At 39.0% G+C, this 286157-nt stretch overlaps 13 protein-coding genes and 1 long non-coding RNA gene across 29 annotated transcripts; 4 read left to right on the top strand and 10 right to left on the bottom strand.

The window, feature by feature from the left end:
* Positions 1-14: 14 nt before the first annotated feature.
* On the bottom strand, positions 15-40610 carry huwe1 (HECT, UBA and WWE domain containing E3 ubiquitin protein ligase 1). Its single transcript, XM_044112176.1, has 82 exons — positions 40523-40610; positions 38690-38758; positions 34197-34246; positions 33959-34028; positions 33256-33354; positions 32505-32711; positions 32239-32391; positions 32088-32150; positions 31890-31967; positions 31740-31787; positions 31492-31660; positions 31310-31410; positions 30984-31134; positions 30367-30494; positions 30144-30284; positions 29949-30054; positions 28991-29098; positions 28805-28906; positions 28576-28656; positions 28296-28402; positions 27871-28048; positions 27691-27782; positions 27402-27604; positions 27210-27267; positions 26774-26950; positions 26436-26681; positions 26216-26349; positions 26019-26128; positions 25746-25928; positions 25443-25659; positions 25238-25360; positions 24793-25030; positions 23851-24198; positions 23381-23503; positions 23209-23304; positions 22848-23117; positions 22463-22615; positions 22228-22355; positions 22039-22120; positions 21250-21267; positions 20625-21164; positions 20332-20527; positions 20000-20167; positions 19631-19779; positions 19482-19548; positions 18955-19178; positions 18646-18857; positions 18354-18536; positions 17734-17906; positions 17508-17647; positions 17287-17362; positions 16980-17078; positions 16600-16727; positions 16358-16517; positions 15933-16161; positions 15663-15841; positions 14939-15028; positions 13930-14090; positions 13382-13424; positions 11876-12247; positions 11519-11741; positions 11190-11314; positions 10106-10326; positions 9623-10014; positions 8910-9534; positions 8126-8828; positions 7940-8028; positions 7237-7393; positions 6989-7121; positions 6630-6832; positions 6312-6538; positions 5532-5634; positions 4990-5139; positions 4655-4900; positions 4452-4569; positions 4221-4361; positions 3843-4130; positions 2573-2678; positions 2335-2452; positions 1826-2007; positions 957-1147; positions 15-862 (listed from the first exon to the last, which is right to left on the bottom strand). Exons 4-82 carry the CDS (start codon positions 34001-34003, stop codon positions 760-762), a joined length of 13497 nt encoding a protein of 4498 aa, XP_043968111.1. The 5' UTR covers positions 34004-34028; positions 34197-34246; positions 38690-38758; positions 40523-40610; the 3' UTR covers positions 15-759.
* A 1896-nt stretch (positions 40611-42506) lies between these two features.
* Positions 42507-54785, bottom strand: phf8 (PHD finger protein 8). The gene is made up of 22 exons (XM_044139647.1): positions 54478-54785; positions 53620-53888; positions 53360-53445; positions 51608-51734; positions 51331-51491; positions 50882-51023; positions 50616-50802; positions 50358-50520; positions 50045-50132; positions 48496-48602; positions 48312-48403; positions 47918-48007; positions 47545-47826; positions 47375-47457; positions 47109-47278; positions 46936-47021; positions 45943-46064; positions 45128-45459; positions 44928-45023; positions 44735-44844; positions 44278-44638; positions 42507-44162 (listed from the first exon to the last, which is right to left on the bottom strand). Exons 2-22 carry the CDS (start codon positions 53715-53717, stop codon positions 44074-44076), a joined length of 3072 nt encoding a protein of 1023 aa, XP_043995582.1. The 5' UTR covers positions 53718-53888; positions 54478-54785; the 3' UTR covers positions 42507-44073.
* Positions 54786-56459: 1674 nt separating this feature from the next.
* si:dkey-151g10.3 (serine/threonine-protein kinase WNK3) lies at positions 56460-97375 on the bottom strand. 3 transcript variants are annotated; one of them, XR_006372785.1, is made up of 26 exons: positions 96841-97375; positions 88639-89777; positions 78095-78267; positions 77161-77381; positions 76630-76787; positions 76367-76455; positions 76069-76288; positions 75560-75872; positions 74521-74639; positions 74235-74435; positions 70405-73722; positions 69490-69533; positions 69140-69275; positions 68364-68480; positions 68173-68274; positions 68040-68085; positions 67797-67952; positions 65783-67620; positions 65372-65618; positions 62525-62610; positions 62410-62455; positions 62115-62294; positions 61774-62009; positions 61614-61685; positions 61105-61262; positions 60517-60649 (listed from the first exon to the last, which is right to left on the bottom strand). XR_006372785.1 is itself a non-coding variant. In XM_044137282.1 (25 exons), the coding sequence occupies exons 2-25, from the start codon at positions 89335-89337 to the stop codon at positions 60110-60112; spliced, it is 9630 nt and encodes a 3209-aa protein (XP_043993217.1). In that variant the 5' UTR covers positions 89338-89777; positions 96841-97375; the 3' UTR covers positions 56460-60109. The 3 variants fall into 3 exon arrangements, 2 of the variants coding, with proteins under 2 accessions (XP_043993217.1, XP_043994050.1); XM_044137282.1 differs by having other exon boundaries at positions 56460-60649; positions 62115-62455; XM_044138115.1 differs by having other exon boundaries at positions 56460-60649; positions 62115-62455; positions 65513-65618.
* A 990-nt stretch (positions 97376-98365) lies between these two features.
* fam3a (FAM3 metabolism regulating signaling molecule A) lies at positions 98366-106645 on the bottom strand. 6 transcript variants are annotated; one of them, XM_044134595.1, is made up of 10 exons: positions 106360-106645; positions 104349-104380; positions 104164-104271; positions 103791-103814; positions 103581-103707; positions 102473-102531; positions 102327-102377; positions 102141-102225; positions 101627-101753; positions 98366-99514 (listed from the first exon to the last, which is right to left on the bottom strand). In XM_044134595.1, the coding sequence occupies exons 2-10, from the start codon at positions 104359-104361 to the stop codon at positions 99416-99418; spliced, it is 693 nt and encodes a 230-aa protein (XP_043990530.1). In that variant the 5' UTR covers positions 104362-104380; positions 106360-106645; the 3' UTR covers positions 98366-99415. The 6 variants fall into 6 exon arrangements, with proteins under 6 accessions (XP_043990530.1, XP_043989670.1, XP_043992001.1 ...); XM_044133735.1 differs by having other exon boundaries at positions 103791-103835; positions 106331-106636; XM_044136066.1 differs by having other exon boundaries at positions 106331-106636.
* Positions 106646-106779: 134 nt separating this feature from the next.
* Positions 106780-113179, top strand: idh3g (isocitrate dehydrogenase (NAD(+)) 3 non-catalytic subunit gamma). Of its 2 annotated transcripts, XM_044130049.1 has the most exons (13): positions 106781-106925; positions 107096-107143; positions 107411-107422; positions 109073-109170; positions 109256-109371; positions 109496-109556; positions 109678-109810; positions 110741-110874; positions 110960-111062; positions 111156-111302; positions 111429-111523; positions 111602-111662; positions 112368-113179. In XM_044130049.1, exons 1-13 carry the CDS (start codon positions 106845-106847, stop codon positions 112467-112469), a joined length of 1191 nt encoding a protein of 396 aa, XP_043985984.1. In that variant the 5' UTR covers positions 106781-106844; the 3' UTR covers positions 112470-113179. The 2 variants fall into 2 exon arrangements, with proteins under 2 accessions (XP_043986830.1, XP_043985984.1); XM_044130895.1 differs by lacking the exon at positions 107411-107422 and having other exon boundaries at positions 106780-106925.
* A 23186-nt stretch (positions 113180-136365) lies between these two features.
* On the top strand, positions 136366-171658 carry LOC122837664 (vasopressin V2 receptor-like). 2 transcript variants are annotated; one of them, XR_006371811.1, is made up of 8 exons: positions 136366-136697; positions 138854-138909; positions 156545-156918; positions 159255-159500; positions 159733-159879; positions 162615-163143; positions 166021-168929; positions 169034-171658. XR_006371811.1 is itself a non-coding variant. In XM_044128155.1 (7 exons), exons 3-7 carry the CDS (start codon positions 156547-156549, stop codon positions 166218-166220), a joined length of 1494 nt encoding a protein of 497 aa, XP_043984090.1. In that variant the 5' UTR covers positions 136366-136697; positions 138854-138909; positions 156545-156546; the 3' UTR covers positions 166221-171658. The 2 variants fall into 2 exon arrangements, 1 of the variants encoding a protein (XP_043984090.1); XM_044128155.1 differs by having other exon boundaries at positions 166021-171658.
* A 2299-nt stretch (positions 171659-173957) lies between these two features.
* ssr4 (signal sequence receptor, delta) lies at positions 173958-177186 on the bottom strand. The gene is made up of 6 exons (XM_044128154.1): positions 177017-177186; positions 176710-176828; positions 176550-176624; positions 175576-175665; positions 175424-175489; positions 173958-174584 (listed from the first exon to the last, which is right to left on the bottom strand). The coding sequence occupies exons 1-6, from the start codon at positions 177063-177065 to the stop codon at positions 174480-174482; spliced, it is 504 nt and encodes a 167-aa protein (XP_043984089.1). The 5' UTR covers positions 177066-177186; the 3' UTR covers positions 173958-174479.
* A 1276-nt stretch (positions 177187-178462) lies between these two features.
* Positions 178463-190416, bottom strand: arhgap4a (Rho GTPase activating protein 4a). Its single transcript, XM_044128050.1, has 22 exons — positions 190111-190416; positions 188625-188711; positions 188279-188450; positions 188040-188202; positions 187080-187142; positions 186861-186989; positions 186649-186777; positions 186354-186575; positions 186164-186265; positions 185120-185299; positions 184926-185010; positions 184676-184703; positions 184440-184539; positions 184045-184105; positions 183810-183887; positions 183586-183714; positions 183393-183498; positions 181440-181667; positions 181285-181337; positions 180971-181193; positions 179672-179717; positions 178463-179458 (listed from the first exon to the last, which is right to left on the bottom strand). Exons 2-22 carry the CDS (start codon positions 188686-188688, stop codon positions 179288-179290), a joined length of 2532 nt encoding a protein of 843 aa, XP_043983985.1. The 5' UTR covers positions 188689-188711; positions 190111-190416; the 3' UTR covers positions 178463-179287.
* Positions 190417-190505: 89 nt separating this feature from the next.
* LOC122837647 lies at positions 190506-193015 on the top strand. Its single transcript, XR_006371804.1, has 3 exons — positions 190506-190553; positions 191127-191252; positions 191981-193015. It is a non-coding gene; the product is annotated as an uncharacterized LOC122837647 (long non-coding RNA).
* Positions 192872-195356, bottom strand: naa10 (N-alpha-acetyltransferase 10, NatA catalytic subuni). Its single transcript, XM_044128133.1, has 8 exons — positions 195169-195356; positions 194931-195029; positions 194781-194839; positions 194409-194454; positions 194214-194329; positions 194034-194078; positions 193626-193710; positions 192872-193502 (listed from the first exon to the last, which is right to left on the bottom strand). Exons 1-8 carry the CDS (start codon positions 195187-195189, stop codon positions 193320-193322), a joined length of 654 nt encoding a protein of 217 aa, XP_043984068.1. The 5' UTR covers positions 195190-195356; the 3' UTR covers positions 192872-193319.
* Positions 195357-196749: 1393 nt separating this feature from the next.
* zgc:158263 (ceramide kinase family protein) lies at positions 196750-206168 on the top strand. Of its 2 annotated transcripts, XM_044128084.1 has the most exons (14): positions 196750-196895; positions 199354-199449; positions 199590-199727; positions 199808-199936; positions 200432-200495; positions 200572-200717; positions 200801-200875; positions 200956-201108; positions 201297-201402; positions 203405-203508; positions 204812-205008; positions 205086-205396; positions 205543-205680; positions 206032-206168. In XM_044128084.1, exons 1-13 carry the CDS (start codon positions 196772-196774, stop codon positions 205655-205657), a joined length of 1758 nt encoding a protein of 585 aa, XP_043984019.1. In that variant the 5' UTR covers positions 196750-196771; the 3' UTR covers positions 205658-205680; positions 206032-206168. The 2 variants fall into 2 exon arrangements, with proteins under 2 accessions (XP_043984019.1, XP_043984011.1); XM_044128076.1 differs by lacking the exon at positions 206032-206168 and having other exon boundaries at positions 205543-205834.
* Positions 206169-206206: 38 nt separating this feature from the next.
* On the bottom strand, positions 206207-212541 carry LOC122837620 (glucose-6-phosphate 1-dehydrogenase-like). Of its 4 annotated transcripts, XM_044128113.1 has the most exons (13): positions 212304-212541; positions 211827-211864; positions 211588-211696; positions 210467-210684; positions 210220-210381; positions 209437-209562; positions 209257-209350; positions 208991-209177; positions 208649-208884; positions 207982-208058; positions 207728-207820; positions 207551-207616; positions 206207-206283 (listed from the first exon to the last, which is right to left on the bottom strand). In XM_044128113.1, the coding sequence occupies exons 1-13, from the start codon at positions 212412-212414 to the stop codon at positions 206271-206273; spliced, it is 1530 nt and encodes a 509-aa protein (XP_043984048.1). In that variant the 5' UTR covers positions 212415-212541; the 3' UTR covers positions 206207-206270. The 4 variants fall into 4 exon arrangements, with proteins under 4 accessions (XP_043984048.1, XP_043984056.1, XP_043984029.1 ...); XM_044128121.1 differs by lacking the exon at positions 207551-207616 and having other exon boundaries at positions 206225-206283; XM_044128094.1 differs by lacking the exon at positions 206207-206283 and having other exon boundaries at positions 207448-207616.
* Positions 212542-212612: 71 nt separating this feature from the next.
* Positions 212613-223458, bottom strand: galnt6 (UDP-N-acetyl-alpha-D-galactosamine:polypeptide N-acetylgalactosaminyltransferase 6 (GalNAc-T6)). Its single transcript, XM_044128063.1, has 11 exons — positions 223304-223458; positions 221560-222065; positions 220927-221099; positions 216967-217116; positions 215454-215688; positions 215249-215366; positions 214953-215153; positions 214729-214860; positions 214531-214632; positions 214267-214425; positions 212613-213685 (listed from the first exon to the last, which is right to left on the bottom strand). Exons 2-11 carry the CDS (start codon positions 222036-222038, stop codon positions 213572-213574), a joined length of 1863 nt encoding a protein of 620 aa, XP_043983998.1. The 5' UTR covers positions 222039-222065; positions 223304-223458; the 3' UTR covers positions 212613-213571.
* A 2937-nt stretch (positions 223459-226395) lies between these two features.
* On the bottom strand, positions 226396-270171 carry LOC122837578 (adenylate cyclase type 6-like). 3 transcript variants are annotated; one of them, XM_044128030.1, is made up of 25 exons: positions 269752-270171; positions 269260-269382; positions 264536-264711; positions 263377-264250; positions 243610-243759; positions 243119-243240; positions 241362-241473; positions 240004-240131; positions 239735-239893; positions 239503-239644; positions 239252-239380; positions 238036-238064; positions 236436-236583; positions 236228-236325; positions 236006-236093; positions 235755-235871; positions 233369-233518; positions 233061-233236; positions 232825-232857; positions 232714-232743; positions 232316-232448; positions 231779-232042; positions 231458-231662; positions 231184-231308; positions 226396-228023 (listed from the first exon to the last, which is right to left on the bottom strand). In XM_044128030.1, the coding sequence occupies exons 4-25, from the start codon at positions 264247-264249 to the stop codon at positions 227895-227897; spliced, it is 3540 nt and encodes a 1179-aa protein (XP_043983965.1). In that variant the 5' UTR covers position 264250; positions 264536-264711; positions 269260-269382; positions 269752-270171; the 3' UTR covers positions 226396-227894. The 3 variants fall into 3 exon arrangements, with proteins under 3 accessions (XP_043983965.1, XP_043983956.1, XP_043983973.1); XM_044128021.1 differs by lacking the exon at positions 269752-270171 and having other exon boundaries at positions 269260-269715; XM_044128038.1 differs by lacking the exon at positions 269752-270171 and having other exon boundaries at positions 227969-228067; positions 269260-269716.
* Between the last annotated feature and the right edge of the window lie 15986 nt (positions 270172-286157).

The following is a 286157-nucleotide window of genomic DNA, read 5'->3' as shown; positions in this document are numbered from 1 at the left end:
AAAGAGACAATGAATGAAATTTTATGCATTTATTCATGTAGTTATTCCACTCTGATTCAAAGGCTCAAGGCTGGGTCAGCGGTTTAATAGCCAAAAATACTCTAGAATTTATGGTTAATGTTTTTAAATCACTTTAAGGTTTTCTCTTCATTGTTTGTACCATCCTTCCTTAAAAATGCCACAAAACTTTGAAAAGTGCATTTTGGTGAATATCCCCAAAACTTCGAGTTGTTCATACACCCCCAACCCATAAAAATGTCCCCCATTGTCAAGGCTTGTGATGTCACAAATTTGCAACAGGAAACCACCAACATGTTTTTTGTTTCTTTTTTTTTTCCCCCAAAGGTTTTATAACCATCCTGTTCAAACAACATTCTTTTTTTTTTCTTTTTACACAGCCAAAGAACAAAAAAGATTGAACATAATAAACTCCCAAACCTTTTGTACAGAGAAATCAAACTAAATGAAGAAAACATCTCTTATTAGTCCATGAATCCTCGCTTGCATTTGCGATAAATTGGGAAGGGAGACACGAGCGTGTCCAAATGAGGCTCTCTGTGTTGTACGCAATATCAATCAGTCTATTTCACTCGCTGGTTTTATCGGTTTTATATGGAATAGAAACCAGCGAGACTAGGCCATTCAACAAGTAATCCAGTAATGTCTATGATAGTGTGTGCGTGCGTTCAGAGGTTATCAGTGTGAATGTGTCAGGAGTAGGCAAACTAATTAGGTGTATGCATGTCTGAGTCTCATGATTTAAGCCAGTCCGAACCCCTCTGAGCATTCCTGAATGGCCAACAGCAGCATGTGTCTCAGCTTCTCGTAGCTCTCGTAGGCTGGAAGGTCAAGCTGGTTAAAGCTGAGGAGGGACAGACGAACAAAAACAAGTTCGTTTAGCTGCGTTTCGACGTGCAGAAGCGACGCGGTACGATGCTGAGCCGCTTCTTGCTTACCAGGTGTGAGCAGATGGCAGACGGTCAGTCGATCGATCATCGCGGTGGATCTGGAACTTCTGGATGCCGTTCATGCCTTCTAGAGCAGCGAAACCCTGGAGGGGAACCTTGGATGTGCCGGTGACAAACTGCAGGAACTTGGCCCGGTCTGCCTGATCAAAGGACCGCAAGGCTCTCCAGAACCACTGGATCTGCCACGCAAAAGACAAGATAACAAAAAGTAAGTATTTTTTTGCTTAAGAAACACATTTAAAAAAATAAATAATGTTTTTGTAGACATTCTCAATTTTGTAGAAACTAATTTTCTGCAAGTTTTAGTCAAATTTAAAAAGCCTTCTAGACATTTTTTTTTCTTTAAAGCTTTAATTTTGATATAGAACCTACGAGAACTTTTAAAATTACACTTTAACAACGTATGCTTAACACTAAACACAGTTAGAACCCTTTGATTCATTTCCTCAAATAAGTTAGAAATAGTGAAAGGTTGGTGGAGAGTTGGAAGGACGGAGGGCAAAGTTCAGGTCTTGAAGTTTGCTCTCAACAAAAAGCAAAACCCGACTTCTTCAACCAGAACCAGAATAAACCTAATGAACGAACACTTCTACAGCATTACGAGGGAAAAACAAATAAAAAAAGTAATGATGTAATTAGCAAGAGTAAATCTGAGACCTAACTAAATGTAATTAAAGAAACATTGTGGAAACTTGCCTATTTAAGACTTCTCAAGGCCTAAAATTTGACTTTCTAAGGAGCTGCAGGATCCACAGTAAAAGAATCTTGTATTTGGTATCACTTCCTCTCAATCCCAACTCTAATTTGTTAAAACGTTTTGAAACAATCAGGACTGGTTTTTTTTTACTGAACTTTACCTGAATGGAGCTGGATTGGTATTTATGATATTCAGTGTTGGCCTTCAGGTCATCGATGTCGATGGTAGGCAGGCCAGAGATGAGCAGCTCCAGCTCCTGTTCGGTGAAGATGGAGATCAGTCTCTTGGGGATGATCTCGTAGAACCCTTCAAGGAAGGCTGCCAGTTGTTTGCGGATTGCGCCTAAAAATCAAAATAAAGACAATTACGGCCAAAACGAAAACAGCCTGATAAAAAAAGGTGCTCGAAATCGTTATGTTTTTCAATTTAAAGCCTTATTTAAGCGCAATACAGGCACAGAGGTCTTGTTCCAGCAGCGCTCTGTCTGCTGAGTACTTAAGAATAATTGCTGCCATCTAGTGGCTGGGTTTCTACATTACACCTTTAGTCGGCATGCAGCGATTTAATACAATACTAACTTTTCAAACAAGCACAAATCTCCACTGTTGTTTACTCCTTGGTGTGACAAAGACCCTCATTGTTTGGGGACGTAAATATTCAGAAGCTTACCAGTCATTTTCATCTGGCACACCAGATGAACGTACTCCTTCTTGTTTTCCTCTGTGACAAGAATGTTGGCGCCGTTCGGTTTGAGGTCTCTGACTTCACACACTCCAAACTCTTGGACCTAAAACCAGCAACAGTTGCAAAATACAACTTTTACATCTCAAATTAACGTCGACTGTGTGGTCATCTAGTGGGCGGTGACGAGAAATAAACCACAGATTGAAATACGACAAATACAGACCTCGGTGCTGAACGTCAGCTCATAGCCCAGTGTGGACACGTCGTTCTCCAACAAGTACACCAAACCCTGGAAGAACGGGTAGTCCTCGCTCTCCATGTCCGTGTACCTGTAGAAACAAAAGTTGAGTGCAAAACATTGAGAAACAAAAAAAATATATATGGGGATGGGGTTAAGTAATTCAACTCTCCAGGTTCATGTGACATTTTTGTGTTTCTGTATAACTATGTGGGTAATACGTGAGCAAATTGTATTAAATTAGTCTTTATTGTTTTTTTGTTTTTGTTTTTTTTAAAAAAACAACAAATGAATCTGTGTCACATCCATATTCCTGATCTCACTGAGTCTCAATCAAAATGCATCCGAATCCACTAACCCTGCTGCATTCCAGTTACCTAGGAAGTTGGAGCTGCATTTGAGGACGGATTAAATGGTGCTCCAACTTCTTCTTACAGTCTGTGAAGCAGGGATGTCAACATGGCAACAGCCAAGTAAACATTCAAAGTGCTTCTTACCAACGTCCTTTTAAGCTTTTGTTTCCATAAGCAAAAATCACTCAATTTATCGAGTTTAGAATTGCACGTCCTACATATAATATTGGTTTTAGACGCACTCTTGCATATATGTCTTGTAAAATAAACATATTTCCACCACATACTATTAATATTGATGTGAGGAGTGGCCATATTGAAACGCAAAGCCAGGCTTGGCAGTCACAACTGGGAGCAGTAGGAGTCGCTCCCTTTCCCAGTGGGAAATCTGACATTGGAGGGCATTCCATTTTATTTTTACTTTTTGGGGTTTTTTTGGCAGAATTTCCCAGTTCCAACTACAACTTGAATGCATCATTAAATAATACCTTCTCAAATAAAACATCCAACTGTCATGAGAGGGATAGTAGGAAATATTCTTAAAAGATCTTTACGTAGTTAAACATTTACAAAAACTGTCAATATTTCAAATTTAGGACTGAAGCTAATGATGACATTTGTGGACATAAATAATTTTAAAGTACTTCTTGAGTCCAAGGAATGCAAGAAAAACTACAAACAACTTTGCACAAAAAAAATTGCCCTGATCCCTTTTTTGTGTTTTAAGACACTAAACAACAAAATCAAACTGGAAAACTGGCATCTTAGAGGTCAAAATGTAAAAATTTGTCATATAGTGAAGGCTGAGGTTAATAGTTCCTTCATAAAATGGCGGTGCACAAAGCCTTAAATAGAAGCATATGTAACAGAAGGTTTACTGCGAGTGCAGGAGGCTCAGGTACCTGACACTCTTGCCCAGGATGTGCTTGTAGAAGCTGCGAGTGAAGTAGCATTCCAGCAGCCGGTTGTCGTACACCGCCTTGGCCACAACGCGACCCACGAACTTGAAGTAGCTGAGGTGGTTGGGGTTGCAGTGAGACGAGGGGTTTATGGTGTAGGTGACGCGGTCGCCGGGTGACGTGCGGAAAAGGGCGTACATGGGGTTGAACATCTCCCGAGAAATGATCATGTACCACTCCCTGAGCAGGCCACCAGCATCCTGACCCTCCTCCCCTTCAAATACGATGTATCTGCAACAGAGCCACGGTAGAACGTGGAGGTTCGGTAAAGTGGTTCTGAATTATGGACATGAAGTGAAAACAGAAGCAATATCAGCTTACAGTCTGTTCTTCATGTCCTCGGGGCTCTTGCGGTGCAGTTCCCTGTAGGAGTCCTCAAACACATGATCGCGCCTCACATGAACAGCCATGTCCTCCTTTCTAAGGCCTTCATCCAGTCTTTCCAACTCCTGGCGGAAGTACCTTAAAGTGATGGGAGAAAACCAATCAGATTTGATCAAACGTCCCTGGTGAACGTGGCACATGGTGACGGTGGGAAATCATTCCTCTTACTTCCTCTTAACGTCAAAGTCCAAAATCCGGATGTAGTCGACTAATACTGCGAAGGGCCCGTCGGCCAGGTGAGTGGTCGACTGTCGCAGGATCTGATTTAGCACTGTGCGGTGAGTTTCTAAAAACACAATCAGTCCCGTTAGAAACTGAACGATGCACTGAAACAAAATCCCTCTTTTTACTTCAATGTGCTTCATTCTCACCAGCAAAGCGGAGGAATTTCTGGGTGTCTGGTGGGAGGTTAGAGGAGATGTGCATGGAGGACGGCTCTCTGGAAAAGAACGGGTCCAGGGACGAAGGGGTGGCGGGCGTGAGGGGGGCCGGGGACAGCGGCGGGGGCTCATCTTTAATATGGGACAGCTGGCTCTCCCGCGTGTCCCTAACAGGAGGCTTGCTCTCTCGCTCTGTGGCGTGAACCAGAAAGAAGGCCTCCACAGCTGGCTGGAGCACTGGAGAAACGGATCATCAGTCACTGCTGTGCATCCCCAATCCCGGCTCCTTCAGAATAACAGCATTTCTTAAATGGAACTCCACCTACCCAGCACAGCATGTTGGTCATGAGACTCTTCCAGCTCCTTCAGACACTCCCCTAGCATGTCCCACAGTTCATCCAGCAGCAGCTGCTCACTGAGCAGAGGGAGGTCTGGAAGTTTCTCCTCGCTCTCTGACTGAGCGTTTCCTTCTTCGTCTATAAAGAAAAGGTCAAATATGGACTTCAGAAAGGTGTTCCTCATAGCGAGAAACACACAACGAATGCTATGAATGGCAGTTTTGCATTTACGCGGCTAAATATTAGTTCAGCAATTCACAAGAAGGCAAAAATTCCAAGTATTTTCCCAAGGAAAGTGCGCAGTTATGTTTATAATAATCAAAATATATTCCCAATGTTTCAAACTCAAATACTTTTCTAAATTTATAATTACAAATACATTTATAAGCACTTTAATATTCCTCAATAACACCCAATTTGCATACAATATCTCAAACCATGTTACTAAGTCTTCATACCATCACAGGAACAAGTTTTATTAAAATCTATTATAAACAGACGTAATATTTATGGCTATCTGTAATTCATACCCAGAGGCGCAGCGTCTTGCTCCAGAGGAGATGGCTGATCAACGTCCATTGGAGATTCATCTCTTTGTGCTGACTGAGCTTCTGGCGCCGACTGAACATCAGACTGAAGTAAACAAAGACGGACAATCAGCAGCAGGAAAACGTATAAGATATAGTTGTTTTTCTACACAGAAATGCAACTCTTAGAAGGTTGCCATGCAAAATGACATTCCCATGGTCTACAGAAACAGAGTTTTGAGAGAAGAAGGTCAAGGAAAAAAGCATTAAGCCACATTTGCCAGCAAACAGAGATGAGCAGTGAGGCAAGCAAAAACATTCATGGTTAAACATTCATGGTTAAACAACAGAACCCGTCGATGCAAACACACTGAAACACAATGCATCAAATTACAGGCACATCTGATAGATGGGACCGCCAACGTTCATCATGCCAGCAAAGATGATGTATCAGTGCATAAACCAACTGAGATGAAAGCAACTGGATGACAGCATACACAGTTATGTTTGCAGATAAACAAAAAGGACCTGGAAGAAAATAATATGATTTCACACAATTTTCATAAAACCTAAACCCAATAAAGCTGGCTTCTAATTAGATGTAGCAAAAAATTTATAATTAAGAGTCATGATAAAGCATTTATCAACATAATGACAGTAGCGAGGATTACACTACCACACAATGTATCTGGTGATTTTAGTTTTCTCAAAGGTTCTTCGGTTGTATAAAAGGCAATGTTAAGTAAGTAGGAATATGCCTGCTGTCAGTGCAGCCATGCTAACCGTGGCAGCAGCAGCCGTGCCAGTAGGGGGAGCAGCACCAGTGGGAGCATGGGGGGCAGCCACTGAGGATCCAGCGGCAGATGCAGAAGGGGCGGCAGGTGGGGGGGCCTGTTGGAGCCGACGTGCACGCTGCCCCTCTCTCACCATCTGAATGATGGCGTCGGCCTCAGCCTCAAGCTGCCGCACTGCGGCCTGGATGCTGCTGGCTGAGCCCAGGCTGCTGGAGCCTGGCGTTTGAGCAGATGACAGGTTTCAGTTTACGTTTAGAAAATATTCCATATAGAGCTCGAAGGGATTGTATCTGGAAAATCGTCTTACCTATCCGGCCTGTCTGTTTGGCTTTCTTGTTGGCACGCCGTGTGTCCTCACGCAGCTGGATAATCACCTGCAGCACTCGCAGGAAAAACTTCTGTGTTGATGTTTTGGATGTCAGCGAGCTCATGCAGGGAAGCTGCAACTCGCGTCCCCCCAGAGTGCGCTTCTGTGCAGCCACAATCACCACACTCTCCGAACCATCGAACCTGTGTACCGACCAATAGTAAAGTCTGTAACAAACAGTCAGCCATGTAGAGTAGTAACTCACAAAAATATGTTAAACGCTTGTTTATTACGACTTTAAAACTGCCTCTGTGGTCTAATGATGGTGTGCAACCCACACACACACATTACATGCTCACCTGCTGGTCATCTTCCCCTTTAATCTGGCAGATAAGGAGGTGTCCTCTGGAGGTGCGTCTGGGGAATGGGAGTCGGCTTGTGCCTGCCTCTGCTGCTCCAAGTTGTACTCTCTCAGCTCCGCCAGTAATGTGCCTGAGACACAAAAAAATAAATAAATAAATAAATCAAGGTTGCAAGCTTGAAAAGAAATGGGTCTTTAAATTAACAAGGAAAGGATGAAACGTGTGAAGTACTTGTGAGTACTGACCAATCTGCTTGCATAGAGTGTATCCCAGGTGTCTGGCTCCACTGAGGAGCAGTCTGAGCACCGTGTCTCTGGTGGAACCATCTCCTCTGGACAGCTGCAGCAAAATGTTAGCAGCGTCCTCGAGTCCCTCCTCTGAACAGGAGTGAGATGTCAACACCTTGGAGAGACGGAGGAGAAACATTTTCAAATCATCAAGATTTTAAGAGAGGTAGACATATAGAGTCCTATTTATGGCAAGCACTAAGCATAAATTGCTATATTAAACCTTGATTATGACAGACACTTCAAGTGAGAAAGGAAGTAGTTGAATTGAATGTTTTTTGACAGAGTGATTAACATCTCTGTCATAAAGACAAAGAGTGGGATGAATTGGGCAGAAAACTGTTTCAAAAGACAAGATACAATAAATATTGTAAGAACTGCAAAAACATACATTGAATGGCTAACCAATTATTTTAGGAGCCCAGATAGTCATTTCAGGGACAGCTTCAGATTTTAAGATGATATTTTCAACCAATACAATAGGCTTATTATTGTTACTCTTAGGAGGTTCCAGAGTAAGCTATGGCTTCAATAAATCTTTACTTCCAGTCAGTAAACAAATATTCTGTCTCATCACATTTATCTTATTTTAAAGGGAATGTCTTCCCCCCGCCCCCCAAAAAAAGACAAAAACCAACAGGATTATGAGATCTCATCATACCTCCACAGATAGTTGAAGTTGTTTCTCTGTGAGTCCTGTAGAGGCCATCTTGTCGCTCTCTGTACTCACAGCAGAGCTCCTCTGCTTTCCTATAAAATGTTTCACACCAAAAGTCCATCACATTCATTTCTGACTAAATGTGTTGCAGAGCCATGTGTGGATAAACCTGAGTACTTCGTGGGTTACCTGTAGAGGTTAGTCCAGTGGATGGTGGTATAGAGATGGTGGTAGAAGAAGCCTGTGAGATGGTTATGCTCGTTCCTGAGGAAGTTCCCTGGGCTACGGCTCCTCCTGAGACAACAGGCGCCGTCACAGTGGGATGAGCAGAGCCCACCAACGCTGGACCTTGCGTCGGGATCGACAGTGTGGACCCTGAGCTAGCTATGTTCGGGTTGGCGGTCTGTGGGGTCGGGTGTGCAGCAGGCACCTCCGTTGCCTTGTTGTCGGGCAGGGCAATAGATATAAGGGAGAGAAGGCGCAGCAGCTTTTCGGTGAGCAAGGAGCTCCGCCTGATAACAGGATGCGACAGCATGTTCATCAGCTGTCCAAGAGGGGACGTCTCCAAGCTGAACTGCGCTCCGTCGGCCTCCGCGCCGCCGCCCAGGGGCATTGTCTTCATCGAGGCTTTTCCCTTGCGGCTGACGTTCATGTTGTCGAGCTTAACGAGCAGATCCCAGAAATCCGTGGAGATGCCTAAAGACTGAGGAGTCGCTATAGAGGAGCTCAGGGAGTTTAGAGTATTGGGGTTACTCTGAGGCTGAGAGCCTGACCTGGAACTACCAACTCCACTTCCTCCCCCAGAAGAACCTGTACAAAGGCGAGAATCCAGATCAGAGGAAGCTGCTGAAATGTCCTTACATCGCTGCTGGGTGAAGTGGCTTGGAAACACCTGCAGAAACATACAAGAATGAAGTATTATAAACTAATATTTTATATTAAGAACTATTGATTAAATGAATGGAAATCTAACCTTAGCTAGCTGGATTAGTGTGTCCAGGACATGTCTGCAGACCACTGGAGCAGCCTGAGGGTGGATGTGAACTGTGGAACCTCCGCCGGCTGCACACGTGACTCCTGCAGCGCCGCCCGGTACTCCTAGTGCTCCGGATGCCGTAGAGCTGCCGGCTGAATGCCGGTCGCCATGCTTCCTGCCCGACGCCCGCTGGATTTGAAAAATGTTTGTCCGACAACCCAAAGCTGCATCCATAGAGACGGAGAGCCAAGAGAGCTGGCTGGAGCTCCGAGACTCCACCCTGTTCAGCAGCTCTAAGGAGGATGATGACGATGAGGCGGCTGAACCTTTTCCCCCGCAGCCGCCCTGGTTGCTCCTTTTTCCACGGGAATCCTCCAGACGCGCCGTCTCCAGGCAGACCTCACTCTCGCTGCTGCGCTGCAGGATGGACAGCAGGCTGCGGATGACCCACCCGCGGGTCTGCGAGTGGTAGCAGAGGTTCCTGAGCACACGGTGCAGGCGGCTGGTGTTCAGCTTCGGTTCGTCCACAAACAGCAGAACCAGCAGGCAGGACAACGCCTCATGGTCCAGCAGCAATCGTCCGCGAAGACGCAACAAAGAATCTACGCTGGAACTGGACGGTCTGTAGAAGACAGAATAACCACGTGGTTTAGAATGTATGGATGTTTCATACTAAATCTTGCATTACAGAAAGCCAAATGTTTCCACACCTGTGGTTTGTTCCTCCCCCCATCTGAAACGGTCCTCCTCTCTGGACAGCCAGACGGGTGTACTGGACACCTCGGTTGCTTCCCAACCGGCTGGTGAAGGCAGGCGAGCGCAGGATGGCCGAAAGGGCTGAAGATGAGCTGTGACCGAACAATCTTTCGTGCATTAGCTGTCTCTGACGCACCTCTTGCTCCCTACGCAAAGCGGCTGCCTCAGCAGCGATGTCCGGCGGCATGACAGCCAGCACACTGTCCTCCATGTCCTCAAGAACGCTCCGCCGGAGCTCCGAGGGCAGCGTCTGGATGAAAGTGACCGGATCCAGAGGAGTGTCTCCCTGTGGAGGCTGCTGCGCTAGCTCTCTTCGCTGCTGCTCAGCTCGCTGCTGGGCAAGAACCTAAGGCAAAAAAAATGATTAAAATCAGACTCTTGGATTGGTTGGGAAATTGCATTTCAGACGGTAAATTCTTGGTCTTCCGTAATCTCACCTCTTCCTGAATAGCAGGCGGCAAAGCTGCCAGGAACTCAGGGCTGACCTCTGTAACCCCTGGACCTCCGAGCACAGGCGTGTTAGAGGAGGGTAGAGTTGTGGCAACAGGAGGACGTGAAGGAGGTCTGATGCCGAGCTGATTCTGAAGGACCTCTCGACGGATGTCTTCTGGAAGGGCCGCAAGGAAAGAAGGATCCACACCTTCTGGCAAATTGATTCCTGTAGAGAAAAACAACATGAAACACAGTCGTGAAGATGTCATAAACTCTAAATTTTTAGATTATATATAGGCCTGTCACAGTAACAAATATTGCTGAGCGATTGTCTCACAAAACATTACAATAAACGATAATATTGTTTGAAGACCTTTTTTACGCTGATTTAATGGAAAATGACATAATAAGGCATGCGATTTCCTGCCAAAGATAGATGGCAGTCCTGACGATTTTTATTCAGTCAGGACTGACACTAGACCCACATGCGTTGCAGGTAGATTGTAGTAAAGCATTGATTAATGCCTGGTTTTAAAATTAGTTAACTGGACTTTTAGCCATTATTTGGTGCCCATTGTTGGATCGAACTGTTATACCTAGGATTTCTGTCGGCTAATGTGTGATCTTTCAGGTTTTGAAAATGGGCCGACCATCGGTTAACAGCTCTAAGAGCGTGTAGTGTGCACCGGGCATAACACTAAGGAAATGAGGAAGGGAGGGTCAGTGGAGAGCACCGGAGTTGAGCCTTTTTTTATTCAGTGTCATCAACAGAAAGAGAAAAAGGCCGGAAGAGACGATAAAGCCGATAATTAAATGAGGTCGACAGTTTAAATTTATCGTGCGATTAATTGATTTATTGTTTATCGCGACAGGCCTAATTATATATATATTTTTTTTATTTTATCCATCTTATTGGAATGATAACATAACTGACTAAAAATGTATCTTGTTGTCACTGCAAACAATGTCAGCCTGGCAGAAACAAATAACTGAAAAATTCTTTAATTATTATTTAGGGCCAGTCGTTTGATGTACTGATACAAATATTAGAAAATAGCATTTTCTATTGGCTGCACTGAAGCGTATTACCAGCTAGCGGATCCTCCTCGTCATTGCTGGTGGATGGAAGAGGCTCTTCCTGGATGGCCTGGGATTGGCTGTCAGCACTGTCGCTCCGAGGCATCGTCTCTCCAGGAGATGAAACAGATGTGGAGCTGATAAAGCAACAGAAAATAGACATTGTTTAATGTTAATACCCAAAACTATATAAAATCAAACACAAGTGATAAGCATAAAAGTTTTATTATAATCATGTACTTGGTAAAAATGCAATTTAACAACTGGGCTATGGCTCCTCCTGAGAGGAGACAACGACAAAGAATGAGTCGTACAAGCAATGTGTTTGATCTGAAATATACCATTTTCCGTACCCAGTCTCTGCATCTGTCTGCCGATCAGTCAGCCCACTCTCCCTGCTGCCAGATAACTCCTGGGACAGCTGGGTGGTCTGCGGAGGATTGGGAGCAGCTTCTTCCTGAGTAGCAGATGCAGGACTGCTGGTGTCCATGGGGGATCCCTCCAACTGCGACACGCCAACCGCTACAGGCTCAGTGCTTTCCACAATATCTGGGCTTAACGAGGCTGAGGAGAGAAAAGGGTGACCTATAACTTCCCTCTCCGAGTTTAGAACATGAAGAAAGGTTTCCAAAAACAAATATATGTATGTGCCCTTGTTGTTGGCGACTGTGTAAATAATCGGTTTAAGGTTAGTCTACCTTCCCTGCCTTCATCCAATGCTCCTCCTTCACCACCTCCTCCTCCAACTCTCTCACCAGTTGTAGGAGCCGGGGACATTTCCATCTGAGACGCTTCTGCTTCGCTGTTTGGTCTCTGACTTTCTGACAGGGTCGGAAGTCCAGCCCCGGCCAGAGCAGCCAGTGAGCTGGCGTGCGTCTCAGCCAGGAGCAGGTCAGCAATTGGCTGGTGGACTTGCTGACTAATAGCGGTCTCCAGGGAGACCAGGGCCTGTTCGTGGGGAGCAGGGGTGGTGGGAGTGACCTCTCCAGACGGGGGAGCAGTGAGGAAGCCTTCTGAGACCCTGGGTGCGTCCAGGCATGCCATTGGACCCTCCTGAGCCTGCTCACCCTCTGTGACATCCAGGTGGAGAGTGTGTTAAAACAGGTCTTCCTAGAGTTTTTTTTTTTTTTTTAACACATACTAAAATAAGCATTTAAATGCATCTACCACATCTAGTGATCATATGTCAATGCTTAGCGAAAACATTTTCATAAACAGGTGCCATATAAAAACAGCAGCTGAAACTATATGTGAATGTTTGAAGAACAGGCTGACTGCAACTCCACACAAGAGTACAATGAATATTTTGTAGAAGCCATCAGCCTCCACTGAGGAAGGAAGTAAGTTGTATAGTTATCTCCTGTATGGGGTACCCAATCCTGATCCCATCCAACAACACAACTTACTACCTCACCACAGCGCAGGCAGTCGCAGCAAAACATGCATGGACGACTTGTAGGTTTTCACTGGAGTCCCTAGGAGTGATGAAAAACCTTATATCACAGGTGTCAAACTCCAGTCCTCGAGGGCCGCTGTCCTGCAGTTTTTAGATGTGCCACAGGTACAAAACACTGGAATGAAATGGCTTACTTGCCTCCTTCTTATGTAGATCAGTTTTTCAGAGCCTTAATGACGTAATTATTCAATTCAGGTGTGGTGCAGAAGAGGCACATCTAAAAGTTGCAGGACACCGGCCCTTGAGAACTGGAGTTTGACACCCCTGCCTTATGTGGTGTGGGCTGATTTTACCAGAAAATAAAAATAATCATTCAGATCATTTTTTTAATCACTGAAAGTGACCCTTCTTCTCTAAGTGGAAGAAAAACTATGTCTGAAAAATTCCTTTTACAGCACAACATAGACTAAAGATCCCCTTATTGTCAACCCCCAATATCTGCATGCATGGAGAAAAAAAATTTTCACAAGCATTGAAATGTAATAATTTCTGGCAAGAGCTTTACTAAAGGAGAAAGACAAAATATTTTTGCTCCAAATACAGATGTCCAGATGATAAGGCGTGGCCATAAGAAAGACAGTAGACTGTATAGTTATCTCCCAGATCTGGTGTGATCCTAAAACTATACAAACTACTACCTCATCCCACAGCACGCACTGGAAGCTGGGTGCCTTCTTCTTGGTACCCTTCATTAAACGTTTTTAAAAATGGCAAAAACAAAAGTGTTCCACATTACGAGACTCAGTACCTGCAGTGTTGTCCGCACCATTAACTGTCCCCAATCCAGAACCCTAAGGACAAAAAATATTCAAAAGCTAAATGTTAGTTCTTCCAAACAAACGACTAAAATCCATATTTTAAATCAACTCACTATAAACCCCAGCATAAATTTATATCTTAAGAACCATTTTGCAGCAAATTGGCCATTTATCATTACTATATGCTGGTCGCATTTTCTTTCACATTTGGAATTTGAGCTATTCCATATTAGTTATGGAATAGCTAATATTCCGTAACTAATATCTATATCTAATAATTTATTATCTATGTTCTTAGACATAGATATTAAAATATTAGATGATCACCACCAGAATGCTAAAGCTGGAACCCAGGCAGTTCTTGCATGGAGCAACTGCTGGAAAAAACAAAAGAACAAACAGCTGAGACGATGCTTTCTAGCCTCTCAGCTGTTCTAAGGCTTCTGGAATGTAAAAACTGGTTTAATACGAGGCACTAAAAAAAAAAATCCCCTAGAATAAATTCTTCAGCCACCAGCATAATTATTTCTCTGCAAACCTGTAGGCTCTGATCCCTCACTTGCTCTGCCCCAGACGCCCTCCTCTCATTCTGCTTGGACTCCTCTTCCTCGGCCAGCTGCCTTCTTCTCTTCTCCCTGCGCTCTTCCAGTTCCTCATCTCTTAGACTCTCCAGATGCTGCAGGATCGGCACTTTCACCACTAAGCACACACACAAAAAAATTAATTAGTTGGGCTAGACACGAGGAAACAATTTTTTGTTGTTACAGCTCAAAGGTGGTCAACACTCTACAAATCTAGGGTTAGGGTTCTATTCATTTAGTTACTATAGGTCACAAAATGTTGTTCAAGCCAAACCTCTTTAAAAATAAACTTTTCCATAATGAATAGCAGGTAGTGGAAAGCCTGTAAGTTTTGATTCTGCCCCCTGCATTCCCCAAAAAATTCTAAACTAGAAATCATAAAATTAATGTACATATTTAACTTAATGTCGTATCATATCTATAATGGAAAATCTGGTAGCATTTAAAATTGAGATTGTTAACCGGTCCAAGACTTTTTAAGACCTTGCAGAAAAACTGTATTATGAAGAAGAACTACTCTTACACATCTGGTCTATTTAGTAAACGCGAGGCCATGCGCTTTGACTTTCAACTTTTATTCATTAACTACACAAATTTTAATGCAACTAATCACATTTATGAGATTCTTTAAATCATACAAACGTGTCAAGCCTGGACGTTTGTATTTGTGTTTCTAGTATGCCTGTAACCTTGATGCACTAACTACATCTTCAAACAGCAACAATGGACGACAAAGCTGCTTTTTTTTTTTGCCCGTGTTATTATTATTATTATTTTTATTAAAATGCAATTAATTTTGATTAATTAATCACAGACCTTGTAATTAACTCAAAAAATTTTAATCAAGTCCCACTAAATTCTTATTAAAAGGAACAAAACATAGTTGTCAATAAACTAAGCCAAATGCTCTTATGCAAGTCTAACTATTAATTTATTCTTGTTGAAATATGTTTATTGTTGGTTTACCTGCTACGCAGTCATGCATGCTCTCGGCATCGAGCACTTTGCACTCATCTGTCCATCTAGTTAAGGCAGTGGGAATACTTGAGAGAGTACCTAGAGAGATAAAGCACACATGATAGCACTTCATGCAATGGAAAAATAAAACAAAACTTTATTTCAAAATGACTTGTTTTGACTTATGTTTCAGAGAACCATCTAACTTTTTAAATGAGTATCGACACTTAGGAACTGAAAAAAATTCAAAGTCAGGAAAGTTTGCAACGTTCATAGATATTTAGTTCTGTGAACGTTTAGTTAGTTAGTAATTGAAGCCTAAAAGACGAGTTAAAAAAAGAGCATATACTCCCTTCACACTTGACAGAACTGTGGCTCATTTTCTAATCTGAAACCATAATGATCAACAGGCAGTTGTTTTTCTTTGTGCTTCAGGACAAACTGTTTTAAATCTTCCAGTACGACTCTCTCTTCACTGATTGACATAAGCAGACAACATGTTTTTTTTAAAAATTAACACAAAATACAAGCTGTAAATGAGTTTGAACTGAGATGACTAAATCATAATGCTGTAGGGGAAATTAAAATAGCCAAATTAAATGCTTAGTTAGCTAGCAAAGCCTTTCTGCTTTAACTTTGTACCCAGGTAAATTGTGGGGAAACTGCCTTGTTCCTGGAAAAGGTTCCCACAGTCAAAAAGTGATTTTACAATTGACTTCATTGTAATGTTTACCTGCTTGTCCCCCAGTACTGCTTTGTTCGTGGAAGAAATCATCCAGCAACTCATCATCGGAACGAGCAATGATGTGAACATCCTCGTTTCCAACCAAAAGACGGGCCCGGCCGCGGGACTGCAGCGGCAGAGAGCTGGACAGCTGTAGAATATCTGCTGCTGCACTGGGGCCCAACAGTCTGAAACAGAACAAGAGAGAATAAAATATTCTAATTACTACCAGAAGAAAATTAACTGAAGCAAGCCTTCACAGAAGCATCGTCATTTTACCTCTGCAAAATGAGTGGAGGATTGGGCTGGCGGTTGTGTGGGTAGTGGACATGGATGGTGTGTCCGCTATTGGCAGTGAGCTGACGAAGCGTTCGCTGGCTGCGACCCATGCCCTGCGCCAGGCGGCTGCTGGAGCCAGCCACGCCTAGAGTGAGGGAACTGTGATCAGCGTGGCGCACCATTAGAGGGTGGGAGCTGGGGATGTTTCCTGGGGAGGAAGGGATGTCAGCTGGAGGAGGAGCAGAAGACATGGCAAGCATTAGGTCAAAGCACTGGCAAAATCTCTTAAAGTGTTGAGGAAAACAAAAGAAACAAAAACAATTGAACATTTTTGTTTTGATGATTGGAAAAATTATTTGGACATTAAGGGACATTTGGAAAAATTAAAAAGTGGACTGCTTTAATAAGTCATCATTTCTACCCACCGTTGTTGGAAAACATGTTGTCAAACTCTATGATGAGGTCATCGTCCCTGTCGAAGCGTTCAAAGCGGATGTGAGGTGCCGCGTTGATGTCAGGAAAATCTTCATCCAGCTCCATCTCTGACCCTTCATCGTCATCATCCTCATCTCCTTCTTCGTCATCCTTAAAGAGGCAGCAGCAGTAATGAGCATGGGCAACAACCATCATTAGATTCTTGAACAAACCTTCCGGTATTTATACAAACCTGGTCCTCCTCCTCTTCTTCCTCCTCCTCTTCTTCCTCATCCTGACTGTCTTCATCATCATTGCTGCCACTCGAGTCCTCCTCCTGTGTATGCTCCTCATCCTCTGGTTCAAGAATGTTCATCGAGTCTAGTGAGGAAGTTACACACAAAGTTCCTGTATCAATAAAAGCAGCCACAGTAAGCAGGGTGTTAATCTTTCTGATAATCGTCATGTTTTTTTCAGGGCCAAACTTGGAAACAAACGAAATGCCTTTTTAATGTAAATAAGCTAAATAAGAAGAGAAAATGTTTTCGTACTGTGTTTTTAGTTTCCCGTGTTGACAAATGAAAATAAAATATAAAAAATGACAATTGGCTGTCTGATGTGTCCTTAACATACCTTCACGGTTAGCCTGAAGAGTGGACGCCTGGCTAATGTTGGATGGGACTTCATCCATCAACACATCCTCCTGTGATTCATCCCCACCGCTACGTCCAACTATTTGGCATTAAAGACAATAGGAGTTATAGACCTTGGGTCAATAAAAGCATTACCAATAATAAAGATTTTTTTTAAAAATCACCATGTCTAAGCAGTTTATTTTGCCCTCCATAAGTCTCACTAGGGTATTGGGATACTCTACATTATCATAGTATAAGCTACATTAAACGTCACAATCACACTTAATGTATTTTGATTGATTTACCTATAATTGTACTATTTGCAGTACCAACATCTCTCTCCAATAACTCATCAATAAGGTCCACCAACTCATTTTCAACCTACAAGAAGAAAAACACAATTAAGTCAAGGGGCAAAAGAAATCGTCACGACAACATTTCTGAAGAAGTGTTAATTTTTGGAAAAAAAATTTTAACCATCGATGAAACCCTCAAAATATTTACACGAGATGTAATCATATTTTACCTGCATAGCTTGTGTGCTGAGAACCTCTGGCTGTCCAGCGATGACCACTGTGTCTCCTTCCGCTTCCCCATCCATGAGGTCAGTGTCCGCCCCCTGAACTCTGTGGCTGCCGTCCACTGGCTCCGTTTCTCCTGACTCTCCTGGATGAGATTTTACGTATGAACATCAAGGAAGTGCGTGGTGATCAGTGGAGTTGGAAAGAACCTCATCGGTTTCTGGTCGGTACCTTGATCCTGTGTGTTGCTGTTGCTATCCCTGGCAGTGCCCACCGTTTCATGTTCCGTCTTGCTCTTGCTGGAGCCGCCTTTGCCTCCAAAAAGGCTGCTGGGTTGGTTAACAATGCGCGACAGAGTCTCCAGAGGCTTCAGTGCTGCATTCACTGTGTTGGCCATGTTGGGACTAAGGCAAAGAAAAGAGATTTGAGCAAACCTCTCTGATCTAAATTTAGTTTAGCCACTATATTTTACAAGACAGATGCAAGTGCAAATTAACCAGATTAAAACCCCTTAAAATGGAGGCTAATTTCAAGGAGTCAGATATGGTTTGATGCAAAGTAACATTTATTTGCTATAAAATGACACTACACCTGGAAAACTTATAATACAGAAATTTTAGGACTGCACAAATGCTATCCTACACAGAAACAAAGTAGCAAATTGACATTAAAGTAATATGGTGGGGCTGGGTTTTGCAAGAAGGGAAATGCAAGAAGAACCAGAAGGACAACAAAAGGGAATTTTTATTAGTAACTAACAGTTTTCAAATCTACTATCTCAATCTATGTAACTGACTTCCATTTAATTTGAACTCTGTAATAAAAATATATATATTGGTTTAATGGTTTACCTGGACAAATCTAGACTGTGAGGCACACGTGCCAAGTCATTGACCAGTCCTTTCTTAAGAAAGAGCCTGATGATATTGTTCATGCCATTATGTTGAGTCTTGGCGGCTGCTGTACTGTAGAAAGTCGATGTGGAGGGACAGGACTCCATGATGGTGCTGATAATGCACATCACTGCCTGAAGCCTGAGAAAACAAGTCAGGACAACATTAAGTTTGAAAAGATTCAACGCATAACTGATCAATGACTATAATGTTGTACTCATTGGGTATGAAGTACATTAAACTTATTTACCTGGCATGTTTTTCAGCACCTTCTGTCATCGCTAGGGCTCGACTAAGTGCAGCTTTTACTTCATTCACCAAAGCGACCTGGGCATCTGTGCCCGTGCCAGCCGCTGCTAAGCTGGCCAGAAAGAGACGTGCCAATGCCGGAGTGTCCTTGTCCTCCGAATTCTGTGTGTGAGGCAGCAAGTGGTCGAGCACAAAGGCTAGAACACTGCAATCCTGTTAGGTTACAAAACCAAATCAACATGGGGCAAGAAAATAAGTCAGCAGCAAAAGACTTCTTAAAAGGTCGATGAAATCTTCTGTAGTTACTCGCCTCCTTTATAAGCTCAGATTGCCCAGCGGTATAGGAATAGGAGGCGATTAGAGTGGCGATGCCCACATAGGAGCGGACCAGTTCAGCTAGCAGCCTCAAGATGGTGGAAGTAGGCATGAGAGGCTTGCTTGCCTTCACTTTAGCAGCTTTGCTCTCCTCAGAGCTGGCACCCTTCTCACCTTCCTGTTCCTTCTTTTCTTCCCGCATCTCTTCCGGTGTGGAGGCTGAGGAAGTTGGAGAACTTTATTAGATAAGAGATAAAATGTAACAAATATATTTGAAAACATGGAATCTCAACAACAAACTCTCACAAAAAAGCTACAATTGATGGCAGACTGATTAGAGACGAAACAAAGTGTGATTCATTTTATTGCCCTATATAAATACAGGTCTGAGCTTTTTAAAGATTTATTCAGATGCTCCCTGCTGCCATGTTATGTATTTCAACGCTGTGTGCTTATCAGCTAGCCTTCACACCTTTCTAAGAGTAAGTGGCAAAAAAAAATAAATTAAAGAAGGAAAATTACCTTCACCTTGTGGGGTGCCAGACTGGGATGACTCAGCCGGACCGCCGTCGGCAGCAAAGACTTGCGACTGAAAGAAAAAGATGAGGAGCTTTTAATGACAAAAGTCCATAGTAATATCTAAACCATACAATTTTTTCAAAGAGCCCTACGTTGATATGGAAAGCTGACTGAGAGTCAAAGTCGCTCCCCTGCCGTGTGAGGCGGTACTGCTGGTAAACATCATCACCAACATCTTGCAACATCTGGCAGAGGTCTTGAGTGCTCGGTGCAGCTGCAGCTCGTTCCTCTGGCCGCTCGGCTGTGACACACACACACACCCACACACAGATGGTATTACAACTGGCTTGGGTTCATAACAAAAACGGGAGACCATGCAGTGGTTAAAGTGCATAAAAAGGAATATTTATTAACAGGGCTCCATAAAAGTGTACAGAAATAGCGTAATTCACTCTGAGCGTTATTCGCCAACAATGCATATCAGACTCTCTGAACCAACGGCTGTCAGGAAAACGTCTTACGTTCTTCAGGAGCATGGTAGGCAGCCAGGGCGTTGAGCATGTCATAGATGACCTCCTTGATGGTATCAGGGATAGGGGGCAAAGGAGACAGCTTCAGGGGAGTGGTCTTCACTAGTTGCACAGCGTTCGGTCCCTTAATTCGAAGATTCTCAAATTCATCATCAGATGCTGTGGAAAGAAGAAATGCATTTTAAATGTGCAATAAAGGTCAATATTCATCAGATATAAAACATGGAGCGCTAAATGAATTCAGATAGAGTAGTATTAAGTATTTTCCTTCCATATAAACTTAGATCTGTTCACTCAATGGATGGCTGCGTTTGCTGACTTACTGGTCCCAGCTCCGCGGGGTGCAGGAAGTGCAATGCGGATGCAGTTGCTGGCTGTTTCAATAAAGCATTCCGGATTGCGACAGGCAGCAGGCCCCAGGACCCGGAGGATGTAATTGATTTCTCTGGAACCGAGACTGCCGGATACCACACCTGAAGTGGTGCTACCTGCGCCGCTGGTCACAGCCGACCTCACCACCTAAAAGATTAGAAATATTGTGTGAAAGGTGTGTTTTTTTTTTTTTTTTGTTTTTTGCATAAAAAATGTCAATTTCTGCCAGTAGAGCAAAACCAACCTTCTCCATGGTGTGCCGCAGAGTGGCAGGATCTTCTATGATGTGCCTGAACAGCAGAGTCACCAGTGGCGTGAAGCCGTTGAAGCCAGAACTCTGGGTCAGCCCCAGAATCATCCGCGTGCTCTTCAGCTCGGCAAACATCATTGCATAGTTGTGGTTACGAGTAAGGCGCAAACAGAGACGCAGAGTAGCGTGAAGGGTGTCGGGGTCAACGGGAACACTGATCATGCTCACACACGCCCGGATAAGAACAGTGGTCATGTCGTCAGACAGGCCCTTCACAACAATGTCGGATCCCTCAGCGTAGTCGGACTCCAGAGAAGATGACATCTCTTTCAGCTGGCCGGAGTCGTCTTTAGGAGCGCTCATCTCCACGGCTGCTCCCGAGTCCACATTGGTCTGGCTTTCTTCCACTTTGGCTTTGTCTCCCTCCTCTCTGTCGGAGTCCGTAACATTACCAGCCTTGGAAGGCTTGGTTATGCGAGGCACTTTCTGGACAGTCAACATCACTGGCCTTCTGTTGCCAGTCTCTTCATTTACCTGCCCAATAAAGAGTGCTCTCGATCAGATAAAAGGGGCCAATCAACTGAAAGCTATACAGACAGAGTAATACAAATGTACACACCTGCACCATAGTATTAAACTGCAAAAAAGAAAATCCACCATCATGCTTCAGAAGGACAGCTCGCTGACGTACACCTTAATTAATACTGACACACAAAGATTTTGTTGGTCTTTGTTCACACTAATTCAGTAAAGGTAATTGGGAAATCCTTGATTGTGTAGGCCACAATAGATGTAAGCCAGGGGTGTCAAAGTCAAATGGACGGAGGGCCAAATAAAAAATTTAGCTACAAGCCGAGGGCCGGACTGATCGAATGTTCATTGAGATTTTTTTAAATGACGCATTTGGTCTAGTGCAGCGGACCGGCCCAAGCCTTCGTAAATTTCCTGCGGACCGGTGGTGCGCGTTGCGAGGATCGAGCGAGGTGCATCTGCATTTTTCAGGCAGGTGCCGGCTTGCGGGCCGGTTCTAATAATAAATCAAGATCATCCCAGGGGCCGTAGAAAATCTTCTCGCGGGCCGGATGTGGCCCGCGGGCCTTGACTCTGACATATGTGATGTAAGCCATTATCAATATTAGAAAGACTGAAAAATATCACTGCCTTTAGATTTATAAATGAATATGTATTAAATATCATAGGTAAATAAACCTTTAATAATTATGATCTAATTTACAAAAATGTGTCCCTTTAGTTAGCACCCAGAAGGTTATTCTCTAAAAGCCTTTATTTTCTCCCCCAAATAAAACCAGGAAACCAAAGCATCTAAACATTGGACAAAATCCTATGAGCATCCAAAGAAGTGCAATAAGGGCAACATTATTGTTGCATTATGAACAAGGTTTCCTACCTTGTTCATTTGTTCCCTTCGTTTTGAAGAGACTGCCATCTTCTCATAAAAGTCGATAAGCAGCAGCACTGGCGTGATCCATCTGAAGAAATATTTTTATCAATTATGAAAGGGTTTTTAAACATGCTAAAGGTTTCAATAAAAGCTAGTCTAGCATTTTTGTGAAGATCAATTTTTTTAAAAACTCACTTAGGTGTCTGGATGTCTTTGTGCTCTTTAGCTGCTTGCAGACAGGGCTGCACAACCTCGAGGAGCTTAATCAGCAACTCAAGAATGCCGCTTCTTTCCACCACTCTTGCACCCAAGAGTTTTAGTTCCTGAAATAAACAAGATAAAGCAAAACATTAGCCAGAAATAAATCCATAACTAAATTAAAATGTGACCCTTGATAACATTTGATGGCTAAAACCTTCAATTCTGGCACCTCAAAGAGCAACGTGAGCAGCAGGATTCGTGTTGCCAGCTTCGAGGCCTGGGGGAGTGTTGCCATCTGCCGGGTCCACTCAGACACGGTCTTTGTGTCGCTGGTAGTCAGCGGCTCAGCGGCCTTGATCAGCACGTCTGCAGCCTCCCACACCTACATTTACAGTCAGATCAGTACAGGCGTACATACTTGTTTTATCAAGATCAGAACTAAATATACCAAGATGTTTGAACCACAATATAAAGTATTCTTTAAGTTCATGATACATTATGTTTTCACTAAATGCATCTAGGCTGAAGATGGAGAGAACAGATTGTTCTATTCAGGAAAACATGCCTTTTCCTGCACAGCTTTCTGTAATTTTAATGGCTGCTGACCAACTGACCTGGTCAACAACCTGGCCCAGGATGAGGTCTCTGTACTCTGGTCCGCTCCTCTTGATGGCCGTCATCAGGAGGTCACAAAGTCGGTAAACCGTGTCAGGCAACTCATCCAAAAGATGGAAGCAGCCAGGAAGCATGGAGTCCGTGAAGGAGTGCAGCTCCTGTGGGTCCAGAGGTTCTGCTTCCATGAAGCGCTCCAAGCAGCGCGCCTCCTCTTCCTCTGCACGCTCCCTCGCTCGCCTGTCCTCCTCCTCACGCCTCCTTGCTGCTTCCTGAAACAAGCACCACTCATTCAAAAAATGTTTGAGACCACACCAATGATTTTGGATCCTCTTGGGAGAAGAAAAAAAAAAAAGGACAAACCTCAGGAGAGTCAGAACGCTGCTCCATGCTGACCTCTTGCCCAAGCGACATGGCAATAGCCCTCATCATCTGGTCCTCCTCAGACATAGTCAAGTCCTGATTAAATAAAGCCACGTCAGATAATCTAATTAAGGAAAAATACATTTGTATGTGTCTGCATATGATGTCTTACCCTTACTGCTCCACCAAGAAGGGGAGGAGGATGTGTCAGCAGATACTCAGTGGCCTGTTCCATAGTGCTAGTGTTGAGTAGAGCCTCCAAAGCATGCTCTCTAGAAAACCCCATGTCCATGAGCTAAAACCCAACATGACCGTGTTTATTCTCCACTTCAGCACAGAAATAAAGTCATAAGCAATGAAAATCTAATAACAATACAAAGAAAAAAATATGAAGTGTGTCAAATGTTTTAAAAAAGCAGTGGACATATGATGAATAATTGAGTCATAATAGCTTATTTTTGAAATGAGACTACTGCAAATTATGCACATTAACTTTAAGGAAGAAAAAGTCTGAATGCATCAATCTGCTACAAACTCTTCTGACTGAATCAAAAATATGTCACCAATATTTGGTTGACTCGTATCCAACAAAAACTAAATAAGAAATGGCACAAAGCTTCAGCCAAAATGCAAAAACAGTACCTGAGTAAGTTGAGCCTGATTGACTTGAGGCTCATGTCGAGGAGTAGAAATGGTAGAATCGTCAGCTGAGCCTACAGCTGGCACTCCAGAGGGAGTTCCACTTGTTGCTGATGTTTCGGCACTGGTTGATGATCCTCCTGTGGGTCCGCTGGGCGCCAAAGAACTACTGGACGTTCCTTCTTCATCTGGGCGAGTCGTGCCCTCTCTCTCCTTGGCCAGACGCTCCTGGATAACAGGCTCTCCTCTCAGTATGTGGCAGAGGATGGCCAGCATAGATTCAGCCATCCTGCCTCCATACACCTTTAGTGGCTTCCTGTTCCACAGACTGCGGATGCAGCTGAATGCAGCCTGAGGGAGGCAAAAAAAAAAAAAAAAAAAAAAAAACTAAGAAAAGACTTGGTTCCTGGTATTAAAGAATAACAAGCTACTTAAGAAATAAGAAAGTCAATTCCAGCTCTCTAGACTTTCTCCAGTTTGGGCTTCAGAACCAAATAAAACTTAACTTGCCCTTAAAGCATGTTGTTAATATTAGAGCAAACTGTTCTGCACCCAGTATTTTCAGTCTTTTGTTCTAAAATTTAAACAAGAAAAATAAAATTAACAGTCCTTTATCAAAGGTACATTCTCTCCCACTGCAAGTTCAGATTTAAGGGTCCGATTTCAAAAAAAGGAAATCGATATCTGAAATTAGAATTGAAAAGCCGCCTGTGTTTTTCTTACTAGTGTACCTATCCATTAGGTAAAAAAAGTAAAAATAAATAAAAAAAAAACCATTTTATTTGCTCAAGAATATGAATTTCTATAAGGCAAGATAAAAAAAACAACAACTAACAGTTCCTGATTTGACTCATTATTTTGAGGGATGAATCATGTATTAAATTATTGATGCCACTAAATATCAACTGGACAAACTCAAAATGTCAGTCCTACTCATATACTGACCTTTTGAGTGACTATAAGGAAGCGCAGCGCACTGAACTGGGGCATGGTTGGAGTGATCCCTGGCATTTTAGCAGGCAGGGAGTGAGGCGAGTCCAACACGGTACTTGGATTAACCATTTTCTCCACCAGCATTAACCAGGCATCCAGGAACTCCCCCGTCCCATCTGGGAGATCTGTATGTTCCAGCCCCTCGGCCACAGGCACTTTCCCGCCCATTGACAGGGCCCAGTTAAACGTCCTGCAATTAGGAAGGGATTTAATTACAAAAAATAAGAAAAAAAAGAAAAGAAACATATAAAAGTATTCTTAAAATTACTACTTTGGAAATTCAGATCAGTTTTTTTGTAACTATACAAAAAAATGCCATAACAGACAGCATGTTATATTATCATCCAAATAAAGGCAAAATTGAGCTAAACATGTCACAACATTTGGCAGAACTTACTCAAATAAAGCATCATGTCCTCCAGAGCAAAAGAATTTTTGCAGCATGAGATGGTAGGGGTACTTCCTTTCATCAAACAGCATGGGAGATGTGAAGCCCACCGAGCAGATGAAGAAGGTCAGCCTGCCGACACAAGCAAGTTACAATCTCTAAATCTCTAAGGTGCAAAGTAATACTGGAAACAGCGGCAGTAGCTTCTTCCTACCTGAACCGTGGTGTGGGTGTGTACGGAGGGGGCTGCCAGCTCAGACCTTTGGTGAGAAGTTTAGTGAGGGCAGAGGCCGTTGCCCGAGCAGCAGGCGTAGGAGTGGTGCCTGTGCTTGTGGCGTGGTGGGAGCGGCGCTGACGCACCGGGGAGCCTACGCACAGTTTTACCAAAAGGCCAAAGAGTTCAGCCAGAGCCCTGCCTAACCTGGATGACGCTGCAAGAACAAGAAGTCAGAAGATTATAGCAGCATTAAAAAAAAATGCTTTATGAACCTTATTTGTGTTTTAACAGTTGACTTACCAGACAGCAAAGGTTTGATTTGTTTGATGCGAGTGGCCATGGCTGGCGTAAGTTTGGACTTTGACTTAGGATCTGATGCAGAGGGTTCGTCAGTCTCCATAGGAGCCAAGGTGTCCCCATCTAGACACATGCCTTCCAGTAGACCACCAGCCGCTGTATCCACAGACACAGTGTCGGTTTCTACTGAAACGGAATCAAAAAACTCTGAGGTTAATAGGAGCATTCAGATAAATAAATTACAGTAGTTAAAAACTAAGTTAAATGGGACATTACCAGTTCTCCTGGATCCAGACACTGCAGTTGCTGAAGTGCCAGATGGCTTCTCCTCTTTGGGTACCAGTTTCTGCATGTCCGCCTGGCCGAATTCACATCCTGGGGGCAGACTGTTGGGGCAGACACACAATAATTGAGGATATAAACACAGTCAGGTGTAAGAGTAAAACAGAAAGCTTTAAGAATGTGGCACTAACCTGTTCGGAGTGCAAAGGGACAGCAGCACGGTACTTTCCCAAACCAAAGAGCAGTAGAGCTGGCTCAGCTTGTTCAGGACACTTAACCCCAGCTGGGAGCCCCACTGGTTTACTGAGATTGCTCTGATTTCACTCTGTGAGAGAACAAAAACACTCGCACTCAAATCCAACATTCCAGAAATCCACCTTTCACCCCAAAAAATATCCAATCAAAAAGCACCTGTCCGACTCGGCATGTGTGGACAAACATTAGGATGTAGGCGTGGGCTGCAGTTAGGGCGTGCAGGAGGGGTGTCGCACGCGCTGACAGTGTGGCGTCGGTAACATGGCCTGCGTTGGCCAGCTCTCTGAGGAGCACCGACCCACCGGGCATCTCTATTGGACGATGAAGTGGCTCCAGAGATGTTAGAATACTGTCCAGTTGGCACAGGCCTTCCTGGAGGACTTTGGGCTCATGTGAGAGAGTCTAGGGGTAAGGAAGAGAGAAAAAAAATTTGGTTTCTCAATCCTAAAAGATACATCTGTAAAAAATGCATCACAATCTGTTTGCCAGCTCACCAATATTGACTTGCAGACACCAGCCACAGCTTGGCAGGCTGCAGAGGTGGGGAAATCGATGGGCAAGTTGGGGAGGCCCAAAATAGAGACCAAAGGCAGCAATCCCTTCTGGTTGACAAACTCTTGACAATGGTCGTCTGTGGTATTGTTGCTCAGTATGGATTCCACAAACTTCATCTAAAAAAAAAAAAAAAAAAACATGCATAGCAAAGTGATGCACTTACAAAGGCAAATGAACATGTTTCAAATGAAAACGCCTTTGACATTTGTGACAATATCTTTCAAAATTGTCTATTGGACAATTTTATTCAGTTGAAAAGATGAACAATACAAGAAATACTTGCAAACATTGTTATATATCCAGTTTAAAACATTTTAACTATTGCTTAAATCTTCTAGCAAGACTAAACTACATAACAGTCAGAGAAATACTCACCACATTAAGAATGTAGTCCATCAGAGGAATTGGTATCCGTTCCTCTGTCCCTACAACCCTGCAAAAAGAGTCCCATCATTACAATTTCAGCCCTATAGCATTCAGTAAAATAAATGGCACAAACATCTTTAAAGAGTCATTTTGTTCTATTGTGTTATGAACTCAGAGTCATACAGTTCAAGTGGCACTGACTGTCTGTTGCTCTCTGGCTCCCCCTGCTGTTGGCTGAACGTGTGGAGGGCCTCTTCTTCCTCTTCATCTTCGCTTGAAGCTTCTTCAGCAGCGTGACTGGAGCGAGCAGGTGGCACTGCCACGGTGCCATCTGCTTTTTGGATAGATGGTTTCTGACAGATGTACTCTGGGGCTCGACCCAAGTTGCAGATCTCCTCCAGCAACTGCAGAGGTAATTCAGCTTCAGTACTGTTGCAGAATTTGATCTGGTCACACTTAAGAAATGATTTTAGATAAAAAGCATATCTACCTTTATGATGGCAGTAGTCGCATCTGTCTTTAAAGTGGGCTGGTGCCTCATGAGCTCATCCACAGCACTGCCCAAATTAGATGCAGTGTCACCTAAAGCAAAAAAAAAAAGTAGCGTGTTATGTATTCAAATATCTTCCAAAAGAGTGCAAGTGAGAAACGGCCCAGTCAGGAAACTCACCCAAAGGGTCAGAGCTACGTCGCCGCCGCATGGCAGGCAGGTAGTCCGGGGACAAAAGCACTTTGAAGAGGCGCTCAAAAGGCTGGCACTGAACAAAAGAGTGCAGACCTCTGGCATTCAGGCAGAGAGCGCTGAACACATTAGGGAGAGAACCCAGCACCTCACGGGTAGCAGGAACCTGAGCAAACAGAATGATACATTTACCTTTAGCGTTTTATTTTTACATGAAGCAAATTGTAATTATTCCCTTTGTTTTTATGTTCATAATCCACAAAAAGTGGTCACCGTTTCCAACAAATCTATTTTTTATTGATATCTAAAGCAAATAAAGCAGCTCAGCCAGAACAGTAATACTGACAGCTGGATAAAAATATATCAGAATCCATCAGGGAAAAGGTCCTGGAACACAAGTGTTGGAAACTCACATCTTTGATAAGAAGGGCATGCAGCATGACGTCAGTGAGACCATTATCCTGCAGGGAGGAGAGCAGGGATGGCTCCTGGAACACAAAAACCGTCACCACCTCTGTTGCTAAGGGCACAAGGTGGAAGCGAAAAAAAAAAAATTATAATCCAGGACAGCAACAAAAACCGAAACGTATTGAAATGAGTGACAATTTAATGTTATCTTGCTAAAACATCTAAATATAAAGTGCACCTAAATCCAAGTAAGCTTACACAATTGAAGGGCTACTGTGTACATACCCAGGAGGAACAATGAGGGGCCGTAGTACTCCGCATTACTGATGATGTGTTTAAGTGAGGTAGGCAGGGACCCGTCCATTACTAAACCCACAGAAAAAAAATGCAATTAACAGCAGACATGAAGGTTGAAATGTACAGACCTTTAGGAAAATCTTTTAGGGAAAAAAAAAGAAACAAACAGAGCAACCTACTATTATAATTCATGAGAGACAACTTGTCAATAACCTACCGTGACGAATGCCATCAGAGAAGGCAGGATCCTGGATGGCTTTCTTCAGGAAATTTAGCATCGACTTCAACAGAGCGGCTCTCTGCGGGATACACTGCATGCCTACAGGAATATCATTGTTGTGGTTAAACAGTAGCCATAGCCGTTTGTTTGGTTTTTTTGCATTTTTATGAGTGTGTTGTTTACCTGTGCGAGGCGTGTTAGAAGAACTGCTCTGTGCTCGGTGATCAACCTCCGGTCTGGAGCCAGAAGATGTTGATGGTCCAGGGCTACTCTCCATGGCAACTTCTGACACTATTGTGAATTAATCATGTAATATCAAAAAATAAATAAATAATCAGGTAGCGTTTTTTTTTTTATTTAATAATGCTAAAAAAAATAAATGAAAAACTATTTATGCTTACAAACATCTATGCAGATTTACAAAATAAAACAATCATTGCACTAATAATTGGGTGTTTCCCTTTACACTAAAAACTATCCAGCTGTAGAGCATGTGTCAAAAACTACTGATATATCTTACATCATGAGATGTGAGATATATTTACATCTCACGATTACTGCAGATATGAAAGATATATATTCCTATTTGTCATCCCTTTATAAGAGTCTTCTAATGAATTCAGATTCAGTGAATTGAGAGTTAAGTACAGGAGAATAGATCAATTATTTGTTATTATGGAAGCAGTATGGAACAATAATTATTTTTTAACAAACAACGAGATCAAACTAGCTTTAAGATGATGACTTAACAAAGATACATAGACAGACAGTCGAACAGATAAATGATGGGATACAATGAGGATGAAATATTTCCAACATACCAAAAACCAAAGATTATTCACACAGGGCACATTGGACTCATCAATGGATGCAACTGATAATAAATGTGGATGACTAAAGCTGAAGATATGAGTAAAAATCAGGATTGAGTCATGTTTTGTAATGATCTAAAGATTGGATACATTTGTGGATTCCATCCCATTTTTTTCCCCACATCAGATTCTAACTAGCCTCTCCTCTCTATCAGATGAACAGTCTCACCTTTCTCTTATCAACTCTAAAAGTCTCTTGTGGCGTTTGTTTATATAATTCTGAGTTCAGGTGAATATAAAGTTTGATAAGTCCATGAGTTCCAACTTACGCTCCATGTCCGTGTCCATGTCCTCAGAATCCACAGTTGCACTAGGCCTCTGGATCTTTGGCTTGATGACAAAAGGGCACTCTTTCCGCGACAAGTCCACCTCATGCTACACAGAGACAGTAACTTGGTGAGTAATGAGAGCAAGGAAGTGCAGCTGGATCAGAACTAAAGAGAAAGTCAATTTGCATAACTCGCCTCTAGTCTGCAAATGAAGATGGAAAGGCCGCTGTGAGACTGAAAGGCTGCCATGTCGAGATTGGTGATGAGGTCCACAACCCGTACTGCTCGTGTCACAAAGGTGATTTGGTCCTGCTCATCACCCAAGAACTTGATCACCTAAGACATAAAAATTAGCAATCAATTTGCTCAGAGTGAAAACTTTAATCCATGAATATCCATTATTATGATCTGAATGTACCTTCAGAAGGGCTTCCATCATGCCACAGGAAACGAGGGCTTCGCCTCCAGCATCATAGCTCGCCAGGTGGTAGAGGAATGAGAAGAGCGCCGTGGCAAACTGGTGCGGGTATGGATCCATGGAAGGATCTTGGAAAACAAAATGTCAACAATTCAGAGCCAAATGTCCATCTGAGTCATTCAATTTAATTTAGTTTAGTATATAGACTAGAGACAAAGTCACAGAGCACAATTCATTTCTTTTTCAGGTCAACTTTTCAGCAAATTGAGGAAATTAATGAAAGAAATAAAACAAAGAATTTTTAAACAAACAATTAAGTAAATGATTTTTATAGCAGAAAAGAGTTGTAAAAATGTAAAGGCAATGCAGAAACATATCAAATAAAGAATTATAATTGAGTAATGCAATTATAACTGAATTCAAACATGGAATATTGTGGATTTAATGAGTTTGCTGCTGCTGCCCCTCCTCTGGTGATGCAAATCACACACACCAAATTGGGAGACGTTTCACTCAGATATAAACACAGGGATAAAAGTAGCTTTATTAAAACTGCAAAACATAAAAGTATCACTTAAGTAGATAAGAAAACATTTCAAAATTCCAGAAATCCTCACCAATCATTGCTTGTATACAGTTGCGCACCAACACAGGCAAGAAGCCATGATAGGACGCTGTGCCTGTGCAGTCGATGATGTTTGAAAGCTTGGGTGTCCTCTCCAGATGGACTATTGATGTTAAAGTGCGCAGAGATGCAGCTTTGATATCCTGAAACAAAATCCAATAATGCATAAAAGACATAAATATAAGGGGGGGGAAAACTACACCAAGAAACATCCAATTATCTGAAAGCAATTTTGGTATCTCTTCCTGTTTATAAATACAATGTCTGTGCAAAAGAAAGTTAGCAGTCACTGAGCAGAAAAAGCAACTACTTTCTTACCACAAGCTGTTTATCTGTAATCTGCAAGACGTCCACCAGCTCCTCTATCAAGCCGTTGTATAAAATACTGTTGGCTGACTCTTGAAGTGCATTTGAATACACTGAAAGCAAATAGAAAAATTAAGAACGGAGTAACTGCAGAAAAATATGCCTTTTTCCCCAGAAATGATGCTTCTGCTCACCCAGTATAGAAATGGCATGTAGTCGAGCCTGCACAGCCTGCAACCTCTTTTTGTGATTTGAGAAACCATGGGCCAGACGAATGTGCGTGAACAGAAGTGTCTGCTTGTCTTTGGGGATGTTGTACATCACGGTCAGCGACTCCATGATTTCAGATGGACTTTCTGAAATCTATCAAGCATAACATATCAAGTGTAAAAGCGAAGTCTCATTATCTTTATAAGCTGTATCAATTCCATTATAACAGTACCTTGTCAAGCTGCTCGATGTGAATATAGTGTAGTGTGTTACTACTTGTCTGCTGAAAAAATAAAAATTTTTTAACAATTACATAAAACCTAAGGTAATAGATTAGTTGAATATCCGCTAGTTTAATTAAATATGACTGCTTGACCTTTACCTTTCTATCCACTTTGACCTCTGGGCCCGGTTCAGCGTAAAACTCAAAGTGCAGTGTGGTGGCACTTGGAGGATACTTCTGTTCATAATCATACAAATAGAAGTACATTATTACTATACATAGATGCTGCTAGTAATCATACTAACAGTCATTATCTAAATAGTAAGTAACTGTGAATCATTGTATAAGCTTTTATACCGTCATAATGAGATCCCTGCAGCATTCAGCCAGGCCAAAGCCATTCTCCTTTCCTCCCCAGCTCTGTAGGAAACAAATAATGTAAGTTTCGATTCCCCAAAAATTACAGCTACACTGACGGTGATGAGAAATGGAGCATCATTGTGTAAACCTCAGCCAGGTGTTGTAGGCGAGCCAGGAGAGGTGTTCTTTTATCAGATCCAAGTCTTGTGATATAGTTGGAGCGTTTGCTGAACACGTACAGTAGGTTCAGCACAGACAGGACCACTTGCATGTCGCATGATGCTAACAAGGTGGTTAAGTGCTGCAAAGGAGTGAGAGCAGAGATAACAGAGAGAGGTAGTTAGCACATGGTGTCACTTTTTTCTTCTGAGATGGAAAGAAGAAAAAAAAAAGCTCCAAAGTGTATGAGTCCACCTCTATGGAACTGTAGAGATGTCTAGAGAAGCTGTACTCGATGAGCAGAGCTGTGAAGTTGAGCACTGCCAAAAGCAAGGCTTTGAGCTGTCCATTGTCTGGACGGTCACACACGAGCAGCCATGACATATTCTCCACTGTCTGGCCTGCATCGCACAGAATCCCATCAAAGCGATCCAGCAGATCCACCCAATGGTAGAGCTCACACTGTCGACCAAAACAGAAAAAAAAAAAAAAGTGATGTACTCACAACCCTAACATTTTCCTAATTGCCGTCTGGAAATTTGCCAAGTATCTGTGGAAGTGATCGATATCAATTGGCTCACTGTATGCCAAGAAAATAGGTCCAACATGCCAAAAACAATCACAAAAGCTTGCAATATTTACACTGGACAAACTGGATTAATCAGTGTATGGTGGTGATGATACATTTAGATTAGTAAAATCCAAATCAATCAAAATTAGTAAAATAAAATGTACTTACTTTTACTTAGGTAAAAGTAAGTGAATGAGTAACTAGAAATTTTAGGAGCATTGTAGTTCTTGAAATAAGAACAACAACAAAAAAAATAACAGGAATAGAAATACTGTAGAAGAACCAAAATAATTTGTTGGATATAGCTGAAATCTGATTTCAGTTCAAACTACATTGCATGAGCATAATAACCAAAACTTCATTGTCAAAACTGCATAGGTAACAGAAAACATTAAGGAAAGATACATCTATTTTAATAGTTTTGTTGGAAAGTACCTTGCCGATGTTCCAGGTCTTGATTTGTTGCAGTTCAACCAATAGCTGTTCATCATGACATGCCTTTAGCTTCTCTATAAGGATCCTGCAGTCAGCTGGCTGTTAATTCAAAAATCAGCAGAAACAGCAAAGTCAACTTAGAATAGAAAAAAAGACCTGTGAATACTTTGTCATTTTACAATTGTGCATATAAAACTCTGTTTACACTTCATTAAAAGCAGATAAACAGACTGGGCTAATTCTGCAGTAAACGAGATGTATTATATTCTTGCTTTATCACAGAAATAGCTCTGATAAACAGAAATGAATCTTAAAAAAAAAAGACCTAATATATTTGGCTCAATGGGAAATTTAATTTCAAACTAGCAAAATTATTGCTGCAAAGAAATCATAACTTAAGCTATTATTAATTACAAAGCTAAGTTTTATACCAAGTCAAATTTTTAAATAGTCAAGAAAGCCTCTGGATTAAACATTAATGATCTTTTAATGAGATCTCATGATATTGCAATGGAAGAACTGAAAAGAAAAATTTAATTTATAGTAAATGTTCACAGTTTCAAATATATAAGGTACAAACCAAAATTAGACTGAAAAGGTTTACTTGAAATCAACTGGGCACTTAGTTTGAACCATGTTTAAGGTACAAATTCATAATGCTACACTTTAAAAAACCCTCATTGTTCATTTTAAACACACTCACAGCTTCAGTAGGCGTTTTCTTTAATTTGCTTCTGTCAACCTTCATTGTAGAGAATTTCTGTCTGCTGCTCCTTTAAGGAATCATGAAAGTACATCAGAATACACACATGACACAAAATATGTTTAGAAAATGTATAAATAAAACAAATATTAAAATTCACACATCTAAAACAAAAGCATAAAGGATGCATAGATAAGAGTTCAACTAAACTGCTGGAGTAAAGAGTTAACATACTTACAGAAAATTATTTGGCAATACCCAATTCAGAGCATCTTCCAGTCAGGTTACCTGCAATCAGCAACACAGTCCTTCACATCAGAAAACAACACAGATGCAGATGGTTAATTCAATTCTGCAGGCATGGCTTATGTTATTTAAAAGCACCAATTTACCAGCCAGGTACATAATGTAGCCTACCAAAAGACTGCTACCTCAATACTTAAACAATTGTTTAAAGCACAGACTGAAACATCACAGGAAAGTATTTTAACCATGCAATTACTATTAAAATACTCTTCATGAGATCTGATCAATATGTGGTTATAGCAGCACATTTCCTCTGTTTATTGAAACGTCTAATCATCACAAAGCAGACCAGGGCAGGACATTAGCAGTTAGCTTGAAAGCATCATGCGACACAAAGTTAATTAAATTAAAATAACCCCATCTATCAAACCAAAACTCTGTTAATACGTTAAAAACTCAAGTGAGATATCACTTAAACGTAACACCAACTTCACCACATGCTTGACCATCATTAACTCTCCGACATTACACTGATCAAAGTTATAGCCTCCTCGCTAAACAAGCTAACCTCACCATAGCATGCCGTTCTTCGCTCAATGTTAACTTGTCACTTTTGATTTGTATAATTTTAAAAATTAATCTAAACAGATTTGGTTAGTTGGTTACCCAGCGACAACCCAAAGAGAACAACACATATCTGAGAGAACAATTTAGCGACTACCTCGATCAATAACGTTTCTACGGATATCTTAACCACTAACAAGCTAACAGCAAGCTACCGGTAAACTATTAAACGTTCTCCCATGTAAATGCTAACTTATTACTCGTAAAAGTCAAACAAACCACAAAACAAAATCCATTTGTAATAAACAGCCAACTCGCGAAATGTATCCAAACAGAAATCGACCAGTTTTTACAAATTATGCCAGAGCTGTCAAACAGGAGCTCACAGATTCACCAACCGCTCCTAACCCGTACTATTCACAAATACAGGTCGGGGATCAGCAGGCCGCAAAAGACCCTACAGTACACACTTTTATGCTGTACCCTCTTCAACAGGGAAATAATCAACAAACACCCCTTTGGGAACAGCGACAGTGTCGTGGTTGTATGCAAAATACCTGAAAAGCTTGAAGTCTCTCCGTTAGGAATCAGTTTATCCAAATTTTCACAGAAACACAGTCGCGGCACGCGCTAGCTAGCAGGCTAGCCACCGTTGGTTGGACACCGAGCCGAAACGCAAAATAAGTCGCTGAATCATTGTCGGACTGGTCAAACGTGACACTGCGGCTTTGACTCTAATTTACGATCGAGCAAACTGACGGCCGACAACTAAGGCTAATAAAAAGTCCAGTATGTTACTCTATACGCGCCTGTTTCCATAGTTCAAAGCCTTTAGCTATTGGCACTGTCATGACCGGGTAGTGTGCAAAAAGTGAATAACGGTACCAACTGCTGGGAGTGTGTAGCCGCCGCTGTGTTTTTTTCAGTGCATATTAATATGGACCAGCGACGATGTTCAGAATGCATCACAGTAACACATCGTGCAGAGTGGACCCAACAAACGACCAAACAGAAGGAATAAAGAAAATGTAAAGAGAAGTGACATTTTCATTTGTCCCAATGAAATACACAACCGAGAACATCATGTCTCTATGCTCTCAAAAGACGTATCTCTTAATACACTGCTGATGAAAGCAACTGAGCAACAGCGCAATCAGAACCACCACAACTAGACACCATGTATACACAAAATATATTCTATAAATTAACAGCAAGTCAATGAAACTGGAGGACATCCTCATGTTTCCACCCACAAATAGTTCATTCATAATTGAAGGCATTTGTGATTGAAGTGAGTCAGTACTGATGAAAACCCAATTAAACTGTTAATAATTAATCCACAATTACTTTATCAGTGACAAATATAATGCTAAACTGGAGTAGGAAACAAGTGGGTTTTTTTATTTTTTAAACGCAAGCCAAATAAATATACATAAATTAGGTGTTAGATATGTGAATTATATGTCAAAAGAAGATTTTGATTTAAAAAGAAAACATCATAATAGCAACAATTCATGAGTAACTTGTGAAGAGCAGTGACCCAAAAAAAATAAATAAATAAAAATCACCTAAACAGCTTAATTCCACCTCAACAATCTTTGAAAAATGTTCAGCATTTTTAGTCGTCGTCATAAATGTCAGTTAATTAATTTTTAATATTTTCTTTATTCAGCCAAAAGATCACATTCTTTACTCTAGAAGAGGGATTTTTGAAGTGTGGGGCGTGCCTCCCCTACAGGGTGTATTTTCTTCCAGGAGGAGTAAAATATAAAACCAGAAAAAGCGACTGCAAACATTTAACCACCTTCACCAAGCCTATCACAGTAACTAAATTGATAGATTTTTAGTATTTAACTCTATGATGAGCAACTTGCACCATCCGTGACCCTTGCGTTGGAGTCACATTCAAACCGGACAATTTGCAAGGTGCTATTGTAGAGCAGATCTAACTGTACTGACATTTATGTAAATTCTTTATTACGCCTTATTTTGAATATTGCACCAGCGTAAAGTATAAAGCCATAGTGCAAGCTCAAAGCGAATCTCAAAAAGCAAAATAAGAACTTAGACTTAAGGAGAGATTGTCTGGGAGAAGCAAACTGAAAAATAAGGAAGCATGACCATGATTATTTAAAGTTTGGAAGATGCTCCACTGCCAGAGTATTGCCTGCCAAACCCCAGGGAAATTGAGATTAGGCTAAATGAACTGTCATAGCATAAAGTGGTATGGTATTTTAGCACTGCAAATGCCAAGGAAACCGAATCATAATATCATGTGGTATTACACATCGCTAAAGCAGGTAAACCCTACAGCATCAGTGAAACACATATGACTGGAACATCAAATATAGCAACAGCTAACGGTTTAAAGAAATGACAGCAATAACAATTTGCTTCCAGAGGAGGGGAGCTACCTTTCTCAGACTTTGAAAACCGCTGCTCTCGAATACATATAATGACATAGCACACTGCTGTGAAACAATGACGTTCAGCTATTGTCTGTTCTTTTTAAAAAGAAATCAAGTTAAATTCTGAAATCAAGTTTTAAATTATTCATCTGAACCTTGAGCAGGCTAATTGACAATGTGCTTAAGTGTCAAAACAGTTGATCTTTTACATGTAGTTTGTGAAAACAAAGTAAAACTACATGGTTATTTTCATAAATTTCTCTAATCTTCAGACAAATCAAATGACGTTTTGTCAACAGTTCCAATTCCAACATACTTTGGAATTAAACACATCAACAACAGATTAGATTCTGAATATGTCCTTGTTATCTGAAACTTCCAACCCACGACAGCAAACAGAAAGTTGTTTTTTTGTGTGTGTGGTCAGCCCAGCTAGTAGCATAATCACCCATCCACTGAACTGATACTGATCATTTTCAACACTTACTAAAAGAGTCGCCATGGTTATGTTTTATTTTTCAACAAATTAATTAAGAGACAAATTTATGAACTATTTTGAAGTTCAATTAAATGTACCCTACAATGATATTACAATGTAAAAAAATTATAAAATATAGCCAAAGTGGCTGATTCAATTTGAGGAATGCTGGGCAATACCAAAGATATGACATCTTACTTGTATATTATTTTACTGAAGAAATTAGTTTTTCTTAGACTTAAGAACTTTTCAAAGTATCATCTATAGGAAAGCATAATGAGTTTGTCTGAGAAAGCTTCACTTTCCCATCATAACACCAAACGTGGGTTTGCATTCCTCTTCTTTTCTTTCTTTCTTTTAAATACAGACAATTTGCAAAATCCAGCAAATAACGACCCTGAATAAACACAAACATTATTTGGCATTTCTGCCTGCAAAATCTATCTTTTCCTACTTCTATGTCTCTTTTTATGTTAGTCTTATGTAGATTCGCAGAAAGACACCCACAGTAACTTTCGGGGTGTTTACAAAAATGTTTGAATCATTTAATTCATAAAATATCACATTCCAATTTCAAAGGTCAAGAACGAAACAAATGCAATGACAGAATTCAGAGGTTTCTCAATAAAAACAACTTGCATTTCATCTGTATGACTGTTCACATTTTTTTCTGTAGCGTCTTAAGCAACATGTGTTAAAATTGGTGCTTTAAAGATAAATCAGAATATATACACACAAATAAGGAATTTCAGCTTAGCTTCACTTTGCTCTAACTTAAGACATTTTAATAAATAAATAATGTAGGAATTAACTTTTTGTTTTTTGTAAATGTGTATATACTGAGTGTTTGTCAAATGAACTGAACTAAATCTTGTAACTCATAGATATATATCTCCATCTCTTTATGGGCTACAGTTAATTAATATTAAGCATAAGAGGAAGTAAAAAAGCCAAGATGGGTTTATGTTTGTGGGGCATCGATTGAAAATCGCGAATGCGATGGAAACGAGCACAAAAGATGCTCAAGGTACATACCAGAAAATGCTTTGGTTCATCAGCATCACCATTCTTCCATTTGTTTGCTTTTGATTTCCTTTACACGGTCTGGAAATAAAATGACGTATGTCAATTAGATAACAGATCTCTCACTGATACATCAACAGAAATGAGGTGCCCAGCATCTAGAGTATGTTCGCCATACTAAATTAAAGTTTATTCTGCGAATTTTATGGAAGACCATAGAATATAGGACTATACAATGGGTTTTCAAGTTCTTACGTCATTTCAACGGTCAGTAATAGAAATACGCCTTAGCAGAATTTAAAGGCAACTTGCTTTGCTACTTTAAGGCTCCCTTCTAATTTGAGCTTCAAGGTGCTGGAAACATTCCTCAGATTTTTGGGAAATATTTACACAGCAACATCTTGCAATTACTGTGGATCCGTGTAGTCTGCTTTTAGCAGCTCAAGTGAGATTTTACAATAAGGTAAGACCAGTTAGATCAAGGGAGCGTCAGTCAAAAGAGGAATTTGACATGTTTAAAAACAACACTGTTGTAAACTACCAAACTGGTAGGATGGAGTCAAGTTCTGATGCCAAACTGCAAACTTCCAACAGAAATTCAGACATGTTACATCACCCATTCTTGGCTAGCGGGCCTTAAGGGCCAGCTGGTGTGTCTGATTTGCTTAAACATTTGACATTTTGAGGTAGGTGATTTTCATTTTGGCATGAATTTGCAGCATGAGTTTTCAGTTTCTTTTTCACGTGAACCCAAGCTAACCAGAAATCTGGTTATTCTTATTTTATGCAGAAACAAAATAAAAATAACCTCTTCTATATAGAAATATATTGCATAGCCTCGCTTACCAAACACCAACAGATGCGGGACTCATTCAGAATCACTACAAACAATATTTTAACCAATTTCTCAATTTCCTCCAGTTACAGTCACATGCCTCCAGCCATGAACCACTGTGTCATTGACTGATGTGACAAGGCAGGTGAGCAGGTGTAACTAATCTGAGATTTATGAATCTAGTTTATAATAGGTCTTGCTGCTCTAACTTTGTTACTGCCACTTGTTCTATCAGGTCTCAAGTCCAAAACTACACCGAATCAGAGATACTGGAGCGCATCTTTTTGGTGTGAATGTGAAAAACACCTTGCACCATTAGTTATTAGCAACTGACGTCATTCACAAACTCTGACAAATAAATCCTACACGAAAGAAAAACAAGAAAGCTAAATGGAACATATTGAGTATTAGCAGTACAGAAACGACTCAAAGTTTCTTTGAACAGTTTTACTAACATTAAACTACATAACAGAGTTTTCGGGTTGCTACCTACGCAGTTTAAACTGCTGTAGGCGCTAATGTTAGCAGAGTTAATAGCTAGTTACGCGACGTTCCTCCGGCTTCATTCAGCCTTGAAGGCTAACGTTAGCAAACAGCGAAAAGTCAAGTTCCGGGCTAGATACACATTTTAGCGTTTAACAATTACACTGCAATTACCAACGACAATTCATGCCAAATAATCTATGACTGGGTTTCGACTTTCAGAGCCTGCCTACATACCTATACACTGAAAACTTCAGTGTTGGTGTGAGCGACGGGTATGCTTGAGAGCTTCGGGAAGCTAACAGGCTAGCACCAAGGGCTGCGCACAATGCTCCATCCGTCAGATCATGGCGGTATGCATAGCAAAGGATGCATTCTCCACTCTTTAGCACAGGCTAATTTCTGCTGTGTGATTCATTGACGGGTGATTCATGAACAATGGCTGCTACATTGTGGGTACAGGTGTTACTAGACATAGCAGAAATTCATGTCGGCACTGCTTCTAAGGAATAAGGCTTTCTGCTTACCTCAAAATGCGTGTTACATCCACTTCTCCATCTTGCACTAGAATGTGGTAGGATAGTTTGGATCTCGCGAGAATACCTGCTGCTGGCGTTAACCCAGGGCACTCCCTTGTGATTGTTGTTATAAGACAATCGTTTCATTTGGAAGAAGAAAAGCAAGTTACTTATTTACCATCACTGCCAATCTCAGGCTCATGATATATTGTAAAACCGAAAGCACAGGGAAAAATCCCCTAAACAAAGTACATAGTCAAAAATGAAAGCTTGCTAAGCTTCCTAAAATAACACTGACATTTTTATAGGAATTCAATTTAAATTCAGATGTGTTCAGAAATACTTTATCAATTCCATAGGAAATTAAAGTTCTTCATAGTTATTGTAGATATGACCATGGGGAGGAAGAATATCCTGTATTGATCTGTATCACAGCAGATCTGAAGAATTCTGATTTACAATAAGAGAGAAAACTCTCTTATTGTAATGTAATCTTGTGAAGGGAATGCACTTAAGTGACATTATATTCTTTCTTCACTGCAAAATCTATTTTGCAAAATCCTCTCCAAAGCAGTCCCGAGAACAGAATCAGCATTCTTTATCAATTTGTTCAGCTTTTTTACGCTTCAATGCCGCAACCTCGACAGATAACAGCAGGAGAGGTAGTACCGTCAACAACGGTCTTATAGAACATCTGCAACAGTTTGAGGAACCTGAGCTTCCTCAAAAAGCACAGTTTGCCCTGTCCCTTCTGGTACACAGTTTTCCTGTTTCGTCTTTAGTTCAGCCTGTTGTCCAGGTGAACTCAGAGGTGTTCATGTTCACCCAAAGCCTATTTCTGCCATGATGGAAGTAATATTTGCCATTTCTTCATATGTAGCTGCAGAGTCATCTGAGTATTTTGTCAGATGATATGATTCTGTCTTACACTGAATGTCTGAGGTTTGCAGAGTGATAAACAATGGTGAGAGTATAGTTCCCTGTGCTGCTGACTATCTGGTTCGAAACCCAAACCTTCAATAACTGTGATCTTCTAGTCAGGTAACTAAGGATCTAAGTGACATTCACCTGTCGTGTGGAGTTTCTGACAAAGCAAATCAAGTTGAATTGTGTTAAATCCACTGAAGAAATCAATGAATGATACTAGGTTTGTTGAAGAAGGTGAAGATGGGATCTTCAGCTCCACAACAATTGCAGCTGGTCCTGTTATGTGCTTATGCTTAGGCAGGTGGGACAACAAGGTAACACGTTGGTGATGCGAGACGCCAAGGCAACAGGTCTATAATTGTTCAGGACTGATGGATGAGCCCTCTGTGTGTCAAACAAGACTGGATGTTTCCATGGAGGGGTTCATGAGGTGATACAGAATCCCATACAGCTCTCCAGGACTTATGAGCCAGTCAAAACATAACCGAGCATTCAAGGCTCCTTGAATCTCTCCAGCTGATTCTTCATCTGACTTCTAGAGACAGACAGGTAAGAGGTAAAAGGTGCTTAGCTGAGAATATAAAGTGTAATTTGCTTCAATAAAACTCAAATCCTGTAGTGTTTGGGTAGATATATTGTCAAAAAAAAGAAAAAGAAAAACAGCGACAAACAACGACATCACCGTGAGGTGCAATGGTACTGCTAATGGCATTGGGATCACAATGCAATAATTTTGTACTTTCAAATGCTTGAACTTATCTAAACTTTTGATGTTTTTGCATGTTCTTCTTTGTATGAGGATATTTCCTCTTTTTTAACCAGATATTGAATTTACTAAACCTCAAAATAAAAAATGACAAAATATTTTTTTCATTTTAAAGCACAAAGTTGCTTTTCAAATTTATTATTTATTTGCACCTGCCTCAAATAATAACCTGGAGTTCTTTGCTACCTTCTTTATTTTGTTTACAACAAACTCTTTTAGTAGATAAGTGACAAAAAGTGCTAACAAATGCAGCAATCTTAGCAGCAGGACAAATAATAATGAACTGTCATGAAACAATGGTTTTATGAGTAGATGTGTTTATTACAACAAAATATTCATTGTGTATAGCAGAAAAATACCTAAATCCCTTTTTTTTCAAATGTCAGGAAAACAGAAATTTCCAGGAGGTGTAAGAATAGTGAACAAAAAGCTGTTGATGTACCAAAGGAAGAAAAAAAAAAAAAAAAAAGTCTAACTTTTGTCTTTTTCTTTTTTTTTTGAGTAAAGGTGTGCCTGAAATAAATTGTGAAAATGAACTTTGATCTTGTCCAGGTCATATTAAAACAATGAAAAATAAAAGACACAGCACTCACAGAGGAAATATAAACAATATAAAACTAAATGGATGAAATTTATCAAGAGCATCTTTTAAAGCACAGATCTAATATTACACTAACAAGACAACATGAACATAATGACAGTTAATGCATACAAATATAAAAAAGAACTATCATGTTTCCCCAACAATGTATCATGTACAAGTTGTTACGAAAAATTTGAAAGTTTTCGAACTACAAAAGAACTTAAATTACACCATATATTTACATATAATTCATATCCTGCACCTTCACAATATTTTTACTCTTAAATCTACACCTCCAACATCTTCTGACAAGTACATTCTGTGAAAACATCTCTACATCTGACCAAAGAAAGCTGCCAAAACTTGGTGCGCAAACTACGGCAACATGCAGGAAGCTACTCTTTTTTTTTTCTTCTTTTTTTTAAATTTAGCTATATAAATTACAAATCATACAAATATTTACATTGTCAAATTTAAATCAAAGTTGAAAGAGCAGTGGAAAGTTTTTCTCTACACATTTTTAGGATATTTAACATAATCATACTGAATCAAAAAAAAAAAAAGTGACAAAAACATGCTACATTAAAACAGGCTAAGAAGTTAAGAAATTCTGCCTTGGTTAATAAATAAAAGAATAAATAAAATTAAATGATAGTTGTCACAGAATGGGGATTGGTGATAACTTTTGAGATGATATTAAGAGCTTCAAAATTATATGTATCATTGTGGGACTGTTTCAATAGAGGGTTTTGTATATTTTACAGAGTGAAAAAAAATGGAATTGCTTATAAATAAAACTGAGATAGAACAGCTAAATACAACTCTAAAACTACAAACTGTTTAAATGTCTGCGCTTGAATGAACGTTCCCTTTTAAAAATCTTGCCTAAATACAACTTGTAAATATAACTAACAAGAAAACAACTTCCTTTTGGAAAATGTATGAAAAATCAGTGTAAACTTGCCTTCAAATTATTAGAAAAAAAGTCCTATTGTCAGTATCAAATATGTGGCCGTAAAAACAATCTACCACATAAAGAGTGCTTCCAGCAAATTACAGTGATTTCACTTCAAATCAGACGTGCCTCCGGAAATACCTTGACGCAGATATAGGTAAGTGGAGTCGGGCAGAAAATTGGTGAAGGGCAAGATATGACGACAGTCGATAACAAGTGGAAACAGTTAAGAGTACAAAATATAGATAACTATCTCGAGTTTCTTCAGACCAACTTCAGCGGTCTCATCTTCTTTCTTAATGTCATCAGCCACAAACAACAAGCATCTCTCACAAGAGAAGTTTTCCGTTGCGGTGAATCTTTAAGATTTTTCCAAGTCTCTGTTTTGCAGTTGCAAGACCTTTCTTTGGCCGTTTACCTGCAGAAACAAAAAAAAAACAAAAACAAAAAAACAAAAACAAATAAATACATTAATAAAGCTAAGATATAAGAAGTGAAAACATTGCAGTAAATGTGGTCATGTTTGTGCCTACCTTGACCGATCCCTGTAATTCCTTGGCTGGCTAAACCTGCAGGTGACAAACCAGCATGGGAGCTGCTGTTCTGAGGTGACATGGAAGGTCGTCGCGAAGAGAGGAACACACCGGGGGCCATGGCTCCACTGCCTCTCGGGCCCCCAGGGCCAAAAGGTCCTGGCCCTGCTGTGTATTCATGGTCTAACAGACTGGCAGAGAAATAATCCATCCTCCTGTCTGGGCTGGCGTCTGCTGCTGACTCTGGAGCAGGTGTTGGGGAGGCGGGGGCGGGCTCGGCCTGCGCTGGGGGAGGACTGGCAACCGGAGCAGGAAGACGCTGCTTTTTAGTGTACTTCCTTTTAGCAGGTTTCTGCTGCTCCTGAATCACCACCAGAAAGAAACACGACTCTTTATCTTGTCGATACTGTCCAATTCGGCACATTTGTGAACGTGACATCGTTCTTTAACAACTCACTTGTTGTGCCAACTTGGCAGCAGCTGCTGCGAGCCCAGTTTCTACAGAAGCGACTCTAGCTCCTTCCCTGGCTGGTCGGTCTTGTTTAGGAAGTGTGGGCATCACCCTTGCTGTAAGTAAAAGCAACTCATCAGACCTTTACCAGCTCAGAAGAAAAGCTGACTGGCACCTCGGCCATTTTTAAAGGAGATACCTTTAGGGCTCCAGGGCGTGTCATCCCAGTTTTTTCTCCTTTTCATCTTCGTCTTGTTAATATGATCTTCCTCGTCAGACTCCAAAGAAGGGTAAACTTAAAGAGAATTAACATGTCTTAACTTTGACTAAATGCAGAACACTTTCATGCTTTGATCAGCGTATAAATGAGCAGCGGAGACAACGCATTACGGTGCTCACCATAATCTGAATCCTTAAAACAAGTTCCCAGGGTTTCTTGCTCATCTGGACTGTCTTCGTCACTGATGTGACGGGCCGGCCTTTTGATTGTCCTTTTACCAGGCCGCTGAATCACCGCTTTTTTCTCAAGATTTGCAGTCTTCTTGATTCCCCCTGTCACCCACACAGTTCTCCCGCCCTTTTCCTTGACGGCTGCTAATCCCTCCGTCAAGCCTCCAGAGATTGATAAGGGAGAGGAAGAGGAGGAAGAGGAAGACGAGGAAGGAGGGTTGGCCATGGAGAGCATGCCCTGGATGGCGTCCCGGGTGCTGGGCGAGGCTGGTGCTTCCTCGCTAAACAGAAAGCAGAAAGAAACATCATCAATAACAAGTGGAGCTCCATAATTAAAAAAAAAAAGTATACTAAAGTATATTAAGTGCAATATTATCTGATAGTATTGCATTTTCAAACATATTTTAAATAAGCAATATTCTAATAACTATCCATCAGATACTTACATTTCCTAAAGTACAATATAAAAAACCCACCTAAGTACAGGTGGGTTAAGTACACCACGTGTACTTAAGGTACAGGAGACAGGAGAAATTCCATGTAATTTCTGAACTATGATAAAAACAAAAAGCATAAAATAAAATTTCACTTGATTTTCTTAGCAAAAATATTATTCTCTAACAAAGACAACCTTACAATTTTTTAGACTGTAAAAAGAATTCTAAAGCTGTCTAAAAAAAAAAAAAAAAAAGTTATTCAGATTTAAGCTGAAAATGTCCATGACACCAATTTTGATAAACTAATCAGAGATCAAGTCAACAAACCTGAGAGCTGCAGAGTCTAATCCGGCCACCTGCTTGCTGGCCTTCAATAAGTCAAGGATGCCCCCAGCACCACCTTTCACCCCGTGAGCTGCCAGCGTCTCTTCATCGGTTGTGTAGTCCTCCTGAATGAAAACACGCATTGAGAAAACTGCCATTAATAGAAAAAAACAAAACAAAAACAACAACAAAAAACCCTTTAACAGCAAAATTGCAATACAGTCAGTGTAAGCAGAAATTTAGGTACAAATTATTTTATTTCTTTTAAAATTTAAACTTCCCTTTAAGAAATAAATTCCTTTGGAATTTTGGTGAAAAGATAAATTATTTTGTCTAACAATTAGGCAATAAAATTTAGCTCAAAGAGGGGAAAATAGTAAACTTGTGATAAACCACTGAGACCAGCTAATTAATTACAATGAATCTGAGTTTTAGGTTTTCTTCAAAGTTTAACAACTCTAAACCAATTTCTGTAATAAAATCTAAACAGCTGTAATGCAAAAAAAAGGAATAAATTAAAAAGATGGGAATAAAAATCTACTCATCTTCTATCTTTTTAATGAGATGCTGGAGAAATTCAACTAGTTTTTTTCCAAATGCATGAAACATAAAAGTAAGAGCTCTATCTAGTTTCTAGTTATTAAAAACTCCAGATCTCGATGTACATTATAGACAGGATGTATTTAGCTAACATCAAAATAAAATTCGGCAGTATGAAAATATTTCCCATTGCAAAAGCATAAAGAATCAAGTATCATAGACAGCATTATTGTAACTGTAACAATCAGTTACAATAATGTTATATTACTTCAGTAACAGAAGTACCGTAACAGATTTTCTGCACAACTTTGTACATCTTTGGCTTCACGTTTGTGTAATTGCTGTTCGATTTGTTTCAACTCAAGTTTATGATATGAAAATTCCTGTTTGGTCTATCACAACGGGTGCATCCGTAAAAAAAAAAAAAAAAAAAAAAAAATCCCCTAAAAATCTCACCTCGATGTCAAAGTCTACCTCTCCTGGCTCCCTGATGCGATTAGGGTCAGAACAAGGTTTGGCTCTGGGAAGCTTCCTTGGTAAACCTGAATGGATGTTTCTGCTCTGTTAGTCTACATTTCTTTGAAAGCACAAGACTGAATTGTTTGGTTTGCTTTCAAGCAAATACTCGCCACTTAGTTTCTTTTTCTTGTTTGGTCCAGCAGGCTTGCGTCGAGGAGGAGGAGTCTCATCAATCTGCAACTCGTCCTCAGACTCCAGGTCAGAAAGACTGGATCCCTCTGTGGCTAGGTGTTTGTAGCTCGCAGCACTTCCTGCACCATTACTGCTGCCATTTTTCTTACTAAGTAATTAAAGAAATAACAGGCATAAAAAAATAAATAAATAAATTCAGAATGTACAAAATCTTTAACACTTAAAGGAGAGTATTAACGCTCACCCTTGGATTTTGCCATTTGTCAAGACAAGTTTAAGTTTGCTTTTATTCATCTTCCCTTCGAACTCCTCCAATGGCAGCTCCAGCTGTGACAAAAAGAAATCAGAAACCACAAGAAAACCTTTAAAAATCTTAACATAAGAGCTACAACAAATAGGAGAAAAAGTGCACACCTTGTTCTTGTGCTTGGATTTGCCAGGGTGAAATTTCTTCAGGGTTTGTTTGGCATGGATCTCAATGAGCTCGAGTTCTCCTGCTTCCGCCTTGAGGAGCCCTTTCTGACTTTTCTTTTTGGTTCCTGTGGGCCCAAACCCTCCCAGCACCTCCTTAGGCTTGGGCCCTTTCTTTTTTCCAGGGGGGCGTCCGGAGTTCTGGGCGGCGCTCAGCGGGGTTTTGGAGAGTGGAGCACCAAGAAACTGAGGTCCTGTGCGACCAATGTTCTGCTGAAATATATCCTGATGAAAAATGTCAGTTTATTACTAAACATAAAAAAAGGTATGTGAATAATATTTTCAAATACAAATATAGAATAAAAAAAAAAATCACCTCAACCAGACGGATCTCCTTTGCAAGGTCCTTTATCAATGTCTGAGTGTTGATGGTCTCTGGTATCTCCATTTCATGCTCAGCTAAGGCCTGAGTACAGAATATCATCATCAATAGTCTTATACAATAATTAATCAGATGACTTCCCTTCAGTTTAAAGATAAAATATGAACAAGCCTCTCCAAATAATTTTTGGACTAATGACTTTCAGAACTGAACACAAAAAACCAAAACCTCTCATTCGTACACTAAACAAGATAAATTAATAAGCTTAAAGAATGTTTGTCACTCAAACTAATTTAGGTCTATATTTTAAACTGACATCAGCATTACTATTGATGTTCTTATCTGCTAACTTTAGGAATCTAAGCAAAAACTATGAGTATAATTCTACCTCTTTGCGAGTCCAGGTGCGGAAAGCATTGTTCAGGGCCTTAGCTCCATGAACAAGATAGCTGGCAGGGTGTCTGCGATTTTCTCTCAATCCTGTTGGAAGGCAGAAGAAGTTACACCACTAGAGAAATTGACATAAAAAAAAACAACCTTAAAGTGACTAAATACATATTGAAACGTCTCACCTCTAAAGATGTCAAGAAGGTGCTTCCCAACATACCAACACACAGTCTCGAAGTTGGGGAATTTGAACAAGTCGGCTGTGCTCAGTCTCTTCTCTATTTCGTATGCCCTAAAAGGACCGAAAGCATAAGTTGGACACCAGTGGTTATAGCAGTTATGCCTCTGTGTAGATAATTGGCTGGTCTTGTTTAAATATTTCCAACACGTCTTATGTACTGGCACAGCAAAAAGAGATAAAATTCAGTTTGCTGTGAAGTTGGCTGAAGCTGTAGGCTTCCCAAAGACTGGCATTGACTTGGTTGATAATTAAACTGCTGCTGGAAACTAGAGTCCAGCAGGGGGGGCGGGGGGGAACAGGACAACTTCCTCATTTGACCTTCTTTTCATTTAAAACTCCTAAACACTGAATCAGGTACTGTCTCAAGTAGGAACTAACATGTTCAGGGTGTTAACAAACAAACTCTGAAGCTTAAATCCAACTAATACAGCAATTTATTGAGCCTGTCCTGTACATGTTGATATCTGTGGAGCTTCAGGAATTAAAGTTCAGTAATTATTGTGTTGTTGCTACCAACTGAAATACAGTTAAATCCAGCTTTTCACACACAAAAAACTTAAAAATAAAAGTATTTTCTGGCATAAAAAGGCAGCTAAAACTATTCCTGCTTAAGGTTAGTTAGAATTACTAAAATTACTTACGTTCGCTAATAGTCAGTAATTATCGAGATTATTTTCCTTTCTTTCAAGTCTGACATTTAAATTAATTTTCTTAGAATTCAGCAGAACGCCATTTTAACCTGTAGAGCTTGAGTTAAATGTTTTGAATCTCTTTCCACAAACTTTTTGGCTCATTCCCCCTGACAGAACTGTATCAGGTTTGAAGGTCTTGGTCAAACTGAATTAAAGAAAGTTCTAAAAATATAACGTTTTATCTGAGACAAGAGTCCCAAAACAAAAGTCCCAATTGTCTTGGTTGCTACAGTGTGGAAAGATACTCAAAATGCATAATGGTTCACTTCTTAATTTATTTAACTTTTAGTAGTTAGAAAGTCATGATCATAACTGTTTAAAACTCCAAATTAGGCCTGTCGCAATAAATCAGTGTAAATTAAAACAAACTCAATTATTTCCATTAGTATGAATTTTTGTTTTTCACTTTTTTCTTTCTCTTCCTATCAAAATCTGGATGACAGAATGCTTCAGTCTGGTGCCTCAGTCTCAACCAGCCCTTTTATTGGAGGGAAATTTTGCTACACAGTCTTTATAATTAGTTTTATTTGTTGTTCCTGTTTAATTATTTTGGATTTTTAAAATGTCCTCCAGTTCCAGTGTTAAATGTTCATTAGAATTGATAATTGAGGATGAATGTGTCCCTGCATATTTATGCAATTATATTACTTGAAAATAGACTCAAAATAACAATATTATCATTTATTGTAAAAACTTCTGGTACAATTTATCATCCAGCAAATTTATCATCGTGACAGTCCCACACAAAATACTTTAATCAAAAATTAATATACAGTACTGAAGAGTTTTTGGAAAACTGACCGAAGCTGCATGTCAATGTTGAGACTGTGCAGAAAGTTTCCACCAAAGGCCAAGCAGTCCACAGGAGTTAGCACAGCATGAATCCATCCTGCAAAATAGATACTATTAATGTTCACTGTTCTAAACTTAGCCCACATTAAGTCACATAGGTTTATCAGTTGGCTGCTTATCATTTTAGTTGTATACAGGATACTGACATAGTTAAGTACAGAAGTGGTTCTCAGCAGACATAAGTCACATTAAATATAGAATATTTGACTGCAATGCAAAAATCCTTTTCTGATCCATAACAAAAACAAGTATCCATTAATACCTGTAGGTATGAACAGTGTGTTTCCTTGCTTGACTGAACACTTGTAACACATGTCGACCTGATCCCCAAAGAACATCTCATTCTGGTTAGATGAGGAACTCCAGCGCTCAAAAAGTGCCAGGTTGGCTGGGGTGGGAGAAATAAGGTAGAAGATTTTCTCGCCCTGAGTGAAAATGGAAAGAATGTTTGTTTCATTATAAACATGTCGCACAAAAAGAGGCTAAACTTCCCAAAACACATAAAAATATGTAATCTCACCCTCAAGACATGGTACCATACTGAAGTGCCACCAAAGTCAATGTGAAAGTCTGTGTAGCTGTCCTTTACTCCCATCAGGCAGTACTTCTGCACATTCGGCCGTTCGAAAACAGACTCTTCAGGCCAGAGGTTCTCCACCCAAGAAAGTTTTCTCACAATCTTGGGAGTCTCCACCAAATTTGAGAGCCTACATCAATTCCCAAACATATCAATTAAATGATAGCTAATAAAACCAAGTACTCTAATTTGCCACTTCTTGCTGGTACCTAGTTTCAGAGAACTCCAGGCTGATCACATTGAGTACTCTGTCCCTATTGGGGCTGTTGTAGTATTCAACAAAGTCTCCCAGTCGCATCTTCAGGTCGCATTGACGAGACACATCAATAACATCGATCTCTTTATCTGCACCTTAAATTTAACAGATTTTAGAGCATTTAGAACAAGGAACTGAAAGCAACACTACAGAAGAACTAAAATATATGTTTTCTCTGACCAACTACTGTTCTGACTGCTACTGACTACTTTTAAAAATATTTCAAAAATACAGCACATCGACTTGAACCTCAATCATGATTACATACTCAATATTACAACATTGTCTGACTCATTTGAAACAAAATGAAAAGAGCAGATCAGTGACCGAAGAGTGTTGCATGTAAAAAATCTGAAGAGGTTTAAGAATGTAGTGCTGTGCCTAAATTTAGCAAAAATGTACCAATGTAGTGCTCCACTTCTGAGACACTGAACGAGGACGGAGGAAGGGTCATGCCTAAGCCATCCCGCCTCAACACCATGACTGGGACGCTGAAAGAATGCTCTTCCAGAAAGTCCACCGTCAGCTGAGCCCCAGATGGTTTCAACAAGATTTCATCAGCGCTGCAAACACAGCAAAGCACAGGAAAACTGAATATTTCAAAGGTATGCTACACAATGATACTTCATAAGTACAGGAGCAAATACATAAATAAATAAATACCAGACGAAGATCTTACTTTGGGAACGTTCTGCTACGAAGCTCCCTGACAAACTGTGGGCTCCCCGTCTTTACAGGCTTACTGGGATCTCTTGCTACGCCTATATTTCCATCTGTCTGCTTATTGCCACCACGTCGTTTGCGCACTAAAAAAAATAAAGTAGCAAGAATGATTATTCAGTGTACAACATCAAATAGTATTAACTGTATCTCAGAGATGTATGTTTAACATAAGGAATGGGTTGATATGATAATCTCTAAATACAAGGATATCATGATTTGATCGGATGTTCCACAAGAAAGTTGGAAAAAGGAAGAAAAGTTGCATTACAGTTCATGTCTTTTCCAATATTAACAGCAACATATTTCCATAGGTAATATTGCTTATTCCAGACTCCCCACAGTGGCTTGGAATAATTATATTCAGTGAAACAAATTTGCAGTTGTATTTGCTGCAATTCACCTTTTGATTCTTTCCTATGACTGAAGAATTTTTGGTTTGCATTTGTTTTATTGACTGTATGTTTTTGCTTCCATTTGCTGCGATTGCAGCATTTTTCGACAGCCTTTATTTTATTTTTGGGGGGGTTTGTGAGTTTTGGATTGTGCACCATATATGTGTTTGCATCTAGATTAGCAGTTTGCTGCGTTTCTGCACCCGTCGACCACTTACTGTATGGTACACCTAGATACCCAAACAGATATATCAAAGGTCAATTGAAAAATTGACACATAAAATTGTGGCAACTTGATAGCAAGTTAGATGAATACACATGCAGTCCAGCTCTTTTACACACACACACACACACACACACACACACACACACACACACACACACACACACACACAGATACACACACAATAAGTGCCATGCCAGGCGAGGCAGTGCCTTACCTCTCATCATGGAAGAATAATATAATGATAAGATAATTTATATTGCTATTTTCATTCTGTGTTTTGTATTGTGAAGTATTTATTTTTCATTTAGCTTAACTAATTTTGATGACTTTTTCTTAAAAATTGCTGAATTTTCGCATTTTCCCATTCAAATGCTCGGAGCACAGCTGGTGAGGCAGCAGCGAGCTGAGCCTCACCTGGGATTGTGCAACCTCTCGCTAACGGCTTCCACTGGCTTCCATTCTATGAGAGCATGCTCCTCCTATCTGTACATCACTAATAAAATGGTTAAAAAACTTTTAATATTTAAACTGATTTTTCATCATTTAGCTTATCTATATAATGTACAGTGCTTGTTGTCATCAACTGTATGTGTAACGTGTTTCGTGTGCTGGGAGAGAACAGACTCGAGGTGAGACAGGCAGTTCTCTTGCCTCATGGCAGGGGGCGCTCATGATCCCAGACATTGTGACTCGGCCTCTGTAGAATAAGAGACAGCGAGCTAGCCATAAAGTCAATAACTGAAGCTACACGCAATGAGTCTACATGTGATACAGAGAGCGAGAAAAAGATGGTTTTGAGTTGTACTTCAACGGCTTGTCCCTTAGCTGTGCAGCATAGCACTAAATTAATAATATCTATATTTCTAAGTTTCACTGAGTTAACGGAATTATTCTACCATGACAGCACGGCTATGGATGGCATGTCTTTTTTGCTCTTCAATGTTATCCGCATGCGTGAAATTTTTGTATGTATAACATGTAGGGGGTCTTATGATTTTGATTAAGTCAGTGCCTCACCAGCCATGAACCTCACTGCTATATATATATAATTTTTACAATTACCTCCAACAAAAGCATGAAAGAAACTTACTGACAGAAGGTCCATGGGTGACCTGACAATTAGGGCAGTGATATTGGTCAATCTCAGCTGCCTTGTCCTCTTCGACACCAACACAGCTGGACATGAAACAAGAACAGAAACAAAGTTGAATGGCTAAATTAATCGAGTTCAATTATTCTTTTTTTTTTTTTTTTTTTTAGACACGACTCAATGTAGAAAACACATCATGAAACAACATATTTTGAATATTGAAACTTGTGGATTAACATCACCAACAAAAAAAACCTTACCTTCCATGAAACCAGTCTTGACAGATGTCACATTCAATCATGAAGCGTGTCACATCATAGGGCAGGCGACACAAGCAATACACTGGCACTGACGCCATATCAAGTCTGTGTTTGCAAAATGCTTTTTAATAATATATATAAATATAATGCAAACAGTAGAAGCTATTTGATAAAATGAAGGTTGCGACGGGAAAGAACTCTAGCTGTGTCACTTCATTTCCAGACCTCTGTTACCGACAGTCATGTTTAGCCGGGAATGACCTAAAAAGCTGTTAAAACAAAAATAAGCAAGAAAAAAAGAATTGTCAGTAGCCTCTCATAATATGTGCAAAACTACAGAATTATGCATGCGGGTTTCTGAGAAGGGTAAAATAGTAATTCCAGTTAGGAAATAATGTGCATTGGTTTAGCTAGCTTAACAACTACTCATGTTTTCCTTTTTTCACAATCGGATAGCAATAAGTTGCGGATATGTTACAGTATAAAACTACTTAAAATGTAATTACAATAAATAGAATCGCTGCCACTTATGTTGCTTCCTGAATTTAACATGAATCACTTTGCTTCTGGTAAGACACGATACCGTCAAAAAAAATAAACAAACTTGGTGGCAGTATGGATAGCTAACTGTTTGTAAACACAGTCCATAGCAAAGACTTGAGAAGCGAATATGCTAACGCTAGTCCAATCAGAAAACGGTTTAGCAGAAATATTTAGAAAAATCTACACATAAAAAAATAGTTTGTTTTATTTTAACTTTTAGTTGCAAAACACACGTTAAAGCTAACACGACTATCGAGCTTGCTCTTTTCAAGCCTCGTCCAATGGCTAAGCTACCTCTAAGCGCTGGCGACTCACCAACTAACAGGTCTCCGGCAGGGCCAGGCACTGGAAAGCGGCCGTAATCTACGCAACTCCGGAGCTAGCTGCGGCCTTATTATGCAACATCAATTATTCACACTTTTCTGCGATACATTTTTGTTTAACAACTGTGCAAAGCGCAAAAATATAGATAAGGTTCGGAAGTTCGCACTAGACCAAGAATTTAGAAGCTGAAGTGTCCAAAAGGTTAAAAATAACAAAAAAATGAAAGCGCCTTTAACTGCCTCAACGCCATTTCAAAGCGGATAACGTCAAACCGTTGTTCGTCGTTGTCCGCGGATGGTGGAACAATAAAGTTGTGAACACTACAACGATTTTGATTTTGGCAGAAAAACTAAACAAAATAAACAGTTACCACGGTAACAAAATGATAATATGTGATTAGTTTTATTTGACTTCAGTATTTTGTATTATTTAGACTTACTTGTCTAATTAATAAGACTAAATAATGCTTATTTAAGCTGTTATTATTTTTAATGACTACTGATTCCTATTAAAAATGTGAATTGATTTGTTTAACTACACAGTTACAAACTTTTTAGAGGTCGAAAATAACAAGATGGATCGATTAATTTAAAATGTAATATTTTTAAGGATTTATTAGCAGGACTTAGTCTCTGTCAGATGAGATTCTAGCAATCATTATCAGCTTCAGTTGAGATGATTTATTTTTAACAAATAAAACAGAAAATGGGCATGGGGTGCTTTGTACTAAGTTAGATTTACTGGGATGATAATGAGGGATGATAAAATGTATTTACAAATACTGCTCTTAAAAAAGAAACCCAAAAAATCAACAAGGAACAACATTCACATTAATGAATTATCCACTTCAAGATACCATGGACTTACAAAAAGTAGTGCAACTTTATTAATGTGGGGGGAAAAAAAATACAAAAAGCAACAAAGTAACAGTCCCAACAATAATTTTAGATTTGGGGAACGGTAATATTATGATACATATTTTATTATTGCCTCAATAAAGAAATAAACAAATCAGAATAATGATAAAAGGTACAATAATGATAAAATGTCCCTACAGTCAATCTTAGCTCATTTGGCACTTAGAAAGTAACATGACCTTGCAAAAATATTGGCTTTTTAATGTTTTGTTAAATTCCAACCACAAAGATGGCTGGATAAGATTTATTGTAGTAGACCAGCACAATGTAGCGTATAATTGTTATGTCAACAAGACATGGGTTTGGAAATTTCAGTTGGACAGCTAGACTTGGTAAATTTGATCAGTGCTATGAGAGATGTCCAAATATCTGTTCAAAACTTAATTCTGCTTTAAACTATTTCACAACTTTGTCCGTGACCTGTTTGGTCTTCATGATGCTGTTTGTCCGCTAAAGTTTTAGCAAAGTTCAGAGGCCTTCACAACGCAGCTGGATTTATACTTTAGATTCAAGTACACACATGTGGCCTCTATTTCTAAAGTTTGGTAAATTTACTTTAATTTATGGATATCAGATTAAAAGGGATGGAGTGCAACATTTTTCAGTTCTTTACTTGGAAAATAAAATATTTAAACCACATTTTCTTTTCCCTCTACTTCAGTCACTTTGCACTGATACATCAAATACAATTCCATGAAAATACAAAGTTTGTGGCTTCAACATAAAAAGAATTGTGTTAAAGTCCTAGGTATCAGGTAAAGTGCAGTAGTCTAAAGCAAAATTTTAATTGATGTCCCCAAAATATGCAATTGAACATTTCTATAGTGTCTATGTGTTCTAATATTTTCAGTTTCTGTTAAAATGTCCAAAACTTCCTTCTGTTTTGATAAATGAAAAGAGCTCAATTGAAAACAATCTTTAAACCTTCATAATTGAATCTAAGCTTAAACTGACACTGCGCTGTAAAGGGACATGCATGCCTTTGCATGGCCTTAATGGCAAGTGTGTGGGTTAGAATGGCGAAATAAAAACTTTGAAATAAAAACATGAGGGAACAAAAGGTTTTGTAATATTTATTTTGATTAGTTACAAAACATAAATAAAATCAACAATCAAATTAGTTACAATTTACAGAGGCTTAATCATCAGCAACATACTTTCTGGTTTTTCTCTAAACTTTTTTTTTCCCACCAATATACTTTTATCAGTCATTCTTAGCCATGTTGTTTTGGGACTCCGAAGATTGTTGTTGCATTACTTAGTGTATTTTAATCTACCTGGAACAATAGGAAAGCTGGTGTCAATTATTTTAGCACAATTCAAAGCTTTCAACAGTGAAGCAAAATGTCAGAAATTGCCAATTTCCTCTACAAATATAAGAAAACCCCCCATCATGCCTGACAAGGTGTTATATACCAAGTTATGAAGGCCCTATGAAAACAGGGTCGCTTTCTAATTTTTATTAACTTTGAGTTTATAATGATGAGCATACATTTTTTACAGTTTGTACAATCCTGTTCCAAAATACAAAAATAATCAGCATCTTTTAGATAACAATTTGGTTACACTCATAAAGACAAAGTAGGCTTCATTGTCATGACCCAAAAAATGTTGTTAGACACATGTTAGTATCAGACATCACAGCACAGTATCTCACCTTCACTAGCAGTGCACTACATCTTAGTAAAAATGTAGGAATTCTCAAAAAGCTAAAAATACAAGAAACCTTTGAATTTATACTCTACAGCATGTAGTTTCTCAACCACACCCTTTAGTATGAACGACTCCTCCGTAAACCATTTGTTATTTATATCTGATTGACTTTGCGCAATCTCATGTCTTCCAAACCTTACAATCTCTCTTTAACCATTAAAACTGAACTCTGCTTTGACTACAGAGTGAGCTAATAAACACATAGCCATCAATTTTAAAACATTCCTATGTATAAATGAATTATTAGATCAACAAACTGGCAATGCATCAAATGCCGATTGCAGTTGTTGTACACTTGAAATGGGTTTAAAAAAATAGGGCCCGGCAGATTTAATTTGTTTAAGCTCCACATTTTCACTTCTGATCAACTCGAAGATTAGGACCAAAAACCAAATAGTTCACGGCTAAAATGATCAAAGGTAAACAAAATACAGTGCCTTCAAAAACTATTCATACTCTCTCACATTTTCTCACATTACAACCACAAAATTCAGTGAAGTATACATGTACTTTCTGTGATAGAGCAAGCAGTGGGTAGTTGTGAAGTGGAAGGAAAATAATGTTTCTAGAATATTTTTAAAATAAAAAACCTGAAGTGTGGCATGAATTTGCATAGAGTCCATTTTACTCTATACCCCCTTAAATAAATTTCAGTGCAACTTATTACATCACATCTGACTTACTGTCAGGTGTGACCTAATTAAAATCCACCTGTGTGTAACTTAATCTCAGTATAAATCCACTTATTCTCTGAAAGTCTCAGAGGTGTGTTTGAGGACATTAGTGAACAAACAGCTTCATGCAGACCAAGAATAACAGCAGACAGGACGAAGATGAAATGGTGGAGTCGTTTAAAAAAACAGGGTTAGGTTATAAAACATCCCAAACAGTTCACCATTAGTCATGCACTTCACTAATGTATATATTAAGGGAAAGAGGCAAGATTGGTAAATTGTTGAAAGAAAGTACGAAAGTAAAACTGAACTTGTATTTCAAATGTGTGATAAATTTATAACACTCTGATCACGGAATGCCCAATATGAAAATGGTAGCAACAAGCTGTAGGGAAGCTTTTCATCAGCATTGAAAGGAAAGCTGGTCAGAGGTGATGAGAAAATTAAAAGGCGTTAATTATGGAAGCCGCCATTCTTGAGAATCACATGCATGTTCACCTTCACAACAATCCGAAACATGCAACCAGAGCTAAAACAGTTTAGGTCAGACGATGTTTGTGTTCGAATGGCCTAAACCTAAATACAACTGAGCATCTGGCAATACCTGCAAACCGATGTCAACAAAAACCTTCCATCACACCAGACTGAGCTTCAGCTATTTTGAGAATAAAATAGGCAAAAAGTTTAGTCTCTAGATATGCAAAGCCTTGCTGGACAACTTGTTCCTACAAAGTATTACCTTAGGTGGATTAATTCATGTGAATGCTTCACTATTTTGTAGAAAGAATGTTTGAAAAACAAACTTCCTTCCACTTCACAATTATTCACTCCTTTCTAAACAATAAAAAATCTAAATAAAATGCAGTGAAGTTTGTGGTTGTTTGTGTGTAAAATCGTCAAAGGGCATTAGCACTTTTATGTGGCATTGCAATAACTCAATGTGTGAAGTATTCTCAACCATATTTAACATCAAACTTACAACCATTAAGACCTAATAGCTTTTTATTACTTTCTGTCGTCTGAGGAGGCAAGCCTAGAACACAGGCAGAGTAAACATTTCCACACAGTGAGTGAGCACAGCGACATCTGAGAAGCTTCTTTCAATGAAAGAAAAAGAGATGCAATTCATTTTACAGAACACAATGCGACTCTCACCATTTGCTCTCTTTTGAACAGACAGTCATGCGCCCATGACAACACAGTTATCAAAAGTAACATTGAAATGACTAATTCAGCATGGTTTCCCTAGTTTGTATGACCTTGACCTTTTCGTTTTTCCTCTTTGCCTTTAGCACGACCCCCGCTTAACTTGATATGGAGAAATCAGATTGTATCTACGACGCTATGTTTACCATTTTAGGCTCCAAACTATACAGAGATTGTGTGTGTGTGTACTGCAGGTGGAAGCAGCTTCCACAAATCATGAGGTCTTGCAGAGTCGAGTGGAAAGTTTCCAGGTGTTCACTAAAACACGATTCCAATGAATCAATGTATAATTTTAAACTTGCATCGTTACAAAGACAAAAAATGACATGCTGTAGGAAACACAACACCACATGTGTTAGATTGCATCATGGTGACTGAGGTGAGATGAGAGTGGGCGCACAGGTCGGCCAAGCTTAATTATGTAATTTTCTGTTTAATTTATCTTCATTATATATTGTGCTGCAAACCTAGTTTAAAAAAAAACATTTGAAAATGTATCTATTGATCTGGCAATAATCACTGTATCTACAAAAAAGTTGTATGCTTTTTCAGACAAATCGATTAATACAATACATGCTGATCAACTCAGATGACCATTATTAATTGCACTTTTAAACGTGATAGTTCTTTCACTGTAAGCGTTGGCTAACTGAGCCAAAAATAATGCCACAGTAAAATTATTTGTCCTCGCTGTCGCTGCTTTCAGAGGCTCCAGGTCCAGCGGAGTTGGTTTGCAGGGAAAAAGATTTTGTTTTCCAACCAAGGACATCATCATGTGATATGTTCTCAAATATTCAACAAATACTGCAGCCACACTCATAAATGCACCCACCCATACATTAAAGACGTTTACACATCAACATCCAATCATCCGTAACTCCAGCAGCTGAATTTGATATTAATCTGTTATTTTTTTCTTCCACAGGAGCCTCCTTTCCTCATAAGGAGAGGAGGCTAAGAACCATGCAGGCATACATATATTCACTTCACTCACAGGTTACCCACACATATAACACTTAATCATCACTCCAAAATGAATTAGCTTTATGTTTCAAATCACTGGGGTATCTCCATCTCTTGGAGCTTCACATTTATTTCTCAAATCTTTTGGTTTTATTTTTGTCCCAAAGGAAGAGCAGAGGTTGGGGTTGTTGGGTGAGTTTTGGCACTGGAAGGTAGAGCAGCAGTTGAGCAAGATGAAGAGCAGGTAGACGAGGGGGAGGAACAGGAACAAAATACACCCCCAATAACTGCGGTGCTGTCAGTGGGTACGCTGGGTCCACCTCCATGCAGCAGCGACGTGGCCGTGGACACTGGGATTTGGGTTTGGGAAGGCAGCAGCGGTTGGCTTTGAGGTGTTGGTTGGGGCAGCAGGATGGTGGGTTGCACCTGTGACTGTATGGAGGTTTGCATCCGAGGTTGTGGCATTTGTTGGCACATAGGAGACTGCTGATAGGTCATCTGCTGAAGGGGGGGAGGCTGATGGACGTGTAAACTCTGATGCATCTGCGGTACTTGACCCATGTGTGATTGTGGGGGTGGAGGAGCCGGAGAGGCCAGGGTGTTGAGGGTTCCTCCACCTGCATAAGGAGAGGAGGCCAAAGGTGCCTGGGGGTTCAGTTGGGCTGCTGGAAACCAACCTGGTCGGCCCACCTGTAATTATTATATCAAAGAATACTGAGAAAAAATCTTATTATTTTTGCTTTAAGTTGTCAAAAGTATCCATATCCATTTATGTATTACACATCTTGCCACATTGCATTTTTGCAACAGACCAACAAAAAGTAGAAAATCATAAAAGTTGATTGGAGCAAAAGGTGTGTCAACCGAGTACTCAGAAAACCGTGTATTAGTTTTCTTCCACAATACACTTGTGTAATACATTGTATTAATTCATTAAAAAACACCCCAATAAAATATGCCAAAGTTTGTTGTGACAATGCGACAAAATGTGAGAAAGTCCAGACATTACACTTCTGTCGCTGCTGTAAATAGAGAACAAGTAACTTAATTTTCTAAAACAAAATCATATCCCATATTGATCAAATCTATTCAGATAATAATATGAAGCAAAATCTATCTATATATTTTATTGTGTTTAGTCATACCTCTGCAGACTGGCTCCAGCCTCCCTGTACCTGCTGAATCTGTTTGATTTGATTCAGAGATGGCTTGATTGGAGCGGGACCTACTGCCTCCTTTGTCCAATTGTCAACAAGTTTGTGCAATTCATCAGTGAATGTGCTTTTCCTTGATGGACTGAGATCTGTGGAAAGATGAGATGATTAATGACATTTTCTACCCACATGTTGGGTTTCTACAGTTTTTTCTACGGTATGTATGTTTTAAGTTTCATGCATGAATTACATGACAGGACAAACTGAGTGATTGCTGAATGAACAATGAGTGATGAATGGATGGATAAACAAACAGATGGATGAGAGTATTGAAAAGCGATGGAGAGGTACATCTTTTAAACAGGGAAAAGAAATAAAATCTAGAATAACACAAATTATTAAGTTTTTATCTTTTTTCCATTAATAATCAAATAGTTGTTGTTTTTTTTTTACCCAGACTCATTAGTAAGTCTAGATGAATCACTAAAATTTGAACCTACCTTTTCTATCAGGCACTGCAGAGCGGAGTCTACCCTGTTCGCCACCCAAAAAACTACTTGACTGCTGAATCCCTGGAAGAGACATAGGAGCACTTAGACACATTCAGACAACAATATACTTTTAAAAACATGGGGAGAATGTGCCTTGCAGCCGCCTAACCAGAGTGTGGAACTCCATTGTTGTCCATGTGAGAGTGGGGCCGGGAGCGAAGCTTAGCTTTGCCCATTCGGGACCTGCGTGGAGAAACGACAGGCAGCGCAGCAGGAAGAGGAAGAGTTCGGCACAGAGAGGCAGGTAAACTTTGTCTTTGGTCTTTGAGAGAACGAAGCTGTTTGTAGAGCTCTTGGAGTTCTCTGTTCTGCTGGGCTTGAAGGGAAACAACCTCTCTGATGTGCCTACAAAAAAAGATGATGATATTAAGACAATAACATGTTCATCTATTTGACACCGAGTAAAAATTAAATTAAAAACAATTAACAGGTTGATCTGTTATTGTTTACTTTTCTCTGAGCTTCTGAAGTTCTCTTCTAAGCCCTTCATCTTCCAGCTCACTCTCATCATCATCATCATCACTGCTGCCAAGTGGAGAGTGGCTGTGCCCAAAACCACGAGAAGGGTGGCCCTTCGATGGGGCCATCTTGCAGTCTTCTTTGTCCCATTCTTTAGCCTGAGTTTTCCTCCTATCGCGTCCCAAATCAGGAGACACTGGTGAGCTATCAGTTTGTCTGGCTTCTTTCTTCGTCACGGTCCGCGTTACAGAGAAACGTCCCACTTTCCTATGAGTGCTACTCTGACCTGAAGGCAGATCCTTTTGAGAGGAGATCTGGGGGACTGGATTCACCTAATAACCGAAAGAGATATTAGTCCAAATTAAAAAAGTGAAGCTAAAGTCAGGATGCGCGACTCCTACCTGAAATCGACCTTTGCACAGCTGAGGTGAGCTTAATGGTGTCTCCTTCTTGTCATCGTCAAGTGCCTCACTGTACAAATATTCCTCTGATAAAAAAAAAAATAAATGAGGAAAACAAAAACAAAAAAGGACAGGCAGACACAAAGATAAGGACACGGAATCACAAATCAAAAGTGATGAATACAATAAATCAAAGTAAAAAAAAAAAATTAGAATAATGACACAAACACACACAGATGAGAAACATGAACAAAGTTGAGTTATCAACTTGCCAACATTGTAGATTTTCATCTTCTAATGTCAGTATGTGTTGTGTATCATATTTAAGAAGCTATGAACATTAACCTGAAAAACAAAATGCATCTTTTGTAGACTATTGCAAAAACTGTAGCTAATGTGAAATACTGTGTACCCAACAAGCCCTCAGTTTCACATCTGTTCTTGCATTATAATCACAAAAAGTGCAACATCCCATTGAAGAACTGGGCTCAGATAAAGAGTGCCTTGCAAAAGTATTCCGACTTTTTCAGATTCTGTCACATTACAAAAACAAACTTCCATCTATTTTTTTTTGGCATTTACTGTGTTAAATTAACACAAATAACTGAATAAAACTGTAAAATTGAAGTAATATGACAAGTTTTTGAATTTTTTTTTTTTTTTTACAAATGAAGATAAAAAACATCTACCAGCCTTGCACATTTAGAGACAAAAATGTTCCTGCCATTTTGGCAGTTTGACTAGCTGTTCCCATCAACTCTGATAGGGCCTGTCAACGGAAACCTTCCCATAGAATGATTCTGCCACCCTTTTTTTAAAACAATGGGTTTCTTCTTCTTGTGTTAGTCAATTCCAATGAAACACACAGAAGATTGTAAAAAAGTATTAATATTTTTGCCAGGCACTGTAAATGTGTTGGGTACTTAAGTTACCATTACAGCAAAGTGTAGACGTGGGTAACCATCACAATATTTAAATTAAACATTAAAAGGGTTACAAACACAAACAAGCAAAAAATAAATAAAAATTAAAACTTAATTAAAATAAAGTAAACAAAATGCTGAGGTTTGTTACAAGTGTTACTTACAGATAGTGGTCCATTATTAGTCACTGGTGTGGAACATAACAAAGGTGCTCATGCATGTGCTCTTGTAGGAGAGGTTCTAAGCTACTACTAAACAACATATAAAAACATAAACATGCAAGATGGATGGAGCATGTTAACAACATGATGGAGCTTTGGAAACCCTACCATTACAATCCCTGCAGTAACTGTGAGGTCTACACATTCTACGTGTAAATAGATACTGTGTAAAATGTAAACTAAAACAAAATGCACAGCTCTTAAAATCAGGAAGCCCTGTATTTTATCCTACTATTTTTTTTAAGTGATATAAAAACAATAAAAAGCTGATTATTGAAAAATATCTGGTTACATTTACTTGCGTCACTGTTCTGGGTCCTGGTTTCTTCATCTCAGAATGATATTAATTTAGTGTAAGATAGGTCTGGATGCTGATAGGTCAGTTTAGCATCATGTTGTCTGTATTACACAGCTAAGCTAATGTAATTAGTCTATAGAACGCTTAGATATGTATTGCTTAAATTAAGCTACTGAAACATTTGCATTTCTCAGTTGTTCTGGAGCTCATTTTAGATTTTCTAGTATTGAAAATCTAAAGTGAACCAAAGTGAACCAAAAGTTCACTTTGGTTTACATGAAGCTTTAACTATGCAAGACACTGAAGTTGAGGCAATCACTAAAATCTGGATACTTGTCTTTGATACACACTACTAGTCTTTCACTACTTAAAGTAATCAGTAAGATGTAATGTAATTCAGGATGGAATTTTTCAAATTCCATAAAAATTTCTGTAAACTGCATATGTATAGCATTTATATAAGATTATTTTATACAAAATTCCAAATAAGTCATGGTATTAATGGACAAAATATTGCAATAGTTGCAACCTAAATTATAGTCTCACTTGTCCTATAAAGAAAGTGCACGTTGATTCTAAATAAAAGCTTATCACATATTAAATGACTTGCAAAAGTAGTCAGACTGTTTTATTGGAACTTTGCTAAGTAACTCATATTTGAGTGGTGAAAGGAAAAGCATGTAAGGGTTTTTTAAAACTCATTACAAAAACTAAAAGTATTGTGTAATTTTGCTTCAGGTCCCTAAGTTGATATTTAAGATTTCATTAAGTCTGGAAGTCTTTTGGAGGATGTTTCCACTAGCTTTCCCAACGTTTCTGAGTAAGGTAAGCTTAGCTGCTTCGTATCTTATCTGTGTAATGACATGATGCGCTGTCTATTCTGAGTCAGAAGGGGAAGGTGGATGCAGGTAGTGCCCGGGGGCTTGGGGCAATGAAGCAGAGTGTCATACGAAAAGACCCGTCCTGGGAACAAGTCACAGCTGGGCTTAGCTCCAGAGCTCATCTGGACTTGGAGAGCATCAGATGTCTGATGTCAACCTCCTCCTAAAACTGTGCCACCCATCTCTACACTCCACTGTTCTTTCCTCAGAGTGCCTCATGCAAAAAGAAAGATTTTTAAGAAAATGAAAATATAGAGTGAAAAAAATCGGAACATAAATGCAAACGATAATGTATGCAGTGATATCAACACTGAAACTGCATGGGAACTATATACAAGAGAAGGGAATTGACAAATTTACCTTTACACATAAACGTATGTTACCATGAATTTTTATTAATTGTTTAAGGTTAAGAATTTTTATTTGCTAAGTTAAAATTAGTACTAGACGTTAGATCTAGTTCCATGCCCCAACATCCCATTCTCCCTTTGTCGTGCTCTCTCGCTTCCTTAAAGGGACGCTACCTTGTGGGACTCTGGGCTTCTTGAACAAGCTGGAGGAGTGGCGCAGTTTGCATGCCCAGTTTTTGATTTTTCGAGTCCAGGATTTCTTGCTAACCGGATTTCTGATATTAGGACATGTCAGGTTTAGGCCAAAATATCCACCTCCTGCATTGTGCTGCTGCTGTCCATGCTGGAGGGAGATGGGTTGCTGGCTGAAAGGCCATGATGAATCTCCGACGGCACTGGTGTCAGAGTGTGGGTGTACAGCCTAGAACAGTTAGGACAATTAAGACTGGCAGCATGAATGAGAGACATAAAAGATGGAGAGATACTTAAACATTTACAAGTAGTCACAGACATTTAAAGAGGAGTTACATTTACACTGTGAATTATAAACAGCTAATTCCAATATTATTTTCGGTATTTACTTACAGGGACAGTTGGTTCTCCTGATACAAGTAAGTGCTGGGATCCAGCAATACCATCCTTACTGGGAGCACAGAAAGAAATGGGCTTGGTGGATGAGGCAGAAGCAGACGGGACAGAGGGGATGGGTTGCTGCTCTACGGGTTCAGACAGAACAAGGTTTCCAACTTCTGATAAAGCTTCATATTCCCCTCTACCTCTCTCTGGATCAGGAGAGGTAGAAGAGGAACGGGGAGTGGTGGAGGAGGTAGTTGAGGATGGAGAATGGGAGGAAGTGTCTGAGGAAGTGGCCGGTGGGTGAAAAGACAAACGCTGGAGTGCCTGGGGCTCAGACGATTCATCGCCTCCCGCTGACATAGAGGCAGCTGATGTAGAAACAGAGGCAGCTCCAGGTAGCGTTCCCCCGCTGCTGTACTCCTGATACAATAAGTTCCTCAGCTTTTCATCCAAAGTCTTAATACGGTTGTCAACAAATTCAATTTTTGGGGGACCTTCACTGTCTGACTCAGCCACGGAGGATGGCTGACCAGGGGATGGTGTCATTGTTAGGGAAAGGCTGGGCAGGTGGGGTTCAGCCGAGGCGAGATGGAGCGGAGGCAGAGAGGAATCAGACGAAGGGTGAAGCGGGCCAGAAAAGCTGCCTGTGTCCTCTGTGATGCTCGTCTCTCCTGTAGAGACCTCTGATTCAGACATCTGTAAAGAGGACTGCTTCTGACTTGCAAACTGCAGCTGCTTCTGAGATGAATCTGTGGTTTTAGTCCTATCATATTGCTGCTCAGAGTGTTGAAGAAGTGCTTGTGGCTGCACAGGCTCTGCAGGCGCTTGGCTCGGTTGTGAAATATGATGTTGTGGTAAAGGGGTAACATTTAGCTGCGCCTGCTGTTGGAGAAACTGTTGACTTATGGATGTGGGCAACATTTGACCTTGAGCTGCTACACCTACAAAGAGTTGCTGCTGTTGTTGCTGCAGCTGAGGCTGCAACATTTGCTTTTGCTGCATCATATGTTGCAAGACTACCTGTTGATGCTGTGGCTCCTGCTGCTGGGAGACTATAAGAGACTGAGGTGTCAGAACTTGCTGTGGTAGCTGCTGAATCAGAGAGTCCTGAATCATTTGTCCAGCATATTGCAACGGTTGCTGTTGTGGTGGCTGGTTTTGTTGTAGGGGCAATGGTTGCAGAATCTGCAGCGACTGTGCAGACGGTTGAAGCAACTCTCTTTGAATTGACTGAGGCAACACCAATGTCTCAGGAAGTTGTTGAACAGCTGTATGCCTTTGCAGTAGTTGTGGTTCCTGCAGGAGTGGCTGCTCTTGCTGCAGCAAACTTTGATCTGGGTTTTCATGGCACTGCGATAGCTGTTGTTTTGGTGTTAACTGCAGTGCTAACAGCTGTGGTTGTGTTGCTGCTTGTTGCTGTGACGAAGGCTGTACTTGCAGCTGTGATTGCAGTGGCACTGTGGTGGCCATTTGGGAAAATGTCTGCTGTTCCTCAATGGGAAGTTGACTTACTGCAGCCACAGGAGTGGAATGAAAAGAGGTTGAAGACTTTTCAACTGCTGACAGCCTTGATGCATCTTCTATACTCTGACCTAGAGTGGAGCAAACACTGGTGACTGCAGGGGTAAGGTTACTGGAAACTATGGTGCTGGTTGGGGGAGACATGAGAGCAGGAGTGGCGTTCAAGGTGGGGACATTAGCAGGGGTTGGGTTTGCTGTAGTTGAAAGAGAACTGGGAATCTGGTCAACTGAAGGGTCAATGACCGGAGCAGAAGCTTGTCCAGAGATGGTTTCAAAGGCCATAGTGTCAGCAACAGAGGCCGAGGCAGGGACAGGAACAGCAGAGGCTGGAGATGAGGGAGAGGAGAGGGTGTTGTGAGGGGAAGAAACCTTTTCAGTAAAGGATTCAAAAGTCTGAAATACATATTTTTCTAAAGTAAGTGGAAAACATGCAATTAGTTTTTTTTTTAATTCTCTCAGTTGTATTAATAAGCCACAACATTAACACCTCATTTGGTCTCACCTTCACCCTTTTGAGGAGACTGTGGGATTTTTGTCTCAACAGTTGGTGGTGGTGTGACTGCACCCTGGCTAGACAGGGAGTCTCTGTGACGAATGGTCTGGTTGATAAAGAAGCGCCAGCGTCCCACTGGTGATGACTGGGGCACTGACTCCACTACTAAACCATAAGGATAGTGTATTAGTCGTAAAAATTATTATTCTTTTCTTATTTTGTCAATTAGGAAGTACATCCCTCCACACTTACCAGAGGTGGAGGGACTGCTCACTTGTAACTGGTCAGTTGATCCAGTCTGTTAGAGAAAACACAGTCAAATTTGTTATCATTCATTCAACAGGCAAACAGCAATGGCCAAATTGTTGGTTCTACATAAACATACCTGTGTATGTGTCTGAAGAATTTCTTGGGCTTTTTTCACAATTGATTTAAGCTCCTCCACAAATTTATCTTTCTCTAAATCTAGGACAAAGTCTTCCTCTACCTAAAATATACAACCAGACAGCAGTTACAAAACTGTGCAAATGAAGTTAAGTATGAGTATTAACATTATCAAAACATTAGAAGCTTTACCATGTAATCTGCAATATCTTCAGGAGCATCTCCTTCAATATCAAATTTGAATGTCACCATTTTGTTACTATGAGTCTCTAACTGACACTCTACCAAATTGTCTCCCTTCCCAGACACCTGTGAATGTTATAAAAGACAATTAATAATATACCAGGTAATCAAGACCTTTACTCTCTTATAGATGTTTTTGTTTTATTGTCACACTTTATTGTTTCTGATCAACAAGCAAATTTTAATATCAGTCAATATTGTACAGAATTTTTGCACAAGATATCAAATGTTACTCAAGACTTTGACTGGGCCACTTTTTAAATCTTCATTTTGTTTGCTTTTTGGTTTGGTCATTGGTGAACCTGGTGGTGCATCATTTTTTAAATAGATAGCCTGAACATTCTCCTTCAGAATTTTATGCTCAAAAGCAGAAGTCATGGTTCCATCACTTATAACATCACTTATAGCAATTCAGTCAAGTCCTGAAGCAGCAAAGCAGCCCCAGACCACCATACTATCATGATGGTCAGGGGCTGCTTTGACTATGTTTTGTCTTCTGTCAAATGAAACAGGATGAACATCTTTTAATTTTTTCTTGTTAAGCCACAGAATATTTCCTCCAAAGTCTTGGGAATTAAGATGTTCTTTGTTCTTAAAGGATTAAGATGACAGGGACATTTTTTCTCTGGAATGTTTTTTGCCTTCAAACTGTTCTATGTGACCAAAAATTGGTAATGGTAATTAATAGTAATTAATGTCATCAACATGTTGTTTTGGTCTTTCACCTGGAGCATGCTCAGTTGAAACTGATGTGAACCTTTGTCAGCTTTCTGAGAGGAAGCCTTTTTCTGAGATTTTGACTTCTCAGATTTTCCATTTCCCAAATTGTGCTGAATGTCTTCTCCATTTACTGAAACAGACCTGTGGTTGACAGATGGGATGTTAAATATCAAATAATGAAAGATTTTTTTAAAATTTTCACATACATGTAAGACAAAGATAAGTCAGATCAGTAATTGAAAAAGAATAAATATTAAAAAGTCAATGCTGATTATAGTATTTTGAAAAAGGGAGCATTAAAAGGCCTGCTTTAGTACACGTTTAGCTGAAAGATGGATTTTATGAGAAAACATACCCTGTTGAAGAATGACATTCTGCGCTTGCCAGGTGTGGCCCATCCTGCAGAGTATTCATAGATACACAATGCATAAAAAACAATACACATACAAATATCACCACACACCATATCATTACCATATAAGTTGAAAATCAAGCAATATTTGGAGTATGTATGAGTAAGATGATATTGACTCAACCCTCCTCATACGTATGGAAACCTCTGAAGTTTAAGAACATAACTTCAAATAAATAAAAAGATGGTGTTTCCAAGAACTTTAGCTGCACAAAGTTAGTCTGAAAGCTAAGGACCACACCACTAGCGTACTGGACAAATAAACCCTTCACACATAACTACCGGTAACCATCATACCTACAAAGCAATTAATGAAGAAAAGAAAAGCCAAAAAAATGTTCCTTAATGACACCTTACATGAGCTTTGTTCTAATGCCAGAAAAAAATCCAAAGAGAAAATCCAATTTATGATGCTGTAAACAATGAAACCTGAGATCAGGATATTGGGCTAAGGTTGTGCCATGGAGCAAATAAATTTTTAAAAGCTAGTTTTTAACAGGCTTAAAGGGCTAGGCTTACAAACCAGGTGAAAATGATAGCAGAGACCTAACATCTTTCCATAGACACTCTCACAAACAGATTTCCCTAAAACATATCAAAAGAATAATATTAAGACTAGTATATTCATGTCAAGCATCCTGCAACAAAATACATCCCCATATATCATCTCCATAATAGTGTAATAATAAGTCTGACCTGCACCATAAAATGCTACACTTTGTTTTCCAGGAATCAGAATATGTTAGTATAAATTGAAGAGGTAAAATCAATGACTGTTTTAAATACTGCAGTAAGTAAGAAGCTTTAATCATTTGATAAGCATGTCAGTAAATTATTTCTGTTTCATATTTCATGTACCTGAGCGGTGCCCAGCAGGGAAATGTCACACTCTTGCAGCGAGGCTTGGGAGGGTTTGGGAGCATTAGAGTCAAGCAATCGTTGTGCAGAGGCAGGCTGAGGAGAGGTAGGTACAAAGCTGGCCTGCCCTGGTAAAGATACTTGGGCTGGTTGCGAAGATGTAGAAAGCTCTGCAGCAGGGACAGGTTGTTGGGGTAGTGCAGATGGTAGTGTTGTGGAAGGACATGAAGGGCTCAGGGGCAGTTGTTGCGCATCAGACATAGCGTTAAGCAAAAGAGATTCTTCAGAATCTGATGTCTTGTGGTCTGTCTGAGTGTGAGAATGAGTCTGTGTTTGAACCAGTGTCTGTGTTTGAGAGTGTGTCTGGGCATGAATGCAGGTTTGTGTATGTGTGTGGGCTGGGAGAAGCTGCTTGGCATGATGCTGTGGAGATGAAGGGGTCCCTGTCACTAAGTGACTATACAGAGGGAGAGTCTTAGTGGGTGAGTGAGGCACGGAAACATTACTGGGTTTTGACTGTGCAGAGGACTGTATCAACACGTGTGAAGGGCACTGAGAAGGAAGCTGACTTTTGTCAAGTGTTGTCAAGGTTTGTTGTAGAAAAGATGGCTGCTGGTTGGGAGTTTGGAGGGGCTGTACTGGTAACTGAAGCGGTGCGGTAGAATTTCCTGGGGGTTGATGGACTGGAGAAAGATTTTGGTTTTGTTGCTGAGGCTGCTCAGCAGGCTGAGGCATAAATGGCTTAGAGGTGGGCTGAATGATGGAAGACTCTGCAGAGCTTCCAATTAACATTTGGTGGACTGCAGCAACTGGATATAGTGCTGCTTGTCCTGGAACTATTCCTTGTCCAGTTTGCACTGAAAGACGAGCAACATGAACGCTAACAGGGTCAGCTGGATGAGCGAGACTCTCAGTTGTTGTTACAGCACTCTCAGCCGAGCCTGGAGACAGAATCATCTGCTGATACTGCATTACTGGTTGCTGATGCACCTGATGTGAAGCATGAGTCATGTTGTGCTGCGCAGATGGTATGTCTTGGTGGGGAGGTTGTGAGACAAACTGTGGAATCATTAGGCCAGGGTGAGAAAGCAGCTGACAAGGCGGTTGGCCTTGAGTTTCTTGTTGGAGTTTGGGCTGGATGGGGCTCTTCATTAGAGCACCTTGCTGAACGTAAGTCTCATGCTGTACTGGAGTTGGAAGAGAAGCAACTGCAGCTGAAGGTTGGGCAGCGGTTTGGTTTTGTTGGCCCATCATCTGAATATTGATGTCTGGAACTTTGCCATGTGCAGGCTGGAGCTGTAGATTAGTTGTATGTTGAGGTTGAGTCTGGATAAATGACTGAGCAGTTACCTGAGCCTGAGTAGGAGTTACAGGTCCAGGATAACTAGACTGTAAGGGAATTTGCTGTGCCTGCAAGACTTGCGTTTGTCCTTGGATCACGGCTGTTGGGGCAGATACACTGACCACAGTTGTAGTTTGAGAGGCTTGGGGCACAGACTGGACTAAAAATTGGGCTGGAATCTGGTTCTGGGGGTGAAATGGACTTTGTCCCTGCTGTCCTAAGAAAACAGGAGCTGTCTGGACAGGAATGGGGGTAGTCTGTATGGTCACTGGGACTTGTACTTGAGAAATTACATCAGTTTGGTCTTGTAGTCCTTCAATGGTCACAGGAACTCCAACTGTTCGATGGGTTTCCGTGGAGGTGTGGTGTTGTGGCTGAGCAACAAAAGCTTGCTGCTGAATAAGTGCTAGCTGCTGCTGTTGCTCCATAGTGTCTTGCTTAGCTGACTGCTGTGCAGACTGAAGAGTGGTAAGTTGGGGGTTACATATCTGTTGCATGTTAGCCGATTGTGGCGGAATCTGCAGCTCACTGCTGCTTTGAGGTGTAGGAATAGTTTCTTTTTTGTCAGCTTGATGCAGATGCTGAATGATGGCAGTTTGTTGCTGCTGCCATTTCTCTTGATTTTGAAGCTTCATATGAGCCAGATGCTGTAAAAATTCAGCACTTTGTTGGTCTGAGGGGAGATTTTGAAGTTGTTTTTCAAACTGCTTTTGCAACAGAGCTTTCTGCTGAAGTTGCTCCAGGTTTTGTTCAAGTTGTACTTGTTGCAGTTCTTGCTGTTGCAGCTGAGCTGCCTGTTGTAACTGGGACTGCTTTAAAATTAACTGCTTTTGCAAGTGGTGCTGGATTAATGCTTGCTGCTGTTCTATCTGTTGGAATATGGTTTGCTGTTGAACTTGTTCACATTTCTGCTGTGTTTGCTGAGGTTGTGGCTGCAGTGTAGTATTTTGCTGTTGTTGTCCACTTTGTTCTTGTGTTTCTGCTTCTGTTTGAGTTATTCCTTCCTGCTGCTGCCCTGTTTGCTGATATAACTGTTGTATCTGCTGTTGTGAAGGTATCTGTGGTTGTTGTTGCACTTGTGTTTGTGTAGGTTGTCCTTGAAGCAGAAGACTTTGCTGTTGCTGCTCATATTTCTGATATAGAGAAGCTTGCTGTTGATCCGTGATTTGTTTGTGTTGCAGTACTTTCTGTTGTTGCAGCTGCGTCTGGTGCTCCTGTTGTTGAAGCAGCGTCATTTGTTGCTGTTGATCAAGCTTCTGGACATACAATGGGTGTCGTTCAAGGAGCAACAGGTGTTGCTGCTGAAGTAGCTGTTGCTGCTGTTGTAAAAGAGATTGCTGTTGCTGAAGCTGCTGCTGTAGTTGTGATTGTCTGACGGTCTGCTCACACGTTTCTCCTGTTGGTTGCAGTTTATAAGCCTGAGCTTGTTCCCCTGGCTGAGGCACTGACAAAGCTTGAGGCTCCATGCTTGTTTGTGTGGGCCTCATTTGCTGTTGAGGAGTTGACTGGACACTTTGAACAGGTTGCTGTACAAAAATCTCCTGCTCTGGCTCACGGTGATGCTTTTGGATAGCTGTAGCTGGAAGGCTATGATGTTGCTTTTCTGGATGCAGCTGAGTGGCATTAATTTGTTGATGTTCAACTGATGTGGGTGGTTGTGGTTGCTGCTGATGGGTGAAGGTCTGGGAAACCATGTCTGGCTGTTGTGTAATAATGCACTGTTGTGGAATAACAAAACACTGTGTTTGCTGGGGAGTGGAGTGGGGAATAATGTCAGCCTGCTGCATGGGAGAAGCAGGTAGCTGAGTGTGGAGCATAGCTGTCCCTGTAATTTCAGCAGGGTCACTGATAGACATAGTTGTGGGGAAAACATCAATGGGAGCTTGGGGAGAAATGGGAGGTATGTTCGACTGTGAGGGAGCCACGGATCCATGAGCAGTGAGTGGCTGGAATGCATCTGATGGAAATGTTTGTGACTACTCAGCGATAATGAAAGAACAAGGATTTGAGTTGAATGCAGGAAAGGATGAGGGGAGAAAGCAGTACAAAAACTAGATTAGGAATAAGCTTTGACAAGGAAAATAAACAAACACACTTAACTTCAGAGAACAGTGCTTCCCACAGTATTTTATACTGGAAAAGGAGCTTGGATCATAAACTGAAATTACAATGTGGGGAAGTAAAGCCTGAGTTTAAAGACACATTTTTTAATCACAAGAATGGAAATTTTAAATTTCTAGCATCTCACTATCTCTAATCACTGACATCCTGTGGGAAGCACTGTTTATTGTTGCAAAAGATGCCCAATCTCAGAGTTATGATTCCATTAGGGTTGTTATTTAATATTTAATAGCTATTAGGAAAGAACCTAACTGAATAGAGCAGTGTGATCATTTTACACACATGAGCAGGAATGTTAAGATTGCGTCCCTTTGTGAATATTGATTTTTTATTTTATTTTATATAGATATATTATCATCTTTTTCACCTGAAGATATTGTTGCGGTACACTCGGGGATATCTGTGGAACAACAGGACTGGGTTGAAGAAATGCTTGACCAACAGATCCCCCTTCAGTCTTGGGAATGCACACATTAGACATACTAACACTCTGAACAAGAGGCAGATTTGGAACACTTCCAGTCTCGTCAGTGCAGAGTATTTGAGTTTCAGCCGATGCACCAGTGACCTGTATCACAAGAATATGTGTTAGGACCAATTGTTTCAGAACAGATTTCTATTATTGTTGTTAGTAGGTTTAAATATAGACCTACAGATAGCAATGGTTGAGGAGTTATCTGGGAGTGGGAATAAGTTTCCCCCTGCAGAGAAAGTGCCATGCTCTGTCCGCTTGCATATGACTCACAGCTGGCAGACCCAACACTTTCAATTTCTGAGAAAAAAACATAAATGTTCAACGAAGCCATAAAACTCACACATTACATTTAGAAATATGACAACAAAAGAATTATTTATTCTGAAAGTTTTTAAAATTTCGTCACTTTCATCCACAAAACTCAGTGGAAGTGGAAGGAAAAGGACATTTCAAGGCTTTTTATAAATAAAGTGGTAGAAATCTGGTATGTATATGGATTTGGTGCCTGAAATCTGTTTGCACCACCCTTTTCTACAATCATCTTCTTACTAACTCTGTGTCATCTCTACAGCATGACGGTGCAATTATGATGTTTCACTGTGGGGATGGAGTTTTCAGGATAATGTGAAGCATTATTTTCCTGCCACAAGTAGTGTTTTTTGTATTGGTTATTCATTTTGGTCTCATCTGACCAGAGAATCCATGTAGGGGATACAAATTCTTGTGCTTTTCTGTTTTTGATAAAAGCCAAATGTTTGGAAAGTTTGATAAAAACCAAATATTTGGAAAGTTGTCCTGTCAACAGATTCTCTCACTTGAGCTGGAGCTCTTCCAAGGTTTTCAAGGGTTTCTTGGTTTCTCCTTTAGATGGACGGACGTATCCTGGTAGATTTTTAGCTGTGTCACACTCTTTCTATTTTCAGATGAAAGATTAAACAGTACAATGTGAGCTATTCAAACCTTGGGACATCATAGCCTAACTGTGCCTTAAAATTCTTCACAACTTTATCTCTCACAGTCTGCTGTGTTCCTGGGAACAATTTAAAAACTTTGTATCACTTTTATTCCACTTCACTGATATGCTTTCATTTCCTTTGACAATGAAAGCACATAACTCGTTTTTGTTTTGGTTCCAAGGTCACAAAAAGTCCAAAAACTTTAAGTGTATGAAAACTTTACCAATGCACGGCAGGAAGCAAGTTTTTGATCAACTCTACCTGGCAAGCTAAGGACATGTTGCTGCATGACATGCTGGTCAACTTCAGGCAGCTCCTCAGACTCCTGAACCACTCCTCCAGCTCCACTTTCACCACCTCCTGTTTGTCCAGCTGCCCCAACCATTAGTGAGGATGGGCATGAAGGGTAAGAAAAAACATAAGAGGTGACAGTAGAATCCCTTCTGTCATCAAAGCCTTGAGTAAGCTGCTGCTGCTGTCGACGCTCTCTTGACTTTTTGATCAGATTCACTCGATCCCGGATGGATTTTCCCACCACCTTTGCATCGCTCTCATGAAAGAAGCCTGACTTCACCTTTGAAAAGTGAGAGGGGGAGACAAAAAGACAAGAAGTGATCTTTGCATGTAGATTTAGCCTTCAAGGAAGTAGTAACTAGATTAGCTAAGTGCTATTTATTTTTGTAGAACTATACAAGTTTTGTAGCATCAAGTTGTGGTTAAATTCTTTCAGCCCATTAGATCATTACTTGTAAATTGTTTACATATCTCACCATTTCCAAAGCTACTTCCTCAGCAATGTCATTCTCCAGGTCATAGGTGAACTCAATGGCCTCATTGTCCTTGTGTTTCCCCTTCAACTTCTTTGGGTCTTCCACCCAAATTCGGAGAGCCAGGCAATCCTGGGCGCCGTTGTCCTCTTCTGCCAGTTCCACTCTTACTCCTGTATCCTCTGCAAAGAATGCATGATTCAGGAGGTCTCTGATGGAGAGTCTGTCAAGGAGGAAACAAACAATGTGATCAATAAATGTGCAGAAGAGGCTACGGATACAAAAACAAAAACCTCCTTACCTCTGGCTTTTGTTCTGACGAATGCAGCCTTCAATGATTTCCTTGATTTCTGGGTCATTGACTTTATCAAAGCTGGCTGGTTTTATACCCTGCAGAAACAAGAATGTAAAAAAATTTGATTTGAACTATTGATTTTTATTTCAAATAGTTACTTTTGTGCTTAAATATCTTGGATGATATTATTACGGTAGTTAACATTTTTCTAAAGAAAATCTTGGTCGTCAGAGTGATCAGGACAGCAAATTTCCATTAAAGGAACTTACACTTGTGACTTTGCGATAGATCTGAGCAGCATTTTGGCATTCAGAATAGGGGTATTCTGAAGTAGCCATCTCCAGCATACACATCCCAAAGGCATAGACATCCACTGATTCATCATAGTGTTCCTCATACATCTCTGGAGCCATGAATTCTGGGGTTCCTGTTAAAGCAAGAAAGCAGCTCTAAATCAAAAACAGGCCACAAAGACAAACACCAGATACAATTTCAGTTTGTCTCAGTTTGTCCTGCCGGTTACTTCTCCAACACACTTGAATCAAATTGGTGAATTACCTCTCCAGCATCTCAACAAGTTTTTTAGAGGCCTGATAATGAGCTTTTTATTTTATTAAGGTATTTTGAAGAAGTCCTCTATAAGTTGCAGGGCAGTGGCTCTTTCAGACAAGACTTTGAGATATCTGCTATAAAAGCAATAAGGCTGCATGATCCTATTTTTAAAATAAAAATATTAGTCGTAATAAATTTATCACATGACATTATAGTCCATCCATCCATTTACAGCATATACATCTTACCTATGACACTTTTTGCAAAGGAGGTCCTCATAAGAGTGGCCAGTCCCAGGTCACCTATCTTAACTGACCCTGTGGGGCCTGTTATGAAAATGTTGTCACACTTGAGGTCCCGGTGCACAATCGGTGGAGTCCTGGTGTGGAGGAAGTGAAGGCCCTTCAGAATTTGCCTGCACCAACTTCTCAGGACTTTGGGTTTCATCACTTTGAAGCGCTTAAGGTAGCTGTGCACACAGAATACATGCTGTCACCCAAAAGAACAAAGTGATCGATAGCCAAGACTGGGAACACAAAGGTCAAAACAATGCAAATACTACTGAAATTGTATTTATTTTCCTTAATATTTGTGTTTTTGTCATAACTACTAGAACACTTACTAAAAAGAAACGCATAAACATAAAAACCACATTACTCTTAAATATTATTGCGATGACCAGATTTGCTGTTATTACAATGACATCTAAAAGTTATCTTTTAACAAAGATGATAACAAAAGAGGCAATAATAATAATATATAAGTGCAATAACTTCTTGGGCTTTTGTGTTAGTTTTATGTGTTCAATAGCTCTGTGGGTATTAGTCCATCAGTCTTGCTTAGGAGACACAATGCGCAGGCACATTAAGTTTGTTAAAGGTGTTCCACAGTCACTTTTGGTGACAGTCTGGTCTTCACCTGTTCTGTCATGCTCTGTGTAAGCTGTGTGTGTTTTATCATTTTCAATGCTTTGTATTTGCATTTTGTGGTTTGATTTCTGTTACATATTAACATCAACCTGCCAAGGAAGAAGCAAACAGGAATTAGCCTTATGCTATAGTCTGGAATAACTTAATTTCATTTTGGGCCTACAGAAGTTTTTTACTGATAAAAAACGTCTGGGGCCTCGTTTTAAATAAATAAATCTGCACTTGATGAACAGAAAGGTGATTTTGTACTAACGTTTTAAGTGTTCCTGATGTCATTAGCTCAGTGACCAGTACAATGCACTTCTTTCCACGCAGCACAGATTCCCAGGAATCATAAAAGCGCACTATGTTGGGGTGTTGAAGACCTTTCAACATCTCTGCCTCCTCCTTGAAGCGCTGTTGCTCCGCCTTGGTCAGCTTACGGTCCTGCAGTAAAAAGGTACATGCAGACATAAAAGATCTGAGTAGTCACAAGGGCTGCTTATTTACAGGACTGCAGCTCAAAAACACTAAGTAGACTGCTCCATTGATTTTCTTCCTTCATAAAAGGTTACTTAAAAACAATCCATTCATAAATTTAAAACATCACAAGGCTATTTGAAGTTTTCTACTAAGTGTACAATAAATCCTGATGCCACTAGGTGGTGCTAGCAATATAGAAATGCAACCAACCTTAGGCAACACCCAAGCTGTAACTTTAAAAACACATTTATGCTGCAGCTGCACCACATTGCCAAGATGGCACAAAGAACCAGTGCTGCAGAAATCCATGTCACAGTCATGCAACATTCTAGAAAACAGAGGTAGCCACTGACAAATCTTAATACAAGGATAGCGACTACTTAGAGTGAACATATTATTTTCTTATAACAATCTTATTGTTACATTATCCATCTGAGCTTGAATCTTTTTTTTTACCCCTTTATTTGTGCCCTTGTTAATAAGGATCATTACAGAGACAAAAAACAAATAATAACAACAACAACAATAATAATAATATTAATAATAATAATAATAATAATAATAATAATAATAATAATAATAATAATAATAATAATAATAATAATAATAATAATTCTTGCAAACAAAAAACGTTTTTTTTTTTTTTTCAAAACTGTGTGATATATGATTGTGATGATGCAAGAAAAAAATATAATCACAATCCAGTTTTCCACAGAAGCATGGAAGAAATTTTGGATGTCTCCTTTAAGCTGGTACATATTTTTAAACTCAGTATGGATTAGTATTATTTTCTGCTATGTGAGAAAATAATACACATAGCACATAGCACACAGCAGCATTTTTCCTGCTGAATTACTATTTAAGACCACTGACAAAATAGAATCAGCATCTGATGAATTTATACTTTAAAACAGGTACATGTTGAAAAATAAAAGCAGGAAATCTTTATGACAACACAATGGAACTAACTTTAAAGTAAGAAACTCTGATCCCAGCTATTGTCATGTCACATTCAGACAAGCCATAAATAGAAGTCATCATAAAACTGGCTTTCCACTGATCAATTTCAATGATGCCGAGCTGTTAGCTTTAAACAAAACCGATCAGAGAGACAGCACCCTGCAGATAGTTGGGGGCAAATGTGCAAAAAAATAATAATAATAATCATGTAATTTAATCTTTGATGGCTGTACCTATTCATATTTTTTTGTTCTCATCATTGCAACCCCTGCAGCGTTTGTGTTTGGATTTGTTCCTTCCCTCCCTGTGCACTGGTTCAGTGTCCTTTTCTGGAAATCCTACAAGGGAAGACAGTCCCTCATCCCCCCCACCCTTTTAACACAGAACTACAGTGTGATGGAAACAATGCTTGGCACTGTGTATAACTATTATGTCTAACATTAAATCATACTTCTTCAACACTAGCTATATTGTGGAGCAAATTGAAAAAAGAAATGCACAAGTACAATATCTCACAAATAGCATCAAGTAGTATAACCTTTTCTCCCTTTCTGTTACTGTAGCCACAAACTTGAATGAATTTTATTATTTCCTGTCATAGACCTTGTATATTATATAGCAAAAACAGTACACACGTGTAATTTAATCTCTGTGTAAATACAGCCGTTTGTTTGAGGCCATTAGTGAACAAACAGCATCATGTAGACCAAGGGGCAGCAGACCAGTCAGGGAGAAAGTTGTTGTTTAAAGTACAGTTAAGTTATAAAACAATATCCCAAGCTGAGGCAAATTACATAGCACCTTTAAATCTATTGTGAAAACATAGAGTACGACATAACAGCAAACCTAGCAAAACATGCTAAGGAGACTATTAATTAGAAAACATTTAAGCTGCCCATAGTAATTCTATAGAAATAGAAGAGATTCATAGCAATTTAAAATGAAGAAAGCCCTTTATTAATATAAATTTCTTATTCCGTCCATCTCACAAGCAGCCCCAAGCTTAATGAGCGTGAATGCATTTAGAAGGCACTGCACATCACTATCTGGTGTTCCCTGAAGACTCACTTCTGCATGTTCCTACCTTTCCCAAAAGGTTTTCTCTTTTTTAATTGATTTGTACAGCATGTTATCTGTGTAAAACCCTTCTAGCTCAAGTGCAAACAAAAGTGTGTTAGAGAACAAAGCGTGGTTGATTTTGACAGGAAGTTCTGGCTCTGTCCTCTGTCTCACTCCTCATATGGAGCATCGCTCTCCCTCACTGTGTGGCACAGAGTCAGACAAGGTAACCTGGTTGTGTGTTTCTGTCTACAGCCTCCTCAGCGTCTACTGTGTCTCATTGAGTGTCACATCTGACAGCTTCGGGGTCAGCAAAGTTCACAATGAGTTCATTTAGTGTCTCCATAAATCTATTTAGTTGCATCTAGACAGATTCACATGAGCCAATGCTGCACAAACCAATTCACAGACGCACGCACGCACACACACACACACACTGCTTCAGAAAAACTGAGTTTTTACTATTATGCAAGCCTCCTTATTTATTAACACGACAAAACAGAGACATATTTTTAAAAGAGAGTATGTTTGTTTACACTCATTATGGGTATGAACACATTTTCAGGTATTAATGGTGAATTTTAACAGCTCCTTTCTTGATGCATAATACAGTTAATTTGAAAAACATTATTTGGCTTCACAAGCTTGCATTTATTGGAAATTATTTCTTATTCTAAGAGGTTCTAAGAGGATCCTACGTATGAATACACCTAACCTAACTTTGAATAAATGCATTTTGCAAACTGCTGCCATAAGCAGGGTGCTTGTAATTCTGGGTGGTAATTTGACCATTCCTTTTATATATATAAAAAAAGGTAGTACTCATTTAAACTGGCTGGGTTCCTGGTATGGAGCCTGCTTTTAATCATAATACAAACATTTTCAATGGGATTGAGGTCAGGGCCTTGGGGAGGCAATTAAGGAAGCTTAATGTTAGCCTTCCAAAATTAATTTTGATGTGTGTTTGAATGTTTGCACAATGGGAACAACCAAATGTGTTGTTTATACAGTCTGACCCAAAGTGGCACCCAGAGATGAAAGAAAATAATGTGATATTGTTCCAAGTTTCATATGTATTATTCTATTCTATGAGAAAATAAAAAAAGATTATTATACATAATTAAAAGGCAAAAATTTGACATTGTCTTCTTTTTAAAGAACAGCTATGGTGTAGATGTAACTATGAATCAAACAAATCTGTCAGAGGGAAAAATATAAAACTTTGTAACATTTCTGCTAACTCTAGCTATTGGTAAATAATGCAAATGAGCAAATGATGAGAAAATCCTACTGGGACAACAAAATGTTATTTTCTTAATCAAGCCAACTGTAATCAATTGAGAAATGTGTATAAAAGAGCCCTTAACAGCTGCCTTCCAACACAACCATAATTTAGCAAAAATAATTACTCAGAAGCAAGATATATGAAAAAAAGGCAGAAGGATCTGTTGTGATTGTAAACAGGAGAGTGTTTATTGTCTGCCTCCTGTGTGTTACCAAGGGTTAATGTCTTGGGCATATGTATGTGCAGAGCAAGATGCATCTTAATCAGATTTGGCTCTCTGTGGAAGAATATGTTCCAAGCAGTCCTGTCTGTTTTTCTTCTGAATATAGTCATCTAAAAAGCTATTTCCTGTGGCTCAATTTGCAGTTTACAGGTGGATGCTTAGATGTAAGGCTGCATATGAGCATAGAAAATATTTAATACAAGACATTTTCAAATGTATAATACTAAAAGATGTAAGCTATGAACTCATGTCAACTCTACAAGACACTTGTGTCAAATGCCTCCAGGCAGAGAACGCAGCTGTGGGTTTATAGATTGCTGCCATTGCTTATTTGTTGTGCAAGAAGAACTATGACAACTTCCTTAACTCCTCTTACAGTCCTTTGACAAGGAAAAAAAAAAACAAAACAGCATCAAATGCCTTCAGAGGGCAATGAAAACACACAACTGCTGACATATCTTAAATGTCATCAACCTAAAATGCATTTCACAACGTAACGTTGCAAGAAATGTGCATTAGATTGAAAAGTGTTGTGTGTAGCGTTATAAGAAATCCTCACAATACCCCTACATGTTGTAGGGATAACACCATTAATCACTCAGTGACTAATGTTGATCAGTTATTTTCAGGATCAGCTCTGACCCGTGGCTGGGAGATTATCAGTAAAATCTTTTCTGATTTTGTTCAGTTTCATCAAGCAATAAAGCAGAAAACCCTTTTTTTAGTCTCTCCATGCTTCTAACAGTTTTTTCTTAGATTTTGATTTACAATACTTGGAGATTAATTATGTTGTAATACAGGGGTGAAATTGGGGGCAACACAGAGTTTATAATAGTATACCATTTAGCAATTATTTCTGCTAGAAGTTCTGAAGGCAAAAGGGTCCTACCTTGACATAGCTGAGTATACAAAGTGTGCTGTTTCTGCTTTCCTAAACTGTTATATAAGGTGGTACTACAGCACATTATTTTGCTCATATTAATTGTGGTGTGCTACCATATATTTTTGGGTGGTGCTGTTGTTATTTTCATGACCAAACAAATCTTGCAATTTTGTTGTTATATACGCTACAGCAGATTGTGGAACTACAAATCATGACAGTAAGACTAAGACCAGACATCTGGCAGAGCAGAAGGTCAAGCTACAGGTTATAAACAAGTCTCATAAAACACCGGTCTAAATGGACAGGAAATGGCTTTTGGTGAATGTTAAGAGGCTCAGGTTATGAAGACCAAAGCATGTGGGTCCTAAAACCTCTATTTTAGCAAACACTGTATCAGTGTCAAATATCAGGGAGATTACTTTCAGGTTTGATGATTGTTTGGAGAAGTCACAGATGTATAATCAGGCCTTAGCTGAAAATGACTGTCAACAAAAGGGGAAATGTCAATCCTCAGGGTGATACTGGTACACTTTTTTTTTCACATCAAGCTAGGTGACAACTGTATCTTGCAATGTGTTGCACAGCACACATGTAAGTGTGTGAGTGTTTTGAAATCCAAGGTGGTGGAGGACTGGGATTAAGTTATGATAAGCTACAACAGCTCTGACTAACAAGATTGACTGACATGCTGGATTAAAGATCTTCATTTGTTAACCAGCTTTACAAACTTCAACAATTATTTGCTCTAAGCCACCTACAAGCCGTTTATTAAGAAAAATCAAAAATATTAACTTCAAGTTTAAAAATAGGTTCATGCACTATTAATGTACATGAAGTTTTGCTGGCATCCTTTAAGAACACAACATCTCAGTTTAAAACCAGAAATTCAGAAATAATTATTCTTATAACTCTTAAGGGAATAGTACTTTAATTAAAATCTGACTGACAAGGCACCTACTTTGTTGGTGGATTACCTTAAACATTAGTAAGGCCATTCTATGTACCTCAAACTTATTGATTCTAGAGAAGGCCGTACAGTTAATGGTGTTTTTATGTGCTTTATGCTGTATACCATGGCTAGCAATTGAATCTCGGTTGCTAACCAAGTAATAAAAGACCTTCATGGAAGAATACAGCCCCAGGGATCCATTTGTCAGTGATCCGGATGAACTTATGTCTGGCCTGTTGCATTGGATCAATTCCAATATGGTCTGTTCAGTTCAGCAATAATCTATCAGAGTTAGCTTCTATTGTTGTTGGTCACATGGCAATATTGTATTTTATTTATTTTTGCCTAACCCAGCAGTTGTTTGATCATCAAAGCAAACATGGATTCTCAAGTCTTCCTTTGTCACGCCAAAATCCATCCATCCATTCATTTTTGGTTCACCCTTGTCCCTAATGGGGTCGGGAGGGTCTATCTCCAGCTACGTTTCAGGCGAGAGGCGGGGTCATCCTGGACAGGTCGCCAGTCTGTCGCAGGGCAACACAGAGACAAACAACCATGCACACACACACACACCTAGGGAGAATTTAGAAAAACCAATTAACCCGACAGTCATGTTTTTGGACTGTGGGAGGAAGCTGTAGCGCCCGGAGAGAACCCACACATGCACAAGGAAAACATGCAAACTCCATGCAGAAAGACCCCGGGCTGGGAATTGAACCCAGGACCTTCTTGCTGCAAGGCAACAGTGCTACCAACTGTGCCACTGTCACACCAAAATAAAAGATTCAAATATTATATACCCAGTGATGTAACGTAGCAAGCTCTTCCAAAGTGTGGAAATGTGTGTCGATTGAGTTCGGACGGTGCCTTTCAGTGTCTTACCAGAGGCTAAAACATAACTATCTGGCCCAAATGAACTCTGCACAGCATGGCAGCGTCATACTACGGGGGGAATTTTAATGACCCCATAAAAAGGAAGCTTCCTAGTGCTGATGGAATCACTGTAGGTCAAGAGAAGCAATCAAAAACAAAATGTGATGATTTTAAGCCATGATTTTAAGTTTATGTTTTATATTTTTTAAAGCTATTCATCACTTTTCTGCACCAATGTTATCCACAACTTTGTGTTGTTATATCAAACCCAATCAAACTGAAATACAGTGAGGGTTGTGGTTGTAAAGTGACAAAATAAGAAAACATTCAACGGGTGTGTATACTTTTGCAAGGGACTGCAAATCCTGCAAACTCCCAAATATCTAAGTTGGCGTCCGTTAAACTTCCGTCCTGATTGTTGCACTAGTGCTAAGCTTAGCTGGACCAATCTGGGATGACTGGGTTGAACCAGTCTGGTTTCTGCCGCCCGAGTTATGCTGCCTGTGCAGGGTTTTTGTTCCAGCCTGACAGACACCCACTGTAATTAACTCCCTGGATCACTCCGCATGCTCACTCAAACAGACAAAAAGTGAACGGGAGACAGAGGAAGGGAGGGGGGGACAGAGAAGGAGAAATGGACAGTGACAGGGAAACTAATTCAATGACTGTATGTCACTGATTTAGATGGCAAGAGCTCTCACACAGAAAGACACACATATGTGCAAATTCCATACAAACAGATCCAGGAAACATCTGGTGCAAATATATAGCTCTGCCCTTTACGTGTGAAACTTCCTAAGGAAAGTGAAATAATGAGAAAGGTTTTTCAAGCTGCTTTTGGACAGCTAATACCCTAGTTCCCTAAATTTATGGTCAAAGAGGAATTGTGCTACCAAGCTGAAGTCTCAGCGGAAACTAACAGTATCAAATAATGTGGGGTTAGTCCTGTAAAGGTTGTCTTAACCTTAACTGCACCTAAACTGGAACCATCACACAGACCGATCATAGTGTTGGGGCATTATGACAAATGTAGATTGGGAATTTTATTCTTGTCAGCAATTCAACATGTACTGTTTGATTAAAACATACAATGGTGCTGCTAGAGCAAGTAGGTCAACTTTTCTTTTCAAATTAGATTGTAATTGGCCAGAAAATCTTAAATATTTTCTGGCCAATTACAATATATTTTTATTAGGAGGACAAGTTATTTGCTTGAGTTTTACAACACAGACCGTCTATAGCCATGTAACGTTATTATTTATGAGCACTTTTGTCCACTTTAAAGCCTCTGTACATTAAAGCTGTTTACAGGCTTTGGCAGGGTAGACTAAAAAGGACAGATCATGTGTTCTGGGGAACTAGAATGTTGCACTGAATGGGAACTGGATCCGTCTATAGGCGTGTGACTGTTTGCAATGTGTGTTTAAGCGTGCGCACAACAGTGTGTTCAGGGTCTCTCTGAATGTGATAACTTAGGCCTCGCTACATGGCTGCTTTCTGGGAGGGATGCCATGGTAATCCCCTGTTTGCCTCGTCATCTCCCTGTCTTGCTTTCACACTCATTTGTCGACTCACCATCTCCTCTATGTTTTTCATACTCATGTTTTACTTCTCCTCCAGCTGTTGAGTTACAGATACAAATCTATGAATAATGCCTGGAATGTTTTAACTCATGTTCTTGGTTTGGACCCTTGCGACCATGCAAGGACAAGTGGGTACAGATGAATGGATGATTATAGTTATATCTTTTTACGCATCCTGTTTGGCAACAAATTGCTACAAGTTACCAGCTCGTACTGAACATCATTCACAAGTAAACCCAAAGGAATATTAATAAGCACAGATGTTATTTACTGTTTAGTTGAAAGCATACAGTTATATTCAATAAATTAGAATAAGCAGTCCATAAAGGCTTGTTTGCTACTGGTCTGATGTAATGTTTAAATCTTAAATGTTGTGTAGGTATAACTGTAGGAGTAAAATATTCAACATAAACATAAATAAAACCTCCAAAAAAAAATCAGTGTGCGTAACTGATCTATATAATTTGCTGAACTTAGTTAACTTACTAACTGGAATAAATGTACTTTTGAATAATATTCTAACTTATTGAGTATGGCAGTAATATAACATCTTTGAAAGCTGACTAGTTCTATATGACAGGAGACATGTTGAAGGAGCAGAGGCTTGCTATTGACATGAAGCTGATTCAGTAGGTGTTAGAGTAATACCAGAAAAGGTGATATAGGGGCATGCTTGCTGCTTGTTAGTCCAATAGACAGACTCTGATCTTAAGGATTAGCCAAGGCTCTTATTTTGGAATTAGCTCTCAACCAAACACATGACTGACTTTGCTCACAAAGCAAACAGTCGAGGCAAATGGCTGATCAGAACACTGCTTTCTTTTGTGAGGCTAAGATGAAAAGTCCATCTCCCACCACATGTTTAATTCATGTCCTTTACCATACTTGGCATTAATTATGGGAATAACAGAATATTGTAATATAAACTGCACTTCATTATTTTCTCTCGCTACAAAGTTTGAGGATAACAAACAGTTTCTTTCAGTAACTACGAGACCCTCAGCAGGTTAAAACATGTTAGTACCACTTAAAACGTTTTCACAATTTGAAAACCATAAACATTATTGTACTAAACTGAGATTTTATGTGATGGACCAACACAAATTACTGCATAGTTTGATGTGAGAACAAAAAAAAATAAACTCCCCCCACCCCTCAAAAAAAATTCTAATTGTTAAAACTCTGAAATGTATGGGGTGTCTCCTTCACTGATACTTTCTAAATAAATTCTTGCCTTCAGAAGTAACCTCAGTAGAAGAAAAAATATTTTCTGAGTGCTTTAATTGCGGTATAAATACAGCCATTCCATAAAAGAGGTTTATTAGTGAAACGGGACAAACAGCCTCACGAGGAACAAGGAACACAGCAGATAGCTCAGGAATGAAGTTATAAAGAGGCTTAAAGCAGGCTCAGATTATAAAACAATATCCTAGGCTTTGAACATATTACAGAGTGTTTATCAGTATAGTACATGTAAATGCACACCACACTTTTGTAAAGAACAAAGTTATTCTTATGTCATAGGAAGGAACCTTTTCAAGAAACTGAACTAGGGATTTTGGTCAATATGAAAATTTGGGCCGATATCAATATTGCTGTTACAGCTGATATTTACCTATAAATATCAAACAAATACAACAGAATCCAGGCCTCCTCCTTCAGAAAAAAAAAAACCAAGATGAAAATAAATATTGGTTGTTAATGTTGTCCCCAGTTTTATTTATCGGGTTAATATCGATATGTTTAAAAATAACTAATACCTGCTGATACCGATGTTAGTGCTAACATATTGTGCATCCCTAAACTGAACACTTGCAACTGCAATCAAAAAAGGTACCTTTGTCAGAGCTTCCTTTTAACATCCATTCATCCAGTGGTCATGTGAGAGGCAGCAGGGTACAACACAAGTTGCTATTCCATCACAGGGTTATACAGAAACACTTTAAGACAAAAAAAAAAATGCACACACACACACCTAAAGGCAACTGAGAGAGATCAGTTAACCTAACGGTCATGTTGGATGCCAAAGTAACTGGAGAGACCCCACGCATGCACAGGGAGAACATGCTAGTTTTCTGTAGAAAGACCTTACACCAGGATTTGAGCACAGGACCTTCTTCTTGCAAATCAACAGCCCTACCAACTGGGCAAACATTCAGCCCTTCATCTAACATGTAGTTCGAAAACACTTTTCAACAGCACACCAGACAAAGAAAGTACTTTACTTTTTATATCAACTGTAGAGTGATTTTGATTAGAGAATGATAATTTACTTAACTGACTGAGTTCTTTTCCAAAAAGAACTCAGTCAGATTCGTAATGATTTCCACGAGAAATTTCACTCCTCAAGGCTTGGGCCTATTGAGGAATATTTTTTCTAAAATTTACACATTCCAACAACAACATACTAACAGCTTTTTCCATTTTCATTCTTCTTGTCATTAGCATTCACCTTGCGTGGATGTACCTCCTGATGAATATTTGAATAGTCTGTATAAACAAGAAAATACTTTGTCTTACCTGTAGTTCACACCAAGCCACTTCCACCCAGGTCTCCGTGTCAAGGCCTTTGTACACAGTCTTGAAGGCTCCTCTGCCAAGTTCAATGTCAAACTTAAGAAACCTTCCACCAGGGGAAGTGGCTACTGCCTTCATCTCTGCTTCCTCCTCCTGTTCACGGTCCCTCTCTCTCACACTTGGGGTGGGTGCAGATGGAGGAACATCTTTTCCAGGTTCATGGCCCTGAGAGGGGTCATGCCCCAAGGCTACACAGGAAGAAGCAGCCCCTTGCTGCTGTGCACTGTCAAAGACTGAATCTGTTGAGTGCAACTCCAGGTGGGGGGCACTGTGAGGGGTGTCAGGAGGCATGCCTATGTCATCATCCACATCACAGATCTCCACACTCTTTCTGAAGAAACGCTTTTCCCGTCTCTGTTGTTTTTGACCAGTATCGACAGGAACTGAAGGCATAGGGATTAGGACCGGAGTCTCTCCAAGCTTCTGTAAGGCAGCTTCTCGATTTCCTCCTCCTCTGTCATCTCCTCCTTTCTCTAAGTCCATTTGAGCCTGGGAGGAGGGGAGGCCCAAAAAGGTGTTAGGTGTCCTCTCCCTCTGTTGGTCTCTCCTGACCTCCCGCTGCTTGTCCTCCTCTTCCTTCTTTCCATCAGCTTTCTCAGATGAGTGCTCAGTGCCTGTGGGCTCTCCTGGGTCTGTAGCCATGGAGAAAGATCTTTCCTAAACCTTCGAGACCTCCTCCTTCGCCTCCTCCTCCAAAACCTTGCTCCTCCGTCAGTCCCCGTCTCTCTCTGTTTCTGTGGTCAGCCAGTCACCACTTTTGTTCTGAAAAGTTCTTTATTTGTGATTCAGGTTACAGTTGGTTGAGATTGCAGGCTTTCTCTCCCTCTTATCTACTTTTTCCTCATTTGTGTCTTATTCTAATATTCTACTCAGTAATTCATAAGGATGACAGCACGGGCACTAAAGAATAGCTTTTGTCTCTAGTGTCCTTATCCTAATTTTTCTACATGTTTGTCAAAATCCACTTGTGTAGCAGAACCCAAAGGAATTGACATGTTTGTTGAGCAGCACACTAATCCAGAGGTTTTCACACCTCCTGTGAAAGCTGAAGATTTTTTTTCTCTGAAGATCTTCAAGTGAATCTGCAAGACAAATACGAAACAATATGTTAATATTTAGATACACACCAGGTGGAATTCCTAGATTATGAATATATCTGTGTCTCTGAGGTTAAGGTAAGCCAGGTTTCAAGCAAGCCTTTCTAATATGAATTTGAATTATGGGAGTAGATAAAAAAAAAATCCTCACTCTTTGCAGGAATACTTTCTAACTATCATATACATTAAAGCATGTGGATTTAATAATGTTCCTTTTCTACAAATCTTTCCATAAATGAACAGAAGTGATTGTGTACAATGATTGCAAGTAATTAAACAAAAACTCTTTGTAAAGTTGAGGAGATGAAGTTTAGAAGGGATTTTTAATGAGCTACCCTAATTAACTATCCAGCACATTTGTCAGCCTTTTGTGACTTAAATTGTGTCAAACAGCTCCATTAGTCAACAGAGAGCTGCAGTCAGTGGAATGCAACTGCAACCATTAAAAATGGATGACGATCTAGGGGCCAGTTGAGTGTGAATAATTCATACAAAGAGTGACTGTTGAACTGGGCTAGAGTAACTAGACATCTGTAGTGGAGATCTAATGAACAAACAACTACTCATAACTATGATTATCTGGCATCAGCCAAGAGAGATAATCAGTGCATTTTTGGTCAATTTGGATTGGCTTATTGCGATTCTGCCTGCAGACTAGACATGTGCTGATCACTGGTGCCAAGATATATACAGGCCTTTAAAAAGTTAGTTTCAAAGTCTGTAAAATGTCTCGTCACACCGATTCTATATTTTAAAATTCCCGAGTTTTCTTCAGCTGTATGATGCATGAATTAATACTGCGCTTACCTTGCCCCACCTGTTGCTGCCATTACCAATCGGGCTTGTTGAAATAATAATACTAAAGTCTTTAAAGATGATTGCTGTTTTAAGCTTTTCTCTGGTTGCAAAACACAGCCATGGCATAAAAACTGCAGGAGCAACATCTTTCGCATCTATATTTTAAATATCTAGGTTTGGCAATATAAGAGCATGTTCAATAAGCAGCTGACTGCAGAGTAACTACCTGAGTAGACAGCTGGACCAAATACCCAGCCAGTACCAGCTTGTTAAACTTGTGTTCCTCAATAAGGAGCAGAACAGCAATAATAGGTTATATACTGGACACTAAACTGCTACTAAATTTCAAAGGTCCTTATTCGGGATTGTTGTTTTTTTTTTGAGTCTATGCAATAAAATAAAGATTTCAGAGGATAACACTATTATTATTGCAGTAAGTAATGTTGCATTATTTTTGGAATAGTAGGAACAATTGTTGCTTTTCAGTTTTGGATAAAAGGAAAATGATAGCTTACATTGTTGTTTCACAATGTGAACACAATGGTACTGTGAAGCAACACTTTTACCCAGTGATATGAGCCCTGCAACTTTCAACTACCATGTATGCCACTTAGTGCACCATTGCTACAGAATTTATGCATCTGATACTCATGATCACAGAGATAATCCAACAATAACAGTTCTTTACATTATGGCTTCCTATGCAGAAGTTGCTGAAAAGTCACTCACTTCGATATGTTAGATACTTGGAACTGAAAGTGAAACTGACAGCATGACCTCCTTTCTGGTGAATTCAACAACTAATTACATAACGTCTGGGGAGCACTCATAGAGTATTGAACCCTTAAATATAAAAGGTAAAATGTCCCAATGCAGTAAAACACAGGCCTGACAGGATTTGATGTTCCAACAAAATCTACCTAATTTTCCTCATGTTTAGTTCTGCACAAAACATAGGTGTCAATAAAGCGACATAGAAGGCAAGACAAAAATCTGTCTCTGATTTTTGTTCAAATTCATAACTGCTTGTCAAAATGTCCAAATAACCACATTTTAGCTGCTGTTTTGTTAGGGTATCAAAACCAAAAGTTTCTCTGACAGTTTCTACAGGAAAGAGTTAAAGCTCAGGATCAATAATCTGAACATAAAGAAAGCAAACAAACTAGGATAAAGAGGCAACAGTTTTAGCACAGAGAAATGTGATTAGAATGGGAACAGAATAGAGCAATAAATGGAGAGAAAAAAAGGTGGAGTCATGATGTGAAAATAATCTCACTTTGCATTAGTTAAAAACACAACATGTTTTACTTTACAGATGACCACATGAAGCTTGATAGTCCATCTTGCAAGCCAAACTTGCTAGGCTTTTTAGAGCATCCAATTCACATGAAAAGTTTCTTGGGATACAGGACTTGTAGTTATGAAGACATCAACAGAGACCAACTACTTCACCACAGTGAGTCCAGACCTTAGACCTTAGAGAAAAGAAACCATGCTGGTCTCTTTTCTCTTTTACAACATGGTAATTAAGAATCGCATCAAGCCTATTGTGTGTCCAACTTTAAAGTAAACATGTCTGGCAAGCAATGTGCATAGCTGTCAGTCAAACACCAACTGCTAAGAAACTCTGAAAAGAACAGAAACCATTCCAGCTAAGCAACATTCCAAGGACAGAAACACAAGCTGTAAAAGTATAATTTCTGACTCAACGTGGTAGCACAATGCGACACTTCTACTTAGTATAATGTAGAAACAAAACAGAAAACTTAATGACTAAAAGCAAAGGGAAAAAAACAGTTATGGCTCTCATAAGGGACATACTGTAAGGTCCAGCTCTTCTCTAGAGGTGAGGCATAATATATAATAAGTAAAGGACACAAAGGTGGAACAAGGTACAATAAAGAAAAAGGAAGCTGCCATTTAAACTTTTATGCCCGTGTCCCCAGGGGAAGGAGTTCCCATGAAAGCCACATACCGGACAGAGTTATCACAGTACATCAAACACGTTCAACCGCATCACTGTCTCTCACACCCTCATAGTCTCCCACCCAAATACACACACACACAAATATTGAACCCACTCCAGCTTGTCAGGACAAACTTTGTTGTTTTACACGCGCCCGCTTTTATTTCCAGAGGAAAAACACACACATACACATGCAAACTGTAACTCTCACCCAACCCACTTGTTCCCCTTTCAACGAAAGAATGCCGAGAGGAATTTCCTGACACCAGCCAAATGACCAAGCAACTGCTCATGTGGGCAAATGTGGTATACTACAGATGAAGATAATAAAAGCAACACTGCAGCTGAAATTGTGACATCTCGCCCAGGCAGCAAAATGAATTTAGCATGATGCGTACAGCTGGCTGACATGTCAGAATAATTCTCTCTTCACATCTCTGTCGGTGTGCCTATTCGTGAGAGATGAACTCTTGTACTGAGTCGGCCTTTGAGGCTTCCGGGAGTTCCCAAGTACACCTGCAGCTGCCTAATAATCCCTAAAATGTGCAGCTAAAATCATTGTGACATGTTTGCTTACTGACTGCCAAAGATATGATCCTCTACATTACTGTAAAAACAAAGGAGAATGTCATTTATCTTTCCTACAGATCTCTGGTAGCACCTCTCTTTATCTGGAAAAAATAAAAGGTACTAATAAAAAATGAATGACATTGACATTTCATTGTATTTTGCATCTATTAACCAAGGCTTTTTTGTTCACATGAACAGGACAGAAAATGTCTGGAAAAACTAAACCAAAAAAGTTGAGAGAAAAATAAATAAAAAAACCTTCAAAACAATTAGCGACCTACCACTTAACACAAATTTGATTCCTTGAAAACAAAAATAAAGTTAGCATGGATTGTTTACATCTTTCACACAGAACATAATCTGAATTTTCTAACTTACACTGAGTAAAATACTGCGGTCCTGCAGCAACTTTCAGCTTACCAGACAGCGGCTGAACAACTAGGAAGGTCGATAGAGACAGAGCCGGAGGACTGTGTGTGTGCTGGCCATGTTTTTGTGACTGAGAGGGGAAATGGAGATGAAAAGAGTGAATAAAATGTGGCATGGGGGGGACAGTAAGGGACCGCAGTTGGTGGGAGCAGGCAGACAGTAGAGTTTTAAACAGAGAAAGAGAGGGAAAGAGAGATGGAGCGAGGGAGGGGCAGTGGCTGATGGGGTGAGAAAATGTGAGTGAAAGAGAATGAGGGCGAAATAAAGGGGTGGGGACGGCATAGACAAAAAGAGGGTTAAGGGCAGGTTGTCTAATAAAATATGTGCCAATGTTTGCTTGAATGACTGCAGCGAGTAGCTAAATCTCTGCTCAAACAAAAGCAGCTAAGAGGAGAACAGAAGAGAGGAGAGGAAGAATGCCTCTGGAGGATGGAAAAGTAAAAAAAACAAAACACAAGGTGATTACATTAACATAAGAATAATTTCCGCTTGTACGTCCTCTGACACAGGCTGAGGGGGAGCTGGTGCTGTCCAACTATTTAATGTTATAAAATGTCAAAATAAAGAAAATAAAATCAAAAATAATTTTTAAATAATGACTGAAATAAAAATATGTCCCTTTATTGTTATTATCTGCTCATTTTTCAGTTTTAACAACATTTAGAAAATGAGATGTTGGTCACCACAGCGACAAAAAAATTACATTTTTATAGAATAATATTTCACATGTATAACCATCTGGCAGGGGCTTAGAGTAGAGTCACTGCTCCTCCATATCAAGAGGAGCCAGTTGAGGAGGCTTAAGGCATTTGTTTAAGATGCCAAGATGTCCGCTTCCCGGGTGAGATGTTCCATGAACGTCCCACCAGGAGAAGTCCCAAAACAAGTTGGAGGGACTGTGTTTATTGGCTGAATGGATGGACGATGGACGAACGGATGAATGGAAAGTTGAGATCCTAACATGTTATCTTAATGTTCCACAAAAATTATAAATATTTTCTGATTGTTAAGGGGTTCTTAAAAAGCTTTCTTTGTGAAACTGTTATACATTTCTTTATTTTAGGACACCGAAGTTCAATTTTGAAAACCAAGGATCAGCTTAGGCATTTCAGAAATCAAACACCTACCTGAGGAAATAAATCACATGTGAAGCAAAAGGTGGAGTGAGCATTGCAACCTTAGTGGATAACAATAAAACTATAAAAATTATATTTTCCAGATATATGATCAGGTGTCAGCTGTGGTGGCTTATAATTCCATTGCCCTTCAGCAGACAGGGTAAACTTGAATAAGTTGTGCACCTGGGAGTCACCTACATTTAACACATTTGCTTGTCTGGAAACCGAAAAACAAGTGTTTCAAGTGGACCAACCAACCCCATAGTCATACCTGCTTGTCATTCAAACTTTTCCATGCATGCATAATTCAACGCTCAAACTTATTTCAAACTCCTTCCAACTCAGCACTAGTCTCACAGAGATTTAGAGCGGAGATGGAGGCTGAGTAATGTGGGAAGACAGAGGATGCACAAGGTCTGAACGCTGCTGGCCAAAATTCAAATGGGCTCTGAGTCAAGCGGCAACTTCACTGATGATATTAGGTCCCTGCAGCTCAGTTGTTGATCACACAGACGGACAAATACAATGACCATGGTCCCTGTAAGAGGCCACGTTTAACAGACATGACTCACACTGTCAGATTTCTGGAGGCAAGCCTTTAAAGAGCTCAGTAGTGGTAGAGAGGATAACTCCCAACTATACCGTGTTCCAAATTATTATGCAAATAATATTTTCTCAGATTTTCCTAAATGGTCAATGCAAATGATGGTCGGTATAATTATCAGGTCATGAACTATTACAGTATAAATCAAAATATACTGAACAAAGCTCCCAATGAGAACAGTATTTTTTTCAAAACAAAAAACCCAAAATGCACTTTTTCAACTTATAATGCACAGCAGATTTTCTAAACATTTTATGGATTATAAAGAACTGCAAACCGTCATTCTTTGAATGTGCAGCATTAAGTGGTCACATGTACTAAAATCAAAAGCTATTTGTCATTCTATTTGGTGTATGTAAACTCCTGGTTTCAACTGTAATCCTAAAAATACATTAAAATGCATTTGCTTTTAAAAAAACTACATACAAAAATACCAACGTGCAATGGTTTCTCTTAAGCGTCTGAACAACTTCAGCACATGTTGCAGCTTCCCTGTTTGCAAGAAATATCAAATGCCAGCTGCTGGAATCAAACACACAATTGATTGTTCTCATCCTATTAGGGAAACCCAAGGCTCAAAACACAACAAGGACTTTTGTCCAATCCAGGTCAAGCATGTGAGACTCGAGTGTAGGTAGCAGCACACACACAGCACTGTTCACAGGGATAGAGTGAACAGAGAGAGGGAGAAAGATGTTGTGTTATCTCACCCCCAATGGTTTCTGTTCGCTTTGCATCCCCTCTGTGGGCAAAACCACACAAATCTAGTTGAAAGAAAAGCTTTCTAATCACTCACTGAGGAACCAGGATTAAACATTACTGAGTGGCTTAATAGTCTGGGAGTACATATCTACAACTGAACCCCTTTCACTTCTGAATAATCCCTGGATTTTTATGAATAATGAGGGTGCCAGAGGTTCAGCGATTTAGCAGTTTAGAGGAATTAAAGAGGGGAAAGGTTTTGCTTTATTCATACCTGATGCTAATACTACACATTGTTTCAACAAAGCAATAAATACATTTTCCGTTTACGTTAAACCCATATAAAGATCATTTCTTCAACTCTCATTCTGCACTAACAAGTTGAGGAACGCAGATTGTGTGTTTATTTATAGGGTCCAGTATACACAGCGCAATAATGCCTGGACGTGAAGGTAACATGAAACGCTGCTATTGGCTAGCAGGGAGCTCAGCTGACTTGAGAAACGCCATACAAGAGAGGGAAAGAGTACAATCCCCATACAGGGAAAAAGCAAATGACAGGGGCGACGGGCAGCACCACTAATCAAAATCAACAATGGTCCCCGAGGTGCGACCACGCTTCAAATCCTACAACTGATGGGCCAGCTGCGGGTTTATTAAGAGGGCCCGTCTCCTACAGCACGGTTTGCTCTACACTACAGTGTTTATACACTAAACATTCTCTATAACTAGTAGGAAAACACAATGTATGACAAGTTTAATCCCCGTTCCCAAATCAGACAGGACTATATGACATAACACTCTATTTATGACAAATATTTGTAGTGTAATAAAAAAAAATATAATAAAAATATCACTCACCTGAATGTAACGTCATACCTCATCAGTCCTGGGTTGATTTAATTAAAAAAAGGGTAGCTTAAATATACTGACTGTAAACGGGATTTTTATTGCCTATTTACAAATGTCCGGATTACCTAAGCCAAATTTACATCACACTCTCATATAAAAATTATCTACACTTATTGGAAAAACACAATTTAAGAAAAAAATCGGGGCTCCGTTTTCTCCAAGCCAAACATCTTCCCGGCTGGTCGCGGTGATAACGGCTGGAAAATCCCCCACCACCACCGGAGCCGTCGAGCATCGGTGTCCGTGTGTGACAGCGAGGCAGCGGGCGAACAGCCGGCGGACGTGTTCCAGTTCAGACTATGCTTAACGTCGGTTCACTCATTTTCTCATCCACTAGCTGCTCGGTTGGTCGGCTGTGAGCAGTCCGCAGTCGGCCAGTGACGGTAATCCGTAAAATTTCAGTAACTTGTGTACATCGCTGACAAGAGGGCTACTAATGGTTAGCAGCAGGTTCGCGTGCGTACAGGCAGAGCGCGCGCTGCCACGGGGATCATCATCATCATCATCAACATATGGACTCTATAAGTGACAGTTAGCTTCTGTCGCCACGAGAGGGCGGTGCGGCAACTATTTATGATCTGTTCGAGGTTTTTGCAATTTCTTGATCACTTGTACAGTTTCACATCCTGTTAAAATCCTCCACTTATATTGGGGGGGGAGGGTTCAGTAATTTACCAAGAGGTTTAGACTGCATCAGACGATTTTGCACATAAGAAATTTTAATTTGGATTCACACACACACTTTTGTTTTACAAAGGAAGTCTAATTAGGAAGTTGGAGAGGTGCAAAATGTCAATCTTTGTCTTCATATAGAATAGCTGAGTATTATCTTAGGCGTTCATCAGAGTGAACGGATGGAGGAAGAATCTCTATGGGGGCTGATTTCTGAAAACAGAATTTGCATCTTCCATGTGAATGTAGAAGTCTCGGGACATTGTGTCCAGCGCAACCGTATGTGTGTTCGTATAGTAGAATATTTATGTTTTAGTTAAATCAAAAACTTGTTGCAACTTTTGGAGGTACAATATCAATTAAAGCACATAGCAATCGTTTAAAAACTGAAATAAAAATAGGATGTCTAGTTGAAAAATTAGGTTAAAATAGTACATGCGCTTCAAAGATAACTTCAACATATAGCATAGCTCCTCTTCAAACTTTGTGCTCCATCCATTTGTTTCGAAATAGCTGAATTAAACTATTACATCACACTTTTACTAACATCATATGCCATATCACATTGAAGCACAATGTAACTTATTGTGTTCATTATGTCTTGATTCTAGGATATTTAGTGCAGTTACTTTCAATTCCAAAATATTGCAGATTCATTCATAGCCTTCATAACCATCAGAACATATGCTTAGAAAAAGTAAATGCCTGGAGCAGAATGAACTGAATAAACTCCATCAGATATGACCCTTTGTCGCCCCCTGGAGGACCTGATCCTGATCGAAGGACATAAAAAAAAGACAAATATCGATTTGTTTTCTTTATTCTTCATTATTGATGTCACAATCTAACAGACATTACTGTTCTTAGAAATTATATTTACACAAAATTAACATAATCAAGTGTTTTAAAATGAACTTGAAGTCAAAAAGTTAAATAGTCTATTATTCACATTCTTTTCCTAAAGGACTTGAAAGGGGCCAAGTGAATACATTCATTTCCAACAAAAAACACACAACAAAAAAAAAAAAACACTCGACCACATGCAAAAGCTTGAAAATAACTCAGTGGGAAATTGCTTCTGGACCTGAGACTGCAAAACCATTCAAGGCAAACTGAAATTGTAATTTGTTTTTGGCGTAGAAAATGTTAAAATAAATAGTTTTATTCTGTTTGTGTGTCTTTTAAGGCCAAAGGAATCTGTAAACATGTAGGCAACATCTGGTGCATCAAGTTCTATGGACATTATGGCAGTTAATGCTAGGTAGAACAGCTTTAGTAGAGTTTGAATTACATTTATGATTCTGTATTTAAGTATGCAAGCTTTAAATATATCCACAGAGCACATAGTAATGACAACTTCCAGGTTGTTTCTGATATGTTGATTAGGAATGAGATTTGTTTTTATTACAATGTGCAAATATTTAACTGAGTTATGTTGCACAAACTTAGAATACACACTATATATATATATATATATATATATAAATAATAAGAGGTTTTGAAATGTCAATTAAGCTATATTCACTCATTGAAGTTGCACTTTGGCCAGCAAACAATTATATCAAGATTTGCTTACCTTGATATAACTTTCATTGTTTCTAGAACATTTCCTCAGCTAAAAACCAGCTTAGAAAGCTTTGTTTGAAATCCTGTACAAACTGGTTCCAGCTCAAAAATAATCTGTACATTCAGTTTATTCCTTTTTCCAAAGCAGGACATAAGAATATATTACTTGTGTATCCTGTGAAGAGCTTCAGGTACTCAGAAGCTTGTAGACCTTCTGCAGTCACTTTGTTTCCCTGCTGAGACTTCAGGCGTCGCCGTGACGTCTGAGAGACTATCTGAAGCTGAATTAACCTTCAAGGGGCGGCCGCAGGGGAATACAACCGTCCATCTCCAGGGACTCGGGCCAGCCTTCGTACTTGTTGCTGCTCTTACTGTTCTTCATACGCTATTGGAAACAAAAACAGCCAAACAGAACTGATGTCAGCATTTCAGACCCTTACAGCAGAAGCTATATGGGTTCTACTTTGTTGAACCCAAATGAGCCTCCTAAGTTATATGTGACTCAGTGGTTTTGTAGGAATTAATTCATGTTAATATTTTTTTATATATTTTAAGTGAGTTCTTATGCAATATGACCTCAAAATGGAGACAAGCTTTGACAACAAATAATCATCACATCAGCTGCAGATGCTCTCTCTTCTGTCTTTAATATTTTTCAGTCGTTAATAAAACTAGTACTTCAGTATCAACACGATTTCATTTCAGAGTTGGCTAATGGTTTCACAGCAAACTATTTCACTGCTTCTACATTAATCATTTAAACTTCCAACAATGCTTTTATTGTGCTGCTGAGAAGCTTAGCTGTACTAATGAAAATCTTACCAACGTTGGTCTTTTTCACAGCAAAGCTGAGCAATTCTTTTCAGGCGGATAGGATCACAAAACTTCAATGATGGTTGAAAACAAAACTAAAAACAACTGTGTTTAAATTTTTGGAAGAAGAATAACCTAAGTATATGTTTAGATAAATAAATGCATTTGGATATCCAAAACATGGTTATGGGATTATTCTGTCTTGTTGTTTGACATATGTTCTTTCTTATCAGAAATAGTTGAACATATTTAAATTGGTTGGTTTCAGGGCAGGAGCAGGCTTTTAAGCACAGTCCATAAATTTTTAAAAAAAGAGATTGAGGTAGGGTAGGAGTCAATCCAAAAGCTTAATGTTAGCCTGCTTTATCCCTTCCAAAACCAGTTTTGATGCGTGTTTGGTTCCACTGTCTCCTGTGTCTTCTTTAACTATCTAGGAACTGGTTCTAGGTGAATTTGAACAAGTTCCCCTCCTTTTTTGTTTTTCCACTTTGTGTGAAGCAGCAGTACCAACGGCTTCAAAACGGATCCTCAGTATCATTCCATCATCACCGTGCTAAATGGTATGAAAGATGTTTAGGTCTGTGGAATCACCTCGATTCCTCCAAATATATTTTATGGCAACTTTGTCCAAATAGCTCTAACTTTGGCTCCTCTGACCATAAGGCATTCTCCAGAAGGAGTTTGGCTACTCCATCAATCAAGTTCAGTCAATAAATTTTTTTTGTATAGCACATTTCAACAGCAAGGCTTCCAGGTTCAAGGTGCTTTACATAATAAAAATTACAAAGTTCTAAAGAAAACAATGCAGCCAATAATTGGACAGACATTTTGATGAGTGCCGTCACCAAAATCATACACATCAAATATGTTGGTCAATATTTCATTTGTTATGGTTTAAAAGCAGTTCTGAATAGGTGAGTTTTTCGTCTTGATTTAAAGGAACTCAGTGTTTCGGCTGTTTGGCAGTTTTCTGGAAATTTCTTCCAGATTTGTGGTGCATAGAAGTTGAATGCTGCTTCTCCGTGTTTGATTCTGGTTCTGGGGGTGCAGAGCAGACCAGAACCAAAACGAACATGACTGTGTGTTCCAACAGGACAATCAAAACTGATCTTGGTATGGAAAACACAATATAAAACTTATAGAACGGCTCCGGCCTGAGGTCTATTTAAAATTTAGAGTATGCTTAAAAGCCTGGTCTGTGCCAGGAAGACGATGCATTTAAATCAACTCTGCCATTTCTGATAAGAGGAGTGGTCAAATATTCAGAACTATGTTGAAAGATTGTTCATTGTTATGAAAGTCATTTGGGTTTTTTTGCAGCTAGCTAAATGACATTTACCCAAAGATTATATATATAAATAACAGCGAATAATAATTCACAATTCAAACTTGTGCACCTAATTTTTTTTTAACAATGAAGGTTTAATAGCAATTTCAGTGAGAGTAAAGTGTTTTATTTAAATACTAAAAATGAGAATAATTAAACTTCTTAATAGTTACTTTATATACTTTTTTAATACAACCTCTGCCATGGAGATGAAACCAGCCAGACACAACTAAAGATACAAGCCTCAACAGATGATGAATAAAAAACTAAATTAGGCCAACTTAACCAAAATCATTAAAATAATCTGTCCCATCAAGTAAAGCTGTTGACAAATGGAGCACAGGAGTCGGCTCATACCTGCTCGAAGGGGCTCTTGTTCTCGATGCCCTTGGCTCCAACAAACACCCAGCTGTCTCTGAAGGCCATCTCCTTCACAGCTGTACTACCGAGCTCCTCAAACAAACGTCTAGACTCATCATTAAGTCTGCCAAAACAAACAAAACAATTGTTGGAGAACTGTATGACATGTAAACTAGTACACAAACTAAATGACACACCATTTAAATCTTTGGATGTTTCACAGCTCATGCACTGATGTTTTTCCTTCATTTGCACTGGAAATACCAAGTATGTGAATCAGTTGAACAAGATTATTACAAATGAAGCAGCGTCATTTACTATGTGAATGCATCATTGTTGGTCACAATTTTGCATTTTGTAACCCACAATGCAAAATTGGCTACCCATCCAGTTCTATCAATTAGAGGTTGAAGCAACATGTTCTACATAAAACGTAAATTTTTGGGGGATAACAAATAAATAAATAAGCAGCGTTTTCATACTACACTAATCTCACATCCTTGATTCTTACTTTGTAGCAGCATCGTCAAAGGAGGCAACAAACACAAGTGTTCCTTCATGAAGAGGCCGCAGAAACTTCAACAAGTCGGACACATCTGAAAAGAAGCATTAGATAAACTGTGAGTTTCACTTCATGGGTCTTGTGTGCCACTAAGACTGGAATACAGTTTAAGCAAAATTTCCTGGATTTCATTACCTCCTGCCCACATATCAAAGGTTCTAGTCTCCAATAGTTCACCTGTCACCCCTAAATCAAAGAAACAAAGTGTTAAAACTGTACTGCAATCAATAGTAAAAATAAATATAACACTGTTAATCATAAGTTGAAGATGAGTCTCTCACCATTCACCAAAGCTATATTAAGTCCTCTACCAACGTTGTTCTTCACACTGCTCACTAACCTAAGAGACAGAGACACACATCTTTAAAATGCACTTACAGTGCATAGTAGAAGTGTTTCTCTTCCTTGAACTTTTACACATTGTGTCACAATATAATGTGTAAAACCTAGACACATTTTTCTTAGAAAAATAAATGATAGAAAAACAAGAATTTCAGCATAATTGTGAATATATATGTGACATTGAATTCCCTAAATAAAAATCAGTTCACTGCTTTCAGAAGTCAGCTAATCTATGTATTAAGTCTACATGTGTAATATAATCTGATTATGAATCCAGCAGTTCTATGAAGGCATCAGAGGTTTGTTAGTGAACAAACAGCATCGTGAAAACCAAGGAACACAGCAGACAGGTTAGAGTCTGAAGCAGTTTAAAGCAGAGTTAGGTTATAAAACACACAATACTGTTTAGTCTATCACCAAAAATACATTATGTACTGCACAAATGAAAACTTACTTAGGGGTAGTTCAGATAAGGAAGGGCGGGGAAGTTGTCTAGAGTTCATTCAAGTATGAAGGGAGCTAAATGTTTGAAAATCCTGGATGAAAGTTTGTAAGAGATTTTAAAACAGGCAGCAGGACAACAACTCCAAACATGCAACCACAGCTACAATGAAACAGTTTGAATCAAGCATCAGAAGGGTGAACTTTCTATTTGTAACCACATTTTGGAAATCATGTCAAACTTTCCTTCCACTCTGTGTGGGTCTGTCACTGTTCAAATGTGGGAAAATATAAAAAAATGTCTAAGCATCAGTACTTTAGTAGGGCACTGCTAAGGGACATTTCTGCACCTATTTACACTACATTACACACTAACAAGGCAGCAGCGCAAAGGAAAGGCCTAACAAGACAAAAAAATAAAGCACCACCAGACTAAGACAATACTTGCATCAAGCTCCCCAGAGATATTTGGAGGTCTTGTTAGGAAAGCAAAGAAGAAGGGAAAAGAAAAACATAACAGAATGAAACGGAATGAATAAAAAGGGGACGGCAGGGGAGATAAAGATGTACACGAGGAGGAGAGAAATTCACAGTGCCAAATCTCACATCTTATCCTCCAAGCAAATCTTTGGGCCAATGACGTTTGCAGCTCCAGACACCAGACGGAAAGCCAAATGCTTTGAAGGACAGGGTGCTGAAAGTCCACATTTGTACCTCCGAGGACGCGGTTCAGCTAAAATAAATGATAAATGAGTCAACAATAGTTAAATCACAAACTGACAGAGTATTGGTGCGTACTTTGTCTTTCATACTTACTTTGGGTTGGCTCTTCTTTTGTGCCTGAAAATATTAACAGGTTTTCTGATTAAAATAAATATCAAAAATAAAACACTTGATTTGATTTTGCTACGCAGTAACCCTGATCCTTCATGTACATCTAATGTTCATCTGAGAAGCCGATTAATATTTTTCTTTTTTTTTACTGAGTTTATCTTTAGTGACTAAAATTTCACCCAAACATAAAACACATTATGATGCTTTCAGCTTGGCTTTTCTGTTTAATCAGAAACACAAAACCACAAGAAACTTAAATCTTGAGATCTAACGTAAAAACATTTATAAAAGTCTGAAGGTTTTCTTTGATATTTCTGCTTAAACCTACAAAATAAGTGAAGACTACTCCTTTTACCAGTGAAGATGTTTCGCACAGATAAACTGATGTCCCCTCCAAATAATACGCTTGCGAGCAGCCAGGTGAAGCCCACCAGGAGCAGAACCACCACACCTCGCAGGGGGACTGTTAACAGAATCACAACATACCAAGCTCAGGCAAAAGACACTTCAGACAAAACTCTCGAAACAATTACAACTCACCTGTCAGTCTCATAATTCACCGTCTCATAGACCTGTAGACAGGACAAACAAGAGGTTAGCGTCAAGCACGTTGAGGGAATTTAACATATGTAAAAGGGTTCAATTTTAAGCATATTGTAAATCAAAATTGGTTTCTTCAAATTCATTTTTTAATGAAAAAGTTATTTTCTCCTGACTTTTATTACTATATAAGTTGATGCTACAATTGACAGTTGGTAGTTACCATAGCAATGCTTACTGTAGACTGGTTTGCAACCAGTAGTAATCTACTTTGTGTGTTTTTTTTTTTGTTTTTTTTTACAGGTATTACCAAGTAATACCTGTAAAAATCTACACGGTTTCATGTGAATTTTTCCATGTGCTGTATATGTTCTTAACTGTTCTCATAGTTAAAGGTTGTGTATTTCACCTGTGCTTAATTTTATAACTTAACTGTTCCGTCAACTGTTGATTTATATCTGTATGATTGCTGAAATCTGTTTTTCTTTCAGGTGCAAAAGATTTGAGGGTTCCTTCCAAAATACTGTTCATAAGAAAATAAGGGGATGTCCTTATTTTCTTCTTCCTGAAGTCTGCCTTGCTGGATTTGCTCCTCTGCTGATGGTCGTTGTCATCCATTTCAACATGTCTTCAAATGTTTATGTATATTCTTACTGCATTTTCTATAACACATAGCAAATTTAAACTTTCCCCAATCACTACACTTACAAAAATATTTCTTAAAAATAATTTTTATTCTTCATAATACAGGAAAAAGCGTTACTTGCATTAAAGCAATCAAAACCTCCTTATAACTGCTGAGCAACGTTTTGCAAGTTCTCACAGGTATTCTATAAATATAGAAATTTGCTTAAATTTGAATCTACAAGTGTATGAAGAATTTGGACTGTAACTGTAGTGTTTTAAAGTATTTTATCAGTTGATCTAGAGAAAAATGGCTTGTTTTTCAGCATTACTTGGGGTATTACAAATGTACATAAATCTGCAATGTATGTCAAGAGCAAAGAATGTGGGTCCTTAAAAATTCAGTATTCAGACGGTACATAAATTACTTTCCACTGCTTAGTTGTGATAAATGTTATTAAGCTAGAGAACTCCTTTAGTGACAGACTGCTACATCCTTAATGCACCAACAAGCGTTATCAAGATTCTTCCTCCCAGTACACTCTACAACCACCATTACTCCACCACTATTGAAATAAAGTATTTATATCCCTGTTGGCATTTGCACAGTTTCAAGTTACACACCTGACTTAAATAAACGGGTGATGGAAGCTTTCTGCAGCACTTTATGCCATGGATAGTATTTAAATAAAGTGTGGTGAAGCAGAGACAACAAAAACACAAAGGATGGTGGGCCTTGAGGACTGAAAAATAGTTTTAAATCATGTCCTACTGGTTTCAAGCAAGTCAAGATGTTTGAAAACAGTTGGATTTCTCAAACTAGGAGTGGTTTGTAAACTTTCTAAAAACAAGAGTCCTCGTAAAGAATTTTTCAAATTCCCTCAAACCATTCCAAACCTGATATGGTCAGCTTGAAATATCTGCTGTTGAAATAACAAAAAGGTGCGTTGAAGTCAAAATTCCTACATGAAAAGTTTGAGCACTTTAAGAGTCACTGACTTCACCTTCAAATAAATCTGTATTTTTTACATATGAATAAATTATTTAAGCAAAAATATATAACCCCTACCCTCACAGACGGTCAATGAATATGTTGTAAAAGAATGTTTACACCATAAATAAAATTTTTTTTATGTGTAATAAATCTAAATTATGATTTTAACCTTTTTAAACTGAATGAAATAAGCTGACTTTTCAGTCATCTTCTCAATTCTATGCGTGTAACTTTCTGAAGGCATTTGTTTGCGTGTAGCTGCTGAAATTATAAGTCTGCTATAAGTAAACATATGTCGATATATATATCCTAGACAAACAGAAGCGAACGCGTAAATCATATACCTGGTTTCTCGTATTCATACCTTAAATTAAAATAGCAAATATTACCTACTTTATATAGTCCTATGGTGCGCGAGAGTTGACTTAACCTCGTCTCCTTTGATGGGACGCAGCCGCACAAATTAATCGGCCACTGCCCTTTGCGCCGGACTTTCAATGTCTTCTGCGCACTTTATTCATTGAGACGGTTTAGCAGGCATATTTTAGACTTAAGAAGCCGAAGTCCAAAATCCCAGTCTGCGATTTATAATGAGCACTGTCGGCAAAACGAGGAAAAACTGACTATTTTCATCCTGTTATCACTTCCGGATGTGCACAAGTCCTGTCGGTACGCATTGAGCATGCGCAAAACTGCTCACGTGGGCATTATATTATGTCTACTTTTTATGTAGCTTTTTATTTATTTTCAAGCTGTCTTTAAAAAGGTTAAAATAAATGTGTTTTTGTTTTTTTAATAAAAAAAATTAATAAGAGCGAATATACAAAACGCACGAGACACTTGCACTCGCACGCGACGGCTTCTTCCTCATAATCAAGATGGCTGCTCACAGTTCTGTGCTCTCTGTCTCCAGGATTATAAATCGTCTCTGGGGTCGTCACCTGGGAAATACGGTTAAAGTAAGACGAAACAAGCTTGCTTTGTTGTATCCTTCTGTAATTTTATCCGTAGGCTGCAGTTTCGGCTCGTATTTTTCTACTAGACACAAGGTCAAATAATATAACGTCAGTGCCACCCTGTGATTATTATTGGGGTTCCCTCAGAAATCTCGTATTGTTAAACTTTTCAGGTATTTGGAACAACTTTGACAAGTCACCGGAATAAAACACTTCATGTTGTGAGTATCTGAGACTGTCCTGGCAAAAACAGAATTTAATCTTAGTTTGTTTTTTGTTTTTTTACTTGACTCAGTAAAAAATGCCTAAAAGAACACTACGGTCCTGATTTTTGTCAATAAACCATACTGCATTTTCACTTTCTGTGGGATCATAGGAGGGTCAAAAAATGTCCTGTGTTCATTTCTCACATTTTTGGGTTTTAATCTGTTCTTGAACGTTGTAATCAAACTGATTATTTTTGTCCTCCATTTCTTCTTTATCAACAGAGCAACAACATTGTAAGTAGCTGACTTTTGATTTAGAGTGCTCAGGGTTAAAATGCATGACTGGACTTTTGTTTGTTTGTTTGTTAGAATTTATCAGTCTAAGAGTGGGATCATCTGATTTTTCTAGGCAGTCACGCTGAATAATCACAAAGGCATTTTATTCCTATACATTAAATGCATTAAATTAAAACTCTCCATCACTTAGTTTATAAACACATTTACTAGGTGCTTGCATGTTGGCCACATACTTTGATGCATAAATCTGGATAATCTTTTTATTCCTTAATTTTTAGTCTGATACTAAATTGCTCCCTGTATAAAATGATTCTCATAATTTTGTTTGTTTTATTGCATGTGTGGTGCTCTTTGGGGGGAATGGGGGCTTAGATCTCAAACCTGCTGTGTAAAACCTGATTGGTGTCTCCATTCTTCATGCAACTGTACTGTGTATTTAAGAACATTTGCAATAAATGGAAGATGATCAGTTTGTATCACATAAGGCGTTCAAGTAATTGAGTAAATGTGCACTTATATTCAAAAATAATTCACAACTTTCCTAATAGCTATTCCAGCTGTGCTAGATAGATATTAAAATGCTTTACACCGACATTAACAGATTAAAAAACCATCAGTTTTTTCCTTTGTATCTTATTGTAAACAATTGCTACCTTTATGGTGTTTTAGTTTGCTGTTGCATTGCATCACAGCTGACTTACTTCTCAGTTTTTGCTTTATGTTTATGGCTGTTGTCCTGAGATTTTCAACAGCAGACAAAATGAAGATCTTATTAAAAAACAGAGAAATAAATTAAGTGAAAATAGTTCATTCACCAGAATAAAATAACCAAATGCATTATTGAGACTGGGATCTGAGACCTTGTGAGAGAGAATTTCACAGGACATCATCTTAATGACTGAAAGAACCAAGATCTGATCTAGGGTTGATGCTGGGTGTAACTAGAAGACCTGAAGAGACACAGGGAGGGACCAGGCCATTTAAGGCTGTAAAAACAACTAGGCCTATTTTAAAATCCACTCTCTGTATAACTAGTGAAGAGCTTTTAAGAGATGGGACTGACATGCTCAAATTTTTAGTTTTGGTTTGAACGCTACAATATTTTGGGTAAGCTGAGTTTGAGGGACTGCCAGCAAACAGTTAATTACAACAATCAAATTTACTAGAAATGAAGGTGTGACTCCTTTTTCCTAAGTCAATATACTCTTAGAGGTACGATGGAATGTTTAGATCAAAATATATTTACCTTAAAATGTCCTAGTCAAAGTCCGGACCTAAATCCAGTTGAGAATGTACTTTTATACTTGAAAGTTGATGTTGACAGATGCTCTTCATTGGGTCCGATAGAATCAACATTTAACACTTAAGACTCAACATTCAACCAACGTCAGACTACTTAGTCCAACAAAAAACTGTATTTTAAATTAAAAGTTAAATTACAGCATTTTGTAAATGATTTAACAATTTAAACATGTTTGGCATTTATAAATGTTTGCTTCCTTCTTATCAATTAACTAAATTACTAAGTGTAATACTAAAGTGCACAACCTTTCAACTCCTTTGTAACCTATTAATTCAAGTTTGCAAAATCGCAGGGTTCCTGTTATGTTAAAATAGTTAATATGGGGTTTCATGGTGGTATTGCAGCCCCTTCCTGCAAAGTATGGAGGTCGACACACTGTGACCCTGATACCCGGGGATGGAATCGGTCCAGAGCTTCTGACTCACGTTAGAGAGGTTTTCAGGTTAGTTCCCTCAGAGCTATAGTCTGATTAGACTCGACTATAAAAAGATGATGACTCCCTTCATCACTGGTAATTATGCTTGCAGGTTCAGCTGTGTGCCTGTGGACTTTGAGGTTGTGCATGTCAACTCTGCACTGGAGGCCGAGGACGATATCGATAATGCCATTACCGCCATCCGCCGAAATGGAGTGGCTCTTAAAGGTAAGCTAAACTGCGTTTATTTTAGCCCCATTCAGACTATAAAAATGTGAGGGGTTGACGTGTTACTCATCATAACGCCACATTACTGCAGTCTAACTTCAGAATTACCTAACCCCCCTGTTAGGTAACATAGAGACCAAACATACCATGCCGCCATCTGTGAAATCCAGAAATAATCTCCTACGGTAGGTGTAGATAAAAGATTCAGCTCCCTTGATAAATGCCCTGTTTTGTCAGATGGTTCACCTTTCTAACTTAATTTGGTCCCCTGTGTGTGCTTGGTCGATCATTTTTCTCCTTCAACAGCACAAGCTTGGATCTGTACGCCAACGTGATGCACTGCCAGTCCCTCCCTGGAGTCCAAACTCGACACAGGAACATCGACATCATGATCATCAGGGAGAACACAGAAGGAGAATACAGCAATCTGGAGCACGAGGTCAGACTGGGAAAAATAAATCAGTGCTCTGCTGCTGTTACTTTGTTGGACTTTTACTTTTCCTCCCACTGTTTATAGGGTTTCCTTTTTTTACGTAAATGCTGCCATTTATGTAAGCTGAAAAATGCAGAAACGGCATGAATCAATACTGACTTCAATAAACTCTAAACTGGTGCAGCTGTCTCAGTAAGCAGTAGATTAGGTTTGTTAGTCAAATCTAATTTAGGTGTGATGAGAAGGTGAACCCTCTATATTACCTCGCATGTAGAAAGAATCTTTATCAGTGACGGTAATATGTTGATCAAAACACTGTTGGATTTTTACTTGGAGAATCTACTGTGAGTTAAGTTATTCTTGATTCCTCTCTGCTCCATTTTTTTTCATGGTTTGATTTTTATTTATTTAATTTGTTGTTTCAGCCAGATCAAGTTTAAGGTTCAGTGGGTTCAATCCCCCACTGTGAACAGCCCTGGAACAGGAATAAATATCCACTTGAATTAGTATCAAGAGTTCAGAATATAGAGAGAGGAAGGAAATTAGAGAGCTGACAGGTTCATCACGATACAGTAGCAACATGACAGGCTTTTTATCACACATATTTCCGCTTGGAAATAAGTGGGGAAAAATTATCTTTCCGGGTTAAAGAGGACGTTGGATTACCACCGTCTCAATCTAAAGTCCCGTTTCCATTTAGCTTCCATGATTTTTTTTCCCAACTTTCAATTAATTGCTGAAAACAAGCAATGCTTAGCCTGGCGGGGGAAGAGACTAGTAAAGCATGGTGGGCCACCAGGCTTATATTACACTGGGGGAAACCCTGAACTGTATTAAGTTCCTCAGATCACCATCTTGTTTTTATGGTGTCATTTGAACACATTATTAGAACTGTTGTGGTTATTTGTAAGACAATTTATCTGTTTTTTGTCTTAGAGTGTATCGGGGGTAGTGGAGAGTCTGAAGATCATCACCAGGAGCAATTCCCTCCGGATTGCCGAGTACGCGTTTCAACTGGCTCGGGAGAAAGGTCGTCGCAAGGTCACTGCAGTGCATAAAGCCAATATCATGTGAGTGACTTCTACGCCAAATAGTGCAACCCTTCATTATTATTATTTATTTTTGGAATATCCGTTGGTTTGTTCATCACCACAGGAAGCTTGGAGACGGCTTGTTTCTGCAGTGCTGCAGGGAAGTGGCCTCTGGATACCCCGACATCACTTTCGACAGCATGATCGTGGATAACACCACCATGCAGGTGGGAATCTTAATGAGTCTGGATTTAGTGTGGGAGTTTTCAAAAAAAGTATTTATTTTTTTTGTCTTACTGTGATTTCCTCTGCTTTTCCAGCTTGTGTCCAAACCCCAACAGTTTGACGTGATGGTGATGCCTAATCTGTATGGGAACATTGTCAGCAACGTGTGCGCCGGCCTGGTGGGAGGGCCTGGCCTTGTGCCTGGCGCTAATTATGGTCGGGACTATGCCGTGTTTGAAACGGTAAGTGACTGTAAATTAGCAGCATAGTTATGTCTGTCACTTTAAAAATATGTAAAAGTTGTGTGATTTAAAAAAATTATTAAGAGGTTAATTTCTCTTTCTTTTTCTTTCTGTTGTGGATCTCAGGCTACAAGGAACACAGGGAAAAGTGTTGCAGGGAAAAACGTTGCTAACCCCACTGCTATGCTGCTGGCCAGTTGCATGATGCTGGACCACCTCAAGTAAGTTCTACTTGTATAGATAAAAGATATAGCATTGCCAGTACATAAAACTAATAACACTTTCTGCTGTTTCTCCAGGCTTTATAACTATGCCAACTTGATAAGGAATGCAGTACTCACTACAATGAATGAAACTAGGGTGAGTCCTCTAAAGCTGAGCATGCTTTCAATATAATGTAGAGTTTGCATCTTTTCTTATGAAAAGAAGTTTTATGCTGTATAAATCCTCAGTCCTGGAGATAGAAGTGAAGGTAAAGTACAAAGGGCAAGTTTGTTTGTATAGCACCTTTCACAGATAAAAATAACAAAGTTCTTCAAAAAGGAAAATCACACAAAACATATTATCAAATTAACTTAAAAGCCTGTCTGTACAAATGGGTTTTTTCAAAAATTATCAATGGAATCGATACAATGGGAGAAAATTCCACAATCAGGGAGCAACAGCTTGAAACTACGAATCCCCATGGGCTTTAAATGGAGCATGTGGAGCCAACAAGAGCCTCTGATCTGCAGAACTCCTAGCTCTGGCAAAAGTCTGAGGCTTAAACATGTCGCATACATACTTTACTTTTACTTTACCTTACATTTAAGGCCCTGCATGATCAGGAGCGATCATGTAGGGCCTTAAAAGTAAGAAAATTTTTTTTTTTTAACTGGAATCTAAAATGAACTTGTAACCAGTGAAGAGCAGCAAAGACATGAGTTATATGAGCTTCCTTTGCAGAACAATTCAAATCCTCAATTTAAAAAAAGCCTGAAATTATTTGAATCTCCAAGAATCAAAAATGTTTTTGTTTTAATGGGATCTTGGATATTTGCTTACATTGTGCTCTTGTGGTTGCAGTTGCACACAGCGGATCTGGGGGGTCAGGGCACCACATCCGAGGTGGTCCAATCCATCATGAGGATCATCCAGAGCAAAGGACAGCTCACTGCAGACATGTAATGCTTCTCTGTCGACACTGCTTCAGTGGTGCGGAATCATGGATATGGATCCGAGCAGATTGTACAATACGAATAACAGGACGTCCAAGCATTTCTGTTCAAATCCCTAAACGGTTACCAGTAAAAAAAATAAATAAATACAGTATCCCTCCTGTTGGATAATAAAAACAGTTTTTTTTTCCCCCTGGATGTTTTGTGTTGAGATGTTTTATCAGTGCACCATCATAAATAACTGTAACATATAGGGGCCTTTTTTTTCTTTTTCTTTTTTTACTGTTTCACACCAACTACATATTGGAGGCAGTAATATTAAAGTCTTTATCATTTGGCCTGCCTTGTTTTCTCACTGCTTTCTAATATGAGTTATTTATTTTTCATGTTATAGTTACACAGCATCATTCTGGAATGTACTAAAATGCTAAGTGATCATGTAAAGTCCTAATTTTTTTTTTTTTTGTCATAACAGATTGCTACTGAAATGCAATCTGTGATTTAAATAATAATAAAAAAAACTGGTTCAGCTGTATGTGATATCAGAACAGACCAGAGTAGATCAAGTAACTGCTGTGACTGTTGAACTTTTCTGCTGGTATTTTTGCAATATTTGACAAAATGAATTAAATCAGAGTTTGACCAGAAAAATGTCTTTAAAGCAGAGAGTCATGGTTATTGTATAATGTGCTACCAATAAAGAAATGTATTTCCAATGCATCTTTTGTAAAGAGGTTTGAATATAAAGCATTATTCAAAGCAGGTTGAAGTACAGTGACTCACTTGTCAGTTACCAAAAAGAATGTAAATTGTATTTTATGGGACTTTACGAGAAAAATAACGCAAAGTAGAACATAATAGAGGTATGGAGTGGAAAATGAGGAATTGCTTTGAATTTTTTCGTTTACAACCCCTTAAAAAATGTTGTGTTTGTGTGAATTCAGACTCATCTATCGTACTACATGTAAACAAAGTCAAGTGCATGTATGCTTTAATCTCAGTATCATTCCAACTGCTCTCCGAATGTCTCAGATGTTAGCATTAGTAAATATTTAGTATCTGAAGACATTTCCAAAAAGTCTGACCTTCATCTGCACATGCAATGAAAAATGCAATGAAAAAAATGACTTGGAGAACTGATTCCAGATTTACTTGATTATTTTGTTAATGTTACAAAAAAACTTGCATGTTTCTTAATCCACTTTTTTACTGCCCATTTTTGTTGCTCAATCACATAAAAAAAATTAAGAAGTATATTTATTTTTGCAATGTACTTTAATTTTAGATGGCTAATGAAGGATGTTTATTGGAAACGTAATGTGGATGCAGCTCTGCAACAAGATTCCTCGCAAAAAAAGAACCCCGCTATGAATTTCTACCTAAGTTAAACCATTAAACAGCTTATTTTTATAAGATTTATCATGTTGCTTCAAACTTTGATCTTTTCTCCAGAAGATATTTCTCCTAAGCTCACTGATCCTGCTGCTTGTTTTAAAATTTCATGCATCATTTCATTACCATTTGACCTGCAGTGTTGGACGAGAGTCTGCTGATTTACATTTCATCACTAGGTGGCAACAAGTGTCAACTTTCTGCAGCTGCTTTGGTGTAAAGAACTCAGTTGCATAAGTTTAACATTTAAGAACAAAACACTGAATGGAGGGTGTTTTATTGTTTTGCCGCATTATTTAACTGCACTACAATCAAAGGTAAGCACACTTAAGTTTAAATTAACTGTTAAGAATTAATTTGTTCGTAAAATCGAACTTTTGCTCCAGACCTGTTACTTAGTTACACATAGAAAAAGATGACATCTTCCAATACCTTCTGCTAAAATTATCCACACATATATATATATATATATATATATATATATATATATTTAGTTTTAACTCCTAATAAGCGCAGTGGTTTTTATTGGATCCGGAGCTATGACCACACAGACAGTGAGATAAATTGCCAAGCAAATAGACGCGATAGTGGCGCATTGATCAGGACTGACGTCTTGGTGACGTTCTGCACAAATAATTACGGTCCACCTCTTTCCATGATAAGACTCTCGGTCATGAGGGCACATCTGAGTGCAATGATGCCGACCGATTTATCATCATCAGGCCACTTTTGTGTGGGAAAGTTGCAAACTTCTCCCTTTGTTTGAACATTTGCATACGGTACAGAGAACTCTTTAGAGATTAGGCCTTTTCTTCTTCAGACTGCGTTGTCTGAGGGAATCAGCAACACAGTTGGGTCCTGCAGTGTGTGGAAGAAGTGCGGAGGAAATAGCTGCAGGTGAGTACTTCGGCGTTTGCCAGTTGTCTGTAATGGTTTGACTGCCCGTTCATTCATGTCAATTAATTTACTCTGCAGAGACAGCCGACTGACTCTGGGATGGTTCCACTCTATTTCACTTACAGTCAACCTGTTTTCTTATACTTTCTGCATTTGCTCTTCTGCTCCAAAGCAGCTTTTTTCAATCAGTGTAGTCCTCTCAGGTTGTTTACCTCAGCATAGTGCACGTCACTTCCCATCACTGATGAAAGATAGACCTCCTCCACTTTGGTCCCCCCCCTGAGCTGCTGTTGCTGCTGTGTCCCCTATGAGCCTCAGCTGGAGCCAAACCCCGAGGCAGATGGACATGGGTTCAGAAAGAAAGAGATGTTGCAACAAACCACCGGTCATTTGACCTTCATGGGTCGCCGTTCAATAGTTGCACAAAAACCTTGTTTAAACTTTCACTGCGGTTTGTGCTGCAAGGGAGGCTTTTAAAACATCAACAACTTTTTTCTTTTCTTCTATTTTTTTCCAGGGTTTGAGCATTTTCAGCAGTTTGAAATGTTTCTGTTCACGATAAATGGCACTTTGTACAAAATTTAGCTAAGTCTTTTGGTATGCCTTTTGTTTTCCTTTTATTTTCTACTTCAAGAAAATATTGTGCTCCAACAGGCAGGACTCTTGATATCAAAAACTGTTGGGGCTTTTAAGCTAAGTCAACATAAACAATAAACTGTAGTAAAATTACTTGATCTTTTGAATTTTGTAAGTGTTATTGGTTTGTATCTTCAGATAAATGAGACATCCAGCTTCTGCCTGGCGTCTTGTGACTCTTCTGTTTTGCTTTTTCAGTTTCCTTCTGAACTTCTTCAATTTAATTTAACTTATTTTTCAAATGTATATCAAATATTTACAAAAATAATTTGCTAAGCTTACTATATAATTTTCTATCCAGAGCTCTTTTCTCCAATACGATTAACTAAACTTCACTGCAGCCAGATGCATTTAGAAATCACCGAAGTACAATTTGACAAGTTGAATGCAGAAACATGTGACGTTGAGTAAAAGTTATGTCGTTTTAATTTCAACCATATTTCTAACTTATTTTTTTTCTAACTTTCTCATTAGTTTAAATTACTTTACATTTAAGTTTTACCCAACTTCAATCAAATATTTGGCACTGAGCCCCAGCAGTTTAAAATAGCTTTTTTTTCCCCCTAAAAAGTGCGTACACTCAAAAGCTATTATACCAATGTGATCCAAGATCTAATCCATATAATTTCCTTTTGAAAGTATATAAGATGTATCGCTCTCCTGAAAATCAGTGCTGTCTGAGTTGCAGGGGATTTTCATCCATCAGCTTGCCTTTGATCAGCCTTTGTGAGGAAAAGCTGTAACCAGTCAGCGGCTTTGTTTTCCTCTCTCCTTCAGTCCTTCCTCTGAAACACTACGCCTTAGCCACATTAAGTTACACGATCAGTCAGGTATTTCTTCTTGCGTCTGCCATCCTGAGTGGCTATATTGGGCTGCCAGTGCGACTCATGCCTGTCTGTTCGCAGTAGCTGGCAGCGTTTCCCTCGACAGTGGCGTCTCTAACCTGAGACACACTGAAAAGGGGTTTCTGCTGATTTGTGGTGATATTTGCAAAATTGATGTGGGGAGGAAACCGAAAATAATTTTGCAAACGAGAGTGAAGGAAGCGTATCTGCTGTGAAAAGTATGTTGTTTGGCATACTTTATCCAGTGGTTTCACAATCCATCCATCCATCCATTATCTGAACACCCTTCTTCCCTAATGGGGTCGGGAGGGTTGCTGGTGCCTATCTCCAGCTGCGTCCCGGGCGAGAGGCGGGGTTCACCCTGGACAGGTCGCCAGTCTGTCGCAGTGGTTTCACAATGATTTACAAAAGTATTCCCAGCCCTTTAACTTTTCCACATTTTTTGCAACTTTACAATTACAAACTTAAATGCATTTTATTGAGATTTTATTTTGTGAAGCAGAATTACGCACAGGTGGACTGTTAGGTTGCTTCTGAACAATTGGTTGTACTGCTTTTTATTTAGAGGTATTGGAGTAAAGTGGGATGAACAGGAAAGCACACCAAACTATTCAGATTTTATTCATTTTTATTTATTTATTTTTTTGTAGTACTATTTCAAGCCATGTACAATTTTATTTGAAAGTGTGTGATTGTGTCATGACAAAATGTGAAAAACTCAAGGCATGTGAATGGTTATTTTCTTTGTGCATTATGTACATTTTTACTAGGGCACGCATATGCTGACGGAAAACCTTCCAGCATTAAGAAACTCTCATATGTCTCCAGTATAGCTTTGTATCAACGCCTGCATCCAATCCTGCATTTTAAGCTGTTATTTTAATTCCAGGGTCATTAATAGCACGTTGTGAAGTCGTTGTGTCTTTTATTCTAATAGAAATTGAAGCCAACTGTAAAATAGCTCATCTGCTCCAGGTTAGGTTGCTTCACTCACCTCTTATTTTTAGACCGTCAACCTGTTTACCTGCAAACAATTGTGACAACACTGTGTTGCCACATATATTGGTCAATGAGGAGCTTTAGCCTTCAACTTTGGCAGTGTTTAACAGGGATCTCCTCTCTTTGTGCTCGTAGTCAAAACAAAAAGCTCACATGCTTTTGTTGCACAGCTGTGTTGCTTTCGTTGCGTCTTGCAAACAAGATTTGAAAAGCCATAGTGCTCTCCATTTCATCCCTGGGGATGTAATTGAAGGCTCCAGGCACAGCTGAGTGTTTAGGCACGCTCTCAGGTATGTGGTAAACATCTGCATAAAGTTTTACAGCAGCCATGCTCTCACTTCTTCCACCTGCTAACCAAGCTGGTCCTTAACGCCTCTTTGCCCCCGGCATGCTGACCTGTCATCGCTTCAGAGAGGCTAAATACTGGGAATGTGTGTCAGGTACTTTAGTGCATTGTGTCTGAATAAGATCCCGCTCGCTTTTCCCCGAAGCCCTTCACCAACTATTTGTTTTTCCTCCCTCTGGCACTTAAACCCCCATGGCAAAGTGAGATGGAGTGGACAGACTGTGGGCTATTTCTGTTTGGTTGTATGTTTATGATAAAAAAGCAGTGGAGCTGTCTTCATTCTGAAGAAAACAGTCTGATTCATTATGGCAAACTGGCCACATGCTGGCTGAAGAGGAAACAAAGGAGAAGAAGTAAAGACAGTGATTGATTGGATATTGATGCACTATTTGTTCCAGCTGAATGCCTTTCTGGTTTCTTGGCTTTACTTACCTGCTTTTTTTTCTCTGTTTTTTTTGGTCTCTGGCCATTAAATGTGTTTTTGCATCTGCCATTACTGTGAGTTCAGGGGGTTTTAATGGAGTCGTATCAGAGCAAACAAGCTGTACTCATGACAACCTGCATTACGCTGCCCTGATGTTATGAGAATACTACTCTTTTGAACTTGTAGCATTTTGGCACTTTGTCAACTTGGATGTCCTCCATTTTCCAACTTTGTGTTTTCAAGTAAAAAAAAAAAAATATATATATATATATATATAAATATATATATATATATCAAAAGTGCTTGGTTAACAATGTAAAGGCTGTTTTGTTTTTTTCCAGAGAGGACTATTAGAAATAATGTAATCAATCTCCTGCATGTCCTGTGATTCAGCTCATCAACTATCTCCCACCTGTTGTCACGGTTATTGAGGTGCAAAACACAACAAACAAAAGCACATCTGGCTGACAATCGCAACAAAAAAGGCTTGTACATAATTTGCCTTGTAACCTGCTTTCATTACAATTTAATTTCATGTAGAAATTCTAAAAAAAATACTCCCCATTTACTTAACCATTGTACTTCCCATATTTCTTTTCACAATTACATTTATAAAAAAACCATATTTACACAGAGTGTATGAAAAGAAATGAGGACAGTTGTCTAATTTTAAACCAGACAAAACGTATCTTGCTTTGATTCAGGTAGGAATACCCAGGGCAGTTTTTAAATTTGTTTTAGAGAATTATTTTTACACATATTTACATAGATAAGTTTAGATAGATTTCCTGGGGATTTGGTAAAATTGTATTTTCCTCCACATGTCTGCTGTGATTTAGGCCCATTCCTCCTGATAGGGCTGGCAGAACTGAGTCAGGCTTATTGGCACATACCCCATGCACACATTTTTAGTTCTCCTTAGATATTTTCTATTAATTATTATCATTGCCACAGTCATTCCAACTGAAACATTCTCAGGCTTGTTACATTCAAAAGATTTGTGATTTTAAGGTAAATTCTACAAATGATCTGCTTTCTGAAAAAAAAGGTCAACAATTTAAATTAATCGCAGGAAAACAAAAAGTGGGGTGGAGGGCTGTGATTTAAAGTTTTCTCTTTTGTTGTTAGATCATTTTCTGATTTCTACCTACTTGTGACAACCTTATGTCTTGAATGTCTGTGCTGCCCCCCGCCCTTGTCTGCGGGTCACGCATTAAAGTTTTGATGAAAACTGGTTTCCGCAAATCCACCAGAAAACTCAGCTTTGATTGGATTCCTCCATTTACTGTGACATCCCGGCTGAATTCTGTTTTTTTTTTTTTTGTCTTTTTCTGAGTGAAAAGTTGAAAGAGGAGGAGAAGGTTAGGGTTTTTGACATGTTGACGTGTCTCCAAAGTTTTGAAAATGAGCAAAGTGAAAAATGAAATGATTGGACAAAACTGTACATAATGTTGGATGAAAGTGAAATAATTTAAAAAGCATTCTATGTTGCTGTTCAAATAAAGGTTTAGTCCTTTTCTGCGGCCTTGGTGACCCGTCTGAAAGGCTGCAGACAAGTGTAATTTTCAGCCAGAACACATCTGGCCTCAGGACAGGGTCACAAGCAACAAGCGTGAATTTGCACAGATCAAAGAGAAGAAAGGTTATAGTGTAGCTGTGACTCTGCTTAGTTTTTGTCTTTGACTTTTAGCCTGATTCAGCCAGGATTTTATAAAAATAAATCTCCAGAGGATGAATAAAATAAAACTTAATTACTTCTTACCGTACCTAAATTAAAGCAGAAATAACAATTTTGTTCTTGTTACATGGAGCTTCTTGTGATATTTCATGGAATAATAAGATTAGAGTAGCAGGCACACTTTTATTTATTGATTTTTATTTGTTTTCCAGTTGTTTATGAAAAAAACAACTCTCAGCGTTCCTTTCTTTGAAAACAAAGTAAGATAAAGTTTTTCCTCATTCTTTTTGTCAACCTCAAATTTCTTGCACACGTCTTCCTGGCTCCTTTGCCTCGTCTACATCAAAGCTTCAAGGTATCAACAGCTTCCCATCATATTTCCATATAATCCTAAAAAAAAAACGAGGTAAAGCTGAAAAAAAAAGGGTTTCACATATGGCTTCATTTTTCAGATCTTTGCAGTGACCTCATGCTCTATTTTTACCAGGCTAGGTCCAGCACACTCCTGAGAACTAGCAGCTATGAATGTAAAACAGGGGATGTTAAAGCACAGCAGAGGTATGTGTGTGGGAAAAAAAAAATAAAAAAAAATAAAAATCAGATTCTCATGTTTGTATCACCTTGCAAACATTTCTATATTCCATGAACTTCTCAACATTTTGTCAGGTTATAACCTCAACCTCCAATGAAAGGTTGTATTTGTATTTCATATGATAAACCAACACAAAGCAATGCATACTATAACACAGAAGAAGAAGGAAAATATCACAGTAGTTTTGCTTAATAAAGAAAATACCTGGGTTAATAGCAGAACCACATTTCACTTCAGGTACAGCTGCAAGTCTCTTGAGGTGCATTAAGAGACTGAACCTTGTGCCCCAATCTTCTTAGCAAAATAGCCCACTTCTGGGACAATTTAAGGGGTGTAAAAACTTGGATAGAGTGCAGTATAAGGCATATAAATATTCCCTTTTACTCTGGTCAAGGCAATTTAACACTGAAGATGGAAAAATTCAGGTGATATTCATTTTTAAGCAAGTAGCTTTGCTTTAAAAAATCGATACGTGGAGTGAAAGAATGTGGAAACAACTCACTTCTATAAATTACCTTAAAGACATGTAGCCGTTACTCATCAACTCACCGTACCACCCGATTATTAACATAATACATCCAAGAAAGACTGAGTGATTGTTCTTCATATTTTGAGGACCAAACACCAGTGAATCTTACTTTGAGGACCAAAGATCTCAGATAGTTATTTGGACACAAGAATATATTCCAGAAAGTTCTCAATCTATAAAAATAATAATGAATTTTTTTTTTAAAAATCAGCTTCATTTTATTATAAAGATATTTAAATTACACCTACCTGTACTAAGATGAGTCAGATATTCTGACCAGGACATTTTTATTGTCTTTGGCATGACTGTCACATGAAAGGCATGCAAAGGTTACATGCATTCACTTAAGAAGAAAAAGCACAGTGGTTTTCATTTGGATGTGATGGCAAAATCAACAAGTGTTTATGAATCCAAGTAAGTTTGCATCTATGGTTTTCACTGACAAGTTTACATTCCAGTGTTGATCAAGACATGTTGTTTGAATCAAGCTGGGTAGAATCACTACTCAAGAGAAAAAAGCAGTACGGTGCATTGTGGGTTTATTATGCCACCAACTGTTGCATTCATGATCTTTTCAGTTGTAGGAACTTTCCCTTTCATGGGTATTTCTGAAGGCTAGCAAAATATATCGGTTTCCTTTATGGTTCTTCTATCCAAACCATGGCTTGAACCACTTAGAAATGGGTTCTGGGCTGCATGTGGCTTGCTGGCTGCCATTTAAAGAGGCCTGATATGAAATAAGCTTGACTAGTTGTCAGGATAATGGCTAACACATGCCCATACGAGTCGGCCTAAATTGTGAACCATTCAGCTCAGGACAGTTGCTAAAAGGCAAAGAAGAAGTGGGGCCACCCAGGGATGGTTTACTTTCAAGAGAGGCCCTTTCCTTAAACCCCATACGTAGCCCTGAAGGGTTTCCCCTTCAACATTTATGAGTTATTCATGGAAGGTGCAGCGTGGCATAATTAAAAAGTGACATTTATTGCTTCATGTGGCCTTCAAAACATGACCATTGTGGAAAAGAGAACACCTAATCCACTGTTGATTCTCTGAGAGCTGTCATCTTTCCCATTTGGCAGGTTGATGCATTGGCATAGCACTCCTGTCACTGCCTTGTCATTGTAATTGCGGGAGCCCAGAGACTGAGCAAACAGCAGATGGAGACAGGAGCTGAGCTCGCACTGTCAGAGCAGTTAGCTAACATCGTAAATTTTAGGGCTTTGAGGCAAGACGCAGGTTTTCTCCACATCCAAGATTGCTTAACGAGAGTTACACCTTTATCTGTCCCTGGAGAAAAAGAGGGATAAAACATGTCCAGGGATATTTTGTAGTCCTTAAAGTTAAAGTGATTCTGGATCCCCTTTGGCTTTTCTGTCTTCTAGAGTTGCACAGCTCAGGAATTTGCGGTAGCAGTGCCATACAAGACTTTTTTTTTACCAGAGTATCCTTTACTTTAGCACCATACCAACTTCACTAATATGAGTCTAAAGCGATTTCAGCACAGCCCAAGCTGATGTACATCCATGTCTAGACATGGTATGAAAAAGTCAATCTACCAAATAAGCACTCTGGGGTCAGGCTGACACGCTGAGCCCGATCGAGTTTTGAGACTCGTTTTACACAAAGGGCTTCATTAAGCAAACAGGATGGGTGGACACTCATGCATGCACACCCCTGCCCATGCACACACACACACACACACACACACGCGCAGACAGGTGAGGCTGGCCTCTCAGCACAGAGTAAAAACTTGACACCCCTGCTGTGTGCTAAATATGGTGAGGGACACTCAATGTTTCATTGACTGTAACAGGAGATGAAAGCAACTTTTACAACATCTTTTACCGGATGCCAGTCATATTAAAAGTAAGGCAACCCCAATAAATATTTAGATCTTTCAAATTAAAATTTCACATACCAATGTCTAAACCTTTTCTTATTGTTTTTAAAGAATATACTTTTTACATGTTCAAGCCTCTCAGAGAGTTCAAGATATGGGCTCTAACTTGTTCCAGATTTTTCCTATTATAATTGTCAGTCAGTCTTTGGAGAACTTACTGGTCAAACAGAAAGGCAATGCAATGTTTTACTGCACTGCTATATTCGTAGAAATAAGCAGACCTTCATTAAAGGGTCAACAGCCAAAAACCCTTTTTACTGTTCTTTAAACATTCAGCCTCCAATGTTTGCTAAAAACACCTAAACAAGTCTGATAGATTTTGGAGTCAGTTCACAAGGACTGATGATGTTTAAAAACAATGTTTTGGGTGCAAGAAACCTGATGTTTAGGGAGTAATAAAGATGCAACATTTCCATGGAAAAAACAAAACAAAAAACACCTCTTCAAATTGATCAGAAGCGGGCCTCGGCTGTTGTTTGTGTCGCCGAGAACGTGGAACTGGTGGATTTATCTGCATTCACCCAGCCAATTCAGGAAGTAAACTTCTGCAAACCAGATTAAAGGACTTCAAGACTCAAGAGGTTCAAACTGGAGGTTTTGCATTTGCCTTCTTAGTCCCTTGACCAAGACCACTTAGAAGATCTGTGAGCATGCGTCATAAGAGGACGAAGCAGAAGCTGTTATTTGGAAGAAGAATTTGATTAAGCCAGAAATCCTCCTCTCTAATTGCTCCAACTGTTTGAGATGTTAAAGGCAATAACCGGGTGCTGTCCCACTGAAAAATGAGTTTTATAAAGAATTCCCAGCAGGAGTAACCAATAATTATGCCTCCAGTGATTTTGCTGAAAATATGTATTTTAACTTGGTGTCCCGTACTTGATCAATTGTGCAAACAAAATTAAGTCAGCTTTTGATGAATGTTTTCAGAGTAATTTAATGAGACAAAATAAAAGCTGAATTTATTTCAAGGCCTTTTGGTTCCAGGTGTGTCAATAAATTTGTCTTGTACAGGACTAAAACTTACCCAAACATATCTAAAGATTTTCCTTTAATCCGTCCCTCCGTTTTTGTCCACCCTAATGCTGTTAATATCAGACATAAAAAAGCAGTTTTTGTTGGAACATAAAATAATTATATAATCTTCAATTTTATTCCCTTAGCTCATGGAAATTCTAACTAATTTTTGCATGCTTTCGTCTCACTGGTGTCTATCTGGCCAAAATGATACTTAGCCAAACTCAAATTTACACTCCCTGCCACTCTGAAGTGGGTTTGTGCCACTATAAATTACAATGAAGGATTAAAACAACCTGCAATGAGCCTTTTTAAGCTTTTCAGCCCCTCTCTCATAGACTGTGCATTAATTATCACTCAGAGTGGACTTAAGTGAAATTACACCCAGCTGCATATCACCATAAGAACCATAGCTCATAACCAGATATAACGTTGCTTCACTTTAACTTATGGCATGCGAGGCATTTGAATGTGGAAATGCACACCGGCCCAGGCGCGCACAGATACGTAAACATGTACACGCAATCAATCACACAAGAAACTACGCTGCTGACATGTAAACACACCACAGAAATCCCTCTCTTTTCTTTCGGTCCTCAAACAGAGAACCAGTCATCCCTCCGTTCTTCTCTCCACTCTTTCCCTAAGTTTTCTTCACACTGCACTCTTTCAGTCCATGCCTGTGTTTTTTATATTTTTATGTGGCTGTAGGTAATTAAACAGCATCATCATTAAAACTATGTCTGTGCTGTGATTCATGTAGAGCTATGCCTGACAGGTGCAAAAAACATACAGAAATGCAAATTTGAGCTGGAAAAAGAATGGTTTATTAATAATAAATGACCATATATTGATGAAAACACCAACATTTCTTCAAAAAAGGAGATTTTAGCTCAAGGAAAAATGATGCTGATTTGTTCAAAACTAGTCATGTGCTGTACAAAGATAATGTTATGGATGACAAAAATACACTAGAAAGTATTGTGGAGCAAGAAATAGTTAAATGCAGCTAATTTTTTTTTAAAAAAGCAGTGGAATATTCCTTTAATCCTTGGCAGACGTGGAAGCTGCTTTACTTATGGATCAGAAACCAAATCCAGCAAAAGCCTGTTTTACTTTGGCCTTTTAGCACCAAGCAGCGCTGCTCGATTTGACTCAACCCTACTCTACACAGTTCAGGTAGATTTCCATTACAGTTAAGTGACAACTTTAATGAGCGAGGTCGACAGTGAGCGGAGACCAGAGGTAGCGGAGCGTAATGTGCACATGACTCAACAAAAACCCCAAAACGCACCAATGGAAGGCATGGAAGCCATGCTGAACAATTTGCTCGATCTGCCACTGTCCTCAAAACCTCCAAATACCCTCAGTCGTTGTTATGAGTCTTTACAAGTGGCAGGTTGGACTTGTGTAATGGACTTGCTCTTGTGACACAACCAGTGTCTTCACCTCTCCACCCCCAGCTAAGTAGAGTCTAAAAATGGGACTGGTACCATGTAACCATTACTAGTAGAGCCGAGTTGAGCTGCGCTGAGCTGGTCGTAGTTGAAAAGGGCCATGGCAGTACTTAACACCCAGCAACTCCCAATTGACTAATTGCAAAGAAACAAAAAAATTCTGCTAATCCTGCCCCACAGGCCATGCAGTCCTGGTCAAAGAGCCATATGAAATACCTTGCCTGCTGGTATTCCCCTCAGCTTAACAACATTTACATGGATCCCCACTCACCAACCCACTGTCAAGGAAAGCTTTGCGTCTCTACCCTGGCTTCCCCTTGTTGTTTGACTCTGTATTTACAAAGTGAAATTGATACACCTCCATTGCCTGTGTATGCATGTGCACGAGCGTGTGTGTGTCTGTCCAGTTGAAACTCTTCACCTGTCTCTTCCACTTTGCGTAACACTGACTCACTGAGTGCTGTCTCTCGGAAACAACGGGGACGTTCCAGGATTCAGGGAGAGCTGTCTAAACAAACAGCTGCAGCTCATCTGATGCTTGTCTCTATTCCATCACTGCCATTCTTCTCTTCATGCGCTGCTGCTCTCGATTATTTAAAAATCCATACTACGCACTGAAATGCAGGTACACACATCTAGAGAGGCCTGCTGCAAGATGCCCCAGAGCAAAACTGCATCAGAGAGTTTGCTTCTATTTACCCTGCCCTCTCCTCTGTGGATATCCACCTATAGGTATCAATCAAGCACACAGTCTACTGCACATGGTATCTTAATTATATTTTGCCTAAAGCAACAGAAACAGACTATTGCTTTTTTGTTGTTGGAGTTCCACCTTGTCCCAGATATGTTGTGTGTTTTCATGGCAATTTGATCAAAGACGGTTTTAAGTGGAAATAGGAACCATGAATGTCCAATATCAACAAGAAGCACTTGAAGAAGATTATTACAGGTAGGATGGCTCTACAGAGTAAGGACATAACTGAAGATTGATTTTATGCTTCAATGAAGCACTGTGTATGCAGAATACAGAACAAGCATACAGTTAAGGTCCCATAACTGTATGTTTATGGGACATACAGTTATGGGACTTAGTGAAGCTTCATATCTGCTGATATGAAGCTTCACTAAAGGAGCTTTCTCTCATGGGAGTGTTTGAGGGAAGATTTTTCATTCAAGCTGATGAGAACATTCTTAGTTTCTTACAAATATATTCAAACCCTTCAAACATTTTAGAAAAGTTTTCTGTGTAAAAACCCCCAACAAACATCAATATATTTTACTTGGAGTATATACAAATGTAAGGCATGGCATGTGTTGAAATTCACCCTTCCTGATTTGACTTCAATTTTCTTCAATTAATAAAACTGGGAGACATCACATAAATCTACTCCACTTCTGATAAACCAACCTAAACAGTTTAATCTGTTCAAATCCATTCAGGTACGAATGTACACCTTCGAACAGTAATGTGTTCATTTGCTAATGATGCAAATAAAAATACACAAAGAGTGAACAACGACCCGCCTCAGGAGGACCGTGAGTGTGATGCAGCAGGGAGGAGGGGAAGTGGAAGAAAGAAATCCCGATTCTCATCGTTTTCCACCGAGTGCTACTCAGCACATCTGCATTCTCACTTCTAGCAACTATAAACAAACTGTCTTCTGCATGGAAACACGGTGCTGCTTACCTATCTACACATTCTGAGTAAACACTGGCCACGCCGCCTCCCCCTGCTATCACGTTGTGCTTACAGGCTGTTTTTTTTTTTTTTTTATTCTGGAAGATCACTCAGTCCTCATGGCTCTTTATTCTGCTATGGCGTCACTCCTGCTGTCCCCACTTCTCCTCCCGCCCCCTCTGAACATGTACAGGTTACAATCTGTACCAATTCAGCTCTTTTTTTCCTGACTGATTCACAAGTTCCTCACAATAACTTCAAAAAGTTGAATGTATTTAAGCAATTTAATTTAAAAAAAGTGAAATTAGGACCATCGGTTAATTTTGATGGCTATGGCCAAAATCAGTTTCTCAGACAATTTGAATGCTACATGAGACTACTGAAAAATATTTTTCAATACATAATCATAGAGGAAGACTGCTAAGCACGCAGTTAAGCAGAGAGTCTCTGAGATGCTGCACAAAAAGTTAACATCCATGCTATTACTGTGCTGTAAACTGGTCAAAATCTGGTGTTAAAAGGAAGACAAGAGACTCCGTAGCCAACAATGTAGCTGCTCAAAAGTAATCTGGGCAGAACTGTGGGCAGACTGCCTCCTTGGTACTTTGATTCAGTAATTCATGCAAAAGGAGCCCTGACTAAGTACTGAGTGAACATACTTAACAGTGCAAAGAATAATAATAATAAAAAAAATACATTTGTTTTATTTCAGTTTAAAGTGGTAAACATTTTGAAAGCCATTGTCTTAAATGCTTCCCTCATCTCTGCATTATCACCAAACTATTTAGAGGCGTCTTCACTTTGGGTACAAAGAAACTTTGCTGCCTCAATTGTTAACCATTCATTGATTTTTAAGCGTCTTTTCTTCATTTTCTTCTCTGTTGTGTCCCCTGTCCTCCTTCCTGCTTGGTCTCAGTCGATTTACTTGCTTGGTAGTTTTCCCTTACTTATCAAACCCTTAAGCCTTTGCATGTTTGCTGTACACACACACACCCTGATGCACACACATGCACATGCTCACACACAGACACAATCCATCAATGCCATCTAGTAAAAGGGTTTTGACAGAAGGAGCACAAAAACAGACTCATAAACAAGAACTTGTAAAAAAAAATCTGGTCTCTATTGTGAAACTACAGCTGACATGACCAAATTGTTGTAAACTGTTAAAAATAAACATCCCTTTCTAATAAATCAAAAATGCCCTTTGAAAACGATAATATACATATTAATTTCAGAGGCTTGTGGCTTACTTAACAGCTTATTTCATCCCTGATTGAGAACCAGATTGTTTATGAAACTCAAGTCAGAGATCTCAAGTGTAAGTCCAACCTCAATGATTTTGAATGTTAGTTTAAGCCAAGTTTTAGACTTTTTGTTTGACTTCAGTGCAACTCAAGTCCAAGTTTTCTCTGTTAGTCCTTGTTAAACAAGTTTTTTTTCTGTCGATCCCTATTAAACATCAAAACAGAAAGTGATCTGAGGAACAGGAGAACAAGGTTAGAGCAGCACTTTGCATCTTATGTTAGTGAGCGATGTTCTGATGTGTTTTGTGATGGTGGCCAGGTAGGCTACTGTACATCCCAGAGAGGGTAAAACATGTGGTTGACACACAGAATCCAATAAACATTTAATCCGTATTGACAAGAGAGGAATAAAAATGGAATCAAATCAACAAGAAACCAAGTTGGACTACCTGGGATCTCAGTAGATCCCCACTGGTTCTCTTAAGTCAAGGGTGTCCGACTCCGGTCCGGGCCAGTGTCCTGCAGGTTTTAGATGTGTCCTTGTTGCAACAGCTGAATCAAATGGCTAAATTACTTCCTCAACATGTCCCTACATTCCCCAGAGTCAATGATTCAGATGCGTTGACCTGTGGTGACATTTAAAATATGGAGAACGCCAGCTCATTAACCTCAAATTTGTACACCACTGTCTTCAGTTGTCTCTTGGGATGATCGGGGACATGTAAATGAATTGTACAGTAGGGGGAGGCACTGGAAAACAAAATGTAAAAATAGCTGGATCATGACAATATTATATTTAGTTTGACGGTCACTAGAAAGGAAACTGGGCAGAAAAAGAAGATCAGGAACACTGGAAGTCCTGGAACATCTGCAGTCAGGACTTCAGCACACGATCTGCCTGCTTTACACTTCAAAAACACAAAACCTTAACAAGTACTTTTGCTCCAGTTTCTAGTGCAAATATCTTAGCACACTTGAAATAAGAGAAAACTAATTTAAGTAATCCAATCAGATTACTGGGGTGCTTGTTTTAAATCAATAATTAGTTTATACTGAGGAGAAAGTACTAGATCCTTTGGAAGATTATTCCACTAAAAATGAAATATCTTGTTATAAGTTAAATAAATACTTTTTCATCAATATTGTGGAAAAAATGACCTAAAACAAGTTCATATGTCTTCCTGAAAAGTTATTTGTAAGTTAACTCTGTCTTACGTTTTGTCTGAATTTTATGTTTTTGCAGTGTACTGATTGAGCTGTGCACTCCGACCCCTTCGGAAAGTTAAACAGTATGTGTGACTTGGACTGACTGAATTAAATGTAAAGCGTTTGGCAAACTGTCTTATTTTTATAAGTATAAAAAAATCTAAAATAATAACATAAGTCAAATAAACCCTGTAATTGTGGATCGTGGAAGCAGTTCTGCCATGAATTAAGCCTCAATTTCCAGCCAAACAGTGATTTTAAAAAAACTAAACCAAAACAACTACCGGTACTTTCCACTTTAAATGACTTCAGCTGAAAGAAAAAAAAAAAAGCCAAACTCTTGATTCATATGTGACTGATGACATCCTTTGGCGAAATAATGACATTCCATCACCACATGTCATCGTTGATTCCTATCTGTTTTTTTCTCATACTTAGTTTGTCTTCGACTTCATTAAAAAAAATAAAATAAATGTTCACAGAAAAATGGGACAATAAATATGTCTGATGGTTCAAGTGGAGGAACTCCCTCTCCCCCGAAAATCAAGAAAAGCATTCGCGTAAACATTTGGTTTAAATGAATTTGTTGGCCGTATCTGATTTCTAATCATGAACACAAAGCCATTTTACTCACAGAACTAACCTCTGCTAATCTCCCCCTGAGATTACTGTTTTAATTATGGCGTTGGCTGTTCACACAGATTGTACACGCATGCACAAAAACGTACTAGAATGAATGCAGCAGTGCTGTGTTTAGCTCTGCTATCAGGTCGTGCTCCAGCCGTGGACCTGATCTGTCTTCACAAGCTTCCATTTATAACCTGGCTGGCATTGAGACTCGCAGCAAGGCCGATCAGCGCATTCATCTATGTCTATTATGGCTATTAGCATGATAAAGCATATGGGGATAATAGTTGTATGAGAAGTGATTCTGGCTATCAAACTGTGACCACATGCATACACACATATGCGACAAATTAATTTAGACCCCACCCCATCCTTTAATTTCATAAACAGTTTATGTCATAGAAAATCCTTTGATACGAGCAGGAAAAAAAAACAACATTAAGCACGTCTGGACTATTTTAGGAGGATTATTTGTTCATTGACATCACCTTGAAGTAGAGCAGACCACGAATGTGATGCCAGCAGCAGCTCTCAAATGACATGCTGCTGTGACTGAACCTTGTTTTTAAAGGTGAAAGGCTGGTTTTCACCTATAATTAAAAAAAAAAGGTGTTTTAAGGAACAAAAGTATTCAAATCCTTTGAAATTTTATTTTTATTTCAGCCATACACATTAATGATTTTTATTGAGATTTTTTGTGATAGATCAACATAAAGTAGTAAAATAGTGCACAAGTGTGAAAGGACCTCATACGTTTTTGTCGACTTTTGTTCAAATTAAACATCTAAAAAATGCGGTGTTTCTGTGTGTTCTCCCCGTTTTAGAAAATGATTGGTTTAGGTTTTTTTTTTACATTTTGACTGAAAAGTAGTAGAAATAAAACTGCCAAAAATCAAATGTAATCATTTGTCTTAGATCTCTAGCAGGCAGTGCAGTGTTTAACGCTGTGACTCCACTTCTAAAACGTTGACATTTTTTCTATATATTTACATTCTGCTACTGGAGAAAGTGCTGTACAGTGAATATGACATTATTGAATATTTTCATACAAGTTACATAGTGGTAAAATGTGCTAATTTGTTCATTGTCTTTAAAATTTTAATGTTCATTTAAGAATTTAAACAAATTCTTACTGTAACACTAAAAGAAACATTTACAGAGCTTCATACAGTTATTGCTTAAATGTCTGTTTTTTTCTTCAGAACCTGTTTTTCTCTGCACCGGAAGATGACACTGATAATTTTCTTCTGAGACAGTTTTTTTACATCCAGCCTCTCTACTCCCTGGAATCAGCACAGCTTTCTATGAACCAGAATAAAAATAAAATATAAAGAAAAAAGGAGGCCTGTGCATCATGTTTGTTCGTAGTTGTCGGGTGCAGAGACAGCTACGGTTAAAATGCTAATATGAATGCAGGCGTTTTCTAGAGGACTGTGAGGAGAAGCATGAAAGATGTTCATCAGTGTGTGAATGGGTGAATAATGGGCCAAGCCCTTTGGGGTTCTCTGGCCTTGATAAAATGCTGTACAAGTACAGCCCGTTTACCATTTAATAAAGAAAATTAAACAACTCGGTGATGATTTTATTTGATTCTTGAAGATGTTTGTCCTGGAGGAAATAGTGGGTAATACGTGTGAGCAGAGTGAGATGGTTCATCTGTCAAATTTTGCTTCCTGGTGAGGATGGAAGGCAGGCACATGCTCTTTACCCCAGGAGGCATTTGGAGGAGCATTGAGGAGATCTGGAGGATCCAGGATGAGGAGGAGAAGGTGAGTATTTGGTGTGGAAGTCTACCCAAGGATCAAAGGTCAGAAGCAGGGGTTATGCTTCCATAACTGGAACCAATTAATCACAGAAAGAACTGAGAAGTCTTTGTTTCCTCTGCCACTCTTTTAAGTCTGCCTTGATTAGCTAAGACGAGCTCCAGCTGGAGCTTGTTAACCTGCAGCATGATGTATGTCTTACTTTATTAGCCCACAAAACGATAAGACTGCTACTTCTGACTCTTCGTGTTGGTAAACCGGAGGTTTATTTTGGAACTATGATGCAGAATGCATGTTGGTTTGACTTTTTAATCTCTCCTTCCATTTTTTAAGCTATGATTAACTTCCTCACTAGAAATAAGTGTACGATGAAATCAGAAATTTGTCTACAAGTGATATTTAAACATCTGAATCTAATCAGTTTTTGTGTCATTCCAGAAGTCTTTCAAACGGACAAAATCTAACTCACTCTGCCCATAGCCAGAGTGAGTTAATTGCAGCTAAAGAACTGTACAAATTATGATCATAAAGCTGTTTTAAGAACATACACCTCTTTCTGTTTCCTCTTTAACACTTAAAACCCTTTAAACATAGAAGTGCATGTGATTGCATCATCTAAGATTACGTTCTGTTCTTTGTAAACTCTATTATAAAGTTAAACATGATAAAAATAATAATGTTTGTCTTCTTGACAGAAACCGGCAGCCTTATGCAAACTGTCGGAAAAAGTATTTGTTTGGATCTTTAGCATTTCTCTAGGTACTCTTTAGATGTCTGCACTCTGACTTTGACGGTGGTTCGTAGAGATACACCTGTGGCCGTAAGTGAAAAGCATTTATTCAGTAAGACTGGATACAAATGCAAGACACACTTTTCAGATTTCCGTTTGTAAGAAGTCTTCAAATGACTTTAAATGTAAAATGCTAAAAATGTAATACTCAAATCTTTTTTTGCTCGCACCTGATTTGCCATGTAGAGAAACTTTAACATTAGGCTTTTTATTCAAAAGATGCAACAGTTTTTTTTCTGACATAATTTGTTTCCTGTGATTTTCTTTCTAATGTAAGCAAGTGAAGAAAAAATAGATATTTTATAAGAAATTTGTGCTGTGAACACTACGTTGATGGTTTCGTTAAAAAAAAAAAAAACAAAGCAGAGGAAAACAGCATTTATAGATAGAACAGAACTAGCTGAGCTATCCAGACTGAAGTGTTTCATTACACATTATTACCTTTAATAAAAGAAAATTAGAATACAGTTACCTCTTCATTACTTTGTTTTGACCATTTCTTTGGCTCAACATTAAAGCTTTACCCAGATGCTTGAAACAGATGTGGAAAGCATCCATCTGAAGGCCAGTCACAGGTTTGCAAAAGTAATCTTATGAAACGGAGCTTTGAGATGTTGGGTTTCCTGGTTATTATGAGCCCTCAAAAAGATGAACCCCAAATTCTCAATCCGTCTCCGGTATTTATTGGTCATCTGACAGTTAATGATTCCCTCAGATGTTCCCCAACATTTTTCTTCCCAGTGGCCCGGTGGTGTTTTCTGTGTGCACAGCTTGACTCTTTTGAATGAACTTCCACTACATGTGCGCTGTTTGTTTCTGAACTCCAGCTGAAGGTAGCGCCGTCTCCTGCCAACTTCTTTGGACTGGAAAGTGAACATGATTGATTTATTTTCTCTTTTTATTGGAGTTCCCTTCGGTGTGTTTTAGTGTTTCCATCAAACTTTTCTTCATACTGTACAGGGCCTCTCACTTCACTGACCATACGGCTTATTATGCAACTTTTCTTGTGTATTTGTAAGAAATTTTTGTGCCAAAAAAAAAAAAAAGGTCCCAGAAAGAAGTTAGGGTAGAGGTGTTGGCAGGTGAGAGCCCATCTCAAAGAGAAACAGCTGCCGTTTTTCTTTCTGGCACAAACCGCAGCTGAAAATAAGCTCCAACATGTGGGAGAATGACCAGCCAGAAATCTCAAAGGAAAAGACGGCCATGATCTGAGATATTTAAAGTATCCACATTCCTTTTGAGCGTCACTCCTGCCAAGCGACTTAAAATGTTAAGCAAAAGATGTTCCAGTGGATGATGGACAGAGCAGAAGAAATGTTGTATTGGAACAAACCCACCCCCCAAAAAACTACATATATCTGGAATTTTTAAAAAAAATTTTTTGGTCATGATCTTAAGAATTTATTTATTTTATAATTTATTTTTATTTTTTTTACTAGAATCTCTTCTTATCTCCCCCTCAGGCTCATCAGTTGTCAATTTTGGCAGCAAGCAAATTGGATTAATTTCGCTGGTTTAAAACAAATATGTTCTCCAGGATCCAGGCAGCCAGGATAATCATGTTAGAGTGAAACATATTGTCCCACCTCTTCAGGTCAGGACAAAATGGTTCAGCTTGAAGAGGCGAGTCAAGCAATACCTGAGGGAAAGAAACACATTTTCTGATATTATGGGACAATCTGGTATCGGATTGTTGAGGAGGGTGGCTCGGATTTAAATATTACAAACATAAATGTCTGTGGATATCCCCATTCCCCTAAAGTTTAGTGGAAAAAAGAGTTTAGCTGCATTACCTTTCTTAACTTAAAGGAATTAGACCAGAGGATGGATTCTTACACTTATCCAGCAACCCTGAACAGGAGTATCTAGTTCATATACTTTGGATCATCATTATTAGATTCTTTTTCATCTTCTGCTCAACCGTTTGGTTTGTTATTTTGTTTGTATTTCCTTTTAATTCATGTGAAACACTTTGAATTGCCTTTTTGCTGAAAATGTGCTATATAAATAAAATGACCTCACCTTACCTTAACTATTAAAATCATTTTTGGAGCCCTTTGCAAATTTTTCATACCCCTTTAGTGTTTTTCACATTTTGACGCACTTCACTTTTCCAAACTTCAAACTATTTCTTTGAGAGACCGACAAAAATTCCCAAAGTTGTGAATTAAAGGGAAAACGATGCATGTTTTTTAATGTTTGCAAGTAAAGATCTGACATATGTTGCTCCCATTCACTTTAATACTGCAGTGCACATTCACCTGTGCTCTGCAGGATTAAAAGGCAGCAAAAAAGGCTGACAGAAAAAAATATCACCCTGAAACATCCCTCCAGTAAAAACTGGTGCTGGCGGCCTGAGGCTTTGGGGATGTTTTTCTTTATAAGATGGGGCTAAATACATGGCGATCCTGGAAGAAAGCTTAACACTAAATATCTAAAATTCTTGAGACTTAGGCAGTCATTCACCCTCCGGCTGGGCCAAGACATACAGCCTTGGCAAAGATGGAAACATTTAAATAAAAGTACATTCATGAGTTGGAATGGTCTAGCCAAAGGCGAAGAAACAAAATCCAATTGAGATTCTGTGGCAAGAATTAAAAAAGAAACTTTTCATCCAATCAGACTGAACCACAGCTATTTCACAAAGAAAAATCACCACAAATTTGAGTCCTTGGATGTGCAACATGGAAACATCCCCTAAAGATGTAAAACTGTCTTGACAGGTGGTTCAAAATAAATACATCCTATACGCTATTTTTAGTTTTAGAAAAATTTTGTTTTTAAATTGCTCTTCCACTTTTCAATTACGTTTTGTTTTGGTATATTATAAAACTAAGTGACTGACGGCTTCACTTGCAATTTTATTTAGAGATTTCAAAGTGAAGGGAGCTGAAAATATGCTGCACATGCAAATCTTCTCAGATTTTTCTTTATGCAAAAAAATCGAAAACAGTGTCACGTTTCCCTTCCATCTCACGACTATGCACTATTTTATATGTTGTCTATCAAACACATTTTAGATGAAACAGTTTCTGGCTGTAAAGCAACACAATGTCGGAACGTTTCACTGCACCGTTGCTTTATGGCCACAATTTTCCTGTAGCCGTTTCTGTGTATTTGTGTTGGAGCAAACATAGATTTGTGAACCCCCTCCTTGTGCACACCTGTGAATGTTTTCATGCATGCCAGCAGAATTTCCTTACAATCACAACTACCGTACACACCCAAGAGAGCGAGAGAGAGAAACAGAGGCAGAGAGGGAGCGAGAAAGAGCTGTAATGCTGAAATTTAAATACATAATCATTTTATTTATTTTGTGTAAACCTGAGTGAATACATCACGGGTGTGACCCAGCTGACTCAGCCACCCAGCATTCCTCACCAGGTGCTCCGGTTCTTGTCCTCCATCAACAAAGGAGTAAGAAAAGCCATGAAAAAAAAACAAAGCGTTCCACAAAAGGTGTGAGCTTGGATTGAAAACAAACACGACCAATGAGTTACACAGGAGACAAATTATTAGATTGGAAAGGGGATGGGTGTGTTGCTGCGTAACCTTCACCTTGGTCTGTCCTCCTCACAATAATAAACAAGGCTTTCTTCTTCTTCTTCACATCGCAGCCACGAACACATACAGCACACGCACATGTATGAACAGAGTTGTCCCTGTGTGTTTTTGTCTTACACACACACACACACACACACACCCACACGCATGCACTCTCTCTCTCTTCATAGGTATGTGTAACATCCTCCCTCCGCTGCTGACAGCAGGCTCCACCCTCAGTCACAGAGGACAGGCTGGTTGACCTGGGAGGAGGAGAAAGCTAAGAACGGGAGGTGGGAAGTCGGGGTTGTGAGGGTGGGAGTGGGGGGAAATGGAGCTGAAATTCAGTTGTGCTGGTGGTATTGGAGGCACGGCACAATGGGCAAAAGCAAATCGAGGGAGTGAAAAGAGCTGAGACGCACATGGCTTTTAAATGGACCTCACCAATAAACAGTTGTGACTTACAGCCCAGAAAGGACAACACAAGGGGACCTGCACAGACTCTGTCTTTGAAGCACTGGCCAGGAAAAAAGTTGCCAGGCATTTTTTTATTTTTTTTTTTTTCAGTTCTGACAGATTCATTGAGGAGTCAGCTGATGGGACGGTGAGCAGCGTTTAAAGAAGCTGAAGAACGAAAGGTTTTAACCTGGATCTGAGAACAAAAACAGAACAGCAGTAAGTAGAAATCTTTCCTTAGTCAGAGGTGATTTTTTTTTTTTTATGGCTGACACTGATTTGTATTGTGTCATGTTGGTGTCTTTCTATGCTTATGTCTTCACGGGGAAAATATAGTGTTGTAATTGTAAGTATTGCTGTGTTGTGCACCTTTTTACTATTAACTAGATCACATGGTACATGTACATTAAAACAAAGTCATACACTCATCATTGGCATCAAATAAGCTCAACATTGTCGTATTTAGAATAGAATAGAATAGAAAAACGGATTTATCTGAAAACACTCAAAACAGATAAATTCTCAAGATGAAAATCATAGACAGGTTATAAAAATCCCTTTGCTGTTGAGGGATTTCTAAATATGATGTCTTTACATAAACTACAAATCACACGTGAAAAAACAAAATGGGTTATTGAAGTTATGTATGTTATGCCAGAACAGCAGTTCACCTTGTTTTGACTGTAAGTCAGAAAAAAAAAATATTTTGTTGATCATTTGTTGTTTGTGGTTACATTTTTTATAGATAACTACAAATGACATCATATATATTATTAAGTATTTATATATAATTGCATGTATATAATTGTAATAGTGTTTGTTAAGTGTAGCATGACTAGAATTTACAAACAATCCTTTCCGTGTGACATTGAATCTGTCAAAATGTTTCCTGTTTTGAGTCAAATAAGATGACCAAAGCTATTTTAATTTGCTAAATGCCTGAGTATTCTGTGATTTCTTTTTTTTTTTTCAAAGTCTATATAGAGTTCCTTAGTATTTGGTGGGATGACCTTTCAAACTGTATGACCTGGGTCAAATGTTTTCCTTCTAGAAACTTTTCTCATCCGTTTGCCCTAATTGTGACTCATTCCTCCTGACAGAACAAACATGGCTGAGTCAGAACTGTCGCCCATTTGGCTCACAAACACACCTTTAATACCCCACCCAAAAATATTGCCCCAGACACTCAAAAGATATTGACACTGTTGTCCTTAAGCCACTTTAGATCTAGTCTTGTATTATGATTTGGGTCGTTGTAAATTGGGCGTCTGTGCCATTTTGAAACATAATTTACTGTGGGACTTTTGTTTTTTCTGATGTCCTGAAATGTTGATTTAATATTTTCATGTATTGCTCTTTCCTTGTAATGACATGTATTTTTGTGAATTGCACCTCCTGCAAACATTGAACAATACCCACATCATGATGCTGCCACCCACAAGTTCCCCCTCTTTTCCCTTAAGATTTAACAATGGCTATTACAGCCAAACAGTTTAATTTTAGTTTGAACTAAAATTAAATATGTTTGTCTTGCGAACTGTTTTGCCTTTTTATTGTCTTCTTCCTCCCTTAGTGGTTTTTCAGTACAGCTTTAGTTTCACTTACAATAATGACCCACCCTAACAAGACGTCTTAGCATCGTCTTTTGCTTTTGTTCAAGAGTTGATACTTTCATTTCACATCAAGGCACATTCACCTCTGGGACACAGCAGCCGTCTCCTGTTTGATAGCTGGACGCTTTCCTGGTGTTTACAGTTTTGTGTAATTACTTGAACAGATGAATGTGGCACCTGCAGGCATCTGGAAATTGTCCCCAAGGAAGAACCAGACATGTGGAGGTCCACCGTTTTCTCCCTGCTATACCGGCTGATTTTTATTGACTTTTCCATGATGTCACATGTGGAAACATTGTGTGTTTGACATGCTGCCTTAAAATATGTTGACAAAAAAAAAACACTTGTTCAATTATATTCATTCAATTTCACATCAAAAATATACTCTTAGATTCAATATTTCCATCAGATGCTGGAATATCACCTTCAGAAAAAAATAAAAATTTCAAGCTTCTATCGCAACAACATAAGATAACATTTTGTTTTTATTTTGACATCAATGCTGGATTTGAGCAAACACAACACAGCACCGTGAAACAATACTTCATGTCTTGCTGACTGTCCTCAATTTGAAGTATTTTGCCCCAGTTCTTCCCAGAGAACTTGTTTGTCTAAGTTTTTCCATGGATTAGAGAGAAGATCTGGGGGGGTTAGGCAGGGGAGAGAGGGGCTGTCAGGTCGTTAATGTGAGCCGCCGTAGCATGTAATATTAATGGACTGTAACGATGACTCCTCTTAACACTTTGTCTTATACCCAAACAGAAGGAGAGAGAGAAGACGAACACGCATGAGGCAACCTACAATGCACTGATAGCGAGGTAGGTGACTGAAGCATGTTGCTCACCTTGCGGTACTTATGCAACCTATGTTTGCAGTTTATCTGAATTTTTTTTGTTTTTGTTTTTTTTTCAAAATATCAGTGTCCTGCCCATATTGTTAAAGGAGAAAATTATGGCTCTGAAAATGACCAGAGAAGATTTATCCCAAGTGGGATTGTTGGGCATTTGGTTTCTCAAAGATGAATGATTTATTGCCCGACTTTAGAAGGAGATTTACAAAACAGAGGGGATCATCATAGCAGTATTTTCTTTGCCAGTAAAGTGATAATCGCAGAGTTTTCACAGTGAAACATGTCTTTATGTCAGAATAGTGTCTAAATTGAGCTGTAAAGCAAATCTGTCTGGCTTATCAGTGGAATCAAGAAACCGCAGTGAGTGAAAACAGGAAGCTGACTTTTCCTCAGAAAGGGCCATATTTTTCTAACGATGTGCAGAAAATCAGCCGCTTGATTGTGGCCCCCGCCAGGAATAATTGCAATCAACACTGTTATTGTCACACTCTGTTTGCCCTGGTTTTTAAAAGGGAATCATTCCATCATGTGGTGCAGGTCTGACCATATCAGCTGCCAACCTCCAGGCTTATTTTAGTTGAAGTGGTAACACTGGAGCTTTCTTCTCAGTCTGCAGAGGCGATGGTCTGAATTTTACATAGGCTGCGTGACATCCGGTTTTGTGTAAGGCGCAAGCTTGATGTTGGTGCGCTAGTTAATGATACATAACAAGGAAAACAGCCCATGATCTCATGAACAGACATTATCAGTAATGACAAGAGGACTTGGACCCTCTTCTGCGTCAGCCCTCCCCTTTGGCTGAAGGATGGAAACACACTCCCTGCCTCTTCTGTGAATGCAAAACGCAGCTAACCTCATTTGAGAGGAGGTTAGCCAGTGACCCTAATAAATAAGCCCAACGAGGTTTGGCCTCACATCATTAAAATTTCAAGAGCGCACATCTCCATTTTTCTAACTTTTCTCAATAGTGCCGGAGCTTGAAGCCCATTATAATCTTATTCACTTCGTGTTAGAAGAAGGAAATGTGTAAGAGCACGAGACAGCGTCAGAAACAGCTGGAAGTTTCCAAAGGGTGATGATGTTACATTTAGAGAACCACACTCGAGTATCAATGGATAAACTCAGTGCCCTCCTTTTCTCATCTGAGAAACCTCATGAGTTCCTTGAATTAGAGGACTCAAAGTTGTTAGTCAACCCCTGCTGACAGATAGGTAGTCAGTAATACAAAGCCTTGAATTTACCCTCTGCAAATTGAAATGCATAAGCATATATATAGCATCAAGATGTCATTGAGAATCATTCGGAAGGTGAATTTACACTGGATGTGAGCGCGATAGCGAGGTTCTGATGAAATATGGGGTTTCAAAGATGAATTTGTGGTCACAGCCACTTTATCAAGCAGATGAAATGTCAGCCGTTCAAGCTGGTGGCACCACGACTCATCCAAGCCTTTATACTGTAAGAATCTATTGATCTGTATGTGAAGTGCCATGCTGTATGAAGGAGAGCTGCATATGATACTTCCAGTAATATGCTTATATCAAATGTTTAGTGCCTGTCAGCTTGTATTTATTTTAGGTGGGCCTTTTCCTGCTGCCTCACCCCATAAATTGGGAGTTATTTGTTGCTAAATAACAATTAGATGGAGCCACTTTGACAGGTGAAGTGGTGAAGAAGTGATGAAAACGAGAGGTGAGAACAAAAGCAGAAGAAGAGAAGATTAGAGGGGGGAATCTGCAGCATGTTGTTGTGGTTCACGCAGGGCTGCTAATGAGGACTGAGAGGTTCCCATCGATCAGATCGGGTTGGACCTTGTCAACGGAAACTAATCAAGGGACTGACAAGTGCAATCAAGATGAGCAAGACTGCAGGGGAAAGTGATTGATTTCTAATTATGTTTGGATTACAACAACTAATGTGTAAAAACTTGTTTCTTGGCAGTTGGCATAAAAAAAATCTTGGTTTTCTTAAAAATACTTATTTTGTTTAAAGGTGATTAATATAAATATTCTATAGACATCACTACAACAAGTTATTCACCTGTGTACAGAGTGAACCCTTCCAGGTTGACAAAGTTAGCACTGTAGAAACTATCAAAACACACGAGGTCTATCAAGCAATTAAAGAATTGTCTGTAAATAAATCTATAGGAATGGATCTTATTTCAGCTGAACATCTCAAATTTGCCAGTTCAAGAGTTGTCCCTCTGCTTGCCTTGTGTTTCACTGGTTTTATTATGCATGGTTTTATTCCTGAATCCTTGATGAAGGTTCTTTTACTTCCTGTGATTAAAAACAAAGCTGGTAAAATTGGCAGCTCTGATAATTACAGACCTATAGCCCTAGCTAATACACTGTCTAAAGTCTTTGAACTTATTCTTCTGCCAAAATTTGCAAAGATAGTAATGTCTACTGAAAATCAATTTGGGTTCAAGCCCAAACATGGCACTGATATGTGTATATATGGACTAAAAGAATTACTGAAAAATTATAACAGCAAAAATTCTACAGTTTTTCTGTGTTTTTTAGACGCCACCAAGGCTTTTGATCGTGTTAATCATAGAAAACTATTTTTAAAATTGTGCCAAGTTGGTGTACCTAAGGATATAGTAAGATGTCTGTCCTACTGGTATGCTAATCAAACTATGCAGGTGAAATGGGACAACTGTATCTCTGCATCCTTTCATGTCAGCAATGGAGTCAGACAAGGAAGCATTTTATCTCCTATTTTGTTTAACTTTTATATGAATGATCTTTCTAAGCAGCTAAACCTGTGTAGAACCGGCTGCATGGCTGGTGATACTATTATTAATCATTTAATGTATGCTGATGACCTAGTGGTTTTTAGCCCAAGTTTAGCTGGTCTTCAGGAGCTGCTTAATGTCTGTTCAGCATATGGTGAGTTACATGATGTTAAGTTCAATCCTTCAAAAAGCACCATCTTGATCTGTCGCACTAAGGAGGACAAAAATATACTATTTCCGAATTTCAAACTGTCTGGATCTTTATTAAAAGTCTCAACTAAAGTGAAATATCTTGGTCATATGTTGACAGATTGTCTGTCTGATGATGAGGACATTTACCGTCAGGTTCGAATGTTATACGCTCAAGCAAATATTCTTGTCCGTAAATTTGGATTCTGTTCGGATGAAGTGAAGATGAACTTGTTTCGATCATATTGTACATCACTGTATACTGCACATTTGTGGTGCAATTTTAAAAAAGCCAGTCTTCAAAAATTGAAGGTGGCTTACAATGATGCACTTAGACTTTTGTTAAATAAACCCAGATGGTCCAGTGCCAGTGAACTGTTTGTATCTGCCCGAGTCAGCACTTTGATGGCTGTCTTGAGAAAACTTATGTATAGATTTATTTGTCGCTTAAATGAGTCTAATAATAAAATTATACTGCTGTTGGCAAATGCTAAATATAGTGCAATAAAGTACTCATCTGTACTCTGGAGACACTGGTACACTGTTAGCCTTTGCTGTATTTTCTACAGCTAAATACCGCAAAATGCCCAGTAAAACTAACATAAAACATCTTTACAATTAGTTACTGTAATTTGCATTGCATTATGGGTAAAGGACATAGTATTACAGTAACTTACTGTATGTTTTGAAGTTGCAGTATTTTACTGTTTACACATTGCAGTAGTGGTACTGTATTTATAATGTCTTGCACTGTTAGCCTTTACTGTATTTTGTACAGCTAAATACCGCAAAATGCCCAGTAAAACTAACATAAAACATCTTTACAATTAGTTACTGTAATTTGCATTGCATTATGGGTGTAGTACATAGTATTACATTAACTTACTGTATGTTTTGAAGTTGCCGTAATTTACTGTTTACACATTGCAGTAGTGATACTGCACTTATAATGTCTTTGCGCTGGCCATGTAAGAATTCTATTTGATTTCCAACGGTCATCATAGATGTTTCATCGTGGTTCCCTGTTTCTGTATTTTTACTCCTTTAGTGGTTAACATATTTTAAGGCAGAAAGAGAGCATGTACTTTTGTTTTTTTCACATCCTAGCTAACATTAATATGCAGTTTATCTAGCTACGTCATCAAGGGTGGCTTCGCTTCCAACGTTTTTCTGATGACGTTTGTTTTAAACTCCGAAGCTTTTTCCGTCCAAGTGCAAGTGCAGCTCTGTCGCCGTGCTGTGGGCTCACACTGCTTCAGCTCTTAGCAATACAGGTAAAAAACACTTCTTAGAAAACTGTTTGAAGCCAAAACCTAATCTGGATATGTATATTTTAGATGGAGCTAACGTAACTTATAGCATCATGCTATAATGCTATTACTTAGCATGAGGTGAAAGATAGAAAAATATGATGGTGTTATTTTTGAGCTGGTTCGAATTAACGTTAGCTAAGGTGCTAATTTTACCGAAGGTTTTAGCTTGACTTTTGCGCTAAATCTTCCTCGAGCGACTAGCTTTGGGTTGAGATAAGCTCAGTGCTGAGTGTCTGTTAGCATTGTTGTTACATCCTTTGTCGAACAATATAACGTTAATTGATAATTGATCCCCTTTTTAAAAAATAACTAATAACTAATTATCTAATTATTTTATTAGATAATAAAATAATCTAATAACTGTTCATTTGTTTAAACCATAACCTTGCAAATGTTAAGAGTGCAGATTAGCTAGGTCAACAAGGATGAATTCTAACTTGTTCTTTTTTTCTTTTGTCAGATGACTTTTTTTTAACTCCCAAGCTTTTTCCTCCAAGTGGCTGTGCAGTTCTGTCCTGCTGAGTGCTAACATAGTTTCAACTCTTGAAAAGACAAGACAACAGGTAAAAAGACAGCTCTTCAAACATATTTGAAGCCACAAAATAGTCTGGAAATGTAGAGGAGCAGCTAACCTAATCTATAACTTTGAGCTTGCTACAGCTAGTTAGCCTGCTAAAGTACCATTACATCTCCAACATAGTGTATAAGAGTCTGTAAATGAGGACAAAGGTGGAAAACATTCAAGTGGTTTCTGTTATTTTTTGAGTTGGTTCAGCCACAGTGGCAGGTGGACAAAAAAGTTAATTTCAAGCCTGGTTACATATAAGGACTGTTCACCTGTTTAAACCATGCTCTTGCAAATTTAAAGTTAAGTCAGTACTAACAGGTGCAATTATGTACAGGTGTAAATTCTGCAGTATTTGTACTTCATAATTTAGAGAATTTTGTAGTCATGTGAAGAAACATCAACACACAGCTAATTATCGGTTTCGTTGTGGAATAGAGCAATGTCCTACATCCGTCAGAGAAAAAGAAAACATTTCGAAGAAAAAGACTCAATCTTCATCTTGGTTGATGTAATTTTATATCGACTCTTAACTTAAAACACACATCTTAAATCAGAATTGTTCAATTAATTTGTTAAAGGTATCAATTCACCCAAATCACAAACATTTCATTTCATTAACCCATATTGTACTTAGCCATTCAGATACTGTATTTGTGGAATGTAATGCTTTCAAAAATGCATTTAGCCTCACAAACTGTCATTCACATCCGTTGTTTCAGAGTGGTAGCAGGATGTAGGGGTAAAGTCTAGTCTAGTCTCCGGGGTGAGGTTCTCAAAAACCTGTTGTAATCTGGGTGAACTGGCCCTTTAAATATAAATTACTACCAGTAATTCATATTTAAGAGTTTTCCTTTTATGTTTCAAAGGTATCTTCCACCAAGATGTCTGTTGAGATGGAAATGACCTTACCTACAACACCAAGGGTAATCATGCTTGGTAAGAGGAATATTTTCTATCACTATAATTTTTTTGTAGCAATGTATGTAATAGTTATGGTAGTCTGTACTTTTACTCACTAGCGTTAGCCTGACAAGGGTTTGTCTATTTTAGGAAATAGCTTGATGTCTGCAACCCGGTGGATGGTCAGTATGGAGGAGAAGGTATTTTTCAAGCCTGAGCAACTACATAACTTTGCCAGCGTCCTTGCTGTCTTTTTGGGTCATATTATGACTTCAATCTGGAGTATCAGGAGTCAGCATCCACCACGCTGGAGATGATACAACGGTAAGTACTCTACACCAAGCCATTTATGAATTAAATTTAATGACAGTTTGACTGATGATGAAGAACCATAGCTGATTGCTGTATTGTATGTCTTCATTTAAAAAAATACAATTAATATATTTTATTTCTGTTAAAAGATTCTTTGTGAGGATCAATCCAGATGTTGGTACCAAATGCACAGCCAAAGTCAGTACAAGCCGCAAGACGGGAAGTCAAGAGGAAAGTAGTCAGTGTCAACTCCCGGATCAACACCTTCCTCAAACGACTCGCTGAATTTGAATAGAGGACTTCCAACTAGGTAAGCATTTTACCAAATGTTTATTATTTTATTGTCTTTATTGTCCACCAACAAAATGACTAAAAAGATTGTTATGACATGTTGTATTTCATAGCTCCTTGGGGACATTTGCAGGGTCTCAATACAGCACGCAATCGTATGAATTAGTGAAGACTGACTGACTGCTTTTGCCATAAACAATCCAAAAACCTGAAGTGAAGCCAGTCCTGCTCATTCTTTATGCAGCTTCTATTATCACTTCATTGCAATTGATTTTTTTTTATCACCTTAATGCTGCTTTATACCAATGGTTTTATGCATTTGGACATTGTCACTTCGGCTTAATTTGTCAGCCTTCCTGTCGATTTGAAAATGTAGATAACTTCCTGACCATCTCATGACCTCCCACATCGTCTTATTCTTTACAGTTCAGCTTCCACAAGATGGATCTCACTGATTTTGTTTGACGAATGGAATAAAAGTTCTTCTGATGTAGGAAATGCATCTGATATAACAATATTTATTGATATGAATGTCTACCATACAGTACATTATCACACTTGCACTGTTTTTGTGATGTATTGTGTAACAGTGCACATTTAAGCTACTGTTAACTGTTTTCTGACAATGCAGCCTCTACTGGTTTTTGACTGTTCACCATTTGAATGATATACGTGTTCATGTTGGTGCATACCTGATATGGTACATAAAATTTGTAGTGCCCAATTTTTTTAGTTGTTCTTTTGTTGTACAGTGTGCAACAAATAGAAAAGGTTATGTAAAGATTGTTACTGTTATTGGATCCAGATGCATTCAAGTGTCCATATTGAATGAAATACAGTTCATATTCAAATGAAGTTAAGTATATTCTATATATTTTTTAAAAGTCAGTCTTTTAATAGTTTATGGCTGGTACTTGATGCACACATGTTCATGTTGCTACATACATGTGCCATAAAAAATATTGACATGACCTGTAGTGTGTTCTATGGTTTTGTTGTTTTATAGCACATTATATTGTATTGTGACATTGTTCTTTATGACATTGTGAATATATAAATGGATTTTATTTCAACAAATCTGCTGAAAATAAATACCTGTTTTTATTCACAGTACTTGGACTAAAATTTCTTTTATGAAATTTTTCGGTTTATGGTAAAATATTCTTGTATTAAAAAATGTAAACTTTAATTTACAGTAAAACTGACTTTATGTTGTGAAACAAGTTTACAGTAGACCAGCTTTACTATAAAATACATTTACAGTTTTATGCTATAAACTGCATTTACAGTAAAGCAGTTATAACTGTAAATCACACTCACAGTAAAAATTAACTGTGAAATATCATGACAGTAAAGGTACTGTAGAATGTCAATTACAGTAACTTACTGGCAACACTGTTGCCAGTAAGTTGCCAGTAAGTTACTGTAGAATGGCAATTACAGTAACTTACTGGCAACACTGTTGCCAGTAAGTTGCCAGTAAGTTACTGTAGAATGGCAATTACAGTAACTTACAGGCAACACTGTTGCCAGTAAGTTACTGTAGAATGGCAACTACAGTAACTTACTGGCAACAGTGTTGCCAGTAAGGTACTGTAAAATTACAATAAAAAGTCTAACAGTGTATGATTGCCTTTTGTAAGGCTAGAAGTCATGTGTTTGTATTGTTTATTTTTTGTACTTTTTATTCTTTTATTGCTTTTGTTTTCTCTTTGTATGTAATCTGGACTCTGAGTCTGTAATAAAAATCTATCTATAAAAAAAAACTGTGTGTCCAGCTAAGTCTCAGTTTTATAATGTAAACTTTTCTTTAATGACTTTTTGTTGAATTCTTCAATATTTGTATCATCTTGCCACACAAACAGACACATGTATAACCTGCGAAGACAATTAAAAGTCTCTTTATAATACTAACAACATTCTCCTAACCTTTTCACTATGTTCAATTACAAGAAAACAGATTCGGCATGTACAAGTAATTGTTTTGTTTTCTGACATAATGGAATATTTATGCAAGCCTTTTCTGATCAAACTTGGAGAGGAAACCTTCATGTCGCTTTCCTAAAGCTTTGTAAGAGTTTGACAGGTTTATTATTGCCATTCTGGGAGCAGAGTATGTTTTGAATATTCTTGATTTGAGCTTTTCAGCCTTCTTGGGGGGCTCTTTTCTACTCTTTCTTTTTCTAACTGTGTATTTTTTTGATCAGTTTGTAATAGATTTGGATACATGAATTGCCAGTTTAACACCTCATTATTTTTTGTGACAAAATGTCCTTTTGTTTAAGTTTTATTTGGTTTTTTTTTTGCCCTCCTCCCCCCCTCACCACTTGTGAAGTTTGGTACTGACTTCAGAGGAAAAAAAAATCTCTAGTTTTAATGCTAATGTTGTTTGAATTGTTTATAGTCAGCTTAGTAAGATGTGTAAACTTTATTTAAAAATCAGCACAGTCTGGAAGCAATGTATGCTTTTAATATTTCCCAGTTGTGATACTCGGTCTCAATTTTATGTCAAGCACTTTTTTTTTTTTTTTACAACCCACAGAGTTTAAGGACTTTTTTTCATGCCATTTTCAGTTACCAATCCAGCACAAATCATCTTAAAACTGACATAATACAAATCCCTCCAAACCCATCAAAGGCATGACCTAAACCGGAAAAATACAAAAAAAAAAAAATGGTGCATATTTCAATTTATTTAGTATGAGAAAAATATATATACATATATAAGGATGTTTTGTTTTGCAAAACTAGTGGTAGCACATTTGTTGACACCTCTTACGATTCGAATGATTAAATGTAACTGAAGAATTTTGTAATTTCATGACAGAGAAACTTTTTTGTTAATGATATTTAGAAGAAGAGGAAGAAAAGGAAGAAATCTATTTATTTTCCGTCCTGGAACAATGGCTGTTTCACAGAGCTAAGTGTGGTCTTGTTTGTCTCAAAACCCAATTCCATGGTTGCATTTCCTTAATTTTTACTATGAAATAAACATAATCTTATGTTATAGCTTTACATTTTGAGAAATTGTGGGGGGGTTTTCTTAGCGTTATTTTGGTTTTTCCTTCAGTACAGAAATGTTATTTGGCAGGAGGAAGCGAGACACTGACTCTTTGGATCGTAACAACTGATAATCCGTTCAGGATTTTTCCATTCATGATCTTCTATTTGCCTGAAGTACAAATATGAACTGGCACAGATGCCCATTTCTCTCAGCCCCTCTTCAAAGTAGTAAAGACAAACAAGGCATAAAGACAATTGCTTTTTATCTCAAGGCTTTTGTACACATCTTAGCAAAGAGAAGGATAACCTCAGAGCACTCTTTATGTCTCTACAACTAAACATTTATGTTGCAACATGTCAACCATGTTCACCTAAAAACGTTTCTGCAGGACATCTGGTCCTGAACTATTATTGCTTTTTTAACTTGGCATGGCTAGCACATGATGTCATTTAAGAGAATCACCAAAACATGTGGTAGAAAAGACTGAAAAGGCGCGAGGGGCTGACTTGCAATGTTTTCATACGCTTTTAGCAATCTGTTTCTGTCTGCTTGAGGCTTTGTATGTTTGGGCCTCCTGCTGGAAGGCAGCATAAGACAGAGCGGTAAATGGATGGTTGCACATCAGCTTGTCCGTGGGGAGGAAGGCGGGGGGAGGGCTTTTGGGGGTGTGTGGGATTTCCAACTCTGTCATTAATCAGACTGAGAGCTTTAGAGTAAAGAGGGGAAGCAATGTAGTGGACTAACTCCTAAAAGCAGTGTTTACAGTCCATCCAGCGTGGGGAGAGGGGATAATTTGAGCTTTACATTGAGCCAGTCGGACAAACGGGGATTGATGTAATGTGCTTGGAATACATTAAACTGCATCCGGCACGGTTCTGGAGACATGATGTTCTCACACCATGCAGCTGCAAGCTTTCCTCTTTGCATATGGGAAATATGAGTGGCAAAAGTTTTCAGCTCTCCTGTTGATGTAGCTCACCGAGCAAGTAGACGGCAGCCTGTCTGTGAAGCACAAGCAAAGCAAATGAAGCTGAAGCAATTAGCCAAAAACACAATGTCCTTTTGACGGTTTAGAACAGCAGGAGCTTAAAATGAAGAGAGACATTTTCAGACATACACCTCTGCATGAAGTGAATAGATTGCTCTGCTTAAAATTAATATAGTTTATTTGATTTTCCTTCAGTATTTTTAATTATTTTCAATGACCTCCATGTACTTCATTCGCACATGTAGCTAAAAAACATGAGAAACTGATGACACAGGGAGTCATTTTTTTAATAAGATTATTTATTGGTTTGGAAGTAGCACAGCAGCTTTTATTAATGAGCTCATAAATTATGCTGTAATTACAGAGAAGGACGTGAGTCGTACCAACACAAGGTCAGAAGATCCCTTGGTGGAGTGGAAGACCTTTCTGTGGATATAATTCACAGAGGAATATAATTAAAATGTAACAGGAGGGCAGTCTGAAGCACTGAATTCAAACAATATTTCTGGATGGACTTAATATATATTTTTTAATAATAATAATAATAATAATAAAAAACACATGTAGGAAATCTTGTAAACCAAAAAAGTATCTCTCCCTCTTTTCACATCTCCAACCTTCTGTTGGACACAGAGGACCAGCTGGACCCGCTTGAAAAATTCCTCAGGCAGAGCCGTTACATAAGGCCGGGGGTATTATAAGCTCTGTTATCTCACAAGGCCGTCACTGAAGGGGCTGTTATTTGCAAATTGGTCATTAGGCCTCAGTGTAGCAGTGACAATAACCTCATAATGGAGTATTAGTCACATTTGATCGCTCAATATCATCACTGGTCGGTTCAGGGCTATTTATAGGGGTGGCATCCATTCATCATGACACTTGTACTGAAAGACACGGTAGTTATTAAACCGGGAGGAAGCCAATCAGATGGCACTTGGTGATAATTCATGGGACATAGATCCTGAGAGGTAACACCACCTTAAATGTTATCATAAACATTTTACTGGTGCAGCTGCACCGCGGGTATATCGTAAAATTCCTTATCAAATTACAATGAAAGGTTTCAACAACAAACGGCTCAAAGATTCATTTTAAGAGATTATAGAAACAGCTTGGAAGGAAAAAAAAAATACAAGAAAAACTAAATAGTTATTCCCAATACATTCCCAATAATTCATATGAAGCCATTAAGAGATCGGAATACTGATGAAAAGCAAATCTATCTGCAGTTCAACTATATTACAAGGCCAGGGCACTAGAGCACACACTGTTAGACTTTTTATTGTAATTTTACAGTACCTTACTGGCAACACTGTTGCCAGTAAGTTACTGTAATTACCATTCTACAGTACCTTACTGGCAACAGTGTTGCCAGTAAGTTACTGTAGTTGCCATTCTACAGTAACCTACTGGCAACACTGTTGCCAGTAAGGTACTGTAGAATGGTAATTACAGGAACTTACTGGCAACTTACTGGCAACAGTGTTGCCAGTAAGGTACTGTAATTGCCATTCTACAGTAACTTACTGGCAACTTACTGGCAACAGTGTTGCCTGTAAGTTACTGTAATTACCATTCTACAGTACCTTACTGGCAACAGTGTTGCCAGTAAGTTACTGTAATTGACATTCTACAGTAACTTACTGGCAACAGTGTTGCCAGTAAGTTACTGTAATTGACATTCTACGGTACCTTTACTGTCATGATATTTCACAGTTAATTTTTACTGTGAGTGTGCTTTGCAGTTATAACTGCTTTACTGTAAATGCAGTTTATAGCATAAAACTGTAAATGTATTTTATAGTAAAGCTGGTCTACTGTAAACTTGTTTCACAACATAATGTCAGTTTTACTGTAAATTAAAGTTTACATTTTTTAATACAAGAATATTTTACCATAAACCGAAAAATTTCATAAAAGAAATTTTAGTCCAAGTACTGTGAATAAAAACAGGTATTTATTTTCAGCAGATTTGTTGAAATAAAATCCATTTATATATTCACAATATCATAAAGAACAATGTCACAATACAATATAATGTGCTATAAAACAACAAAACCATAGAACACACTACAGGTCATGTCAATATTTTTTATGGCACATGTATGTATCAACATGAACATGTGTGCATCAAGTACCAGCCATAAACTATTAAAAGACTGACTTTAAAAAAATATATAGAATATACTTAACTTCATTTGAATATGAACTGTATTTCATTCAATATGGACACTTGAATGCATCTGGATCCAATAACAGTAACAATCTTTACATAACCTTTTCTATTTGTTCCACACTGTACAACAAAAGAACAACTAAAAAAATTGGGCACTACAAATTTTATGTATCATATCAGGTATGCACCAACATGAACACGTATATCATTCAAATGGTGAACAGTCAAAAACCAGCAGAGGCTGCATTGTCAGAAAACAGTTAACAGTAGCTTAAATGTGCTCTGTTACACAATACATCACAAAAACAGTGCAAGTGTGATAATGTACTATATGGTAGGCATTCATATCAATAAATATTGTTATATCAGATGCATTTCCTACATCAGAAGAACTTTTATTCCATTCGTCAAACAAAATCAGTGAGATCCATCTTGTGGAAGCTGAACTGTAAAGAATAAGACAGACGATGTGGGAGGTCATGAGATGGTCAGGAAGTTATCTACATTTTCAAATCGACAGGAAGGCTGACAAATTAAGCTGAAGTGACAATGTCCACATGCATAAAACCATTGGCATAAAGCAGCATTAAGTTGATAATTTGTTTAAAAAAAAATCAATTACACTGAAGTGATAATAGAAGCTGCATAAAGAATGAGCAAGACTGGCTTCACTTCAGGTTTTTGGATTGTTTATGGCAAAAGCAGTCAGTCAGTCTTCACTAATTCATACGATTGCGTACTGTATTGAGACCCTGCAAATGTCCCCAAGGAGACGATGAAATACAACATGTCATAACAATCTTTTTAGTCATTTTGTTGGTGGACAATAAAATAATAAACATTTGGTAAAATGCTTACCTAGTTGGAAGTCCTCTATTCAAATTCAGCGAGTCGTTTGAGGAAGGTGGTGATCCGGGAGTTGACACTGACTACTTTCCTCTTGACTTCCCGTCTTGCAGCTTGTACTGACTTTGGCTGTGCATTTGGTACCAACATCTGGATTGATCCTCACAAAGAATCTTTTAACGGAAATAAAATATATTAATTGTATTTTTTAAAATGAAGACATACAATACAGCAATCAGCTATGGTTCTTCATCATCAGTCAAACTGTCATTAAATTTAATTCATAAATGGCTTGGTGTAGAGTACTTACCGTTGTATCATCTCCAGCGTGGTGGATGCTGACTCCTGATACTCCAGATTGAAGTCATAATATGACCCAAAAAGACAGCAAGGACGCTGGTAAAGTTATGTAGTTGCTCAGGCTTGAAAAATACCTTCTCCTCCATACTGACCATCCACCGGGTTGCAGACATCAAGCTATTTCCTAAAATAGACAAACCCTTGTCAGGCTAACGCTAGTGAGTAAAAGTACAGACTACCATAACTATTACATAGATTGCTACAAAAAAATTATAGTGATAGAAAATATTCCTCTTACCAAGCATGATTACCCTTGGTGTTGTAGGTAAGGTCATTTCCATCTCAACAGACATCTTGGTGGAAGATACCTTTAAAACATAAAAGGAAAACTCTTAAATATGAATTACTGGTAGTAATTTATATTTAAAGGGCCAGTTCACCCAGATTACAACAGGTTTTTGAGAACCTCACCCAGAACTAGACTAGACTTTCCTACATCCTGCTACCACTCTGAAACTGCGGATGTGAATGACAGTTTGTGAGGCTAAATGAATTTTTTAAAGCATTACATTCCACAAATACAGTATCTGAATGGCTAAGTACAATATGGGTTAATGAAATGAAATGTTTGTGATTTGGGTGAATTGATACCTTTAACAAATTAATTGAACAATTCTGATTTAAGATGTGTGTTTTAAGTTAAGAGTCGATATAAAATTACATCAACCAAGATGAAGATTGAGTCCTCTTTTTCTTCGAAATGTTTTCTTTTTCTCTGACGGAAGTAGGACATTGCTCTATTCCACAACGAAACCGATAATTAGCTGTGTGTTGATGTTTCTTCACATGACTACAAAATTCTCTAAATTATGAAGTACAAATGCTGCAGAATTTACACCTGTACATAGTTGCACCTGTTAGTACAGACTTAACTTTAAATTTGCAAGAGCATGGTTTAAACAGGTGAACAGTCTTTATATGTAACCAGGGCTGGAAATTAACTTTTTTGTCCACCTGCCACTGTGGCTGAACCAACTCAAAAAATAACAGAAACCACTTGAATGTTTTCCACCTTTGTCCTCATTTACAGACTCTTATACACTATGTTGGAGATGTAATGCTACTTTAGCAGGCTAACTAGCTGTAGCAAGCTCAAAGTTATAGATTAGGTTAGCTGCTCCTCTACATTTCCAGACTATTTTGTGGCTTCAAATATGTTTGAAGAGCTGTCTTTTTACCTGTTGTCTTGTCTTTTCAAGAGTTGAAACTATGTTAGCACTCAGCAGGACAGAACTGCACAGCCACTTGGAGGGAAAAAGCTTGGGAGTTAAAAAAAAAAAGTCATCTGACAAAAAGAAAAAAAAAGAACAAGTTAGAATTCATCCTTGTTGACCTAGCTAATCTGCACTCTTAACATTTGCAAGGTCATGGTTTAAACAAATGAACAGTTATTAGATTATTTTATTATCTAATAAAATAATTAGATAATTAGTTATTAGTTGTTTTTTTTTTAAAAAAAAGGGGATCAATTATCAGTTAACGTTATATTGTTCGACAAAGGATGTAACAACAATGCTAACAGACACTCAGCACTGAGCTTATCTCAACCCAAAGCTAGTCGTTCGAGGAAGATTTAGCGGCAAAAGTCAAGCTAAAACCTTCGGTAAAATTAGCACCTTAGCTAACGTTAATTCCGAACCAGCTAAAAAAATAACACTATCATATTTTTCTATCTTTCACCTCATGCTAAGTTATAGCATTACAGCATGATGCTATAAGTTATGTTAGCTCCATCTAAAATGTACATATCCAGATTAGGTTTTGGCTTCAAACAGTTTTCTAAGAAGTGTTTTTTTACCTGTATTGCGAAGAGCTGAAGCAGTGTGAGCCCACAGCACGGCGACAGAGCTGCACTTGCACTTGGACGGAAAAAGCTTCGGAGTTTAAAACAAACGTCATCAGAAAAACGTTGGAAGCGAAGCCACCCTTGATGACGTAGCTAGATAAACTGCATATTAATGTTAGCTAGGATGTGAAAAAAACAAAAGTACATGCTCTCTTTCTGCCTTAAAAATATGTTAACCACTAAAGGAGTAAAAATACAGAAACAGGGAACCACGATGAAACATCTATGATGACCGTTGGAAATCAAATAGAATTCTTACATGGCCAGCGCAAAGACATTATAGTAAGTGCAGTACCACTACTGCAATGTGTAAACAGTAAATTACGGCAACTTCAAAACATACAGTAAGTTACTGTAATACTATGTACTACACCCATAATGCAATGCAAATTACAGTAACTAATTGTAAAGATGTTTTATGTTAGTTTTACTGGGCATTTTGCGGTATTTAGCTGTAGAAAATACAGCAAAGGCTAACAGTGCATATTTACATTTAAAAGGCTGCAATGTGCACAGTGATGTAAAAAGTATTTTTTTTTTTCATACAGATTTGTTTTCTTTTTCTTTTTTTTTTTTGTCACACATACATGTTTCAAATGAAAGAGCACAAAAAAGAAATAGAGTACTTCTTATGTTAGAGAACAGTAAAATGTTAAGCGTAAGAAGAACATTTAGTCATTCACAACTTCATCAGATGAAGTGATGATCCCCTTCAGGAAAGAGTCAAAACTAAACACTTTTATGGAGCTAAAATACTGAGAAACAACGTAAAGTTGTAAATAACAGCAAATTCTGTAAATTGGAGAGTATTAGAAGAAGAAAGTAGCAGAGTGAGGAATAGTGGTCAATTTGTTGTCCAGCGGCCTAACTCTGGAGCAGCATACCTTTAGAGATAGCTCTGGATAACGTCCACCAAGTTTTACCAAAAAGAAAAGTTTTAACGCTCTTCTTAAAAGTAGAGAGAGTGTCTACCTCATGAACTAAGACAAGGAGATGGTTATCTTTGTCTGATGTCCTTTTTTTAAAATATAATTTGAAACATTTATGACAAAATCTTGAGCTTTTCAGACCATATAGCCACATCCCTAACCTCCATAATCCCAGCTTTATGTCGTACAACAAATGTATTTTTGGATTTTATGTCTCTATTTTCCATTCCCTTCGTTTGTCCTTACATCCTTCAGCCTGCATCCAGTTTATTTGACTAAGTTTGAGCCCCTCACCCCGAGCTACCCATGACTCTGTTTCTCAAATTATCATCTCACCCCTCTCAACTTTCCATTCTGTTTTGGCATTTATTTTGAAGCAAAGAAAAATAAACCAAAAAGTTTATTGCGATCAAGAGCCACTGCGACATGTTGGGAGGGAAAAAAGAATGAAACAATGTATGAGAGAGAGAGGGAGAGAAATGTCTGCAGAGAAGGGAACAAAAACATAGGAAAACAGGAATGCTGGAAGCTCTCATTGGATGAGAGCGATTGAGAGCAGAGGTGAATGAATGTAGGCTGGTGGGATAAAGGGAAAAACTGTCAATTCGACCTTGAGAAAGATTGAAAAAGAAAATAAGCTGACGTAGACTTGCGTCAGAAAAAAACTGGAAGTTTCGAAAGATGGACAAGCGGAGACGTTGTCGGGTTATTAAAAACCCAGAGAAAGCACCGAAAGGGAACATGATCAGCACAACATCTACCTTTCAGTCAAAACTTCATAAAACTAGTCAGGAAAATCTATTTGTGGTGCATAATGTGAAACTTTTTCTGATGTTCCGAAAACAAACAGGCTGTGGTCAATTTATGAATCCTCGTGTCTTAAAATGTCCAAGACTTTGGATAAATATGGAAAACAGAAAAAAAAGCACCCAACAGAACGCAGCAAATAAAAATAGTTTCCATTTGGATAATTTAATAATGAGTAATTTAATAACATAACATGATACTTGTGTCGTGACAAGACTGCGTGTACACAGGCTTCTGAGTGCGTGTCCAAGTTTAACTTCTGCTTGTTATCTTCAGCCGGAAATTGTTTTGCTAAATAATAAACACATTAACACTTTGCTTGTTTTCTCAGGAATGGAAAGGATCAGCGTGGAAACAGACTGGGATGGGTTAGGTCTCTCCTCTCCGGGCGCCAAGGGAAGAAACATCTCCTCGTTTGTTACTGAGCTGAACTCACTCAACATTTCTCGCGGCGGAGGGTCCCTCTTTGGGATCTTAATAGAGAACGGCTCCAACGCCACGTCTCACACCGATCCGCAACCCAGGTCGAGGGACCAAGGCCTGGCCCGGGCCGAGATCGCCATTCTGGGGGTGGTGCTGGCTCTCACCACGCTGGGCAACAGCTTCGTGTTGTGGGTGCTTTTGAGAAGGAGGAAGTACAATGCACCGATGCATCTGTTCATGGTCAACCTGTGTGTGGCTGACCTGGTGGTGGCTCTCTTTCAGGTCAGCTCATCTAGTTTAACTGAAGCATTGACAGCAGATCCGAATGTGACAAATTATTCTTTATTAAATTGTTGAAGTAAATAAGTATTTATTTAGGTAAACAAAGAAGTAGATGAATGAGTAATTAGGAAGGCAAACATGTAAGAATGTGATTTTAGGTAGGTTAATGGGTAACTAAAAAATAAGAAATAGCGTAAGTAATCAATGCATTAAGTAGTTAAATATATAAGTCACTAAGTAAGTAATTAATTAGATAATTAATCAGGTAAATCAGAAACAAAGCAAGTAGTTAAAGTAGAAAACAATTAGACTTGTAAGCAAATAAGTAAATAGTAAGGTATGTAGTAAGAAGGTAAGCATTTAGGCATATAAGTAAGTGAGTAATCAGTAGTGAGTAGAGGGTGCTAGTAGTTATGATAGTATGGACGTATGTATGTAGGTCAGTAAATACACTAACAAAAATAAATGCAAGCATAAATAAATGGTCATTATTTTGTTAAATACATAGAACAATGTTTAAATCTTTTGTTTGTTAACAGCTAATGGGCAAATTTTGGGGCGATTCATCCTCAACTTCCTCAGTGTTGCAACAGAATCAAAGGTCAAAAGTTGGAGCATATGGTGTGTTCACCTGGCTGGTTCACCTGGATGGTTTACAAAACTATAACTGGTTTATTTTGAGTTCCTGAAAAGAAGAATTATGTAAAAAAAAAAATATATATATATATATATATATATATATATATATATATATATATATCTGGATCTTATTTTATGCAAATAAGATCCAGATCTTATTTAGTTATGATAGTAAATGGAAAAAATACTGAATGACCTATGAACTTCTTCCAACTCTCTATCACCTTCCACCGACGTGTTTTGCCAATTTAGCATCTCAGATCCGGACAAGATATTTCCACAGGGCTTTAAAATTAAGTGAAAGAGACATACTGGTTGTGTTTGTGCACGGATGTTTTCGTCATTATGAAAAACACATTTTGGAGATCGCTCACTCAGAGAAGAAGATCTTGCAGCGAACCAAAAACAATCAGAGTAAACATGCCAGCTCTTTTGCGTGCCAGGATGAGGCTTCTCTGGTGCCACGTCTGTTTTGATAACAAGTCTTGTTTTGCATAAACCAAACGGAACCAATTTGTGCCATCATGACAATTTGTAATGTTAATAATGCGTTCAGACGACTTCCAGCCACTGCACTTTTTAAAATACTGTTACATCATTGCAGCTTTGAATTCTTGCTGATAAGAACCATAATGTGATGTCTCAGTAAGAGTTTTATGTGTTTGTCATGACAACGCAATACAATTGTCAATTTAATACCATAAAATGTATTAATAGCAGGCAGAGTGTATTACTAGGTTATAATTTGTCATATGAGACCCATAAACGTCAACGTATTCTACTGAGATCTCATTTGATATACAAAGTAGTACGTGTGATGTTTCTTTAAATTTTCCATTTACAATTATTGTTTTTTTACTTTTTACAAGAAACTGCTAAAAAGCATTGCATGCATCTGTTCAGCCCTCGTGATACAATGCACTCAATAAAATCCAGCACAATCAAGAGCCTCCAGATGTCACATAATCACAATATAGAGAAGAGAAGATTGAACACTACACACACCCTGCACACACACTCCTATGTTGAAATGGAGATGCTTTTCTTCAGTTCAGTTGGGGGACCTGATGGGTCTAAAAACAGGGCAACCTTGGGAAAAGAGGCTTGACTTTTTCCTTCCACTTCACAAGTACATACCGCTTTACATTTGTCTGACACAAACAAATTTCTGGATGTAAAAAAATTTAGAACTCAAAGTAAAAAGGATAGGAAATGTAGGTTGTATCTTTCAAGATTGTAAATATGTATTAGATGGAAATATTCACAGAGACTCAAATGAAACATCTGACGGTTAACAAACAAAGACACTGTTTTGCTGATTTACTTTTGCGTAGTTCAGTGTTGTTGTTTTTTAAAGTCCAGTCAGAAGTCAACTTTAGTTACATAAATGAGTTTAACGTCAGTTGCTGGAGCAGTTTTCGGGTGCATATAAATAGACTCTTGATGTTAAGGTGATTATGGAGGTCTGTAATCCACTGTAACATTGTGATTTACTGATGTGCGTCTGGATAAGAATAGGAGCCTGTGGTGCAGAAGGATACGCCTTGCAACAGAGATAACACTCAGTATCACCTGTGATGACCTTCGTTGTTTCACCTCTACATTTCTGCACCACAACACACACAAAAAAAAAAAACAACAACAATGCTTTAAAACGAGCTGCAACTGATAGCAGTTTTCTAAATGTTTGTGTCCAGGTTCTGCCCCAGCTGATATGGGACATAACAGAGAGGTTTCAGGGGCCCGACTTGCTCTGCCGGTCCGTCAAGTATTTGCAGATTGTGGGGATGTTTGCTTCTTCCTACATGATAGTTGCCATGACAGTCGACAGACACCATGCCATCTGCTGCCCGCTGCAGGCCTACCGCGTTGGGGCTATGTCCCGCTGGAACACCCCTTTGATAGTGGCGTGGGCTCTGGCTCTGGTCCTCAGCATACCGCAGGTAGGGAGGGGCGAACAAAACACACACTCACACACACTCCCACGCACGCACACATGTTGAAATAGAGAAATAAGCCCTGGTAAGGCCTCCACACCCTGGCTTTAACAGACTAGCTCAAGGTGTTGGTGTTTTATTTTTAGCTATATGAGGTCACTACAGTTCAGGTGACTGGAAACTACTTTGTGTCAGGTCTGAGGGAGTGGTGACCACAGGTTCTTGTTACATCTCTCAGGTGTTCATCTTCTCCCGCTCGGAAGTGGCTCCGGGTGAGTTCGAGTGCTGGGGTCACTTCACCGAGCCGTGGGGGCTGAAGGCCTACGTCACCTGGATGACCGTGGCTGTGTTCCTGCTGCCCGCCCTCATCATCACCATCTGCCAGGTAATATTGGTTGCACCAGCCACTTCCCTGCAGTGTGCACGGACTATTGATAACAGGATTACATGCTCGCGGCAACCTCATCAGATAATGATGCATGTGGCATGAATGAAATGCGAGGTGCACTTGGCAGCCATTGTCCAATCACCCACGGGACGCTGCAGTTGGTGTTATGTGGCGGACAGGCATTCTGGACTGCCTCCCAGCGGTCCTGCTCTATTTGGGGAAAGATATTTCAAGAGTCTGTTGGTTTCTCCCTAATTAAAACAGCGCTTGGGGGTCCACTGGTGAGGAGGCTGCCTGCTTGCTCTGAGAGCGACCTGTCAGGAGATCGTCGAATTGGTGGTCCATTTCTCAATCTGGTCTTTCATATCAAGAATAATATTTTCATATACAAAGGCTTTCAAATGTAGATATGTATGAGTCAAAGCACTAGGTGTTTGTGTTTGTCATTTAAAAACGAGGTCACATTTCCATTGTTTCCACACAAAATAGATTATTCTTTACAATGTGGCTGAGAGACAAATTAATATCCGAGACAGAAAAATATTAAAAAGTTGCAAACCGCCCTAAACTAACACTTTGCTAAAACACATTTTGACTCGGTGTTCAGTCTTCTTTAGCATGAGTCTGTCAACATCTTACATCTTGACATGACAATATTTGCTCACTCTGCCATGTACCATCCTCCAGGAAATCTCTTACCCACTGCCTTCTTTTAGGTAATCATGCTGATTGTCAGAATGATTAATTCAAAAACTAAACTTAAGAGACAATTCAATTTTCATCACCGAAAGTAATTCTTTAAGAACTAAACTAAAAATGCTCTTTATCCTTAGCTTCCAGCAGACAGCAGGATGTTTGAAGCAGAGCTGACAGGTATTTGGAACTATTGAGATCTTTACACAACTTAATACAATTCTTAGTTCCATCTGATCAAAGGCCGCGTTCACGCTGCAGCCTGAAGTGACCAAATTCAGATTTTTTTTTTTACCTAATGCGACCTGTATCTGATCTTTTCACCATAGTCTGAACAACACAGCTCGTTTTTTTTTTTGTTTTTTTTTTTATGCGACCCAGGCCACTTGACATCCGATACGTCCCGATTTAGACTTGTCGCGTTCATCCGACCTGAACGTCACTGATTCTCGACAAACGTCACTATTCTGCGTCCTGATGCGCGCAAGCGGGAAGAAAAATAACAGCCATGACTATAATGAGGATTAAGTTGTTAATGTGCTGGCTCCGGTCGGACAACAACTTCAAAATCGTAAGGTGTGCTCTACTGTTAGCGTCCATGTTTACTTCCGTAAATATTTTTCATGGCGGTTGGCAAAACAGTGAGCATGGTCTCGTGTTATTGCGCCTTCTACTGCGCATGCGGGACATTTTCAGATTGTCTGCGGTTCACACTGGAGAACACACAAGTACAGGGTGCATATACTTGGAAGTGTGAACGGCCACGCCAAAACAATGCGATCTGACAAAAAAATCAGAATTGAGTCACTTCAATTGTGAACTTAGCCAAAATTAACCCTGGACCATAATACTGCCACTACCACGTTTCACATTGGATGTGGGGTTCTTTTGGAGATGATCTGTGTTGTCGAGCACACATTTTGGAATTGTGTCCCAATTCCAATACTTTAATTTCTTTAGCTCGTAATACGTAGTTGCATGGGAGTTGCAGGTTTGAGAGTTTTTTTGCCTGAAGAAAATGTTTCTTTCTGACGGCTCTACAACCTTTGACCTAAACCTTTGCTCCAACCTTGCTGTTGCCCTCCCAATTGCCGCTAACCGTCTTCATTTTTTGTAATTTTACTGTTTACTTTCTTTTTCCCCAGTTACTGATGGCTGGCTTCATTGTGCCACAGTTGGTGCCTCCAAACAATGAGATTCTCCTGATCCTGCAGGCTCTCTCTGCTATCTATGGTTTTAGCTGAAATATGTAGAAGACATGAAAAGCACACTGGGACAACTGAAATTTGTTTCAGCTTAATCGGATTCAAAATTATTGTTAATAAATCTGAGAAAGTATCAAAACACATTCCAGCAGCATAATTGTTTAAGGGTGTCCACATTTACACAACCAGGTTATTGCAGTTTAAAAAAAAGTATATATATATATATATATATATATATATATATATATATATATATATATATCCTTTTTTTTTTTTCCTCTTGTCGGCTTCAGTTCAGTTGAACAAAATAAATTTCACGTTAGAGGTGGAAAACCATAGGAAATTATTCATCACTACCTCGTTTTTTACTTTAGGAAAGTGTGCACTTTTGAGAGCCACTGTATTTAGGAAGATATGATCAAAACCTAAAGAAATGCTGAACGAAGGGAGTCCAGTAGTTACGTTTGGCTAATTAGATCCATAACCTTGGAGGTAGCGATGAATTAGAGATCATAAAATCCCTCTAAAATGGGTTTCAGATTTCTTTTTAAAGGAAAAGTGGAACAGAAGCGAGAGTTTGAGTGGTTAGAAAGAGCTCCATAAACATTTCGGTGCAGTAAAATTTAATGGTCACCTTTCTCTAAGGCAGTGAAGATATAAACCTGTTTAGTGATGCTACTAAAACGTTTCAGTCAGTTTTTATTGTAGACAACTAATGCCAACGTAGTTTCGTTTTTATGTCCGAAATTCTTTCTCTTTCTTCTGGCACGTGGCGTTTCTAAAACTCATCTGGTTTCCCCGCATTAATCTGCTGCTACAAATCCTGTGTTTCAGATAAGAATCTTCCGGGAGATCCACAACAACATCTACTTGAAGTCAGAGAGGATAATGATGGCCGAGCTCAAGAGGAGTGAAATCCTCCTTCGCTTCCGGGGCCTCAGGAAGGAGGACGAGCGAGACAGGGAGAGGGGAAGACAGGCGACCGGGAGAGAAGGAGGAGGAGGACAGCTCCTGAAGGACAATGACGCCCACGACTGCGAAGTGGGAGAACATTACGACTATGTGCCGTCTGTCATTCAGTATAGTAGCTGCTGCGGCGAACATCAGACAGCAGCCACAACGCTGACGCAGGAGCAAATACAGAACGGCTCAGATTTCCGGGAGTCCTGTGCCAACTCCGCCCACTGCTCCCTGGACTATGCCCCCCCTCCACATCAGGTCACTCCAGCCCCCAGCATCACCAAGGCAATGTCCAAGACGGTGAGGATGACCCTGGTCATAGTGTTGGTCTATACCGTCTGCTGGTCACCGTTCTTCATCGTCCAGCTGTGGGCGGCCTGGGATCCAGACCCTCCAGACCAAGGTCGGTGACAAACATTACGTAAAGGTGCAGCACAACACACTTACATGCACGTTTTGGGGAATTTTATGTGATAGACTAACACAGAATAGATCACAAATTTGAAGTAGAAGGTCAAATTGTAGTTTTCAGCATATTTTACAAATATAAACTCTACTTTACTCCGATATCACTAAATAAAATCCGGTGCAACCAAATCCAGTTGTTCCACAGATGTTTTTTGGAGAACATTAGAGACTAGAACCATAAAAAACCCCCACAAAAACAAGTTAAATAAACAAAGTATACACTAGTAAGTTAAAGAACAACTCTAAAGTGAAAGCATGGGCAAGGAGGAGATGGAGAACTTCACAGCTCAGGTGTTACAAGATGCTACATAAGAGGTCCTGTCTGCAGTTTTTCCTCTCATGTAATGGATGCATTACATGAGATGCATGGTAGTGACAGAATCATACTGTGGAGAGACTGGTTAGCATTGACGGATAGCGCCAGCCACCTTCACCTTCTAACTTCAGGATTATACAGTACTCTGTGTGTCAGTCATATAAAGCCTCAATCAAATTCAAGAAAGTTTTTGCTTTCTCATGTGACAAAAAGTCTTAGAAGTAGAAATGCTTGTATAAGTCACAGGTTGTTTTTAATCCTTAAACAAAAAAGCAAGACAGCCAAACATCTGCATCCAGGGAGTTAAAGTGAATCCTTGCTGCTGTTTTGTTCATTCTCCTGAGCCATGTTAATCCTTTTAATTGCTTTAAATGGGCAACCCTGATCTGTTTCGCCACATTACACAGTCCAAAAATAACTAAGCGATTACGTTACTCAGCAGCAGCCTCCGATCACTGCTGTTGTCCATCTTATTGGGAAAGGATCCCTCGTTTTTCCGAGGACCATTTTCTGATTCCAAGAACCGTCTGCAGCTCAGATGATGGAACGGCGGATGAAACAGAAGGTCAAAAACAATGTTTGTTTTGACCCGCAACCAGACCCCCTTCTCCCCCGCCCCCCCCTCGGTGACCTCGTTTACAGAGGATCACATGTCTCTGTAGATTTTCAGCACAAAACAACATTTGTTGATGCATTTACTGGCAGCCAGAGCCGGTGCAACCAACAACGGCTGCTCCCGCCTTCAGCTGGGTGAGTGGGTGAGCCACAGTAAATAACTTGTTTATATCCATGCTAATTATGCACCACAGCCAGGTGTTCACATTTCATTCACATAGGTGTTTGCCAGCAGCTTGCACACGTCGCCAAAAACACATGGGTGGACAACGCCGAATGAGTCACGTAAGCTTGTAAGCACCCATACGAGGGGACACACGCATACATATGCAAAGTTTAAATATGAATGAGCCCTTCCTTGCAAGCAGCTCCACAAACACACAAATAGGAACACTACCACACACACACACACACACACACACACACACACACACACACACACACACATGCACATGATCGTTATCAGCTCTGTATTCAAAACAGTGGTTTCAGCGTTTCTGCTGTTCCCAAGTTAAGTAAGCTATTCTAGTTGTTTTATAAACAATGTATTATTAGATCCATAACAAAATTTTAAAAAGGAAGTAGGTACAGTTTTTTTCCCTGGGATATTCATAAAACAACAACCACAAATGTCATATATACATATAGTCCAAACTGCCCTAAATAATTCTGTTTGTTTCTGGAGAGAAATCAATAACATGTAAACTGTAAATTGTCCCTCACTTCTTACTGTATTGGTCAAAAAGTATTCATTCCACTTGAAATTTTTTACAGTTTGCGGTGTTTTAATTGAAAAAAACAAAAAACAAAAAAAACATCACAGTTTAAATAGATCAAAGTGAATTAGTAAAGAAAGTTTATGAAAAGCTTACCATGCATTCTTCTTCAGCCCTCTTTACTCTGACATGACTAAATAAAATCCAGTCAAACCAATCGCTTTCAGAAATGACCAAACTCGTAAATAGAGCCCACCTTTGAGTAATTACTTCTCAGTGCAAATCCAAATGTGTTTGAAAGCCTCAGAGGTTTTTTAAAGAACATTAGTGAACAAACCGCACCGTAAAAGCCGAGGGACATGCAGGTCTGGGATGACAGTAGATCCACAAACACATGATCACCTTAACAAAAGCATTAATCACAGAATCAGACATGAGGATCAGGGTAACGCTGAAGAATCTGCAGAGATCCACACAACTCAGCTGGGGAGTGACCAGACATGTGCACTCCACAAGCCTGCTATTTACAGACGCTTGACAAGAGGAGGCCCACTGCTGAGAGAAAGTCACTAGAAATGCTGTTTAAATGCGTCACGATCCACCAAGGGGCAAACATGTGGGAGAAGGACAGTAAAGTTTAACATTTGAGGATGCATGAAAAATGAGGTAGGAGATTAACACATCACACCCAAAACACCACTGCAATAGTAAAACATGGTGGTGGTAGCATTATGCTGTGGGGATGCCTTTCTTCAGCAGAGACAAGGAAGTGGACAAGTTTCATCTCGAGATGGATGGAGGCGAGTGCAGGACAATCCAGGAAAGGAAAACAAAAAATCCTTAAACCCAGAGTTAAAATCGAATGGTGTACATTAATGTTAATATTAATATTAATATTGACGTGTCAGAATGGCCCAGTCAAAGTTTAACCCTACAACTTGCTGACAACCTGCGGCAAAACCTGCAAACCGATCTCCTGAGATGCCGTCCATTCAACCCGCCTTAGCTTGAGCTGCTCAGTACAGAAGAATTAGCAAAATCTTTTTGTCAAATAAGATCCCAAATGAAATACATTGAACTTCCCGTTTGCTTGATGACTAACAGTGGAGAAATGTGCTAATGCTGCATTATATTCACGCTCTTGTCTTCCTGTGTCCCTCTGCAGGAGTGGCCTTCACAATCCTGATGCTGTTGGCCAGCCTGAACTCGTGCACCAACCCGTGGATCTACACGGCTTTCTCCAGCAGCGTGTCCAGAGAGCTTCAAAACCTGCTGCAGTGTCGGTCACGACTCGGCCGACGCGGCTCCCTCCCGGACGACTCTACGGCCACACACACTTCCACCACTAAGGACAACCTGTACTGACAAACACCTAGAAGACGGACACACCGAGACTCGCTTGAAAGTACATGGCGGCTGGGCTGCATGGACGCCGTGCCGCGAGGATCGATGCCTCTGCCGCTGATGTCGCCATCTGCAGCATCGCCGCTTGAGAACAGTCCGACCTTTACCAGATGTTTGCTTTGACAAAGGACAGCTGTACCCTCAGCAGGACATCCGTCTGTACTCACCTGCCTGCTCCGCCCCCGCTCTACCTACAGGAAGGATGCCATTGACATGTCAACAGCACGCGCCGCCGAACCTCGCAGTGCGTCTGCGATGCAAAATGACCTGGAAAGTCAAGAGACTTTCACTTCAGTAGCTTCTGGCTCGGGTCTCGTGGAGCGATTCATGTGGGGAAAATAAAAAGAAAACACTGCCTGATGTTCCTGGTGTTCACACAGCGGAGAACACCAGGAATGCTAAAGACGGATCGCTGCATTAATATCCTCTTGGCAGGCCAAATGCACCAGGCAGCAGACAAAGCTGTGGATCCAGAGGAACCCGGACAGCAATAAGAGAGATGGCTTCGAAACCGAAGAGAACAAATGTTGTCTTTTTATTATTGTTATTATTTATTGTTAATGAAAGATCAAAGGCTGAATTCACACTTTGAAGGAAGTCTTCAGAAGTTGGACACGTATTCACTCCTGAGGTTGCTGAGTTGAAGTAAAGCTGCAGAAAAACACACATAAAACACTCTCAAACAGGAGGGGAGAAAGGAGGAAAGAGCAGAAACGAACAAACAGATTTTCCACGAGCGAAACTACAACGATGTGGCTGTAGTTTGAGTAAACATACAAGACTTTCCAATCACGGAGACTCCGAAAGTATGAACCACGAACACTAGGATGAAGAAGTTACATTCCAGGCGCAGTGCAGATAATGTAAAGTATATTTATTGACCACGTACGGCACAACAAATACTACCTTTTATTTAAAAGTCGAATGTGAACCATCAAATGTGATGGTGCGTTGAGGGAAAACGAAAAGATGTCAAACCAAAGTTTTAGCTACGCAGGTCTTAACAGTAACGAGCTTCAACAGACGTGAGGGAAATCGCTGCAGTTTAACAGAACTGTTGGGAAGAAAGTCCACATTAAGAGGGAAATGAGTCCAAACAAAGTGCCTGGGATGTGAGTTATAGATGTTGTTAGAAGGGCCTCACTGAACGTTTTAATCTCCAAATGATGTCAGCTGTGTTGTTATTAGACAGAGCTACCATCAGAGCAGGGATTGTAAGAGTTGTTATATAACATCATGAGCCATTTATACATTTTACTTTCTTATTTATTGTTTTAAAAATTACACACACACATATATATATATATATTTTTGCACATTATTTTTCTTTCAGTGTATGACATTGTGCCCCTTCACTGCATGGCAAACTAAATGTTTTTTTTATATATATATATACAGTAGGCTATATATAAAAGTGTTATAATAGAAGCTCTTCTTCTTTCGACAGATACAGTACATCTGCACAGACGTTCCATCACGCTTCTCGATGCTTATGTTAACAGGTTTAGGGTACACAAGTTTCAAATTCAATTTTAAAAACACTTTATTGAAACCGACGGGAAATTGAATAAATAAATAAATAAATAAATACATTCATTGTGGATTTCCACCTGTCGAGAGAAGGCTGTTCGACTTCGAGAGACGCTGAGGAGTGAGTGTAATCATTTCAGTCAGCTCTGATGCGGCAGGGTCCCGTTAAAACACACAGATTGCACTGGATATAGAGTCATCAAGGTTCAGGCTTCCCCCAAAGTTTGTTTGTTTCTGACTCGGCAGTCTTTCCGTTTGTATTGTTGTAAAACTCACTTCGCCGCAGACGGTTGTGATCAGGCTGTTCTAGGCTTCTGATTGGTTCCTGAATATCTCAATCAATTTCATTTCATCTGGGGGTAACAGTTTGATCAGACTGGGATTCTGATAAGCATAAATGACATAGAAGGAGGTAAACAGTGGTGTTTTGGAGTGGCCCATTTAACCTTAAATATACAGACTGTTTAAAAATTAATTCAGGATGGGAAATCAATCTATACAAGTCAACTAAGGAATGCACATCGATAGTAAATATCAGTGGAGGGGGATGTATTTATCTAAACTTGTGTGTAATGTATATTTTTGACCAATGCACATGTGATAAAATTCACAATTTGTTTAAACTGTGCATCTCTTACTTTCTATACTAATTGAAGCTGTATTTATTCCACACTTTTAAAAAAAAGAACAATTTCAATACATCATAAAAAGACTTTTTTCCCCCCCTTTTTTAAATAAAATCTATTTAAATGCTAGGTGTGTTCAAATTTCTGACCAGAACTGTAACTCTGTGTGTATAATATTAGGTGAGATTTTAAGTGTCCACTTCAGCTGAGATGTTCCTGAAAATAACGCTGCGTTTTGTTCAGGGCTGTTCGGTTCGGCTCGTTCTCCTGTTTTCACCTGAGCAGCAGCAGCAGCAGCCGCAGCAGCAGCAGCAGCAGCAGCAGCAGCAATGTTATGCGAGTCTTCAGGACAATACTGGGAGGCTTTCAAGGTGCCTGAGGAGCCCTCGCCCTTGTTGAAGGAGTGCCTCACCTTTTCCTCTGTGAGCCCAAAGTGTTTGGGCTTCCAGCACGCCACCGTGCATTTGTTCCCCAGACTCCAGGCCTCCTACTTTGATTCTCGGCCAAACAAAAGGTTATTGCAGCAACGTCCCGTGTCTCACTTTGTTATATCAGGAAATGGATAAACTTCTCCCAAGCCTTAGGAGTATTTGTGTGTTTTTCCTCTCTTTCTGTCAGGAAGCAGAAAGGTCAAAGGATGATTCCTCTGCATGAAAAGGCCCAGACTTCAGGTCAGGCACACTTGATCTTCCCATTATTCGTTTCTTTTGGTCATTAAAGCACATTAAAAACAGCTTAATAATAACAAATGGGCTATGATGGAGAGAAAAATCACTGACGTAAACATCTTTGAACATCAACTAAAAATAGATCCATCCTTGCAGTGAATTTCTGTTTGACTCCTGAGAGCAGAGAGCCGGCATAACCGCAGACATCATCCTTCCTCTCTTTTCATAAAACAAGATCGATGGGTCTTTACTTGGTCACGATTTGTCCGCGATCAGGTGGCACAGCTTGGGTGTCCTGATGCCCCTTGTTTTTAAACTGAACTGCGGTCAACGTCGAGATTCAAGGTCACCTCGTCAATACAGCCAGGCGGCAAGTTCTGCCGGGCCTGCGGCCGCAATGGGGTGTGAGGGGAAACAAATGACCTGAGCTGGATGGCCGCAAGGACGGAGAAAAGGGGGGATGGGAGGAGGAAAGGGTGCGTCCTCCTTCCTCAGATCAGTGTGAAGTCAGCCGAGGAATGACAGGGAGGGGGATCTGACCTTTATCTCTGTCTGTATAAATCAGAAATCACACCAGGAGTGATCTGTCTTACTGAGGAACCCTTGTCTGTCTGCAGACCAGCTGTCTGCTGAAGCTGGTGCTCAGATCAGTCCAAGACTGCAGGAGCCTTATCTACCACAACAACTCTAGGAGGAGCATTAAACTACATGTCCAGATAAAGCAAAAGAAAAATGATGCTGCTGTTATGACCCCTGGATTGCTTTTGCTTTCACATTTGCATCGTTACATGCAATCGTCATTACACTTATTCTTCATTTATTTCTTCGTCTAGAGAGAGATGTGTTTACATTTTTCAGGCCCTCGTCAGGTTTTAAATCAAATTTTTTTTTTGCCTCATGTTCTCAAGAAAGAAAAAATATGACCTGATTCAAAAAAGGGGGCTCTCTGGGATCAAGGTTATCTTTTATCACTCTGAGACACCTTGTTTTCGTTACACCTCAACAAGCCTCTGCAGCGTTTCGTCTCATTAGAGTAAGAATTTTAAAAAAAACCTGAGGCATGTGGACGCTGTCTGATAAAACCTGGTTTATGGGGTTTGTTCAGCACGCATTTTACAGGATTTATGTGCTGTGAAATGTCTTGTTGTGATGTGTCTCCTCTGGCTTAACCTGCAGTATTTCATAGTGACTGAGCCAGCTGATCCATGCATATAAACACGGCATGTTTGGGGAGTGTCTAAAGTGATAGAGGAGAAAAAGGTCATTTCAAGAGCATACAACAACACACAAAAATATTCATATCGCTAAGATTTTTACATTTTGTCTCTTTAAAACTACAAACGTCAGCGTATTTTACGCAAATGTGTTGGACAGACCAACACAATGTAGAGCATAATTGTATGAAAGGGGGAAAAAAAATGACCCGTCCATAACGGTAGAGTCGTGCATTCCACAAATATGGACTGGTTTAGATTAAAGGCATTTTCATGAGTTGCAACGGCCACAAATGTGTGAAAGTGATTGGTTCAAGCCTCTGACTCGGACGGGCTGAATACAGATCCATGTCACAATTTTCAGATTCGTATTTGCCAAAAATGTGGAAAAACCATCGATCATTTTTATTTGACTTCGCTGCTTCATTACTTGATGTTGATCCGTCGCCTAAACTCCAAAGGAAACACAGGCAGACAAAGCAGGTCACAGAGAGCACAGACCAGACAGAGACAATAGCTATTATGCAGAAGTACTGTAAAAGCTGCTCTGAACTGTTTTATTAGAAGGAGGTAAACATTTAACACGTTAAACAGAAACTGTTATTGTAGGGAGGGACGTGGCCAGCGCAGTAAAAAGATACAGCCCTCTGTAAGATTACTGAGGTAGCCCAGCGTTTGTTGACCTTCTCCTGTCTTACAGAAAGTTAGATTGAAGAGCAGCAAAAACAAAGCTTTTGGACAGAAAGTGGGACTCCATCTCCGAGACGCCAGTTTCCACATTGCTGATTCCCAGTAAGCCCATCATTGTCTGCCCAGGAGTCAGTGCTTTACACACCTCTGTCAAAGCAGCTTTTATTTGCCTTACAGCACATGTACACACACACACACACGCACACACGCCCACACACACACACACACACACGCCCACACACACACGCCTACACGCCGATGCACGCACAAACACACACTGTTTTTTGAACATTTCTTTCAATAACTGAAATATGATATGCAACTTATTGGTTTCCAAATGTTTGTTAAACTTGTTCATAAAAGTTCATAAAATATATTTTTTTGAAATTGAAAAGTTGCGACAAAATAAAATTTTAGGAGCCTTTTTTTTTTTTACATCAAAGTAATCAGGGGATGTGTTTGAAACCTGGCATATAGTTACAATGTCATGCAAGACAATTATTGTGCAGCAACATAAAAGAAGAAATATGTTTCATGTAAATAACGGAAGAATTTTACATTATGTGTTGCATAATTGTTAAAATACAATAAAAAATTAATTCTCAGACGTATTTTTCTTTGTAAGTCAGAATTTGACATATATAAAACTAATCTTTAACCATTTGCGTCCTGAAATAAACACTTCCTTGTGTTTTTTTTAAACAACAGCTATAAGTCAGTTTTTAACTCTTCATCATCGGGTCTCGACATCGACACGCGGGCTGGAGTTCTCTGTTCTGAACGGAAACAAGGAAGAGAGTCAGTCAGCACCGACTCAAAGGTCTTTGACTGTTTGTTTGCTCGTTCCATTTATATCCTTCCATCCATCCAGCTGTCCCCCTCTTCCCACAGTTTATTAGGTCTGCATGAATGGGTGTGTGGATCTATTCCAGCCCAGGATTTCTCTGAGCCACCATCTGTCTAATTGCTACAACTGTGTCATAAAGCTATGTGAAGAAGTATTTATCCTCTTACGTATTCCTTCTGTTTTTGCCTTCTTTGTCACGCTCAAAAGTTTTAGATAATCAAATAAATTTTAATATCATAAAGCAGTTTGTTAAATGACTTATTAAGGGAGGGAAATACTGTCTAGAATAACCTTGCTGTGTGTGAAAAACTAATTTATTCCCATATTTAAAAAAAAATAAATCAAGATTTAACTGTGATTAAAATTCATATTTTGGAAACCTGAGTTAAATGTCAACACTATTATCAAATTACTGCTACACTTGTTGGGTCAGTAAATCACTTCAACAGATCCAGTTTAACAACATGAAGTAGGCTGTGATATCTCAAAAGTAACATGTCATGTCTACATGTAAGAATATTTAAGAATAGATTCAAATAAATCCATTGAAGTATCATATTATCCATATTACTCAGGTTGAAAAGAGCACAGAATAACAACTAAAGTACTGAATGAGTCAATTACCCCACCTAAAGTCAGTGTTTGTGATTCAGCATCAATAAATAAAAAAAATAAAAATGACTCTCAAGGGAGATTTCTATGGATTAAACAACTGCTGACCAACAAGAACACAGAGGCCCTTATTTCCTTTCCCAAAACACATTTTGATGATTGCCAAGGCTTTTGGGTCAATATTCTGTGGACTCCTGAGAAAAGTTGAACCTTTTGGCGCATCTCATTACATTTGTTGTAAACCTAACAACATTTCAGAAGGAGAAATCATAACTCTTTTCAGACATGGTGGTAGTAGTTTGATGGTTGAAGGTTGTTTTGCTAATTATCATCCAAACATAAACCTGTATTTCTTTGAAGAGGAGTAGGCACAACCAGTTGAAGGCGCAATTACGTTTGTAATAGATCAATTATTTTAATGGCTTTTATCCGTTTATAAATGCAATCATCTTTTGAAAACAGCCTTTTGAATTTATTCAGGTTATCCTTGTCTATTAAAATGTCTTTGATATCTGACACACTAAGACAAAACAAAGATTTGTGTAGATTATGGGTAATGACCAGCAAACGAGAAATGTATTTATACAAAAAGAAACTGCTACTCATGAGTCATGATACATTAGTTTCACTGATCCGTTACATGGGCTGTGATGACAGCAGCATAAAAAAAGAAACAATGTTTTTTTTTTAAATGTTTTTAACAAGCTGGTATATATAGTCTTTCAGTGTTTGGTCTGTAAAGAAAGACACAACTGTACCAGGAAAGCAATTTAAATATCATGTACGTAGCATTAGATAATATCAGGTTTGTCTTTCTTCTGTAGTCAGGTCAGACGTCTTTATCAATGCAGCTCCGTGCTGCCACTATGTGTTCAGTTGGTGGTACTGCAACCAACCAGCCGATCCAAACAGCTGTCTACTGAATTAGTTTCTTTTTAAGTCACTCTTAATTCTTTGGGTTTACTCTTATTTTGTTATGATATGATTCAAGGATTGATTGAGAGTTTGTTAATCTCTAAATCTAATCTTGATCATATATGTCGTTTTACTGCTGTTGAAGCTTTTAAAAAGACAATATTTGAGGTGCATGAAATTAATATTTTACCAAGAACTAAAAGATCTGTTAGCCAAGCAGTAATGACTTACTGAAAGACGAAACATCTCTCGGGTTCTTGTTACTTATTATTATTACTACTTATTATTAACTGAATAATAAGTTAATTGAGATTGTAGATCTCCATGAGAAAACTCATGGAGATCTACAATTTCTTTTTTTTTAAGATCCTTAAAAAAAAAAAGAAAGTTATGATTATCATTTTTCTTAAATCACAACCATTTAAGAAAAACGACTAGACACATGTTGTTATGGTCACACAAAAAGTTCTAATATATCAGCTCACTAAAAACCCCTCAGTGTAGCCGACGTGTGTTAAGGAATATGATACGTTTCCCCATGTCGTTTCGGAGAAAGGAAAATTAGAGCTGAAGAGAATCGACAAGCCACACAGAAATAACAAGAAGCCATTTATTAATATTCCAGGAAGAGACGTGCCTACAAAGGCCTGTTCTGACCAGTCAGCGCTCTCACTCTGTTGACATTTCATGTTTGCGGAAAGCTCAACTCGACCGGCGTTCAAACCATCTGCACACATCCCACTCTGACCAGTTCACCCACTCAGAAGACAGTTCTTGTGTAGATCAATCAATGGGTTTTAAACTGGTCTGAATACAGAGAGTGTTTAATGTTTGTTCAGATTAATCTGATTTGATGTTAAAAAAAGAAAAAAAAAAAAAAGCCCATATAAATGGACAGGACAGGTTGTGACAAAAAAAAAAAAAATGTCTGAAAAGACAAAAAGACAGCCTGAATAAAAGAAGTAAAGACTGCAACCTCTGCTTGTTTCCCGGAAGCAGAAGGCGGCAGAAGCCTGTTGGTTCGGCTGCAGCGCTGGGGATGCATTAGCTCATCCAGCTCCGCCAGAATTCAGTCTTTTCAAGGATCCGGTAGTCACAGGCAGTGACTGCGGATCGTGTTATGCTTGGATGGTGCTCTTGGCACTGAAGGCCATGTAATAGATCAGGATGCCAATCAGGCCAGCCACGACCTCAGTCGACACCCAGGGGCCGCTCCAGGCACCCTGAAAGGAGAAGCGTGGAACAAATGAGTCAACCGGCAACTGATGCATTCAAAGCTGCGCGTTTTTTGCACGACACCACTTCAGTTATGAAGCCATAGAAATCATATTCTAATAAAGATGTTAGAAAATGTATTTTACTGATTTGTGAGACAACATCTTTGCATCCTTTTCAAACCTCAGCAAGAGTTTATATGACATGACAGGAAATGACATCACATGAGCTGACAGATTGGCTTTAATTTATTTAATAAATTAATTCAGTTAAATATGACTAAGTAGACTTAAATTGTCTTTTTTCTGGCAGTTCTTTTGGATTACCAAACCTCATCTACAGTTTATAGTAAACGTCATACCAGTAAATGATGGCAGGTTTTACCCAAATATTGAAATCCCTGTTTTCACAGCAGGTTTTGTTAAATACAAACCTTAGCATGAAGAGGCAGCTAGCAACCGAATATACAACAAGGTTTTGATTTTCATCACTTAAATGCAATAAGACAGTTTTAGTAGCAGAATCCTCTTTAGTTGCTTCTCTGCTACTTTTTTTGTAGTTTTATCACAGTTTAGTAACATCCAGATTTATCTGCCAGAACTACAAATGACAAAAACAAATGGCAAGAGCGCATTTTTCAAAATAGCAAATTACGTAGAAATAATGAGCAAGTGAGAACCTTCACAAAATATAATTTAGGACCTATTAAAGCATTTAAAAGGCAGTGAATTTGGATCATTAAATGAATGACTTTGTAAGGCGTTGCTATAGCACTGCTGTAGTTTTATCAATCCAAGCTATTTGACTTAAAATGAAAAGAGCTGCAGTCATCTGCAAGGTGACTCACCCGGTGGTCAATGTTGACGGTGAAGAGAGGCTGAATTGCATTTACGTCTTCATTGTTTCTCTGAGCCTAAAACAGATGAGATTAAAACATTTTTACTTAAGGTGAGACTAAACATTTTACAGTAGAAGAAAGCGTTGTGTAATAAAACGTACCTTTCGGAGGGCGCTGTAGGACTCCTCGTCAAAGAATTTGACCTGATACGTTCCTGAGCTGGCCTGTTTGTGGGGAAGACTCCAGGACACCTGGAAGAGGAGCAGGAAAAAAACTGATTCAAACCCATTTAATATTCTTTTAGGAAAAAGTTTGTACCTTTTAAGGATTTAACCTCAAATAGAATACATGTCAAAAAAAAATCTATCCCTGACTGTTAACCATAAATCATTTTTGTATTTTAAAAGTTTGGTCAATTTACTAATAGCTGCTTGAAGGTAGATTCTGTAAATTCTGCATGCCAAAAACCTGTTTGACCTGTTGATATTATCATCCAATATTCAGAAATAGTATTGCAATTCAAAATGCTTCTAATATCTCGGAACCTTAAATGCAAGCCTCTGTGAGCATAAATGTTCATGCCTGACCTTTTCAGTCGCCATTCCAACACATACATTTGAAATCCAAGGTTTACAAAAACAGAATAAAAAAGACAAGTTCCTCTTGTTTTAGGTCAACTACAATTACCAAAATGGTTTTAGTATCTGAAAAGGCTTGTGAGGAATGAACTAAAATTATAGCAAATTATTGTGAGAATCTTGTGAAAGAATCCCCAAAAGGTTTAACCGAAGTCAAACAGTTCAAAGACAATTCTACCAAATATTGAGAAAATGCAAGTAAACTTCTGATTTTGGAGACATTACTAAATAAATCCCTGACATATTATCTCATTATTGAGGCCTTTAGCAAATAAAGACAATTTTGTTCATTTTTACTGACATAAAACAAGAGAGGTTGTAAATATGCTTTGACTAGACCATTTCCACATTATGCTACAACTACCATATTTCATAGTGGGGAGGATTTAGCAAACACTACAGACTCATGTGATGTCATTTCTAACGTTGTGCACCTCCAATTTGAATTAAGTAGAAACTGACAGCCTAAACAAATTAATCCAACTGTGAGTTCATACCTGGTATTTTCCAACATCTTGACCTCTGGTCACAGGGAACTGTCTTCCATTGACATCAGCATACAAAGTGACACTCTGCAGAGAAGAGCAGTGATCGTGAGAACACAGTCAGTCTCTCGGTAACAGAGCAGTAACTCACTGAAGCAGCTCTCTGGGTTACCTGAGCTCCGTTAGCGCAGGACAGGCTGAGCTCCACGATGAAGACAGACTCCGACGAGATGACGGCGTCAGAGGTCGTGTAGGCCGACGGGGTGATCACTGGGTCCTTGCAGCTCTCCCCTAACAACAAATAATGAAGATTAGCTAAATTTTAGAGACACTAACACTCCATCTGAGAAGATGCAATAATTAACACGGGCTTGACAAATGGTAAGAAGACATTTAAGGGTGTTTTGATGGGCTGAATATTAGCAATTACAAGCTAATTGCAGACAGTAGACCTCCTTTCATCATTCTCTTACACTTACCCGAACAGGCAACCACCAGTATCGTCAAAAACGCAGCTATCCGAATCATGCTGAAGTCTGACGAGTCGCTTTTTATCCCTAAATAAGTGTTAAAGTTCCGCTGTAAACTCGCCACACTGAATGAAGTACACCTCAGCCTACCGCTAACACACAAGTGCGCCTGCGCCGCAAAGACGTGTACGTAGCGCCGCACGGCATTCTGGGAAATTACATTGGAGACACGTCAACAGAGATTTTTTTCAAAATAAATTCTTTATTAAAAATTAAATAGAAAACAATACAACAAGGCGCACGATAGAAAAACCAAAAGTGCCAAAGAACAAAGTAAAAACACCATATGAATTTACAATCTGATAACATAGTGCGAAGAAAAATAGGAAAAAAGAGAAATAATTACAAGAGGATCTTTTACCGTATTCACAAAGTCATTTACATGCTGATATGACAGTTTTTTATTATTGCAACAATTGAGTACTTCCTTCAATAGAATTAATGTTTTTTTTAAATGGTGAGGTTAAGAAAATATACTATCCTGAAGAAAGCATGTATTTTCATAATGTGACCCTGTCTGAAGACCAACTTTTTAACAGGATAATAGACTTTTTCATGTTTTTCTTGTTTTGAAAATTCTTCCAAAAACACTTAAATAAATATGTTCTGATATCTCACTATCCAAATCTCAACACTCACAGGAAATACTATTATTTTGCAAATATATATATATATATATATATATATATAACAGAAACATTTTTGTTTCTCTCAGGAAACAAAAATGAAAACAACAATAATAATAGTAATAATAATAATAATAATAATAATAATAATAATAATAATAATAATACAGACCTTTGGGCACTTAAATAACTTAAAAACAACATAATATGTAGGAGAAAACATAAGATACAGAAAATTATGAATGAAATTATAAATTTCATTCATAATTTTGAAATTGATTTTATTTTAGTTTCTTAGGGAGTGGGGTAGATAGACATTTGGTTATAATTTTATTTATGTAGATTTATTAATATTTTACTCTAGTATATTCCTATAGCTGTAAGTAAAGCTGGTTTAATGATTTATACACTATTACAGTTAAATCCAAAATTATTCACACCCCTTGTTTTAATTTAACCAGCGATTTCTTTCAAAACATACAAGAAAAAAAATCAAGTAAAACAAGTTAAAAATTGAAAACTACATTTTCTTTTTTAAGTTTTACTTAAAAAATTCACTTAAGATTGTTTATGCCCACATTAATAAAATGAAAAAATCTTTATTGGCATTACAGCAAACAAACCATTCTTATAACGGCTAACCAGCTTTTAGCATGTCTCTTCTGGCATTTTTGAATATATGAATTCAATGTAGTCATTACCTGTAAATAATAGAACATCTAAGACATATTACTGATAACTTTACACAGCAAATAAAGACGCCAAGTGGTTTGAATGTAGCATAAGTACATTTATTGTTTTGATAATCTCAAATAAAAAAAGTTTAACTGTTTATAGTGGTTCTGTGATTTAAGGCAAGGAAAACCAATGTCATTGATACACTCATGTACAGAAGAGGGTGGCCAAAATGTTCAAAGTAGTGAAGTATTTTGTAACATATTTTGTTCACATGTTAACATGTGAAAAATAATAAGGAATGTTTATTTCCAGTTATTCCTTCACATAAAGGAAACAAAGCAGACCGTATTGAATGAAAATCATTTTTTACAATGTGGCTCAGATTTTAAGTTCAGTTCTTTTTCCATCATTAAGTATTTCTGAAAAGAGAAAACAAAATTTGACTGTTGTAGAGCTTTCTAAAGCCTTAGGTATTGCTTAAGTGCATATTTGCCTGGGAATAAAATTTGAAAATAAAGGAAATGTATTTATTATATACGGATAAATCAAAATAGGAAACAAGGTATTAAATACAATCACTCCAGTCTCAGTTCATATTCACGTTTGTCTATAAGTTTTCTACCTTCAGCTGACAACCAATCTTCATTTAGTTCTATGCAAATATCTTTTCATTTCAAGTCATTCCCAGTTTTCATAATTTACTGTGGGTTTGAAGTCACTCCAGCAGATGTGAAAATGAAAAATCATGACAGAGAATACTGAGTCACGGGTGCCTCGGAGGAGGGGTCATGGGTCACTGGCTTCCAGTTTCTAGAAATAAATGTGCTGAAAGCTGCTGTCCAACCCCTTCATGGTGCCCCTCGGTTTTCATTAGCATCATGTCTGTTCCTGTCATGTGCTGCTGCTGCTGGTCCACTCAGTCCAGTTGCTCGGTTGATCTGAAAAGACTGGTTCCTTTCCCTTTCCGTCCGTCACGTTTCCCCTTTTTTTGTTGAGCCTGGGCAGAAGTAGCCAAGATGGCAGGGTCTTGCTGCATTTGTCGTGTCAGAAGCTCCTTGAAGACCGACTCCATGTTATTACAGACCTCCTGAAATACAAAATAAATGGAAGCAAAGAGGGAAAAAAAGAAAGCTACCTTGTTGATAATCATTTTATACCAGTTTTAATTTTTTATTTGAAAATATTGAACAAACTACTTCACACAATATACATTTTCAAAAAGTTTGCTTCATTCACAGCTATAAAACATTATTCCTTGTAACAAGTACATTTACTTTATATTTAGAAATAAAAAACAAACCTTATCAACTTTAGCAGACAAGTCATCCGAGGATGAATGTTGATATCTGCATGCAGTAAAGAAAAAAGAATTAAAACGAAAATATCCCATTTTCTAGGAAGAAAAAAAAAAAAAAGAATAATAATAAAAACAAAACAGTCTACCATTCTTGTTGATAAAAGAAAAAGAAAAGTTTATTAGTTCCAGGATGATCACAGAAGGTGTGAGTGATGTATTGTGACACAATCAACAAGAGGCTCCTGAAAATAGGCTGACAAGGTTCTAACTTACCAAATTATACATAGACCAACTTAAAGAGAAATTACACAACCTCTGAAGGTTTGATGAAGCCAAGGTTGTTTTTTTCATGAAACCCAAACACTGAATAATACAATGAAGCATGGTGATTCAGGTATGATATTGGGATGTTTCTTATAATACGATATTGTGACAATATCACACACTAGAGGTCGGTTTGAAGGCATCCAATTTATTGAAAAAGTCATTCTGCTTATTCTGAAGAGAAAATGCTTTTGAAATGATCATTTTATTAAAATAACATTCCAAGCCTAAAAGGAAGTGAGCAACATCTGGGTTCCAGACCAACAAGATTAATGAATCCAGAATGAGATCTGTGAACAAATGTTAAATGCTCCGTTTCTGAGGTAAGAAATTCAGAAGAACTGTGGAATGTGGTCCAACACCCATTTCTAAAACAGTTTTTATGCAACTAAATACAATTTTATTCCCCTAATGTTTAATTGATAATGCTAAAAAATTTTAAACAGTGAATGTTATATTTTTGAAATATCAGCAGACACTTTTTAAACAGTTCAACATTTCTTGCAGTGTTCTTAATGTATGTAGAAATGAAAGCCTTTATAAGGATTTTAACCCTTGCTCATCATTTTCACATTATTATTGAACGAAGCTGTAAATATAACCCTTATCTTTCTTCCTCTGGTGCCAAACCGCAAACTTTCAAGCAATTGTCCAACATTACTGACAAAGTAAACCAAGTGGTTTCCATAACAACAAATGATCTAACATTAAGATGTATTCAATTATTTCTACATTAAAATTTTTGCAAGAATGTCAACAATTACAGAATTTTTTTTTAATAACTCATGCATTTCCATTTTACATTTATTTAATTGTGTTTCTGGAATTGCAATAAAAAAAATGCATCTACTGTTGATCAGAACTGGAATAAGTTCAGATATAACTAAATATAAACATAAGTAAATATATATAATTTTTTTTTTTAATCTGAATATTTTGTTCTTCTTTGGTTCATAGGTTAACAGCAGTGTTACTTACTCTTTGCGTGTATAAGATGGAGAGAGCACTTTTTTCTGCCTGTACTGTGGTCCAACTGGAATCTGGAGTGTTAGCTTTCCGGATGCAGAAAGGACGCCCCCTATTGGTACCTTCCTGTAATCTAAGCAGCCGCTGCTGTTTGCTCTTGGACGCTCAACTTTCGTCAGTGCAGTTGCTGCAGACGCATCTGGACCAATAGCTGTCGGAAATCCCATTTCTACATCTGTTGCAAAACAGGATATTGTTTTTTTTTGTTGTTGTTGTTGTTTATATACAAATTTAGGTTCTGAAGTCAAAATAAAGATCATATTTACCATCTCTGCTTTGGCTGTAATCCACCTCAACTTCTCCTTCAATAATAACCTCACTGTAAAAGAGATGATGCCCAGACACAGTTTCACTTTTCCCCCCACATGTTCTCCATTCACTTCTATCTATCTGCAACCTCAAACGTGCTTTATCATCTCACCAGTCGTCCTGTTCGAGAGTCATGCACTTCTCATACATTGGTCCTTGTACTTCACTCTGGCTGGGAAAAATGCTTTCATGCTGCAGGATGATGTCCTTCACCAGGGCGTTGACCTGAGGCTGCAGAGTCACAACTTCATCGTCCTGCAGGCCTCTCACCAGACTGGGGCCGAAACACACAGCCAGATTGTACGGCTGCATCATGTTCTCGTCACTGTACTGAGACACACTGAAGGCAAAGAATAAATTATGATTAATCAAGATTTATTAATAAGCATTGTCAGAGTAACAAAATTAAAACTTAACCACAGTGCAGTGTGGTTTGAACTCAAACTGTTCTTTGAGCTTGGAGGGTTTTTTTTTTTTTTAGTTCTTGTTCAGGGTCAAGGTGCTGTCGGAAGACGTTTTGCTCACACCACTGTTTTGTGGTCTGACTGACATTTTGGATGGAAAATTAGGCTAATGGAGATTTGGAGATTGTGGAAACTCCCCAATGACATTTATAGCTACCAAAATGTGTTTTCCCTCCCCCTTCTTTTTTTTTTAAGTGTTCTCCTTCAAACGTCAATGTGCTTCTTCTACATTCGACTTCACGTGACCATACTTGTGTGGATGAAAATGTACTGCTGATGATGTCATAAAATGCACAGCCTGGATTGGGATTATAATAGAGGGAACAGTTGCTCATAACCTTTTTTTTATTTTATTTTAATTTAGTTACAATCAAGGCTTGTGGGCCAGCATCTCTGAATGCAGCTCAGTCAAGCCTTGAAGTCGATGGGCTACAGTAGCAGAAGACCATACAGGAAAGCCACTGCAATCAGCTAAGAGCACAATGTTGAGCCCTAATTTGCACAAATTCGACAAAATTATGCAATTTATACTGTGCATTCAGCTGCAATTTCAATTAGGATCACACTTTTACGTAAAAAATAATTACCTTCTGCCATTGTTAATGGTGGAAAGTTATAGCTTAGAGAAGCAACTGTGGTTGTTTTTTAATTTGGGAAGGGACATTATTTTTTCTTAAAAAAAAAAAGACATTTTTGCCAGAAAGATAATTTCTCAAGCCATAAAATTGAGGTAGCCAACTTTCCTAGGATTGCCAGTCTCAGCAAAATCACCCCAAATTCAGACAATGCAATCAATGATCAGAGAATTTGTAAAAAAGAAAAAAACAAAAATTGAGCTTCGTATCAGAATTTACAGGAGTCCGCATGTTTAATGTTAAAGTATTTAACAGTACACTTAAAGACTGGAAGTTTATGGCTTCTTTTGGTAGTGGTTGCTAGAGGAAAGGATAAAACAAATACATCAGTAGAACTTTAAAAAGCCGCCTCTGAATAAAACTCTAGGATTGATGTTCTTTGGACAAAAGTAACCAGAAAAAACATGTTTGGCTGTAATATAAACTAAAGAAGAATGATTTGGACTAGATGTTCAGCGACACCTCCAGGGTATCCTGCAGCCACTGAGGCAACCATCAACTCCCCCATATATATATAAAAAAAAAAAAATACCCAAAATCCAACAGTGAGGAGGCATACATGTGAATGGCTGCAGAGAATTTTGACCTGGTGTGAAATGCTATTTAGAGACTTCCAGAGAGATTTGCCCACAAACCTCAATGACCTGATGCTATGTTGTAAAGACATGACCTTTCGTGTGGTTGTGACAAAACGTGCAGGGTGTGTGAACACTTTTCAAGGAGCTTTTTTAAATACTAAACTTTAAAAGAACATATTCAGTCACGTTGGTGCTTCACAGAGTGTGGGGATGTCTCAAGCAGCATTCAAAAAGTTTGGAAGCCAACAACAATCTGATTTTGTTGGATTGTACCCTAGTCTAAGTTGGCATGTCACTGCAGCCACATACAGTTTGAATTTTCAGTTTTGTTTCTCAGTTTTTCTTCTCTGTGCTAGATTTTTATAGCTCCTGAAGTTGCAGTACTCACTGATGAAGGAAGGCAAAGAGGTATCTCATGACAACAATGATGGGCTCAGGGTAAGAAGACACAATTGCCTTGAGCTGAGCTGCTCGCGCCGCATCGTCCTTTATCTCTAAGGAAATGTAATGAAAGAAATATAAGCTGCTGTTGCTGTGCATCTTCAGTCAAGTCAAACGTTTCCTCTCAGACCAGCTCTTACGATTGCATTCCAAGAGCTGACTGGTGCTGTTGACAGGAAACAGAGGATTGTCCAGACATCTGAAGTAGAGCTTCAACACTCCCGCTATAGAGTCCAGATCATATCGTCGCTCAGACAGTGGGTCCTCTCCTGCAGGGAAGGTGAGGACAAACTGTCCAACATTATAAACTCTCCATAGTGAGTGAGGTTCTCCCTAACAAATGCAGATGCACACACAGGTCTACCTCGTTCGAATGCATCTCTTAGAACATTGACCTCCATCTGAGATCCTGGTACTCTAAAAATCCCTTCATGGTGGAGACCTGAAGAGGAAAGCCAACAATCACTTTTGCCCCATGAAGCAAAGACTTTATGTTTCAACTGAACAGTACACAGAAACACAGACAGTGTAGGGAGCTCTATAGACTGATGAGCGATGGAAGCGGCTTGTTTACCGTTCCTAAAATCTTGAATACTTACCATAAAGATTGATGAAGTGAATGCAGCTTTCCACAACACATGGTATCTGTTGTCCTGAAGCCTAAATAAGGAGTACATATTTTGTTTAAAATATGCATAAAATAACCTAATAAGCAAATATTCAATAAATATCTAAAGTGTGGGGTACATAAAATAATAAAAACTGCAACTATTTCTTCCACAAACAACACTATGGCAAATAAACAGGAGTGTGTGATAAAACAATAACAATATTTGTAGCAAAATATATCACAAAGTACTAAAAAAAAAAAAAATAGTAATAGTGTTAATAAAATTATGCAATTATGTAATATTACTACAATAATGGCTTGTTCTTGAAAAGCAAGCAAGAGTAAAAGATGTAACAGTGCAACGAGGAATAACGATTCTTCTACCTTTATGAAGGACAGCATGTCTCCACTGAAAAGCTTGTGATTGTGGATCAAATTGGCACTTGAATGATTCTTTCTCATACGCAGTGACCTTCCAGAAAACCTGCAGAAAACCAAAACATTGACTCATGGTTTTTTGTTGTCTCCCACTGGCCCCCATATTGCACAGCTTAATTTTGTACCAAATCATCATGGGACAAATAAAAAGGAACAAAAAAATGCAGAATTTGAGCTTATACCTGGGCTTATGTCCATTTGATGCTTCAGCTAAGGGGAAACAAGAGATCTTTTGAAAACAACATGACACTCCAGTCCGACTTTCAACTGTTTTATTAAACTGCTCAGTCAGTAGCAAAAAAAGGGAACACGATTTAAAATTTAAATGAGAAATACCGTAACATCATGCCAGTACATTGGGTATTTTTACAATAGCACATTGTGTCTGCAGTTTTTTTGGGTTTTTTTACATGAAAAATGCAGAAGTGCTACCTTTTTCCACAGCCACTTTAAGCAGGTCATGTTTTGCTTGGAGCTTAGACACCAATGAGCTGCCAACCAGATATTCTTTTACTTTCTGAAAAACAAAACAAAAGACAATCAAATGCACAGTTATGATTGACTATTGAGTCAAAACAGACTCAGAGATTCCCTGAAATGTGAATTATTCTGGTCTGCAGACTCACAGCGAAGTAGACGTTTTCTATTTCCAGTATGCTGGCCCTGCGCCGCGCAACGCTGGGTTTAACGGTCAGATTCTCAGTGCTGCCCACCTGAGAAGGACCACAACCCATGCTGGACTCCAGGTCGTCATCACCAATGCCGTCCAGCAGCGCGGACTTGGCTGTTGACATGCTTTTACCAGCCTATGTGACAGAGAAAACACATCAGCTCAAGCAACAGGTCATCCTGTTGAGCTGCAGGACAGAACAGTGACGCAAATGAGCACAAGTAGAAAAAATAATAATAATTAAAAAAAAACATTTAAAAGAAGAACATAAGGGGAACATGTCTATAAACAAAGAATTGAGTTGAACAGGTTCCTTTTTTGCAAGCAAAGCCAATTTGTTTTTATAGACATCCCATTACAATAATGAGCTATGTGGTCTCTTTATGCAAAAGGTCATTAAACACACAAAACTACATTGCAGCTTTCTGGAATTGGCAAAGATTTTCTTTCACTTCTCTAGCAAAAACACAGGCTTTAGCAAACTTCAATGAGATTTAGAGGAATTTATCTGAAAAAGCAGCACAACACTGTGAAGTAGAAGTAAACAGGGAAATTATTCGACTCCTACATAAAGTTCAGCGCAACCAACCGCCTTCGAAAGTCGCCTGCAGTGTGTTGATAGAACCACATTGATCGTGTTGAAACATGCCGGTTTCGACACCTTGCTTTGGGAATTTTGAGCCACTTTCTGTTCATACCGTGCCAAAGAGTATAAAACGGTTTAAGGACTCATGGCAGCAGTCCAGTGCTGACACGGTAAATCATTCCTCTGTTGTTTCTATGCATTGCCATGACTTATTTGGCTTTAATAAATTGGACTGATTATATTAACTCTGTTCTGTTCTTGGTTATTTCAGACGATCACTCCCAGAAAGAGAGTCCAGAGAAATAGGACTTTAAGGACTTTTGAATTATTCTTCCAATACGTATCCAGATCCTTTCATTAAGTACATATTGATGTCTTAAATTAAGGTGCTAAGTTTTGTGATACAATCTTTACCTCTTCCGTTTCTTCAGTCACAGTTTTCAGTCGGGCCTGTATCTGCTTGAATCGGGTCTCCATTTCACACCTCAATTCGCACTCTGCACTAACTTCAGAAATCTGCAACATGCAAAAAAAAAAAAAAAAGTCTTCAGTCATCTCTGCCACTTAAAAGTAGCGGACTAAAAACCGGCTCGAAAAAGCCCACCTGGTCTTCTTCGTGGGGCTGGTAGGGGAAGCGGAGGGGCATGGAGAAGGTGTTGTCGTGGTCCTGCAGGAGGGCGTCTCTGTCTCGGCTCTGGTCCAGTCCGGCCATGGCCTCCTGGAGCTGCTGCAGACCCGAGCTCAGGTTCTGCTGGGCCCACGACTGTCTGGTCAGGTAGGCCTTCATCACCCGACCCAAAGAGAAGTGGTAACCCACATCTGCACACTGTGGGAAAGAGGCCAAATGAGCTGCAGATGGGACAATACCTGACGACTAAGGTGTAAAAAGAAGCCCTTACATCTATGAGCGTGGTGATGTCCTGAAGGTAGTATTTGTTCATGGAAGAGTTGGCTGCGGACAGGTTGAGGAGGTATTCATTCCTGGCCTTGCTGCACTTCAGCTGTTTCTCCTGGACTTTAATTTGCCTCTACGCAACACAATCGTTTCCCATAAGAATTCGAGGAGCAACACCAACAGAATGCGCGATTTACAGGAACCATTTTCATTTACTTTTTCTATCAACCGCTCCAGTTTTTTAGCCGCACTCTGCTTTTGCTTTTCCTCCTGTTTCTCGGCCTCCCTCAGCTTCCCCTCTGCACAGACAAACTCTGAGTGGTACTGGTGGTAAGTCCGCCATGCCTGCAAAGAGGCACAAGCAAGTACTTTGTTTTTTCTCTCTCGCATGTTTAGGAAACAGAAACCGTTTTAAGTGGTTGGTTTCTTTCTTACTGTCTGCAGCTCCATGGTAACCTTGAGTAGCCCGTCTTGCAGCTGAGTACAAAGGTCTTTACTCTGAAAACATAATACGGAGACAAAACATCACAGTTGAGACCAAAACAGGGGCACCAAAGCAAGCCTTAAAATCTGTGAATTTTGACACAACAACTACGGGGAGATACTGTTTATTTCAATGAATTGTACCATAATCAAAATGTTAACTTTAGCAAATCAATTTTTAAAACAAAACCTTTATAGTTCATTACAGACATGCTGATATATTTGAAGTTGTTAATTATGATAATTACAACTTACCAGGAATGAAAGCTAAACATCAAGCAATAAAACAAAAAAAAACAAACAGAAAACTATATTTTAATCCTTCGGTGTTCTGGACAACACAATCTTAGGCAAAGTCTGCTAACCTGACAGTTGTCCAGCAAACAGACATTACTACCCTCTACAAGGTCGGTGTTTAATGAAGCTGCCTAGCAGAATCCAAGCATATTAATGGAAAAATGAGACGTAGGGGGGAAAAAAAGTGTGGTAGAAAAAGGTGTCCAAACAGCATGGATAACTGCAGATTATTAAACTTTTGGGGATTTGGTAAACAGTTCGTTATCTTGTGTTGATCTGGTGTCTCTTCTCATCCAAGTAAAACTAAAACAGCTCAGCAACTCCATTTCTCTCTGCAGACAAGCTGCGGGGAAATGCTGATTTTATTTTCCAGAAGCAATTAACACTTGCTCACACTGTCAGCAGTACCAATACCTGCTTTGATGACCAATCAATATCAATTTATTTAACTGCTCAGCAAACTGGCCTTAAATGCTAAGTAATGTCAGTTTTTCATTCGATTAAAAAATAAAAAGGAAAATAGATTTGGGATATTTATTAATTGTAAGCCAGAAAACAAACAACAACAACAACAAAAAGTTCTAAGGTTCTTATATGGGCCGGTTCTAATGGTACCTTCTTAGCCAGACGCTGTGTGTAATCCAGACAGTGCATGACTGGCATTATGAGGAGGTTGCTGCAACTTTCACTCAGTCCGCTGTGGTCCTTACTTTCCTGGCGGGTCTGAGACAGCAGAGCCAGCCAGACCTGGGAGACTGAGTGGGAGCTCGGCTCCTTCCTGGGAGGGAATGCAAGTTTGAGACAGTGTGGTGCTCTCTCTAATGAACCGCTAATTGCTTTTGTTAGGTCGTTACCTTTTAACCCTCAACGTGAACCTTTCCGCGAGTTTTTCCAGGGAGCGTGAATATTCGCTTTCAATCTCGCCCCGTCGCCGCAGGTAGTCCGTCATGTCCTGCAGCTGCTGGGTCTTCTGCTCCAACTGCACGTCCAGCACCTTCAGCTGGTCCAGGAGCTGGCAACGCATCTCTGGAAATATTCATGGGAAGGAGAGACGCACAATAACCACACAGGCTCGCAAACAAAACGAACGAGTGACTCATTCTGAAAGTATTGCAGGCAGCGAGGTTTCCCCACGAAATACTGGTCACATTCAGGAAGAGGTGTGATAGGTGTGAAAATTACTTATACGAGTACTTTTACCTTTTATCTGTGTGTCATAGTCCACCACTCCCACCCTCTCCTTTCGAAGCTTAGTAGAAGTCATTGCTCCTCCAACAGGGTGGAATTCTGTCAAGTACAGAAAAAGTCACGACAGAAACAACCCATTAGCTGTGTTCACTTCAAAATGGCAACAAACTGCTCCTAGCATTCAACTGGACACACTGCAGCAGCCAAAAGCTATGCCCCGTTGCTTCACCAATCACACTTTTTTTTATTTTTTCAGAAGATTTCACGCCCCCGGTCTCTCCAGCGACCAAAACCAGCTTCTTCCTGCCGTTTAAAGTGAGAAGAGAAATGAAGACAGCTTGTTCATCTTACTGTAACACATCTCACTCAAACTGGAGGCCCTCTACCATGCTTTTCTGAGCGGGCAAACGGCTGAAAAGCAGCAGTTGGGCACAAGTGTTGCCCTGCACACACCAGACCCATTTGCACCGCGGGGGCTTTTGCAGAAGGTGCAAAAAATAGCTCCGACAGCATCTTAGCTCTATCCTAAAAATAGGCTGAACCATGAGGAAGAAGACTCTTGAGGGGATGTGTGCTTCAAAGACCACAGGTGGTCTAGCAACGACGCTACACTTCATTGATGCAGTCACTGCAAATCCCAAAAGGTTAGACTCTTTACTCGAACTGAATCATCACAGGGAGTTTGTATCATAAGGTTTGGCAAGACATGTTGGTTTGGGACATTAAAGTTCAGAAGAAAAAAAAAAGAAGGACCATCAAAAGCGTTACCTTTTGGCCTGCTTTCACAAGGATGTGACAATTAATTAAAAATAAAATGTTTCTTTAAGCATGTGATATTTCACCATCGACCTACAAGCCAGCCCTTTATTTTTATTGTTTGTTTCGTTAGTGTAACAAAGTGCACAGCAGAAAGAGGAAGAACAAGGGTTTTTCTTGCTGGGTCATAAAAACTTAATACACGATCAGCACTACATTTCTCTCTGCACTATTAAACTTCCCCTTTTCTTGGCCATTTTTAAAATCAAACGCTCATCAGCTCTCTTTTAGCTAAAAGCCTGGGCTTTCTATTTCATCCACAATTACCAACTGACCTGCCAGAGGGACAAAAGCACAGCCAAAAGCTGGAGGAGTGCCTCGTTTTATTATTTTACGACATGTGTCACTGTTTCCAGATTTAGAAGTTCATTCTTTAGCTGTGTAATTTGTACTTTGTGCTGTCACCACCACCACTAATGTAGTTTCAGTCTTGCAGCAAGTATAGCTTAGAGCTTGTTAAAATAGCTGTGTGTCCTACTCTGCCACTGAAGTTTCACAGGTAACAACATGAAATCTGACAGGGTTATAAAGCGATAACAGCCCGAGGGCTGGATTTGCTGCCAATAAAAACTATAGATAGCCATGCACTTCTCATGAGACTTGAACATAGTCTACTTTAATTTGATCAAAAGAAGATTAATAAAAGGTCAAATAGAACCAGGAAGAAAACAAGATTCATTACCTGTAGGAGATGTGTTGACAAGCCCCTTCTCCTTACTCAAGCAACTAAATAATGCCACTTAGCAGCACAGTAAACTCTGAACGGTTTCACCTCCCCCGCAATTTGGACTTGGATGCTTGTGGGTGGAGCAGAACTTGTATCTCTGTGACTCTTTCTCTCCCTTTCTCACATTGACACACTTGCTGTTGTGCAGCGCTCTCTTTCTCACCCAGCCTTCATCTCGCTCACACATGCAGCTTGAAGCATCCTTGTGTGATTGTGCAAGTGTGACAAGCAAAGAAAAGATAACCTTTTGGTGCCAAGCCCTTCCTATCTTTTTTTTTTTTTTCATGTTGCCTTCTTGAACGCTTCAGGATCCAATCACACTCCAGCTGTTGCCATTGATTAGTCCCTCCTCAGAGGTGTGGCGTCAGTGACTGGATGCAGTCAGGTTTGGGGTTCAGGTAAGATGACGAAAAGCAAATCAAAATAATAATAATAATAATAATAATAAAAGAGCAAAGGACAAAAAAAGGGGGTTGGGGGGATCTTCTCTGCACAAGGGTTAAAATATTTAGTTATTTTTTTCTGACAAGACATCAGTTGAAGAAACCACAGATCAACTTCTCCTTTTAATTATATCCAGGCATGTAGATTATGGTAGATATACTCATTTCCATGACAAATACAAAAACGCTATGAGGCAGAAACAAAAGTCAAGAGTGATGATGGCAAACTTATAGTGTCAAAGCATAACAGCTAACAGTCAGTGAGTGCAATTTCTCACTGTGGTTTAAGCCCGTAAAGTGATGATTGGTCCGGTAAAGAGAAAGTATCAGACGAGTGCAGTAGGCTGGGGACGCAGCAAACCAGCACCTATCAGAACAATTTAGATTAAATTCACCGCAGAGTCAAAAAGGTGTAATTTGAGCCACTAAAATTTTGGCAGAAGACAGATGGACTTTGTAATGTCTGCTCCGGTTCTGACCAGCATTGTTGAGGTCTGCACATATTTTTGTTTTTGTTCTGTCTTCCAGGACTCCCACGTCCCTGGTCAGGTTGTTCTCTTAGTTTTTTGTCATGACATCCTGCGAGCAGCACGCGCTCAAGTTAGAACACTGATGTGTTGACAATATCAGACGGTCTGTACTGATAGAGGACATGTAAGTGAAATCTGGTGTGAACAAAAACAAGTTTCTTGCACACACACACACACCCACACACACACAACTGCTGTCTCTAGCTGTTTATCCTACCTTGAGCTAACCGTGCTAGCATAGCATTTCCCTTGCAGATGCATCCTTTTGAGAAATTGTTTCTTTCTGCTTTTTTTTTTCAGACAAGAAAACATTTCATGTATAATATAAGTCATGCATAGAACCTCCCGTTTTTAAGAGAGGTATTGCTCCAATTTTCATATATTTATATATAGCTGAAGATTTTATGATTTCTGTAAAACAGCTACATGGGTTGCATGTCTCTGCCACGTAGCTCTCTTAGACGTTTCCTTCCTCAAACACTTACAGTTGGATGTTGGTGTTGCACAAGCACATTAAAATTCCCCTGAACAGACACTTTCTGGTCAGTTTGACAAAGGACATTTTTAAGTTCTCATCTCTATTTGTGATTTAGTCTTTTTTTTTTTTTTACTTTCAAGCAGACATGCTGCTGCAGTTTTTAGCCCTGCTGTGAACTAAGACAGTTTGGTTGTAGAATTAATAGACCAATCTGTGTTTAGGAAGAGTTGCATCTATTCAGAGTGATTACATTTTTCTATTGTCAAACCTGGCAGCTACCCAATTAATCTTTGTGGCATTTCTACCACTAGGAGTCACCAAAATTAATTTACTCACACAGATTTCTTAACCTATGCCTTTTCCTGCTCTCAAAGGTTGCCTCACTCAAAAACAGTGTCCTGGAAAAATCACCGCTCTGCAGACCTTTTTATGAATAATTTGCATGAACTTCTTGCTCCTCTGTCTGCGTGTACTCAAGGTACTCCAGCTTCCAACACTCCAGAAACATGCATAATACAACGGCTTGCTAAAACATCCTTCTTGATCCTAGCCCAACAGACTTTATTTGATTTGACTTTTGGAGAACGTAGCAAATATTTTTGTGAAAAGGTACCGATATCAGACTTTCAACAAGTAATCTAGAAATAACTACAACAATATGAGGCTATGGGGTTGCTTTTTCTCAGCAAGGGAAAGAAAAGTTGATGAGAAGAAAGAAGAGTGTCTGTTGCTGGTCCTCAAGTGCCAGTCTGCTGCGGGTTTTAAATGGGTCAAACCTTCAATCTGAATCATTGTTACCGACTGCTCATGTGTCTTGTTTTTTTTTTTATTTCCCCAGGACTCCAAGTTTGACGCTTTGCTCCAGTTTACGATCCCTTTTTAATTGCGTACATCTGGCAATAAAATATATTCTAAAATCAACTTTGTATTTGAAATGTATTGTAGATGTGCTCAATCTCTTAATAAGCAAAACAAATCCACAGCATAATACAACCTCTTGTGTATCAAAATGAAACACTTTTTAAACATACTTTGTTATATTGCATCCGTTTTGGTATGTACACCTTTTGAGTAGAGGTAACTAGTTTCAGTGTGCAGTTCTAACTCATACTAAAACCACCTGCAGTTGCAAAGCATGAATGGTTTACAGCATGCACAGGCATTTGCAGAGAGCTCAAATTTATTCTTGATACCACAATAGGGAAGTTATAAAGGACTGTGGAATGCCTCGTTTTCTATAATGTATTCATAACTCGACACCGCTCTGCTTTTATACAGTCAAGTTTATTCTGATCGATGATCCGATTAAAAAAGGAGCACTGCACCCACTGAACATTTTTTGTTGTGTTAAACTGTGTGTTTGTAGAATAAAAAAAGGCTATTTCTCTTCTTCCAACAATAGGGAAAATGCCAAATAATAAAAAAAATTGCTGTAAAATTTACTCAAGTCATTTTCCAACAAATTAAGAGAAAAACGGTTATTTTGAATTACAGATATTTTGGACTTTTACAAAATCATCGATCAAATAAAAATGCTTTGTCCAATAAGTTTAGTTTAATTTGAATAACACATTGACTCAACTCTGTTTATCACAGCAGAGAAAAAAATAAAGAGATGCAGCTTTGATAGTCAGACAGCCAGCCTTCAAAGTCAGAAGCAGCTTCAAATTGTGATAAAAATGGGTGCTTTAAAAAATGTCAAGAACTGCGGCGTCATTGTGAGTCAGAAGAAGAATCTTTAACGTCTGTGCTTTCTGTTGCCTCGCTGACTTCACTCAACTCTTTGCTCTCTCCTCCACTGTCTCTCTCGCTTTCTCGCTCTTGTTCGCCGGAGCCTGATGGGCTCTGGCCAGATGTTGCTTCTTGACTCGACACGCGCACGCCAGGCTTCCTCAGCTGCATGAAGAAGACAAGAAAAGGAGCTAAATTTACACACAGCAAAAAAATGATCTCAATTAAGAGCCAATAAAAGGAATGTCAAAGGAGTAAAAAGGAGGACATTTACAGATTCTAATTCACCTCATCGGCCATGTGAGCCAGGTCTCTCTTCATGGCGTAGGCATCTTCTCCGTCTGCATAATATTTTGGTTCGACTTCACTGATCCTGAAGAGAGACGAGATAAAACTTTAGCTTATATAAAGTCAAATTCAATCAAATTATATTCTTGAAAGACTTATTTATTGCAGAAACATAATTCAGCCAATGAAACAAATGCATAGTAATTACACAGTGATGTTTTAAAGCCTTTTTTCCTGATACGGTAATTTTTTTTTTGTATACATCTGATGAAAACATTGAAGGTTATAGTATTTTTTAGCTCAAATAAAAGAAAATAAAGACAAAAATGTGTGCTTAGTAAAAACTAATAATCACTTAAAAACTTATTTTCTAAGGCTTAGTATATCACATGACATAAACAAGCTTACTGAAACTTGAGGGTGTTGGAGTACAGATGTAGAGCTGCTCGGTTGCTGCAGTGGGGGAAAACAAACAAACAAACAAATAAAAACATCAGTAATGTTAACCTGGAAGAACAAAAATACCTTGCTTATACGTGACCATAAGAAAACCAGTTTCACTGCGGCCCCGTAGATGTGGAAAGTTACCTTTTGCGAACGTGAAGTGAGACATATTTAGCGTTAAAGTTTTCTATCATGGCCCGGCTCGCCTGGTCCATCAACTTCTGGGCCAGACCGAGACGTCTGTGGGATCGCTTCACTGCCTGCAAGACGCAAACCAGGTCAAACACAGATTCCTCAGTGAGGTCCAAAATAAAACGAAGTCTCTCTACTCAGACTCACCAATGAAGTAATATGTCCATGAGGTACATCATCAGGGTCCTCTTCCCTAAAAAAACACAGAAAAACGAAAAAAAGTTTTGATGAGTGAATTTTACAGCCAAATTCAGTTTGATTCAGGATTTGCACAACAACAATATTTACCATTTGCATAATTTTTTTTTTTTTATCGTACCAGATGAGGGTAGTTATTAAAGCAACCTGCACTCCCCTAACACTTCAACTGTGCCACTGTAATTTAAGTTATAATCATCACAAATATCAAAATAAACCCTTGAAAATCAGTGCTTCATTTTATGAGTGGATTTTCTGAAATTTACATTTTCAGAATTCTAAATTACCGAGATGCATCCATAATTGTGGTCCGATACTCACATTTTTGCCAGCACATATCCAACAATTTTACCATTTTCGTCCTCTGCTATATAAGAAAGCTAAATGAAAGGAAGTCAGAGAGTGAAACAATTAAATTCGGTCAGGCTTTTAGGGCAAAGTAGCAGAGGCGAAATGAGACAGAGGCAGCACCTGAGGCCAGGATAATCCGTGATAGAAGTAGTATTTCATCTGGTAGTTTTCTGGGAGACACAACAGGTTACAGTGCTGCATGTTCATAAGGTCCTCCGGCTGAAACAGATAAAACAACCACCGCAAAAGTCCATTACATGGGGGGGAAGAAACGGCCGATATTTGAAAGAGCAGCAGTTAGCTTAGCTGTAGCAGGTAGTAAAACAGCGTGGCTGACATGAAATTTCTGTGTGCCTACCCTTGCGTTTCGTATATTCATTTTGTTGTTTGAATTTTCATAAAACTTCCGAAAAAAAGTTTTTAATTTACACTATTTCCAATAACCGTTCAATAACAAACTACACGAGAGGATTTAAAAGACCCGGAGCACTTGCTAACTGAATCAAACAGCTAGCATGAAATGAGCAGGAAAGACGTAAACACTTCCGGTGAAAATGTGTCACGACTTCACAATAAAAGCCTTTGATGCACTTTTATTTTATTGTGACAAATACCAACAATTTATGATGAGGTAACTTTGTAGATTCCGTCATTACCTCTCTAATTTGTCTAAAAGTAAAGACAAAGACAAAAACGATCAGAAATATTACAAAGTACAAATATTTAAAACGAGACTCTATAAGAGAATATACAACATTATTTAACTTTACAGAATTGGTATTCTTTCCCATCACACATTTACTACGAATAATTAGTTTTAACTGAACGCAGACAACAGAATAAGAATAAATAAAATGGAATGAGATGCAGCATCATAGTTTTCCCCTGATCAGCAGTTTGAAATGTCAGATCTTAATTTTTTTTCTTTACCCTTTTCTTTATATATCAAAATTAATAACATTAAACATCTGTAAAAACAGATCAATGAGAAGTGTGTACTTCCATGAATAAAACATAAAAACCTAATTTTCTCATGGGGATGAGATGTTTTATACCAGATGATTCCAAACCTTTCAACTTCTGACCCTACAAATAACAGTGGAAGATACTTGTGACCCTGACTAGTCAGCACAAAAGGTTGGCAACATTTTTAACATACAGCATCAATTCTCAATAGTTGTTTCAATCATTTGTATTATCTTTGGTATGAATGCTATTGTTCTCATCATTTTTGTTATTTCTTTAAACTGAACAGGAGCACAAGAAAACAACCTGTCAATTTGTGATCCAACTGTGGGAACTCCTGTTCTATACAATAGCTAAAAGCAGAGGAAGACACAGCCCACTTCAGGCATTTCAAATGAGAAATATCTAACTAATAAGTTGTGAAGAATCCTAAATATACATTTGGAAAACATATTAAAACTATGTAAAAAAAAAATAAAATAAATAAATAAATCCATAAAAGGGTAAAATTTCGCACAAGTGTGCGACATCTGATGCACATCATGAGAACATTTTTACTCAGCATTTTAAAGAAGGTTTGCTGACTGTCGAAATGAGATGTGAGATCATATTGTCTCAAATGACTTCGTATTTACAACATACTTTTCGTTATTGCAGTCATGTAATTAGTAATTACACTTTTCTTAGTATGCTTAGGCCTGATAAACAAGTACATGAAATTTTCCAAACGTTCAACCTGCAGGTACACGGTCCCTCAGGTAAACTTCTATCCAATCAGCAGCTTTATGCAAATACTAGCAGCAGGTGCCATGAGGGAAGGGAGCGGGCGGCAGCGACAACATTTCAGCGTGAGTTTTATCCAGATGAAGATGACAACCTTACTGACTCTGTGACATCTGTGACACCAGACAAAAGAAGTCGGGCTATTTTTTTGATTGTCGAGTGAATTCAGATTGTTGGCACCGATCTGGCATTTCGGGTGACTGAAAATCCAGATGGAGACCGACCTGAGACTGGAGTCAAGTTTGTGGATCGGGAATAAGAGATACCTGGCTGTCCTGACAGGCTGGCATCTCAAATGGACCGAGGCGGACAAGAAGAACCGCGATAAGAAAACAGGTGAGTGATCCTTCACACACCTGCTATAAACTTATTGCATCTCCTATTCAAAATTATTCTTACTTATAATACTACACTGCTAGTCTTGCAAAGGATAAAGGTTTTACACTGACAACAGTTTTTAAGGTGCAGACAGGGAGTGCTTTAATTAAGTCTTTTCAAAAACATGAAGAACAAGTTGAGCAGCACCAACATGTCATAAAACAAGTTTACTGGAAACAGGCTGAAAAACACACACACGCACGTACGCACGCACGGCCACACACACGCAGGGCTGGCCCAAGCCTCCATGGGGCCCTAAGCGAAATTTGGTTAGCTAACAATGTGGAGTGGCTGCAATCAGCAGTCCGATCATTAGATCATTCACACACCTGCTATAAACTTATTGCATCTCTGGCAGTGCTGTTTACATTATATACATGTATAATATAGAATACATTTATTAGCCAACTGATTTATCAACCAGTTGATTTCTGATTTTCACATAACTTAGAAGTTGAGCAGCACCAACATGTCATAAAACAAGTTTACTGGAAACAGGCTGAAAACACACACATCGCACGCACGCAGCTAGACAATGTCAAACATTGAGAAGTCTTTAATTATTGTTATCAAACATCACACCTGTTTTGATGCCAGAGCCAACCATGAGAATCAACTCATTTAAGGTTTAAACTCAGTTTCACACAAACACAAAGACCCGAGCATAAATGTTTGGCTGTTGAACTGGACCATTCCAGGTCACTATCAAGCCACAGCTTTACAAATCTTTTACATTACATTACCAATGCACAGTAACAAAAACCTTTATCTTGGCTTTTTTCTATTCTTCCTCTTTCTTTTCTTCCTCCCTGAAGGATAAGTCCTTTTTTGAGACATTGTCTGGGGCCTAAGCGGCTGCTTAGTTTGCTTATGCCTTGGGCCGGCCTTGCACTCACGCCTCCTGACACATGACCTTAGGTTGATATAGGCTGTATAATATCCGGCAGTTATTGAATGCCACTCATTATTATAATAATAAAAATAACTAATTCCAGAGAAGAGGGAAAAAAAGAAAATAGGTGGTTTCTCCCTGAACACATCCCAATCCAGGTCAAAAACAAGAAACAAAAAAATTGGTAGAAATTTTACTTACTCAGTAAGTAAGTTACACATACTTACTGAGTTGCAAGTATGTGCAACTCAGTAATGTTGCACATACTTGCATCCACCCATCCACACACATTCCAAAACAGAAAGAATAGAAAATGAAAAAAGATAAAAATAAAAAGGGCCTACAAGTAATTTAACACGCGTCTGTATCAGGGAGCAAAACAACGGTGCCAACTAAAAATAGGAAAGGTCACCGAGTTTCCATAAATTTGACCTTAAGTGAGAATCTGAGTTTTTCCATCTTCAGGTTTCAGAGAGCTTCCCTCACCCAGTGTTCAAGAGATGGAGAGATGCTCAGTTTCCACTTAAGTAAAATAAGCCATGGTGATTCAATTTATATTAGGAAGAACTATCCAAACCATCCTGTCCAAATGTGAAAAACCCTTCTTTAAAACATGAATTAAATGTGATCCTCGTACTGTCTAGTCTATAAACTTATTTACTTGAACAGAACCTGTATAACAACATGAGGGGTCATAAACAGCAACACATTATGCCCCCCATCTAAAATTCATCTATTAGTCTGGAAAGGATTACAAAGCCCTGTTATGTGGCTGAATAACAGCAGAGTGGGGTAAAATTCCTTCACAGCATTTTAAATGCTAGTTTAAACAAAGACAGTCAATAGCAGGTTTTGGGCTGAGGGGCTTTTTTTTCTAATAAAAATAAAATAAACATCGGAAAATAGTTTTTGTACTTTCTTTAGTTATGTTTGTGTGATTTTGCGATTTGCTTGATGACCTGAAACAACTGAAAGGGACAAAAAGACAAAAGCAGGAGAAATCTGTTAGGGAGAAATTATTTCTTCCAGAAGCTTTTACTGAAAAAAAATGAAAAGATAAACTGCTGTCAACATTATTTAACACAATACAACGTTATTATAATTCATAGAACTCAAAAATGAGTTGGCTTCTTGACTTATTATTAACAAGGAGAGTGAACAACACTGACCTAATCTGTTGTGTTTATGCTGGTCAGGCAACATGCACTGCATGCAATTTAAACAAACAAAGGCTCAATTCTAGACATGTTTATCTAGTTTACACCAGGAAGGCACTCAGACCAGCAAAACCCCTATGAAAATGAAGTGGCTTGACAGAATCTGCTTTCATTACAATCACACTACAGTTTTTCCAGAATCCATTTTGTTACAATGTAGTAAAATCCAGGACGTATCATTGCTGTGGGAATTAAATACCGAAATGGAAAACATCCGCTTTTAATACTCTTCATTACTTTGACAAATACGGACTCAATGAGTTTGAGGTCAGTTCGGGATTTTCATCACCCCTGTTCTGTCACACAGTTTCAGTTCCTGTGGCCGAGGTGGTTGGAGTGGAGGAGGGCCGGGTGGAGGTCCTGCCTCACAAGTCTGTGGAGGACACAGATAGAGACTTCACAGGTATGAATACTCAGCACCCAGCCACAATTTAATAATAATAATGTGCTATACTATAATCAGATCTGTTGTTTTAGCCTATTATCATAGTGGCGGTTACTTAATCCTGCGGATAAAACATTTATTTACTTATCTGTCTACAGTTTTCTATGTAAGGCGCAGCAGCAGCAGGACTTCCTCTGGGCTGTTGTGGAGACTGGGTCGGACCCAGTTCACCTGTCCCAGTCGGGTCCTCAGAGACCAGTGGACGAAACACCTACGGACAGCCCTAAAAACACACAGTCAGGGGAGATTTTCCATTTAAAATATTGCTGAATCCCAAGCCTGTAGCTACTTGTAACATCCTAAATGCATTTTTCAGGTCCCCTCCGTCCACACAGGCTGCTGGTGTTCATCAACCCATTTGGAGGGAAGAAAAAAGGAAGGCAGATCTACCACTCACTGGTTGCCCCTGTGTTTGAGCTGGCTGGCATCAGCTCCCATGTAATAGGTAAACACTGTTATTGATGAAGTTCAGACCCCTTTAACTTTTTCCCATTTTGTCACTTTACAGTCACAAGCTTTATACATATATGTACGATAAAATTGAGCGGGTAACAGCTCAGGTGGGCAAATTTATTAACGTGAGAAATAGATTTATTTGAACTACATAAGTCTATGAAGCTTGAACCCTGCCACTCTTAAATTCTTTATTTAAATAGTTTTTCTATGCCCTGCGACAGACTGGCGACCTGTCCAGGGTGAACCCCGCCTCTCACCTGAAACGTTCGCTGGAGATAGGCATCAGCAACCCTTCTGACCCCATTAGGGACAAGGGTGTTAAAAAATGGATGGATGGATGATTTTTCTATCAGATAACTTCCTCAAGGAGTACACTGAAGTTCATGCTTTGACGTGACAAAAATCCGTATCTTTTAATCTATCCTCTGTCTGACCCTCTTAACTCCTAAACCAGTTTTTAGCTGCATTATTTTTTCCGTTCTAGTGACTGAACGAGCCAACCAGGCCAGAGATCACCTCCTTAAGAAAGACTTGACGGGTTTTGATGGGTGAGCGCCGTCAGTATTTTGATGCGTGGTAGGAGACGGTTACAAAGGCTTCACAGAAACTCTTTGCTTTTGACAGTGTGGTGTGTGTGGGCGGCGACGGCATGTTCAGTGAAATACTTCACGGTGTGATTGGGAGGACGCAGCAAGAGGCAGGCCTTTGCGAGAATGATCCTGCGGTCGCTCTGCAGCCCTGTCCACTCCACATTGGGATCATCCCTGCAGGTAATTGTTGGAATGTGTTCATAAAGTCAGTGTGCGGTACGGATGTGAATCCTAAAAGCTCATTCCTGCTTGTCTTATCGTAGGCTCCACAGACTGCGTGTGCTACACCACAGTAGGAGTGATCGACCCCGTTACCTCATCTTTGCACATTGTCATTGGTGAGGAAAGGTTTTGCGTTGACAGAAATCCCTGTTCTATCAAATTTTAGCCCAGCTTGAACAATTCTGCCATCTTTCAGGAGATTCTCAGCCTCTGGACGTGTGTTCTGTTCATCACGGTCCCGGTCAGGTGCGATACTCTGTGTCTCTTGTGGGCTATGGCTTTTATGGCGATGTGCTAGCCGAGAGCGAAAAACACCGCTGGATGGGACCCTTCAGATACGACTACTCAGGTCTGACAGAGATCCTTAGTGAAGAGAACAAAAAATTAATTAGAAGAGCTCTGTTCTTCATCTCCTCAGTGAGGCTGATTGCTGCAACCTGACCACAACTTCCCTTACAGAGCATTTTATGCAATACAACTGTTATGTTCTCTCTTTAATATTTTTCTTGCGCTATGCACTTCTTCTCTTTTATTTAGGTGGAGTGGTGTTTCTGAGCAACAGAAGCTACAGGGGGACAGTGCAGTATCTGCCAGCTGACCCACTGATGTCCAGCCCAAGAGATAAGACTCGCTGTTTGTCCGGGTAAAACATCAACTTCTGTTAGACAATTATATGAATAATTACATGCAAGGTTTTAATAAAGAAAGAAGGAAAGAAAGTCACAGCGGGTTGACATTTTAAAACATTGAAGTAATTCAGGCCAGTAGTTGTTACTGTAATTCTTCTATTGTTTAAAGAAATAAGTTCTCAACTAAACACTGTTAAAACATGCAAATCATTACCCACAAATAAATTATGATACCTTTTTTTTTTATCAGAAAATTATCCAAAAGGAGGCATTTGAAAGTGCAGAGATAATGATGCCTCGTTGAAATCACGATGGATTCACGAAGTTGTTCAAATTTCAAGCTGTGGGATGTGAAATGTTTGAAATTTTATTTAATCATTTCAAAACTTCTGTGACAACCATCCTGTTTAATGCATTTATTAGAGAAAATAATCTAAGAAAAAGATGCAATAACCTGATTGCATATGAATACATACACCCTGAAGCTATCTGCTTAAGCACCTTTTAACTTACTTTCAGTAGTCGGTCTATTCTAGTTTAAATTCTAGTTTAAACACCTGTTATAGAAAATGGGATTAATTGTAAGTAAAGTTGCAGTTATTCTAAGTTTGGCTTTCTTTTTTAGCAATGGTTACTAGCATCCTTTTGCTTACTGTGGACTTTGCAAAGAGGCTGAAAATTTGTTTTTCAGGGAAAGGAAGCAAAATGCATGATGAAGGCGGGAAGCAATATGTGGGCAAAAGTCACAAAAAGTGAACATTTCACCAAAACTGATGGAAAGAATAGACCAAAACTGGTCAGGATGGCCACCAAAAGCAACACTGAAGGAGCTAAAGGAAATACTAACAAGTTTTGGTTTTATTGTACATGTGACAACAATCTCCTGCACTTTCCATATGTCTGGTCTGAGGCGTTTCCAAAGGAAACAGACAGGACTAAATTTTTCCAGAAAGTTATGGGAGAATGTGAAACCCGAGGCATCTGAGCCAAAAGATAAGCTTAGCATGAACGACACATCACAAAACAAACATCTCACCCAAAGTGAAACCCGGTGATGGCAGCATAATTGTCTGGGGTTGCACTTGTGAAGGTGGATGAAGTTATGAGTGGTTATCAGTAACAGTCTGTGTTGACCCAGAGCTTCGGTTGTCTGTTTGAGACTCACGATGAAATCTGATTTTAATTATTTGTATTGAAGCATGGATGCAAATCAACAAAATAATGATGGCATAAGAGAAAAATGTAAGTTTTGGAACCCTCCCTCCTGAACTAAAGTCAACAGAACATCTGTGAGGTCTGCGTTGGGTATTGGAAGTAGGATGCTGAAGAAGAAAATTGAACGTGAAAAGATAAAAATCAGATTAAAGGTGAACACACCTATTTTACCAAGTTATTGCAGCTTTTTTAAATGTGATTTATTAAAATTATTTCTAACAAATGCTTGTTTTTAGCAAGTTAGTAATTGTAAAGGATTATTCCACAATATATATATATATAAATCATGATAAATACAATATATTTATTATGATCAAATTTTTTTACTCTACAAAACCCTTGCATTTTAACGAGGGTGTATTTACTTTTTATCGCCACTGTAACCTTCACTTCTGCCTTTGTGTGCGTCCTAATCTAAGTTATCTGAGAATGTGGATGGTGATGATTTGTTGTAACACTAAACTCCTTTAATTAAATGATTAGAAAGCATGCATGTGGTCTGTGGACGAAAAAAAAAAAAAAATCGCCCAGCGTCTCTGCTTGGGACATTGTAACTGCTGCCACTTGTACCTGGGACTCAGGTGTTGGTTGCATCTTAAGGAGGGTGGGAACGATGACTGTAGGAACTTGATCTAGGTGAAATGTGAGATTCGGCCTCGTGTTGGGCTCGGAGTATCCACTTCAGCCTTTGTCTAAGCAAGCGGCCTCTGGCTTCCAACAAATTTTTTAGGACAGCTTTTATGAGCATGCATCAGACTTTAGGAGCTCTTTAAAACTCTCAATGTGGTTATGTGTTCTTAGGTGTGGTGTTTGCGCCAAAAGCACCGAGAGACTTTTCACAAACTCTTCAGATTCTGGCTCCCTGTACAGCTCCAACTCTGGTCCGTTCAGTAATGACTCGGAAGGTAAAAAAAAAGACAACATTGTATTACACCATGTAGTGCAGGGGTCTCAAACTCCAGGCCTCGAGGGCCACAGTCCTGCAACTTTTAGATGTGCCTCTGCTGCACCACACCTGAATAGAATAATTAAGGCTCTGGAGAACTAATCTATACAAGGTGGAGGTAATTAAACCATTTCATTCCAGTGTTTTGTACCTGTGGCACATCTAAAAACTGCAGGACTGCGGCCCTCGAGGCCTGGAGTTTGAGACCCCTGATGTAGTGTGACACTCAAGTTTACTGAAAACTTACCGACTCCTGTCATTATTTAAGTTATCTCTCTATATTGTATAAATATATTTACTTATATGGCCATATTTAACAAATTAAAATGTGTTTTAGTGAGGCTCACTTTTCAAAACAACCTCATTTTTCATCAAGCCCACGTTTCTTGATTTAAATCTTATGTATTGTGGTTTCAATACCTGTGGACAGAAAATTATGATAATTAAATGAAGAATTAAAAACAATCTGTCTGTAATCAGTCAGTCAATGCATTTCACATTGATTGAGAGTTAGTGAAAAAAGGGAATTCATATCTATATACATCTATATATATATCTATATATACATAGATATAGATATATATAGATATATATAAAAGCTGAAAAAATCTGGCTTATAGTGTGCACGCTCAATGTACAAATATTTTTGATGTATTATTTCATATCCTCATGTTGCAGCATATTATGGATTTACTCTGGATCATGTTGTATTTGTCAAACTTACACATCAGAGTCACTGGGATGAACTAATTCTGCCGTGGACAAAGTGATTGGTCTGCGGTCCAGCTGTTGTGCAAGTTAACCAATCAGATGTTAGGATTTCCTTCACAGACTAGTATTACTGTATAATAAAAATTATGGTAATAACAAAATACTGGATGGCAATTTAAGTTCTAACAAATTATTAAAAAATTAACATTTAAAACTCTTGACTAATGAGTAATTTTACATACATTTACATAAAATGTAAATGTATGTATGACTAAATCCATGGTGACTAAAAGGATGACATTATCCAATAAAATTCCTCTAAATATTTCTTTCTGTTTTTTTTTTTTTTGCTGCACTGTAAGTCCTTATAAGGTCTTGAACCACCCATGATTTTGTTTTTACAAAAGTGTGTAAGTGTATTACACTTACCCTTTGACTGAAACAGTCCATCAATACTTTTAAATTGTTTTGTAGTATTTATGCTGTACAGATTACCATGTAAGGATGTCGCTTGAAACTATAGAATCTTGTCTTTTTGTTTGTCCCTTTAGATGAGTGGGTCAGTGTGGACGGCAGGTTCAAGTCTGTGTCTCTCACATGTATGTCCAGCTCGTGTGCCAAAAGTCCTCTGGGTCTCTCTCCCTCAGCCCACCTGGCTGATGGAACAGGAGATCTCATCCTGGTATGGGACGCAAACCCCTTGGGATTCCTTACTTACCTCTACAGGCACACAACCACTCAGGACCAGGTATTCAATATATGGAAACGAGTCTCAGCAGACATTTAAAAAGTGTCCCAACCCATTGTTTCCACTTGTTCTCCTAGTTTGAGCTGCCGTTTGTGGAGGTCCATCGTGTGAAGGCGGTGCGCTTCACTCTGGCAGGAGGCGGAGAGGAAGCCGAGGACAGTGAAGGTCTGCATGGTGCGATGGATGGAGGAGATGGAGCATATGTCGAAAATGGAAGCATGGCTGGATCCCAGCAGCACCTGGCAGCAGGAGCTAATGGACAAATGATGACATGTGAGGACAAAACTACAAGCCCCTTCACGTGCGGCCTTTGCTGCAGTAAAGCTCCTGCTGTGTCAGTCTGGAACTGCGATGGAGAAATTCTGCCTTTCCCTGAGATCTGCTGCAGGTAAGGAAGTCATCATGGTGTGTTTTTGTCCTGCCTGTCAGGTTTATGATTTGCTCTCTCCAACACACATCAGAAAGAAAATGCCTGTGAAGCTGTTTCTTGTTACAAGTAACTACCTTTGGCTTTTGTTTTGCTGCCGGTCTCAGGATTCATGGCCAGTTGGTGCGTCTGTACGCCAGGGGCATCGAGGACGGGACTTTGTCAAAAGACTGCACCGAGGAGAGGGACGAGTGCAACAGAACATGCATAACACCCAGATGAAATCTGATAAGCGATTAAAAAAAGTATATCAGTTTGTTGTTTAAAGGTTTTTAAAATTGATAACACTGCAGCAAGTCCTGCAGATTTTCATTGCCAAAGAGTTTCTCAAGCTTCAGGCACTTTAATTCATACTTTGTCACTGTAATATTTGGAAAATAAATATTTATTCCTAAAGCTCTGTACATGTTTACGTTGATTTGTCATCTTCCCTCCATGTACAAATAGTGTTACTGTTACCTTTTACTGTGTACACACGATGTTAGCTGCTTTTGATCTGTTTTTGTCTGTTGCAGAGAATTAAGACAGATGTTGATGGAGGTTAAGCTACAAATATATGAAATTAAAAAAAGGCATTATTTTATTGTTTTTATTAGTGTGGATAAAAGCAGCAACAGTTTCCTATGATGAAGAAGAATTTGCTTCGGACTTGAACTACAGCAGCTCGACTCTTCACAACAACCCAACCAATGGGCTGCAGCCTTACTCTTACAGGACAACAAGCACAAGAGACTGATATTAAAACACATGTTCACCAATACTGTTCTTCCCAGAGCTTTCTGAATCCTGGGAAAGATCACTGCATGCTCCGATCTCTGTACATATGTTGTATGATTTAGGTCACACATCTGGTAGAGAAAGGAAGAAAAGAAAAAATACAAGATCAGATTTCTGCAGGCAGTAGTTCCAAACATCTTGTGAAAGTATTCATACGTGTTGAACTTTCCCACGTTTTTAATGTCGCAAACAAAAACTTCAATGTATTTTTATCTTGATTGTGTGACCAATGTCTGTAGCTGTAAAGTAGAGGGAAAATGAGACCATTTCTGAATTGCTATTAGCAAATGAAGAAAAATGAGATCATTAAAAAGAGAAGTGGCTATAAGAGGCTCACAGTTTCGGTTGTCAGTCACTTTTCTTAACAAATGTGTGAAAGATTTATGAAAAAATAACTCCAAAGGAAGCAAGGAGATATTTTCTTTGCAGTCTTGCAGCAGGTCATGGAAGAAAATGCTCTGGTCATGCTGAGTGTGGAGAAACAAAGGCATTGCAATGCAAAGCCAGTAGAGAAAGCAGTAATTGAGAGGGATTATTCCATGTATTGTCTCAAGGAGACTGAATACAGGAGAGATTTTTCTTTACAGTTCTCAGTTTTCAATGCACTATTTTGTGTTGGTCTGCCGCAAAATATGGTTACAAAATGAGAAAACTGGGAAAAAAAATCCAGAAGGTATCAAGACTTGTGAAAAGAGTGGGTGAAGACATGCAGTGTTAGAGATTAATATGTTTTTATCATTTGATTAAACTTAGAAAGAACATTTTTCTTACCTTTGCTTGGACAAATGTCTGTCTCAGTGAACAGTTATCACGAGAGGCATCTTCTCCCAGACTAACCAGTCCAACAAGTCCTGTTATGTTGCCAGGGCTTTACGGGAATCATGACATTGCATGATTTTATTTTGATGATCACTGTAAATACTGGTCTATCAACAGCAGGAAATGCCCTCATCATTACCTTGATCTAAACGGTGAATATCTGCTGCACATAGTTCAACATCAAGCCATTTTGTCCTTTCTGGTTTTGCTGGGTTTGACTTTGGAGTAAAATATCATTGTATTTTAAACAGTTTTTGTGCAAAAGGGTGAAATGTGATTTATTTAGAATACCTGTATGCACATGCATGTGGAATCACACAAACACTTGGTTAATTCTACGTTAACTTGTGTGATTAGGGAGAACAACACAGTGCTTTGTTAATGTACATGCAGACAAAATCAAATCGGCACAGAAGTGGCTGTTGTAAATTTTATTTGTAAACATACAAAAGCTTTTAGCGGATCTGTGCATGCACATCATACAACTTGGAGAATCAGCTTGTGTGGGGCTGCACCCACTTGTATGTTCCCTCGTAGCGGAAGCCCACCCTCTGAATAAGATCGTCTGATTCAGCTGGACCACGACTATGCACACAAAAATAAAGAAAGAGGAGGAACAAAGAAGATCTTCAGAAATAATCGTGTCTTTTAAATTAACTTCTGTTTGTTTTATCTGTTTTTAACAAGAGAGTTTACCTTCCGTATGTGTAAGGAATAGGTTGTCTCCTTGCAGCTTCTATTTGCTGGAGCAGGGGGGTGAAGATCCTCCAGGCTTCTCGCAACTCATCGCTGAAAGAAAAAGAGGGGATGGTTGGTAGATGAAAATCCGCTTGCAAATTGTCCACTAAGCTGACAAATGAACGAGTATTCCGAAATCTGATGTATTCTTTTAATATTTAGGACAAAGGTGCAGATTTTCTTTCTCAATTACAGTAAACGTTGCTGCAGACCTGCGGACAAAGTGCATCTGATTTCCACAGAAGACGTCCAGAATCAGCCTCTCATAAGCATCAGGAAGCTTCACATTCTGCAAATACATGTTAGTGCAAAGTTACAAAAAACCTAACAGAGGAGAATTAAAGAAAATCCAAGCAAAAAAGAAATGTCACGGCAAAAAAACTCAAAAACAATCATACAAATAAAATAAAAATAAATTGGTTGGATCCTAGGTTCCTGCAATGGCTTATTTGTTGACAGATTTATTTCAATTGTCATGTTTTGTTTTAAGTATTAAAAATGTTATGTAGTGTTCATCAGCATGTTCTGTAAAAGTTATCTCAGGCAAAGTAAAAAAAAGCTTGATACCTTTCATTTTAATGACCTAGAAGGTGGTAATTATTAATTACATTTCAACACAATATTTTCTGAAATATTATATTTCCAAATATTTTGGTTTTGTAGCTGATTTGTATTCTTTGTGATGTATTGCCTCTTGTAGCTACTTTATTCCAGTAAAGTGTTTTTTTTTTTTTTTAAATAATCCTTTTTTGTGCATTTTAACAGTTATATATCTATAGGTGGCCAGATGAAATTCTCTGTGCTTACACTAAGTTAAAAGTATATATTAGAACCAATAATTGGAGCCGAATTATAGATTAAAACAAATGTGCTGAACACCTTGTATCTGCTCTTGTAGGTGAGGTCCAGCTCGGTCTCCTCTGGGCTGAAGAAAACTCCAGGCCTCTTGGTCATCATCTTCAGGTAAATAGCCTCGTCCGGCTGCACCCGGACCACCAACTCGTTTCTCTGACAGCGGTCAGCAAAGATGTCTCCGGGGACGTCCGTGAACTGTAGACGCACCTCAGCTTTCCGCTCATTCAGGGCTTTACCACAGCGCAGAATGAAAGGAACCCCTGATGGATGGATGACCCAGTGGCAGATAAAAACATGGTAACTCCATGGCAAATGTAAATAGAGACAGAGAAGGAATGAGGAGAGAAGTACGGATTGGAGCCTCACCATCCCATCTTTCATTCTGGACGTAGAGCACTGCAGTTGCAAACGTTGGTGTGCAGGAGCCTTTTGGTACTGTGGGATCATCGAGGTAACCCAGCTTGGCGTCGCCCTCCCCGCCCGGGTCTCCCACGTACTGACCCAGCACCACATCTGCCATGTCAGGAGGAGCTATGCACTTCAGCACCTTCACCTGCAGAACATCAAAAACAATAACACACATCAGCTTTGCGGTGACTCCATAACCTCGTCACTCACGACAGCGCGCCTACCTTCTCATTCCTCACGTCGTCGGGGCTTGTGGATGCAGGTTTCTCCATTGCAATCAAGCACAGCATCTGAAGCAGGTGGTTCTGCATGACATCTCTACACACACACACACACAGACACAAAACCGCAATCAGAGTAGAGTTCCTGTGAAACTAAAATCTAATTCATAATGCTTATCTCACCTAATTATCCCAAAGCCATCAAAATATCCTCCACGGCCCTCAGTGCCAAAGGGCTCCTTGAAGGTGAGCACCACACTGGCAACACTGTTCCTGTTCCATATGGGTCCAAAAAGGCGATTCCCAAACCTGCAAGAAAGTAAACATGAAAAATAGTAAAAAAAAATTTAAACAAACCACAAGATGAAGGGTTTCCACTTTTACAACCAGCTGGCTTTCAGGTTAGAAAACACAGCTGGATAATGAAGGGCTGGATTTCTGGTGATGGATTTCACAGAATAAAAAGTGATTTAAAAATCATAAAAAGTGGGGGGAAAAAATGCGTACATTTGCATTTTCAAACTGTAAGAACTTCTGTCTGAGCCAAAAACAGATGTGAAAGAAGCCTGCATAGTAAAAAGCAATGTTGTCTGAGCTGAAATTACTCTAAAAAAAAAAGTTAACAAGCCATTTTATAACTACTTACCATGTTTTATGGTGTAATTACAGAAAGACAATCTAATTACTGCTGTACGATTTTAGAAATTTTAAAATAAGAGAAAAAATATTCTCTGAGTAGATATACTTGTGTTATTTTCACATTAAAAGCAATGAAAAACATTATGTAGATATAAGCAAATCAGTTTTAGCCTGATGAAGAAGAAAATATTGTGATCTGCTGCCTTATGTCACCAGAAGCTTCCGTGTGAAAACTTGTTTTTGGGAGGGTAGATTTTATCTCAGCTAAATAACATTTTCACAGTAAATTAGTCAAACAAATTGAAAATGTGAACGTGACGTTGTTACCTGAGAACCATAAGGTTCTGAACCATCTCTTTTCCCAGGTAGTGATCTATGCGGTAGATCTGGTCTTCTTTGAACAGGTTAGAGAGGTGGGCTGAAAGCTCCTGGGAGCTCTGGAGGTCATGACCAAATGGCTTCTCAAAGATTACTCTGTTCCAGCCTCTGCTGTGAACAAACCAGATTAGAAAAAAAAAAAAAAAAAAAAAAGAGAACGTGCAGCGCTGTTTTTTAGGACTGGAAATGTACTAACTTGCAGCTCATGCAGTAGTTTCTGATATTTGTGCTGACATGGTGGTAGACAGTAGGGGGCAGCGCCAGGTAGAAGAGCCGGTTGGCGGTTTCCCCTCCGGGCAGAGATGACAGGTGGCTGTTGAGTCGTTCAAATGAGCTGCTAACATCATAGCGACCACTCAGGTAGGAGTTCCTTTTGAAGAAGGCTGATAGATTATCGAGCTCCTCGTCAGTGTCCTACCAATGAAACCTAAAAGTTACCTCTGAAAACCCTGAATGTGCCTGAAAAGTATTCCCACCCCTCGATCTTCACATTGTCTCTCTGCAACCACAAACGTCAGTGTGTTTTATTGAGAGTTTATGTGATATGTAAAGACTAAATTATCTATCCATTTTTAATTATCACTTTGTCCATGAGGGGTCACAGTTTGACTGGCGTCTGTCTTCATCAGTCATTGGGTGAGAACTTGGGCACACCCTGGACTGTGACTAGTCAATCACGGAGTGAAACGGAGACACACACAGGCTCACACTAAAGCCTAATTTAAAAAGGCCAGATGAGCTAACATGCATGGTTTTGACTGAGGGAGATGAAAGCAGGAGAGAACAATTTAAAAATATGTTTGTGTTTAGACTCAAAATTGGAAAACTATAGGCTATGTTTCTGCCAGCACTGGACATTGGTGGAAAGCATCTATTAGCAGGAATGTTAAATCTTAATTACCGGTAGATTTTGGTCTGTACTTTGACTGATCCAGTTGAACATATGAATATGCTTTGACATGAACCATTTCATTGTGCCTCTGGGTTCATGTTTAGTGTTGATTTACTGCTGGAAAGTGAATGTATGCTCTAGTCTCAAATATTTTTTCCACCTCTAACAGGATTTCCCATCGGATTATTTGGCCTAATTAAATTTTTATCAATACTGACAATTTCTGCTTTCTTCCGATAGCAGCACTTTCCTCCATGTTTGCCACACTTTTCAGATTTTCATTAGAAATATCTTAAGTTATTACAGGATAATACTACTTTGTGCTGGTCCAAGTTTGTTGTAATGTAAAAAAGTTCTAGGGGAGTGAATGCTTTTACAAGGCACTGTTATCAGTCATAGTGTCTCAACAGAGACTGAATAAATACCTTCATATGAGGAAGACATGCCGCCTTAATTTTTTCTACAGTCAGGTCAGAGCGGGCAAATCCCACAACATAGATGTCTTCTGGGAGCAGGCCATCTTTGAATAACCACCTGAACAACATGCAGAGTCAATCCAAAGCAGCCATGTGGAACGCTTTGTCCAAGGGTCAAACTCTGAAGTAAACAACTGTAAAGCAGCTCTGCAAGTCAGAGAGGATGTGAGCTGCAGGTTTTCACTCACCACAAAGTCGGATAGATCTTCTTCTTTGCAAGGTCTCCCTGTGCAAACAATATATATAGTATAATAATAATAATAAAAAAAAAACTTTAATCAAAAGTCTCAACAGCTTTTATAGTCGGGGACAAAGCAAGCGATCATAAGTCCAAAGTAGAGATAAGACCTGGAAAAAAAACAGTCAAAGTCTAAGAGAGGGAAAGCGAGTACGAAAAATGTGTCTGGATAAAAGAAAGGAAAAATTTTTTTTTGCAAGATGTTATATATAATATGAATCAATACAAAGAGAAAAACAATGCAGACTGAAAACTACCAGAAAATTGAAGATGGTAAAATGTCAAAGTTAAATTTTTTTTTCATCTGCTCATTCTCTCATTAGCACAACTTTGTCTTCAAACACTTGAAACCGAAACAGTTACATTTTGTTCAAATCCTCGAAAGATCTGGCTAAGGACAGTCAAATTATTGTCAGGTTTTACTCACAGACGCTCCCAGGATGATAAAAATGTGTGTGCTGGAATGAATCGACTGTTTGTCTCCATAAAGCTCCTTCCTCAGCTCTCCAAACACCTCTGACCGAGTTAAGGGCTCCATTCTCCTCTCCTGAGCAGCCCGCTGTCCGAATGGTGACCCTCCAAGTAAATCACAGGCTGACCTGCTGAGTTTTACATTTTCACTGTGGCCTCGACAATCTCTGCAACTCTGTGCTGCCACCTATTGCTGCAGAAGGAAATGTATGCCTATTGAAATGTGGGTCATTTCTTATTGCATGAAGTTTCAGGAAACATTCTGTTCTCTGCCTCCTTTTATTTGAGGGAATCTTTACACTTCTTTACATCCGCTTTGGTGATCTCGTGCATTCCGTTAAACTCACATTGCAGGTTTTGTAGGACAAGACAAACGTTTTTCTGGAATGTGTATCTCCAGAGCCACTCCCTAAACAAACATTCAGAAGACATACATCGGCGCGTTTGAGAAGCTTTATGTGCTATATTGATGGGAGACTTCTTATCAGCACGGAAAGACATTCTTAACACAAAATGTTTAGGTTTTGGTTTAATATCTGTAATAACCATATTAATTTAGTTTATCCTTCGGTATACAAAATATCAGACAATTTCCCCAGATTTTGTGCAAGTATGATAAACAGTCAATAGACCAATTTCACTAGAAAGACATGTATGCAAAAATGTGCCTTTGGAAATTATTTTCTAGATGGTTAACATGCCCGAAAATAACTTATTTACAATAAAAAGTTATTTATAAAATTTCATAAAATCCTAAAAAAAAATATTAAAAAACAAACATTTCATCCTCTTGAGATAAAATATTTCCACATTCATCACCGGACACAACAAAAATCCACATACCGTTCTTTTTTTTTTTTTTTTTTTCATATTAGAGTGTCAAACAAGTGAATTATGGTCATTGCAATTCAGAGCCTTTTTAAAGCTGCCACTGCTAAAGGCAAAGTTCAAACATGTCCAAAGTTCCCCAAACCACAGTAAGAAGAGTTTCCTGAGTGTCATCCATAAATAAAATAAAAATAGTTATACCCAAATGAGGGTTTTCTTTTTTCTTTAACCAGACATCATCTCTGTATTGTCCTTCATCTTTTCCTGGTCATCAGTATGGCCACTTGCCCAAAGCTTTCCAGCACGTCCGTTTGGATCTGTAATGCTTCAGCTCTAAGCTGCTGAGTCTGATAACAGGGAGGGGACCAGAGGTCACCTAATGGGCAGACTGGGGGGTCAAGAGAAACTCCATTGCTGGAAGGGATCTGCAGCATTACAGTGGTCCATCTGAACCTGAGCCCCTCTCAGCTGTAAGCACCTCCCACTGCTTGGATTCTTCAGAAGATTTTCCTGAAACAAAACAAGAAGAAAAAGCCATATGAAAGCTCAGCTTTGTGCATTAATGCACTTAACAATTGTATGTATTCAATGTATACAAAAACAGATTTGACATTCTGTTCTCCTTTAAAAGAGAAACACTGGCACCTTATGCTGCAGCTAGTGACGCTAACTTAGCATGCACACACTTCTGGAGTTAGGAAGACAACAAATTATGTCACCAAGTTAAGACCTAAAGCTTTTCTGATTTTAATTGTTGCACCGTGTTTTTCTGAGCGACCTTGCTGGGCAGCTGCTATCTGGGCTGTGCCAGCAGAGGAATGAAGACAGTCTGGATGAACCCAAGACTGCAAACCTTTGAAAGCTGCTTACAGCCAACGCCTAGACTAGAGGAATGTCACGTAGACTGATTTTCTAATGCACTCTCTGCAGAAAAAGAGAAAATCTTAACAGCGTTGCACAATAAACAATGTTGGTTTCTGCAGATAGTTTTACTGATCTTTGATTTTACAAAACATATAGATGTAAATGTTTGTTACTACTCATAATGGTATCAGTGTTGAACTGCAGTAAGGATGTGAAACATCGCTCACCTCTGTAAAGACCCATTCCTGCTGAGGTGACAAACTGGTCCCCCTCCCCTTCAGCTGGCACAGCTCAATCTTCACTGGTTCTGACTGATCGTTGGCATGGAGACACAGCTGCTTCCCGATGTTGTGACGCAGCTCTTTGTGGGACGAATACTCAAAGTACTACAAATACAATCATCTAGTTAGAACCAACCAAAATAGACAACATCCAATCATCTTCAAATCTTTTTTTTTTTCCCATTTCCTGCTAAATGAGAGTTCCTGTACCTGGTTTCCTCCCATGTTGTGACACTGGTACATGATCACAGCTTTACCCCCCTGGTTGTTCTCACCAACATCCAGGCAGGTTCTAGATCCAGAGTTTCTGATCTATGATAAACATAGACACCAATCAAGGAGAACACAAACTGAGCAGTGCATCGAACATGGTTTATCACATTGTTGGTGCTCAGAAAATCGACTCACTGATCCAAATTTTTCTGGCTTTAAGTCAGGAATGAAGATCTCTGGGTAGATGGTGTTCAGGAACCAGGTGAAGTTCTTGCAGTGAAGCCTGTTCCTCAGGTTGAGGCGATCAGAGATGTCTCCATATTTATGCTATTGTTAAAAAAAAAACAAAAAAAAACAAAAAAAGATTTATGATGATTCATATTGGAGCGTGATGGTGCATTAGAATTAGAAGAACGTACCTCACTGGCCATCACTGCAGCGTTGTGGTTGCGCCGATAGAAGATCTTCTTAAAATCATCCATCCAGACTTCAGCCAGGCGCACCTGGTTGCGAGTGATGACCTCAGTGCCCTTGGGGAAGGTGTGCGGACTTTTGGTGCGGAAAACGTGGCCCACCACCGAGCAGGGAATGATCTCCAGCTGACCCCCACACTGCCACACCTTCACACATAAATGTTTGCAGAAAATGTCAAGGTAACTTAATGATTAATGTGGACAATTGGGAGAGGTGGGCAGGACAGATAAGAGAAACTGACCCTGAAGGACATTTCCACATTTTCTCCGCCCCAGATCTCCATCTTGTCATCATATGTTCCGATATGCTCAAAGTACTTCTTTGAGATTGAGAAAAGGCCTCCGGCAAAAGTAGGCGTTCTGAAATTTTCATGAGGAGAACCAAAGGCTTTAGGTGTTTAAATGATTCAGAACTTTAAAGAGCGAAAACAACATGATCCATCTTACTTTACAGGGTAGGTTTCATCCTTGCGCAGCCTCTTTGCCTCCTCGGGTATCGCCTCCCAGCCGAACGTCAGGCTCCAGTCGAAGTTCCCTCGGTTGTACGCGCGGTTGGTGGCCACGGGTTTGTTGAACTGAAAGGAGTTCAGGTCAATGGTGGTGATCTCTGGGCTGACTACGGCAGTGGGTTCTTCAACTATCCGGGCCAGGAGAGGCTCCAACCAACCGTGAAAACACTCACCTGACCACAAAAGAAGGGGAAGAAAAGACTTACATTTTTCTACAAATGCCCTTTTGCACAAACTAGCGTACTTTTCTGGTGGCCAGTGGCCACCCATGAATTTACTATGATGTATTTATACAATACATCATAGTAACAACTGTTAACGTTTATGAATTTCACAAAACAAGAATTGGGTTCAAAATTATGGGGATTTTCTTTAACTTACAACGGGTCAAAGTGATGCATACAAACTAATACACTTCTTAGTGTGTTGCAGAGAAACCAAAGACTCGTTGTAGCCGTCAATGAGGTTCCTTTACCTGTCATCCCATCAAAAATAAGAACGTTTTGTTTAAATTGGTGGATTTCCTGTGAGGCCCACGCTTCAATATAATTGATTTATTTCCAAAAGTATTCCAGAGGCTTAATGAATTCATCCAATCAAAACCAGCTTTGATTTGTGTGTGGAAGGATGGAGACAAGGGTTTCAACCATTTGACCAAGACTTTCAAGTTGAGATAAAAAGAAATTGGTTAAGATGTTCAGGAGCTACCAAGGCTTCAAATTATGGGACCAAAAACTTTTACGCTTCAGTCTCCTGCAGAAATTTGTAGATGCCCACATGGAGAAGCTGAAGTTCTTCTTGGTAAACAGTTGGTCATCCAACAACACAGATTGAGAATCCAACAACACAAGAATGTTTGGAGGAGTCAATGTGAGGCTGTCCTAACTGTGAAACATGGTGATGACAGCAACATGCTAAAGTTCTCTTTTTCTGCCATTGGTGCTGAGTATTGCACAAAGTGGACAGGATAGTTAAAATCATTCTGTAACTTTGCCTCAGATCTACTCCCAGATGGCTGTAAACTTGTGTTTAAATGGTGGCTCTGAATTTAAATGAACTCTAAGTATCTGACAAAGGGAACATGGTAGAAACAAGCGTGCAGGAGCATTTTTGTTACAGACATTGATCCAAACATTGAAGTGTATTGTAGTTACATTTTTATATATTTGAAATCCTGTTATATATTAGCAGTAAATTCAAATTTGTGCACCCAGTTTTTGCTTTGAAAAATCTGTGATGACAGTACTACTGAGATTATGTACATTTATTGCAACTCTACTGTCAACAATGCCGATTTAGGGTTCAAGTTTATGCCAGATATTTAAAACTCAACCACTTTGTTTCACGGTATCTGTTACTGACGTTTCAGGCAACTAACTGTATGCAACCCAACACACTGGCTGCGACTTGTGCATCGCAGCCAACCGCATTGTGTGTGGAGGTTTCCTTACAGTGCGCATCAAGAAAGGTGAGCACTTCAGCCGTAGCAATGCTGGCTCCCAGCAGCCTGGCTGTGATGAGGCCTTTCCTCTCTGGCTGCCTGACAACACGGACGATCTTAAACTGCTCCACAAACAACTCCAGCTTCTTCTTCAGGTGGTCTGCAAGACACAAAACGTGTGTTAGATCAGGGAAGTTACGATGCACATCAGTGGTGGCACATGAGCGACAAGCCTTCAGTCTAAAGCTACCTGCTGTATGATTGAACACCTCACTGACGAGAAGACGTAAAAGTCAAACATTCATCCGGCTTAGACCTATAAAAGCAACAAAGTGGAAGCACTTCTGGTAAAAGTGGGTCAAACTTCCCCTCTGAAAGCTTTTGTGGCTACAATAAACGGCACATATTTCTCGGCGTCAGGCTCAGCAAACTGCGCAGCCACAAGTAACGAAGTTCTGCAGCAGAGAGCTGAAGCTCAAGCAACTAAAAAGAGAAGTCGGAGTTAAAGGAGGAAACGTCTGCGTGCAGCTTGGAGGAAAACAGTGATAGATTATTTCTTAACAAATGAGACAACATTTATTAATAAATAACAGATCATCAAGTTGCAGCATGAATGACTTGTTTTTATAAGCGCTTTGAAAAAGTATTCATGTCACTTTAAATGATCAGGTTTTATGTGATAAATCAAAATAAAGTAGAACATAATTGTAGAGTGGAAGAAAAATTATGCATGGGTTTAAAATAGTTTAATAAAAATTTTTTTTATCAGCTTATAGACTCCCTCCCTCTTTTATAATGCATTAAACCCTAAACCTTCTTTATGAATAATTTTGCAAATAACTACATGTACATACCGATAAAAAAGGCAGAATTTTTAGTATTTGGTGCAATGAATGAAATCATACGAATCCTGAAGGTAATAAAATTAACATGACTGAATATAAAAAGAATCAACTTTAAAGGCAAAAGTACTTGCTGCAGACTTGCACCATCTCTCAAATAATAAAAAGACACTGATGTGTTAGGAATTTTCTGTGTCTTTCAAATGTCTTTGTTTTAGCACTTTGTATCATTTACGAGAAAAAAAAAGACAAACTTGATTGTTAAAATAATCCCACAAAAAGGCTTAAAGTTCAAGTTTTCAAGTAAGTCACATGTCCAACTCAAATCAAAAATAACATCCCATCTCGTTTTATGCTTTAGATTCAGTGTCATAAAATTCTTAATACTTTTCATGTATTTAGTGGAAGGTCATTTTCATTTTCTTCTTTTGTAAGCAACTTCTCACATGGAGTTTTACAGTTCACTTAACAGAGGAACAATGTCAGCTAATAATCATCTACTGTCAAATACTGTATAACGTTACACATCCCCATTAGATTTTCCTTTTTTTCACAACATTTCTTTGAGTGTCTTCTCCATTTTTGTAAAAACTGCACTTTAACCCAGCTCTATCTGAACAAACGCAGCACAAAATTAGCTTACAAGTGGTACACACATTTTATATTAGTATTATTCTCCAAAAACTGCAGGCTTTACAAAGAGTTGTACGGTAAAAATAGCAACTGTTTTAACATCCCAGCCAGATGTGGATTTGTTTAAAATGGGAGTTACTTGTAAAGGAGATTCGGGAGCTTTAAAACAAATGTTTTCAAAAGCACTCACTATAAGACTGAATCAAAAATTTTTTAAAAACAAAGGCATGCTGATGTAGATACAAAAAGAAATGCAGAGAAACAGAAAGAAAAATTGCATTATTTAAACAGAATTATTTTCATAGCAATGTTCATTTAATATGATCATCAACAGCATGTTTCTGTCCATTTAAGTTGTATAAGAATATTTACTGTAACAAAGGAAATTTGTCACTTGTGTCTATAAAGGTCAATATGTTCCTGAAAGGTGCCCCGGCCCTCGAATTTGAATTTGCAGCACCTGTCTTCAATAAAACGCAAATTCTTGTGGCGCTGCTGTGACACAATCGGTTTCTTCCAAATCTCTCTCTTACTTCGAGTCCCAATTATTTGGACAACCTGTTTGCTACAGAGTGAGTCAGCTGCTGAAATCCTAAGTAAACATAATTCTGGGTCACCTTTCACAGCGCAAGGAGTCAGTTGATTTTGTAGGATCTCAGACAATCAATGAGACTGTTTAAATGGCCGCACACAACCGGATCCTGGGTGGATTTTGTTTCCCCCTCCAGCGTTTTGTTTGTTGGACAGCTGCCGCTAAACATGAGCACCGTTAATGCAGGAGGAAAACAAAACAATATGCTTGGGTTGCACTCAACTGCAACACCAAAAATCAAAGTCGTTATCGTCCAAAGACAAAGGAAAGCAAAGCAGGATACCCAAAGACGATTAAGCACATGACACTGATGTTAGCTGCATCTTCACCGTAAATGCAACACAACAGAGTAAGGATTGACCTGAGGACCTTATCTATGCGCTGGCATCATATTTGCAGCGGGCTGATGTGTTTATGTTGAAGATCTGAGTCCCATTTTTATTGGAAGTAGATGAGAACAAATGGGATAAGGCAGCACGCTTCAGTGAACATAATATATGCCTACTGACTATATTATGGTTAGTTGCAGTTATTTTTAAGGAAAATGTTATTTCGCAGTCTATTTTGACAAAAATTCACAATTTGGAGCTGATTATACTAAATACGACAGTGGAACTGGAAACGCGTTTTGTGACTGCATTAACCAGAACAAGGTCAAAATAACTAAATATCTGCAATATTAATATATTAATTACATTACGCTTCTGAGTTATTCTACTGTTCCGTGAGTATATGGTAGTTGAAGCTGCAGATGTTAGCAGAGTTCTCAAAACATCTGCAGCTTTAGCAGAAGATGTGTTCAGGTGTCTGTTGTCTAAAAAAGACAACAGACCTTTGTGGCAAAAACAGAGTAATGGTCAATATTCTGAGAAATCATTTACCTTTAAAGAAAACTTTAAATGAACCTAATATCTCCATGGTAAAGGATGACAAACCCCAGATAATGTGAATGAATAATAATAATAAAATCTAGTCAGCAATTCCTAATTGGAATATATACTTTCCCTGATGTCAACCTAAGTGCTTAAACAACACTGATACTAAATTCACGCAGCAAAATTTCATTAAAAATCAGTACACAATATCTTACAAGCTGCATGTGACGTGATTGTGTCATTTAGTTTACTCAGTAATCATGTTCTAGTTCCTTTAGTCTAAATTTTACCTCGTCTGTGACGGATCTCTATCCCAGTAAAGAGGTTTTAAAATGAATGTCTTCGCACATACAACTTCAGTCTTCAGTAGATATAGTTTATTATATGCTTGACATATTCAAGCAGTTGCAGCTAGCATGCTTGATCCTTGTTATAATTTCTATCAGTCATAATTCATCTTGTAACAACTTTCTGTGCTGAATGTTTGTGGGACAAAACTAAAAAAAACGTCTCTTTCTGTAGTTTTTCTCCCCCACACAGTAAACTATTTGAGAACAGTGAAAAGAAGGTGCAGCACTCAACACAGTCTCTCTTTAGCTAAATATTATTGTAAAAGTAAAATAAAGAAGTAAGATAATTAATAATAATAATAAAAAACATTGACAAAAAGGTTGCAAACCAAAAACGTAGCCATGCTCTAAAACAGCAGCCTACAAACAGTAAGTTTAAGCTTGATGTACTAAATTAAATCGGTGTAATAACTTTTTATACTTTCTAAAAAGAGGCTACATTTAGTTAATAGCACTGTCTTCTGGGACTTCTGCGTTAGATTGACAGTTTTTGCTCCTGTTGTTTCTGAAGCACTTCTGCTCAGTAAAAACTGATAAAATTTCAAGAGGCGAATGAATTATTGAGTGAGGTGCAGTTCTGGATTATTTCCTGTGTAAAAATGTGAATTTGCACTGTGGGTTGACATTCACTTTCCACTCCGTTCCCATTTGCTCATCTTCCACGTGTTTCACCATTACCTGCAGTGCTGGCATCGTCAACCAAGATGATCTCCTTCAGCATGATGGCGGGAGATGTGTGCAGGACGCTGTAGACCGTCCTGAGGAGCGTGGACCAGGCCTCGTTGTGGAAGACAATGATGACACTGGTGGTGGGCAGAGGAGGGCAGTGAGGAAACTTCCTGTCCACACACCTGGAGAAAGATTAGGAGGCATGTCTGATGAATTGAAAGTCACCAAAGGTCTCCCACATCAACACATAGGAGACGAGTGTTTTCAGATATTCAGTGTTTTCATAGTTGTAGTTGAAAATGTATTAGAGAAGCGCTTCATGAAAAGTGGTTTTGGCATCCTGCAAAAGGAAACGTAAAGCTTTACAGTCTGGGTGTGTAGATGTGAGCCTGGGAGTATTTACTCTGACATGTCGGTCTCTGTTATTGCACACTGATAAGTTTAGCAACACAGGCTTAATAAGCCCTGAAGGTTATTAAGAAAAATTGGGACAATGTCTGTAAATCATTGACCTGTGTGAGCACCGCTCTCTCTGAGATTGAGACAGAGCTGTATCCTTTTATGTCTACATGTCAACACCGTTGTTGGCACAACAGCAATTAGTACAGCCACTAAAAGATTAGCTTAAAGACTTCAGCTTACTCCGGCGGTCTTGTGTCATCCCCGAGATTGCGGCTGAGCGAGATCCGGTCGCTGGCAAACTGGTTGAAGCAATGCCGTGTCATGCCCTCCTCCTTCTCCTTCTCCTCCTCAGGTGTCATGTTGTCCTTCACAAACGCTCTCCCGTCAGCCCCGGGGCTTTGAGGGTCCTGCGGCGGTCTCTCCAGGTGAGGTTTGAGCTCAGCCTGAGAGTAAAAGCCGGAGGGGCATTTAACGTCCTCCGTGGGCTGCGCCTGCACCGGCGGGGGCTGCGGAGCTCCGATCTGGAAGCCTATGTTGTTCACAGCATTCCGCACCATGACCATGACCTCGTCCCGTTTGTGGGCCAGGTCTTGTAGCCAGGGGTCTCCGGAGTTTGAGGAGCCAACGTCCCTCTGGAGAACCACCAGGATCACCATAAAAAGAGTTCCCCCGAGGAGGACCAGCTTCAGAGGAGACAGACGCCGGCGTATCAGACGCATGTTTCAGATTGGCCGATCCCTTGGAGCCTGTAAAACAGGAAAGCACAGAAAGTCTCTTGAGTTTGCCTCCTTGGCAACGGCTAAAGGCCACCACTTACATCAAGGCCTTTCAATAACGTGCTCTCCTGTTACCATTACCCGCTTTTTACCTGGTATACATTCACTAACCTTTTTCTGGATGAAACCAAAGATGCCAAAGCAGGAGAGGGGGGGAAGAAAAAAAAATTTAAAAAAACTTTCAAACTGGTTTGTGCGTTTGAGCAAGTGTCATAACAGTTAGTGATCCAGTCAACCCTGCTCCTCCTCCTCCTCCTCCTCCCTCCTGATCTCTTCAGGAAACAGTCCCATAGGGTGAGCATGGAGAGCAGGGAGGTGGTGAGAGTGAACAAACATACCACACCTCTCAGCAAACACCTGAACTCACCTTCTCTGTGGCCAGAGTCTGCCAGGACCCACGTGGCAGCAGGTGAGGCTCACCCTAAGACTCCCACACCAGTTAATAAGTGACACGCAGTCATTGTTTTTAATCTCACCAGGCGAATCCACCTCATCGCTGAATGACTAGCTGTCATTTGCAACAGGAACTAAGATCTGCTACGTGGAGCGTGATATAACTTCAACCAGCTTTTGTACAATAGCAGCCTGTTTCCTGCTGAGTGAAACAGGATATATCACTGCAAAGTAGGACATCTGGATGCTTTCTGGTGATCACTGTCCAAGAGAAGACTCCCTCTTACTTGGTCATAATTAATTTAATACATTCTCAGGCCAGCAGGGCTCAGTAATTGATTGAGGGAGACACTTCAGTGTTCAAGAAAAGGCAGTTTAAAGTCTGGCCTGAGCTGTCTAAGGCGCTTCAAAGACAAAATTAAACTACTTCTATGAGTTGAAATATATCTGACTTTACTGTATGTGGCAAGAGTTTAATCTGTTTTTTTTTTTTGTTCTTTCCCAAGAACTGAAAGATACTCTATAGATTCAGCACACTGTGGTCTATAAGATATTAACATTTAAGAAAACAATGACGGACTTTTTAGCTCTAAACGTTTCATAGCTAAAAATGAAAGCGGAAGAGTTGGTGGCAAGTGTCCTGCTTTCAGTGACTGATCGGTGACAGATCATAGAGCAGCTTCTACTTACCACGGCTTACTGTCAAATGTGACAACAAAGCGTTAGACAGAGAACCGGGGCGTCCTATCGATAGAAATCGGGGGCCATTACACCTATAAAGTTAAAAAAATTTAAAAAAAAATGTCGCCACTTACTTTAATGAAAAGCGCAAGCTGTCTACACCTGCTTTCTGCTTGACGAGGAACTCCTCCTGGGTTGGTGCGTTAAGCTGCCAGATCAGCAGCCACGTTTCTTCTCACCGACTTTGTAGATGACAGCCAGCGGGTCTCCTGTCCTGTCTCATGAACAGGTGCCACTTTTACAAGATAATAATTAGTTGAAGTGAGTCCCCTGCTGGTGGATTGCGTCCAAAACAGCAGAGCATCACATGGCAGAGGTCACATAGTTGGTGAATCATAATAAGAACAAGTTTTAAGTTTCTTAAATTGAAACTCATATACGATAGTAAATCCTGACTGATATTGACCAAGAATTTATTCCTGTCCATTTGAAATTATTCTTTAGATTAATGAAGCTAAGTTTCTCAGTTAATTTGAGTTTTACATAAAATCATCTGAACATAAAAACAGACTCAAATAAAAAAAAAAAAAATGAATAAAAATGATTATAAATGGACACTTCTCATTACAGAGCCATTACAGATTGTGCATCCAAGCCTATTAGGGTAAAGTTGGGTCTAAGGAAGAAGTGTAAGGGTGGAAATGTCCACAAGGAATCCAGCAGAGGCAGTCCTAGTCTGAAGCATTGTCTCTCCAGGAGATCAACATAGTTATGGACTTAGTTTTTGTCTATTTTAAGAAACAGGGAGTCAAAAACAGGGAGTCAGATATTTCAGATTGCTTAGACCTTTATCACCAAAGAGACATATGAATCTGAACAAAGGAAGTGACATATTTCCCACAGTGTGACAAAGTGGTCAGTGCCTTTATTGTAGGAGTCAAGAATGCAGATTTCTTTTCATTTTAACAGCCTGCTGAAACCAACATTTACAAATCAGTTGAACCGTATCAACACCCTGGAGGCTTTCTACAGATCTTCCAATGTGTTTCTTTGAGTTTTGGAGGCTTCTCTGGGATTTTCTGTCCAGTTCTCGTAGCTGAAATTTTTGACAAGTTGTGCACTTTGAGGAAACTGGAGGAATAAAGAAGTCTCAAATATATATATATATATATATATATATATATATATATATATATATATATATATATATATATATATATATATATATATATATATATATATATATATATATATATATATATATATATATATATATATATAACAACCAGCAGAAGTTTTAAAGCTATTTTTAATGGAGGAGTTTGTGAGAGGAACCTGTTGCCTTGCAATTAAATTTTTAAATTGTAAGACAATTCAAGGATTTCTTTAACATGCATGAAAGAATCAAAGCAACACTCCAGGTATATTTCTGAACAGAGACTAACAATATTACATGGTATAAAGCTCAAAAAGTCAGTTTTACTTGACACTCCCCCTTTAGAATTTGTGGTTAAAATGTTAAAATTCAACCCACCCACATCAGTGCGTCAGAATATATTAACCAGCGGTGAATATATTACAATACAACTCATGTTCCTGTGTCGTGTATCTATCAGAGTGACATTAGTGTTTTTCATCAGGGATTAGGAGGAATTTATGTCACTTAATTAATGTTCACCATAGAGTGCTGTACGCTAACACTGCAATAAGTTCAAAGTAAATACATTATTCATGCTCAAGCAATTAAATACTCTCTCCTGTATCACCCTCTTGAAACTGTAGACCGTCTTATTCAGGAAAGGAGATGGATGTTTCTCTCGGGTTACTGTCACTCGCTGCAGTCTTGATTGCAGGTTGGTGATTGAGATGAGAGATAACAGAGAGGACACCACGGAGCAGAACTGAGTTACAGCGCCATCCACATTTATTGGCAGCCTTGGTAATAATATTAGGCTAGAATAAATTAATCTCCTGTTTCTTGTAGATGTTGCGTTTTAAATGTCTCACAATTTCCTGTGTGGTTTTAGAAAAGCCACACAGGAAGTCACGGTTCCTCCACTTTGCTTAACAGTGTGCATGATGTGCTTTTCCATATATTCACCTTACCAGTTTGTTCAATCTTAGTCTGATTTTGCCAAAGCACGATGTCGAGTCAAACTCCCAGCTGCCTTTTGCAAACTCTACATGTTTACATGTGTGATGTGGGATGGAAAATGGTTTTCACCTGGCATTTCTCAGAATAACCTGGTTGGCAATGTAGACAGCTTTAAAGCTGGTTCTAGACTTGGTGAACCTAAGTTCCCCTTGTTTGGTTCAGTTCTCTAATAATGAGGTTTCAGTGATTTTTAATGTTCTTATAATATTCCTCACTGATGAAAAAAAGCTGGCCTCTTATCCAGCTATTATTTGGACTCTTGGACTGTGCAAGAAATTGTTTTTAAAGATATTTTTGTCTTCAGCAAATAGCTCTCCGTTGCCAGCCAGCTGCTTAGCGACCAACGGATAACGTTCAGCTGGATGTTTGCATGTATTCAGAACGGTCTTGCTTTTCCTGTTTAACTTGTTTCCAACTTTCGTATTTGATGGACTGCTAGCATCACAGCCAATGGTCTGCTAATATTTGGCAAGGTAATCTGAAAGTTTTGGCCTGAAGGAGGTCCGTCCGGGAGAGTAGTTTGTTAAAAGGGTCAGTAGAGCCAATGAACTGAGAAAAAGGCCAATCTTAAGCCAATTAAAACAATGTACAGCAAATTTTAAAAACACAGCAGTATGCACACAGGCATCATTTAATAAGGAGCACTTGTTAATTTATTATGTAATAGTACTTCTGCTACTACCACTACTGTCTTAGTAAATTACATTCAGACTAAAATAATTAAAATAAACTTGTAACACAATTTTAACAAATGATATTGATAAAATGTATTAATTTGCCCCCAATAATTGGGATTCTAACTTTGAATGTTGCTACATGAGTACTGAGTAGTAATTAAAAGACCGTCGACACTTTGATCAAGTTAAAAATAATGTTACATTTATTTCATAGTTATAGAAATAGTTATTAACCAAATAGTTAAATTCCCAACTTGAACTTATTTTAAGGCATCCTACACATCTTCACCAATAGTGCTTATTGTTACTTAGGAAGATGCATTATGTGAAACATTTGCTCTTTTCTTTCCTTGTTGCTCTTCGTATGTGCAACAACAAAACCATATCAGGCAAGGCAATGGAAAAAAAGCCATTTATTGATTTGTTATTCTAGGAAAATCCAACTCTATCTGTAGTTGCACTAACTGAAGATGAGACAGTGTTTACTTGGGTTTTCATAAGGACAGCGAGCAACAAGTGACTGTTTTGCGGCGTCTTGGCGCCAAGACAGAAACAGAAGCACATCAACAGAGTATAAAGCTTTTTTGAAATAGAAAATATTCCTTCCAAACTGTTGGGCTTCTAGTATGGGGATTTGAATAACCAGAATGTTTTTTTTTAAATCACCTCACAGTAGATAAAAATTAAATTTTTTGCATACATTCATTTGATTAATGTTTCAAACAACATTTCTTTCATGGGTGCTTATACTAGAAATTAGCGTCAAATACTGCTGCGTAAGGTTGTGAATATCGGGCCATGAAGAATGCAAACATTAGTGCTGAGTAATATCAAGGCAATATAGAGCAGAAGGAGAATTTCTGCATAAAAATAATCCTGCAGCTGTCAGGACGTCAGCTTACCTTTAACACATTTCCAACTAAACCACCCTTATTTCATTTGGAATGAAATCAGTTAATAAATCACAGTCCAGTAAAGGCGCAGTGGGACATGATCATCTTCAAAAGACCAATCTTGACACAAACAATCAGGAATGGACACTCAACTGTAGAGAATAACATAAAACATGATTTGCAGCAAACAGTTTGGCAAGAAAACATTGTCGTACAGTAGCTTAGAAATCTCACAGTGAAAAGTTTTCTGTCCGCCCCTCAACAGATCGAGCTACAGAGCTCACACCAGTACACACACACACAACTGTAGAAAAATGGTTTATAATTGGAATACAATCATTCTTCAGGTCAAACCGATCTTCTTCTGCTTCCTACATCTTCTTCCGGAGCCACAAGGGCCCGGCGCTCAGTCGTGTGTTTGAGTGGACCATAAACTAATTGCAGGCTGGAGGGAACAAAGAAAGCCCTGATTAGAAACAAAAAGGTCAGAGCCAACGTTGCTGCCGTTGCCGTTTTCCTTCTGCGTATCTGTGTGTGCGCTCTCCTTTGTTAAAAAACAGTTCAGAGAAGTTACCGTGGCCTTCACTCTCTGAAAAAGAGGAATAATATAGCTTATATAGTTTATTATAGTGTTGAACGGAATCATCATTTATTTGTTCTTTGGTTATTCTTCTCCTTCATGTTGTCCTTGCATAATTTTCTTCTAAGAAAGATTGCTTAGTTTCTCACAAAAATAAATAATGACTCCAGATGGTATACTTTTACTATTGCTCATAAACACAAGCGTCGCTGCTTCCTTTCTAAGGCCACTGGGATTCGTTATTTATCGGGCAGCTCGCGACAAGCCTTCAATCTGAGAATGTGACAAGAAACGGACTCATCTCTCCGACAACCGTGTCTTGTCCCCGGCACCAATGGCTGAGCCGAACGCTCAGTCTCTCTGCAGTCCTTGCCGTTTCAGCGCAGTGGGAGTCACCGTGTGGTCAGGCTGAATCGGTCATTAACTCCCCGGCGGGCCACTGGTGAGGAAGTAGGTGGTCATCTCCCCCTTCCCTTTCACCTTGACAAGACCTCGACAGTCCAGCTGGTATCCGTTGTTGGCCAGCACATGGTACAAGTCGGTGGTCACCTTGGAGAAGACATGGGTGTGAGCATGTGAGATGTTTAATCAGTCTGGTGGGGGAATAAAAAAACAATCAGTGTATTTTCACAGAAGTGAACCTTTCATATTTTGTCATGTTACGACTATAAAACTTGAATGAATATTTTAAACAAGACTTCATATTCTTTTTGCCCCTTCATCTCTGCAGAGCCTCTTGAGTTTCTCTCTGATTATTGCTCTTCCAGCACAACCGGTCAAATGTGCCCATGTCCAGTCCTCGAGAGCTATTATCCTGCAATTTTTATATGCTCTATTTATCCAAAAATCCTGAATCAAATGAATGAAGGCCTCGGCAGAGCTGAATATGGTTCTGATGAGGAAATTTAGCTATTTTATTAAGGTGTGTTGGAGAAGGGATGAGCTTGTACTTAGTCCATGCTTGAATGACAAATTGAAAAGCTCTATGTTAGATTTTAAAACTTTTGCCTATTGTTTCATACCCTAGCTTTGCTTTAAGCATCTCCACAACTTTATCTCTGACCTTCTGTGTTCCTTGGTTTCCATGAGGCTCCTTTTTCCTTTTATTTTCTCACAATTTCTGAGGCCTTCACAGAATGGCTGAGATTAAATCGCATGCAGATGGTCTCAATTTGCTAATTAGGTAACCTTTGAAAGCAGTTAGTTGAAATCAATTTATGCACAGTAACCCTTTTCAGATTTTTTTTATTTGAAAACATTTTGAAACCCAAGAGTCATTTCTCTTTCCTTTCAGATTGCTTTGTGTTGGCCTGTAAAAAGCACCTGAAGTTTGTGGTGGAAACGCTACACAATGTGGAAAGCACGTACTTTTCACTCCACTGTAAATAATATTATGCACTGATATTTCAAAATGCATTATATTTGATCAATTATGAATCATTATGTTCAATTACAAATTGAATATCCAATGTTTTTGAGCTTTTTCAAATCACCTCCTAGATGAAGTTTAAGGAAATTACCAGGAAATAGCAATAAATATATATGTTTTTTATTTTTATTTTACAAACTGAAAGTGTTCATTTTTGTTATTTTAGATGCCTTTTACTTATTTGGTAGTGAAATTAAAATGGTTAAACATTTGGAGCTGCAGTACCACAAACTGTCCTACAGGGCGCAGCAGTGCTCTTCCTTATCTTCCCTATCCCCCTAAACCTTTAGCTTTGCATGTGCATAAAACATTTGAAGACATGCTTTAACATCTGGTAGATGTTTATGATTATGACGTTGACCCATGGCAGCAGCTTTGTCTCCAGGGGAAATTTAAATTTAGCTTTCTGCCTGATCCCAAAGGGACATTCAACGAGGAGCATATCTGCTGGAACACAACATGTCTGGCAGTAACTGAGATTCTTGCAAGATGACACCTCTGCAAATGCATAACATTTTTTAGTGATTATTGTGATTTGCTTTGAGTTGTTTACTCTGAGCATAAGCTCTATCGACTCTACGGGGAAGTCTGAGTTTGTGGGGAAAAAAACACAACAAAAAAAAACCTAATTAGATGTCATTTTCATAATGATTCGCATGTGAATGGACACAAGTGACCCAGATTTGTGTAGGAGCAAACACTGAGCAGAGCCTTCATGACTGATTTTCTAAGAATCTGCCAGAGGTGTGGACCTGAATCGCATAGCACGAATTTAATGACTTTAGACACAGCTTTATGAAGTCAGGAAAATACTAGAAACTTAAATCTGGATTTAAAACAATAGGGACAAAAGAAGAAAAAAATTGTCTTTTGGCTAATTCTGACATAAATGTTAATTGAAGTGTATTATCGCTCCCAAATAAATTACATTTCAACTTTAAACAAATTGCTTCTTACTTCACTTTAGCTCATTAATATTTATATTGTGTGATTCTAGATCTTTTTCATAGAATTTGTTGCTTTTCAGGCAAATAAACCCTTTAAGAGACCTTTTGGGAAAGCATTTATTGTTACACTAAGGTAAGTTTTGTTAATGATTTAAGATTTAGGACTTTTGATTTAAGCTAAATCCTTATTCTCACCTTCCTAGGAAACAGGATTCAGCTCCACAACTGGATTATAAGTTTGCTAACTCGTCCACAATTCATTCACAGTCCATTCAAGACATTTTTGAATGATTGGTGTTTTGAAGTTTCTGACTAAACTCCACTCCCAAAAACTGCATGATGACGATGTCCAACGCGACACAGCCACATTTGCAAGACAACCTTCTTTTGAAACTATTCACACATTTTCATCGGAGCCATTTAACATCCTTTCTGCTTCCAGCCTCTTTGTGTTTTGTGCCCTGCTGCATCAGCTGTGCTCACCCACAGCTTTCAATGCAGGACGCTAAAACATAGTTCAGTTCTTGAAGTAGAATAGCTGTTTTTTTCATTTCAAGTTTTGTACACACACAATGAAATATAACTGCACAGGAATATTAACAGCTAAACTATCAATGAGCCATATCAAAACAAAGAATAAACATGCTAAGATTAGCCCAGTACTGCAGGAAACTGCTCAGCAGGAACAAGATGCAAAGAATCATTTTTTTTTTATGTTGTTGCCGTGGTTGTTGGACCAATTCACACAGAATGTAACCTCAAGAAATGATAGAATATGAACAGATCCAATTTGTAATTTGTAGTTTATGTGTACTCAGAACAACTCTGCACCAATTCATACAGATACAGAGATCAGTAGACAATTTGGGTAAAAGCATCTTTCCTAATGGTTCATAATCATGTGGCAGAGTAGGAAGCTGGAATAGATCCCGTTGTTTCCAACTGCAACAACGACTACACCAACACCACATGGCAACCTTTTTACTGAGTTATCCTGTGTTGGAGCAACATGCTGACGCCATCCTAAAGAAATGTCAGTGGGTACAAAATAGCAAAAATTGCCTAGAAAGAATTGAAGAAGAAACTCCATGGTCCTGAATCCAATACCAACACAATGTATCATTGTCTTTTTTAACTTCACTCTGAAACTTTTACTAGATGTTTTTTTTCTTTCTTATCTCACCAAAACTTTTTTTTAATTTACTTTGATTCTTTGCTGTTTTTACAACAACAAAAAAAAAAAAAAAACTCAATTAAAATGATAAACGTGTTGTAATATACAAGTAAAAACTTTGAAGCAGTTTCTGAACACGGTCTACTGCAAACGACGTACCTGTATGTAGTCCGGTACTCCAGTGCTGTCCATTCGGCTGGCCACATTAACTGTGTTTCCCCAGATGTCATACTGGGGTTTCCTGGCGCCAATCACCCCTGCCACAACAGGCCCCATGTTCAACCCTGAGAACGAATCACGCTGCAAGTAAGTTACACTATTAAAAAATATACCAATGCAGCATCTGATGAATTTATTTTAAGTCTTCTGTGTCTGATTAAACATAAAGAGGGTTTATGTTTCAGGAGCATTTTCTTCTAACTTCCAAGCGTACCAATCTTCATCTGGAAGTTGTTGAAGGAATGCTCATTGATGTACTTCATCTGCTCTCGAAGCCTCATGGCGTAATCAGCCAGAGCCAGGATGTGTGAACGGCCCTCTCTGTCGTAGGTGGTGTCGTTGAGGCCCGAGGCTGCCATGTACGTGGAGCCGATTGTTTTGATTTTCTCCAGCTGACGGAACCGCTCCTCACTGATTATCTGGAGATGAGTGGGAAAGCACAAATTAGGAGAAGGAACCGGAGCTATTGGTTAAAAACCCCCAAAGTGTTCACCTGTATTATTTTATCTACACGGCTTGGCGGTGCATATTTTACCTCGTCAAAGTCGGCGATGATTTCGTTAAGCAGTCTGAGGCACTCGACCCCCTCATTGTTTGCCTCCAGCTCCACGTAAAACTCGGAGAAGTTGCTGATAGAGGCGAACATGACAGCGACGCACTCACACGACTGGTAGTACAGCTCGTCATTTCGCCGCTCCATCGCAAGAAAGTGGGCGGCCACGTCTTTGGGCAGGATGTTGTGCAGCAGGCGTCGGTTGTAGGCCTGTAACTCCTCCATTTCCTCCTTCTCCTCCGTGGCCTGAGGAGACACGGACGGAGTTACACTAACAGGATACTCAAATTCTGAAGATGTATTTGTTTTGCTTTGATTGTTCATGACATTTAAGCATACTACAGCAGGTCAGGTGGAAATTTGTGATGAACTGACATTTGTCCTGGCTTCTCTAGTTTCAGTTCTGGTGATTATTAACCTTCTGACACACAAACACGCGATGCTCTTTGACCTTTGACTTTTTGACTTTTGCAAACTTTAAACACTTCTGCTTTCAGTGGAAAAGCGAAACTTATTTACCTGCAACTTCCAGAGGAAGTCGAGACGTGCGGTGGACTCCACCTGCTGGCCGTGCAAATAGAGAGCCAGAACAAACACCAGCAGGATTATGGGAGTCATGACCCTGAGGGGCACTTTGGTCAGAACCCCCAGGCTGAAAAAAAATAATACAATTTTTAATTATTTTAATACCTTTGAGTAAAAGCAGATGTCTACAATGCCAATCAAAACTTTGCATACACCCATCCTGGTAATATTCGGATGCAATATTTTAGTAACAATTCCCTCCAAAAAATGGCAGTCATACATTTAGTGAGTATATATAAACACAGCAAGCTCTCCCTGTTCTCAGAGGAAAGTAGGGGCTTATGTAAATTTCTGATTTGCACTGTGGATATATTATGAATAAAGCTTCTTACCAATGTTCTGCGGTTTCATTGAAACCAGATCTAGGAAAAAGAAAGAGAGTCAGTCCTGAAAACACATGAACCCACTTAAATAAAATGGAGTCAACATATAAACCATCTTACTGTTGCAGGGAATCATTAACAGGTGGTAATTGCCTGTGGTAAAAAATGAGAACATATTCAGAAATAGGACATAACATTCAAAAATAGGACTACTACGTTTTAAACCGTTTTTTTTTTTTTTTTTTTTAAAAAGGAAGTAGGTTGAATCTAAGCTAAGCTGCCGGTGACACGTAAGATTAACCGGTCAAGTTGAAGATTAGTTTGCAGTCAGCTCAGGACCCTGGCAGCGGACTTACAGAGTGTTGGCAATGACCAGCAGGTCAGCGTTGTCAAACAGGGTCGCCTGAGGCCACTCCACCAGCAGGAGGAAAACGAGATAGATGAGCAGCATCAGAGCCAGCTTCCCGATGCTGCTGATGTGCAGGAACACGGAGCAGGCCAGCAGGGTCAGCAGTACGCTGTAGCTGAAATACTGCAGCACACAAGACAGCGGAAAAAAAAAAAAAAAAAAGGAGCAGGAGAAGGATTTAAGCTGTATATTTGGACAGTTTTTACCTGAAACACCAAACATTCACCCAGAGAATGAAATAGAAACAGAACCAACCTCAGGTAAATGGCAGGGCATCACCTGACTGGAGCACAGAGTCAGGCCATCCTCTGCTGTCCTGGTGAGGTTGTGCAGCAGGCACAGAGTCACTGTTGTGTTCAGTTCCCGTCCTACACAGTCCTGCAGTTTCTCTCTGCTGCAGGTAAACTGGAAAGGAAAGACAAAATCTGATCTTAAATTGAACAGGATGAACAACCGGATGTGCCACCTTTTGGCAGATGAGTCAGTAAAACAAACAAATTATCCACCCTCGACATGTAATATAAATGTATTGAAGTAACTATAAAATTTGGAAAATTGCTTTGAAGTTATATCTATGGGGGTCCAAACTCACTGAACAGAAGTAGAGCTGAAGCCTCTGCAGTGAATGAAACATAATGGTAAAGCGTTTGCTTTGCGTTTGGAGGAGGGCTTCCGTTTCAGAGTCTGTAGTTGTCCTAAGAGTTTCTCAGCATTTTATTTTTTATATAACGTCTCTATGGCAACGTGGCAATAAGGTTGCAGCCAAACAACCTTGTGATGAAAACTGAAACGGTTTGTTCCTTTAATTTCCTGACAGAGAGTAAATGTTTGTTGATTAATAATAAATTTTATTTTTATTTTATTGATTTTTCTTAATAATAAATCAGTCTTATGTTTCATTTAAATGCTGATGTGATTGTTAAATGGATGTTTTACTTCTTCATATTAATCTAGATAAATATAGTTTCCCTTGATTGCAATATTTTGTTCACAATGAAAATAATCTTACAGTTATTAGACTACAGATGATTGGTATTCTTTTGTTATTTAGCAAAGTTGATTATATAAAACTTTTCTTTTAAATCTTATTTTCTCAATCTTTAACAACAAAAGAAAAGGCCAGACTCATGCTTCTCTGGATTTAAAGATTCAATTCTGCTCATTATTCCAATTTTGTTTGAGAAATATGACAATTATGTTAAGAATCATTTACATGAGTATAAAAAGTAAACCCACTAGAGAGATCTGATTTCATAAAAGGAGAAAAACAGAAAAAACTCCATAGTGATGATAAATGTGGAATAGAAATATTAAATTAAAATGAGAAAAGTCTCAATTATCCTTTGTGTTGCAGGTGGGGGTTAAATGGGGATCTGTGTTAAATGTGGAAGGGCTTTGTGGTTTTGGGGTTGACAATAGAAGCGTCTCCTTTGTGAGCATAAAAAGACAACAGACATGATCTAACAAGCTGGAAATAAAACAGAGTGATAGGTCTGTCTGGTGTGGACGCCAATGAAAACCACCCTAAATACATCTGGCAGAGTATAAAGTTGATAAGAAAATCTAAAAATTACTGGAGGCTATTTTATTTTTAGGTAAAACTTGAGGGGGGAAAATGAACTAATGATAGTGTACCTGGTACAAATAAAAATATATTCAGTGGGTTCTGCCATAGCATTTTTTTGGGAGATCTTCAGGAATTTTCCATACAATATATCTGCATGTTACAGAAATGCTTGCATAACTATTTTAAACACACGTCAGTTTTGTCATATTTTATCTGTGCACTAATCTGATAATTTATAAAAATAACACACCAATACGTTACCAGTACAGTGTTAAGGTACTAGCATAGTACTGCTACAGTACTAATAGAAATACAGCTTATTACCTTTTGTGGTTATTTTGAATCTCAATTTCAATACTACTGGAGAATCTCTTCTTTCAATTCTTCATTTAGGTCTCAAAATAATTTTATTTAGATACAGTTCAGATGGGAATCGGCACTCAGTATACTCAGTTTACACTCTCTACATTTTCACCCATCTACCTGAAAGTTTCTTGTCTCATTGTGTCTGCTAAGAATTACAGATGACGATTATGAAATTACATCCCAGTGAGAGGCAAAGCAACAATGACCTCAACTCATTTATTCTCATTAGTGAATATTAAAGCTGTAATTCAATAGGTTTAGAGAATGATGGTGTCACAAAAATATTCTAAATTATTTTGGGTGGCTGAACATAGTTTCTATTCTTAGTTTAAGGAGTGCTGCGAGTTTAAAGTACCATAATAACAAGGAACATTTGCCAGAGAAAGTCCCTGAAAACCCCCCGGCCCAATTTAAAAATCCTGGTTACAGTGGCATATTATGATTAGAAACAATGCCTGTAATTACAGGCCCCCTTAGGCAAATTGATCTAGTTTGTAGTCTGAATAGTTCTGAATTTCTTCTACTGTCTCGGAAATTGGATTAGAAACACATGTAAGGAAATGTCTTGACAGTTTAAAGGAAGATCAGACAAATACAAAAGCCACAAAGCCCCTTGTTTACAGTGTGGGCTATGTTGAAATAACATGTTTATGCAAAACAACAGTTTCATTAGTCAAAAGCAACTCAACAAACATCCCTGATGCCTACCATATTAGCAAAAGAAGATATGAAGAGAAGAAGGATGGTGAAGACGCCCACCAGCGTACTGTTTGCCCGAGACTGGATTATTTTCTTGGTGAGTGTCTGGAAGGCAGCTGGGAAGCGCTTTGATATAAAGCGAGGAGAAGATCGGATAAGCGAAAGTTAATATTATGAGTGATGGCAGCTGAAGACATGTAATAAGCACTCTTATCTGGAGCTATCTGGCAGCAGAAGTGGTGAAGGGATTTGTTTCCTACTTTGAGGCAGGAATAGATGGCACAGATGAAAAGGATGTTGGCGAGGATGACGAAGACGCTAATGTAAAGACCAAGCATAAGTGTTGTTCTGTGGAAGATAAAAAAGGCAAGCTCATTAGGACGTACAGCTCTCATTAACCCCTCGTAAGCTAATCAAGAACACATTTCCTGGCCATAATTTGGTATAACTTGGAAGTGCAGTTTGTCAAAGAGAGAACTTACTTTGGGAAAATTATCATCTGAATAAAACAGATGCAGAAGAAGACAAGCAGAGTGCATCCCACATAACCGCCCAGACGATCATCCACCTTTTTGGAGTACTGTGGATAAAAACAAAGAAAGAAACAGATAAAAACTTAGCTACTTTCCAACCCAATTCCTTTAGAAATAACGAAAACGTTTTATAGCAGAAAACTAATGAAACACCAACCTTTTTCTCTAGGTCGGGTGCCTGAAATGTGAGCAGAAACTTCTTGACGTGGTCTTTCCTCAGCTGGTCGATGCTGCGTGCATCGATGGCTCGTGCAAGAAAATCATCCACCTCATCCTCAGAGTTCTGGTTTTCCTGACTGCAACGGCTATAAAACAAACAATGTGGCATGAACCAATCTATTAGCTTATCTACACGGTTTAGCTTTCAGCTCACTTTGGCTAATCTACTAAACGTTAATATTTAGAAAACATTAACAACTATTTAAGCCAAATGACTCTCAATATTTCTCATCCTGACATTCCAAGCCATGATTGAATCTTCCTTTTGTATGTGTCCTGGCTTGAGCTGCTTTGAACTCTTTGCCTGATAAACAACATATCATAATGGAAAGTTATTATTACTATACTTGCAGGAAAAAAAACCTTGAGATTGGCTAAATTTCTGTCTGATTTGGTGTGAGAGGAAGTTTAAGTCCTGGTGGCACGCGATCTTCAGAAAGTTACTCTCAAAGAGCTTCTGTCCAACAAAGTGGCCGAGTTGAGGTTGTGATAAATGTTTACATCCTTAGGTAATTTGTCTAATTTCAGTGAAGCTCTGCTGGACTTCCAAATTTTTTACGTTCTGGACTTTATGGTCTCCGTTCCGTGTTTAAGCCTTCGTTAAATGTTTTTGGGGATTCGTTCTTTACATTTGGTGCCCAGGTTGAAACGGAAATGAAGAAACTACAGACATCTAAACCTTGAGCAAAAGAGACAGCCTGTTCTACCAGAAGAAGCGCTGTAAGTCAGGTAAAAGACTATAGAAGAGATGTTTATCTGCAGCTATACAGCCGATCTCATGAGCTGAAGATGGCAGAACATGTTCGGCTCAAACCGTCATTTTGTATTAGTTCTGAACGGAGGCCGATGAGAACGCTGACAGTGTGGTGGTCTGCAGCTTCCTTCCGTCTCCCATCCTAATCTCCAAAGGTTTTAAAGCTCTGTTAAATTTCCTCTTTTACTCTGGCTGGAAATAACTGGAACAATGTTCTTTCTGGTAAGTAGTTTAATGCTTCACAAGAAATGATGTGGAGTATATTTTTTCTTGACCTTCTGATAGTTATTTGAATATTTTCAGGTTTCTAATCAGTTTAATTCTTATAAAAAATAAATAAATTACAGCTATTTTGTTGTACATGGCAATTTATCTCTTTGTTTTTGCAACTATGCATTCTTAATGCTCCTTCAAAAACTCTACGAAATGTAAGAAATCAGCTCTTCTAGTTGACCTATTAGGCAGATTTGATTTCAATAACCAGTGAAACTGTTGGCTTAGGAACAATAAAGTCCTTTAGAGGGGCTGATAGTTGCAAGAAATGCATCAGTAGTTCAGAGTTTAGTCTATGTTTGCATCTGAGAAAATGTGTTTGTGAGAGGATCGACCTGTGTTATGACAGGCAGGAAGAACCAGATCCAGTATGGTATTAGTGCTGCGCTGGATCTGACTAAATAAAACTAACAGTAGGCAACAGAGTGAAAGGTCTACACTGACAGTCTGTCAGAAAACCTCTTATAATAAAAGCTGCCCTAGCAACAAAAACCGGGAATAAAATACTCACTTTTCTTTGCTGGACGCTGCATCAATGCCCTGAGAAAAATAAAAATACAGAGCATAAATAAGAAAGAAAGAAAAAAAAGGTCTCAAAACTAAAGAACGAGCAACAGTAAAAGTGGAAAACAGACAGTCTCAGACATCTGCACGGTTAATCCCTGTGAGCGAGTTTGATGTTTTAATTAATGCTCAGAGGCTTCAAATTACACCCTCTTTGCCCCAAGGGCTCAAACCCTCTGAGATAGAAAGGACAGAGGAGGAGGACAGAGAAAGAATGCAGGAATAAAAAGGAAATGAGACTTCAAGATTAAGGAGAGGGTGAGGGAGAAATGGTGAAGAACCAGGAAGCTCCCCTGGAGATCTATTGTGATTTCTGTTTTGTTTTCTGAAATTTCCAGTGGCTCTTTTATGTCTGCACAGAAAGCCTTCAAATTTTTCTCACTTTTTTTTTAATCCTAAATTCTATTTACAGAGCCTTGTCCAAATATTACGGTTTTAATGAACATGAGTCTAAAACTACTCTAGGAGTGTGAACATATTAGCTCTGACCACGTTAAAATAATCAGTGAACATTAGAGGGACATATTGTTATTGATTGTAATTTGTTCCATCAACTTAAATAACAAAAAAACACATAAAGAAAACACTTAATGCTCCTGAAATGTGGATCTTTTTTCCAGTATTTGATTATTACACTGCATCTTTATGAAATAAAATGAATATATTTTCAATTATAACAGAACAATAATAATTTTCTGATTCGTTGTTGTTTAACAGATTGGCACTTTTTGACTCCCATAGAAAAGGACATTTTTGCCCAAATATGGCCACTCCAGGTGAGTCTTTAATTCAGTGTAGCTGAATCAGATTACTGTTTAGTGTTTATGGCATTTAAGAAGAGAAAGGCTAGTAAGAAATTTAACCAACATAGCATTTTACATAACAGTTTGCAGTGAAATAGCAAACAGCAGACTTGCTTGTTTCTTTCAGTCAACAATGGTTCTATTTTCACCTGCTCTGTCAACTTGCAGGGTGGGCTGACACTGTTCCTAATACACAACAGGCTCAGCTCTATAATGTCATCACTGCATTAGTCTTCTTATAACATAAGCAATAAAACTCAAACACAGCTCCATTTCTTCACAGTAAATGTGAGATTTTGCTTGCTAATCTATCTCTAAAAAAAATGATCCAGCATGACAACGTTTTGGAGGGAGTCTCACCATCTTCTTGTAGACTTTAGACTCCTTACTTCTGGAAAAAGCTCTATCAGAGGCCCAATGGGGCACCAGGCCCTCTGCAGAATTTGCACGCGTTCGTTGAATTTTGGCCATCATGGCTTTCTCGTCTTTCTGAAAGGAAAAACAAATGAATGCCCTTAATGCCATGTGACCAAAAGCATTCGGCTGTTTGTGTGAAATATGTGGCAGTGGTGTGGTATTTTAAGGGGAGCCACACAGATAAGAGCACTTACTCTTTTCTGGCTACAGCCAAGCACCAAAAAGGTTTCGATGTTGTTTTCCTTCAGGTAAGCGTTCCTCTCCCCTCCGTATCCTGGTTCTACCTCATAATCCCCATTCAGGTACTGCAAGGTGGCTTTGGTAATGTGGATACGTCTGAGAACACGAGCAATTCAGAAATCAGAAGCTGCACGGAGAAAGCGGTCGTCCGTCAGTCAAGCAGCAGGTGGAGCCGGACGTTCTCACCCTGCCTTCCCCCCGGCCTCCATTTGGTTAGCGAGCGTCACGTCGTTGGACCAGACGTCAAACTGCCACTTGCGCAGGCCCAGCACCCCACAGTGAACCCGCCCGCTGTGAATGCCCACCCGCATGTTCACATTAACACCTGTCACTTCTCTTACCAGCCTGCAGATGAAAATACACACACTGCTGTTAAAAAAACAAAGAAAAGACTTTGACGAACAATTCATGACGGTTTCTGTGTTTCAGTGCTTTAGTGTCCAATGTTCACTCACGAGATGGCTTCAATCATGTCTACTCCCATCTCCACACAGCAGTGTGCGTGGTCAGCCCGGGGCTCGGGCAGACCCGATACACAGTAGTAACAGTCTCCGAGGATTTTGATGCGCAGGCAGTGGTTCTCCTGTTCAACACAGGAGCAAAATACAGATTTTACCTACAATGTTGGGGGTTTTTTGTGAGACCTAATGTTCAGCTAGGAATTCTGTGATTAAAAGCACTTTGGATTTGTTCAGCCTTTTCCTGTGTGCCACACTTGAATGTCTCAAATCATCACACGAATTTTAATTTCAAAGTTAATCTGGAAAAACATGTTTATTAAGATAAAATGCTATCCAAACCAACAAGGTCCTACAAGAAAAAGCAATTGTCTCCTCCTTAAACTCAGCTGTTTATCGCGTCTCGGTCCAACTTAAGTGCAACACTTCTCTACTTTCATTTCGGGGTTCTATTGTTTCTGTTTTGAGTCAGTATGAGATCGGGTTTCTGGTGCTGCTCACATCATCGTCAAGCTGAAATTGATGACCAGACATTTAATTTTTTCCATTTTGCATACATTTTTCTAGCATAGGTTTTGCGATTAGAACTCTACCATAGAGGCCTTTTTGTTTACTCTCTCTATTTTTTAAATCAGTAGCACTGAACATAATCCTGCCAAATAAAGTCTGATGTGCTGTAGATGTTCTTTTGGGTTCATTTGTGACCTCATGGATAAGACAGAGATATACTCTTTATGTAAGTTTCAAAGGCAACTCTTGGTAAGGTTCACAACTGTTCTCTGTTTTCTGGTTCTGTGGATGATGTCTCTCACTGAAGTCCTAGAATTTCACAAATTTGTTTTGTAACTCTTTCCAGACTCATTTGTTGTTGAATTTCTTTATATCTGGGCTTAATGTGTCCCTTTATGGGGTCTTTTTGTCTATTTTATGTTATCAGAAAAGTTCTTACTCTTAAAGGGCTGGAAATGATAAAGTTGGTAAAATTGTGATTAATTACATTTAATTAATAGCTTAACGCAGGATGATTGCATATTTGTTTGCACATAAAATTTGTAACTATATGAAAACTACTTCTTATATTTAGTTGGCTTAACTTTATCAGATATTGAAGTTTTCTGTTTTGTGTAACATTGGTATGTTACACAAAGCAAATTAGATTAAATCTTTAAGGAGACAAATAGTTTCTGACATAACTGTAGATAAATCTGCGCAATCTAACTAGTGGCGTTTGCAATTTATCAAAGTACATAATGCTATTTTTATCTGCGATACGGCTAAGGCTGCAGATTGCACAGTAGCGCTGGAGTCAGTGGTTCAGAGTTGTGCGGTGAAAGTCGCAGCAGCAGGTGTCTCACCGATGCCAGCTTGTCGAAACGGGCAAACAGCTCGTTCAGCGTCATGACCAGTTCCTGGGCCGTGCACTGAGACGCCAGGCTGGTGAACCCCTCGATGTCGGCAAACAGTATGCTGCAGATCATGGGATGTTGGGGTGGGAGTGGTAAGAGGGAGGAAGGGAGAAAGAAAAAAAAAAGAAGAGAGAATTAGATTAATCAAATACAGAAGGAAGGAGGAAACTGCTCCGAATGCCACTGGAGCCGAGAAGAGACAAAGAGTCGCAGACATTCGTTCGGCCGCGGCTCTCATCGTTTAGTCAGATTTAGGTCACCACATCCATCCCTTCCCTCTGAGAACACCTCCACCCCCGTCGCCAGGTCTGCTTGACTTTGCTACTCTAACTTTTAAAAGAAACGAAGAACAAGGATAAACAACAGGAAGACCAATGTCTTACCTCCATATAACAGATTAATCTAAACTATAATATTTTGATATATGAAGTTTTAAACTTTTAAACTCAGAATGTCTCAGAAGGCTCTGTTGTGTTTTTTATATTTATATCTTATAATTTTCCCTCACCTATGAACTATGCCTTTCAAAATATTTATACCCTTTGAATTTATTTTTTTACTTTTTGCCACGTTACATCCACAAGCTTTAATGCATCTTACCAAGATGTTATGCGAAAGAACAAAATATAATAGTGTAAGTAGGAAGGGCAAGAGGTTTATGGATTTATTTTACAAATACAAATTGAAAGACTAAATTAAAACAGAAAAACAGGTGTCATTCTTCCATTTGCTAGTAGTTTTTGTTGGTCTGTAATTTATGACCACAGTAAAACATACTGAGGTTTGTGGTTGTAATGTGAACGAAAAAAAAAAAATATCCAAGAGACATTAATACTTTTACAAGTCTTACTAACTCCCACACAATAAACACATTTACTACTGGCCAGCCAGAGGCCAAACCACATTATAATAAAATCATTTTAAGGTTTTCTTTTTCCTAATTTGGTGCAGATAAACTTCAGCCTTGGGATTTTTTAGCAGCTGAAATGACGTGAGATGACCTAAGAAAACAACCCTGTGAATGAAAACAGGGTATTATTTCACCTTCAACACTGAACCACTGGTGGCTCTTTGGTATTTGCAGAGGCGGTATTAGATTTTTAGGCTCTGCAATGATAAAACAAAGAAGGAGACAAACTCTGAACTGAATTAAACTGATTATTTTGCTCACAATTAGTTCAATTTGAGAATTCTGTAAAACATTAAAATGTGAAGAAAACGATGATGAGCAACTTTTATTTGTTTACGCGATTCTGTGCTGAATCTTTCACAAAAAGACCTGAAAATAGCTGGACAAAAACTAAAGGTTTTAATCTGGGTTACATCGAGGTAATAGATTGTTCCTGGAACATTTACATCTTAGTAGGGCAGCGGTGAAGCAAAGCGTTATGCCACTAAGCGCCGTAAATCAACCTTCCTTATCTGGGTCATCTGCCACAGAAGATGTCTGCAGAAACTGTTTATTTCTTGTTCCTCTATTAGTAGTGAGTTCTTCCATTTCAGGATGCAAAAACCACGTGCTAATGGTGATGAGAAAGAGGCACAGGAAACGTAGGGTCTACCTCTCTTAATGTACTACTGAAAACATGGTTAGGTTAATATCTGTGTCTTCACACCATAATATGCGTAACAGTCACTCTCCGGGGGAAAACATCTCATTCAGGTACAACCTCATCTTAAGTGGTAGTGTCCATTACTGGGCTTACCTCACATTATCGTGCTTCTGGATGTAGATCTTGTGAAACATCATGTCTTCCTTCTTGGCGTTGATCTCAGCCTTCATCTCCATTGCAACGTGCCTTGGCAAAACAGAAAGCAGCAACCGTTCCTAAACAAGGGAGAGAGAGAGGCAGAGGGAGGAATAAAAAAAAAAAAGACAGAAAGAGAGAGAGAGAAACACACACACACACACACGCAGACATAAAGAGGGCTTTTAAAATATTATTTTCCACTAAAAATACTGAATGTGTCACTGTGTTTTACTGGCATATGTGTGGGAACGTCTTAGTTTACTAGAAAGAAGTGGAGATTTGTGTTTCTGACCTCACAACAAAAACAAAAAAGAGAAACAAATCAGTCCGTGACACGGAGACTCCCATTTGTTGCTTATTTGCATGCGTGCGACGGGTTTTCCTGGAGGACGACGGCACGGCTGCTCCCTGTCTGACTCTGGTAGGAAACGCAGGTGTGTGCGTACCTGCTGATGGTTCTCCCTCTGCAGGTGCTGCCTGGCCTGAATATATCCTCTCGTCTCCTGGAAGGTCTGTCTCTGGGAGACTTCAGCCGGATAGTGGGTACAGATCCCGATGATGTTAGCGCACAGGAAGATCAGCACGTTGGCACATATCTAAAAAAAAAGAACCAGTGAGGGAAGGTGAAAGGGAGACAGAAAGTCAGGTACACGTCGGTTTTAGCAGAGCAGTAAACTCAACTTGACGTGGGTGAGGTCGCAGAGGGAAACTTATAACATTCTGTGTCATAGGAGGGACCAGAAGGTGAGGAGCCATTAAATGTGATCTGGTTGTAAAGGATGGGCAAATGTAAGAGGACATCATCTCACTGTGTTCTGAATCACAGACCAAGCTGCAAACACTTAATGACTTACACTGTATTTGAGAATAACTTTAATCTCAGGTTGATAGTTAACAACACTGACTGTTTCTTTTCTGTGCAAACGGTTCAGGTTTTTAGTCATAATTGGCGTTTTCTTTTTTGCCACCTTTCAAATCTATCTTTATAAATATTGTTCAGGTTTTCTGAAGGTCTTCCTACATTTTTCTTCTTTGGATTTTGTCTGTGTAATGTTTCTGAAAACAATCCTTGCATACTGTGGAGTGATTGGTTGAAGAATCAAGGTGTAAAAAAGGAAAAGGAGAGACAGACTGACGGCTGAGAATATTAATGTTTTCTGCAATTTTCCAATAAAGTTCAAAGATTAATTCATCAGGTCATGTCTGCGCATTGTTTTTCTTTTTTTTTAATTTGTATCTATCTTTTGTTTCAAGTGATGCTTACATTTTTATTCTTTTGATTTATTTCATGTTTCAATGTCTTTTTTGTGTTATTTTGATGTTTGATGTAATTGGACTTCTCCAGTTTCTAAGCATCGTAATCAGCTTGTGATACTCTTCAGAAAGCAGAATTTTAAAAAATTCATAATAACCCATGCAATTAGCTACTCTGATATTTAGAAGTGTTTTAATATTTTATAAAGTCCATTAAAATCCAAATCATGCATAACTTTGTCATAGCTTTTGTAATCACGGTTTCAAGTTAGTTGCAGAAGAATTAATTGCAATTTTCTGAAAAGCAATGAACTCATAGTACACATTCTTCTTCTTTTAAATTGTTGTGTTTATACCACAACAGTATGAGTTTACCAAATGGTACCTTCACGTAAAGTTTCGGCCCAGTCCATGAACAGCTTCATTTGAACAGTTTCAAAAAGTCAGCTCTTCTTCATGTCTGAAGAAGTTCTGAAACAGGACCGAAGAGATGAATCATCTTTCATTTAAAGTATACAGATAAAAGCACTTTGGTTTTCACCTAGTTGATACCAAAATACCAGTTAATCTCTCTCAAGCTAATTGCTAATTGTTAAACTACAACTGAAGAAATGAAAATAAATGATATATCTTTATGCCAGGACCATTAAGTTCCCTGCTATCTGTCAAAACAATAGTGGCTCATCCTCAGAGATTAGGAGCTGCATTCCTAAAAAAATAAAATAAAAAAAATGGTACTTTAACATCTCAAAACATTCAAGTATTTTAGGAAATGTCATAATATATTCTGACTAATTGGAGGTGAAATATAAAACAACTGAGGGATGATTGATTTTTGTCCAGTGCAGAATATTTTGGCAAGAAATTGATAATTTGATCAAGCAATCAATGATTTAGAGGGGTTAAATAAAAAACCCACAACAACATCTATGTATGTCTGCTAATGCGTTGCTTTAGGCAGAGGTTTATGTAGCTGCCACTTATGTGCTGTGAAGTTTTGAGAATCCACAATCTGGATGCAATTATCTGTGACTGGAGCAGATTAAGCTGAGCAGTATAGTACAGTTGAATTTGTGGGGTCACTGACCTTCAAGACATTCCTCTCTACTCCTGCAACCACTGTCTATTTGTTTTTTCGGACTGACTGTCTATCTGTCTATTTGTTTTCCCCTTGTGGTAAGCCGAGCCTGCAAGTCTTTTTTTTTTTCTCTCTCTCTTTTTTTTCTGCTCAGTTGCCTCAGACTGAACATCACGAACTGAGTCCCGAGTGTCCGGACTTCCCCTCCTTTTGAAAACGTTGGAGCATGCGCAGACACACGTCTCCTTCATGTTCAGAGACACACTCTGGCCTGGGAAAGTCATTTGACCTCTGACCAGAGCGCCCGAGTGTTTCCTCCACAGATAATATCATCAATAATGGGGGAAGAAAAAGAGAAAAGTGCAGGCTCAGCGCCCATGCAAAAGCTGATACTGAATCAGTATTCGTAGCAGGCTTTAATATGGAGGCAAGAAGTTGAAAAATCTCTCCTTTGGTACCAGTATGTCTGCAGGGTGCTGGTATGTAGCCAAACCAGTGCCTGTTTGTATGCATGCTTGTACTTTGTGCTCATCAAAAATGATGGCGGCAAAGAGATGCGGAGCAAAAGATAGAGGTGGGTTATCTGTCCACACACATACGCGGCATATTTTCATAGACGTGTCAGCGCCTTTTTCAAACTCTGAATGACAATTGGATCATAAGGGGTTAAGCTGCTGCGTTTATCCTTCACACGCTGCTGAAATCAGCAGATGAAAGTAAAAATAAAGCAATAACTTTTTTTTTTTTTTCCCCCTCATGCCGTCCTGAGACGAGTTTACACTGTATACACCAGAGCTGACCATTTGTTGTCACAACAAGTCAGAGATAATCCAACAACCTATGCTTGAAACAGGACACTGCGACCGCAGCACAGAGGGAGGCAAATTCCACTGGGAGGGTTAGAAAGGACGATCAATTCTGGCCAACTTTTCAGCCTGAAAACAAACGACTGGTCCAGATTAGGGGGACATCCATAAAGACTTCATCCTCAGATAAGACAGAATCAAATTTCAGATTTTTGAAGTGAGAAAAAAAAAGAGGCACTTATTAATTCTATCTATAAAAAGGAAACTCACTTGAGAGCTATTTAGCTCTCCTGTTATGTTGCGGGTCAAATTGACTCGTTTTAAAGTTTAAAATTTTTTTTAAATAGTTGCAAGTATTTCTTTTGCATGAAACTTTTTCTATTTGTCTTATTAGGTGCACTCTACATATGAATTGAAAATTTATTCATTTTACACATTTGCACCACCCGCTGGGTCTACATTTTACATAGATACTCTTCGGGTCAATTTGGCCTGGCAGTCAAGTTGAAGTGCAAAAAAAGATTTAAAAAATTTTCAATTCTATACGTTTCCTTGCAGCTATGAACCATATTTCACCAACACACACACAAGCCCACTTTCTCACTATTCTCTTTACTTCACTAGGAAACTGTGAGAAAGCAGGCGTTCATACAACTTTTGATGGGAACTTTCTCTGTTCCTGTGGACAAACTCCACCCACACTGAGTGACACTCAGCAGAAGTCAGGAAAACATAAATACTCTCTGCTTGACTCATTTATATTGATTTTAAACAGTGGGGCAATTTGACCCTGAACAGTATGTGCGTCTCAAGTTCAATTATAAAGATCACCCATTGAAAAAAAAAAAAAAAAAGTGTAATCTAAACATTTTTTTTTTACCAAAGATCAATTTTGAGGAAATTATTGTTATTTTGTGTCTAGATTTTTTTCAGTGGGCATATAAAATGTAAAATCCATTTTTATGTCCAAATGAGTAAATAAGTAGGTTGTTGTCATTTCTGAGAAATAAAACACATCATTGCACAAATGTTGATTGAAACGGTCAGTGTTGGAGTCAATAATCAGATACAAAAATGTTCTGGAGGAATTTTTTGGTTTCTGACACTATTGCATAATTCAACACTCCCCGGGTCAAATTGGCCCACGAACATTTTTGCTGTACCCTACAAACGAACATAACAGGAGGGCTAAAGGTGAGATGAGCTGGCTTTTAGGGCCCAGGTGTGTGAGCCGAACATCCACTCATGTTTTTTTCCACAACAAGCTTTGTGGTTGTTCCCTTGAACGTAAGGCTGAATTTGTTCCACTTCGTCACACGCCTTTACTGCTAACCAATTGTCTTTCTAACTCACTCAGAAGCTCAAGCCTGCCGATTAGCGCTATATCATGATGTTCTGTGTAGTCAAAGGAGACCTGATACTCCGGTTTCTAACATCTACTTTCACGGTAATACCAAACAGATGGCTGTGAAAAGACCCAGCAAGATAACGTGGTTAAGTGGCCCATCTGAGAATCAGAGACACCTGAAGCTCCCACGAATACACTTACCACTAATACACTCCTTTGCAATAAGACTAGTAAGCAAAATGTCAAAGACATCTATGGAGATTTCAAGCTAATTGATTTATTGATTGGTTTTGGTTGCTGTTTTGAAAAATTAGAAGTTCCTTTAAGAAAAAACTTTAAACTCTGGCATCACTCAAGAAGGCATTTTACTCAGCTTTTTACATGAGGAAGCTGTGTGTAAGTATGTATGTTCACAACAATACTGATATAAAGCAGAGGTTTTTCAAAATGGCACAGCGGTAGCTGAAAACCCAACGGTCACTTTAGGTCACATCCGCCCACTAGTCAGCATGAGGAGTCATTGAAAGGAAAGCAAACCATTTTTGGGAAGTTTTGGACAGCTTTTCTACTATCCATGTTGAAATCAGCTAACACCATCCTAACACGATGCACTGTTAGGATTCTGTCCTGAGAATGGGCCTGCAGCGCCACATTCGATTTTTTGCCTGTCTGTAGCCTGTATATTATTTCAAGGAAAGTAAAGCATTAAAGTCAAGTTTCACGCAGACCCAAAAGCACTTATAGGGGATATAAAATAAATCCGGAGCTAAGCATGAAGTGCACGAAAGCTCTTCAGCACTGGCAGTTCTTTGATTCTGAAGCTTGTTTTGTCTGTTCAAGCATCCGGCCTCGCAAATCCACCCCAGACACGTAGCCGACACTCCGCTTCCTCAACAGAGATGTGGTGCAGAAGAAGCAGAAGCTGCTTTTCTCTCTCAAAGTGATCAAACTATCACAATCTGAATAAAGTAGTACCTTTACAGTTGATGATTCCTGAGCATTTATTGTGTCGATTTTTGGCTCTCCGAAGGTTATCCTTGCTCAGCATTTACATTTGCAGAGATCTCTTGGCGGTGGTGCTGAAGGGAATCCAAACATTGGCTTATAAGGTGTGGCTCACAGTAAGGTCTTTATACAGTCTTGAAGAAGGATAGAATGTTAAAGAACAAATGGAGGAAGAGGATGGAAAAGACCTCACCTTGGCAAACAGTCAGAAAATCCACTCTGTCTTTATTAACATCCCACTGAACAAAACCCTCGAGCAGAAGTAAAGCTGGAACATACATGTGTGCACACTGAGCTACTCATTCATTCAGGGACAAAACAAAATGCCAAAGCTGATGCGCTGATCTATATTACATTTCATGAGAGGCCTTTGTGTTGGTCTGTTCTCATGCAAGTTGAGTGAAGGTGACTGTGGCATCTCAGTAACTCATTTCAACTTCAGGCCTGAGATCCACAGAGTTCCACAAAATAAGTGGAAATGAAAACTAAGAACTGGTGTCATGCAGTGCTTGGGAAACATCACACAGGATCAACAAACGTCAAGATGTTTATTTAAAATTTTATGTGATGCACTTCACAAAGTAGAGCAAGATTATTAGGTGGAAAGACAGGAATAAATATATTTTTTAGAAGTCTACAAATCTGAAAAGTGTGGCATACACTTGTATTCAGCCACAGTGATGCGGCCCTCTGTAAATCCACCTTTTGCTGTAATTACACCTGCAACTCTCTGACGTATCCTTTGTTTCTCCAAGCTGTCCACATTTGGAGGGAATAGTTTTTTTCTCCAACCATTCTTCTTTTCAAAATACCCCAAGCACAGTCACTAGATGAAGAGCATCTAGTGACTGGGAATATTAATTTTCTGGCTTTACAATTGGTTTTTCATCTTGACTTTAACTAGGCCAAATCAAACATGCACATTTTTTGATCTAGACCAGGGGTCTCAAACTCCAGTCCTCGAGGGCCACTGTCGTGCAACTTTTAGATGTGCCTCTGCTGCACCACACCTGAATAGAATAATTAGGTCATTAGCAAGGCTCTGGGGAACTTATCTACACAAGAAGGAGGTAATTAAGCCATTTCATTCCAGTGTTTTGTACCTGTGGCACATCTAAAAATTTGACACCTGTGATCTAGACCATAACATTGCAGCTCGGGCAGTTCCCAACTACTTTGTTTTGATCCACGTCACATAAAGTCTCCCCCAAAACCTCTTGAGATAACTTGGTGAAACGTGAAAAGGTTTGCCGAGTACGAATACTTTTGTGTACAATAAGTGTAATATATTTTCTAAAATGTGTCATCCTCGTAAGCAATGCAGGAGTCTTCCTAAGCTTAAAAAAGTCAATATATTCTCTGTACTCTGAGCTCCACATTAAGCTTGAGCTTAAACTCTGAAAGGCCAGAGTGCTACGTCCCACAAGTCAACACATGGACTCTGGGGACTCTGACTGCTGCTGACATGAAGGCAACTCTCCAGCAAATGACCTTTGATAGGCATCTGCAATTTTTTGAATTTATAACAGATGAGAGTCACACAGTGTGGATGAATGCCTAAAAAGATAGCGTGGTAAAAATAGGCAATGATGAGAGACTTTGTGGCACTAGCTGCTATCACTCTGCGGCTTACAATGATATATAATTAGTGACAGAGAAAAATGTTTTTCCTTATAAAGATGAACGTCGCACTGGGGTGTGGGTGGCTGTCTTTGCCATCTTGGGTCCCCGCCGCCTGGAATCGGAGTTTTGTTTTCGTCAGGACTCAGGCCAAACCAAAATTAGTCTCAGGCGACCTGCGAGACGTCAAAGTGATCTCTGCAAAAAGCTGAGGCAAATTCCACGAAGCTAATCTGGGCTGGAGACAGGCTGTACATCTGTCTCAAAAATAAACCCTGAAATATTATTGGGATGAGAAATGGCGATTGGTGGAAGCAAAATGTCAGCGATACCTCAGGTTGTCTGGCAAAAGCAACCAAACAGAAGAAAATTGCAGTGTTATGTATTTTCTAGGAACAATTCCATTTTATTGCACAATCAAGTATCTATGTTGCCTTAAGTTGTCATGAAATTGCTGTATATATCAAACATTCTTTTAAAGAAATCTGCCTTGAAATTGGCCTCTGTCTCTTTAAGAAGCTCCTGCTCTTTCCAACACAACATGTCATCACAACAATGCTTTTCTATTATGCTGCTTCTTGGGACAGTTGGACTGAGAAGTAGTAGTTGTAAAATAAGCTAAGCAGACAAGCAGTTTCTCCAGGTGTTTGCTAATTGCTGCTGCCGCTAGTCGGTAGGAGCTGAGTGGCTGGAGGTGGTGGTGGTGGTGGTGGTGGGGTGTTGGGGGTCTGTTTGGTGGAAGCTCGACTGGAAACTGCAGCTGCAGGGAAGAGCTTTGTGGAAAAGGTGACAGCAAATATTTCTACACCCAGAATGACTACCAGGGGAGATTCAAGGAATGCTCAAACATGCAGAAGAACCAAAGCAACAAATCCAGGAATGTTTTTGATGAGGGAATAACATAATAAAATGACATCATGCTCAAAAAAGTCGATTTTACAAATACAATATTATTTTTGTCTCACTTATTTCTGCCTGTTCCTTCTTGTGGATAGACAAAGCTCAGATAGTCCAATAAGGTTTTATTTACTCTGTAGTGTTTTCTTTAAATAAAAATCATAATATCCCTCTCTATTCTGCTCTTCTCTTTCTACCTTCTTCCTTTTTCAGACAGAATGCATTTGGGAGGCTCTGATTTTACAGGTACTTCGAGGAACTTTGTCTGTATTTCTCCTCTGCATGATGAGAAAAAGGCAATCAAGAGTCCACAAAGCCACAGAGGGTTTCTTGGCTACTAACAGATAGCTTAGCAAAAAAATGTAACACAAAAAGAACTGTGTTGTATTGTTATTTGAAACCTGGCCGTTTCCCTAAAAAGTGAAGCAGGAAGACTGCATTACTTTGTCTTGAAAACTTCTCACTGCAGAAAACTAACCAACAGGTTCTGAGCTGAAGGCCTAGCTGCAGGGACATGAATCACTTTGCTTTCTTTTTGTTTCCCGTTATTTTTATTTTTTTTTTGTCTGTACAACATGTGGAACCTGAGGCTTTGAAGGGAAATTTGAGGTTTGATACGTTGTTTCTGCTTTCAGCAACATCCATTCTGTTTTAATTTTACAGCATAAAATCATGAGAATCAGCTTTAATGCCAAGCTTGTGTTCACAAACAAGCAATCGGACTACAGCTTCACATGCTTACAGTGTACTGATACTATTGAATAAACCAAACACATAAACTCAAAAAAGCCCAAAGTGGTTTTCTTGACTTCTTGTTACCTTTGCTAAATAACAGCTGTTCCCAAGAAATGCTTTTAGTTTTAGTTTTCTGAACCAGTTTGTGGCCTCAAAGGTTTTAAATAAATTACAGCTTCAGCTACAAATATTTGCCGGCATTTGCATCCTGTGGTTTAATGTGCTTTTAATGAGATCCTAGAGAAAGTGATGGAGTGAATGGAGTTTCCCCCAACTGTATAGAGCGCAGCGTAACGCAGCCCTTACCTGCACCTGTTGCAGTGAAATGTTTTCCAGCGGACAGAAAGAAGGCTATTCTCCTTTTCCCTCTCTCAGAAATAAGACACGTGGTTGTTTGGATATATTTCAGTTTGGGAAACCAAACTCAGTCCTACTAAGGGAACAGTGTTTTAAAACTGCAGTTGGCAAATGACAAAGCAGAATATGTGCAACCAACTGAATCACCTAACCAATATCTGCTTAGTTTAAAAGAGGAAAAAAGCAAAAACATGTAATAGTCTGTGAAATAACTGGTCAAACTATTATTACTTATAAAAGGTAAAAAGAAAAAACACATATTAGCCTGTCAAATTCATTCGTAGATCAGTTTTCATGCAGCATTTCTTCCTGGTTTCTTATTTTTCTTTGTTCTAAAACCTAAACACTGAAATTAAGCCGTAATTTTCACACATAAAATATGATCTAAAGAGTAATGTGACTTTTGTGGCTTTGATTAACTTCGTAGAAACAAAAGCAAAAAAAATATGACTCATTTAGGCCGTATAAGCTGCTGACCCCTGTACAAGAAGAACAGAAGAAATGCCTTCTTCTGTCCTTTTCCAATTATCACTCATTAGATGAAGCAAATTCAGAGCACAGCACTCACTGTGTGTCATAACGGCCTGGCTTCACAAGGCTCTGGCTTCCTCACTGTTTGTCTGGACGAACAGGAGGGGAGGGCGGGCAGGCAGAGGGCAGAACTGGACATGACACCCTCCTCCCAGCTGTGTTTTTACCAACCCTCCACTTCCTGTCCGCTGACACCCTCGTAGGCACAGCTGCAACTACAACACGACAGCCAGAGGAACGCCAGGCGATCAGTCACTGAGTCTGGTCCCCTTTTTGTGATTTGGACTGTGTTACGGAGTCCAGACCTTAACACAGTCCAAATCAACTAACTGTTTTGAGTCTGAGCTAAACATCCAGGAATTCAAAGATCGACTGCTATAAGATCTCCTTTTAAGCACAACATGAGGCCACCTATTCACCTAAAGACAGACCAACTTAGCATGAATATTTAGACAATGCCGTAAAACTGGAAAGCAAAGTGACCTGCAGAAGCAACAAAAGTTGAATGTTTTTAACCTTTTCTCAGATTACACACCAAATTTTAATCTTTTTCATTTGAATTTTACATCTAGGACTAAGACAAATGGTGCATAAGAGTGAAATGGAAAGTAAATTGCTTCTATTTTATTTGTAAAACTTTGCTTTGATTCCTCTAAATGAAGTCCAAGTTCAATTCGGAGTTGCCTTCAGAAGTCACACAATGACCACAACGTGACACTGAAGCATGGCTCTGGCAGCATTATGTTGTGAAGATACCTTTTTTTCAGCAGTGTAGACAGAAGCATGCAGAGCTGACTAAGAAGAAAACCTTTTGGACGTTGTGAAAATTTTGAGGCTGGCAACAGTTTGATCAAATGTCTCAAACTCCAGTCCCCAAGACTCACTGTCAACTTTTAAATACAACTCTTCACATGTGTTGGAAATGTTGCTGGAATTGAATATTCGGGTTGTATTCAAAACATGTCTATGTGTTAGAATGCCTCAGTCAATTTCCAGACTTTAATCCAATTAAATCCATCTCCAGACTTGAAAACTGAGGTTCATAGATCATCCGATCTTGATTCAGAATGGGTTGTCTCTCAAGTTGGTGTGTGTGTTGGGGTGAGGGCGTGTGTGGCGGCCAAAAACTTTGCTTTAATCTGCATTACCTTCATTTGTAGTAGCCAAATAAAAGTAAATTATGTTCATTATGACTCTTTGTGCATCTGTTCACAGCAACAGCAAAACTTTAGCGGTTCATTCTCCTGCACTGTGCACAATATTGGCTTTTACTACAAAGTACACAGATCAATACAAGGACAAGAGGTTATAGTTTAAACAGCAAAAAAAAAAAAAAAATTCAGTCCACAAGCTGCTTTGTCAAGGATGGGATGATACTGAATTTATGAATGTGACACATCCGGCTTTTAGCACGAATTCAGGACCACAGTGGAAGGGAGTCATATAACATGTTTATGAAACCGGTGTTTCATGAGAATATGAATCCAAGTGTAGAGTTTCAACTCATGCTTGAAAGAGCAAAGCATGAGCTGCATTGCATGTATATGACCTTTGATTTATGATGTTCTGCTCTCCCTGCTTTGCACTCTGCTGTGCCGTGGTGTTCCCAAACAAATGCTGCTGGAAATGTGGTTCACACGGACTGAACGGTAAGAAAACATAGAGTAGGATATTGCGATCGGCAGTGAAAGGAGAGACATTTTTGGGATCTATAATTGCTATAATTGTTACACAAAACAATACATCTAATCAGCTTTTCACATTTTAGTGAGGGGGGGGGATTATAAATTCCAACTTCCTTTGGATTTACCCTGAGTGTGTGAAAATAAAATCATGGGACCAAGGCCTTGTGCTAAAGATCACTCATTAAAAAACACTACTGTGAGTCTGAGGGAGAAAAAGCATATATATATATATATATATATATATATATATATATATATATATATATATATATATATATATATATATATATATATATATATATATATATATATATATTCCTGGGGACAATGATATCCCTGACAATAAAAAACAGGAGCTGGCCAGACGTGTGTACATATCAGGGGTAGGAAGTCGGGTGTCTGTGCACAGCTAGTGAACGTGCTGCTTCAGCCTCGCCTCAGAAAGCACGCTCTCATGCCAGTCTGTCATACGGTGTCAGTGTTTCCCGTGTGTAATTACAGCTGGGGTAGTGGGAATAACAAAAGACAGTCGGCTAAAGTGATGGTGACCTTTGACAAAGGAGGCATTCAGCTTCCTGCCACCATAACTGGAACGGACAGTGCACTCAGCAAGAGATGAATTATCCATAATCATGCATGCCACAATTTAACAGCATAAGGATTTTTACTGTATATTACTGATTATTATGACAGTTCAGCCTTGATCCTTGTATTTACTTTTGTAGAGTCAAATTACTGGTAAACAATGAACTGTTATTAGAAGCCTGGTCCTTGATTATAAGCAGGGTTGCTATTTCCCTTTGGATTTAAAAGAAATGTACGGCTTAATGGTAATCCTAATTTTTTCCCACTAGCAGCAACGGAAATTATCCGTGTTGGTCTCTCTGTTTGTAGTTGTAATATAGTAATGAAAGAGTCTCCACCCTGAGGTTGGGTAGGTTTATTATTTGAGCCACAGTGTTGTTTGAACCAAAAGAATTGTGGGAAACATTCTCACCATTTCAGCCACATGAACCACACCAACCTTCGTAACTTTCTCTTTGTACAATTTTTTTGTAGGTACTATGCTAGCAAAAATTATTTGCCATTTCACAGATTTTCTCTGTTTTTACTGTTTTTTATCATCACACTGTTATAATTATAGGGCACTGTAATTTCTGGTATGAGCAAAATGCAGACAGAATCACATAAGCAAAATGGAAATCCACAATAAAATGGGAAATTTCACAGAATTTGCTATCATCAGCGAGAAGGGAAGGATATACTTTCTTTGGTGTTACATCTCCCTGATCCGCTGTTACTTAGTTAGGCAAGGCTCAGCTCTCTCCTCCACACAAACAAAATAATTTGGTCAGAAACACTGATGTCTTCTCAAAAAACCAAAAAAAATCAAATCACTCGATGCTTAGAGTAAGCTGCAGGGCCAGTGAGTTTTATGAAACAGAAGAAAACTCAACTGAGAAAACTCAACAGCTGCAGTTGCAGGAACATGAGAGCTAAACTCTGACAGTAATCACTTCACTGGTGATGTCTGTGACAGATGGAAGAAGTAAAAATGAATGTAGGCCCTGGTCACTATTGACATTTTAGAGAACTTCATGCTTCCCACTTTTGACAAGCTTTATGGATGTGCTGATGTCATTTTCCAACAGGAACTGGCACCTACCCACAATGCCAAACGGTGCTTTAATGACCACTGTACCACAACCACCAACACACTCACATGACCCAAATCCCATCTGAAGACAATCTGAGGAGGATCATCAAGAGGAAAAGAAGAGGCAGAAAAATCAACACTGCAGAGAAACTGCAGGTCGCTCGCCCATATTTCTGCATTAAACTTTCTATTCTATTGTTTTTATTTACAATTTAAATTACATTAAAAAACTGATAATTTACAAGAGCAATATCTGAGTTGTATCTTTAAATGTGGCATAAAATGAAAAGGCCAATTCAATATACATACTATACCTTAGCAATCCCTATACGGAAAAGTGACTTCAATATGACAAGCACTTTTTTTTTTTCAGTTTTGGTCTCTGAGTAATTATTTTCAAAGCCTCTACCTCTAAAAGGTTGCAGCCAAGAAGCCAAACAGACATTTTAACACCGCTAAAAACAACAAAAACCCAGATCATGAGAATCAACTGTACTGAGACAGAGAACAGACGATCAGCGGCTTCAGTTTCAATATAACATTGCAGACAGAGAGCAGAGGTCATTTTCTAAAAGAAACCTGGGAGTTTTACACATGCATCTAACCTCAACTCCCCATATATCACTGCCTACAGGGTTCAGTAACTTAAGCATCTGCTCAGTCGTTGTCTTCTGAACTAAACAAATAATGTAGGTTTCTCCTATTCAATATTTGAACATCTAAATTTATCCTACCAATCATGAACAACTTACATTTCTTGTAAATATGTATATGAATGTTTACTATTTGTAAATTATCACGTCAGATAAGAAGTCTGAGAATTATGCATAGGCAAGTGAAAGTTACTTTAGAAACTTATTCCATAAAAACAAAAACATCCAAACACACAGACTTCACACAGATGGTTTCTAAGAGGGTCTGAGATCTCAGCACACGCTTTAATCCTAAATAGGACGACTGGAATAAAGTTAAAATTTCAAGATGTATTAATTAGAAAAAATAATTCATTAGGAAAAAATTGTAAAATAATAAAAGGAATTTGGTCACTTCTTACAGTTGAATGGTTTTGGCATTTATGTATAAAAAGGTTATTCTTTCTGTTTGAGGTTTTTTTTGCTATGAGTGGATCCTATATGGCTGGACTACAAAAAAAACAAAACACTGCTACTGTAAATGGAAATGTTGGTTATTCTGAATGTAACAGCCAGCTAATGTTGCTGTGCATTATTTGTTATGGGTCATTATTTCTTGCTCCAGTGGTTTCCTGTTTTGCAGCAGAGTTTATAGATTGAAGCTCAGTTAAAAATGTTCTGTATTGCTGGTCATAACATTTTAGGCATCAAGGCTGAAATATTCTTCCACCACCTGCTAACTGTGCATCAATTCATTAGTATAGATGGGGTGGAGATGTCCAGACAGAATTGGAGTAACTGTATAGAGAAGGTTAAATCTTAACCTCTCTGTAGTTAGGTTAATAGTCACTGTGATCTTTCCACAGTGTCATACTGCAAGTGCTTATTCTAATCACCTTCACATCAATCAGGCTGCCTCAACAGACACTAAAGGTTGGGGGAAAAAAAGGCCAGGACTACAGCGAGCCACGTTCACTTCCCCACATGCGTTCTAATCATTAAAGAAACAATCTAACCAAACATCTCTGGTAACACTTGAAAACTGCTATTTACAGATGCTTTACATACAATCTGACAGAGTTTGATCTGGTTTGTCGTCAAACATTAGCAAAACGTTTAGTCTCTAGATCTACAACGCTGGTCAGAATATACCTTAAAAGACTTTGCACCTGCAATTGCGTCGTAAAATTTGGTCGACAAAATTTTATCATGCAAAATTGTAAAATTTTGCATCCCCGTATTCATTGATGGGACTGAACATAAGTGCATGTCACACTTTGCAAACTTTAGTTAAAAATAATTTTGGTGCCGTGGATTATGTTATTTTCACCTCTGAATTATCCCATCTTAAATAAAGCAAGAAATAAAATACACTGAATTTGGTGGTTGTAATTGGACAAAAAAGTTGAAGGGCACTGAAAAAACAAACCATTCTGAGCTAACGCTACGACTCTGAAGGGATTTAAGCAACAAAAACCCTTTGCAAACTTTCCAAAAATGTTGTTCACTTTTCACTCAGCTCTCACTCAAGTTTGCAAGAAATATTATCAAGGGAATAGAAACAATTATGGTTTCAAGAGATGAAGCAACAAAAGAAAAAAGAAATCCACATAAAGAAACAAGTTTTATTATGATGTGAGCTGATTATGATTATGATTCTTTCTCCCAGGACACACATGAATAATCTTAATAATTTAAAGCCAACTGTCTGAAATAACTAAAGACCTGTAGGGAAGCATTCCTAAGTCTTGTTGTCTGTCTGATTCAGAAACTATACAGAATGTTAAAAGTAAGAGCCAACACCTTCTTTAAATTTACAAGCTGGAAACAGAAAACACAGACAAGGGAGTGGTGAAAACATGAAGCTGTGAAGCCTTTAGAGCTCTAACCAAAGCAGTCTCCATGAATAAACATCTGGAGGTAGGTTTGCACAATCTGCACGCATGGAACAAGCTGTATCCATCAATACTCAATCAATGATAGCTGGATCCAACTTAATCTGTTGGAAAAGTAATCATGTAATTTATATAATTTATCCGGATGTGTTGTGCAAATGAATAATGCTCAAACACAACACAGCTGTTTTCTAAGAGGAAGCCTCACAGAACCTGACAGATTTCTCTCCTTACATCATAACAGGCTACAACTCTATTAAGAGCGATTAAACCATTCTCTCGTAGGGTTCTGGAGAAACTTTTAGTGAACAGCAGCAGTGTTGCATCCCTGTTCCCGAGAGCTGCTACACATTCATCGCTCCACAGTTATCTGAAGAGACCCTGCAGAGCAGAGGAAAGCGGACCGGTGCACAGTGCTGAAAAGCTGGGATCAATGGAAGCAATCCCCACAAGTAGCACGAGCTCAATCTCTCCTTGTTGTGAAAGAAAAAAGGCCACTTCATGTGAGAGGGGTTTTGTGAAAATGGAAATATGACTCAGAGAAGGAGAGAGAAGAAACTGGTGGGTCTTTGACATAAGGGTGAGTCAGCCGTTCATTTTATTCATGTTCAACATCAATGGTTTTCCGCTTGTCACCACAGTCGAAGCCCACAACCTCCGTCCCCTACAACCACCTCCCCTTCTCCGTGGTGGAGGTCCCTCACACAGACTTCTTTTGTTTGTCCGTTTCTCATCTCCACTGATCTAATCCTGTATGAATATCTCTGCAGGAAAACGACAAATGGGAGAACGGGCTGGCTCATGAGGGACGACGAACCAGAAGAAGAGCAACACAAAGACCCCCTTTTATGGGAAACTGGTTTGGTTGTTCTTATTTTCTTTGAAGTGTCTTTCAGCTATTTGTTAAAAACTCAGACTTGTTTGTCACCTGGACTGGGTTAGATCTGCCTTTTCATTAAATTTACTCCACAGGTCCTTTGGTTCTCAAAGGTGCATTGTCATCATTTTCTACTGGCTGTCTTTGTCTTCTTGTTGCTCAAGTACCTGCTTTTGTGTTTTATGATTTGAACTTTCTGCTTCTGCTACCTCCTGTCAATGAGACTTCATTTTCTATAAATGATCCAGTCCAGAATAGCTTGCAGCAAAGGCTGCAGTTGACTCCTACCGTCATTAAACAACTGCAGTCTAAAACATGTCCCAGATGTTTATGTGAACGTGATTTAACCTTTCGCTGTTGTGCGCTGGAAGGTTAGTTACGTTCCAGTTCTGAGCGTGCCGCACACTTACAAAAGAATATTTAAAGTGTCTAATGTAAATTTAAAAAAGTAAAATGTTATGGCAGTTTAGCTGAACATTTACCAAGTTTTAGACTGCCTTAATTTTCTGTATGCTAGTTATTCAGGTTTGAAATGTTTTTTCATGCTGTTCTGCATAAATAGAATAGAATAGAATTCAACTTTATTGTCACTGCACTGCCACAAGTACAAGCAACGAAATGTAGTGTAGGAAATGTCTCATGAGTTTCCTCCTCTTATTTCCTTTGTAAATACTCAACAGCTTCTGTACAAATACCCATCCAGTGCAAACATGATAATAGTTTAAAGGTTCATAAGATAAGGATCGCATAAACCTCTATGACATGTTTTAAGGTAAATACTGTTTCAAAACAGCCAAAGTCTGCTTTGTCTTGGTAGCTTTCTTGCATTAGCTTTAGCCTTTGGACCACGTCATATAGACTTATACAACAGTTAACTACCACAGGCAAGATATTTCTGCCTTTGAATTTTTAATGGAGCCCCACCTCAAAAATAACGTGATTTCCATATTCCCACCTGTCCCAATCCTTAGGTTTAGTATGTTCCTGTTCAGTGAGATGTGTCTCAACTGTATTGATGATGCACATGGATGGAAAAAAAACAGAGCATTACTAACTGGTGCATTTTCCAACAAACAGGATCCCCTGCTCCACTTGTGGTGGCTTCACTGCCTCTTCTTGCTGTCTGTTTATTTTAGCATCACCTATCATACTAAAATAAAGAGCTGCACTGACAGACAATATTTTCCTCCAAATCCATAAACTAAATTCCTGACTCAGTTCTTTAATTTTTCCAAGCAGTTTAAATTATTTTGTTTTAACTTGTTTTTTTTCCAGCACCACTTACAAAATAAAATTCACATAGTGGCATTGGAGCATCTGTTTTCAGGAATACTGAGATAAATAATTTATTTTGTATAGTAAAACCCTCTTCATGCTCTATGATCTGGGGAATGTAACGTGAGACTGTTGCTGTTAGATTTGAAGTACTAAAGTAAAAGTAGTAATTGTTCTTGAGATTGTCACAGAATAACTCTTCAAACTGGTGGAAGGCAAATTGTTATTAAGGCACCACCATTTTTCTTCTTGCAAATAGCACAATGGAAAACACGAAACAGTGTTTTGGTGTAAGCCATAAAAACATTGTACCAAGTTCACTGTCCGACTGTGAGAGACTCTCGTCCGCTCACTGATTGTTCAAACAACATGAAACATTCTGTGGTGAAAGTCCAGATCTCAAACAGTCTATCAACAGCAGATCTGTGCAGCTAGCCAGGGCCAAAGTAGACATCCGCATCAAACCATTGAGCTGCTCGTCACTCTGTTCAGACTAGGAGTTTTGTCAATATGACCCTTTTTCAGACCGTCTCTTTTTTCCTCTGATTGCTTGAAAACTAAAACAACAAAAACAAACAAAGAATTAATACAACTTCTCAATTTAGGAATCTTGCAGCTGATTTTTGCTTGAGATTAAATTTTTCTATGCTAATTTTTTTTCTCGAACTTCTACAACCGTCCAACATGTGTGCACATCACCTCAAGCTGAAGGAATTTTCCATTTCATGCTAACACATAAAGTGAACTTTGGTATCTATTAGCAGCCTACAAATTGGCAAGAAAAATACATACAATATTACTAATAAACTGAATTTGTTTCCCAGTTAGTAAGTAGTTGTCTGACTAATATCCTTAAAAATGGTTCTGACCTGCGTATAAACAATCTAACCAAGTTAGCACGAGCTCTTGACATTTTAAAAAGTGATATTACATAAAAACATGCTGGCTCAAACTCCAAGATGATTTTAATATTAGTAGAATAAATTTACAACTGTAAATATGACAGATCAATATTCTGGGATATTAAATGGACCAAACTCGTGCATTTTGCGCTTATGGCATGTTGGCTAATCTGGGAAAGGTATTTCGAACTAACTGGTGAGAATAGTGATTGTTAGCCAAACGCCTGTGGAGTTAATATGAGCTTTTAAAACCAAAAACAACTTTACAACGGCAAACATCCACTTTATGAAAAGATTAAATGGGAGCAAAAGGACTAAAGACACAAAAACAAATATAAAATGTGCAAGAAATGTTTCCAGTGTGCTTCCAGATGAACCGATTACAATCTGGCTGCAAAGTGAAGAAGTAATGATTCTGTTTTCCATAAAATGAATTGCACAATCCCAGCATCCCACCCCACCCTGTTTTATTTAACTACAATAGACTCCTTGTTTTAGGGGAATTCGGGCTGAATGGCACCATGCTACATTATCATGATATTCCTTGACAATGCAGTTAAACGGGCTCATTCAACCCAGATGACCTTCCACAAATCCCAAAGAGCTGCTTGTAGCTGCCCCACAGCACAAAACATGGGCTCATTAAAAACCTAATTTGAAAAGCTGCAGAGATCTAGAGAACTTTCTACTTTTAGTACGGCACCTTTGACACGGAAAAGTGGTTGAGGAGTCAGTACAATGTTTGTCCTTTTTGTGTCGAGGCAAGAAAGTAGGCCATTTCTATTGCTCACCACAGTGACAACATTGTATTCAACTGTATGGTGACAAGCATGTTGGGAATGTTTTCCTTTTCGCCTCTTACAGATTTACCATCACACAGGGAATGTAATTCGAAATAAGATATTTTTTTTGTCATAAGGCCATAAGGATCTCATACCAAATTAAAAATACAAATGTTACTAAACAATGTGGTTTTTCTGTGCTATGGTATTATTTAGTCACATCATGCAACGTAATCAGTGGTTAAGAGACGTACTGAGAAATCGAGTGATTTTATGCTTGATTGCTAAACATAATACAGCGAAATGCTCTGGTTTATACTATTGTCTGGCTATATTGTGATATATTGAATTTGGAAATCCTGGCAGGCCTTTGGAAATCTCACATTTAATGTAAAGCTCTACCAAGTTTACGTATGTATTACGTATGTATTTTGAGGGTGGCAGTTAAAGGGTTAATTAATCTAATCCTTAGAAGGTTTAAATATGAATCAAACTTTGAAATGAAATGAAAATAAATAAAATACAATGAAATAAAATAAGAATTAATTGAGGCGATGAAATGTGTGCATCATAATTTCTCTAAGCAATTATGATGCATATTATCATAATTGATTAGATCACTAGAGAATCTAGTAATTTAGTGATCACTAGATCACTAGATCTTATAGATCACTAAATCCTCTAGTGATCTATGAGGATCACTAGTTTAAATAAAATATGAAACATATACTCTTGTCCTGCTACATTTAAGAATGTGACACAAAAAAGAGACAAATGTATTTTTCTCTGTCATAATATGAAAAATATAATGTAGGGCAACAGTTTATAATTCATACTTTATATGCTCAAAAACTATCACAGATCTGCTCTCACTTACCTGTTTGAGAATGAACTTGTCCTCGTGGTTGACGTGCCAGGCGATGAGAACATGAACGGTGGACAGCACAGTCCCACTAAGTACAGCAGCTCTCATTCTGACAGGCAACAGAGTGTAGATAATATAGATGAAGAAGACAGTCCACCAAAGCCCCTCTGAGGCACTGCGGGGGGACACCGTCAGCACCCCAGAAACCTGCAGGACTATCAGAACCCCGATCACCAGGTAGCTCACAATCCACATGTAGTCTTGATGGAAGCTGTTACGGTTGCACACGACCATCATGGCCAGAAAGAGAGTCGTGGCCACTGACAGCACTAAGATGTAGGCCACATTAAGTTCAGTGTGGACACAGTGGAAGGCAATCATGACTACACACACCACCACCAGCATCCCCATTAGCATAGTGAGGGAGCTCTGGTTGAGTCTGAAGAAATAGCGCTGGTACAGGCGTTCCAGCTTGGCAGACTGAAATTTTTTGGATTGAAAAACCCACATTAGCCATCTCCAGCAGTCTGCAGCAATCATCTTCTTACACCTTCTCCCTGCTAATTCCCCTACTTCCTCTTCTGGTTTGTCCTTCAGCTCACCATCCTCCACGCAGGGATTTCCTACACCAACCACCCTTTTCCCATAGTGGTCCTCCTGCCAGCCACACCTCAAGCCAAAGTTGCCCCCACTTGCACCTGCTTCACAGTGGTAATACTGTGGGGAAACATTAGGGACTTCCGAGTCCTCCGAGTCCTTCAGGCAGCTCATGTAACGTGGGTTGCATAGTGACGAGCTGTCCTTCCTCTTCTTGCCGTTGCGCTCTCCCCATGCCGTCTTTTGGTCATCCTCTCTGCCTACGAAGAGGCTTCTGGCCCACGACATCCTGCCAAAAACCAAGAAACAACCAGGTAGATTTACTGAATTTGCAAAGTGCTTTTCTAGTCACACTGACCATTCAGAGAGCTTTACACTAGAGTCACTCTTCCCCAGTCACTCTAGTAAACATATCAACATTCATACATTGATACAGCTCAACTTGTATTAATGTTGTTGTACAAGGAAGATGGAATCGATCCACAATCTCAATTGCATACAGACAACTCTACCAACTGAGCCACAGTAGCTCCTGGAGAATATTTAAGCCATATAAAATTGAGGAACTTCTCACCTGTGTGGGCTTTAATGTGTGTAGAAACACTGTGCTCTTTGGCCAAGCCACTTGTTTATCCCAGCAAGGACACAACATGAGCTCAGAGTCGCCAGAGGCATCAGAGGTTTGGGTGAGTTGAAGTCGCTCTCTTTTGTTTCCCTTCAGATTTAACTTCTCACACTTATTTTTATCACCTAAAAGGAAAGAAAACACACACACAAAGAACAGTTTATGTCGATGCGCATCAAATAGGAGTTAGGATAAACTGCGTGAGTCTTGATTTCAGCTGCAATTTTCCGATGGTGTGGTCAGAACCTGGTGTAACCATTTGACTTTTGTCAATAACTCAGATTGGTAGTCGTAGATTCATTGTGGATATTTTCTTGGAAGACTTTGGGCCTCTTACTATACATTTCATAAACAGTCCAGCTGACCACAGTGTGCCCATCTTCTGACGGTTTCTTCTTGTAGGATAATGCTCCATGTCTAACCTCTCAGGTTGCTTTCTCAAACATGACAATAAGTTCACTGTACCTCAATGTCGTCAGCAGCCTCAAGATGTACAATAGGACACTTTTGGTATGAGTTGCAAAGAGATTCAGATGATGGATTTGAAGCAATTACATTATACAATCATGTCAGTATGGGCCAACAACTCTTAGGAATATTTCACACCTTACTGAATATTTGCCAAGGGGAATTAGGGCATTTCTAAAGACACAATTATCCTGAAGACATGTTGGCACAAGCGAGAAGTTTGTGATAGTGACTGTAAGTTTGTGAGTCTGTGTGTGCATCTTTAGGTCACTCTGACTCGAGAGTCGATGAGCCAATAGTCATCTGGCTTTTTAATTTTTTCCACATTAGCTGCTTGTAACAGGCAGACAAAATATGTTGCTCTTCTGTTAGCACAAAAAAGTATTTGTTGTTGACAGCAAAATGTCCTTGCATTGCCCGTCACGGCAATTTGTCATCAAACCACAAAGCGGAACACAGAACTATTTCAACAATTCTTTCACAGGGATTATTGTTTTTCTGGACTTGCCGCTGGGGGCTTTTGGATCACAAAGATAGACTGCATTCTGCTTTCTCTTTATCACTGCACTCTACTCTAACATCTGTGGTCAAGGATGGGTGTGCTTCATTTGACAACAAAAACCCAGTGACTGGACATCATCAAAGATCAAGATTTTGATGGTTAAATTGTCCAATTCCTCCCATTCCTTTTACCTCTAACGGCTAACTAGAACATCATGTGTCAAGGGCACTGCAAACCTCCAAACCTAATAAGCAATTTCTGCTATTTTCGATAAGCTGACGCTATTTGTAAGAACAGGACAAATAAAGGGTGCTTAAAGAGATGTATAATCTCCACCAGTCCTGAATATGAGTCACTCAACCACAACAGAAAAACAACTGATTGAGAGTTGCATAAAATGTACAGCTGGTTCAAATTGTGACTCTGAAATACATATGAGTGATGGGAAAGTACATTCGTCGACATTAGTGTGGGATTTGGGGAGAGCGGTGCTTCACACAAACAAACAATAACTAACACTGTATTTTTCTCACAAGGAGAAAGCATCATAAACGTCTTATTAGATGTAAAACTATTCTAGAGTAAGACGGAAATAAGCTGTGAAAGCTACAATTTGCTTTTGGAATAGCTAGCTAACGCCATATAAAACAAGCTACTGCTTGTAGTAAAATATAACAAATGCAAATGAATATGTTGCAAGTCCATAGCTTTTCTTATTTAAATTCCTATCTATAGGAGATGTTACACAAAAAAGCTATCTGTGTTCAATGGGGACACCTGCAAAAATATGGCCATTTGGTCATTCTGCAACCCATTCCCACGATGCAAACACAAGCTAAAGGGAATTACCTTTTCTTTTTCTTTCACAACAGTTCTAGGGTTGATTAAATCTCAAAGTATGTGAAAAGAATCACGGTTCAATGCATAAATATCTGGTTCTGGTTTGATCACTCTTGTTATTTTACATGGAGATAGTAAAAAGTAATCCAGATTACTTTTATTGAAATAGCACTTTAATTTAGCATTGAATAGGAATCTATGGCCTCTTTCACATAGCAGCTCCTTCATAAAGCTGTGGGGGGGCCCTAAGCTGCCTCTGGCCTTTCATAAAACTCAACTCAAGCCTGCTTTGTCCTGCACACATGCAAGCTTTTAAAATCAAGCTGGCCTTGAGGAACAAAATGAGGTATGGAATGATACTAGAGGTATGATGTTCAGCGTTACTGATGAAGTGGGTCAAACATCTCTCATTTTGAAAGGTAAAGCACCTGTGTGCAGCAAAACGACTAGTATGTATTTCTTAAGTGTCACTGTTAGACAAGGAGCTACACTTGGATGAAGAGCATTAATCTTTTTTTCTCAGTGGTCTGTCCATATATAAAGATATATAGAACATAAGTTTCTAAAATCAAACTCACTCTCACATTATCCTGTTGCTATTTTTGCTTGGTGAGTCATCTCAGATCATGTGTGAAAATAGGATCTGCAGCTCAAAGGCTTACAGGTTGATTTCTAGCCCCCTTTCATCTCAATACTTTAAAACACAGGTGTCAAACTCCAGTCCTCAAGGGCCGGTGTCCGGCAGTTTTTAGATGTGCCACAGGTACAAAACACTGGAATGAAATGGTTTAATTGCCTCCTCCTTGTGCAGATCACTTCTCCAGAGCCTTGCTAATGACCTAATTATTCTATTCAGGTGTGGTGCAGCAGAGGCACATCTAAAAGTTGCAGGACAGCGGCCCTCGAGGACTGGAGTTTGACACCCCTGCTTTCAAACAGCACAGAAACAGCAAAACTCTGTCTGAACTAGAATGACATGGTGAGTTTTGTCTATTGATGTTCATTATTTTTCATATTCAACACTCATTAGATGTGTTGTGCTAAAGTGCACCAATAAAGACAGATTACTGAACTCTAGCTGTGGCTAGTTTTATCATAATTGTTAATGCTTCTGAATAAAACATGTTTTAATAGGTTTGCTGTGCACTGCACCTTAGAGCATTGGTCATTGACTGTGGTATGGTTTGTTCAGTGGAAAATATCAGAGTCCTGTTTGATTGGGGGTTTTTTTCAAACAAATTAAAAAGGTTAATTTACTATCCCTTCAGGATTTTCTTTTATTTACCTCCAGATATATATGGCCATATTTTCCTAAAGTGCTTACATTGTAATAACACAGTTGAGTGCCCATCTTCAATGGATTATTTGTAATGAACGTAGTTTATTTATACTGCGAGATTCTAAACAAATGTCAACTCAAGGCACTTTATAAGACAAATAGATCAATGTATATCCAGTTCAATCCTAGTTATAAATAAACCAGTTAGTTGAGTTTATTATGCCAAGTTGTCCAAAGTTCTCTTCCTAAAGGACATCTAAATGATTGCATTGAGTCACGAACTTTACAGCAACTCCTCCTCTTAATGAACCATGTGGCAACAGTACACAGTTTATTGCACTGAGTCATTAACTTTGCAGAAATCCCTCATACTGAGCATGTACGCAGCGCCACATGTCTGATTGTTACAACTTTTTTTTCTTTTAAAACAAAAATCTTTTTAGTGTTGCACAGCCATTTGAGAAAATGTCACCCGAGGCAGTGAGCCATATCACCCATATACACTCCACTCCCTGTCACATATAGGACAATAGTATCATTGAATTCCAGGTTGCCCACTTCAACAATTAGTCTATTCTCAGACTTCATGGACATCATTTGGGTATTTACTTGTTGTTGTTTTTAATTGAGGATTGCCCTCTGATTCGTGTGGAAAACATTCTGTAGTCTGCATACAGACATCTGCTATATATCATGAGCTGAATCTGCATCACATGGGCAGATTGGAGTCAGCTGTCCTGCATGCATGCATTACAAATTAGGATTGTAATTTCCAGGTAGGCATTCTCGAAAGAATTTAAAGGGGTTTTATTATAGCCCCCCACCCCTTTTTTTAGGTTTTGACACGTCCCATTAGTCCGGCTGCCATCACTGCTGAGCCTGATGTTAGAAAACATGTTTGGCAATAACACGTGTAGGCCCTGTCGGTAAGGCTGCGGGCAGCCGGCCGAACCGGGGCGCATTACATAACAGGACGCACCAAGTAGCCTACAGGGGAAAGTCGATGGCTCTGTGTGTTCTCATGTATTCTCTTTACCACAGTTCACGTGGACGTAGAGTTGGATCTGACGGACTGAAGCGAGCCTGGAGCGCACTGACTGCAGAACAAACTGAGGAAAACTGAATCAAAAAGTAAAAGATTCTGCAAGTGGATCCATCAGCACTACCAGTATGCGCAGATAAACATTCACTACATGCCGATAATCGAGTCTGGGTTGCTCAGAATTGAGAACACGGGCCTCTCCCTCATCCTGTTTTGACTCCAAACACATCACTGGACAAGAATAATGTCATATCCAAAGCTGTCAAGCAACGCGTTTGTTACAAATCCGGCGAAAACTGGAAAAAGTAAAACGAATGGCTGTGTCCTTTTTCTTATAGGCACGCTGAGGAGCATTGTTGTGTTTATTCCTGCAGAACAGTCCTGGCTGCTAAACGCCACCGAGACCATTATAACACCGAAAGCCTGTACAGTTCAGCTGTTGGCATTTTTTCCGACTGCTGTATCATCTGACTGCATTTCAGTTCTGACAGATTTACAATGCACGGAAGAAAAGACCGAGAGAAGCGCCGTGGGCTACTCACCATCGGGATATCCATGTATGTCAGAATATATCCGATATACAAGAAACTCCAACGCCGCAGTGGAGCTCGACTTCAGCCGGCGCGACGCGCTTCAGATGCGGATCCGTCCGAATGGAGAGGGCTCTGGGAAGCAGGAGGGAAATTAGTGGGACAGTCTTCGCTCTTCCCAGTGAGAGCTCAGCATTACAATCCGGACGTCTCTCTCTATATATCGCTCTCTCCCTTTCTCTCTCTCTCTTTCTCCGTCTCTCTCTCTGTCCCTCTCTCACTCACACACACATACACATAACCTGCTATCCATATTTGGACATTGCATTAACTCCCATTCATTCAGCCACACTAAAACTTTAACAGTACGTATAATTAAACCGAACACTTTCTCTGGCACATATCCGGAACCTGCCCAGTGAAGGACTAATTATGTCGACAAGGTCAGAAAAAATACACCAAAACAAACTCCTAATGAGGTAAGAAAAGCAGGAACATACGTACTCGTTGGCTACTGCATTTTGTTGGACGCATCGGTCCCCCTAGAGGTGACAGGTTTCAACGCTGCTTTGACGGCGGTTCGGTATCAACTCACTGATTCGACCTGGTTACAAACATGCAGATCAAAAGTGGCAGGTGGTCCGTAACAAAAACTGAACTCTGGAAGAAAATCAGATCAAGCCAGAGAGCTCTATCTAGTGGCGAAGATGCATAACTTCATCCCACTTTTTAAGAGTGTTTTCATGTGATACGTGCAAGTCAACCATAAAAACTAAATACAAAGATGATGGCTGAGCTGGAAAGAAATTATCATCCACAGTGAGACGAGTTCCCTACCTGGGCTGAGAGGCCACTCAGACAAGAAGAAGCCAGTAATTCAAAAGCAACATAAAATCTAAATTAACTGAATTTTTTGTTTTGTAATCTACTAAAAGAAAGTGTCAAAACGCAATGGCCACTGTTATATTTGTAGAGGAAAGTAGGGAGAACACCTTCTCATCTATGAAGTATCATGGCAGCATCATGTTGTTTTGGTGTAGGAGTGAATGAAGCCCTTTACAAAATGGCTGGAATCATGGCAAAAGGACAACATGTTGAAATACTGAAGCAGCTTCTCAAGAGACATTGGTCAGGACGTTAAAGCTTTAGAAAAAAAACTAAATAATATTCTTCATTAAATCCCTAAATTAATTACAAAGTGGTTTAAGGATTACAAGTTGTGCTGATTGCTCATTTAATGTCTTGTGACATCAACCTATAGATAAAAACAGATGATCCTTAGAACCACAAGATAAAATCTTCCTTTTATCATCTCAGACATCTGTCTGGGGTTAAACCTTCCCTCTCGAGGTGTGACTTGATAACAGGAATCCAGGCGTTCATGTCTGAAAGGTTGATGAGTAACACTTGCAACTCAATGTCATGTTGGGTTTAAAAAACAATCCAAGAGTAGTAAGAAAGATATTTAAAAAATTTACATTTAGCTTAAGGATTGCTGTAGATACCCAGTAAAACGACAATTCTAGAAAAAAAGTAAATATTAAACATGAAAACCTCAGAATGCAAAGAAACTAAAAAAAAAAAAGATCTTAACTTTGTCTTTGTTGATATCAGAGAATTAGAAACAAAATCTCAAGTATCCTTCAATACAGTGTATGTAAATACATGGTTTCAGTTGTTTATACTGTTTCCTCCCTTGGTTTTCATGTTTATAATTTGAAAAGCAAACACTGAAAAAAAAAAAAGCTTTAGCACGAGCAGCAAGCAGAAATCACGTGTCTATTATGTTTAATCTGTAAACCTGTAAAGCAGCTTCTGCATTGACACAAACTATTAACTCTTTTACCTTGAAAACCACAGAACACCCTGAGAAATCCCAGCAAGGACATGGAAAAGTAAGTAAGTGAAGTTTAAAACATTAAGTTTTACAGATTAAAACAAGGAAAAAACACACATATTCTTATGGGAAGTTAAAACACTGAAAATAAAAAGAAGCACAGTTGACAATAAAAAATAAATTTAAAAATTAAAATCACAAAAAGGGCATATTTAAATACAATTCAGCCCTCTGTGTAGACAGCTAGACATTAGGGTGATGAAAAAAATCTGAAAAATATCTTTGAGGTTGAAAGGCTGCCTTTCCTATGAGAAAATAGTTGCTGGTTGACTGAAAATAGTTTGATACCTATGCACTAAAAGCCTGTTAATACAAGAAAAAAAAAAATTTTATGCACGTAAAAAGATTCAGCAAAGTCAATGCAAATAATCAAGCACTTTTCATAACCCGGGGCTTAAAAGATCCTCCTTCAGTGTTAAAAATGAATTTGTGGCACTGACAACCTCTGACCAGATGATATGAGATTACAAGAGGAGATATGAAGCTCTAAAAACGTCAGAGATGTACAAAGAAACCAAAAACACATAAGGGTTTTAAAGTAAGGACTGAAAATTTACAGTGGGTTGTAAAATGTAATGGCAGCCAGAGCAAAGAATCTATAATGGGTGTGATGTGTTGTCTGGTATCTCTCTGTCATGCATTTTGCACCGACTGAGGACAATGAAACTCCTTCTTATAAAAACATAACAAGAGCTGTCACAATAGTTCAGGCAAGAAGGGATAAAAGTGTTAATGATTATCTTCAACTTAGCTTAGAGAGATTCCTCTGTTTCTATACAAACCAAAGTCAGAGTCAAAACTAAAAACATAAATTTTAAGGAATAAGTTCATGCACCAAGCTATGATTTAATTTCACATTGTCAGTGCTCAGGGGCTGTGACTGAGGTTTGGGTCGCTCTTACACATCTGTTATTGGATCCTGGCTAAATGTTTAATTATAAAATACAGCTTATGGTATTCAATGGATTGACAAGAAAATATTGGCATAAAGATGATGAGAAAGATTAAAGCTTCTTCTTTTCTTTTCTTTCCATTGACCAGTAAGGGGATGAACCACCTACCTCAGCGTTATTAGCACCACATCTGTCCAGCTGAGCTAACCCCAGCTGGACAGAGTTTTCCTAAATACATGGTAGCTCATAATGTTGAGTTTCAATGGATTTAAGAAAACTTGCATGATCTTACCACAATGAAGATTTGAGTAAAGTGCTCATATTCTATTGTTTTTCAAAATCAATGTGCATCATGGTTTAATATACAGCCTTCTGCTATTATGAAGAATTGGCTTCCTGAAGACTTCATATTTCAGTTGGAATTTGTATCCTGTGAATTGCTTTATAACTATGCGAATGCAAAGCTATACACATAGGACATTTCATTTTAATCCACAGGTTGTATGATAATTCTGTGCTATCACTCAGAAATGTCCACTTTAACAAACAAATGGGTAAAGCTGACCATTCGGTCACCTTACACTCTTTTCTTTTCACAGAGCACACACATCTCAGTGGTTTAGTTATCACACCAAATAAATGAAATAACTCTTAGGTACACAACTGTGTTCAGACCTCACATCAACACAGAGATGTAGACGGTCAAACAGAGTAGACAGGTTTCAACGTGTCCCACAAGTACTTTGAAAGCATATTTTCTCTAACTTTATTCTTGTAGTGTGATGAATTTACCCACAGCTTGTCCAGAAGTGGGCAGTATTGTTTGATAAATGATCCAAGCTGCTCTTTGCCAGAAGGCATCTGACTTTAAATCAGGATTCTGCAGTGAAAGCCAGAGGTTTGAGGGGCTTTGTGAGGAGACCAGAGAGAGCATTTTCTCAACAGCGGTAAATGCTTTAAATACCTCTGAGACGGGTCTTCACATTTTTACTTTTCCTCCATAACACAAAACAAGGTGTTTCCATTTTATATATTCAGTTTATCAAGGCTGTTCTCAAGAGGAGATGAATCCATGCATCCAGAGACACCATGTAAAAACCACAAGGAAAAGCCAAAGCTGGAATTGGAAACCAACATCTTGCTTGAGGTAACACGACTACAGAGGACTTATGGCAGGTTTACCTAAACATGTTCCTATGAACACCTTCCATGAAAGTGAATATTTTCTTGTCTCTCTCTGAACTTGCCTGCTTGTCAGACCTGTGCATGTTGCCAGATGTTGTTAACATCTTCTACATGTAGACTTTTCCATCCCTTAAAGTAGCTGAGATCAAACTGATTAGATCTACAAACCTCTTACCAGACTCCTAAAATGCAACAGTTTTCTTTCTGAAGGCCTTGGACAACTCCTTCTAATTTCACCATGGTGTTCAGTCTCACTCCAACAGTCAGCAACACATCAAACTAAATTTCTGAAGCTAAAAGAGGGAAAACCACCTTCAAAATACTGGACAGCATCACATCCTCCTTATGGCACCTGTGTGTAATTTCAACATTTTAAATGAGAATGAACGTGACATTCTAATTTATTCCTAACTGCGTGGCGCCCTGAAACTTCAACTTTATTAATTATTTAATTAATAACAAATTGTGAATTATAATTATTAATAGTCAAACTGATGTGTTTTATGTTGCCCAGCACAAACTACTGTAGCTCCAACCTTGAAGAAGCTATAACTTGTTCTCAGAGCTCCTGTTTGTTTTTCATGGGGTTGCGTGGCTGATGACCAGACAGGACGTCCATGTTTGGTCTTATCAACACCTTAATTCAATCAACCATGTGGCAAAAACAAGTCCAGTCCACAGAGGCCCCACCTGGCAACACAAGTTGAAGGTCCTGCTGTAAGGATCTTGGTATCAGAAGCCTTTGCTCACTTTCAGGAGTCTTATGAAGACTTTTTGCCTTATTGGGTCAGAGCTATTTGACAGAAAAACACACTATAAATCACTAAAATTCAGAACAAATGAACACATCCTCCACTTCCAAAGTCCTTACACTGGCTCCCTGTAGGTCGGAGCAGACTTCAAAATTCTTTTGTTTGTTTGCAAATCATTAACTGGCTTGGCCCCAAAACACTTTAAAGATCTTTGTGTCATTGTATCAACCAGGTCTCAGGTCTCTTGGCTCAAATCTACTCAGGAGCCCCAGAGCCAAACACGGAGAAGCAGCACTCAGTTTTTATGATCCACTAATCTGGAACAAACTTCCAACTGCAAAACAAGAGAAACACTGAGCTCCTTCAAATCAAGGCTAAAAACTGTTTAGAGGTGCGTTTGATTCATTCTAACCAGATCATTGACTAATTCATAATCAGTTACTGTATTGTGGTTTTTATGCTGTAAAACACTTTGAATTGCCTTGTTGCTGAAATGTGCTACACAAATAAACTTGACTCGTGGTCATAACAACATGCCTGATCCAGTGTATCTCATTTGCTGTGTTTTAAAATCCAAGCATGGTTATAATTTGAAATGCCCTGTCATGATAGAGGAAGAGACACATAAAGGGGAGATGGGGGGGAGAATAAATGAGATGGGTTTGCTTCTTTTAAGGTGAAAATTCAAAAAGGAAAGCAGACAAACATGACAAAGATGAAACACATAGACTACTCAGTTCCCTCTGTGACCCTGCAACCTGCTCATTGTGTGACTTTGACCTGCTGTTTCTGACACTGGCAGCATCAAGGAGTATAAAGTACAGACAGCAGTGGTCGATTGGTCCTGTGTAAGTGAAGGACACTTTACAGGATGTTGGAGGATGAAGTGCTGGATAAGGGAAAATCGAGAACACCTTCCTCTTGTTCCTGCCTGCCTGGACGTCAGCCTACGAGTACAAGACATGGCAAACAAAACAAAAAGCTTTATGGAATAATAAAGCAGAAAAAATAAAAAAGACATCAGGCAAATTAGTAATTTCTTGATGTGTGTGGCTGAGCTTTCCATTCGGTTATAAATAGGTCCATAATGTGAACAACAAATACATAATGTCAAACAAGAAATAAAAACATCTGTTTGCAGTTTAAGTGAATGAAATAAACTGCATAGGCGCTAGACGTTAACCTTCAGACATATTCGAAATGTCACAAATAGCTACCATCTGTCACGTTAACAGTGTAAATAATAAACCTTTAAATTTAATTTAAACTTTCCTTATTTTTAAGTGGAAAAAAGGCTAAACATAACCTTTGATAAAACTTTCATACAAGGCTGTGAAGGATTGTTCCAGATTAGTGGATCATAAAAACTGAATGCTGCTTCTCAGTGTTTGGCTCTGGGGGCTGCTGAGTAGATTGTTTCTTGATGTCAGCCATTTAACTAAAAATTGGAAAATAAGTTAGAGTTTGGGCTACCTTTGTTGAAATAATGGGCATCATACAGAATGGAAAAGTGTTTGCTTTTACTCTACGAGGTCACATCTGTGTGGATTTTCAGTGTTTGCTCTTCGCTACTTTTTAAGACAATCAAATAATTGTTTGATCAATTTATTTATCGAATGCCAGTCCCTATGATCTCTATAGAAAATTTGGAGGGTCACATTTGCTCTTTTGAAGTTGATCTCCAACAGTGAGAGGGGGGGAGGGAAAACAACAACTCTGGCTTGGATTAAATGAGTTGGGCAGACATAAGACTCCAGAGATCATCACACTTGATTCTGATTCAAAAATAGAAATCTGACATGAGAACAAAAATTTCCTCAAACCCCAAAGACGGAGAGAAAAGTGCAGGATTTTGCATAATTTATTGGGAAAGCCGTAATCTATCCACCCGTGTGACCGTGCGAGGACATATGGTTTTGAGTACAAGCCATCGATCATTCTGTGAATCAGAAACTGGAGATTTTCACCGCACGTACGATGTTGGAGCTCCACATTTCTTTGCAGAGCTGAGACAAAAACAGGGTCGTTTTTCCGTCTCTTCCGTGTGAAACAGAGACACGGTGCTCTGTTTTTAGCTGTTACTTTTTATACACTGACAGCAGAAAGATATTAAAAACAAAACAGGCCAATAAAAAAAGAGGGGAAAAAAAGAACGGAGTCTCTTTTTTCCCATTCAGCAAGTTGAAGAGCGGTGTTGGAGGAGATCCCCGTTAACTGCGGATGTCCCTGACCAATTCAAGCGTCTTCCTGCTGAACGAGGTGGGATGTTTTCCTCTTTTCTTGATGCTTACAAACAACTAAGCAGCTCGATTTCTTCTAGAACAATTCTTGCATCCTGTAGTGTCCTGTAGTCGCTCTGGCGTACAGACCCGAATGCGCGGTAACGATGGGAGCGTCTCTGTGTGGGTGGTGATGAGTAAATGAGACAACCTAAGTCTTTCACTTTCTAATCTTGAGTCCCATCGGGGCTGTCAACAATGCCAACTAAAATTAGGGACAGAGGAGCTGCCTTTAAAGTGTTCACTGAGATGGAGCGCAACAGATACAATCACACATGAGAAGTGTGGACACGGGTGGAGATCATAGGCGCCGGAACAGGGGGGTCCAAGGGGCAATTGCCCCCCCCCCCCACACACACACACACTTTACAGCCCTCCCCTGCGCTGGTCCAGTCAGACATTTACACAGACTGCACATAATTCTGACAATCCGTGACTGACATCTCTCTGTGTTTATATGCAGACAGAGGTACAGATAAAACCTACAGCACTGAGATCTGGACCAAATCTAAAGTTGTTACTGTGTCTTGTCTCTGTGCTGCAACTGCGAAGTAATTTCCCTGCTGGGATGAATAAAGTACTTCTATTCTATTATTCTATTCTATTCTAAAGCTCCAGATGCATAACAGTCAGCCAAAGGTTTACCCACATCCGGCAGCCTCGGGTCGGGTTGGTATCATGAACCGGTCTGACATCTGAAAAAAGGTTTTGACTCTGATATGGTCTAATTCTGAAATAATTCTGCCTAAAAATTCAATGAGATTTCTGTATTTGTCACTATTTATAGAACTGTGACAATGTTTGTCATTGTGCGCATGGCGGGTCGCTGGTGTATGAGCTTTTTGTGCGTGCATGTGTGCGTGTGGTTTGGCGAACTAAAGAGCTGACGGCTCACCCGGTTGGACAACTGTTTCACCCGCTACTAGTGCGTTCACACCAATGATGCAATGATGACAAAACCTTTATACAAACTTTACTGTTTTCTTCGGAACAAATTGCGACAAACCCACTGAATCGATTGACAGATGCCTTCATATCAATTGAACAAGTGCGCACGCCTGACATTCAAAGTGCGTAACACAGGTGACGAATCCGGTGCCGCTGGTGGAGCTATGTAATAACTCAGTCCGTAATACACCCTGCCAATTGTCATAAAGTGGATATATTTATAGAAAAGCATTCAGACGAATAATTTGTGAGCAATGGATTGGAAGAAAAAAAACCTGCAGATCAGTCACCCACTTGAGACTTAGCACAGAGTGGCGGAAGGAAATAAAGATTACACAATCGCCTCATGCTTCATAAATTAGTATTTTATTTATTCCTGCATGCGAATTGTTTGACATCATCAATATCTTCAGGAATTTACTCTAACGCTGAAACTTTCTTGGTGAATCACGTTGAACGGCATTCATAAGTGTATAAGTATGAGAAGAAAAAAGTTTGATTACAGTTTAGAGTCACATTTTCTCTTTCAGGTCTCTTGTTCGTCCTTTGTATCACGAGTTGTAGATTGAGTAGGACTCAAATACAACAGGCAGAGGCGGCGAGTAGATGGTGAAAATTTAACAGACATTAAATAAACAAAAACCTAAAAAAAAAGTGTGTGTGAGTGGTGGTGGGGGTGGTGGGGGGGGGGAAAGGAGAGAAAATGTAGGTTCAGAAAACAAGAGTTAATGCCAAGCAGGAACCAGCGAGGAGGAGAGGTGTGAAAAAAACTGAAATCCTGACACTTTGCTAATCAAATTGTTAATTAGTGGCTTTATTTCGGCAACATATTTCATTAGAAAACTGACACTCCGACATTTTTATAAGACAATTTTTAATGGGTTTTATTTATATTCAGAATAATAGTTGTCTCATTAACAGTTGGTACAAATTTAATATAATCTCACTTTATATTAAATGGCATAAATAATATGATGGAGTCTCAGTTCTTCTGCTGTCTGCATTTGCAACAACTTTATGTCATTTTCCATACTGCATGAAATGGCATCGGAGTTTAAATGAGGGCTTCTTCTCTACCTTCTGTGCCTTCTGAAGGATAATTAAAATGGTAGTGGCAAATATATTTTGAACACCAGAGCAATGCATTATAACCTTTCAGTGTAGAGTTAAAGTAAAGATCAGAAATTTTCACTATAGTGAAACTTTTTGCAACATTGAGGCATTACAAAGAACTAAAGTAGCAACTTTATTGTCCCCAAGAGGCAATTTGGTTTTGCAGACAGTAAAGAACAATTTGCAGATAAATACGTTAAAAGAAAAAAAAATCCAATAGTAGTAAATCACAACATCCATTTTGCACATAGTGCAGTCACACACCACCACAATTTGTGATGCATGTGTGGATCTGTCCTGTGTGAATCTCTTGGGCCCTCAGGCCAGCAGGGGGCCCTGGGCAGTCGCAAAGTGTAGTTTTAGCTCAGGCTGGCACTGATTAGACGTACTTTAAACTTTTGAATAAAGAATAGAAAGAATCACATCATCTGCACAACAATATGATGAAACAACAATGCAATAATTTGTTCATCAAAAGTCCTTTCATCTTATTTTTAGTAGGTTGCATCTCTTAGTGTTTCCTTTGGAACTCCGAGCTTAATCACTTGCTTCAAATATAATTTCCATTTATTTTATTTTTTTTAATATAAAACATCTTTACTATTATTTCATGGATTCTTGGTTTTCTTCACAGCACACAAATAGTTGCTTTATCATTTCCAAAGTCAAAGCACAGATGCTTGCGGTTTGAAAACTAAATCCGGGTGCTGAGATAATCCACCATCGTAGACACCATCAGGGCATCCATCTGCATCTCTGTGAGCTCGTTTCCCCACCTAGAGGGCCTGGACTGTGTTAAAGGTGATGAAAAGAATCACCAACAATGACCTTACCCTGCTGCCAACTTGGAAACGGTCCATCCTTTGCTTCGGTGTCTTTGTGTTAGGCAAACTGCAGAGTCTCTGCCCTATGCTCTGTGTGACCTACTTGCAGAGGTAGGATTTATTTTTAAAACTTAAAGGTACTCATTGGATTGCTTAGCATGTGGAAATACAAAACTATTTCACTTGAGTTCATACTTTGATGAGATCATCCAAGGAGAAAACAATCTGGTTTTCTTTGGGGCTTTTTTCTGTTTTACTCTGTCCAGCTTGACAAAAAAACATTTATATGGTTGTGAACATGTTGTCGCATCTTTTGAATGTATTTAAAACAAAAGTCACAAGAAAAAATAATCACAGCAATAAACATAAGATGTGAAAGACTCTTTTGAATATGAAACACACAAGCTAAAACATTTAACACGTGGAAATTTCTCTTAACTATGTGTAACACACTACTGAACTGTAACAGCTTAAACATGTTACTGTTTAGCATGTTAACACATCTGAGAAAATGTGTTTTCCCACATGTGTTTTACAAATATCACATGTAAAACATGCCTGTGTCTTACAGCAACATCACTGTTTGAAACACACATGGAAAAACTTTTCACATTTGTAATTTTGCACTCAACATTTTATTAGATGTTTGAAATGTCTTTGCTAATGCAAATCAAATAGAAATGTGTTAATTTTAAGCTGAAGTTCACATATGTGCTTCATGTTATTCCACAGATTTCACATGGGCTTCACATGTAATCCCATGAGTTTTATGTATGTCAAACATGTTCTATTTACAAACATCATGTTAAATTTCACATTTGGATAACATTCACCTGTCATCACATGTTTCTTACCTTGCCCATTTCAAACTAATTACTTTGTTAATGTAAGAACCTGAATAATATAGTGGAGAATTGTTTCTGTATTTGCTAAAAATATTTGTCCTCATTACTTAGACCTTCTTATGTAAATTTAAATCATTTTATCTACATTACTTCATGAAATATGCTGCGTTTGAAGTGACGCTCAGAGACACTTGCAGTCACTTCAGTGGTTTCCAGGTCTGTTTACCTCCTCCCGCCTCTTGCTCGCTGTGCTTCAAGCAGAGATCACATTCTGTACCTGCATGTCTGAGCCTATCAAGGGCTGTACACACTCCACGAAAGGGCTTGGCAGCAGTCAGGTGTCATCTCCTTCTGCTCAAAAATCAAAAGGCAGCTCCCTCAGTGTCTTAAAATATCCCCTCATCCATAATGCACCAGCAGCATCTCTGCCCACAGAGGCGCTTCATTTGGGACAGCCTGACAGACATCTGCACTCAATGCTTGGTTGCAGCTCCTAAAGCTCCTGTCTCTCCCTCTCTCTCTTGCTCTGCTTTTCTCCTGCTCAGTGCAAAGCAGAGTGAAGCTTAACTTTCCAAACTTCCTTCGTTCATTCATATTTTATTCGCATCTTCTGAATTTGAGGGGGTGCCTTATCCGTCTCGCTCTCCTTTTTCTTTCTCTCCTCTGCCTCTCTGTTTCCCGCAACCTCTCAAGTCGATTACGGATCTCGGCCTTGCTGGAGATTTTCTCATCTCTTAAAGAGCATTGGTTTTGTGAGGTCACAACAGATGTTGGCTATCGGCATTTTAAACCTAACTTCCCATCTCCACGCATTACCTAAACCTCACATGGACAGTGTGGAATTAGAAGAAAAACATCAGTGGACACAAATGGCTAAATTTCTTGTCATGTCACCATGCTGGAAGGTAAAAGGAAAAGTTCAAATGAGTCTAAAAAAACACCCCAATTAATGTGACCTGTAGCGAATTCAAATTTCTGTCAAAAACAGCCACTTGAAAGTCTCATGATTGTAATACACTGTGCTGCTGTCAATCAGGACGGAGTCGTGAATGAACTCATGACACATTGTCATTGGAAAGCCCCATTGGATGGAAAATGGAGAGTTTACAGCAAGTAGGGGAGTGGAGGAGAAGGGTGGGGAGGATGATGCGCTGAGCAGAGAGCGTCTCAATGACGTAGCAAGAGACTCAGAGCTGAGAGTGGTGGAGAAAAGGAAGGGGGGGTGTAAAGACAGAGAGAGGGATAGAATGCTCACCAGCACGGTACAGTACACTTCATTGTTACCCAAGAGAGAGCGCACACCATGACTGACTAGCAGAGAGAGCAAAGAGACGGGGAGAGTGCTCTCCTACCTCCATCTGAGTAAGTACTGCTATCTCCTCAGAATCTGATCCGGTAACTGCTGAGACACCTACCAAAGCTGGAGAAAACATCCACACTTGCTTTCTTGAAGGATGCCTGACTAGATGTTTGTGAATTTGAAATTTGTCACGTCTTAAACTCTACTTTTAAAAAAATTCATCCTCAAAGTTCAAGAGATTTCGAAGAAAGCAATGCATGGCACAATTCTCATGTAATTTGACCAAATGTGATGCACATCCAAATCCCTTGCCCTCGGCATTGACATTTCCGTAAAAAGTCTGAGTTGCACTAAAGCAGAAAAGGGCATTTGGAGAGCAGTTGTGTGGCACAGGAGCAGCAGTGGGAAGCTGTGGGGGCACTGGCTCGTGTTTTCTCCGGCAGTGGGGGGAAGGAGTACATTTGGGAATGCTAGGCTTCCTGTGCGAGGTCAATTAAATACTGCATGAGACAGAGCACTAAAAGCCTGTCCCATGAGGAGCAAAGTGCTCTGTGTGTGTGTGTGTGCGTGTGTGTGTGTTAGTACATAAGAGTTGCAAGCTTTGATTAAATTTGATGAACCAGCAATGCTGAGACGACCAAAAAGCTCAATTCCAGCATAAAAACTTATACAGAAAGTGGGAACATATGTGTTATAAACTAAGATAAATGACACTTGCACCTCTGCAATCAAGCTGCAGTTTTATCCATTTCCTTTTCTGTAACATCATTACTCAGAATATGTGCGTGCACAGAAAATGTTTAAGGTCCATCGGTAAGAGCTGGAATGGCTGAATATGTAGGGCGTTCATTGCGTATTAATAAGGCTGACATTCCCACAGTTAGCTCAGCCCACAAATCAAGACGCAACAATTAGGCCTGACTCAAACCCAGAGCCCAAATCAGGTCAGCTCCAAACAAACATGTGTGGTTTAATTAAGTGTTTGACTGCAATGCTGCGCTCCAGGTAGACAGACTCTATGTGGGTTAGCTTCAAGCTCTGCTTTGAAGCAACGTGCTGGAGTCAGGTTGAGAGATCCCCTGAGGAGTCAAAGAGGCTGTGAATGTGCTGTATAGCCAACAAGGCGGCGTTTGACAGTGAACTGAAGAAGAAAGATTACTGACCAGATTTTCTTCATCCTGCTCTACTTCCCCCATCACATCCAAGCTTCTCCGCCCCAGCCTGTCTGAGATAAGAAACATCTCTACCATCATACTCTTCAATAGAAGTGCTTTTGTGTCCAGCTACCTATTTGGCAGGATGAAAGTACTATATATATATATTGATACACATTTATAAATTAGTCATAACTCGGCAGTAAAATGGCTGCGGGGAGAGCGTATTGTGAAGTTACATTAGAGCAGGAGGAGGGTGGAGCTGCTGAGGACAGTGTGGAGTATCAATCTGGGTGGCTCTGGTATTGATCTGCTCTGCCCTACTCTGGTTGCACTCTTCCCTGTGAGGCTCTGAAACAAGCACCTCTGTCAGAGATGCTGCCTCAGCTCCTGCTGCTGCATGCAAGCAAGATTTAGGGGATTTTTCACAAGTTCACACGCGTGAGAAGCAGTCCTCTGATGTAGAGAAGGAACTAACAGTACACAGATTGATTTTTTTTTTTTTTTTTTGGGGGGGGGGTGGGGGGGGTTTTCAGGGACCTGTCAATTGAAATGTTCTTTTTCACTGTGTCATATGTTCTGTAGTTTTTTTGTTTGTTTGTGGTAATAGTTTCCAATCCAAGAGAAAAACAAAGAATTATTCTCATATGTCCACCAAAGCATGTAATCTTTTTTTTTTCTTTTTTTTTTACAAAATTCTCTGTTTGTCAATGCCTTTTTGATTTAAAATGCAAAGTTTTTTGTGCTTAGGCGTTTTATATTGGAGAAAGTTTTTAGTTGTCAGTGTTTGATCTGACAATACACAATTAGAGGCGTTACTGTTACTGCCTTGCTGTAAGTGCAAAGATCTGAAATTGCTTCCAGACAACACATTTTCATGGCTCTGAATTGATTGTGAAGTGAAAGGAGGCGCTGAATGCTTGGAGAAATATGTGCTCGTGTTGGGCCACTCTAACAGATTTAGCCTGACGCCACTCTGCTATGATTTCTATTATGTCATTTTGTTACATCTGCACAAAGCACAAAAGGATCTCTAGATTTTAAAAATAGTTCCTATTTTTTATTTTTTTTTGTCTGAGCCTCTGACCTGAAGACCAGTTCAGTAAAGAAGAACCTGCAACTCCACTCTTCAAAATCTGTCAATGGTTTACAGTGTGCAATGCTTATGAACATTTAAACTATTGCATATAATTCAGAGGGTCATTTACACAGCAGCTGATGATCAAACATACAGGAAAAGGTGTTTGGATGCGTTCCACCACCAATAATCTTCCTGTGTGAAACACATTCTGAGAATTTTTGTGCCGGACAGAAAAGTAAGGGCATGTAAAAAAAGGATACAACAAAGGTTCAAATAATCTAATACATTTTTACTTTCCGCACAATTTACTTTTCTGTTGGAAACACTTCACTTGTTCCTTTTTCAGTACATGTTTCAGACAGAAAGATCATTGGTGGCGCACCTCCGGCATCCTCCTTTGTGTGTAAATAATAATTGGCTTTTGTGAAAAAAATAAAATAAAATAAGTAAAGAAAGTCATGATGATTTAAAGCAGCTCCAGAACCAATTTAGGCTTTTTGAGCTGTTCTTAATGTTTCCCAACAATTAGCCTAAAATGCAGCAGAAAGGACCGATTGAATAAATAGAAAAATAATAACAGAGGCTGGTTTTGTTCATTTTTCTATTGATCTGCACAAAATTTACACAATATTAGCACACTTTTTTTTGTTTAAATCAATTTGGCTTGAATTTATTTATTTATTTATTTATTTTTATTTTATTTTATTTATCTCCTCCTGTTTTCTAAATATTGAAAAGATTCAATTGGTCTCGTTCTACTCAAGAATTTTTTTTTTCTTTGTAAAAGTTTGACAATTGTCTTTGAAAAAAAAAAGAAAAAGATTTTTATTCTGTCTGTAATATGTTTGTCATTTTAGACCACATTACATTTGCTTAAAACTGAGACCAAAAATGACTCTTTGGACGATGTACTGTGCCCACCCAGAGTTTAAAAGTTCAAGAAATAGCAAAATCCACTGTGCTATTTTTCAGGGCAGAGTTTGCCGCCCTGAAAAATAACTAGTGGGTCCCAATTTAAATTTCTGGGACCCACTAATCTGGATTAATAATAAGTAAAGAAACAAAGAGACTCATCTAATACAGGTAATATATAATATATTATATTTTATGTACTAGGCTCATAGTCCTTGAAGAGACACTTGCATAGAAGCATAATAACCTTACAGTGCAAACAAAAAATTAATATTTTTGGGTCACAACAAATATGTTTAAAGTTTAAAAAAGTCTGAACTTTAGTGCAAACCGGAACATTCAATCAGAAATCATCATTTTCAGCAGTATGTCACCAACAGACACATACAAGCGAGAGAAAAAAAAAACATGTTTTGTAATGATATCCATGAGATGGTTTTTTTCGTTTTAAAATTTCACCTTGCTCACTGTGCCTATTTCAAAGTCGGCATAAATGTCTCTGGGTTTGTCTGTTCTCACTGAGTTCACACTCAATCCGGCTTCAGAACAACTGTAGCTGAGCCAGCCTCAAATCTGCTTTCTCCTACTTGCAGGCATTCATGAAAACTCAGTGAACTTTGACAATCCTCAGCCATCTTCTCCTCACTGCCAGCCCCCAGTCTGTGGTGGTAGGAGGAGTGTAAGTAAGTAAAGCAGAGGAGAGCTATATTTAGAATCACTGAACAGCAAAGACAAAACACACAAAAAAGGGAAAGATCTCCCGCAAATCTGTCGTCCTCTGCTCTAATAAATTAGCTGCAGCATTGCCACTATTTTCACTCATCGTAAATAGCTGAAAATACTTGGAATAATTAGCACCAGAAAGGTAGATTAAAAAAACAAAACAAAAAAAAAACAATCACTTGTGTTTCAAATCTGTGTTGCTCCGCTTTCTGTTTTTCCTTTGTATTCATTCTATTTTTGCCTCTGCTGGCCACTGCCTGCTGCCTTGTGCATACTGATACACTAATGATGAAAACATAGCCACCATATCATCTCTGATCCAGAGGGATCTGGGAGTTGTTGCAATAATAATGTGCTGCTGCTGCTGTGGGTTTGTGTGTGTGTGTGTGTGTGAGTGCTTGCCTGCTCGCTTCCCTTTAATTTTGAAAAGCCACGCAGAAATGTATTGCCCTGAGATATTTTCTACTAAAAGCCTTGCTAGAGTGCACTTAATTCATAAGTAGTCAAAGTTGAATGAGGGTTAGAGCCTGTGCAGGAGTGTATTTTTTCCAGCATGGACCCCAAAGCGGAGGGTCTCTCAGTGCCTGAGGCGACCAGACGAGCATGCAGCCTGGGCCAGGCAGCCTGGAACTTTCAAGCTGTTTTCCATAATGGATACTTCTCTGCTGGCTTATTACGACTGCTGATGGACTCAACATGGCTGTCTGCTGACTCACCACCGCATTTCTGATTTGTAGACTTACGCATCACCTTTTTGTCAGTAGGATGTCGCAGGGCAGGCAGACAGCTTGCTCTCCATGAGTCCCTGTTTGCGTATCCTCAACCATGTCATTAAACCTAGCTTATTTTACTTTCCATCCTATAAAAATGAGTCACTAACCTTGAACTGGATCCACAGTTTGTTTCTGAAGCATTTTGTAGCTCTGCTTCCTGTAGAACATTGGTAAAGGTTTAAAAATTTAATAGACCTTAACACTGTTCAGTCTAAATGAAAAAGATGCGAT

This window comes from Gambusia affinis, linkage group LG01 (assembly GCF_019740435.1).
Source record: "Gambusia affinis linkage group LG01, SWU_Gaff_1.0, whole genome shotgun sequence".
NCBI lineage: Eukaryota > Metazoa > Chordata > Actinopteri > Cyprinodontiformes > Poeciliidae > Gambusia > Gambusia affinis.
This window is presented reverse-complemented; position numbering and strand designations above follow the sequence as displayed.

What these genes read in the sequence shown, in the direction of transcription:
- huwe1 (XM_044112176.1), bottom strand. Translation starts at nt 34,003, where the DNA reads ATGAAGGTTGACAGAAGCAAATTAAAGAAAACGCCTACTGAAGCT. An exon ending in CGAGGAGGATCCGCTAGCTG is followed by an intron (nt 10,327 to 11,189) that starts GTAATACGCTTC and finishes TTTTCTCTACAG; the next exon opens with GAATCAATTTGCCAGAAGGT. An exon ending in CTGCCATCTGCTCACACCTG is followed by an intron (nt 863 to 956) that starts GTAAGCAAGAAG and finishes GTCCCTCCTCAG; the next exon opens with CTTTAACCAGCTTGACCTTC.
- phf8 (XM_044139647.1), bottom strand. Translation starts at nt 53,717, where the DNA reads ATGGCGTCAGTGCCAGTGTATTGCTTGTGTCGCCTGCCCTATGATGTG. An exon ending in CACCCATGGACCTTCTGTCA is followed by an intron (nt 51,735 to 53,359) that starts GTAAGTTTCTTT and finishes TATTTTTTTTAG; the next exon opens with TGCGCAAACGACGTGGTGGC. An exon ending in TTAGACTCTGCAGCTCTCAG is followed by an intron (nt 45,460 to 45,942) that starts GTTTGTTGACTT and finishes CTTTCTGTTTAG; the next exon opens with CGAGGAAGCACCAGCCTCGC.
- si:dkey-151g10.3 (XM_044137282.1), bottom strand. Translation starts at nt 89,337, where the DNA reads ATGGCTACAGACCCAGGAGAGCCCACAGGCACTGAGCACTCATCTGAG. An exon ending in TTCAACTGAGCATGCTCCAG is followed by an intron (nt 68,481 to 69,139) that starts GTGAAAGACCAA and finishes TAACATTCACAG; the next exon opens with GTGTCTGGGAAGGGAGACAA. An exon ending in TGTGCAAAGGTCGATTTCAG is followed by an intron (nt 62,456 to 62,524) that starts GTAGGAGTCGCG and finishes TTCGGTTATTAG; the next exon opens with GTGAATCCAGTCCCCCAGAT.
- fam3a (XM_044133735.1), bottom strand. An exon ending in AAAAGAAGAGCCAACCCAAA is followed by an intron (nt 103,708 to 103,790) that starts GTAAGTATGAAA and finishes CATTTATTTTAG; the next exon opens with CTGAACCGCGTCCTCGGAGG. An exon ending in ATTTGCTTGGAGGATAAGAT is followed by an intron (nt 102,532 to 103,580) that starts GTGAGATTTGGC and finishes TCTGTCTCTTAG; the next exon opens with GTTAGTGAGCAGTGTGAAGA.
- idh3g (XM_044130049.1), top strand. Translation starts at nt 106,845, where the DNA reads ATGGCTGCTCACAGTTCTGTGCTCTCTGTCTCCAGGATTATAAATCGT. An exon ending in TGGATAACACCACCATGCAG is followed by an intron (nt 111,063 to 111,155) that starts GTGGGAATCTTA and finishes CTGCTTTTCCAG; the next exon opens with CTTGTGTCCAAACCCCAACA. An exon ending in ACTATGCCGTGTTTGAAACG is followed by an intron (nt 111,303 to 111,428) that starts GTAAGTGACTGT and finishes TGTGGATCTCAG; the next exon opens with GCTACAAGGAACACAGGGAA.
- LOC122837664 (XM_044128155.1), top strand. Translation starts at nt 156,547, where the DNA reads ATGGAAAGGATCAGCGTGGAAACAGACTGGGATGGGTTAGGTCTCTCC. An exon ending in TGGTCCTCAGCATACCGCAG is followed by an intron (nt 159,501 to 159,732) that starts GTAGGGAGGGGC and finishes TACATCTCTCAG; the next exon opens with GTGTTCATCTTCTCCCGCTC. An exon ending in TCATCATCACCATCTGCCAG is followed by an intron (nt 159,880 to 162,614) that starts GTAATATTGGTT and finishes CCTGTGTTTCAG; the next exon opens with ATAAGAATCTTCCGGGAGAT.
- ssr4 (XM_044128154.1), bottom strand. Translation starts at nt 177,065, where the DNA reads ATGATTCGGATAGCTGCGTTTTTGACGATACTGGTGGTTGCCTGTTCG. An exon ending in AAGATGTTGGAAAATACCAG is followed by an intron (nt 175,666 to 176,549) that starts GTATGAACTCAC and finishes CTCCTCTTCCAG; the next exon opens with GTGTCCTGGAGTCTTCCCCA. An exon ending in CCGTCAACATTGACCACCGG is followed by an intron (nt 174,585 to 175,423) that starts GTGAGTCACCTT and finishes TTCTCCTTTCAG; the next exon opens with GGTGCCTGGAGCGGCCCCTG.
- arhgap4a (XM_044128050.1), bottom strand. Translation starts at nt 188,688, where the DNA reads ATGACTTCTACTAAGCTTCGAAAGGAGAGGGTGGGAGTGGTGGACTAT. An exon ending in ACATCACCACGCTCATAGAT is followed by an intron (nt 186,576 to 186,648) that starts GTAAGGGCTTCT and finishes TCTTTCCCACAG; the next exon opens with TGTGCAGATGTGGGTTACCA. An exon ending in TAAAGTGGCTGTGGAAAAAG is followed by an intron (nt 184,704 to 184,925) that starts GTAGCACTTCTG and finishes GTTTCCCCTTAG; the next exon opens with CTGAAGCATCAAATGGACAT.
- naa10 (XM_044128133.1), bottom strand. Translation starts at nt 195,189, where the DNA reads ATGAATATACGAAACGCAAGG. An exon ending in ATGGACATATTACTTCATTG is followed by an intron (nt 194,330 to 194,408) that starts GTGAGTCTGAGT and finishes TGCGTCTTGCAG; the next exon opens with GCAGTGAAGCGATCCCACAG. An exon ending in TGGCTCACATGGCCGATGAG is followed by an intron (nt 193,503 to 193,625) that starts GTGAATTAGAAT and finishes TTCTTCATGCAG; the next exon opens with CTGAGGAAGCCTGGCGTGCG.
- zgc:158263 (XM_044128084.1), top strand. Translation starts at nt 196,772, where the DNA reads ATGGAGACCGACCTGAGACTGGAGTCAAGTTTGTGGATCGGGAATAAG. An exon ending in CATTGGGATCATCCCTGCAG is followed by an intron (nt 200,718 to 200,800) that starts GTAATTGTTGGA and finishes GTCTTATCGTAG; the next exon opens with GCTCCACAGACTGCGTGTGC. An exon ending in AAGACTCGCTGTTTGTCCGG is followed by an intron (nt 201,403 to 203,404) that starts GTAAAACATCAA and finishes ATGTGTTCTTAG; the next exon opens with GTGTGGTGTTTGCGCCAAAA.
- LOC122837620 (XM_044128094.1), bottom strand. Translation starts at nt 212,414, where the DNA reads ATGGAGCCCTTAACTCGGTCAGAGGTGTTTGGAGAGCTGAGGAAGGAG. An exon ending in CAGAACCTTATGGTTCTCAG is followed by an intron (nt 209,563 to 210,219) that starts GTAACAACGTCA and finishes ACTTTCTTGCAG; the next exon opens with GTTTGGGAATCGCCTTTTTG. An exon ending in CCTACAAGAGCAGATACAAG is followed by an intron (nt 208,059 to 208,648) that starts GTGTTCAGCACA and finishes ATGTATTTGCAG; the next exon opens with AATGTGAAGCTTCCTGATGC.
- galnt6 (XM_044128063.1), bottom strand. Translation starts at nt 222,038, where the DNA reads ATGCGTCTGATACGCCGGCGTCTGTCTCCTCTGAAGCTGGTCCTCCTC. An exon ending in GATGAAACCTACCCTGTAAA is followed by an intron (nt 215,367 to 215,453) that starts GTAAGATGGATC and finishes TGAAAATTTCAG; the next exon opens with AACGCCTACTTTTGCCGGAG. An exon ending in CTGCAGTGATGGCCAGTGAG is followed by an intron (nt 214,861 to 214,952) that starts GTACGTTCTTCT and finishes TTTTAACAATAG; the next exon opens with CATAAATATGGAGACATCTC.
- LOC122837578 (XM_044128030.1), bottom strand. Translation starts at nt 264,249, where the DNA reads ATGTCGTGGGCCAGAAGCCTCTTCGTAGGCAGAGAGGATGACCAAAAG. An exon ending in AGAGGGAGAACCATCAGCAG is followed by an intron (nt 243,241 to 243,609) that starts GTACGCACACAC and finishes TCCCTTGTTTAG; the next exon opens with GAACGGTTGCTGCTTTCTGT. An exon ending in CTAAAGTCTACAAGAAGATG is followed by an intron (nt 238,065 to 239,251) that starts GTGAGACTCCCT and finishes TATTTTTCTCAG; the next exon opens with GGCATTGATGCAGCGTCCAG.